Here is a 288,358-nt window from a genome sequence, read left to right on the forward strand (position 1 = left end):
AGTGCAAAGTGTGCCTGATGTATGGCTGAGAAGCTTTTCCAATTTCTTTTTCTTTTTCAAGAATCGCTCGATTAAATTTTGAGAAATTGATCCTCTCTTTTAAATGCTTTTAAAAATATCTTGGCGTTTTTCTTTGCAAAACAACATCCGAAATGGTGTGCATTCCTCTAAAAGGACATCTGCGTTTGTCGGCACCTCTCAAATATCAGCTGCAACACTCCAACATGAATCTTGAGGAGACTGTAAATGATTCAGTCGTTTACAAATCAACTTCGAGGAACTTATGGATGTATTCCTGATTGACAAATCAAATCAACTTTTAGGAACTTATGGAAGTAATCCCTGAAGGATGTCGATGATGAGATTATAAACTCCTCAATTAACGTGGATTTGCCACGATATTAATTTATGATCAAATAAAATGTGAACTGAAATGCAGTAAAAATATTGGAACATTAATAGACAGTAAACATCAATTTTCAGCAACATTGGTGAAAATCCCTTAAGTGATATGTCCAGAAACCCACTCCGACCAGGAAAAAAAACCCGAAGGAAGGGGGCTTTCTGTTAAAGAAAAACAAGAATAAATTGACCACTGGTCCAAATGCAATTGGCATGGCTCTATGTGAGAAGCCCTAAAACGATACATCGCAGGACCCCACTCCGGACTAAAAACCCATGGGAAAATTCCGGTTAAAGAAAAAGACGATAAATTGGAAACGCTTGTGACGCAAAATAAAAGTGAGATCACACCTGGAGAGCTTTTCGAATTAGCTCCATAGAAAGAAAGAAAGGTCGGCAGATCCCAATGGGTTAGGTTTCGTTCTCGTCCATGAGGTGTAGATAAGTGAGGTGTTTAGCTCTCCTGGTTTAAATGTCAAATATCAAATCTCATGGGAAATGTTAGATCTCAAATCTCACGGAATAAGGGTTAAATGGGAAGATCGGAAGGGTGAAAGGGTTAAGGTGCGAGTGACATTTAATGGATAAAATCGTCACATCGGACGTTCAGGCTACGTTCAGGCTCGTTGGAGACAGGACATGACGTCAAGGCTCGGATCCCGATCTCGAAGTCCTGGAGAAGAGTGAGAGGATACTGCAACTAGGTAAATCGTATCGTTCTTCTATCGCCCCCGCCTACGCTCAGCCTCCCTTGGAACGAAAGAAAGAAAGAAAAAGAAAAAAAAAAGAACAAAAGCAAGAAGGCTTCTAGAAACACCTTTCAAATTTCAAATCAAATTTAAAGGATTCAAGCATTTGAAATACTTTGACAACATAAATACTATACCCGTTTTGCGGGACAGGAAACTTTTGAGCCCTGTTCCATATCTTTTCATTGCCGCTCCAGATTGCCGTCGAAGAAATTGGTGTGAACAAACTAGTACAATTGTGGATAGGAGAAGGTCTAGTTAAGAGTAGCCAACCCATTTAACGAACAAGGCCGTCAAAATACAGGTGCAGTTGGATAGGACAAGAGCCATGGGCGTCAAAATGCAGGTGCTTGAACAGTCTTGGATAGGAGAAGGGCTGGTGAAAAAAAAACGGAAACCCATTTAGTGAGTATGGCCATCAAATTGAACACAGTCGCTTGATCTCGAGCAGCCAACAATGATGCCTCTAATGGAATATCCATTAAGTGGGTTTTGTACCGTTTACTAACCCTTCCATATCCACATCCATACACTCTGAACGCATCAATTTCTTCATATGGCAAGAAAACAGGTCCCAAGCACCGCAAACCCCTACCGTGGTGCCATGCTTAATGTTCAGAACGATAAGCTAAGGCTCAGAGGATAAGGTCAGCGTGGGGCACTGAAAATAATTAATATGCACCCATCACCAACAATGCATCCACAAATCCACCATTCATGCTTTGACAACTGACGGACGGTTTTAATAGCGTGGGGCTGCGCGTAGATAATAAGCTATTAGGATTCCGCTCTATATTCTAAAACTCTTTTTCACTTTTCTCTTTGGATACATTCAAATAGCTCGGTCCAACCACAACGAATGGGTTAATTCCCACCAGTCCCTCGGTCCATTTCCGGCGCTCTAGGTAAACCTGTGAAATATTCCAGGTTTTATTATTTTTTGGTTTCAAAATCATAATAAAGATTTTTAGTGTGATTTTTTGGAATTTTTTTGTGTATTTTTTTAGTTTAATTTCTTTAAAATTTAACAGGAATTTATTGAAATCACAAATTTGACTAGTAGCTCTGCACATTGGAAATGTTCTAAAAAACTTTCAAAGTGTTGAATCCATATATACAATCAAAAGAGCAGTTTAAATAAAACAAATCAAATTTTTAGGTTCAAGATCACATCGCTGTGCGTCGGGAAGCCTGAGCTGCTGCGCTCGGCTCTTTTCCGAGTGGTCTGCTCCTGTGGCTCCGCCCTGCCTCGTCCCTCCATTGGCTGTTGTGCGTGGGAGTCCTCTCGCCCTGCGTTTGCCCGCCCTTCTCCCTCCTTTTCCAGCTGCGGGTAGAGCTGGCTCCTCATGGAAGATCCAGAGCCTCCCCCAGGATCTTCCTCCTCCCCTCTTCCATCCTCTGCAGCTAAGGCCTTCAGATCCTTGTTGGCCTCGCTCCCCAAGAAGAAAGCAATGGAAGCCGCTAAGTTCGTCAAAAGACTCGATGACATCCCGGAGATCGCCCTTCCTCCCGAAGGTCCAATCCAAGTAGCCCTTTCGTTGTCGGAACGTGCCCTAGTGGGTCAGTTTACAGGTCTCTGGCCCTCTCCTAAATCAACAGAGAGCTGGGTCTCTAGAAACTGGGTTCCGTTGATCCAGGGCAAGGTAACATCTTACTTTCTGGGAAGAGGATACTTTCTTTTTGAATTCTCAGAAAAAGAAGACAAAGACCTCATATTCAGAAATGGACCCTATTTCATGGGGCCTCAAGGGCTGTACCTGAACAAATGGACGCCAGATTTCGACCCGGCAATGGACGTGCCCTCAGCAGTGCCAGTATGGGTAAGACTCCCCAATCTTCCGGTCCATTGCTGGAACTAGGATTCCCTGAAGCACATCGGGAACACCCTCGGGAAATTCATTGACAGGGCCAACAATAGAGACCAGTATGACTGCGCCAGAATTTACGTGGAGGTGGATCTGGAGGTTGGTCTTCCTGAAGCTGTCAAAATAAGGGTGAGCCCGTGGACACATATTCAGAAACTAGACTATGAGCAGCTGCCGTTCAAATGTCAGAAGTGCCAAGTCCATGGACATTTCACTAGAGACTGCCCGTCCAAAGGGGCTGAAGATAAAGGGAAAGAGGAAGGATGGAATCAGGCGAAGAGATCCAGATCTACCTCCAGGAAGGCCGCAAATGCTAACACCAGAACACCCCAAACAGCGCCTGCTCAGAAGCTGCCCATGGAAAGTCAAGGAAACAGATATGAGATCCTGGGATCAGAAACAATAGTTTCCCAGGATACAGAAACCCCGAAAGAAGTCTCCCCGACTAAATCTAAAAGTGAACCAGAGATTCCCAAAGAAAAGACATCTGAAGACGAGGAAACCCAAGAATCCGATGAGTCGGAGGAAGAAGGGGAAATAAGGGAATCGCAATCCACCCCCAGAAGATCTACAAGAGGCCGAATGTCAACAAAAGAAAAAAGGGAACAAGAAACATACAAAGACAAGCTCCAGGGCAGCCAGCCTACGCTAGAGAAACTCCTATCAAAAACTCCGAAGACGAAGAAGGCCCCAATCCAGAGCTCCAAAGGAGCTCTCCACAACAAAAATAAGTAATGAAGATTGTCTCCTGGAACTGTAGGGGTATGGGATCCAAAGCCAAGGAAGAGGCGATGAGAAGCCTGATAAGGCAGGAATCCCCGGACATCCTCCTCATCCAGGAGACTAAGATGGAGGAACCATCCTTCCTCCAAGCAAGTAGAAAGTTTTGGAAAAAAGATGGTGCGCATGCAACTTCGGCTCGGGGGAGCCTCAAGAGGACTTGGGTCGCTCTGGAATCCTCATAAGTTCTCCCTCATCTCTAAAACCCTAAATACTCATTGGATATTGTTAAAGTTGCAACATTTAGAATCTAATACAATTATGAGTCTAGTCAATGTATATGCTCCAAAAAATGCAAGTGAAAAGAAATTATGTTGGGACTCCATAAAAAATTTGGCAGACCGGGAAGACTTGGAGAACATCATCATTGCAGGAGATTTCAATCTCACCCTCCTGCCATCAGAAAAGAGAGGAGGCAGCATTGTCAGAGATCCAGCAAGAGAAACAGTAGAGGATCTCATGCAAGTCTGGGATCTGATCGATATCAAGCCAACCATTGGCAAGTTCACATGGTCAAACAAAAGGGCTGGGCCAGGACATATAGCGGCAAGATTGGACCGCTTCTTGGTTCAAAGCTCCTTCCTACTCATTGGGTTGGAAGCTAGATCGCGCATCCTGCACAGCAGTACATCAGACCACAACCCTATCAGTCTGGAGTTGCTGACTTCTCCGGATCTGGGGCCTATTCCATTCAGATTCTGCTCTCTCTGGATCAAGGAGGCAGACTTCATGGATAAGGTCAGAGACTGCTGGAAAAACCCAGTCAAGGGCTCTGCCTTCTTTGTATGGGAAGAAAAACTCAGAAGAGTGAAAGCCATGCTAAAAAAATGGGCCAGGACCTTGCCCAACCCAGCTGAGGAAAGGAAAAAAACTCATTCAGATCTGGAACGGCATCACCTTCAATTTGAAACAGCTGATATTTCAAATGAAGACCTGGAAAAGGAGGCCAAGCTTCAGCAAAACTTCCACAAAGCATGCCTGGCCGAAGAAGAGTACTGGAGACTCAAATCTAGAAGTCTTTGGCTTAAATCCGGAGACAGGAATACCTCCTTTTTTCACAAGCAAGCTCAAGCTAGGAAAGGCCGGAACTCTATTAAAGAAATAAAAGAAGAAAGCAGTGTTTTAAGGGACTTTGCTAGCATAAAGAAAGCAGCCTCTGAGCATTTTGAGAATCTGTACAGAGAAGATATCAGAGCAGACCATAATCTCAGCCTCTTAGATGCTGTTCCTAAGATCATCTCACCCAACATCAATCAGGCTCTAGAAAGCATAATCACGCCCAAAGAAGTCAAGGAGGCTCTATTCGCCATGGACCCGGATAAAGCCCCGGGCCCGGACAGTTTCACCCCAAGATTCTTACAAACATGTTGGCAGATTATTGAGAAGGAATTCATCAAAATGATCCAGAAATCACAGAACTGTCAGAAGATTGGAGGCTGCACTAATTCGGCATTCCTAGCCCTCATCCCTAAGGAAAAAGGGGCAAACACCTTCAGCAGATTCCGCCCAATTTCACTCTGCAACATCGGGTACAAAGTGATCACCAAAGTGATAGCAAACAGGCTGAAAAGATTCCTCCCCAAAATCATCCCGGACAATCAAGGGGGATTCATCAAAGGCAGGCAGCTAGTGGACAATTTCGTGCTGGTCCAGGAGGCAATCCATTCCAGTCAGCATCGTAAGGAAAGAGGTATGGTCATCAAACTTGACCTATCGAATGCATTTGATCGTGTTAATCATAAATTTTTGTTTGATGTAATGCTTAAAATGGGATTCGGGCAAGGCTTTATAAAGTGGATAAAAGCCTGTATTACGGAGCCTTGGATTGCTCCTCTAGTGAATGGAAGGGCCGCTGAATTTTTCAAAGCCACTAGAGGACTGAGGCAGGGGTGCCCTCTTTCACCCCTCCTTTTCGTCATTCAAGCCTCTGTTCTTAGTTTCTACCTGAATAAAAAGCAGCAGGATCATGCTATCAACGGGTTGTGCATTGCAAGGGGGTGAAGCGCATCAATCATGCACTTTTCGCTGACGATACCCTTCTCCTGGGAGCTGCAACTCTTCAATCAGCTATCAACTTCAAAGCAGTTTTGGATGACTTCTGCAAAATCTCAGGCAGTGAGCTAAACAAGGGGAAATGTCAGATTTTTTGTTGGAATACTCCTGCTTCCACTGCATCCTCCATAGCTAGATGTTTGGGATTTTCTGCCTCCATCAGTTGGTCCTCTTTCAAGTATCTTGGGCTGCCAGTCTTCAACAAGAGAGTGGCAAGCAAAGACTGGAATTCCCTCATAGATAAATTCAAATCAAAGATGAATTCCTGGGGTTCCTCTTGGCTTAACATCGCTGGCAACGCTGTGCTCGTCAAAGCAGTCCTCAACAGCCTTCCGATCTTCAGATTTGCGGTCCTTCTGGCACCAGTGGGAACTATAAAAAAGATGGATGAATTAATCAGGGGATTTTTTTGGAGAGGAGGCAAGCACAATGATAAGAAATTCTCTCTAATCAGTTGGGATATAGTCACAAAACCTTATCTCGAAGGAGGATTAAATCTCAAAGATCTGTATGCCAAAAACCTTGCTATGGGAGCCAAACTAGCATGGAAAATTATCGCCCCTAATCCTAGCTGGGCTCAGATTGCGCTATGGAAAAAGTACTTTAGAGGCCCAAGGCTCCGGTGTTTAGACCACCCCAAAGACTCGACCAGATCGCACCTCAGTATTCTCCTTAACAAAATCGCGCCGATGATAAACAGTTGTGCCCATTGGGTTCCTGGTAACGGTAAGAAAATTCAGGTTTGGAAGGACAAAATAATGAATCGCCCCCCTTTGGTAGACGCAGGCAATTTTACAGCGCTCAGAAATTAGATGGATGCAGCGCACATACACACGCTGTGGGATCTATCGGATTGGACAGAGAATTACTGGACGGGCTGGAAGCGATTACCAGTGCCCAGCGATCTGGAAAATGAATGGACGGATTTCAAAGCCCATCTCCATGGATTGGCTCCCCTCCACGCCAACAGAAAGGACGCAAGAGGCTGGGAAAACAGTCGCTCTGGTTATACAGTCAAACAGGGTTACTTCAAGTTCTTAGAGCGTCCAAACGTCCCTCCCAACCCAGCTCCCTGGGCAGGGATATGGAACTTCCCGTCTATTCCAAAAATCGATCATTTTTGCTGGATTCTTAGCCACCAAAAAATTCTTACCGAGGACAGACTTCAAATCAGAGGATTTAAGGGACCATCCAGATGTGTTCTTTGTAAGTCAAATTCTGAAACCGCTCTCCATATAATGATCGATTGTAATTTCACTAAATCTGTCTGGCAGGATCTGCTGGACAAGTGGAATCTCGATTTCAATTTCCCCACTTCAGTTCAAGAGCTGTTTGCAGGTTGGATGGCCAGATACCCAGGCGTTCAACCAAAGAACAAAAAGATCAGAGCAACATGGAGTGCTTTGCCAAAATTCACTAGTTGGCAGGTTTGGCTAGAAAGGAACAGGAGGATTTTTCGAAACAAAGCTCAAGATCACAGAATAGTGGCTAATACAGTGAAGTGCCAATTAAGTGAGTGGTTGGAAGGCATAGAAGACGACTCAAACCTCAGTCAACATGACAGAGAGCTGGGAACGGCCTTCAAGATTAGCTTCCATAAACCAAGAAGCCCACCTCCAGAACTTGAAGTTTGGCAAATCAGAAAAAATGAGATCGAATTCCAGGAATGGCTGTCCAAACAATTAATTCCATCTCTTTTTTTTGATGGAGCAGCTAAAGGGAATCCAGGGAAAGCTGGGGCGGGTGGCCACATTATCATGCCAGACAATATTTCTTCTCATAACTTTGCCTGGGGGCTTGGACATACAACAAGCATACAAGCTGAGGCTCTCGCCCTCTTGCAAGGGGTAATCTTCCTCAAGGAGCTGGGAATTCGGGAAGCAAACATTCTCGGAGACTCCCAAGTTATTATAAGAGCTGTGGTGACCAACTCCAACCCTTCTGATCTACATCTGGCCAGGCTTCTCTCCAGAATCAAAAGCATCTCAAAATCGCTTCGCTTGACATATTTTCATGTTCTAAGAGCAAATAACAAAGCAGCAGACACCCAAGCAAATTTTGTTGTCCATCTAGAAGCTGAAACCGTTCTTAGAAACAAGGATTCTTTGTGAACTCCTATTCCATGAAAAGATATGTTTTATTGTTTATTATTAGATCAGTTTGTCTGCATTTTCTATCTAGGACAATTAGCATTCAAAGTCTACTTTGAAAATTGTAAAAAGAGGAAGAGGATAAGAGCAATTGCCAATCCCCTCCTGGTAGACCAGCATGTTGGAAAGCGCTCTTCATTTTGTAACCGAATTCGTGGCCATTGGCCAAGCAGATAATGAAACACCATAACCATTCTTGTTATATAAAAAAAATACAAATCAAAATTTCATTTCAATTTCGAAAATCCAAAAAATCACCCTAAAAACAATTCTTTTTATTTAATTTAAATTGAACTAATGCGGAAACAATTTTTTTAAAACCTATTTAAATAATACAAATCAAAATTTCAGAAAATCCAAAAAAACACTCAAACAACTTCTTTTTTGATTGTTAGAGATTTCAGCAAAATCACATAGAGAATCATTTGTCGACGCGTTTCGAACCAACTAGTGTGGTTCATCGTCAGGACAAGTTGAGGAACAAATCTGAGCAATCCGTTAAATAGAGTATGCAGGTCCTTCAATGGCTATGTGAACAGGCAACGGTTAAAAAATCCTCTAACGGTTATAATATATAAATATAAATATAAATACATATTTATTATTTTTATTATTATTGTTATTTAATTAATTAATTATTTATTTATTTATTTACAGCAATATTATTGTATTATATTAACCTCAATCTAATATTACTATATTAATTTTAAATTAAAATTTTTGAATATTATTATCAATAATAGATTAGGGTAATTTATATTTTATTTTTATACTCTATTATTTTTTATTTTTCATTTTTCTGTGTAAAGACTATTCTATTAAGTAAAAAGAAAAGAGTAAAATATTTACAAAGAGGTAGCAACCTCTGAGGGGGCTAAAGCCAGCCCTCTGTCAGAAAAATTCCGGCCCTCGGCTCTTGACTGTTTGTTTACATAAATAAAAACGAGAGCCCAGGACTCTGTATCACTAGACATCACCACCAAAAAGCACAAACAAGAAGACGATGGAGCATTACATTGAAAAAAGGCTGACGAGGACATCAGCTGCAGCACAAAACCATGTAACAAAAACCACCATTTTATCGGACCGCCGTCGACCAACGAGCGGTTTCCGTAAGAACGAGCCCGATAAAGCCTCCTGTTGACGCGTGGCTTTCGCCTGACGTCATCAAGTCTGACTTTTCGGGGCGTAAAGTTCCGCCAAAAAAGGCCTTCCGAAATCCTCCTCCGTCGTCCGATCTTCTCCATCAATCTCCGTCGTTGATTGATTCTGCCCGAGGTGGTAACTCTGCATCTTCGCTATTGGCTTTGCACGGAGAACTGACCCAATCAATCATTACATTGTCTTCAACGTCCGTAATACTGCGACCAGGAGGCATCACTGGATACAGAACAGTGCCAGAGAACTGCGCCGGTGCACAGAAAATGACCTCCTCGTGTGAGGAAGTTTGCTGAAGACCTTCATCCTCTTCATGACCTTCATCCTGCTGCATCTCTGGAAGATTGGGGGTAACCTCTACCCTGCCTCCTTGAGGGTCCTTGGAATTCTGAGAGAGATTTCGTTCAATTGAATGTTCAGCAGAGCCAGGGAGGTCATCTTCTTCCTCTGAGAAGATGACCGTGATAGTGGCAGAGATAGTAGGCTTGTGAAGCTTGCTTTTAAAAGTGTAGCGGGAGGTGTGGAAAGAACTGGAGTGGGATGGACCAGAGTGGTCGGAAGGTGGAGAGGCCGGTGAGACTGAAACAAGCAGGGAGATGCGTCGAGGAGCAGGACCTCCCCTTCCTCTAACCCCCCCCCCCCCCCCCCCCCCCCCCCCCGTGTGCCTGAATTTCTTCCCCTTCGGGAACCACCTCGAGGTCGAGCCATACCAGCAATAAGAGATAAACTGAGAGGACAAAAGGGATGGATGAGGTAGAAGAACGACCCACCCAATTTGAAATAAGCCGAGGATAGCAGTACTCTGAGTAGATAAAGCCCAGAGAAAGCACCACACAAATAAAAAACAGAACCCCGAAATGAATTTCAGGCTTATCTGAATGAATCCAACACCCAACCCAAACAGCTTCAACCGACTCCGTGACCTGACCAATTGCAGTTATATACCCAAGGAGAAACCAATAACCATACCAGATGAGGCTGACCTGTTGCAAGTTTCGGTGGAACGCTGATGGCCTCCAAATGCTTGGCACTGTATCTAACTCCTGTGAACCAATTCGCCCTGGGATATCTCTGCTAGAATGAGCCAGAGAGAGTGTCGGGCTCTGGGCACTTGATATAGATCTTAAGCTCATCATCCTGAAGTACTTACCGCACATGTTGTTCACCCAATTCCTCATTAATGGGACTTAATGCTCTGACAAAAGTTGCCTACTTGCTCTACGATGGCGTCCAACGCCGGCGTCGCTCTTATGGCCATTAACTGCTCATAATAACACCTGCATCCGGGTGCAAGTTCTCCTGCGGCTTCATATCACTAGTAACAATGGTTTTGAAGATGGAGAGTTGATTCTCTGAAACTATGCTGGATATTGAGCCTTCAAAGAATTCCCTTCCTCTTTCCACCCCTATGTTTGCAAGAAAGTCAGCCAATTTATTTCCTTCCCTTCTAATGTGTTTAAAGGAAATTGCTTGGTGATTGGTAAACCATTGCTTGAGAAGCTCTAGTCTAGTGGCCAATCTCCAACTGCTACTGACCTTATATACCTGAGATCCCTGCATAAGCTTTGAGGCCATGTTGATAATGATTTGAGAATCCCCCTCCACTATAAGAGGCAAGAGTCTCCGTTCCTGTGCTAAATTTAGACCTCTCCATAGGCCTTCCAATTCTGCCGCATTGTTGGTATTCCAACCAATTGAGCCCACATAGGTTATTAGGGGGATTCCCTGGTAGTTTCTGATGCTTCCACCGAATCCTGTTTTTCCTGGATTCCCTTTCGAGGCTCCATCGAAGTTAAGCTTGTAAGCATTATTTGGGGGAGGTGTCCAACTTGATGGAGAATCTAGATACTTTGAAGAATTATCCTTTGATATTACCGGATGTTGTAGTTGAATCTGCCAGTTATCCCAAATGGTTTGTTCCTGCGGGATAGAAGGGAAGTCCTCTTTAGACCATACTTTAATAGACAGAGTTTCTTTAATGTTCTGGTGCAGTCCCTGCCAAATTTGTTCAATTGGTTGTGCTTGATCCTTAAATATCCTTCTATTTCTTTCCTTCCAAATATTCCACATAAGTAATCCTGGTATGAGCTGCCATAGTGTGTTTAAGAGTTTACTTTTATATGGCTCTTGGGGCCAGGTGCGGAGAGTCCCTTTGATGTCTCCATTCACTCTTCCATCCTTCTGACATCGGAAGGCAATTTTTTCCCAGAGTTTCCTTCCCATTGGGCAGGATTGCATAAGATGTAATGTTGTTTCCTCTTCTCGTTTACAATTTGGGCAAATGGAAGGTCCAGCAAAATTCCTTTTCCTGAGATTGTCCCATGTGAGAATTCTGTTGTGAGAGAGAAGCCATAGAAAAGTTGAGACCTTCGGCCATATGGATGGGTTCCATATCCGATCCCATAATTGATCTTTCATTATCTTTTCTTTGATAATTATTTTATAAGCTTCCCTGGTAGTGAAGGTGCCTTTTTCCTCATATCCCCATCTAAGGGTGTCCCAGTCTGCCGAAGTGAGTATTTTCCTTTTTTGAAGCTCAGTGGAGAGGGAGAGTTGAGTTTGCTCCGGGCTGTGTGGTATTATGTGCCTGGCCTCTTTCCATCTTCTATGTTCTTGAGTGTTATGTGAGTCCCAAAATCTACTCACCTTCTCATGTTGTTGTATGTCTTGATCAGCAAGACCTGGAATTGTGTCTCTGAGGTTAGGGAGCTGCTGCCAAGAATCTTCCCAGAATCTGGCCGTTTTACCATCCTTCACCTCCCAAAAACTGTGTTTCTGTATTATGTCCCTGTGTTGAATGGCTGAGTTCCAAATCACGGATCCTTTACTAGTTTCTGACATTCTAAGTCTCTCCTCCATGGATTTGTTGCTTGCATATTTCGCTGTCCAAAGGTAGGCCCAAGGGGTTGTGGGATTGGTTAACCATTTCCACCAGATTTTGGCTCCCATAACCATATTACTATGTTCTGGGTCTCTTAGTCCAATACCCTCTGCCTTTTTGGGAAGACAAGCTTTCTCCCATTTTACTAATGCCAATTTTCGATTAGGTCCCGAATTACCCCAAAGGAAGTTTCTCTGAAGCTGTTTAATAGCTTTAAGGACCCATTTGGGTGCTGCCAATATGGAGAAAAGGTAAAGAGGCATGGTTTGAAGCACTGCTTTGATGAGAACTAGTCTACTTGCCATATTAAGCGCTCTATGCGTCCACAGGGATAATCTGGCTTCCAATTTTTCTAAAAGATTATTCCATGAGGCATGCTTAAGAGTCGTGGCAAATAAAGGAGCCCCCAAGTACTTAGACGGAAGGGAAGCAATGGAAAAACCAAAGATACGGGCAATAGTTCTTTGGATGGATGGCGTAGTGTTGAAGAAGAAGATCTGGGATTTGACTTTGTTTATAAGGGCACCAGAGGCCTCCGAAAAATCTGCCAGAATAGATTTGAGAACTCGAGCTTCTTGAACAGACGGATGACCGAAAAGCAGGTTGTCATCGACGAATTGCTGGTGTGAAAAGGCAGGGACATGGTGGAAGGCTAGACCTTTAAGATGATGAGAGCGGAGGGCTTCTTTGATACTACGACCTAAACCTTCAGCCAAAATAACAAACAGGAAGGGCGATAAAGGGTCCCCTTGGCGGATGCCTCTGGAAGGACGAAAAGTAGGAGAGGGGATTCCATTGATGAGAATAGAGAAGAACGAAGAGGAAATGAGACTACTGATCCATCTAATCCAAGAGGGGGCAAAACCAAAAGCTTGAAGGACTTTTTGCAGATATTCCCAACTGATACTATCAAAAGCCTTAGATAAATCTAGTTTGAGCAACATACCTGGTTTTTTTGTGAGCTTGAGAGAGTGAATTATCTCATGGGTTAGAATTATCCCATCCGTAATCTGCCTTCCTTCAACGTAACCAGTTTGTTCTGGAGAGATGAGAAGCGGAAGCAGGGGCTTCAATCTGGAAGCTATCACTTTGGAGACAATCTTGTATATGATGTTGCATAAAGCAATCGGGCGGAATTTATCCGGAGTGGTTGATTCCTCTTCTTTAGGGATTAAAGCTATGAATGTTGCGTTCAGTCCTGGATACATCCATCTGAGGGTACGCGATTCTTCCACCACTTGCCACACCTCCCATTTGACCAGATCCCAAAAGTAATGAAAGAAATTTGAAGTAAAGCCATCGGGTCCCGGAGCTTTTCCTGCTTTGAGTTGATGGACAGCTTCATCCACTTCCTGGAGGCTTATGGGTTTGAGAAGGAGAGTGTTATGCTCATCCGTAATTAATTTGGGAATATTGCTGATGATTTTCTCAATAGCATCTGTTTTGTTTGTATCCGGCTCTTGATTCATTTTCTTGAAGTAGTTGAGGAACACCTGTTCTATCCCTTCATGAGTTTCGATTTTGCTTCCTTATTCATTGGTGACCCGTGAAATTTGATTTATCATTCTTCGTTGCACTGTAGATTTGTGGAAGAATTTCGTGTTCTTCTCACCCTCCTTCAGCCATCTAACTCTCGATTTTTGTCTCCAGAGAGTTTCCTCCTATGACTCTCACTCGAGGAGTTGATTCTCTAAGGATTGCTCTTTCTTGCTAAGTTCTTTCGAGCGTCCTTCAGTTATCATTCTTTGCTGAACCGCTTTCATTTCTTGATTTAGGATTTCCTTAGCCTTAAAAATGTTGCCAAAGACAGATTGATTCCATTTTTTAATTTCCCCTTTGAGATATTTCAGCTTCCTTTGGAATGAAGCCATTTTTGTCTCATCCGTTAAGTTGCATTTTTCCCAGGTTGGTTTAACAAATTCGTTGAAGTCCGGGTGAGACAACCAAAAAGCCTCAAATCTAAAGGGATGTCTAATATGGCATCCAGGACGATTCCATTGGAGGGCTATCGGCCAATGATCTGAACCAGAGTAAGGGAGAATAGAAGCTGTGAATTCTCCACCTACATGAATTGCATTGTCAGAGATTAAAAAGCGATCCAGACGCGATGCTATTTGCGTTGGACCTGTCCGTTTGTTGTTCCAGGTGTAGAGGCCATTATTTGTAGGAACATCTATAAGCCAATTATTCTGTATGAAGTTCTTTAATAGCGATCCGTCCCTGTTTGTTCTGCATCGGCCTCCTTTTTTTTCCTCCACCGAAGCGATCATATTATAGTCTCCTCCAGCTATCCATAACGGGTATTGCCTATCTGTGCTAAGATTTGTTAGAGCTTCCAGAATTTCATTCTTCTGCTGGGATTCTTGGGGAAAATACACATTAGTGATGTGCCCATAGATGTTGGTTCCTATTATATGGAATATTGCTTGGATGAAGTCTTTATTTGCATGTATGTTGGTCATTTGAATCTTCCTTGCATCCCAAAGCACTGCAAGTCCTCCGGAAGCGCCCTGAGCATCAACAGCTGCTACTGTCCCCCCTGGCCAAGCCTTAGCTGCTATTTTTTCCAAAACTGTCGAGTTGCATTTTGTTTCCTGTAGAAAAAGAACTGCTGGTTTTTCTTCCATTAACATGTTTTTTAAGAGTTTTCCTTTCCTGGGGCAGTTAAGCCCTCTGGTGTTCCAAGAGATCAACTTCATTGGGAAGGATTGGGGTTGATGTTGAAATACTTGGTTAGCTTGGCATATCTGCCCGAATCTACCAGCACTTCTCCAATTTTGATGGTTCTTTCTAAGGTTGTTTTCCTTCCCCTTTTTTTGCTGTCTTTTGTAATAAATTTGCCGTCCCATTGGCTGCCAATTTGCACCCCTAGTGAGTATTTTTTCCGGGCATTTTTGAGTACTTCCACTAGATTGTCCACTTGTTTATCAGGGATTTTGTCGAAGTTCCCTGTTTTACAGGCCTGTTCTAACCCCAAAAGATCTAGCTCACCAATGTCTATAGATTCTGAATCCTCCTCCATGATTTGTGGTTCCTGAGAATGACTGTCGCCTTCCTTCTCATTTTCTATGTTGGGATTTATGCCATCTATATCCATTTCTGGAAGGCTCCAGTTTTTGGGGGCTGTTTTGGGCTGCTTACCTTTTGGATCTATCTCCTTTTCTTTTTCTTTCGATTGGGATCGATCCATTTTTTCCTTTTCCTGAGCAGGCCCTTTTTTATTATGGGTTGAGTCGTCTGGATCTTGCGGATCCTGATTATCTAAAACTGCAAAGCTATTACTAGTAGATGGCTTGGATTGATTTCCTGGGGGTGTCTTTATAGTAACAGCTGGTTTTTTACTCGCTCTTTTGCGATTTGTCACTTTGGTGAAACCATCTACCGCTGGGTTTTCCTGTTCAGTTTGAGTCGTAGGTTTGCTATTTAAAGGGCAATCTCTGAAGAGATGACCTAGGTCATGACATTTCCTACATCTGAAGGGGACATGTTCATAATCGATTAACTGAATACATTCCACATCTTCATGAAAAAGACTTACCGTATCTGGCAGGGGTTGTTTCAGGTCCATGTAGACGCAGATCCTTGCATATGAGGTATATCTCTGTGTCCTTGTGTCTTCAGCTATTCTGACAAAGTCGCCCAGAACCTTGCCAATAGCTTTTAAGGACTCCTCTTCCCAATACTCCAATGGTAGAGAGTACAGCCGGATCCACACCGGCGCCCAGCTTAGGTCCTCTTTATCCAGATTGAACCGCTCAATCCATTCTCTGAGAAATAGCCCAGCAGAGTTAAAGAAATAAGGTCCTCCTTCAAAAACTCTGTTCCTATCCTCCAAACAGTTAAAAACTGCAGTGAAGAAACCTTTCGGCCCTAGATGCAGGGTTATGTGTCCCTTTGGATGCCATTTGACATTTATCCATGCTCTCAATGCTTTCTCGTTTGGCCATATTCCGATAAATTTGCCTATGAGAGCATGATCTCTCATGTATTGAATTCTGGCGTTTATCCAGTGACTGGGTAGTTCGACTTTTGGTCTGTGTGCAGCTACTGGCTTACATGTAGACGAGCTGACTTTCGGTTTGTCTTGCTGTGCCTGTTCAGTCTGTTGCTGCTGACTTTTGCCAGTTCCTCCATCATTATGTTCCTGTTCTCTGTTGGGACCCTCAGGATTCCCTTGTTGTTTGCCGTTTGAAGGAGGCGTCCCTCCTTCCCCCGGATGGGGGTTCATTGTACCCGCCGGTCAAAACCCCCAGTCTTTTGTTATCTGCGTTGTCGCGATCTGATTCTGGAGTCCTCTGTTCTGCAGACCTGCCGTTGCAGGTGAGTACAGGAACCCTAATCACTTCTCAGAGCTCAGAACGCATCCCGTCTAGCATAAAAAAAAATCCGATTTTCTTATACTCTATTATTATTATTATTACTAATTATTATTTTTATTCTTATATCAAATTATTAAATTATTGTAATAACCTTTAGTAATATTATAAGATTAACTCCAAGCTAATATTATAATGTTAATTTCCAATTAATATTAATAATATTAGTCTTAGGTAAAATTATTATTATTATTATTATTATTATTATTTTTTAAACGAGTGAAATGAATAAAATTGCAATAGTTAAGTATTAATAATCCAGGTCTAGGGTGAATAATTAAAAGGGTGATATTACTATTACTAAACCAATGATATCAAGAGAAAACAACGACCAGCTAAACAAACAGAGGGGTCAGGCGAAGAAGAGGCTAAGGTAAAAGGGCTGGGATCCAACACCTACTAATCTTCCAGCCGTCATCCCTATTGAGATTCAAAGGTCTTTTCTCGATCTCAAGGGCTTCCCTCAATTTACGATGGTGAAATTGCGCCACTCTTGCGATAACTTGAGCCTCTTCGATACAGACTTGATGTTTAGTTTTCTCGGCATGCTCAACAAGGGCTGAGGACTTGGCCCTACCATGCCTCAAGTCTGCTGCATGCTCACTGATCCTTTGATTAATTGAGCGACCAGTTTCACCAATGTATGGGGCCCCGCAGGAACAGGGAATGACATAGACCCCTTTCATGTCTTTAGGGTCGACAGGATCTTTAACAGATCTCAGCGAGCTACGGATGGTGTTAAGAGGTCTAAAGGTCGAGGGAATATTATGCCTCTTAAGAATCCTGGCGATCCTATCAGTGGTTCCTTGGATGTAGGGGAGGTGTACACCAAGGATCCGGTCTTTAGGATCTTTTTGGACAGAGGGCTCCTTCCGGGCCTTGAGGAAGGCTTTTTGACCTAGGTGTCTACTGTAACCATTTTTAACGAAGACATCCAAGAGATGAGCCTTCTCTTTCGCTAAGTTTTTCTCATCAGAGATTCTTAATGCACGAGTAGCCAGCATGTTGAGAACGTCTAACTTCTGAGTAGGGAAATGATGAGAGCTGGCATGGAGATATTGGTCGGTGTGAGTCTTTTTTCGAAAGACTTGGTGGGAGAAGGAACCATCAATATTCTTTGAGATGAGAACATCAAGGAAGGAAAGACAACCGTTGACTTCCTTTTCCATAGTGAACTTAATGGCGGAGGATTGTTCATTGAGATGACGGAAGAAGAGATCCAACTCATCATGCCCATGAGACCAAACGACACCAGTGTCATCTACAAACCTCTTCCAAAGCTTTGGCAAGAGACAGGCTGAGGACAAAGCTCTGGACTCGAAATCTTCCATAAAAAGATTTGCGATGACTAGGGATAGGGGTGAGCCCATGGCCACCCCACAAGTTTGCTCATAGAACTCTCCTTCAAAGCTAAAAAAGGTGGAAGTAAGACATAACTCAACTAACCGAGTGATCAGTGAGCCTATTGATAACTCCCATGGCCTCATTGATGGGAATACAAGTATAAAGGGAGACTACATCAAAACTAACTAGAATATCATTGGGGTCAAGCTTCACCTTCTTAAGATCATCAACAAACGACACAGAGTCTTTTACGAAGGACTCTGTGCAACCAACCAATGGTCTAAGCTTTAAGGCAAGGAATTTTGCAAGAAGGTAAGTAGGACCACCGATGGTATTGACAATAGGTCTTAAGGGAACCCCTTCTTTGTGGATCTTTGGAAGGCCATAGATCCTAGGGGTGATGGGGTTTCTTTCTATGAGCCTCTCGGAAAAAGAATCAGTAAAATTACAGGACTTGATAACAAGAGCAACTACTTTTGAAACCTTCTTTAAAGGATTCCTGGACAGCGTTTTGTAACTTCCACTATTGTTAAGATGATCCAACATCTTGGATCGGTAATCATCCTTGTTAAGGATGACTGCTGCCCCACCTTTATCGGCTTTTAGGACAACAATATTGCGATTTTGGTTTAAGGTTTTTAGAGCCTCAAACTCAGCTTTGCTGATATTACTACGGGGCGGTTTTGCCTTCCTAAGGGCCACGGCACAATCTTGCCTAATCGTGTCCTTAGTTTTATCCGGAAGGCTCTTAATACCAAATTCCACACTACAGATGATGTCTTCAAATGGAATTTTCTTCGGAGCTAAGGCAAAATTAAGACCCTTACTTAAGAGACTAAAAACAGACAGGGGAAAGGAAAAGCTAGAGAGATTGATCACCTTATTGCTGGGGGTAGAGGGTGAGAATTACTCCCCGGATCAAGGTTATTATTATTATTATAATTATTAACGATATTAATATTATTATTAATGTTATAATTTCCTCCTATATTATTATTATTAAAAATTTGTTCTATATCGTACACTTTATTATTATTATTTTCATCGATATTAATATTATATTTCCTCCCCTATTATTAATGTTATTATTATTCACACTCTGTTCTATATCATATACCTTATTAATATTATTATTATCGTAAATATTATTTTTATTATTATCGTTAATATCATTATTTCCTCCCCTATTATTAATGTTATTGTTATTCCGACTCTGTCCTATATCATACCTTTATTAATATTATTAAAGTGATACATAATATTAATATTATTATTATTATAAATATTATTATTAACGTACATAATATTATTATTATTAATATAATTATCATTAATGTTATTATAATGTACCGTCATATTATAATCATTATAATTGTTATCGTTATTTTGAAAGTTATCAATTTTAATACCATCCATATTCACGCTTAAGCATAAGCCACGCCTATTACTACACAGCTCATCTTGGTATAACACGTTTGAATTCTTGTAAGCTTCAATTTTATAAATTAAATTGAAATGGTGCCGAAACAATTTTTTAAATTGATTGGAACAAATTTAGCATTGTCGATCCAATTTCGAAATTTGATACCATGATTTCTAAATGCACCAAAAGTGAATCGACCAGGATTTTGATTTGATATTAAAATTTTAATATAATTGATTAAGCAAATTCCTATGGGATATCATATTTCATAATTTTAAAGTTATAGTTCTTGATAGATAAAAAAAAAAATTATATACACAACTTTAATAATAATAAAATTTTAATTTTCCAAAAACGAAAATTAATTTTTTTAAATCCAAAAAATTGTCAAATAATAAAAGTACAAATCCTTATTATAATAGTTTTATAAAAACTCTTAAAAATAAGTATTTTTCTAAATTTTGTAAATTTAATGGCTAATTCTTTGTTGGAATGTGTATCTAAATCTATTTAGTGCAACAAATTTATCATGTACAAAAATGATTAAATCTCTCAACTTTATTTTGAATACAAAATATAAGGAAAATTTTGCACTCTCAGCGCTTGGTAGATGTAAATAAGATAATTATATTTATGTCCAACTAATGACAATAAAATAGGTCAAAGGGACAATTGAGTACAATGATGTCCATAAAATGCGAGAGAACCAAACAGTGTTCTATAAAAAATAAAATGCATGTATATAAAAGGTATAGTGTGTGAACATACACAAAAGATACAATGTATGGAATGCCCTGACAAAGAAGATCCAGGGGCTAATGGATCTAAGGATCAGGGCCCTCTCCTAACATCTGAGGTTGACTAAAGAACACTGAAAAAATTCCACAAAGTTTGTTGCCCTGATGAAGGGCCGGTGGGAGGTGCGGATTGTCCATTAACTCGTTGTCTGGGGGATTTTGCACACTATTGAGGTCTGGAGAACCTAGTCTGTCTCCCAGGGACGAATCTGAGACGGTTTCGTTGTTGAGGCCTCTGTGGCGGGGTGAGGTCCCACAAATCCTCACTAGTCTAGAGTCTGGATATGAAACGATATCAATCGTTCTCTTTGTGCCCTTGTCTAAAGGTAGTACCTTGAAAAATGTCGTGATCCTCTGTGTGGGGTCTGCTCTGATGGGACACTGAAGAATATGCGCTCGGAACCTGAGAGCCTCCTACATATATAAGACCAAACATCTATGGTCGGCATACCTGAAAAACTCTGCCATGGTCTGAGAGTCTCTGAACAAGCAATGGAACCTTCCTCTGATCTCGTAATAGATAGGGCATCCAAAAATGAAGTGCACCTCGGTCTTTACTTCCTGTAAATGACGTACCTGGTAGATTCTGTCAGGTCTATCAATCTAGTGGTCCGTCTCTACCTGAAGTTTATGAGAACCTACTCTGAATTGGCCTAGAAGAATGCGAAGAGCAAGCATCCAGTGGTGAAACCTATATTGGGGTCGAATAATGAGCCTGTCTCTCAACTCCAAGAAGTGCTTGGCGTAGAAGGCCATCTTTGGGCGCAACCCTCCTAAAGGATTGACCTAGGTCACTGGGACGAACTGCGTGTAGATGTCCTCCTTGATGATCTTGTTCAACTCTTGTCTAGTAGGTAGAAGGTGACCATGAGCATCCAAGGAATACTGGAAAGGAGAAAGACGATCCATCTGAATGCCCGCTGACTCTAAGAAATCTGAAACTCCTGTAAACCAACATCTAGCCCGACCCGAGGGAGTAAAACAAGCAATAATCTCAAAAGAGCAATATGTCAAGTAAGAGTAACAGTCCCTACTCTATCAAGTCTGCAAATACCCGGACACGATGCAAAAATGAGACCAAATTGAAGATTGCCTCAAGCCGAAAGGGCTGAGCTCCAAACTCTGCAAGGATGATGCGCTGAGGTCTTATCTATTTGCATCTAATGATGCGGCGGAGAAGACAAGTCTGGACTCCCCCAACTAAAGCCCAATCTGACTCAAGTAAAGACGATTCCCAAATCTCTGATCCATATAGAATAGTGGGACAAATCAAGGTGTCCATGAGGCTCATCTTGGACGAGATGTCTTGGAAGTGATGTCGAAAGCACTGTCTCTCGAGAACGAATAAGGATCCATATTGATCTGAGGCTAAACTAAAGCGAGGACCTGAGAATTGCACCCCCAAGTATGTATACATGCTGGTGATCTCAACCTCCTCCCCTCTAAATAGGAAATGAATGTCTGAAATTTTCTTCAGCCCATTGAAGATCATAACCTTGGTTTTACCCAGGTTGACCGTCAACTATTGAAGATCGCAAAACAAAGCTAAGGCATCCAGCTGCCTCTGTAATCCTTCTGGAGATGAGGAGAGGAGGACCACGTCGTCAACAAAGAGTAGAATAGATATCATGACTTGGTGAAGAAGGCAACCATCAGTGTCCTGGATATGCTCATGTAGAAAAGCCTCCAACTCATCAATATAGATCCCAAACAGGGTAGGGGACAATGGACAACCCTGTTTAACCCCAATAGTGCTTTGGATGAAATCAGACATCCCATGAGCCATGCAAAGATGACCAAGGACAGACTCATATAGGCGCGTAATAGTTGTCAATAGGGTCACTGAGATGCCAATATCTCTGAGTCTCTAGAGTAAGGCTTCCCTCGAAACAGAGTCAAAAGCTTTCCGAAAATCTACGAAACAACAATAGACTTTCGAAGAGCGATGTCGTGCCTCCTCAATCACGGCGCGGAGGGTGAAGATGTGGTCAATGGTCTGATGAGCTAGTTGAAAACCTACATGTCCCCTAGCTCTAAGTTGTCTCTGCTCAAGGTCACTAGAGAGCTTCCTATGTAGAAGAGTAGAATACAACTTCGAGAACGTGTGGCCCACCATGATCGTTCTGTAGTTATTGGGATTTGAGCAGGACCCTGATTTGTGGATGATGATGTAGTGTGACCATGCCGGTGGAAAACCTTCACGGACTACATGGTTGAAGAGATCAACCAAATAACTAACCAAAGCACAGAAACCGTGTTTAAAGAACTATGCTTGGTAGCCTTCCTCATCCACTGCTTTGTTGCTGCTCATCACCCAAATGGCCTCTCTCGTATCTTTGTCTGAGAATAGGTAACAAGAAGGGGGTGGGGAGGTAACATCAATTTGGCCCTACCCCGAAATATCACAAAGGTTGGAAGTGTGAGAGAACATGGATGTAGGGTCAAGATCAAATGGAAGAGGGGAGCGTCAGGGAAGAATGGTATGCCAGAATTGTTTAGGGGAGTGGGCAAGGAGAATAGAAAGTTCTCGTATTCTATGAGAGACAAAAAGTCGTTTCTTGCGACGAAGGAGACGATGGTAAGAAGCTTTAAGGTTGGGGTAGAAGGGTTGAGAGTGGGTAAAAGCATATCGAAGTTCTCGATGTAGAGTCTTGCATTCATCATCATACCATTTGTTCATGGGGCAAGATCCAACTTTTCGGAAGGGGGAAGTGGAATGAGTGGAGTGAGGGAAGGATTTGAGTGTTGCTTCCCAAATGGCAGATGAAAGACGGGTGTATTTAGTGGAAGCAGAATCAAGCAAGGAGAATTGGGTCTCTGATTTACAAAGCACCTATAGGGATCAAATCTCTTTTCAAACTAAAAAAGGTTTGCATATGAAGAAATTTGATCTCTCACAGATTTTGGTGATCCACAGTTAAGATGGATCTAGGTTGATATTTGTATAGATATAGAGTTTAAAATGATTTATGTTGGTTTTTAATAATATTATTATATTTATATAGATTTTCACATTTCCATATATAGAAATATTCTTATTTTTAATTTGATTAAAATAGTGATGACAATTTACCTCTTTTAATGTGATATATATAGATAAATAGATAAACTAGCAATTGCACCAAATGTTGCAAAGGAAACGCCATAAAGCATAAAAGGGAGATTCTCTCCCCCGAGCCATATATTTTCACAAAATATAGTACTAGATTAGAATTGGTATCTTATATCTTTGGAACACAACAAACATATATGTAACAACTAGTTAAAGGGAGATTCTCTCCCCCTAGCCATATATTTTCACAAAACATAGTACTAGATTATAATTGGTATCTAACAAACATATATGTATCAACTAGTTAGCGTACTGTGGATGTACTTAACAAGAGTGGTCTCTCATTTGTGCACATTTGAGTTTGCATCTCCAATTGCAAATGTAGAGGGGGAGATGGAAATAATCCACCTACATGAGTTAATGGGCTACTAGGAAATGCACAATGTACTTAATAAGAGTGGTCTCTCATTTGTGCACATTTGAGTTTGCACATCCAATTGCAAATGTGGAGGGGGAGATGGAAATAATCCACCTACATGAGTTAATGGGCTACTAGGCAATGCACAATAAACATAGCATCGCCTCAAGGATATTCTCTTGAACCCAGATTTCCACGACTTGAAAACCAATAACTATAACATTATTGAAAGCGTAAAGAAAGTAAGCATATTACAAGTCATGTAGGGATGACTATGGATAACTCACAACATTGAGGGTGATGATTCTTTTTACATCCAAGATTCTTTTTATATCCAATCTTACAATTTTACCAACATCTTTCATTGCTTGGTGTTAAGCATAATTAAAACAGGCAGACATAGTAATGATTGCATTCAAGAGTCTTTCGTTTCTTTCATTGCCTATTTATTTCTACCCAGACATCGGCATTAGTTTCTTTAACAATACATTAGTTTCTAAGAGTCTTTGGTTTCTTTCATTGCCCATTTATTTCTACCCAAACATCAACATTAGTTTCTTTAAAAATATTAAATCAAATGCATTCCTCATCATTGCCCATTTATTTCTACCCAAACATCAACATTAGTTTCTTTAACAATACATTAGTTTTTTTAAAAATATTAAATCAAACGCCTTCCTCATCTTGGTCAACAAAAAATGCAAAAATGCACCTATTTGACTAGGAGAGTATTTTTTCTCATTTATTTCTACCCAAGCATCAACATTAGTTTTTTTAACAATATTAAATAAAACACCTTCCTATCAAACACTTACTCCCAAACATAGTATTTGTGGGATTTGTCACAACTTATGCTTGGAAGGAATACTTGCAAGTATCTCTCCCTTTTGATTCACAACTACAATAGATGGGCCCCTTCTGAGTTCTCAATTACTTTCTCCCTTTTGATTCACAACTAAAATAAATGGGTCTCAATTACTTTCTCCCTTTTGATTCACAACTACAATAGATGGGCCCCTTTTGAGTTCTCAATTACTTTCTCCCTTTTGATTCACAACTAAAATAAATGGGTCTCAATTACTTTCTCCCTTTTGATTCACAACTACAATAGATGGGCCCATTTTGAGTTCTCAATTACTTTTGGGTTCTAGAGATATTAAAAAAATAGTCTAATAAGAAGAATGCATGAAAATCAAAATACTAATTATTTTGTCAACTCGACCTAGAGAAAACAATAAGGAATTTAGCATTCAAGGATAAACAACTAAAATTCCCTTCCATGATGGTCACACATGAGTTAACTAAAATTCCCTTCTATGATGACCACACATGAGTTGGCAATTACTTTTGGGTTCTACAAACATTTTAAAATATAGATTTTCACATTTCCATATATAGAAATATTCTTATTTTTAATTTGATTAAAATAGTGATGACAATTTATCTCTTTTAATGTGATAAATATAGATAAATAGATAAATAACATAGGAAAAATATTATTAATTATTGTAAATATTGAATTTTTATATGCTTGTTATATATATATATATATATATAAGGGTAGATCAATTGGTTTGTATGTGTATACAAAATCAAATGGTTTGTGATGGGATTAGTTGAAGTCACCTTGGAGGGATTTAAAATCTAATGGTTTGTGTGGGGATTAGTTGAAGTCACCTCTAGGGGAATTAAACTATCCCAAGGGACATCCAAGCTTAGCACAATCTTTGTGATAACATCCCACATTGGGGTTAGCCCTTGCCTAGTTTCATATTACTTTATATTATGATTTTTCTTTGGAAAAAAATTGTTTATAATTTTATTAATAAAAGCAAAATTACAATAAAACAAATTGAATTGAATTAATTTATTATTTATATTTTTTATCACTTTTTTAACTAAGTTCACTACAACATCCCTCTACATTCTAAGTTGTAGAGCATGCGCCTCTTGATGTATTTGTTGCGTCGAGCACTCTAGAGCCTAGTATTGGGGAGATATGTAGATGTAATGTAAAAAAGTAAACATTTTTACTTTCTTAATAATAATAAAAAGTTAAAAGTAATAAAATAATAAAATTCAATCTCAATGATGTGATTATTCGGGAAGGCAACCATTAAAATTCAATTTGTTAAATCAATTTTACCTTATAAATTAAAATATTGATTTGTAACCATATTTAAATTTAATTAATCAATAAACTTACAACATAATAATATTTTTAACCGTATTCATGCCCACTTTACTAGAGATATTATCAACTTGTAAATAGGCTTTATTAAAATATCATGGGCTAATACCATGGCTCATCAATACAACATGCCCAAAAACCATCTCTTTAATTCTATAATATTTTTTTAATTAAATCTAAAAGAAAAAATATTATTGTTGGAGATTTGCATAACATAACTGTGTAATATTTGTGATCCGTGCAATGTTTCCAATGGTAACTCTATCCATGATCAAGGACCAAAAGATTATAATTACTTTTAAAATATATAAGATATATATAGTAGCTATTAATTAAGATACATCTTACCATATAAGTTAAAATAATAATTTTGTAACCATATTTAAATTTCATTAATGAGCACATAAAAACTTAATACTTAATGTCATGTTATATTGTGTTATCTAAACATTTTGACTCGGTCAAATTACATTAAAAAATATATATTAATTAACACATTTTGACTCAATGAAATTACATAAAAATAAAAATTAAATTAAAAAAAAAAATTAATAATTATAATCATTAATTATTAAATCAGTCTAGATCAATCTTAACTCGGGATCTATCAAGCTCGGAGAAAGATCAAATATCTCAAGGTGCAAATATTTCCTCAAGTTTTGCACTCAAAAAAGAAGTTTGCACCTCTAGAGATTTGATCCCTCCAGATTATATTCAAAGAAATTGTAATTATAAGTAAAACAATTATTCCACATTCATTAAGTAATAAAATATCTTGTTACTATTTATTATATAAAAAATAAAATTTACATATGATATAATAATTAATTAATTATTATAGATCTCTTAGTATATAATAAAAACAAGAGACTAATGAGATATACAGCCAACATGAAAGTATTATTCAGGGCATCTTTGTTTCCTGGATGCATCTTTTAAATTACTCAAAGCAGTGAGTAAAAGAATTAATGCAATTATAGCTATAGTTTTATCGGGCAAGGAGCAAGCTCGGCTAAGAAATTCCACTTGGTCTGCCTTTATTTTATTTCAAAGTCTGAGGAGGACGGAGGCCGGGTATTAGAGAAACTGCAAGCTTTAATCTGGCGTTGTTGGTAAAAAAAATTGTGGTGAGTTATTAAAGGTACAGGTTTATGGCAAAAGGTCATTCGGGAGAAATATCTTAACAATCCATGTCTTGAGGAATGGGTTACAGTTGGTGCATCTTAAAAGAAGAATGTCTCTCCTCATTTGGAGAAGCTTGATGAAGGCCAAGCCCTGGCTATGTGGTAATCTCAAATGGGAGGTCGGCAGAGGTGATAAAGACTGCTATGGGTTTTGACATCATGCAGGGTAATCACCTAATCTCAGTGCCCATTATTCAATTTATAAATTGTGCGGGTTATCAGTTCCTGAATCACCTTAGTTGTGCGCTCGAGTCTATTCTATCTTCCCCTCGTTGGCCGAACTCTATGGATCTTGGGCTTCCGGTGGAACATGAGGTTGAGTGGGAGCATTATAGATATACGCTTAGCCAAGCGGGCATAGCACTGACAGAGTTGTATGATTGTATAATATATGGGGACTAGCCAAGCGGGCATAGCACTGACAGAGCTGTTTGATTGTATAATATGGGGACTATCAGAAGAACCTATATCGACCAGAAAAAAATATTCTCACATCACTCAGGGGAACAAGCCACTTTACAGGGACTCATGGTTGGTGCAAATGTGGCGATGGGAGGTACCATTGCAAAATGTTTCATGTGGTTGGTACTTAACAATCGGATCCTCACATAGGAGAACTTCATGAAAAGGGGTTCCAAGGACCAGGTATTTGCTCTATGTAGTTGGTCGAATGAAGACGTAGTACACCTCTTTCTCTAATGCCCATTTGGGACTCATAGGTTGGTGCAGATGTGGCCATGGGAGTACCATTGAAACTAAAATGTTTTATACAATCGGATCCCATGGGAGTACCATTGAAACTAAAATGTTTTATACAATCCGATCCTCACATGGGAGAACTTCATGAAAAGGGGTTCCAAGGGCCAGGTATTTGAGCGGTATAGACGGAGTACACCTCTTCCTCTAATGCCCATTTGTCGTTGCAATCTGGAATGAAGTTACAATGTATTACAAAATTCAAGTTGAGATGGAAAGATCCTCTATTGGCATATGTGCCTTTCCAAGTGGATTGAAGAACAAAAGAACTTCATGTGTTGCGTTGTGTAATTGGTCGAATGAAGACGTGGTATACCTCTTCCTCTAATGCCCATTTGTCGTTGCAATCTAAAATGAGGTTACCATGTGTTACAAAAATTCAAGTTGAGATGGAGAGATCCTCTATTAGCATGTGCCTTTCCAAGTGGATCGAGGGACAAAAAGAACTGAGAACTGCAATCCCTCCCTTTCTACATTTGTGGGCATATGGCGGAGCAGAAATGCTCGAATATTTGATCATATCGTCTCTGAAGTGCAACACTCTATCCTGAAGATTTTGGCTTTCTTTCAGGAGATTGGGCCATGGAGGTCGAAGCCATTTAAGAGAACAAGTTTTTATAAGGAAATTGGGTCATCAAAGCCAGTTGGTTTTATTGATGAGGTTAAAAGGGGAATGTGGTTGTGGAGCATATATAGTTCTAAATCCTGGTGAGTCCCATCGATTCAACTGGTTTGAAGGTATTTGAGGTGCGTTAGATGGCTAGAAATTGATGAGATCGTAATTGTTGGTGACTCCAAAACGGTTATTGAGTGGGCTCAAAGTCATTCACATTTTGTATCGCATTCCCTCTTCCACTGATGCAACAAATCAGGGCCCCGTCGAACTCCTTCAAGCATTCATCCATATTTTTCGAGAGCAGAATTGGGTGGTGGCTGGCGACCTCTCCAAAAGTGAAATATTTGATGTGCCAGGCGTCATCAGTTACACATCTTTTGTCGCAGGTTCTCCTTGCAGCTCTGGGAGTTTCACTTTCTAAGAGGCAGAGTAGGCCTCTTTGTTGCTCCACTGGTCGCTTGCCCTGCATCTAGTCCGTAGTTGGATCTTGTTGCTTTTTTCCTGTATTTGTTGTTTCTTTGTGGTGCCAGGCCTAGCCTGTTATAGTTGTCGGTTTTTTCTGCTAGCAATATTTTGTATCAGACAATTTGTTTTGAATTGGGAGTCACTCCAGTATCTCTGTTTGTATTTATTAGGGACGCTTTCATTAGTTGAAGTATGTTATCTCCATAAAAATCTCGTGATGCATCCAGAATTGGGAAATACAGAAAGTTGTAAATGTAACTACTTATGTTTTAATGAAAGATAGTTTGTTTTTTTCACAATAATTTCTAAGGAAATTATTTTTAAATGGCCAATTTCGAAAACCATTCTAAATGCCTCTCCCTTGATTAAGAACTATGTTACTTGGCCTACAAAGGATGGTTCTAGTGGGAATTTTTGAAAATGGCCTTCTTGAAAACAATCCTCTAAAAACCCAGTCTGGAATTCTCTCCAATTACAAGACGGTGTAAAGCTTAACAACCAATTCAGTTTTGGCACGTATTTCCTGGCATTCTCTCCAATTAGAAGATGGTGTAAAGTTTATGAATTTTTCAGTTTTGGCACTTATTTCCTGGAATTCTCTGCAATTAGAAGATGGTGTAAAGTTTACGAATTTTTCAGTTTTGGCACGTATCTCCTTATGGACTAATTCGCATAGTCCCATTTGAACGAAGTAAACACATCCCACTACGCCCTTTAAAACTTTGAACATCCTCTAGACCTTTCTCACCCAAGCTCTCGAAGTGAAAGATACAATAAAGAAAGCAATAACTAATATGTAAACTAGGGTATCCCATCAAGAAAAAACATTATGATTCAGAAAATACCAATTCTTGGAGGGGACATATCCTTCCCTATCTAGGGACCAAATCAAACAAGATTTTCCCCTTCATCTAGCTTTTGGGCACATGGACACTAACAGGGGAGAACTTGATGAAGAAATTATTGATCCTCCAAGCTATACAAGATTTTCCCCTTCTAACTTCTGGGCACATGGACAATATTAACAGGGAGAACTTGATGAAGAAATTATTGCTTTATGTTATGCAAAAACGGAATCCTCCTTTCCAATGTTCTTCGAATATTCTTTCGCCTTCATGGCCTGCAACTCTGTATACTGAAATGGGTTTCCTCTCTATTTAAACATCTTCTAAGGAAGAAATGTTCAGCGAGTCGATTCTCAGATGCCTGGAAGGATTTAAAAACAAGCTGATTATTAACAAATTTGTAATATTACTCTCTTGGAGGACATCGCTGGCCAAAACAAGAAGATATTAATGACAGAAATTATACCCTGAGCGTGTCTAGAGAGCCAATGCCAACTTAATTAAGGGAATCATTATTAAAAAATTTAAAGTGAAACTTGGCAAAGCTAGTTCAGCTGAAATGAAATAAATTGGAAGAATACTTATAGAGAGCCAATGCCAACTTAATTAAGGGAATCATTATTAAAAAATTTAAAGTGAAACTTGGCAAAGCTAGTTCAGCTGAAATGAAATAAATTGGAAGAATACTTATATTTCGCAAATTGGTAGGAGAAAAGGATGGAAACCAGCATAAAGAACGAATTAGGCTAAAAAATAAAATAGGTTGGAAAAATAGTTACGATTTAGTAAGTTGGGAAGAGAAAGAAATGGAAAGTAGTATTAAAAGCACTACATAAATTAGTATTTTTTATTGAACTGAGATGCTTATTCTACAGTCCAATATGAGAGAAGTGTCATTCCTTCTGTGCTCAACCTCAAGTTGATACGAGTTTCTTTATTTCGAATTGTAAGTTTAAGTTGTGTAGTGTACACAATCCAAGTTTCCAAGTAAATTTTAAAGACACTAAATGCATTTTATAAATTGAAAAATACAATTTAAACAATGAGAAAAAAACACACATATATATAGATCAATCTTAAGTATAGATCTAGTCAAGCTCGAGAGGGATCAAATCTGTCATGTGCAAACTTATTATTCAATTTTTCCATTCTAAAAGATGTTTGCACCTCAAGAGATTTGATCCATCTTTGCTCTTGCTAGATCCCTGGTTAAGATGGATCTATAGTGGTTATATTAAAATTAGATGCAAATAAAAAAAAAAGTTGTTGATAAAGCAAGATCCTTAATTAAGATAGATCTATATTGATTATATCAAAAATTAGATGCAAGTCAAAAAAAAGTTTTTAATAAAACATTAGAGAGAAATCCAAACACTTTCGATTATGAATGGATAATCCTAACCCTAAAAAGAAGTTGTTAACAAATGAGATGGAACATTGAAGTAGCAACTAATCACCACATAGAATCATTGGCAATAACTAAAACGAATATTTCTATTAAAATTTAAAACATAAAAGTACTTGAAGACTCCCAAAGAGTAGTAGCTCCATTGCTGGGAATCAAGCCGTTCCGATGCCGAGCTTGAGAGACCTAAATAGATCAAAAGAGCCTCTTAAGGAGTTTCCACATTTGATAGGGGCAGCACATTCTCTGGGAATACCAATCCCGAAGCAGATAACATGGCAAACTTATCCCTCCAAATAAAATACAAACCTGTCCTAGTTTTCCACGAGAATGGCACAGAAACAATGAAGGAAATCTCAATATAATGAAGACACAGATCTCATAAAAACGAGGAGCTGTAATATCTTAGTTTCAAGATATAACAATATCACTCGACTAGCAGGCTATGTTGGGAGCACTTTCCTAGTTTAGTTTGGTCACTTTCATTATTTCTTGGCAAGTGAGACCAATGACTATTGAATCTCCCACTCCCCACAAAGCAAACTTCAACAGACCAAATCCCTGCTTCAAGAGGCTAGCAACTTCATGAGACCAAATTCCAGATCCAAACGGTTTCTACAGAGCTAATGCAACAGATAAGTTCCATCGAACAAAATTTGCTTTCTTATCCCATTATGCTGGAGCCTATGTTCAACTTTCAAATTAAGTACCTCCCATCAGAGGGGAGCAAAGGCTTTGCTTCAAACACTTCAGACTCTATACTCCAAAACACAATCCGGCTGGATGGATCACAATAAGAATATAGTTTTGCTTATACGCACCAGTCAGTCGGGGCAATTATGTATAAAAGATGGCACAAGCTGATAGCCTGGATGGATAACAATGAGTATATAGTTTTGTCTCCAAACCAGATTGCATTGTATGTAAACTAGTTTTGGCAATATAATATGTGATCCATATGAAGTTTAAGAGAAATTCTTCGGCGTAAATCACAAGATAAATCATTTGTCGACGCATTTTGAACCAACAAGTGTGGTTCATCCTCAGGAGATCCAGCTTAGCAAGTTAAATAGTCTGAGCAGAGACTCCAACGGCTATCTTGACTAACGGTTAATTTTGACTTTAGAACCAGAATCAAGATTTAATGGAAATTAGTTAAATTATGGTATATGTCGCTCGCTTGATTTATTTATTTATTCAATTTTTATTTTTTATTAATATTATTATTATTATTATGAATTTATTTATTTATTTTATTTTATTTTATTTTTATATATATATTTTTTGAATATGTCGCTGACTTGATTCATTCATTAATTTATTTGTTCAATTTTTAATTTTTATTAGTATTATTATTATTATTATTTTTTTAATCTATTATTTATTTATTTATTTTATTTTTTTATATAATATTATTTTTTATTTTATATAATATTATTTTTTATGTATATTCCATTTTTTATTTTAAATTATTTTCCCGTTCCAATAAGTTTCTAACTAACTTTTGTATACATTTCCTTTTATTTATATATATATATTTATATATATACACTTCCTTTTATTTATATATATACACTTTAAGTCCCATTTAAATAACGAATTATAATTTTTAATTATTAAACAATACCTTTTAAATTAATTTATATTTATATATTCACATAATTTAACTAATTTCCCTTAAATTTTGACTTTGGTCCTAAAATCAAAATTAACTGTTAGTCAAGATAGTCGTTGGAGTCTCTGCTCAGACTATTTAACTTGCTAAGCTGGATCTGTTTCTTCAACTTGTCTTGACAATAAACCACACTTGTTGGTTCGAAACGCATTGATAAATGATTTATCTTGTGATTTACGCTGAAGAATTTCTCTTAAACCATAATGAATGTTAAATCTAGATCTACTCAAATAAATTTGGCTGTACCTTTCGTATTTTTTTCCAAATCTGAATCAGTCAACCTATGGTATTGTTCAAACTAAAAACATGGAAGCCTTAATATTATCAAATTATAGACCATGCAAGATTAAGATGGGGATATCAAATCATAGACCATGCAAGATTAAGATGGGGAGAGGACCGCACCTGATTGTAAAACATTAAAAACGAGAAATCCCAAATTTTGTTTTACATGCTATTGTAGTTGTGTGGATTTATGCTTTTATTGCCGTTCTGTGGATTCTAGATATTAGAAATAGAATGGATTGTTTAAATTCTAAAGGTTTATTTTATTGGAATGCCAGAAAGCATATAAATATGCAATATAAATAGATAGAAAAAAGTGTAATGTATACCTGATGTGTAGCTAAGGAGCTTCAACAGATTTTAATAAACAGAGAAAAGTGTAGACTATAAGTGAATGGAGGCTTACATAGTTATTTTTACACAATTATTTATATTGTTGGAGATTTTTGAAAGTGAATTGTGTAATGGTTTTTGATCTATCCAATGTTTTGATGGTTACTAACCATCTATTCATCTTTGGTCCCTGATAATGGATAGAGTAACCATCCAAAACGTTGAACAAATTAAAAACCATTAAACAATTCACTTCTAAAAATCTCCAACAAAAATAAAATTTATCTGATACGTAATTAAAAAACTTCTCACATTTATTTATATTTTAAAAATAACTTGATTAATTTTTAACAATTAATATCTTTTAAATAATTTAGCTTAAAATCTTATCTATTATTAAATTAAACATTACTCTTTTTTCTAATATCATTCTTCTACTTTCTTCTCTCATATCTGTGAACACTGCCCAACAGCATCTCAAATGATGCGCATGCAATCTAAAGGAAATCTGCTGCACCACTACAACATGGTCCCCTGCAGGAGACTGTAAACGATCCAGTTGTTTACAAATCAACTTCTCTGAGCTTATGGAACTTATGGATATATTCCTGATTGGACAAATCAAATCAGCTTTTAGGACCTTACTTATGGAAGTATTCCCAGAAGGATGGTGATAATCGAATTATAATATCCTGAATTAACGTGGATTTGATCTGTTATTTATTTACGATAGATAAATTGTAAACCGAAATGCAGTACAAATATTGGAACATTAATATACAAAGTAAACATCGAATTTCAGCAACAATTCTGAAAATCTCCAGAAACCCCACTCCGACACCCAAAAAAAAAAAAAAAAAAAAAAACCAAACCAGACCCGAGGAGGGTGAAGGGTTCTTTAAAAAACAACAATAATAAATTGACCACTGCAATTTGCCTGGCTCCATATAAGAAGCTCTAAAACGATATGCAGCAGTACCCCACTCCGGCCTAAATACCCATGGAAGAAGTTTCGGTTAACGGAGAAGACGATAAATTGGAAATGCTTGTGACGCAAAATAAAGTGAGATCATACCTCGTTAGCTTTTCGAATTGGGTGCAGAAAACAAAGATCGGCAGATCGCAATGGGTTAAGAATACTCCCACTCCCCAGAAGGTTTTGGTTGCTTTTTTAATGAATGAGGTGTACATCAATATTTTGTGTGATGTTTAGCTCTCATCAAATTTATTTGGTGTTTAGTTCTCATCAATCAAATTTTATTAGGGGTTGTCTATCGAGGCAATAATGTCATTTTTTTTTAATATTTGAGTGTGAAAGTGTTTGAATAATTTTTTTAAAGTTAAAATATATTTAGCATCATCAAACCTCTGTCTATTGCTTTTGCCTGGTCCCTGTACACTTTAAATTCTGAAGCTTAACAATTTTATCCCAGATTTCCAAAAATTTCAGCGAAATTTTATGAGGCATTATAACAGAAATTCCATTGTTTTCCTGCAAAAACATTTCTAAAAAATATGCAATTTTATTATATTATTAATTTAAATCAAATCTCATAATTCCTGTCCACTCTCAATTTTTTATCATAAAACTCAATAATCTCAAATTTTCTTATATTATTAATTTAAATCTTCCCTGGAAAACATTTTTTCAGAGCGAAAAAGCGAAATTGTATTATATTGAGTCTATATAACTGCTTCAAGATAATACATTTACATGCCAATTGAGGAAGCCAAGAACATATGACACAAAACCAGAGGAAGAGATCCTCTGAGAAGGATGCCGAAGCTCAAAAACATACACAGATACAAATATATTAGACACCTCCAGCATAACTAGGAAGAAGATCAGAGATAGATATAGTCATTCATACCATACAAATGCTTGAAAACCAAAAAGGTAAATAAAAACAGACCTAAAGGACATAAGCAAGAGATTAAAAGCCAGGGATAGCAAAATCCTGAATGATAAAGGACTCCTCGCCAGATATTACCTTCATGGACCAGAACCTGTACCTAGTTGAAGACCCTCCTTTGACAGGCAGTCCGCTTGCTGGTTCTGAGCTCTGAAGATATGCTGAATGGAACACCCTCTCATAAGTCCCCAAAAAACATGATCCTGTCCATCCAGTCTACCAGGTGAGGGCACTAGAGAGAGTTAAATCAAATCTCATAAGAGCGATTAAGGGTGTACTGTTGGAAAATAAAATTGTTAGAAAACTAAAACTGCCCCCCAGGACATCTAGGCTCGCAGCCCAGGATCGAGCAACCTCACAGGCTCAAAGTACAGGATGACATCTAGGCTGGGAGCCCAGCCTCCGGCAAGCTCACACAGATCAATGCTAGTGACAAGCGAGACTCAGATTCCAGGCTCAAGTGAGCTCACAGGCATAAAGTGCATGATAATCCTAGTGACAAGATCTTGCAAGCAGGTAAATAATTCTTCTATCCATCACAGCCTAAGGTTAGCGTCCTTCGAATGGGCCTCACACTAGCTAGGGCAAATTGTGAGGTCAAATTTTAATGGATCCAAAAAGAATTAAACATACATTAGCTAGGCCAAATCTTGAAATCTTGATGGAGCCACAAAAAAATTGAACCCACGACAAAAAGTTTCAACCAACTGGGCTACTATCAAATCTTTAAAACATCCTTATGATACTTGCAAAGCATCTCACTCGCAAATATCCTGCAAGTGGGTAACCGTTCCTCTATCCGCCCCCGCCTAAGCTTAACCTCCCTCGGCCTAAGATCAGCCTCCGCCGGAAAGAAAAGAAGCTCTAAAACATCCTTATGATACTTGCAAAGCATCTCACTCGCAAATATCCTACAAGTGTGTAATCGTTCCTCTATCTGCCCCCACCTAAGCTTAACCTCCCTCGGCCTAAAGATCAGCCTCCGCCGGAAAGCAAAGAGAAAAAGAAAGCGAGAAGGCTTCTAAAAAATCCGCCCTAGCCTAAGCTTAGGCTCCCTCGGCCTAAGATCAGCCTCCGCCGGAAATAAAAAGAAAAAAACAAAGCTAGAAGGCTCCTAAAATATCTTTCCTTCTAAAACATTTTGCAAATTTGAAATCAAACGTAAAGGATTCAAGCATTGAAATACTTTAGCAAAATAAATAATATACCCGAATCTTTTGCGGAACAGGAAACTTTGGAGCCCTGTCCCATATTTTTTCATTGCCGCTCCAAATTGCCATCAAAGAAATTGATGTGGACAAACTAGTACAGTTGTGGATAGGAGAAGGGCTGGTGAATAGCGAACAGTTAACCCATTTAATGAGCATGGCCATCAAAATACAGGCAGTTGGATAAGAGAAGGGCTGGTTAAGAGCAAAACAAGCAACCCATTCAATGAGTGTGGCCATCAAAATACAGTTGCTTGGTCTAACAGCCAACAATGATGCTCCAATGGAATCTCTATTAAATGGGTTTTGTACTGTTTACTAACCCTTCCATATCCACATCCATACACTCTGAACGCATCAATTTCTTCATATCGCAAAAACCTAGCTCCCGTGCACTGCAAAACCTTTCATGGTGCCATCGCTTGTTGTTCGGAACAATAAGCTAAGGCACAGATGATAAGGGCAACGTGGGGTACCGAAGATAATGAATACACACCCTTCATCAATAATGCATCCACAAATCCACCATTCATGCTTTGACACCTAGAGGACCATTAAAAAATGCGTCAATAATGCATCCACAAATCCACCATTCATGCCTTGACACCTAAAGGACCATTAAAAAATCCGTGATTCATGTTTCTGCGCACTCCGCGTAGATAATAAGTTAATAGGATTCCGCGTGGAAAAACATAGCTCTTTTGTTTTAAGAGTCTATTTCACTTCTTTTCATTTTATTAATGAAATTAGGTTATTAAAAAAAAAAAAAAAATCAACATTTTTAATTTTTTTTTAATTTTTTCAAAAGAAAAATGAAGATTCTTTATTAATAAGGAAATTTTGTATATATGTTGTGATATTAGTATAACTACATGTGGTTGATCTACACTCTATGTTTCAACTTAATATACAATCTTAATATTAATATATTAATTACTTTAATATTTATGACAAAAAAAAATTAGTATGGGAGGAAATCAATAAATTAAAGGATGTTGCTGATATCGAATTTGGAAGGTCTTGTTCTTCGGCTTGAACATGCGGAAAAGGCAAATCATTACATTTGCATAGAATAGGCTAGAGTCATTGCTAGGATTGAACATGCCGAAAAGACAAGAAGCTTTTAATATTTATTTATTTTATTGAAATCCATACTTTTATTCTATAAAATTTTAAAAGTTTTTTTTTTTTTTTTAACAATCCTTATTTCCTTTAGTTGTGTAATTTTATTAATAAAATCAATTTGATTATAATATTATTTGTAATAATAAAGTGTAATTTTATTAATAAAATCAATTTGATTATAATATTATGTGTAATCGGCCTGGAGTATGCCGTAAAACTGCTTCTGCTTGGCTAAGAGCTCGTCTTCCTCGGACGTAAGGAAACAGGTTAACGGCCCAAGACCCAGAGGCATCTGGCAGGAATGAGAGCCTGCTCCCGATTACGGACCACCAGCAGGGTTATGTCAGGTGGCGTGGTTTTCCTATTTAACAGTGATGAGTCATCCCAGCATTCGCGGATAGCAGCGAGAGATGGCTGTCCTCACTGTTGGTTTGACACCTGAGTTGATAGGTTTTACCACCTTCGGAAAAAAAAATATTATGTGTAATAATAAAGTTTATTATAATACTATTTTAACAATATTATTTATAATATTATAATTTATTATAATACTAATTTTTAGTAATAATAATATATATAATAGTATCTTTATTGGTTTTTTTTTATGCTCTAATATAACTTTTTTTAGTTTTGTAATATTATTAATTGGATTATTAATAATTTTTGTAATAATAAAATTTATTATAATATTATTTATATAATATTAAAATTTATTTTTAATAATAATTGTACCTATAAATTTGTATCACTTTGGGTATAACATAATTAATATACTTTCTTAAGGCATTTCTAATGGATTTGAGGATTTGTTCATTACAACAATGGAGGGCATGATTGGGGAGGGTAATCGCGTTGCTTGCTGAAGGCGTTGTGCATCCCTAGCAAACGAACACAGCAAGAAGCTCGCAGCTGCCCCTCAACGGCCTCCTGCTGCTAGGGACTGAGCATCATGTGTAGAAATTCCCACTGTAGATCACATGATAATGCAATGTACTAAAGCAAAACACTTGATCTATTTCTACAAACAATTTAGCAGAAACTTAATTGAACATGAGCAACATCAAGAAGAACACATATAACTGATATGGAGAAATCAATCACACATAACACAGAAGAATTTACCCGGGGAAAGCCTCAACCTAAAACCCTAACTCTGTATTATCATACAAGTGGAAATATAGCCAGTATTACAAAAAGAATCAGCTCAAAAGCTATCATGCTCTCTCTGCCATACCTCTGCTACTCATAGACAGTCAAAGGCCTCTATCTAACCTCTGGTCTGCGCTCCAAGCCTTCTATTTCTTTGCGCAATTCTGATTGGGGTCCAATGCAGCCACTTGTGTGAATTGGCCTCTTCACATACTCACCAATCTCTGATCCAACTGCGCAGTCCTGAAGGAGATAAATCATCATCATGGATGAGCTTCCTTTATAGGAAAAATATTCATCCAACTAATAGTACACTGTCCCTTCTTTGATCTCATTTAGGTCTCTGTCTGAATTGACACGCATGAGTTATCCATGAGTGAATCTCCAGTTATCTGAAATACATTAGTTACATGCATGCAAGCATTAACTAACTAAACTCTCATTAATTTAACAAACTGTTAAATTAAGCTAACTGGACTTGACTCAGTTAACTGAGCCAACTAATTACTACTCAAATTAGAACTCATCCTTATCTTTTTAACTGATGGATAAATTCCTCAATTAATAGAGACACTGTTGCATGTCCCCACATAGACTTCAAGTTTGATTTTCCTTAACTAATTAGCTCAAGATGAATTAATTAATTAATTTTCAAACTGCTGTTAATATCAAATTAAAATTTTACTTCCTATTTTTAGTCCAGGGACTGACTAAAATAGGAATCCATATTGAACTGCTAAAAATAGAATGTTATTTTTACCACTTCCATTTTTCATTCCCTGTTGCTCAATCCAACACTGGTATCCAAACTGCTATTTTTAGTAGTGATATTTTTAGCACTTCTATTTTTAGCATTTCTTGTTGCTATTTTCAACACTTCCTCTCAACAAGAAAGATATTCAACTCAAACTCGATCATGTACCTCTGGAATGTTCTACATGCAACACTTCTACCAAGTGTGGTTGCTCCAACAACTCTCGGAACAAAAAAAACTCCCAACTGACCTCTCTGTTGGGCTAGAAACATACTCTGATGCTGAAGTTCTACCTGCTGTTGACAAGTGCTCCCTCTCTGACCTCCGCGCCACTGCAACATCTCCATGCATCTCGCATCGTTTCACACCTCTCTGTGCCATCCTGCACTGGTGCAACACACTCGTGCCTCTCACATTGTTGCAGCATGCTAGCTCTGTGTTGTCTTGGGATTCCTGCACTGTAGCTCTCTCTACCGCTCCATCCGCATCTATCTCTACCCAATCAGTCAATCCTGCTACTCCTCATTGAGGCTCCTATAGCAAAGTCGAATCAAAGAGGTTGGGTACCTCAAGGATCCTGCCCCTCCTCCTTGGGACGATCACTCCACATCACCCCACCTCCTACCTGGAGGTATGGCTGCATGTGATCCCTCAGCTCACCTGGCTCGAAGTTTCCCCCTACTGGAGGTCTCTGCATGAGTAGATGTCTCTACTCGATCTCCACTCAGCTTCCCCTATTGTGGCTGCTCCACAACCTCCTGAAGCTGTTGCACCAATCATGGCTCCTCCACAATTGTCTGAGACTTCTTTTGGCGCTGCATGTTGAGAGGTAATATACTCTCCCTCTCAACCACCAAGTCTCCATCAGTTGCCTTGCTACTCAAGGCTCTGCATGCATCTTGAACCTCAAGAGCATACAGGTTCTTGACCCGTAAACCGATCTGCTTCACCTGTCTAGTGATAATGTGTCTAAGGAAAACCTTTCCCTTACTGAAGACTACATCATAGCCTCTGTCTTCTAGCATCGCGATCGACACCAGCTTTCTCTTCAGTCCTGGTACATACTTAACATCGATCAAGTTAAGGCGAGCTCCATGCTCCCTCTGAAAAATAACCATGCCTACACCTGAGACACTGTACTTTTCATCATTACCCGTCGCTATGAGTATCTAGAGATCTTTCTCCACCAAAGTACTAAACAAACTCTTGTCGCCGGTCATGTGGAAAGAAGCTCCACTATCAAGAAACCAACCACTTCCCATCATGGATGAAACCATGCATGCGAAGAGTGTGAAACCCAACTCGAACTGTGAAGCAAGTGCCTTCCCTTCAGATCCTTACCCAGATCCCTTCTTGGATTTCTTCTATGGACAATTTGTAGCAAAATGGCCCACCTCATGACAATGAAAGCATCGCACTTTTGATTTGTCAAACTTCTTCCCACCATGGGAAGAACTAGATTCAGAAAGAGAAACCCTCTCCTTCCCCTTCTTCGCCTTACTCGCTAAGCACAGTCTTCTTCATCCTCCATAGATGAAGAACCATCTCTGGTGCTTCTTCTTATCTCCTCCTGCATCAAATCCGACCAAAGTCGTTCCCAATCTGGCAGTTTCTCTCTTCCATTAACCAAGTCCTGGTAGCTATGCCAGCGCTTAGGAAGACCGAGTAGTGCGAGACTCACCATGTCATCATCAGTTGTCACGATCCCCACACTTCCAAGCTCATCTCTACATGTGGTGAGCTTGTTCAGATACATAGAAATCGTGTCGCCCTTTTCACACTTGATCTTTCAAAGTTTGTCCTTTAGTGCCAGCTTCCTCTGATCACTGTTATTTTGATATAGATCTTTCAATGTTTTCCACATTGAAAACGGTGTCTCCTTCCCATGGAGACTCGAGACTATGTGATCTCGAACTCCCTCCAAAAGGATTCTCCTTGCTCTAGCCACACATTTCTTCCATTCAGCCAACTCAGCAGCACCAGTCGACTTGAGGACTTCTTGATCAATGAAGTCCTTTAGACCGTTATCCTCTAGTACTGCTTCCATGCGATCCTTCTAAGCTATATAATTCGAACTGCCATCAAGGGCATATTCAAGTCTCAAACCATAGAACGTCATAGGTGAAATAGAGATGTGATAAGAACTTGATTTCTATATTCAAGAATCACAAACTTCAACTTCTCCCTTCTTGTATATTGTTATTCCTTGATCACCTGTGCTCTGATACCATGTAAAAATTCCCACTGTAGATCACTTGGTAATGCAATGTACTAAAGCAAAACACTTGATCTACTTCTACAAACAATTTAGCGGAAGCTTAATCGAACATGAGCAACATCAATAAGAACACATATAACTGATATGGAGAAATCAATCACACATAACATAGAAGACTTTACCCCGGGAAAACCTCAGCCTAAAACCCCAACTCTGTATTATCATACAAGTGGAAATATAGCCAGTATTACAAAAAGAATAAGCTCAAAAGCTATCATGCTCTCTCTGCAATACCTCTGTTGCTCATAGACAGTCAAAGGCCTCTATCTAACCTCTAATCTTCCCTCCAAGCCTCCTATTTCTTTGCGCAATTCTGAATGGGGTTCAGTGCAACCACTTGTGTGAATTGGCCTCTTCACACACTCACCAACCTCTGATGCAACTGCGCAGTCCTGAAAGAGATAAATCGTCATCATGGATGAACTTCCTTTATAGGAAAAATATTCATCCAACTGATAGTACATTGTCCCTTCTTTGATCTCAACTGGGTCTCTGTCTGAACTGGCATGCATGAGTTATCCATGAGTGAATCTTCAGTTATCTGAAATACAGTAATTACATGCATGCAAGCATTAACTAACTGAATTCTCATTAATTTAACAAACTATTAAATTAATCTAACTGGACTTGACTCAGTTAACTGAGCCAAATTAATTACTACTCAAATTAGAACTCATCCTTATCTCTTTAACTGATGGATAAATTCCTCAATTAATAGAGAAATTGTTGCATGTCCCCACATAAACTTCTAGTTTGATTTTCCTTAACTAATTAACTCAAGATGAATTAATTAATTAATTTTCAAACTGCTGTTAATATCAAATTCGAATTTTACTTCCTATTTTTAGTCCAGGGACTGACTAAAATAGGAATCCATATTGAACTGCTAAAAATAAAATGTTATTTTTAGCACTTCCATTTTTCATTCCATGTTGCTCAATCCAGCACTGGTACCCAAATTACTATTTTTAGCAGGGCTATTTTTAGCACTTCTATTTTTAGCATTTCTTGTTGCTATCTTCAACATCATAGATGCATCAGCGGACGAAGAGCCTCCCTCAGATCAACAGCAAGAAAATGAAGGAACAACAAAAGCTTTCGCCTCTCTCATTTCTGCAATGGGTTCGGCAAAAAACAGACCATCAGTCACTAAGTTTGTTGAAAGATTGGAAGACATTCCTGAAATATCACTCCCTCCTACCCTTCCTCGTAGAGGAGCACTTTCTCTGGCGGAGCATGGATTAGTGGAGAAGTTCGCTTGGTTATGGCCATCGCCCAAAACTGTGCAAAAATGGGTAGAAAGGAATTGGACTGCGTCAATCGATGGGAAAATCTCAATCAGGTTTTGTGGAAGAGGTGACTACACCTTTCATTTTGAAACCAAGGAGGATCGAGATATGATATTTAGGAATGGACCTTATTTTATGGATACAAGGGGATTGTATCTAGACAGATTGACGCCGGATTTCGATCCAGAATGGATGTACCCAATGTCGTCCCCGTCTGGGTCAGATTGCCACACCTTCCCCTTCACTGTTAGGGGGATGATTCAGTCAAAACCATAGGAAATGCAGTTGGGAAATATATAGACAGGTGTGAGCCAAAGGAAAATATGCATGCATGCGCCAGAATTTGTGTAGAAGTGGATCTTGGAAAAGGGCTACTAGAAGCAATCAAAATCAAAGTGGACCAATGGACACACATACAACAGCTGGATTATGAACAAATCCCCTTCAAATGCAAGGTATGTCACGAATACAATCATTTTGCAAATAGATGTACAAAAAAAAAGAAAATGAAAATGAAAAGAGTGAAGATCCAAAAGACAAATGGGAATAGGTTAAAAGAAAGAAGACAATCCACAAACAACCAAATCTATCTTCCTCGTAGCCCTCCACATCCTCTAATCTCCATCCTCCATCATCAAAAGAAGATAATAATCCTCTTGCTAGCCTTAATCCTTTTGAGCCTCTGGATCCTTCAGTCCCCCCATCACCTAGACCAAGATCCAGATCCCCACAACATAACCCCCAACCCCCCTTCATCCCCTTTGGTATCAAACACTCATACTCTTCCCCCCTAGTAGACAGAATCCTAACCAGAAAGCAGTCAAAGGAAGCACCCCCAAATGTAGAATATAAAAAAAAAAAAACAGGAATAAAGACAAACAAAGAACTCAGGGATGAAGCAGCAACAAAGGAAATGGCATTAGGAACGCAGCAACCTATGGAAACCTTCTTAGGAAGGAGTACAGGAAACAATGAAAAAAGCCAGCAAAGAGGGAAAGGAGCCATGCACCACCCAACAAGCAAATAATGATAGTGGTCTCTTGGAATTGCAGAGGAATGGGATCATCCGTCAAAGAAAATGCCACAAGAGACATTCTAGCAAAAGAAAACCCAGACATCCTTATGATTCAGGAGACAAAAACAAACAACCAAGACACTGAAATAAAATAATAATAATAATAATAATGAAGGGGAAGCAATACAAGCAACAAGAGCGTCAAGAGGTATTTGCATAATATGGAAAAAAGGAACCTGGGAATTAATAAAATACAAAAAAGATCAGCACTGGATCCAAACGGATCTAATGCAAATCAATACAAAAGAGAGGTACAGTGTCATAAATATATACGCCCCAAATCACTACAAGGAAAAAGAGCAATGCTGGGCCACCATAAAAGAAGCACTAAAAGAAATGCAAGCTGAGAAAATAATACTAGGAGGAGATTTAAATTTGGTAAGAAGTATAGAAGAAAAGTTTGGAGAAACATATCACACAAACCCATCTAGGGATATTCTAGAAGAAATAATAGAACAACACAATTTAATAGACATCCCGCCAAGCAACGAGAAATACACTTGGAGCAATAAAAGAGTGGGCAAAAGCAACATAAAAGAAAGGTTGAACAGAATTCTGATATAAGAAAACATAGCAGCAATGCACAGCTCCATAAAATCAAAAAATTTACACACCACAGCGTCTGACCATAAACCAGTGACAATAGTCATGGGCAAAATGGAAAACCAGGGACCACTCCCATTTAGATACAATTCAATTTGGGACAGCAACATAGAAATCAGCGAACTAGTCAAGGAAGCATGGGAGCCAAAAGTAACAGGATCACCACAGTATATTTGGGAAACAAAATTAAAAACTGTAAGAACCAAATTAAAGGAATGGGCAAAGAGCAAATGAAATAAAATAAAAAAGAAAAGGAAAAAGATTTACAACAGAAAATGGACAGCATGCAAATTGAAAAAGAAAGAAAAGAAGAAGGCAAGCAAGATTATCTAAGAGAGAAGGAAATCTTTTGGGAAATCTATAGGGAAAACAAGAAAGAAGAAGAAGAGGAAAGATTGAAATCCAGAAGTTTGTGGCTCAAGGCAGGGGACAAAAACACGTCTTTTTTCCACAACACAATGAAGATAAGAAGAGCAAGAAACCAAATAGAAAAAATTCAAGTCGAAAGCCAAGAGGTCAAAGGTGCGAAGGAACTAAAAAAGCAGCCTATCAGCACTTTTAAAAACTTACTTTCAGCCAACAAAGAAATGGCCGAAAATGAAGATTTCTTAAAGCAAAAAAAAAAGAAAAAAGAAGGGATCAAAATGTAGCAATGTGCAAGAATCCCACAGAAGAAGAAGTAGTGGCGGCCATATGGAGCCTGCATCCGGACAAAGCCCCAGGGCCAAATGGTTTCACAATAGCATTCTACAGATTTCATTGGTATACCATCAGAAAGGATTTCTTAGGAATGGTGAAGAATGTCTTCAAGACAAAAACAAAAAAGGAGGCAACACAAAATCCTTCTATCTTGCTCTAATCCCAAAGGAAGCAAACCCCTCAACTTTCAACAGAGTTTGCCCTATCTCTCTCTGCAATTCATCTTATAAGATAATAACAAAAATAATTGAAAATAGAATCAGGGAAGTACTTCCAATAATCATATCTAAAAATCAAGGAGGATTCGTGCCCAACAGGGAAATCATAGATAATGTAATTATTGTACAGAAAGTTGTACACTCTAGTATGCTAAGGCAAGAAAAAGGCCTCATAATCAAACTAGATATGGCAAATGCATTTGACAGGGTCATCCATTCATATCTAATGGTTGTCCTCTAGAAACTTGGGCTCTCAAGAGAAATAATGGAAGTCATACAGGCATGCATTTCTACTCCATGGATTGACCCCCTCATAAATGGAAGGCCCAGTGACTTCTTTAAAGCACAAGAGGCTTTAGGCAAGGTTGTCCTCTCTGTCCCTTCCTATATATTATAATGGCGGAAACATTAAGCAGGGCTTTGGAAAAACAAAGAAAGGAAAGAAATATCACAAGGATTAGAATAACAAAAGGAGTAAAAACATTAAACTACTCACTCTTTGTTGATGACACATTGCTGCTAGGAGGGGCATCAACAATAATAGCAAGGAGGTTCAAAAAAGTTCTGTATGATTTTTTACAGGTTTCAGGTGGGCTATTAAACAATACAAAATGCAAGATATATGGATGGAATACTCCTCCCAGACCTATGCAAATGATCTCACAAATCTTAGACATCCTTGTACAGGGAAAATGGACACATTTCTTTTATCTGGGACTTCCAATCTCAAAAGAGAACATGAAAACAGAAATATGGACTAAACAAATTGAAATAGTGAAAAACAAAATACAAAGTTGGGGTATGATGTCGTTGAATATGGCAGGAAGGGTAATACTAATCAAAGCACTCCTTGCAGCACTACCTATCTACCAATATGCAATAATCATGGCCCAAGCAAGTACCCACAAACAAATGGAGCTAATCTTAAGAAGCTTTTTGTGGCAGGGGGGGAGGCAAGAAAACAAAAAATTTAACCTAGTCAGGTGGGAGCAAGTAGTACTACCTTATGAACAAGGAGGCCTATCAATACGGATACCTGGGCTCATGAATGCAACACTGGGAATGAAAATAGTTTGGAGACTAATTACAGGAAAAGAGAGCTGGTGGAAAAAGAGTCTTATATCAAAATATATGGATGGTTCTAGGAAAAGACTGCTTAATGGAAATATCCCAATAAGACAATGTACCCAAGTATGGAAGCTGGTTAAAAAAACAATTCCATTAATGAGTAGATACATTTCTAAAATCCCAGGCAATGGAAAAATAATTTCAATTTGGGAGGACAAAATCATGGGAAAAGAACCACCTCCGACTCATCCAAAAATTGAAGACATACAAGAGTGAATGAAAAGTAAAGGTTTCAATACTTTACACTCAATCTCTCTATGGAACCAAAAGGAGTGGCAAGACTGGAAAATCTCAGCAATTCCGGCAAATCTGGAAGGGCAATGGAGCAAAATTAGGCAGCTCCTAAAAGGGGCAATGCCAATCCACCATGATGAGGAAGATGATTATCTCTGGGATCCAAGAGGTGGACATTACATAGTTAGGACTGGATATAAAATCCTTCAAGAACAACCAAATCAACAAGACTGGGATTCTTGGAAAATAGCATGGAAATCAGAAAGTCTCGCTAAGATCAAAATGTTCATCTGGACTCTTTTAAAAAGGAGAATATTGACCAATGAAAACTTAAAAAAAAAGGCTTTCAAAGTCCAACACGATGCCCATTATGCATGCAGGCTGAAGAAAATATACAACATCTATTCCAAGAATGCACTTTTGCCAAATAATGTTGGCAGCAGTTGATAAGTCCATTGGAAATAAGAATAAATTTTGAAAAGCCCTTGTCGGATTTTCTTCAGACCTTTGAGAAGGCCTACCCATACACAACAAAGAAGAAAGTCACAATTCAAAGAATATGGAAGTGCATTCCAGTGGTTCTATGTTGGCAAATTTGGTTGACACAAAACAAGTGCATTTTCAAAAATCGAATTCCAAGGATAGCGAAGACCCTCTCAAAAACGTGAGGATTAACTTCTGAAATCCTCAATGTCAAAGGAATAGCTCCAACAGATTATAACACTCTTCAACAGGAAGAGCCAGATTGGCTCGGCAAAGCCATAATAAATAATAATGGACAAAAAGGACAAAGGAAGATAAACTCAGGAAATATATGGAAAATAAGAATGAGTGAAGAGGAACTAACAAACTGGAGGAAAAATCAGAATAGATACTGTCTATACTTTGATGGGGCCTCAAAGCATAATCCGAGAAAGGCAGGGGCAGGGGGAATAATCCTCGATCCTGATGGGAAAAAAAATGTCACATATGAATGGGGATTGGGACAAATCTCAAATAATAAGGCAGAAGCATACAACTTATTGATGGGAACAAGAATAATCAAACAAAGAGAAATTCAAAATCCTATCATAATAGGAGACTCAACCATAATAATAGAGGCAATGGCAAGAAACAAAAATCCAAGCAATGAGTTCATGAATAGAATTTTTAGAAGAATCAGGAAGAACTTGGAAGGCTCTGGTGATGTAATCTTCAGACATGTCTTGAGAATTCACAATCAACAGGCGGATTATTTTGCAAACCAAGTAGTGGAAAAAAATGAAGGGCATGTTCGTGAAAACCAGGAGGAATATCACAACTCTGTTCCTTAATAATCAACAAAAAATCACAAGTATAAAGCTCACCAAAACCAAGGGAAAAATCACAATGATAAAAGCAATAAATCAAAAAACAGTATTCAAAAAACAACAAAGGACACATCACTACAGTAATAGCCAAGAAATCACGGGAATGCAAAGGAAAAATCATGAAACTTCAGACTCTCGTATGAGCAACAGCAGGAAGGACGATTGTAATCCTAGTCACAAGAACCACGTTGCAATCTATCTCATCGAAGGCAGGTTTCGGGCTGCGTTAAAGCACTATAAGAATAGAGGGTGCATTCACAAAAATCGCAGCAGCAATCTCAGCGAAAAAATCTTCACTTTCCATGTTAGCATAGTGTTACTTTGGTTTCAAAGCCCCTCCATGTCTTCTCTAATAGCCCATAGTGTTTCCTTTGTTTAGCGCGCAGACTTCATCTTAAGCCCCCACCCTTCTTCTTACCCAGCTCGCTCACCCCATATCCCTTCACTCCCTTCACTCCCTCCACTCAGCGACGCAAATCCCTTCTGAGCATCCACGCCCTCCATCTGCCCCCTTCCATTATCTCAGCCCTCCTTTCTGACTGTTATAACGAGATTTTGGTCTTCCTTCAATTCTGTCATTCACAAGGACTTCAACTCTATCAGAATACAAAGGAAAAACCCGACCGAGCGCTTAAAACGAACTTCAAAAAAACATTCATTTGCAACTATAATTATCGTCGGGCCCACACTACCAAGCCATTTCCGCAGCGTTGCTCTTTCCTTTCTCTGATCTCCGATCAAATCAAGACCGTTGATTTGGCGCTCGATCCGATGGTTGTCGCTTAGCCTGATCAATCAAACTTGTGCGACACTCCTCCACCATCAATCTATACTCATTAGATCGGACAGTTCACAACGATTTCAGGTAGACAACAACCACGGAGATTACCCGCCCAAAAAGCGGTTTTCTCTCTCTCCTTCGCTGCTACGTGTCGCTCGGTTAGTGGAATCGGGCGACCTCTCTTTTTTACCACTTATGGTTTCTACCCCGCCTGATACCACCTCCGCTTATAAACCCGCATTTCTTCTTGGTTAACGTCTGAACTTGTTCGCGCCCAATGACCATAGATCTCAACCATCGACGGCTCCTCCAGTTTCCTCTTCCACCAGTGCCTATGGTTAATCTCCACCATTCATCCCTTGAATCCAATCTATGTGACCTAATCTTGGCCACTATCCATCTAACAACATTGTCCATTGATCTCCGATATCCAACTGTTCCCGTGTACGACAAAAGGAAAGCAGTCAACATCAGCGAAAGAAGAAGCACCTCAGGCAATACAAAATCAAAGAAGCACAACAAAACAAGGAGCAGTAAGCATAGACGAAGGAAGAACAAGCAAATAAATCAAATGGATTTCAACCCCATTGAAAAGGCATCAAGGAATGATGCAAGCCCAGCATGCGAAGCGAATAAATTCGTGATCCAACAACTACAAGAGTCACTCAAGGATGTCAGAAACGAAATGAGAATGGAGTACAGCTTCCAGAAAAGAAACATGGAAATGCAGAAAGAAGAAATCATGGAACTGAAAACCAAATGCAAACATCTAGAAGAAGCAGTGGCATATTACAAAAACAACACTACAAGCAATGAAGGAGAGAACTCGGTCAATTATGACAAGAAGAACCAACCAACTCAGGAGCAATCAGTCTACAAGCCTTCAAAAATTGTCATAGAACCCATAACATGTAAATTTATCTTTCTAGTAGGTCATTTTGTTAGGTAGTACACTAGAATACTCATAAAAATACATGAAGTCTTGAACACAAGCCTAGGAAAAGAGACTGCATTCCAATCTCATGGCTTAGATATTTATCATGTTACAATCGATTGTAATAGGAGCTTGCTCCATCAAAGCTTTTGGCAATATATCAACTACCCGACCTTGTTAAAAAATAAAAAAAATTGTACCTATAATAAATTTAGTTTGATGTTTTCTCTTTTTTTGGTCAAATCATAGTATTATTAAAAAAATATCAATATCCGCTATTGAGTCAAACTAGTTGTTATATTCTAAAAGGCTAACTTTTCTCTTCCTTTATTCATATATTCGAAACTACATCAAGATTTTCTACTATATGATTCTTTGTCATAAATATTATGAAGCACATAAGCCTCAATTCAAATAATTTAATATTATTATTATATATATTAATATTATTAATTAATAATAATAATAATATTGTTATTGTTAGTAGCAAATTGTGCTTAAAATAACATGATATAATGTAACAAAAAAAATATGTTAATTGGGCCCCAAGGCTGGTTCCTGTAGCCTCCTCCGCTCCCTCCCCTACACTTGAGGAATCCTGGGGAATAGTGTGCCTGAGAAGACTGATTAAAACACTCATTTTTTGGGAGAGAATGTCGACTTGCTGCACCAGAGCACTAAGCTTGAAATCCAGGGCGTCCAGTTTCACCATGTGCTCCATGGTGATAACGGAGATAGCTTGATGAGCCTGATTAATGTATTCCCCTTGCATACTAAGCGCCTTTGCTAACATAGTCTTCATTCTCCACATCTCCGCTTGAGTACGCACAAACTGGGTCGCCCGAGTGGTTGTCGTTCCGGGATCGTGAATCCACTCCACCTCTTTCTCCAAATCCTGCTCCTTCAGCTGCTCTTCCTCCTCTGCCACAATCGCTTCAAGCTCCTCAATCTTGCGTTTTTCCTTAATGGAGGTTCGTGTCTCATAGGAGTCCCGAGCCCTCTGAAGGTCTTTACTCGCCGAAGCATTATGGCTGCCCTCACGCGCCATGCTTCTATGGCCAAAAACTAAAATTCTAATCTTTCTGAGAATACTATTGAAACTATGCTGAGTGCCGTAAGAGAGCAGTGCATTACCCTTGTGATGGAAAGTCGTAGTTATAGTGGAAGGAAACCTTGAAAGGCCTAAGGCTTCCCACTTCTCCGTTTGATGAGCGCATGTCCAATCATAATAACTGCTGCTCTGATCCCCACATTTATGTTTATGATACGAATCCTTATTATTAACTCTGCCACACTTGAGCCAATTTGCGGAATTCCAAGTGTCTCCCTTTGTGATTTGATGCCGGCGCTACCCATATTTTTTGTTTGTTGTGCTCCTTGGTACTTGCCCTTTGTTCTTGTGAATTAATTTCCACTTCCTCTCTTGTACTTCCTGGGCTTGCCATCCACTTATCTTAATGTTCTTTCGATTGGTTGAAATCATTCTCTTAAGATGGGGAAATTGTTGGTACCCTTTCTCCACCTCTTTCGTTAAATAATGTCTTGCCTTGAAAGAAGAGTGCATCCGTTCCACAGCTCTTTGCATGTGATTTCCTGCCAACAGGTGTCCAAGTGGGCTGAGGGATTATCGATTTCGTAATTTGCTAAATGATCTGCCACTGCATTCGCCTTTCGTCTGACTGCATGAAGGATTAATCCTTCCAAGCATGATAGGTGTTCAGCAATGAGTTTTGTTACCTTGGCAAGCCTCTAATGCCTCGTAAATTTACTTGGTTTAGCTCTTGTATACATTCTCCTTGCTGTCGTGATAGCCAGTTGAGAATCCCCTTCTACCATGGTGGCTTCAGCTTTCATTCTTCTGAGAATTCTCAAACCTTGCTCAAGCGCTACAAATTCCATTTCGTTATTAGTCCCTTCACCCAGCGATTGACTATAAATATGTTGAATTTCACCTTTGCTGTCCCTGAGAACACCCCCAATGCCTGCCGGTCCCGGATTACCCCTGGAGGCTCCGTCAAAATTGAGTTTGAGGAACCCTGTCAGCGGAGGGATCCAGGTATTTACATTGGTATTTATTTCCTGTTGATGATTTGATGAAGACGTGAAGGTTCCCATGTTAATGTCAAAAGCTTTCAAAATCTTTAAGTTCGAAATTGAGATGTTCTTGTTCTGTTCCATTCTCCTTTTGGAGAGAACTGTTTGCTTGATATTTTGAAGAATTGTGTCCTTTGTGTGATTTATGTCTCTTGTTTCATTTAAGAATACTCACTTGTTTCTTTCTTTCCAAATTGTCCATGCTATAAACCCTGGGATAAGTTTCCATATTGTATTAACCAATTAGGTATTGGAGAAATTAACTCTCCAATTCTCTATTGTTTCTTGTATTGAATTCCTTACCCTATTCGTCTTTTTAAGAATGGTTTCCGCCCAATTCCATAGGCTGTCTGCCCATTCACAGGTATTGAGGAGGTGATTCATGGTTTCCTCCTTAATTCCACACATGGGGCAGCGAGAAGGACCAATGAATCCTTTCTTCCGAAGATTCTCCCATGTCAGTGTTCTTCAGTGCATCAGGAGCCAGAGGAACGTTTTAATCTTCGGCCATAATTGGGCGTCCCATACTTTGTTGTGACAATTGAATTTTTCTTCATGCGTAGTGCCTTCTATATGTGTTCTTGCTTCTTTGAGTGTGAAGTTGCCCCTTTCAAGCTTTCCCCAACGTAATTGGTCATTATCCCGTACTTTCCTTATACTTCTTTTGGCCAGCTCTGTTCGCAAGTTCTTTAAACTATTGTTTTCTTCTGCCATGGGTTTTGTCCCATTGAATATCCAAGTTCTCCACGCCTGGTTCTCTTTGTTAGGCTTCCAGTATTGATTCACTGTAGTTCTTCCTAGCTCCTGGTTTCTTCTTTGGATATCTAAGAAAGCAGGGCTTTCCAGCTTAGGGAGTTGTTGCCACGCATCTTCCCAGAAAAGGGCCATCTTTCTGTCTCGAATTTCCCAAAAACTCTGCTCCTGAATTATATGCCGGTTAGTTCTCGCCAGGTTCCAAATTGGAGATCCTTCTGGAGTTTCTTGCATTCGGATTAAGTTCTGCAGTCTATTATTTGGAGCATACTTTGCTTTCCAATGTTTGGCCCATGGTAATTTGGGTTCCTTTAGCCACCTCCACCATAATTTTGCTCCACAGGCACGGTTAACCGTGAATGGGTCCTGCAGGTTCAGCCCTCCTAGATGTTTGGGTTTGCAAAGCTTATCCCACACCATTAGCGACCATTTCTTCTTCTCTGAATTACCCGACTAGAGAAAAGCCCTTTGGATGACCCTTATCTTTTGCAGAACTCCCTTGGGAGCTGGCAGAATGGAGAGCATGTATTGTGGAATGGCTTGGAGGACTGCTTTGGTGAGGACCAGTCGACCTGCAAAGTTAAGGGCTCTGTGTGTCCAATGATGACATCTTTTTTCCAGGCTAGCTAAAAGCTTTTCCCAGTGCGATTTTTGCCAGGGCTTGTCAGTCAGCGGAACGCCGAGGTATCTCGATGGGAGGTTACATCTTTTGAAGCCTAGGATGGTAGAAAGATTTTTCTGAACCGCTAGGTGCGTATTAAAAAAGAAGATAGAGGATTTAGAGAGATTAAGCTCCATACCTGAAGCTTTGTTGAAGAGATTGAGAATACTTTTGTACCCCATAGCTTCTTTAACTGAGGGAGTGCCATGCAGCATTGTATCATCTACAAACTGTTGATGAGTAGTTGCTGGATTTAATGGCAAGGGTTGAAGTCCTTCAATTATTCCTTCCTCTTTAGCTTTTCTGATTAGTCTGCTTAAGCCTTCCATTAAAATCACGAAAAGGAAGGGGGATAAGGGATCACCCTGCCTCAAACCACACGAAGGAGAGAACTGGGATGTTGGGGCTCCATTAACCAGTATTGAAAATCTTGTGGATTTGACTAAAGCTAGGATCCAAAATATCCATTGTTTAGCAAAACCGAAGGCTTCCAAAATAGTTTCTAGATAGTGCCAGTTTACCTTATCATAAGCCTTCGATAGGTCTAGCTGCATCATCATACCTGCTTTCTTCTGCGTTTGAAGTGTGTGAATCATCTCTTGTGCTAGTAAGATATTGTCCAAAATCTGTCTCCCCTCTACATAACCTGATTGCTCTTCCAAAATGATACCTGGAAGAATGGGTTTCATTCTATTGGCTATGACTTTGGAAATAATCTTGTACAGGACATTGCATAGCGCAATTAGACGAAACTTTGAGGGTGTGTTGGCTTCCTCCTCCTTTGGAATAAGGGCAAGGAAAGTAGAATTGAGGGACTTGAGGATTGAAGAGGAGCGTCATGAATCCTCCACTGCTTCCCATACTTCTATTTTGACTATCTCCCAACAAGCTTTGTAAAAGTCGATGGTAAATCCATCAGGCCCAGGTGCTTTACCATTTGGCATCTCTTTTACGGCTTCTTCCACCTCTTCTAAGGAGATTTCTCGACTTAAAGCTATGTTTTTCTCCTCCGAGATTAACTTGGGGATGGAGGAAGCAAGTTCCTCAATGGCCTCCTCTCTGTCGATCCCAGGTTCCTGAGCAATCCTGCTGAAGTGGGTTATAAGGAGGTTGGAGATTTCTTGATGCGTCTGTACATTGGCTCCCTGTTCATCTTTAAGGCTTAGAATTTTGTTAGCCCCTCTGTGGTCAATGGTTGATCTATGAAAGAATTTGGTGTTCTGTTCACCTTCTTTAAGCCATTGGATTCGAGATTTTTGCTTCCAAAGTGTTTCCTCTTGTTGACATCGTAGTTGCCAGTCCTTCATTAGCTTCTTTTCCCTGTCCATAGTGTCTTGGTCTATGTTTCCTTGAATCCATCCTTCATGTATATGTTCCATTTGCTCCTCCAGTTTCTTGTTTTCCTTGAATATATTCCCAAAGACTTCATGATTCCAGACTTTGATTTTGGCTTTGATGTGTTTCAGTTTAGCCTGCAGAAGATACATTTTGGTACCTCTTGTGCCCAACGGTTCTTTCCACCATTGTTCAATTGTCTGAATGAAATCAAGATGAGTGAGCTAGAACTTTTCAAAATTGAAAGGTTTATTTCTAGGAGTGCCTTGGATTGCTACAGTCATTGTGATGGGCCAATGGTCCAACCCTCCACTGGGAAGAATGTTCGATTCAACAATAATTCCTTCTAAAAGAATGCTTTCTGTTACTACAAATCTGTCCAGCCGAGAGGCTATTTGCCTTTCCCCTCCCCTTTTGTTGTTCCATGTGAAAGCATCGCTCTTGGGGAATACATCTACCAGATTGGCTGATCTGATGAAGTCTAGGAAAGCTTCAAAGTCTCTGTTGAGTTTCCTAATACCTCCTCTCTTTTCTGCGAGTGAGGTGATCATGTTGAAATCGCCTCTAAAGATCGCCTTTGCTTGAGGATATCTTAGCTTTAGGTTGAATAGTGATCTTAGAAATAGAAGTTTAGCCTCTAGTTTCTGGGGGCCATAGACATTGGTGCAAAGATAAGTTTCTGAGTTCCCTACTACTTGGATTTCTATAGATATGTAAGATTTGGTTGCCTCAGAGGAAAGGAGCTAGATTACCTGTGGATTCTGCAAAATGACCAAGCCTCCCTCCCATCCATTGCTTGCTGTCTCCAAGTATTCCATACGTTTACCTAGTTTTTTGCTAATATTGACTACCGTATTGCTTGAGCACTTAGTTTCTTGCACAAACACTATGTTGTTTCTTGCACAAACACTATGTCTGGTTATTCCTTTTGGACCTTCTTCTTTAATAAATGCTGTTTTGTTTGGTTATTTAGTCCTCTAGCATTCCAAGAAAGAACTTTCATTTTAAATAGAGTTTAGGAGTTTAGTGAGAACGCCTTAAGGGCTTTCATCTTACCTAAATTTAAGAGCATCTGTCCCAGTTATTGTAAAGCCTCATTGTTAGTCCTTCTTCCTCTCTTTTTCCGGTGCTTGGAGTTGCTGGAGGTTTGATGTAATCCATGTGTACAAATCCCTAGCCCTTTTGTTGTTCCCACGCACTTACTTTGCAGCTCCACCTCTGCCCATTGTCGTGCTATGAATATGTCATTGATTCTTTCTACCTCCTCTTTAGATATATGTTCCATTCCTTTCTTTTTCCAGTTCTCAACCATATTTGGTAGATCCATACCTTCTTGCTCTAGTATGTCGCTTAATTCCATATCTTCTAGCCCGATTTCATCGGTGAACATCTCCAAATCTTCTTTTGCCCCCTCTGTTGTTTCGTGAAACTGATGAATGGTATTTGAAGGATTGGCCTCCGGATCCTTCCTTTCTGGTGTGGCTGTAGATCTGCTTATATTCGTAGTTTCTTGTTCTTTATTGTTGTCCTCTGATTCCGTTTCTGTCTCTAATACTTCAAATGCATTGCTTATATTGCCATGTGAAGTATTTGCCTTGGTTTGGTGTTTTTTATTTGCTCTCTGTTTGGCTTTCGGTCTTTTGAAGACTTCCTTGTTCTTCTCTCCTTTGTTTTCTTTGTTTTCCCCTGTCACTTTGTTCAGTGGGCATTCTCTGATTAAATGACCATGTTCATGACATTTTCTGCAGCGGAACGAGATTTGTTCATAGTCAATGGCTTGGAAATAATCTTCGTCTCTATATTCCAGCCATAGGCCCTCATGCAATGCACCCGAAACATCCATCTCCACACAAATTCTAGCACAAGAGGTATACCTTTTTTGTAATGTCGCTTTTGAGGCCTTGATGAAGGTCCCTAGCTTGTTACCTATCTGTTCCAGTGTTGCATGTCCCCAATAATCAATTGGAAGAGAAAAAAGGCGTATCCATATTGGTACGTGCTTGAAAGTTTCATTTTTTGGTACGAAGTTGGGTTTCCATGGCCTTATGTAAATCCCTGCGGAGGCAAAGAAATACGGCCCTCCATCGAATATCCTATCCTTGTCTTCCAGATTGGAGAAAACAACAGTAAAGAAACCCTTGGCTCCTAAGTGCAGCCTTACATCTCCTCTGGGTTTCCATTGCTGCTTTATCCACTGGCACAATGCTCGCTCTGTTGGCCAAAACCCCATGAACCTGCAGATCACTGCATGTTCGACCATGTGGTCTTGGTACGACTGAATTCCTAATCAGAAATCACAACCCTTAGGGTCTCTGTGGCTTTGGGTTTGCATGGCCCATGGATTTTTCCTTCAGTGGGTGTTAACGTTGTTCCCTCCTGTTCCTCTTTATCTTGATTTAGAACCTCTTCTTTTGCCACTGCCTGTTCCTTCCCCGACGTGTTTCCTTGTGAAAACTATCCTTGGGTAGGATTATTGCTGTCTTTATACTCTGTACTTTTACTTTCAACATTTTCCTTTAGTTTCTTGGTATTCTTACCTTCATTATTCCTCTTCCCTTTGCTGGGTGGATTTTCCTGATTTGACTTCTCAAACCCTGATATACGCACCCCGTCTTGTGTTGTTTTCTTGTTCATCATTATCTGTTTGTATGATGGGGTCCCTATGGACCCCGCATTTTCCATCTGTCGGGTTAGAGTTTGCCCCCTTCTGTGAAGCTCTGCCGCTCTGGCCCAATTCTTCTCCAGAGTTAGTACTTAGGTTGCTGTAGAAACCGTGATCTTCAAACCCTAGTTCCCACAGAGCTCGTCTTCTTCATCGCACTTCATCTGCTAGTGAAGGAACCATGAATTTCTGGTTAATTTTGTGTTAATTCTCTTCTATATAATCATTTCAATTTACGATCTTATTAGCTATTGGGAATCCCTCATATTGGGACCTATCCAGTCTCGTAGAATAACCACATTTGAAATTGACATCAACTACATTAATAAATGTGGTTGATATCTGTTGTAGGTCTCAACTTAATATATGACCATGATATTAAATATTAATATACTAGCGATTGCCTCAAAACGTGCAAAGAAAGGTTGATATGTTTGTTAATTTGGAAAAATTGTATGAGAAAGCGATTTGTAGACATGTATGTCGTATGTTTTGCATTTTCGAAAGTAGTAAGGTCAACAATTAAAGATGAAAAGTCATACATTAGATCCCAACTTTAATTATAACTAACTATTACCCACACCCTAATTGAAAACTATAAAAATTATATCTATGTTTGTTTTAATATTTATACATTTTAATTTAAAATAAAGCTATTGTTTGATGGTGTTATAAATTATTTTAGTTTATGTAAAATAGTGTATCCTTTTCATTCTCTTTTCTTTTTTTCTTTTCACCTTCTAATTTTCATCATAGAATTTAAGTTTTATATTATAATAAATATAAAACATATTTTAAAGAAATCATCTAATATTATTTTTCTAAAAAAAAATACCAAACCTTTACCAATTTTTTTATTATTATAATAATTAGCTATTTTTGTATTCAAGCTTCTATGATCCACAATGAATTAAACAAAGTCTTTCGGTAGAAATCATATGAGAGAATTTTTTTGGCCAACATGTTTGTGGTTCATCATCTGATCCTGTTGATGAACCACACTTGTTGGTTAGAAACACGTCGGCCAAAAAAATTCTCTCATGTGATTTCTACCGAAAGACTTTGTTAAATAATTAGCTAATTAATATAATTTATAATTATTATTTAAGTTGTATAGCAATAATATTTTTAAATATGCTTTGGTTATTGTCTAAATATGAATCCATATGAATAAAATTTGCACTATAAAGTAACTAAAAAAATATTTTTTTAATAAGATATGATTCCATCCCATACTACTTCATGCTTCTCGTGATGCTAATAAAGATTGATTCATTGAAACTCGCTATCATAATTTTCAGAGAGCATGTATGACATGTTAATCCTGTCTAGCAATAAAGTATTTATCTGGCCAAATATCATAATTATAAAATACAATTAAAAAACTTGAATGCATAAGCTAACTACCTAACTACCCTATGTGGTCAAAAGGTAAAAAATATGTAAATCATGATTACAAGCTCAACACTTTACTAAAAAAAATCTTCTTAAAAAATTATATGTATAGGTGCAAATTTAAAGGATAATTGCCTATACTTACATAGATTTTAGTAAAACACTACATATTTTAGTAAATCATTGTGTTAACAACTTCTAACATTCATATATGAATTAGTAGTCAGGCAACAAACATTGTAACCACCATTGATTATTTCGAGGAATTGTTCAACCTTCTCTTCTCTAGAGTCCTTGTGAACAACGAGACTCACAAGCTCACTAAAAGATAATGGCAGAAAGTTTTGATTCTAAGGTTTTTTCTCCCTGAACATAAAAGATCCCCTTCTCTTTATTTTTTTTTTTTTTTTTTTGCTAAAGCAAGTGTGGATCCTTCTATTTCATTAAACCGAAAAAATAGTGTACAATTTTACAAGTGTGGAGCTCAAGAAAACCAGGTCAAAACCTTATAGCCTTACAAAGAAAACCCGAACCCAAGGAAAATGAACAAAAAAGTAACCTGGCTTCTGAATAGCCCGTGAACATTCCCGCTCACCGCTTTCGGAAAAGCACGAAACATCTAAGCCGTCCAAAAAAGCACTGAGATCGACGACCAAGGAAGAAAACGCTCTGTCAAAAAGACCAAAGAATAAAGGTCCGGCCCCCCAAGTTGCAAGATCAAACTCAACCGTTGATCTCCATTAACTAAATCCAACGGATGATATTGATATCGCTCCGGACAAGAAGGATTGACGTTAGTGAGCGGGGAAGAGCGGTTTTCGGAACCCTCTCCCTTCCACGTGTTGGAGGTTGAGTGGCATCACTGCGAAATCTCCAAAACAGCTTCCCAAATGAAAGCGGTGCGATCAGCCCGAAACCGCCAGGGGGCCGGTATTCCATGCCGAGACCCCAAATTCTTAAAAATCCGGCACCCGGAAAAACCAGGGCTCTTCCTGCGCATGTGGATCTCCCTCGCCTGAACCTGGAAACCAGAAAAGAAGAGGGGCTTGAAACTGAACAAGGAACGGAGGGACTCGTTTCGTTGGGATACCCGCAAAATTTCCGACGACCTCCCTCCAGCAAACCCCAACTTAAGAATCACCCCATCAAACCAAAGAGATTGATGGCAATGGAGGAGGCCGATAAACAAAAGAGCCTGAAGTTTAACCTCCATACTACAACCGTTGATTTGCCGCCTCCGTATCCAACGACTGAGAACAATTTCGCACGGGCCAAGATGGAGGAAAGATAATGTGCGATCAAGGGCGGTATTCAAACCCATTCTCTGCCACGTGTCGCAGGATTTATGTGATCGCTGCGAAAACTATAAAACCATTACCACCTTGAAGGTGGTGCGAACAGTCGGAAACCGCCTGGGAGGTGGTTTTGAACACTGGACCCCGCAAACTAAGACCACCAGCTGCCAAAAGGATTGGATCGGCTTGCAAACACATAACCTCTTCGTCCTGGTTGGGATAATTAATTGGAGAGAGTGTTTCCATGAGCAACGACGTGGGGAAAAATTAGAGATCAGCAACCCTCTTGCCCTTGCATCTAGGCTGCCCGATAAGGTGCCCTTCTTATCTGCTCCAATTGCCCACAAAGACACTACCACCGGGGGACTATCAGATCGAGCTATTATCCCTTGTTTTGAGTCTAAACACATCCCTGTCCTTTTCTGCCTGTGCGTCGCAAATAGCACTCAGTGTACTTGGACTTAAATCCTGCCACTTCATCGACATATTATTCTCTGTGCAGCTAACTCCTTAGTTGGCCAAAAGATCCGCCAGCTTATTTGCCTTTCTGCGAACATGGTGGAAACTAATAGTACACAGGCCCTGAAGATGGCTTTGAATTCTTTAAAAGACCCGATTAAGCTTCCAATGCTTAGAGACTTTTTCCGGGGCAGTGCCATTATGAATTTTTTGCACTGTTTTGATAACTAGCTCCGAATCTGCCTCTATCATGACGTTTAAACAGTTGCTTTGCTTTAGTGAATCTAGGCATTGTTCCATGGCCATTAGTTCAGCCATGTTATTGGTAGTTGTACCTAAGTGGCAATGAAAAATGGAAACGATACTGCCCTATGCATTTCTGAGGACCCCTCCATACCCTGCAATTCCCGAGTTCCCTTTTGAAGCCCCATCAATGTTGTACTTTAAATAGCCCTCTAGAGGAGGATGCCAAAAATCCTTCTCCGCATCTGACAAAATAGGCTTCCTGTCAAGGCCAAGGAGGGAATGCCCAATCAACCCCAGCTACCTGAGAACATTTAAATCTGCGTCTGAGGGGGGTTTTTAGGGAGGAAGTGAACAGTGGTTCTCACTGTCTCCTTGAGCTGTTTCAGGATTATCTCCAGCAGGTGCTGGGGGGTCTTTTTTTCCTCCTTAAAAATTCTTTTGTTTCTCTCTTTCCACATGTTCCATATGATGAAGCTAGGTGTGAGAGCCCAAGCTGAGTTAAGAATTTCATTCTCCGAGAAATTTTTCATCCATATGCTGAGGGTGTTAATGATGCACCCTCTGTCTCTATCAGATTGCTGAAAAATAGTAGCAAAAAAATCCCACAACAAGGATGTGACGATGCAGTTGTTGAGTAAATGTTCCATAGTTTCTTCTTGAGATTCACAGAGCAGGCACCTGGAAGGCCCTTGAAACCCTCTTTTCCTAATGTTATCCCAAGTAAGGATTTTTTTGTGATACACAACCCACATGAAGAGTTTGATTTTCATCCACCCTTGATGCCTCCAAAGATTTTGCCATATTTTGTCTGGACTTCGGGTATCCAATTCAAGAAGAATGCTTTTAGCTTCCTTAAGAATAAAGGTACCCTCACTGTTATTCCCCCATCTCAGTTGGTCTTGTCCCTCTGCCACTAAGATCTTCCTTTTATCTAGTATTTTCCTGAGCTCCTCTGCTTTGGTTTTCAAGAGATTGTTATTTCTACATTCTACGTTTCTCCATGTTCTCCACTTATCCGTAGGATGAGAATGTGTCCAGAAATCCTTAACCTTTATTAACCCTTGGGAATCTGACTCTTGTTTAAGCTCAAAAAATTCTTCTATAGCCAAAATTGGTTCTTGCTACCACTTATCTTCCCAAAAAAGAGCAAGATTTCCATCTCTAATCTCCCAGAATCTATTCTATTGTACTAGTTTTATGTTCGCCCAGGCTTTGTTCCAAATATAAGAACCCTTTATATTTCCTGTCATTCTTATAAGATTACCATTCTGCCAGGAGCTGGCATATTTTTCTTTCCAAATATTTTCCCATGGAGTCTCTAGATGCTGGACCCACCGCCACCAAAGTTTGGCCCCTAAAGTCTTACTGAGAATCTCCTAATCATCCAATCCAAGACCTCCATGGTTCTTGGGCTTGCAAATTTTATCCCAAGACACCAAGGCCCATTTTCTCTTAGACTCCTCCTTGCCCCAAAGGAAGTTTCTTTGAATATTTCTCAATTGCTGAAGGACCCCTTTTGGAGCAGGGAGGGCTGATAACATGAAAATAGGGATTGCTTGAAGCACTGCTTTTGTAAGAACTAACTTGCCAACAAGTTTCAAAGATTTGATGGTCCATTTATTTACTTTGTCCTGCAACTTGTTGATCAAAGGTTCCCATATACTTTTGAGCAAAGGTTTTGCAGTTAGAGGGACTCCTAAATATTTTGAAGGAAGGAAATCCCTTTGAAAGCCAAGAATTCTGGAGATATTTTTCTGAATAGCAATATTGGTATTGAAGAAGAAGATTTTAGATTTGGATAGATTAACTTCCATACCTGAAGCCGAGGCAAAAAGCCTCAAAATATTTTTGTAGTTTGAAGCTTCTTGGACTGTGGGGATCCCCTGCAGCATGGTGTCATCTACAAACTGTTGGTGAGTCAGGGGCTGACCATTGTTAGTAAGTTGTAGACCTTTGATCTTTCCTGTTGATTTCACCTGCTTTATTGCTCTCCCCAGTCCTTCCATCATAATGATAAAAAGAAAGGGGGAGAGCGGGTTGCCCTGTCTGAGGCCTCTTGAGGGACTAAAAATCTCTGAGGGAGATCCATTGACCAGAATAGAAAAACTGGTGGAGGTCACCAGTGCCATAACCCATCTGACCCAGCTGTGATCAAATTCAAAAGCAATCAACATTTTCTTAAGGTAGACCCAATTTACCTTGTCATAAGCTTTGGAAATATCTAATTGCATGATCATTCCCGCCTGCTTCTTGCTAGTTAAAGAGTGCACCACCTCATGCGCTTGTATGATATTATCCAGAATTTGTCTGCCTTCCACATAACCTGATTGCTCTCTAGAAACCAGGATCGGAAGCAAAGGTTTGAGTCTGTTAGCCACAACCTTGGATACGATCTTATAGATAACGTTGCATAGGGCTATGGGTCTGTATTTATCCAGAGTTTGAGCAATTTCCTGTTTGGGGATCAGGGCAATGAAGGAAGTGTTGAGGGCCTTCAGAATGGTTTTGTTAAATCTGGAATCCTCCACAACCTTTAAGATGTCCTGCTTAACAATATTCCAACAAGATTTGAAAAAGTCCACATTGAACCCATCCGGGCCTGGAGCTTTGCCATTCTGCATGTCTTCGAGGACATCACTTAGTTCCCCTTCCGTTACTGGTCTGTTCAGGTTGAAGTTGTCCTCTCTGGATACCAGTTTCGGTACATTAGAGGTAATTTCCCTGATAGCTTGCTCTCTATCCGAATTGTTGTCCTGTGTTATACCTTGGAAGTGGTGAACTAACACATCTTCAATCGCTTTATGGGAGATCTACAGTTCTCCTTCTTCATTCTTGATCGAAGAGACGCTATTGTGAGTTATATTGGCCATGGTGGTTCTGTGGAAAAACTTAGTGTTATGTTCTCCTTCTTTTAGCCATTGAACTCTAGACTTTTGTCTCTAAAATATTTCCTCTTGTCTACATAGATTATCCCATTCTTGATGAAGTTTATCTGCTTGCTTGCTGAAGTATTTATCAAAGCCTTCCTTGATTAGAGCTTGGTTGAGAACCAACATTTTGTTTTCAACTGCTTTCTTCTCATCAAAAATGTTACCAAAATCCTTCTTGTTCCATTCTTTAAGCCGAGATTTGATGTGCTTTATTCTTTTGTGAAGAAGATACATACTCGTCCCCTGAATCTGCAAGTCCTCTGACCACCATCTCTCAATGTTGCTTATGAAGTTTGGGTGAGACAGCAAAATATTCTCAAATTTGAAGGGTTTGTTTCAAGGAGTGCCTATACCTTTGATTTCCAGTTGAATTGGCCAATGGTCTGAGCCTCCAAAGCGCAGAACTCGCATCGTGACCTCTTTACCATTCAGCATAAGATTCTCAGAGAAAAAGAATCTGTCTAGCTTTGAGGCAACAAGGGCCTCTCCTCCCCTCCTGTTATTCCAAGTGAATAGGCCAGTATTCCAATTAGTATCAACCATATTTATGTTATCAGAAAAGGTTTGGAAAGCTATGGAGTCTTTGCTTAGAGCTCTTGTACCTCCCTTTTTCTTTGAAAGGGATTTAATCATGTTGAAATCCCCTCCCATGATCCAGGGTTTGTCTGTGTGTCTATTCCTGAGATCTACCAGGGTGTCCAGAAACTTAAGTTTGTCATCTACTTTCTGAGGACCATAAACATTTGTGACCAGAAAGGTGTCCCTTTCTCCTACCAGTTGAATGACAACTGATAAGTAATTTCTAGAAGCCTCAGCGTCCAGAATGGCTATTTTGTGGGGATTCCATAGAGTGATTATACCCCCTGCTGTATTCTCTGCTTTAACTTCTATGAACTCATAGCTGCTGAGCCATTTGTTGTGAATTTGTCTTACTTTTTGAATGGAACATTTCGTTTCTTGGATGAACATTATATCCGACATTTCTTGTTTCATTCTGTCACTAAGCATCCTCTGCTTTTCTTACTTCCTAGACCTCTAATATTCCAAGATGTCAACTTCATTATGAAATATTGGTAAAGGAGTAGCTGGCTAAGTCTTTCATCTTACCTGAATTAATCATCAGCTTTCCACACTCCATCAAGAGTTCATTTTGCTTTTTCCTGCCTCTTTTCTTGCCTGGGTTTCTACTGACTAGTCCCAGTGTAGTTTTCATTGTTTTCACTCCTCTACTGTCCTGTTTGTCTATGTTGTTAAATCGCTCTGGCTCCCCTGTTTGCGATCTCCATAGAAACAGTTGTTGTATTCTGTTGAGTTCCTCTTGAGCTAGTGAATCCACTCCCCCCGTGGTGCCCTACCTCAAGAAGCCTTCTAGGTCTAGGTTTTCTTTGTCAAGAATTTCTAGTAGTTCATGGTCCTCTGGGTCCGTGTCATTCTGGGTCATTTCCTGATCCATTTCTTATTCCACGTCACTCATGGTGTCTTCTTTCATATACTCATCATTTTGTGTTTGTTCTGGGTTTTTTCCTTCCTCCTTTTCTGCAGAACTCCCTTCCATTGCTTGTTTTTCTTTAGTATTCTCTTCCTCTTCCTGAAGCACCTGGAAACTATTTTGCCTAAACTATTGTTCTTCTCGTTGCGGATTCTTCGGACCTCTCTTACTTCCTTTACTTCGGTTAACCACTTTCTGAAAGCTATCTGATTCTTTCACTGTATTGCTTCTGCTTTTGTTTATTTCCTTGTTGAGCGGACAGTCTCTAAAAAGATGTCCATGTTCATGGCATTTGCGACATCTGAATGGAATGTGCTCATAATCTACTGTTTGTACCCATTCTTCATCAAAAACTTCCAAGATTATCTCCTCCGGTAGAGCTCTTGATAGGTCCATTTCCACACAAATTCTGGCAAAGGAAGTATATTTTCCCCTTTTAGTGGCTTCATAGGCTTTAACATAGCGTCCTAATTTATTGCCTATGGCCGCTAACAATTCATTTTGCCAATAATCAAGAGGTAGAGAGTAGAGTCTTACCCAAACTAGAATTGAAGTAAAAGTCTCCTTTTCTAGGACAAAGTTCATAACCCAAGGTCTCATATAGAGTCCTGCAGTAGCATAGAAGTAGGGCCCTCCTTCAAATATTCTGTCTTTGTCTTCAATATTTGTGAACACCACCGTAAAGAAACCCTTAGACCCAAGGTGAAGATCTATGCTTCCTTTAGGTTTCCAGTGGTATCTGATCCATGATTGTAGAGCTTTTTCAGTGGGCCATAGTCCCATAAACTTACATATGATGGCATATGTCCCCATGTGTTCCCTGTACGCCTGCAGCTCTGGATTATTTAAAATCACCCTGGGAGTTATATCTGTTTTGGGTTTGCAGGGTCCCTTGTGTTTCTTGTCTTTAGTTTCCTGTTTTTTGTCTTCTACCTCCTTGTCTTTTGTGCGATTTTGATCCTTTTCTGTGGGTTCTTCTGTTCCCACTTCCGTGCTCTTTTTTCCTTCCACCCTTGTTTCCCTAACATCTTCTAGAGGCTTTTTCCCCTTGCTGGCCAGGGCCTCCTTGTAGGAGGGAGTGGAGCCCCCTCCTCGTCCACCCTTCATAGGTATTCTGACAACCCCTGCGCGCGCTAAACTCTGAATGCTCTTCCCTGCTCTTGCGCGTTCCTTCTCGTAAATCAATTGTCACTTGCACCAAAATATCATAATCATTAAACCCTCCCATCCTCTCTATTTTAATTATTAAAATAAATCACAACTCTAAAATTAAACTCTTTTTAATTTATTTTAAAAATTAATTATGTTGAATAGATTCGAATAATTATATACTTAGAACCTCATAGATTAAAGTTTTATGAGTTTTGATGAAGTTATACATTATTTATTTTGTTTGAGATTAAGGTAATATAATCACAATGTTGGAATGTCTACATATAATGTAAATTATGTTTTTATTATTATCAATATCAAAACATTTAATTTACAGTAAAGAATTATCATATAAAATTATTTGAATAATTCTATATAAATAGACCTGTAATATAGGATGGCTATCTTAGTTCAATGAAATGAAGAAATTGACTTTAGCCAAAATGCAAACCGATAACAATTATGCTTATATGATAACACTATCATAGTTGAACAAACATCCAGAGAAAATTCAAATGAGGTTAAGGAGCATCGCTATAACAACTCAATTCATAAACAGTGGTTTCTCTTAACATTTTACATTTGCGTTGAAGCTTAAGGAGTTTCTCTTCATATGCCAATTCAAAATTCCTACAAAATTTAACATTTTTTTCACATCTTATGATCTTTCTTCACACAAGCTATAAACATTTCAGTGGGGAAAACTAATAGTGAAATTGAGATTAAGGATCAATCATCATCACTAAACAATGCCTCGAAGTACCTACTTCACTAACTTCTAAGAGGTATTCTCATATTCAGACATCTGGTAAGCAATTCCACAAATGATAAGCTTCTCCTTCACTATCTAACTACTTGATGCTTTGATTTTCCTTCCCACATAAAGGGCATTTTGAATCCTCCCCATCACAAAAAGCACACACGCAGTGTTTGCAACCCTGTAGTAAAGTGAATTAAAATCCCCATGCCCTTTTAACGAAATATTATGTAAACCATGGTTCAAATCTACAGTAAAGTGAATTAAAACCCATGTGCCCTTCTAACGAAATATTATGTAAACCATGGTTCAAATCCCCATAGATCAAACTAACCCAAAAAATTACCAGTAAAAATTGTGGTGATTAATGTGAAATAAAGTCCTGCTTGTTGATGAATACAAAAAGCACACATCAACTTTTCTTCAGAGCCCTGAAGCACTGTATCTATGGGATGTATCTTGGAATTTATAACAGAGGAAAATGAAAAAGTCAGGAATCTTCCTCCCAAGAATTCGTATGAGGAAAAATCAAAGCCCGTGGTAGTTGGATCGTAAGTTGAAAGAGCTTCAGAAGCTTTGGATTGAGCTTGTGCAGGGGCCACAAGCCCAGGGAGTCCTCCATGACCGAAAAAAATGAACAAACTGGAGCTCATCTACTCATGTCTCTGTTGTACCAAAAGTAACCAGGGATCCACAACTTTGTTTTCATTTCGGTCACTAGTTGAACATTCTTCTTCCTGATTATCCACTCCTCTTTGATGCATTTTGTTTATTTTTAGGTCTGAGACCTGTACTTTTTCTTTGGAGATAATGTCAGATGTGTCCTGGGAAGAGATTAGTTGATCTTCTTGACGGTGATTTGAGGCAGGTCGATCAAACAATCCACTGGGGCATTTGAAGTTCATGTTTGAGGCCAACATATTAATGTGGTCATGCAATTGATGGGGATTGTTATATGAATTACAGAGTTGTTTTCTCTATGAATTTGTGGCATGGCCCAAACATTGTTTCTAGGAAATGCCAGAGGATGTGCAATATGCAAACCCATCACATTGTGCCTCTCACCATGAACATAATGACACGGGTTAAAAAATTTAGTACAATGTCTATTGAAACCAAGAGGAATACTGGAGTTTGCATAAGAATTAGTGTGATGACTATGATCAGAATTGTTATTATTGGTATGAAGATTAGTGTGATGGCAAAGATTAGGACTAGGAAGGTGTGGCTCGGGTTGAATGTCTTCATAGGAATTACTGAGTTTTTGCAGACTATCTTGTTCTAGGGCTTTCTTGGGTGGAGGTTGATAATAAAACTCAACGCCATTGATGACATGCTCTCTTTGCACAAATTCTCCTCTCCTCTTGCATTCACAGAGCTCCCTGTATTTTGCCACTGCTTGCTCTATGAGATTTCCATGGGGCCAGGGGATTTTCATCTAGTGCTACAACTTGAAGGCTCGTAAGTCTTGTGAAGAAATTAGGCAAAATCGAAGTAAAGTTATTGATGTTTAGATAAGCATACGCGTCACAAGGTCCCCCTAGATAAATCTTGTTGTGCAAGTGGGGTGCATATATAGTATGGTATATGGAATTAACAGGGTTTCCTCATAATATCTATGTGGACCCTCTTACCAAGTACAAAGATGTCATAGGACTAAATACAAGCGAACGGACAGGGGAAACTTCGTTAAAAATTTGAATCCTGCTTTGCTCCCATTTGTTAGAATATGCCAACATTGTATTATAGGTGGTCGTGGTGTTTTATATGTTTTGTATACATTCCGTCAATATAAAATAACATCTGAAACAACCTGAGGCGGAGCCCTTTTAGATTCCTTGTTATTAATTCCAACATTTCAAAGAATATTTGATGCTCAATTATTGTCTTCCAAAGAATATAATAATAAGATGAACATGACATCATCAATTGCGGCGTCTTTGGGTCTTGATGTATGTTAGGTTTATTAGCACATGAGTCCCCATCATTAATTTATATATTGCAGTAGAGAACCGCATTGTGGTCTGTGTGTTATGATGAGTTTGCATGGTCGAGCCAAGAAGTCTGTTGCTCCAACCACTCTGTGAAAGTCAGAGATGAACTGTCCCAATGTGGTTCTAAGCTTGGTGTACTATCCTATGGGCGCTGAAACGAGTTCTATCATTTGCAGCAAGAAGAATACTTCTCCATCTAGCCCTGCCTCTGTTGAATTTCAAGAGAGAGGCAATAGAGGGTGACTATTCCACCGAACACAATCAAGACAATGAAGTGGGTAGCGTTGTGACTGAAGAATTCGCCCCTTCTGTCACAGGTTTCTCAGAGAACGGAAGACAGCTAGAGTTGGAGGAAGGTCAGTTCAAGGATTGGGTTTTGGCGAGATCGAAGGGAAAGAATGTTCGAGGGCTGGAGAGACTAGGCAGTGGAATAAATGAGGCATCGGAATCTACGAAGAGTCGGATGAATTTGAGGATCTGAGAAGGTATTCATTAATGTTGTTGCAACAAGCTAGTAAGCCAATGGGCGACCGGGTGCGCAGATTTATGAGAAACACGAGCGCGTTTGGTTGGGAACGTTCAACAAGGAAGAAGACAAGGATAACACAAGGCGTAACAGGAAGAGGGAGGGCGCTAGACATATGTCATAATGATATGGTGAATAGATGTCGCGCTTAAACATAAAAGGTAGACGCGAATCTGAGGTCAACTGATTCAAAAGAAAGACCTATCGGCCTAATTAATTATGTATTAATTAATTTAATATTATTATTATATATATTAAGACGTAGTCTAACTTATAAACAAAATAGCATTTTTCACAGAAATTCACCAAAATCTGGTAATACAATTTCAAGATTTTTTGTTGTTTAAAATACATTTTTAAATGCATAAATAAATTTTGATTAAAATTAACAAAAAAAAAGTCATAAAAAAATTATTTAATCTATAAATTAAACTAAACGTATATATTAATATTAATTAATAATATTAATAAAATTAATTAATATTAATAACATTCTCGGTAGTAAATTGTGCCTTAAATAACATGATATAATGCAATTGAAAAAAATGAGTTAATTTTGTGTTAACTCTGTTGTATATAATCATTCCAATTGACAAACCTATCAATTATTGGGAATCTCTCAGGTTAAGTCTTATCGAGACTCCTTAGAGAAACCCATTGGATCGAATTCCACCATGTTATCAGCGTTATACACAGTGTAACATAATGTATAAATAGTTTGAGCATTAAAGAGAATTTGAACTACTTAAATTAAGTAACTTAAATTTGCATTTTGAAATTTGAAAAATAAATAAATACTTTAAAATCTACAATTTTTAAAATTGACCAAATAAAGTGCTTAGAAAAAACTATCAAAATATCACAACACATTAGTGAAGTTTTCAAGGTATGCTAAAATATCATATCACCCAAGTTTGCAGTTGAATAAGTAATATTAATGAAACCATTACTTCTCTTAAATTTATAACCTACGTTAATCATACAACGTCTTTGAGAATTATATTCGACATGGGAGGAAAAATTATAGGGAAGCAGATAAGAGAACATATTTGTTATCATTGTTGTTCAAACATTAATAACCATTATATAAAATAAGAAAACAAAGAAGGATCACTAGGGGAAGAGGATATAAGTATCTGTTTAACAAGTGGCAAAAGAATAATAATTTAATTTAATTTGTTATTCTTGTTTTTGAAACTAAAAATTATGATTTTTCATTTCTTAAAACCTTAATCTAAATTGTTGAAGTGTGAATTAAATGAAGAATATTTCAGGGATATCAAATCAAGATCGTGCAAATAATTTTTTATTCGTGAAAAAATAAAATTATTCATGTCCAATTCCAGTATAGACCAAACTTACGGCGTAAAAAAAAAGAATATTAAGCATCATAGCCTCGATCCACTGAACCTCTATCGTAAAAAGTTTGCTACAACAAAACTTAGAATGCATTTTTTGATGAAATTATAAATCTAATATATTTAAAATACAAGTGCATAAATAGATTTAGCACCCTGAAAAGATCTTTGTAATATCTAATTTTAGATTATATTGCTAAAACTTAAGATTCCAAAAGATTCTTATTAAATTTTAACAAAATTCACTCAATCAAATAAATAAATAAACTAACTATGTCAAAAATAAATACTCTACACATTTAAGGGGATGGCGTGGCCAACCCTCTGCGTGCACAAGCATGTGTGTTGGTGCTTCACTGTCAATTTCCGACCTAGGTTTATTGGACGTGGCGTGTTGAACGAGGTCCCCTAATTGTATCAGCGCTTTAGGCAACGCCTGTGAAACATGTGAGGTCTCACCCGAGACACCTAACAGGGGTTGCGAGAACCAGGATTCTACAACTGAGAAGGCAATGGGATTCCAATGGACACCATTTTCTCATAATATTCAAGCCCTTAACACCTAGCTACACTACCTACCATTCGCAGAACTTGCACAGTGCATTTTCACAAGAGAATTTAATAAAAAGAGCACTAATGATGATCCAAATTTATGCAGGAAGGAAATGAAATACAAACTTAAACCGAAACACAGAGCTACAGTGAAAACTAAACTTCAATTCATTAATAACAAAATATTCAAATTTTTTACATGTAGAATGGAAATGAACTAGCTCAGGCGTTGGTAGCATATCTTTGAGAAGAGATGTGACTGCTACATTCCTTCTTAATTGTGTTACAATGAGGCTTAGAGGCCTTTTTAATAATGGGAACATCCTAAACATCCAAAAACCTAACCCTAGGAGATGAAGTTCCAAAATTTTGTAGGCCTCGTTGGGATTAGTTGGAACGTCAACTTCTGGGGGTCGTAATTCAGCCACATGATCTGCGTTTGGCATGCATGATGCCTCATTAGAAATATCTATCCGATGACAACAAATTTTCTGAGCAAGCCCTTGTCCCTACCCATAGACCCTTGGGTTTGGCGTGCTTTTCAAAAAGACGACGTTTAAGGCCTCAAAACGGCTATGGAAGTTTAGCACTCAAAAATTGCAAAAAACAGTAAACTATGCTATAATTAAGGAAACTAAAAGAAATAGTGTTGGGGATCCAGGTGGACTAGGTGGGTGGCCACCAATATTTACTTAGATCAGTCCTCCCCCCTTAGGAAGCAATGGTCCCTATTGCGTTGAGTGCCTCCATGAGATGGGGAAACTTCTGCTAAACTTGGTCTCCAGTGAGCCACTTGCTTTGGTGAATGACTTGGCCAACTTTGACAACCTGATACAGTTGAATCCTTAGATGCCAAAAATCTTTAATCTGTGTGTCCATGATCCAATCAGTCATGGCATGTTCCATGCAATCTGGGTTTAGCTCTATTTGTGTCAGTTGCTCAACAATATCTGATGCGTCTAACAATGGTGGAAAGTATGATTGAAGGTGGCCCACATTGAACATTAGGTGCAGGCCAATAAATGGGGGAGTGTTGAGCTTGAAAGTGTTGTCTCCCATAAGGCACGTATCGGAGTGGTTGAAGCTTTTGATGAGCTCCAACAAGGCGTTATTTATGCAAATGCAACCAAACTTTGTTGCTCGCCTAAAACTTATGTGACACTCGATGTTGATCATGTCGTTGTTTGTACTTGGCATTGGCCTTAGATGTCATGAACCTATTGGCGAATGTGTTGGATGTGTTCAATAAACTTGTTTTCTTTATCAGCCTCGGATTGTACATGTGTAGATTATGCTTGTATAGTCACATGAGGCATGGCCACTTGAAAGGGACCGCAACCGGTCGAGTTATGGAGAGTTATGTTATAGTTGTACTACACAGGGAAAGCTCTCATCCCAGGTTTGTGGATGCTTGGAGTTATACATGCGTAGTATCTGCATTATCATCATGTTGACGACCTCTTTTTGGCCATCATTCTGGGGATGGAATGCAGTCGACTTGGTTAGCTTGGTATCCAATAATGGCTAGAGGTTTGACTAGAATGTGCTTAGGAACCTGCTATCTCTATCTGATATAATGGTTTGCGGGATCCCAAAATGTAACCACACTCGTTCGAAGAAGAGTTTGATAGTGTCCTCTATTGTGATACTCTTCCTATAGGTCACCAATATAGTCATCTTAGAAAATATATCTACACCAAAATGTCCTACGACCCGACTATAGTGCACCTCCTAAATCAGCTTGGCATGCTCGCTTGAACGAACGCAAAGGTGGCCATGTAGCATAATAATGTGTTCTAGAGGTGGAAGTCTAGTACTTGCTTTCCATTTACTAGCATCTTGTATGTGGTGGTGAACTCTGGATTATTTTTTTATAATTGCGGCCATCTAGAGGTCTCGTGACCACAAGAATTGAGAACAGTGGTCAACGTTGCAACCGGGGGCTGCCTGAGGCAAACTACAACATGATTGGTGTTTCCCTTCTTGTATTTAATGTTCAAATGCAATTGTTGCATATATGTGGACCACTTATGATGGCGATCATTCTACAACTTCCCTTGTGTTTGTATGAACTAAAGAGGCCAATGATCTGTGTGGATGACTGTCTCCTTTCCCAAAATGTAATGTTTTATTGGCAAGCCTACACGATGGAATACATCTCTTTATTGTAGGTGGGGTATTCTTGAATTGTATCAGAAAGTGTCTCACTGTGATAGGCCATCAAATGCCCTTGTTGGGTGAGAAATACATCAATAGCATAGTTGAAGGCATATATCTCAATTTCAAATGGTTGTTGCAAGTATGGTAGTGTGAGTACTAGTGCAAAGAAAAGGTGGTGCTTCAGCTCAATGAATGCCTTATGTTGGGACTCGGACTAGGAAACTTTACTTTAGCTCCGCCCTTGGTAACTTGACTCAAAGGCCAAGTGATATGAGAGAATCCCAACACGAACCTCTACTAAAAATTGGCAAGCGCCAAAAATCTATGAAGCTCTGTTAGAGTGGTCAGGGCTAGCCAATCCCAAATGACTTGGATCTTACCTAGATCCACATGCATGCCTTGCTCACCAATGATGTAACCTCGATATTGGACTTGATTCATTCTAAAGGTGCATTTCTAGAAGTTGGCACATACTTTGTGTTGTCGCAGGATTTGAAGGACTTGTCGAATGTGTTGCAAGTTTTCTTCCCAACTCTCGCTGAAGATTAAGATGCCGTCCAGATATAAAACCACGAACAAGTTGGTGAAAGGCTGCAAGATGTCATCCTTCAGCCTCATAAAAGTTTCAAGGGCATTTGTCAATCCAAAAGGCATGACCAACCACTCAAAAAGTCCCTCCTTGGATTTGAAGGTGGTCTTCCATACATCTATGGGTTTCACTGGAACCTAGTGATATCCCAACTTCAAATTGATCTTGTTGTAATACTTGCCCCCCTTGAGCTGGTCAAGAAGGTCATCAATTCACGGGATTGGATACCTATCCCTGACATTGATTTTGTTTAGTGCCCAATAATCAATGCAGAGTCTCTAGGTGTCATCCTTCTTCTGTACAAGTACAATCGAGCTCCCACAAGGTGAGGAACTTGGTCGTATGTCCCCTTTTTTGTAGCATCTCTTGGATCTACAACTTAATTTATTCACTTTCCATATTAGAGCGACGGTATGTCGACCCATTGGGTAGAGGTGCTCCGAGAGTCAAATCGATCGAATGTTGACCTGACAATGCTAAGGTACCCCTATGGGTGAGGAGAAGATGTACTTGTATTCTTCCACATTGACCTTATCCACCTGCTTCTGCTGCGTGGAGGAACCCTTCCTGGGAGTCATAGATGTGGCCACGATCTTCCTCCTACTTTGAGAGTGAATCAGAAAGAAAATAAATTTCTCAGTCTAGGAGATGATCTTATTGCATTGCTTAGTAGAGATCAAAGAGATGGTGTTAGGCAAGACTACCTTCGGTATTTATTATAGCTTACTACCCAAAGTAATAATAATAGTGTGAGGCCTAGATTCATAAACAACATGATGCTTCCACTAGTACGATTGACCTAATAACACATCACAAACTTAAAGAGGATCAAAATCGCACAATACATCATCCTTGAAAGGCTTGATGTTGTAAGGAAGGCGGTATTGTTGGCTAATATGAAGATCTCGTCCTTGGTGGAGCCACCTGAAGGTGTATGGTTGTGGGTGTGGTGCAGTCGGTAGGCCTAACCACTTAACCACCTCTACTGAGATGAGGTTATTTTGTCTCCCACTATTGACAACAAACTGTAGCGGAGATCCCTTCTCCTACATCTATGAGTGGAAGAGACGCTCCCCTTCCTCTAGATATTCAAGCTCAATCTTTTGGACCTTGGTGGTGGCAACAGTGGCACTGGTCTCCACATCGATAATCTGCTTCCCTTTGTCATGTTTTGACTCAGAGTCGGAACATGCATCTGACTCTAAAGCCTTTAGCTCAACCACCAGTCTCTACTTTACACGACACTCACTTGTGTTGTGAGTGGGGATATTGTGGAACTCACACCACTTTCCTATGTCCTTCTTTGTCTTTGTGGTGTTATTCTTTGCCTGCAGCTTCGATGTATTGCCCTAGGTCACCCGATCTTGGATTTGTCCTTTGTTATGCAATTTGAGGGTGCCTCTTCCCTACTTTGGATTCACAGATAAAAAGTCTCACTTATTTTGTTTAAATTTCTACTTAATCTTTTACAACATATCAGTACTTGAATAGCAAATGCCATTCATAATCCTTGATACCCAACCTTGTGCGAAAAGTATGAAAAATATTTGTGAACTCTGGCATGTCTTGGTCCCTTCCTTGTCGCAGTGTGGTCCATTTTATGTATTTATCTTCATAGCTCGTGACAAGATAATATTGTTCCTTGACGACGCCTTATAAAGAATTCCAGGGTGCAGCTGAAAATAGTGAGGGTTCCTTCTCGTCCCTTTGCTCACAGTAGGTTTCCCACCAATCCTTGACGTGGGGGGCAGCTTTGAGGAGTGCAAAAATTATATTTTCCCTATTGGAAAAATCATGAACTGAAAAATTTCCTTCCAGCATATTTAACCATTTATCTAAGGCATCTTTGTCGATATGGCCTTCAAATATAGGAATGTCAAAGTTAACTTGTACCTTAAAGGGGGTGGCATCTCCGAAGTGGTTGCTGGAAGAAGATGCTTTGCCCGCTGATACCCGCCGAAGGATTTGGGAAAAGCTATCCATCATCTCGTTTCTTTGTCGCTCAATGGCTTCTTCGAGCAATATTTTGAAAGAATCTCTTACTCCCTAGTCTTTCTTTTTTTCCATCATGGGAGTTCGTTGGGTTTAGCAAGGCCAGTCTTGCAAGGGTTCAACCAGTGCAAGTCCTAACTCCTTATACCTTGACCTCGTTGGAGACATGCATCAAGAAACAGAGAAAGAGAAAACGGCTCTGATACCATTAATCGAAAATTATGTAGGAACGAAACGAAATACAAACTTAAACAGAAACACATAGCTTCACCATAACTGAACTTCAATTCATTAATAACAAAATACTCAAATTGTTTACATGCAAAATGGAAATGAACTAGCTCAGAAATTGGTATTTTATCTCTGAGAAGCTATGTGACCAATACATGCCTTCTGAACTATGTTACAATGAGGCTTAGAGGCCTTTTTATTAATGGGAAAACCCTAAACATCCAAATATTTAACCCTAGGAGATGAAGCGCCAAAAGTTTGTAGTCCCTATTGGGATTAGTTAGAACGTCAACTTCCTGGGGTCGTTATTTGGTCACATGATATTTGTTTGGCACGCATGATACCTCGTTAGAAATATCTATCTGAGGACAATATATTTTCTGAGCAAGCACCTGCCCATGGGCCCTTGGGTTTGGCGTGTTTTTCAGAAAGACGTCGTTTATGGCCTCAAAACACTTTTGTTGAACTTGGTCCCGGGTGATCCACTTGCCTTGGTGCAGGATTTGGCCAGCATTGACAACCCGATATAGTTGGATCCTCTAATGGTGGGTGTTCTTAACCTGTGTGTCCATGATCTAATCAACCATGGCTTGTTCCATGCAATTTGGGTTGAGCTTTGTTGGTGTCAGCTGCTTAGCAATATCTGATGTGTCTAATAATGGTGGAAAGTATGGTCTAAGGCGGTCCACATTAAACGCTAGGTGCGGGTCAAAGAATGGAGGAATGTTGAGCTCAAAAACGTTGTCTCCCACAACCTTGGTGATGGTGTAAGGACCGTCAGAGTGGTCAAAGCTTCTGATGTGCTCCGGCAAAGCGTTTTTTCTGCAAATGCAACCAAACTTTCTCTCCCACTTGAAACTTATGTGGCGCCTGATGTTGATCATGTCGTTGTTTGTACTTGGCATTGGCTTATATAATATGTCGTGAACCTGCTGGCAGATGTGTTGGATGTGTTCAATAAACCTAGTTTCTTTATCATCCTCATACTATACATGTGTAGATTTTGCCTATGTAATCGCATAAGGCATAAAAACATCAATTAGACACAATGGTTGAAATCTCAGACCCACTTGAAAGGAATTATGGACAGTCGAGCTATGGAGAGCTTTGTTATAGTTGTGTTGCACATAGGGAAGGCTCTCATCCTAGGTTCATGGATGCTTAGAGTTGTACATGCGTAGTATGTGCATTATCATCCTGTTGACGACCTATGTCTGGCCATCAATCTAAGGATGGAATGTAGTGGACTTGGTGAGTTTGATGTCCAATAATAACTAGAGGCTTGACCAAAATGTGCTTAGGAACCTGCTATCTTGATTTGATATAATGGTCTGAAAAATCCCAAAATGTACCTACACTTGTTCAAAGAAGAGTTTAGCAGTGTCTTTTGTTGTGATATTCTTCTTGTAGGTTATCTATATAGCCAACTTAGAAAATCTATCCACTCCAAAATGTTCTGCGACCAGGCTGTAGTGCGCCTCCCAAATTAGCTTGGCACGCTTGCTTGAAGGAACACAAAGGTGGCTCAAGTAACATAATATTGTGTTATGGAGGTGGAAGTTTGGTACTTGCTTGCCATCCACTAGCATCTAGTATGTGGTGGCGAACTCTGGATCATTTTTGTATAGTTGTGGCCATCTATAGGTCTTGTGGCCACAAGAGTTGAGAATAGTGGTTAGTGTTGCCACCAGTTGTCGATTGAGGCAATCCGCAACATGATTGGTGTTGCCCATCTTGTATCTAATGTTCAAATGGAATTGTTGTAGATATGTAGACCAATACTAATGACGATTGTTCTGCAGCTTCCCTTGTGTTTGTATGAGCTGAAGGGGTCAGTGATCTATGTGGATGATCGTCTCCTTTCCCAGAATGCAATGTTTCCATTTACATCAAGCCTGCGCAATGGAATACATATCTTTATCGTAGGTGGGGTATTTCTGAATTGTATCAGAACGTGTCCCACTGTGATAGGCCACCAGATACCCTTGTTGGGTGAGAACTACTCCAATAGCATAGTCGGAGGCATTTGTCTCAATTTCAAATGGTTGTTACAGGTCTGGCAGTGTGAGTACTGGGGTAGAGAAAAGGTGGTGCTTCAACTCAACGAACACCTTTTGTTGGGACTTGGACCAAGAAAACTTTGCTTTCACTCCACCCTTAATAACTTGGATCAAAGGTTGAGTGATATGAGAGAATCCCACCATGAACGTCTCATAAAAAGTGACAAGGCCCAAAAGGATGTGAAGCTCTGCTAGAGTGGTCGGAGCTAGGAAATTCCAAATGAATTGGATCTTAGTAAATCCACATGCATGCCTTGCTCATCAATGATGTAACCCAAATATTGGACCCGACTCATGCCAAAGGTGCATTTCTCCAAATTGGCACATAGTTTGTGTTGTTGCAAGGCTTGAAGGACTTGTTGAATGTGTTGCAAGTGTTCTTCATAACTCTTGCTAAAGATGAGGATTTTGTCTAGATATACAACCATGAACAAGTTAGTGAAGGGCCACAAGATGTCATCCATCAACCTCATAAAAGTTGCAGGTGCATTTGTCAACTCGAAAGCATGACCAACCGCTCAAAAAGGCTCTCCTTGGATTTGAAAGTAGTCTTCCATACATTTGTGGGTTCTATTCGAACCTGTTGATAGCCCAACTTCAAATCAATCTTGCTGAAGTACTTTGCCCCCTTGAGTTGATCAAGAATGTCATTAATTTGAAGCATTGGATACATGTTCCTCACAATTATTTTGTTTAGTGCCCAATAATCGATGCAAAGTCTTCAGGTGCCATCCTTCTTTTGTACAAGTACAATCGGGCTCCCACAAGGTGAGGAACTTGGTCGTATGTACCTTTTTTATAGTAGCTCCTGGATCTTCCACATGATTTCATCATTTTCCAGTGATGGTATATCGACCCATTGGGTAAAGGTGCTCTAGGAGTTAGATCAATCGAATGCTTGATCTGACAGTGCAAAGGTACCCTTGTGGGTGAGGAGTAGATGTCCCTGTATTCTTCCACGACCTTATCCACCTGCTTCTGCCGTGTGGAGGAACCCTTCCCGAGGGCCATAAATGTGGCCACAATCTCCCCTCCTACTTTGAGAGCGAATAAGAAAGGAAACACATTTCTCGGTCTAGGAAATGATCTTACGATATTGCTTAGCAGAGATAAAATAGATGGCAGTAAGCCGAGCTACCTCCGGTATCTTGTATAGCTTGCTACCCAAAGTAATATTAATAATGTGAGGCATGGACTCATACACAACATGATGTGTCCAAAAGTATGATTGAGCTGATAACACATCAAAAACTTCAAGAGGAGAAACATCACAAAGTATCTCATTCATGAAGGGCTTGATGTTGTAGGGAAGGAAGTACTGCTAGATGACTTAGAGATCTCGTCCTTGGTGAAGCCACTCGATGGTGTATTGTTGCAGGTGTGATGTGGTCGAGAGACCCAACCGCTTAACAACCTCTACTAAGATGAGGATCTTTTGGCTCTCATTGTCGACAATGAACTGCAACCGAGATCCCTTCACCCACATTTGTGAGTGAAAGAGATGCTCCCTTTCCTCTGCATCTTTGGGCTCATTCTTCTAGACCTTGGTGGAGGCAACAATGGTGTTGGGCTTCACATCGATAATCTACTTACCTTTTTTATTCCCATTGTCAAGTACTCACTTAGAGTCAAAACCTGCATCTGACTCTAAAGCCTTCAATTTTGTTAGAACCTGCATTTGACAAAATTTTGGAATGATAATATTTAGGGGGCAATGCATAGGTGAAAATGTGTAATGGTGTGGTGATTTTGTTCCACCTTTTTGTAACTATGTCTTTCACTTCATAATAGAATGTTTCAGAATGGTTATTTTCACTTGCCCTAATAATTTCCCTTATCCTCTCCAACATTCCATCAATGTTTTCATAAACTTCCCCTAAGCAATGTGTATTTGTGTCAAATGTCCTGATTAAGGTCAAGATTGGTTCAGTGAACCGGAGAAAGTATTGGATTTTGTCCCACCAAGCATCATCAAGAATGATGGACTTCATTTTTTTCCCTCTATCAGAAGTGGAAGTCCTCCATAATTCCCAAAGAGGATCAATGACCATTTCTTGTAATGCTTGTTTCACCTCCACAAACCTTTTTATGACAAGAGTGTGTGAAGCAAAATGAGTTTTAGCAACCTACAAGTTTGAAAAAGTCAAATCTCAAATGAAAAATCATATATAAATTTAATTAAAATTTAGAATTTCCAATGCAAATAATATTGATTAAAAAAAGAGTACCCTCAATAGCTCCAACTTCGCAAAAATTCGATATATTGTCTGAGACATTGAATGATTAGTTATGAACATTTGGATTTCTTTTGCTGCTACATATATTTCATTAATCCATTCAATCTCAAAAATCTTGGCAATCATAAGGTTCAATGGATGTACTACACATGGTGTCCAAAATATGTGATCATATCGACCCTCCATAATCAAACCTGCAACTTTACAAACATGTGCATTGTCCATAATGACTTTGACAACATTATGTGGCCATACACTTTCTATTGCGTCAATAAGAATTGTGGGTATGAAAGATGTAACTTTCTCTATTCCACTGAAATCAGCAGCGTTCAAAAACATTGCCCCTTGGGGGCATACTACAACAACATTAATAAATGGACGGTTTCTTTGCTCTCTCCATCCATCAGAAATGATGGACACCTCTGTTTCTGCCCATGTATCCCAGATTGTCTGTAGCTGTCTATCTCCGGATTGTCTCTCTGATGCAAACAAAGTAGTGCGGCCTTTTCATACCTAGGGCTTTTGTACCCTTTTGGCACTTCATTAATTTCCTTAATCATTTGTTGCCAATAAGGGGAGCACACCAAATTGAATGCTAACCCATTTGCATAGATACAATGAGCTACATGTTCATCGGTTATGTCTCTACCTTGATTATTGAAAGTTGTTTCAAGAGGGCCTAGAGTGAGCATTTTATTAGTTGTGGCAACCGACCTAGATGGCAATGGAGGCCTAGTTGTAGAGCTTTGCACAGGGTGTTTTCACTTAACAAGCTTCATATCAGCAACTTCTTGCAAAGATGCATAGAATTTCATTTTTCCAAGACTCAAACCTTATCCAGGTTTGCCATTTGCATCTTTTGATCTGGTGCATATTTGCACCCCCTATGTTAGTTTGTCTAGTGAGATGGACCTTCACCCTAGTATATGAGCCATTTAAATGAACCACCTCTGGGATTTTTTCCAATAATCTCCACATATTGCAATAGAGGAGATTTTGGGTCTGTTTTGATGATTTCCCCTTCACTCTACTCATGTTGTGATGGTTCCATAATGATAATGATCTATAGGTTACCTTAGTACATATAAATTTCAAATTATAATATATTATCAATACACAATTAAAAATTAAAATGCACTTCATCTAACACATCACTAACATATCTTCCTGAATTTCTAATAATAAGATAAACGCACATGGACAAATGATGTATGCTTTAATTTAAGGTCTATGGATGTCTCTCTAAACTCTCTCTCTCCCTCGAAAAGATTCAGGTTCATGCAAAAGATTGAATGTTGGTTTGTAAAGGAAGATACTTATCTTATTGTTAATAACAAGATAAGATAGAAATTGATTTGCTTACATCAGTCAACTGGTTGGTTGTCCTAGATGGTCTTTATGACCTACTTCCAACCAGAGTTTATTATTTTAATAGTCCCAAACTAGGGTTTAAATGCCAAATCCAAGGGTTTAATTGAAATATGTACGTTGGATTATTAATATACACATTGGCTTTTAGTTTTAAATGCTACGTGGCAGGTGGAAGGTCTCCATCAAACAGGGAGTCTGAGTCATTTGTGGCTCATATTTGTAGGACGTAGATAGGCAGACTGGGTTATTAAATTATTAACATAAATAGTAGTAGTTAGCCATCCTCAAATGCTATGAGGCATGCAGGTTTCGATGGAATATTTTGGGGAACAAAAAAATTGAAACAAACTCTCAAACCTTTAAGGAACAAAATTGATGTTTGAATATCAAAATACGAGTGCGAAGAAGTGTTAAAACTTAACAGTTATAACTTGGTCCCGAACGATGATGAATATGAGTGCGACAAATAATGTCGAACGATGACGAATAACGCCATTGATGAAGTCGTGATGAATAAGCACAGTCGTGCCTTCCTCCTATTCCGCCTGTTCCTCGAGAGTAGAGTGCATTGAGAACAAAGAGGGACCACAATGCACACTTTAACCTTTACCGAAAAGACCAAAACCTAAAATCATTAGCAACATTTTCTTTTCACTTTCGTCGGTTCCGACAAACTTATAGGAGATCTGTTTCCGTCGACAAAGGGTTGTTTTCGCAAACCCTAGATTCGCCACCTGCCGTTTTTCAAGCATGTTTCAACGATCTGGTGATCTTGGCCCTCCCCCGGACCCGATCCGGTAATTTAGCTTAATAGTACCAAACTCCAATAATTTATAGACCATGCAGGGTTAAGATGGGGAGAGAGGGACCGCCGCTGAAGATAAAACATAAACAACGAAAAATGTCAAAATTTTATTTTCGTGTTTTTATTGTATTTGTGTGAATTCATGCTTTTATTGTATTGGTGTGGATTCTAGATATTAGGATTCTATCAATGTTTTAAAACTGGCCTGGTCTGAATCGAACTCGGCCTAATCGACTGAGTCTAACCCTTGCTTGGGCCGGCTCGGTAAAAAAATCAGTCCAAAAGTCGGTTTGTTATCGAACCGGCCAAGGCAGACACCGACTCGACCGACTCAGCTGAGCCTGTCATAACCAAGTCATGTCAGTCCGTGGTGGAAAAAGGAGGGAAAAACAGAGTTCAAAAGCGATTTTTTCTGCTTTTACGTCTTTCTTACTTCATTTACCCTATCCCAAGCCTATAAAAGTTACCCAACCCCATCACATTTCCTCACAACGATCTCATTGCATTTGTGTGAACATTTGTGAGGAGTTTGTGAAGAGTTGGAGTTGGTTTTTGGAGCAATAGTGAGAAGCCTCTTGGGTAATCATTGGAGCAACAGTGATGAGATTCTTGGGCAATCATTGGAGCAGCAGTGAGGAGTTGGTTTTCTTAGCAACATTGAGGAGGCTAAAGCCTAGAGGTATTTTTTTTTTCACTTCTCAAATCTACGGATGCTTCTTTTTTTTTTTTGCAAATCTGGAAATTGAAAAGAGTATTTTTTTTTCTAAAAGCAACGAAGATTGAAGAGTTTCTCTATTTCTTTTTTTTATAGACTTTTGTCCTTTCATTTCCAAGTCCAAATATCAAAAAATGGCTCCTAGAATGAAAGATGTTGCTTGGGCATATGTTAAGATGATTTATAATCAAATGCATTGCATATTTTGTCCTAAAAAAATTAAGGAAGGTGGAGGGGGCATTCATAGGCTAAAACAACACTTAGCCAGTATTAAAGGCCAACTTGTTCCATGTGCAACACCAGCAGAACAATTTGGGGATATTAGGAAGGAGTTGCTAGAAAATTTTGAAAAGTTTGAGGAAGAAAATTCTAGGCAAAAAGAAATAGACGTTGAAATAGGGAGGAAGAGGAGTATAAAACACAAGATGGTTGCCAACCCCGATTTTGATTATGAGGGCTCTTCGTCTATCCCTTGCACTGATGCATCCAACTCCTTTCACTATGTTCCTCCCTCTTTGGAATCTATTCAAGAAAATATTAAGGGTATGTTGATGCCTCGAAAATCACTGCAACAACATTAGGGGATAACCACCCGGTCCGGACCTTAAAAGCAGCTCCTTTTCCGTTTGGTGTGGTGGCTCCGACTGTTCAACTAGGTCCAGTTACCCTCTCCCTATTGTTATTGGTTTATAATGTATCTTTAACTACCAATAGACAGGGACATCAGATCATTTCTTCTTGCTGATCAGGCAAAAGAATGACCCTTAAGCTGATTTGGATTCAGCCAAGCCACAACTAAAGTTTTGCCTCTTTGAGGAGAGGACTTAAAAGAATGTAGAATTTACTCTAAATGCAAGCTTATTCTATGATGCAAGCAAAAGAAACTAATCTAAATCCTATCTTAATTAGGCAGATATAGATCTAACCCAACTAAGAGCAAGATAATTAAAGTATTGAGATTTAGATATGTCTTGTTTATAATGAATATCAAGTTAATGAAGTAGTTCAATTAACTGATATTATGGATATCAAAACACATCCTATTGAGACCTTTTAACTGAAATAATAAGCCAACAACACTCAGGAAGTAGTTCACATAAATGATATTGATTATCAAATGAGCAAATCCAATAACTAAACAATAATATGTGGAAATAGTTCACAACATATTACCACTCAATAAATCAGTTTTAATAAAGCAGATTTCTGAGTAAATAGTTACTCAGAAATGAGAAATTAATTCATAAGAACAGAGATACATGATAACAACATTGAGACAAACTACCCATATTGACAATAATGCACAAACATGAATAAAATGACACATTCCTGTTACCATAAAAATGAAACTGATATTTAAAGCAGTAGTATTAAAAATACCAATTTATTGCATCCATTTCTCTGTCCTTGGTCTCCAACAGCCCTTTACATTGCTTGAACTTCTGCTTTCAAAACTAGAGCCACAATAGTGCAAGCTTTGTTCTTCATGCATAATTCAATATACAAAGGGAAATCCTCAATAATCCCCAGATCTGAGATTTTTCACTCCTCCCTCCTACAACTCTAAATTCCAATTACAATAGTGCTTTCATGGAGTCTAAAATTGCAGAGGAGAGCAGCCCCTATTCCATTCTGCAATCTGTTATTTATAATATTTGTCAAGGAATTCTTGAGAGAAGAGTTTGTTGAAGAGAAATCTACTAAATCCAATTTTACTTGCTCCTAATTCTGATCTTCAATTGCTGGAGCCTTCTCATTGATTGAGATTCTTTTTCCATATTTCTTCCACTGTTTTCCTGCAAAAGAAATCAAAATAAATTAAAATGCAATCAAAATATCATTTCTGACAATTAAATCAAACCCAATCAAATTCTATTTAAATAAATAATTAAAAACAAAATATAAGCTCTGTATTGATGCTTGGAATGGTTTGATTGGTAAATGATATTATTGACCAATGGATCTGCAATTAGAAGAGGCTTTGGACAAATGAAATTGAAAACAATAACTCAGAAAATTGATTTTGTTTTCAAAATTCGGAGCCTGATCTTCTGCCTGATTTTTGGCCCAATAAATGATCAAATCTGTTGGTGAAACCTCCTTCAAAATGTTCCCCTTGATTTTCTCTTTCCAATGAGCCGTCCTGGGCCTCATTTGGCCAAGTAGAACTCAATTTATGAGCTTCCAAAGTTGATGGGTCAAATCTGATATGAATCTGGAAATTCTGTTGCTGGGCTAAAAATCAAAATTCTCATTAAAAATTAAATCCTAAATTAGAATTCTAATTAATTATAAATCAATTGTTAATTATAAACTAAACTAATTATTAATAACCTATTTATTAATCTAACTAACTGATATCTAATTAGCGATTTATAAACAAACTTAACCTAATTAAAAACTAATCAATATTAATCTAATTAAAAAAACTAATTAATATTAATCTAAATAATGTTTAAATTTTAATTTAATCAAATTAATTAAATGTTATTAATTAATTAATCTGATTAATTTAAAATTCATTAATTAAATATTATATATATTAATTAAATAATATAATATATTACATATTACATGTTAATATATTAACTAATATTTAATATATATTAACCTACCCCATAATGTTAAATAAACTAACCTACACCATACGTTAAATATACTAACCTACACCACTCCTTATATATATAAAACTTTAAACATAACCATTATCACTATTCATAAGAGTTAAAGAACAAGTCGTTTAAAACAAACCATACAAAACTTTAATGAATTGTTTTTATGCCTTTTCGCTTATCGGCAATCGGGAGGATGGAGGGGTTGCAAAACATGTTTCGCATAAAAGCCCCGATGCGACAACATTTGGTTAATGCCCCTTTGCTCTATGTTTTTACTTTAATACTCCATGCCTTTTAACTTTCGCAATCGATAGGCATATCGCATCGGGAGGATGGGTGATGAGGTTTTGGAAATGGTCAAGCGAAATTCCCCGATGCGATATCGCATCGCATCGGGAGGAAAAGGGATATTGGCATATCGCATCGGGAGGATGAGGGATATTGGAGTTTTTAAAATATGTTACATAAAACTTCCGATGCGATAAAAACAATTTTATTATATGTTTTTTGTTTTAAATTTTAATTTAATTAAATTAATTATATTTAATATATTAATTAATTTAAAATTTAATTTTAAACATGAATTTTGTTTTGGTTTTATTTCTATGAATTTAAGTTTCTAAACTACAACCACTCTTAATAAAAATAAAAATATAAACTACAACCACTCTTACGTTTGGGTTTTCGAGATTAAGATTTGATTAAGAATTTAGAGTGAATTTCTTAAAATTTGGATAATTAATGATTTGGCTGCATAACTAAAAATGGAAAAATGTTAGTAAGAAGTAACTAGGGTTAATATTTAAAATAAATGCACTATTGAGCTAATTTATTTACAAACTACAATATTCTACGTTTTATGCATTTTTAACCCAGGCTATATAAATAATCAGACTTTCAAATGAGTGCCATTTTCAAACCAGTTGACCAAATGAGGCGAAACAAGCGTCAATGGGAAGCTTATAAAAAATTGATTCTAACAAAGCAATTAAAAGAAGAATCCAAAGAAAACTAAAAATTAACAAAAGCGTAGGGCAATCAACTAAATAAAAATCCAAAAAGACGTTTAGCTAAAAATTTTATAGAAAGGGTCCCCATTATTCGAAGTGGACGCATCAATAATGGGGGGTGTTGTGTTTTTACCACAACAATTGGCGACACACGGGAGAAGAACCAGTTATCTCTTTTTGTTATGAATGAGATTTTCCTAAAATTAAAGTAAAAATAATTAAAGCAGAGAAAATTATGCTTGAAATGCTTGACTAAGTTCATTAGTCTGAATAAAAGCAAGAATCATCTAATTGTAATTTTCTTAAAATTCCTCATACATTAAGATATTTCAAAACTCTACATCAGTCCTTAATTAGTTGTAGAGATAAAGCAGGGGTCACTTTACAGCTTAGCTTTTAGAATATACTCATTTGTCACAAGTAGAGCCACTGCTGCCAGCAAACATCTATAGTCTCGGCAGGGTTACTTTTTCAATCATCAATGATTCAGAATCCCATCTTTAGAAGAATTATTGACCTAGAGATAAATCCATTTATATATGTATTACTTTTTTTTTTTTTTTTAATCTTAAGAGCCATTGTCCTAGTATGGTAGCCAGATAGTTGACAATGCCATTCACTGGTTAAAATTGGACTGAACAAGCTGGCTCGTGATGAGACCCCTTATCTTATAATTGTTTGCAATCATAAGTCATTACCCTGGTTTGTTTAGCAGTGTTGGTAATGTCAGCTTATTTTTCCCCTATGATCATGGTAAGCAGGCTCATGATGAGACCCCTTATCTTTTAAGTTTAATTATATTTCTGGATTATACTCTAGAAAATAAGACTCTTTGGGACAGGCAGAATCATTGACTCCTTAAGAGTTAAGAATGACAATTTCAGAGTTAAAGGTGCTTTGCTGTAAAGTGTCTTTACTTGGTTAAAAATAACTTTTCTTGACTGATAATGGAACTTTGAAAGATCCTAATGAAATTTTGAAATCTCAAAATGATTACAATTTGATGAAAAAGAAATTTTCAGATTTTATGATACTTTGCCAACTTCTCTTGATTGGTAATCTCTTCCTTAAGTATGTCTACCTTTATAATAAGAACATCAAACTCTACTAAGAGATTTAAGAAAAAGCTAATAGATGACTATTAACAATTTTTCTCCATGTATGTTGACCATTGTTAGGTAACAAGTAGGCCTTCCATATAAATCACGGCAAAGTCACTAAAATCAAAACTGAAATCCGAAGGAAAATAATTCTTATACTACAATGAGAAAAGAAATCAGCGAACAAAAATAAAAACAAAGAAATCTCTAAAAATTGAAAGGAAAATCCAAGTTTCGCAAGATAAACTCAAACAAGAATGTTTATACCAATGTCTTAACAATATGAAGAAAAGAAAATAATCGTGTAATCATTTTTTCTTATGTTGAGATTTAGAAAAACATACCTTGCGGAGTTGTGAATGCTTTAGACTTTTAGATAACAGTGATTGTAAAATTCAGCTACAATGAATACTTTCTGTCTGATATGAATCTTCTTGTTTCCAAGCATCAACTTAATCATTTTCTAATGAAATGAATGCTAAAGAATCAAACTAAAGGTCCAGAAACTTCCTGGTGTAGCTGTTTCATGGAAGATCATCGCTGCTTCATGAAATTAAGCCAGGAGAAGAGTATGGACTTCGAAAATATGATCTGACAGAGGATTGAAAGCTTTAAATGGAAAGCTGCAAAACAGAGTTTTATATCAGCATAATTTAAAAACAAAAATGATGAAATGGAAATTAATGAAAATGGGCATATGAATCTTACCATTGGATAATTGCTTTTGATCTTACCTGAAAGGTATCAATTTCTCCAAGCTAGCTGACTTCTTATTTTAATTAACATTAAAAACATGAAGAAGTCAAACTAACCAAAATCCTATAACCCAAAATCATTATTTATTTTATTTAAACTAAAGCAAGCAGTAAAATGTAAAAATAGAATGCTTAGTGCTCAGGGGAATTGAAATAAAAGGAATGCATCAGAGATGAGAATGAGAATTTGCAGTAATGACTATTCCTCAAAATATTATAAGTTTCATATAAACTCCATGATTTTATAAATTGTCTAGAATCAAGACCAAATAATAAAATTTAAATCTGAAAATAGAGAGGTCTTGAATTCCATTTTAAATTATGGACTTATATATTTGAAACTAAAATATATCAAAAATGATTTAAATGTACTGCAAATTCGTCATTAACTGCTTTCTTACCATAATTATTACCCAAGCTAGCTTTTAAAATAACACATCGTTGTATCGGATGATTCGCATCAAATGTCTCTTCACCATGCTTGAATTTTAATTTGCAAGACTTCACTTTTGTTGCCATGCCATATATCGATTAAATGTTAATGGCTCAAAGGCATGCATTGGAAGTTATTGCATCGGAGATTGCAATGGCAAATTGCTGATAAGGAGATGTGCAATGAAATGAAGCGATCGCATCATTAAAGAAATATTATATCGGAGATCGGAGAATCAATTGCATCGTGCTTCCCACATTGCAAAATGCACATTGTAGATTCAGAGAGGTGATGTGAGCGTAAAAATGTGATGAAATGATTGCAATATCGGCGATGCGATGGATGACGTAGCTTAATCGGCAATCGGCAAACTTTGGGTACCCATTGTAACACAGTATATTTTTTTGCGATGCTGATATGCGATGAAGAGCGGACCCGATAACTTTTTATGATGGGATTTTAATAACATATCGGATCCGAGATACCGACCATAAATAAAACTGCAAGGAAGCGATTGCGATATCGGCGATCGGCAATCTTAAGCACCCGATGTAACACAATATGATTGTTGCGATGCCGATATGCGATGAATGACGTGGCTAATCGGCGATTGCGATCGGCAATGTTATGCGCACGATTTAACAATTCTCAATATGCCGATATGTTATGAAGAGTGGACCCGATAATTTTATGATGAAAATTTGATAAAATATCGGATCCGAGACATCGGTCCTTTTAAAGTTATGCTCTTACCATTATTGCGATTGAACGGACGCGATATTTTTTATGAATTTGATTTGAATTTCATATCGGGTCCGGAATTATGTGGACATCGCGATATCGGTAAAGTCGATTATCGGAGATCGGCGATTCATGTTCATGGAAGTATACTTCACTTGGAAAGCTCCGATATGCGAAATGCAATATGGCATATGAGTAAGATAATACATCGGAAGTCTTTGATGAACAATTTGTTACCAAAAGAAATACTAAGAACTACTTCCGATGAAATCTTATGACGCGAATGGTCTTATGATAATTCTTGAAATTTCAATTGGGTTTTCTAATGAATGAAAGCAAAGCTATAAAAATGCTTGAATTCTAATGAATCAGAATTGAATTTCCCTGAACCTGTTTGAAAATTTTAAATGAGTTTGCTACTTACTTCAAGTTTTGAAAAGAAATAAAAACCTGCAAATAAAACAGAACACGAATCAAAAATAAGTTAAGAAAAATAGAAAGTAATAAGAGATGAGAAAGAACTTGTAAATGCGTACCTGGAAGGAAATTGTCTGCAGATTTTACCTGATAAATCTTCAAATTCTTCCTTTGGTTTATCAAAAATTTTCTTTCGTTTAAAATCACCTCATTATTTATTCTAAATCTAAGTGTGTAATCAGTCTAAATAAAATATGTTTATTGATGTCCGTGGAATATAAAATTTACCAGAAATAAATATGAAACTATGCTTCCCTTTCGAAGTGAAACAACAATTTATTACCTCTGCTCATTCCGAATTAATCTTGAGAAAAATCTGTATTGTTATAGTGACTGTTCAATAATGCCTTTAGTAAATAAACATAATGCGTTTTACAGCATCAGATAATAAACCAAAGATTAGAATGAGATTAAGCCACTAATTGTAGAAAAATATCAAAACAGATTTAAATGTGTGCACTCGACAAAATGGGAATCCTTAAAATCAGCTTTTGGCAAATTCCGAGGAAGATAATATGAACTTCATATGATTACCGCAAAAGATTAGACTGACTACTAATGATTGAGTCAGAATTAAGCTTATCATAGACAGTCATATATTTCATGGGATAATGAGATCATGAAGCTCTTATATCCTCACCCTTTATCATATAAATTCCAAAAGAAAATTTTAGAAGGAAATCTCGAAATGAAGAAAATGGCTTTGAGGCGGTCGATGCCAAGTGAAACTTTAATTGAATTTAATCAAGACATTATTCAAAATAGGCAGAGCAGAGATATCGCTGTAAGAAATTTCAAAAAGGAAAGCAAGAATTAAAATTTTCTGATAAGGAAAAATGTTTCCAGTGAACATGTATGAGAAGGCTGATTGCTTTGTTTTATTTTTTAAATCTACAGAACTATTGCAAATAAATTAACTACATAAAACAAGCTAACTAAATTAATTCTACTCCTATTCTAACCATATACATGAAAATGACTAGGTATAGTCATATTTCCAGTGTAACCATTTTCTCATTTTTATTCCCGCATATATGTACAGTTCAAATGTTAGTAATAAAAATACAAATCTAATTAAACTAAGAAAATTAAATTTGAAATCAGAATCTACAGTTAGTGTTAGCAAGTTGATTAACATCTCCTTCTCTTGAAATTTGCTTTCCAATTCAATACCAATTGGATCACAAAAATCTGGATGGATTTCTATTAAGGATTGGGAAACATTCAAAAGAAGAGATGACAGGCCGAATTGTGGATATGAGCTTTTAGATTCTTTGACATGAAAAAATTTGCTAGTGTTATGCACAAATGTTAAATCATTGACAATTTTCCTTGAAGGAAAAATTTCCAAACAATTTTCAAATGAGTCAATGAAAAATGGATGGAAGCCTTTCAAATAAAATGACAATTTATTAATTGAATTGAATTGTTGGCGAGATTGCAAAAATACATTCTCTTGTTGACATTGCCTTTGAAAAGATAGAAGCTCTTGATGAAACATTAGCATTGATTTAAATTGGAATATTAATATCTTTTGATGCTGATGATTATAATATGAAACTTGAATTTCCCGATTGGGCAATGCATCAATTGAGTGTTTGATAGTAAGGTGTTCAATATGCCAGCGAAGAGTGTGAAAATTTTGCAAAATAAAATCAGAAAATAAATCTAAATTTAAACAAAATAACTGAGAAAGAAAAACTAAAATGAAATCACTATTTTTACAACTAATGTTACAGCACAATTGGGATTGTTTTGAAATGATTTCATTTTCACAAGGATTGGCCAGAATTATGGAATTTGAAGAATTTTGAATTCCAACTTGTGAATTAGAAAACGAATTATGATTATGAGTAGGAATGAGAGTTGGATCATGATATGAATCATAAATTGGAATGTTTTCTTGAATGGTGAAATCATGAAGATAATTCGCTGCTCTAAAATGAGGATTAGTTGGGATAATTCCTAAATTGAAGCGTTCCTCATTTTCAGGTGTTATTTGAATTTTCTCATGAGGATTCTCTTGAGAGGAATAGAAATCAACATCCTCAATGTCAGAGTAATTATCATAAATGACTTCACAATATTCTCTACAATTCCCTTCTATCTTATCCAATATATCAAAACAAGGAGGGACAAGAATTTCATGTTCATTAATGGCAAAAGAATGATCAATTATTGTTTCTTTATCTTGATAAAAATTTAATGGTAATTCATTTAAATCATCCTCTTTAATTTCTGAAATATCATTAATACCAAGAGGAAAAATATTACCATTATTGAAAATATCAGGATAAAGGGAAAAATGTGAACCTGAAACAATGCATTTAAAACTGTCTCTGTTTGAGAACTCTTGTTCGTTATGCTCATTGTAAATTTCAGATTGCAGATCATTCCTTTGCGTGCGTATGCTTTCTTGAAGAACGCTGCTTTGCTTCTCTAATTTTGGCATTTGCTTGTCATGGAGAAATTCGGAAATTTGTACAGCAGTTTGCATTTTGATTGCTGGTTGTACTTGTTGATTTGCGATTTGATTTTCCGTATTTACTTCAGAGTAGCTTTCAGATTTCAATGCGGCTTTTTCTCCAAAATTGCTGTTGTTATCTTCTTGCATTTGAATGGAAATATTTTCCAAGCTTTGTGAAACCGCTTCATCACCATTTATTTGTACATCCACGTTGGGATTTTCATTTATGTTGGAAGGGGATGAAACAAAACTTGAACTAATTTCATATGGATTGGGAATGGGAGGCAGAGAACAAACATATTCAAACCAATCTAATGATTTTTTTCCGTAGGTTTATCTTCGTCTTTAAATCTTAAGCAATTCAAATGAAATCGAATGTTAAAATCATTAACAGACTCATTTTCAAACCTTCGTAGATATTCAATTTCTTCACATACCTGTTCATAATTGTAGCCGTCAAATTTAGAAATGAAAATTGTAACAAATTGATCCCAGCTGTGAATTGAAGCAACTGGAAGAGTTTTACACCAGCTTCTGGCTTTTGCCGCAAATGTGAGAGTAAAAATTCTGCATAAGATGCCTTCATCAATTCCTTGAAAATCATAATTTGAAACATTTTGAATAAATTGAAAGACATGATTAAAAGCAGAAGAATTTATCTTACCATTGAACTTTACCTGAGACAAGAGTCTTACCACTTCGGGTGGAGTATTGGAGGATGCACGTCCATGGATACAACTCCATATTGGAAGGTCAAGAGGAGCCATTACAATAAATAAAGAATTAAAATTGAAAAGACTCCAACAGACAAAAATCTCAGGCCCTCCTTCTAGCGCCAAAAATGTTGATGCCTCGAAAATCGCTGCAACAACATTGGGGGATAACCACCCGGTCCGGACCTTAAAAGCAGCGCCTTTTCCGTTTGGTGTGGTGGCTCCGACTGTTCAACTAGGTCCAGTTACCCTCTCCCTATTGTTATTGGTTTATAATGTATCTTTAACTACCAATAGACAGGGACATCAGATCATTTCTTCTTGCTGATCAGGCAAAAGAATGACCCTTAAGCTGATTTGGGTTCAGCCAAGCCACAACTAAAGTTTTGCCTCTTTGAGGAGAGGACTTAAAAGAATGTAGAATTTACTCTAAATGCAAGCTTATTCTATGATGCAAGCAAAAGAAACTAATCTAAATCCTATCTTAATTAGGCAGATATAGATCTAACCCAACTAAGAGCAAGATAATTAAAGTATTGAGATTTAGATATGTCTTGTTTATAATGAATATCAAGTTAATGAAGTAGTTCAATTAAGTGATAGTATGGATATCAAAACACATCCTATTGAGACCTTTTAACTGAAATAATAAGCCAACAACACTCAGGAAGTAGTTCACATAAATGATATTGATTATCAAATGAGCAAATCCAATAACTAAACAATAATATGTGGAAATAGTTCACAACATATTACCACTCAATAAATCAGTTTTAATAAAGCAGATTTCTGAGTAAATAGTTACTCAGAAATGAGAAATTAATTCATAAGAACAGAGATACATGATAACAACATTGAGACAAACTACCCATATTGACAATAATGCACAAACATTAATAAAATGACACATTCCTGTTACCATAAAAATGAAACTGATATTTAAAACAGTAGTATTAAAAATACCAATTTATTGCATCCATTTCTCTGTCCTTGGTCTCCAACAGCCCTTTACATTGCTTGAACTTCTGCTTTCAAAACTAGAGCCACAATAGTGCAAGCTTTGTTCTTCATGCATAATTCAATATACAAAGGGAAATCCTCAATAATCCCCAGATCTGAGATTTTTCACTCCTCCCTCCTACAACTCTAAATTCCAATTACAATAGTGCTTTCATGGAGTCTAAAATTGCAGAGGAGAGCAGCCCCTATTCCATTCTGCAATCTGTTATTTATAATATTTGTCAAGGAATTCTTGAGAGAAGAGTTTGTTGAAGAGAAATTTACTAAATCCAATTTTACTTGCTCCTAATTCTGATCTTCAATTGCTGGAGCCTTCTCATTGATTGAGATTCTTTTTCCATATTTCTTCCACTGTTTTCCTGCAAAAGAAATCAAAATAAATTAAAATGCAATCAAAATATCATTTCTGGCAATTAAATCAAACCCAATCAAATTCTATTTAAATAAATAATTAAAAACAAAATATAAGCTCTGTATTGATGCTTGGAATGGTTTGATTGGTAAATGATATTATTGACCAATGGATCTGCAATTAGAAGAGGCTTTGGACAAATGAAATTGAAAACAATAACTCAGAAAATTGATTTTGTTTTCAAAATTCGGAGCCTGATCTTCTGCCTGATTTTTGGCCCAATAAATGATCAAATCTGTTGGTGAAACCTCCTTCAAAATGTTCTCCTTGATTTTCTCTTTCCAATGAGCTGTCCTGGGCCTCATTTGGCCAAGTAGAACTCAATTTATGAGCTTCCAAAGTTGATGGGTCAAATCTGATATGAATCTGGAAATTCTGTTGCTGGGCTAAAAATCAAAATTCTCATTAAAAATTAAATCCTAAATTAGAATTCTAATTAATTATAAATCAATTGTTAATTATAAACTAAACTAATTATTAATAACCTATTTATTAATCTAACTAACTGATATCTAATTAGCGATTTATAAACAAACTTAACCTAATTAAAAACTAATCAATATTAATCTAATTAAAAAAACTAATTAATATTAATCTAAATAATGTTTAAATTTTAATTTAATCAATTTAATTAAATGTTATTAATTAATTAATCTGATTAATTTAAAATTCATTAATTAAATATTATATGTATTAATTAAATAATATAATATATTACATATTACATGTTAATATATTAACTAATATTTAATATATATTAACCTACCCCATAATGTTAAATAAACTAACCTACACCATACGTTAAATATACTAACCTACACCACTCCTTATATATATAAAACTTTAAACATAACCATTATCACTATTCGTAAGAGTTAAAGAACAAGTCGTTTAAAACAAACCATACAAAACTTTAATGAATTGTTTTTATGCCTTTTCGCTTATCGGCAATCGGGAGGATGGAGGGGTTGCAAAACATGTTTCGCATAAAAGCCCCGATGCGACAACATTTGGTTAATGCCCCTTTGTTCTATGTTTTTACTTTAATACTCCATGCATTTTAACTTTCGCAATCGATAGGCATATTACATCGGGAGGATGGGTGATGTGGTTTTGGAAATGGTCAAGCGAAATTCCCCGATGCGATATCGCATCGGGAGGAAGAGGGATATTGGCATATCGCATCGGGAGGATGAGGGATATCGGAGTTTTTAAAATATGTCACATAAAACTTCCGATGCGATAAAAACAATTTTATTATATGTTTTTTTTTTTTTTAATTTTAATTTAATTAAATTAATTATATTTAATATATTAATTAATTTAATTAATTTAAAATTTAATTTTAAACATGAATTTTGTTTTGGTTTTATTTCTATGAATTTAAGTTTCTAAACTACAGCCACTCTTAATAAAAGTAAAAATATAAACTACAACCACTCTTACGTTTGGGTTTTCGAGATTAAGATTTGATTAAGAATTTAGAGTGAATTTCTTAAAATTTGGATAATTAATGATTTGGCTGCATAACTAAAAATGGAAAAATGTTAGTAAGAAGTAACTAGGATTAATATTTAAAATAAATGCACTATTGAGCTAATTTATTTACAAACTACAATATTCTACGTTTTATGCATTTTTAACCCAGGCTACATAAATAATCAGACTTTCAAATGAGGTCCATTTTCAAACCAGTTGACCAAATGAGGGGAAACAAGCGTCAATGGGAAGCTTATAAAAAATTGATTCTAACAAAGCAATCAAAAGAAAAATCCAAAGAAAACTAAAAATTAACAAAAGCGTAGGGCAATCAACTAAATAAAAATCCAAAAAGACGTTTAGCCAAAATTTTTATAGAAAGGGTCCCCATTATTCAAAGTGGACGCATCAATAATGGGGGGTGTTGTGTTTTTACCACAACAGGGTAAAATTAAAAAGAACGATGATATCAAAAGTTATTTCACATTCACACCCTCCTCTCCCTCTAATAGTGCACATGGTTCTCAAGCTAATAGAGGTCAACTGCAACCTACTCTAGATGACCATTTGAAGAAAGAATTGGGAGAAATTGTTTGTGATTACATAGCTAAATGGTGGTATGATGTTGATATCCCCTTTAATGCTTCTCGTTCACCATATTATGAACCTATGTTTGATGCCATATTTTCCACTGGAAATGACTTTAAAGGCCCTACTATGCATGAGTTAAGGGGATCTCTTTTTTGCAAAAAGAGGTTATGTCCATTAATGAATATTTGAAAAATTTCAAAAACTCATGGACGAAAACAGGATGTACCATCATCTCAGATGGATGGATTGATCAAAGGAACCATATCATCATAAATTTTCTTATCTTTTGTCCATGGGGAACCATGTTCTAAAACTAGTGGATGCATTTGATAGGGTGAAAGATGCACACTTATTGTTTCAGCGTTTGGATGAGGTTGTTGAAGAGGTGGGGGTGGCTAATGTTGCTCAGATCATCACAAATAATGCCTCTAACTATGTTCTTGCTCGTAAAAACACAAAACCAGCTTTTGGACCCCATGTGATGCTAGCATAGACCTCATGCTTGAGGATATTGGTAAAATAAATTGGATCAAAAACATTGTAGAGCATGCTAAAAGCATAACAAAATATATCTACAATCACTCATAAATTTTGAACCTGATGAGGAAAAACACAAGGGCCAAGGATTTTGTTAGGCTTGCCATCATTAAATTTGCAACTCATTTTTTGACATTGCAATCTATGTTTTCCCAACATAGAAACTTGCAGAGGATGTTTTCCAGTGATGAATGGAATGGATGTCAATGGGCTTGCAAGATGGCAAAGATGTGAAAAAAAAAGTTAATAAAGAAGTATTTTGAAAAAAAGGCAACAGAGATTATGAAGGTTGTTGCTACTAGTTAAGGTGTTGTGGTTGGTGGATGGGGAAAGATTGACTATGGGTTTCATTTATGAAGTTTTGGATCAAGCAAAGGAAAAAATAAAGGAAGCATACAAGGATAGAGTGCGTAAGTATGGGCCCATTTGGAAAATAATTGATCAAAGATGGAACAATCAACTCCATCGCCCTATACATGCAGCTAGTTTTTTTTTAACCCAAAGTATCATTATAAAGTTTTGGAGGCATAAGCTTTGACTGGAGAGGTTAGAGATGGATTGATTGAGTGCCTTGAGCGCATGGTCCCCAAGGAGAGTGACTAGCTGGAGATACACCAACAGGTCACTTGTTTCAGTAGAGCCACAAGCACCTTTGGCAAGAACCTTGCAAGGATTGTAGGGGAAGCAGATGAGCCAAGTAAACAAGTTCAATTTTCAAATTCTTATTTTGTTAAATTGTTTATAATTTGAAAGTTGGATATAATTTGTCGAGCTAACTCATTACACAACTATGTTTTTTGCAGCACAATGGTGGGAGGCATTTGGTAGCCATTGTCCTCAATTGCAGAGGTTTGCAATTCGTATTTTGAGTCAAACTTGCAGTGCCTCTGGGTGTGAGCACAATTGGTCTATCTTTGAAAAGATTCACATGAAGAAGAAAAACAATTTGGAACAAAAACAACAAAATGATCTAGTCTACATCCAATACAATCTTTGGCTAAGACACAACCAATTGTTGAACAAAAAAATTGATACAGATCCCATTGTGTTGGAAGATATTAAACAAACATCAGATTGGGTAGTGGAGAGTCAATCAACAGAGTTTGACCCTGATGAAGATATTGTTCTTGATTTCGATTTAGAGATGAAGGCATTACTTGAACATAATGTTCAGTTAAATGCAGATCCACTAGTACCATGCCCAACACCAACTCCTCTAGTTGCAGGCACTTCCTCTACTCAGCCACGACGCAAGCGCATAGCTCGCTTATCTGAGCATGTCGTTGTTGCACCTGCTAGTGCAATTACTTCTACAGTTGCAGTTGGAGATGTTGATGAGGAGGAGCCATGGGTTTCTTTGTCTGACTCTGATTCAGAATCTGAGCCAGATGATGTTGGCTTCTCTAGCAGTAGTGACTAGTGACCAGTGATGTTTTGTCGTAGAGGTCATTTAGAGCCTCCTTGGTTATGCGTTTTTATTCTGATCTCTATATATTACATGTATTGGACACTGCACTGGGTGTCATTTTGATATAATAGATGTATCATAAACATACTTTGATCATATGTTGTCGTCTCTCTATATTTTAATGCTTTGAGTTTGGAAAAATGAATGAAAATTGTTAAAATTATGTTTTTTCATAAAAACAAATAAATATTTAATGTATTTTTTACAAAAACCGAATCATTGAAATCAACTAGGCCGAGTCGATACCGAGTCTGAGTCTGAGTCGAAGTTGACCCTCGACCAGTGCAGAATCAAAGTCGAGGTTTTAAAACTATGGATTCTATATACTAAAATTGAATGGATTGTTTAAATTCCAAAAGCTTATTTTATTGGAATGTTAAAATGCATATGAATATGCAAAATAAATAGAAAAAAGTATATTGTATACCTAATGTGTGGCTAAGGAGCTTCCCCAGATTTTAATAAACAGGGAAATGTGTAAAGTGTGTATGATGTGTGGTGGAGAAGCTTCTCCAATTTAATTATTTTTAAAGAATGACTTGATTAAATTTTAGCTCAGACACTGGATTCGTTGTTTGAGGGCCACGTGTTCGAATTCAACAAATCAGATTCTATTCGAGGTAATTCGTGTCCGGATTTCGTGACACGTCATATCCAAATGGGACACGATTGAATCCAAATCGTGCCCCATTCGGACACATCGTGTCACAAAATCCGAACACGAATCCGGTAAACCGAGACTCGCGCGGCCATAAAAGGGCGGAAATGCCTCTATTTTGTATTATTTTGTATCATTTTGTGTCATTTTTTTTGCAAGAGGTGAGTTGTAGGTTTGCTGTTATGAGTTTGGAGCAAGAAGCCAAGGGTTTGGAGCATTTTCAAGGAGATTCAAGCAACAAGTAAATGCATTTCCTCTCTATTTTTTTACATTTGTATTACAGTAATTTGTATATGCATTTCTTTTACAGATTTGTGCATATCTTGTTTCTTTTTTTACAGTGTTCATGGCTCAATCAAGGGCAACAATTAGGGGGGGAAGTAGGGGAAGAATGTCCCCATTGGAGATGCCCCTCCTCCCCCAATTTCATCAAACTCTGCTACAAGTAATGTTGAGGTAAGACTTCCTCCTAAAGGTAACATTGAGAAATATCTCTTGTGGAAATATGTCACAAGAAAGAATGGGCCAAGCAGCAAGGGGAAGGGAGGAGGCAATGTGAATTGGAGATGCTACTTTTGCCACAATACTTTCACAAGCACATATTTTCGTGTTAAAGGACATTTGTTGGCTTTACCAAGTTGTGGAGTTGGAGCTTGTACACAAATTCCTCTACCAAAAAGGAAAGAAATGGAAAAAGAATTCACTATTGGTATGGCAAATGTGGCTGCAAAATAAAAATAAAAAACCAATAATGATGACCCCCTTCCATATTTTAGGAAAGGCAGCAACAAATTTCCATTTGAGAGTTCTATTTGGGGACAAGCAAGCAGCAAAAAGAAAGGCAATTTCACTTGGTCCAATGGACAAGATTTTTCAAAAAGAGAAACGGGAAGAGCTTGATTTCACCATTGCCTTTTCTATCAAAACTTCATATTCTTTAATGTTGCACACTCACCTCTATTTATTGATATGTGTCGAGCTCTAACTCACAGGTTTCCATCATCGTATCTGCCTCCTAATTCAGAGAAGCTTAGAACCACATTATTGATGAAGTCAAAAAAAGATGTGCAAAAAATGCTTGAACCTATTAAAGCATCATGGCCAACATCTGAGGTTAGCATTGTTTCTGATGGATGGACAGATCCAGCGCGACACCCACTCATCAACTTCATGGTGTCTTCCTTGAATGGTCTAGTTTTCTTGAAAGCAGTGGATACACTTGGAGAATACAAGGATGCACAATATATGGGTGAGTTGTTTATTAAAGTTATTGAAGATGTAGGTGTTGATTCTTGTGTGCAAGCCATTACAAATAATGCACTTGTTTTCAAGGCTGCTGACATGATTATGGAAGCTAAATATCCAAAAGTGTTTTGGACACCTTGCATTGTCCATTCATTGAACTTAGCATTGAAATCCATTGCTTCTAATGTGTTTTGGATTGGTATCATTATTGAGGATGCACGACATATCCGTAACTTTGTACAAAATCGTATAAATTCCCTCACTATTTACAAGGAGTACAATAATCCATCATTGTTGAAGATCGCGGATACATGGTTTGCCTCTTCAATCATCATGTTGAATAGGTTGAGGGAGTTCAAGGCTGCTTCTTGGGGCCATGGTTATTTCAGAGTTGGTCTTTTTGGAGAAAAATAGATCAACTAGCCTCTAAAAGAGTGAAGAACACAATGCTAGATGATACTTGGTGTGGGAGGGTAGATCTAATTATTTAGATCATGCACCCTATCATTTCTTTGCTTCGATTTGCAGATACAGACAAACTCATCCTAGGAGAGGTTTATGAGAGTGGGATTCCATAATTGAGTCTATGAGGAGCATTATTTTACAAAGTGAGTGCCACGAGTATGAGACATCACCAGAGGCCTTCTGTGGTACTATACAAGATATTTTTGTCAGCAGATGGGACAAGAATTGCACACCTTTACATTGTTTGGCTCACTCATTGAACCCAAAATACTACAACCATGAGTGGTTAAATGGTGGACCTTCCCTCACATGGATGGTGAAATCTCACAGGGAGGAAAGATGCATTAATGCAGGTTTTTCAGGATAGAGCATTGATTGATGAGGTGGAGGATGCATTTGTAGAGTTTTCCACTGGCACTGGTTGATTTGCAAGATATGATGTGATTAGAGACAGGGGGGGTTAAGAAACCCTATTCTTAGTGGGCAAATCATGGGGCAACAAGCCCTCATCTACAGCAGTTAGCCATGAGGCTCCTCTCTCAGGTGACTTCATCCTCTTGTTGCCAGAGGAATTGGAGCACATATGGGAATTTGTATAGTGTTAAGAAGCGCAGACTTTAGCAATCCAGGGCATAGACAATGGTGTATGTGCACACCAAGCTTCGTCTTATTTACATGCAAAGGGAACAGTGGTTTAAGGGAAAGACAAAGATGCTGGATGTCTTTCTTGATGATATGGGTTTGGACAGCAGTGTTGAGTTGGCATTGGTCAACATGGATCTCAATGATCCAATGCTAGAACCTGTTAGAATTGATGATGGTGATATTGTAGAGAGGTCATCGTCCACACCAACAGATGCAGAGACAACTATGGATACAGGGGAGAAGGACAATGCACAGGAGAGCAGTGGTGACCATGATGATGAGGACAGTGATGCTCATTCTGATGATGACTATGAGGATTGATGACTCATGAGTCATGGGCTACCTACTCCCTTGAAGCTTGTATATCTGTAGTTGTTTTGTATTTTCTATTTCTATTTTCCATTGGCATTGCACTACCTATGTAACACATTTTGATTTTGATGACTTAATGAGAAAACTACAATTGTCAGTGTCTTTATCTTACTATCTTGTCTTTTTCCTATTGGATCATTGATGAATTGAATATGTATTATGATTTATCATTTATGAATTTAGAATTTATGATTTATTGATTTATCATTTATGTGACATGTATTTGAATTTTGTATGTACTATGCATGCTATAATGTTACTAACTTACTTTGTAAACAGTAAAACTTATATCTAGATGAAAATCTATGTTTGAAATCAATGAATTTGTATCATTAATGAGAATTTGTGTACATGTGTCTTGTTCCTGGGGTCAACGTGTCCAACACTCAATCCCGTATCCTACAAATCCCAAATAGATTACTTAGAATTTTAACAATTAATATCTTTTAAATACTTAATCTTATCTATTCTTGAATTAAACATTACTTTTTTTCTAATATCTTTCTTCTACTTACTTTTTTTCTAATATCTTTCTTCTACTTTCTTCTTCTCATATCTGTGAACATTGCTCAACAGCATCTCAAATGATGTGCATGCATTGTTTTAATTTAAACGAGATCTGCATTTGTCGATACCTCTCAAACATCAGCTGCACCACACTGCTGGAGACTGTAAACGGTCCAGTTGTTTACAAATCAACTTCCATGAACTTATGGATACATTCCTGATTGGGCAAATCAAATCAACCTTTAGAACCTTACTTATGGAAGTATTCCCAGAAGGATGTTGATAATCGAATTATAATCTCCTGAATTAACGTGGATTTGATCTACTATTTATTTATATAGATAAATTGTAAACTGAAATGAAGTACAAATATTGGAACATTAACAGTAAACATCAAATTTCAGCAACATTTTTGAAAATCTCCAGAAACCCCACTGCGACTTAAAAAAAACCCCGAGGAAGGGAGAAGGATTTATAAAAAAAAATAATAATAATAATAATAAATTTACCACTGACTCTCTTTCTGAGGTGACTTTGATAAAAATCGAAAGAGAGGACAAAATTGATCAGTTTTTTCTTATGGAGATGGAGAACCCTAGCTCTGCTACCGCCGCTGCCTTGCCCTCGGCCGCCATCAGCACTCGGATCACCCCGGCTGCGGATGGAATCGAGACTCGCAGGCTCAGATCAAAGGATTTTGCCCTCAACGCAGAAGATCAGGAGGCTCATTTCAGGATTGATGCTGCCGCAAACAAGGAAGATCGCGCGGTTAACTTTCCTGGAGAACATAGGATAGCTGCGAAGAGAGTTCGAAGAGCGAGAGGAGGGTTTGGTGGTCTCGTGCTCGACACCCGGGCCCTCAAAGAAACTCGTCCCAGCAGCAAAAGAAAACGGCACAGGAGGAGCTGCGTAAGGGAGATCAGAGCGCCTTGGAGAACATTAAGAGTGAGGTCTGGCACATTCGTTGCAGCCGTGGAGGCACCCCAGGTATACTCTGAGACCGACTGGAGCTTGCGAGGAGTCAAAGGGAAGGCATTCCTCGCCCCCGCCATCGATGACTGGGCCTCTACTGCGCTGGCTCGAAAACGCTACCTCCGTTGGATTCGATCGCTGCACCCAAAGCAGCTGAAGCATAAAGAACTAAAGGCCAAGGCTCTGGCTTTGCTACCCTCCGTGCAGTCCTTGGAATGGGGCAAAAGTAAGCCGGAAAATGATTCATTCGCAGGGTTTCTGCATGGATCTGAGGCAATCACCGGCCATACATATCGCAGTCCCAGATTTAGATCGGACAAAGATCTGCCAGATCTGATCATCCAGAAGGCAGAAAAACCCATGTACTGGCCAGATACAGAGATCTGCACAGGGTCAAAACCCTCATCTGACTCATTTCAGGTCCAGATTGCTCAACCAACAGGCAGAACCATCATGCAGTGGGTTCGCCCGTCAGACTCGGTACAGGACCTCACTCTGAAGCTAGAGCGCAGAATGGGGATCCCATCCAGCCTGCTGCGACTTCTCTTTCAAGGTAAACAACTTGAAAATCCTCAACCCCTCTCTGCTTACAGCATTTCCAGAAATAGCTTGGTGGTGGCGACATTCCGTTTGAGAGGTGGTGCAGCAGGGCAAGCTTCCTCAACCCGGCCTTTCTCATACAAGGACGCAGTTCACTCGGAGAACCCCAAACCCCCGGAAGCCCTTAAATCTAAGGCCTTCTTAGTTGAAAAAAATGATGAAGTCCCTTCGGTTGAACTCATGCATGAAGAGTTGGCTTCCCAGCATCAAGTATTTGCAGAAAGAGCCATCATTTGCAGATTTAATGGACTGTGGCCTCGATCTCAGGATCTCTATGCATGGATCCATGCAAACTGGACACATCACTGTAAGATCTTCTTCTGCTCGAAAGGTTATTTCATTGTTCTCTTCGATAACATTAAGCATTATGAAAAGGCCATCGAAGAAGGACCTTGGTTCATGGGTACGGCAGGGCTTTTTTTGACCCCCTGGTTTCCAGATTTTGATCCAGCCTCTGCAGTCATTACCAAGACACCGGTATGGATTCGACTTCCAAACTTCCCTGCCCATCTATGGAATACTCGTGTCTTCAGAGCTATAGGAGACACACTGGGCAGCTTTATCCATGGAGATTTCTGGAGGGCATCCAAAGGCCTCTACTCATATGCAAGAGTGTGTGTGGAGTTAGATCTGAGCAAGGGCCTTCCAGAGCAAATCAATCTCAAGATAAATGACTTCGTCTGGACCCAGACACTGGATTACGAGAACACTGCTTTTCGATGCCGTCATTGCCAACAACCTGGGCATCTGCAGAACACTTGTCCTTCTCGCCCGGTAAAAAAGAACAAGGCTGAAGACTCCAAGCCCAAGTCTAAACGATGGGCTCCATGCTCTCCTCCTCCAGTCGAGGATTCAGATTCCTCCAGTTCTGAAGATGAAGATAGCGATGAAGAATTGAAACAGGCCCCTCATTCTGTTGCCCCCTCCACCGAGGGCCTGACGCCTTCCTCTGATTCAGCCATTGCCCAGAAACGTGTCCATTTGTCCTCTTCCTCGGACTCAGAAAAGGAGGGCTCCCCGCGGGAGGACCCCAATCTGCAAGTTGTAATTGCCCATCCACCCCAAAGTGGCTGGGTTGAAGTTAAAAAAAGGAAAGGGAAAAAGCATCGTGTTGAGACCCCTACTCTTTTAGGGTAGCCCATTATGCTGCTTAAGCTTTAATGTCCAGTTGTAGCTCCCTGCTTGCTTCTCTCTTTTCCCGGAACCGAGGTTGATAGTCCTATCATTTCCGGTTGCCGGCTCGCTTCTGCCACTCTGTTCTCTAGTTTCCTCTTGCTCTGTTCATCACTCTTGTCTCTTCCTCTAGGAGCCGACGTGGATAGCACATCCTTTCCGGCTGCCTAGGCTCTTGCTTCTCTTGGATGTAAGTTCTGGTTGTACTATATTTTCTCTTAATAGATTTAGTTATTTACCGATAAAAAAAAAAAAAAAATTTACCACTGAAATTTGCCAGGCCCCATATAAGAAGCCCTAAAACGATTTGTCGCAGTACCCCCACACCGGCCTAAATACCCATGGGAGAGTTTCGGTTAACGAAGAAGACGATAAATTGGAAATGCTTGTGACGCAAAATAAAGTGAGATCATACCTCGAGAGCTTTTCGAATTTAGTGCAGAAAACAAAGGTCGGCAGGTCGCAATGGGTTAAGAATACTCCCACTCCCAGAAGGTTTTGGTTGTTTTCTAATGAATGAGGTGTACATCAAATATTTTGTGTGATGTTGTTTAGTTTTCATCAATCAATCAAATTTTGTTAAAGTTGTTTATGGAGATAATAATGTTATTTTTTTTCAAAATATTTCATTATGGAAGTGTTTAAATAGTTTTTTAAAGTGGAAATAGATTCGGCATCATCAAATCCTGTGTATCGCTACTGTGCACCCAAAATCTTGAAACTTAACAATTCTATTTCCAATTTTCAAAAATTTCCTCAGAATTTTATCAAAAATAATAATAAAAATTCCATTATTTTCCCAATAAAAACATTGCCTCTTTAAACTATACATTTTTATTATATTATTGATTTAAATCAAATCCCATAATTGCTATCCAATCTCAATTTTTTATCATAAATTTCAAGAATCTCAAATTTTATTATATTATTAATTTAAATCAAATCTCTGAGGAGGTGTAACTTTGTCTGTCTGACATCAAAGTAAATTTACAAAGTAAATTTTACTCATGTAGGCCCAAAAAAAATTAAAAAATTAAAAAATAATAATAATACACTATATAAAATATTTAAACAATGCCGGTTCATAAAAAATCTGCACCTGTCCCTCATGAGAGTTGATATTTTACTCATATAAGCCCCCAAAAAATGATAAACTACATACTAGCATTTGCACCTAATGTTGCAAAGGAAACGCCGTAAGGCATAGTGTGTGGAAGAATATTGAAATGTGAATGGGCTTTTGTGGGCTTTTTTGAAAGCAAGGGTCGATGATTCTGAGTTTTAATTTGAGGAAGCCATGTCGAAAACCGATTTTGGGGGTTAAAGTGGCTACGAAATGGAATGCATGTAGGCATAAATATCCATTGAACTTGTTTAGAAACCTTTGTTTGTATTTGGTAAAAATTGCGTAGTTGAATGTGAAGGTAAACGAATGAATGAATTCACGTGAACAACAACTGAGGATCCATATTGATTTGGATAGGGTTATTTAAGAAATCATTATTCAAACGGGAAATTAAATTAATATGAAGATATATTGAAAACATGTATTATATTCATTAAAATCAATTGATTTTGTTAACAAAATATGTTAAAAACCCATTGACAATGAATTGGTTGTGAAGACATAAACTATCAAAATGGTATTTGATCTTGAAACTTCCTTTTTTAAGTTTCAAATGGAAAATACAAATAATGAATTGTAACAAAAGAGGTTCGAGAAGCAATATAATATTCTAAAGAGCATTGTGCTTGTCATTCCATATTTGAAGTTGTATCAAAACATGTCGGAGGCATCGAAGACCTGAAGAAGCAGTAATGGACCTGCAAAATATTTATTTTGTTAAAGTTAGTAATATGTAAATCAGTGGTGGAAATTTATTAGTAATACTTTGCAGGTGAGTTGTGTTAAAATGAATTTGGAATGAATGGAAATGAAGTTACCTTTGCCATGGGGATTTATATATTGTTAGTGGAAAATGCATGGTGAATAATGGCATACTGAATACCATTGGAGATTTATGCGTAGTTGGAGACGCATATTTTTGCTTGCCATTCTACTTGTAGTTGCTTAGGTATGCTATTTCTGAGTCTATATGTCCTGTTGCAAAACAAAGAAAATGTTAGAATGAGATGTATAGATAATATAAAGACATTCTAATATTTGCTTAGTGGAAGATGCATAGTGAATAATGGCAAACTGAACACCATTGGAGATTTATGCGTAGTTGGAGACGCATATTTTTTGCTTGCCATTTCACTTGTAGTTGCTTAGGTATGCTATTTCTGAGTCCATATGTCCTGTTGCAAAACAAAGAAAATGTTAGAATGAAATGTATGATAATATAAAGACATTCTAATATTTGCTTAATTATTAATGTTGATTAAATTTGGTTGTTGTTGAAATATATGAAAAGTATGTTATGAAATAGAATGAGGTAAATAAATGGAGGAAACCTTTTGGTGATGTTAAAATATGGGTTGGAGCAGATTATCTGGAGGCGGCATTGAACAGAGAATTTCTTCTACGTGTTTTCTGCGAGCAATGTTTTTGTTGTCCTTCATTTTACTGTAACGATCGAAACTGAATGCGGGGCTAATCCGGAGATCTTGTAGAGAAGGTACTCTTGAAATTGCTGTGAATGTGAGACCTTGACGTTCTGTTTCTCCTTTCTTTATGGGGTAATGTAAAAGAGTAGTTCTTATGGAAGAGTTCAGATATTTCTTAGGTCAATTTATAAAATTTCATAAGACCAACAAGGAGAGTAAAATCTTCAATTGCACCTGAACATGCGTAGAACTGTCAACAAAGGAATGCCTCATAGGGTTGACCTAAATTTGAAAGGATCTCAATGAACCCAGCCAGATGACTATGGAAGTACAATCTTCAAATGCAGACTCTGCCAAGATGCAGGCCGTCTAATGACTGCCTGCACAAGAAAGGTACAGCAAGTGGAAGGACATTTAGAGCCATAATAGATCTTCCATAGATGGCCTGCTGTGGGATCCAAAAAGTTGAGAGGACGAAAATAAGCCCTGGTTAGTTTAGAAGACAACCAAAAGGAAAGGAACCAAAATTATAGAAACAACAGCGACAGAGAAGGCCCATGAGGAAGGAAGAAAACTCTTACAGACTCTCGAGTCTCAGCGCAGGGGAAGACCACAATTGAGATCAGGAACCAGGGGAAGAAAACCAACCACAACCGAATTTGTGAAAAAATGAAATGAAGAAAACCACAGAACATCAAGATCCCTTTGCCAAATCCTCGACAGTGAAAGTGGATACAAAAATCGATTCAAACAAGGAGAAAAAAGCAATGTCTGGTTGTGGTTTTGTTTTAGCAGAATAGACAACATCCTCTAACAACAGTAAAGTTAAATTGCCAATCAAACAGGAATAAAGTTTAAATAATCAAGAAAGCATAAGATCGCTTTGCCAAATCCTCGACAGTGGAAAGTGGATACAAAAATCAATTCAAACAAGGAGCAAAAAGCAAGTGGAAGGACATTCAGAGCCATAATAGATCTCTAAATCTTCAATTGCACCTGAACATGCGTAGAACTGTCAACAAAGGAATGCCTCATAGGGTTGACCTAAATTTGAAAGGATCTCAATGAACCCAGCGAGATGACTATGGAAGTACAATCTTCAAATGCAGACTCTGCCAAGATGCAGGGTGTCTAATGACTGCCTGCACAAGAAAGGTACAACAAGTGGAAGGACATTCAGAGCCATAATAGATCTTCCATAGATGGCCCGCTGTGGGATCCAAAAAGTTGAGAGGACGAAAATAAGACCCGGTTAGTTTAGAAGACAACCAAAAGGAAAGGAACCAAAATTATAGAAACAATAGCGACAGAGAAGGCCCATGAAGAAGGAAGAAAACTCCTACAGAGTCTCAAGTCTCAGCACAGGAGAAGACCACAATTGAGATCAAGAACCAGGAGAAGAAAACCAACCACAGCCGAATTTGTGAAAAAATGAAATGAAGAAGACCACAGAACATCAAGATCCCTTTGCCAAATCCTCGACAGTGGAAAGTGGATACAAAAATCGATTCAAACAAGGAGCAAAAAGCAATGTCTGGTTGGTGGTTTTGTTTTAGCAGAATAGACAGCATCCTCTAACAGCAGTAAAGTTAAATTGCCAATCAAATAGGAATAAAGTTTAAATAATCAAGAAAGCATATATATAACTGAATCAATTCAATTGGGAATTAATTTTGAATCAAAATTATAAGACTTTGTATCTGCTCTGTGGCTAATGTACAATTGATGGCAGAGGATTTTCTATCATGGTCCATGGATGAAATACTACATTGGTTAAGTTAGAATGATTCCCCTTCAGTACAAAGTATAGACCAGAGATTTAAAATACAATTTAAAAACCTACAGATTAGAGTGTTAAGATACAATGTTAACCCCATTAAGTGTGAAAGGCCACGTCCCCAAATTTTCCCAACTGGTACTGATAACTCCCAACCTTTTTAGAGAACGTAAAGCATCAATTCTTTTTGTTGGGGAAAGAAGCTACCCAATTTTATTTTTGTTGGGGACAGAAACTACCCAATTTTTGCCCTTGCATGGGAGTGGGGATGTGTTGCATGAAGGATTCTCAAGTAGAAACCAGACAAGAATGCACAAAAATCAACCCTAGGCTAGTTGTGGTAAACTCTCACCAGTTCACAACTAACCTTAGAAGAGGATCTTATCATGATACTAAATGAAGGATTATGCTTTTAAAAAATCTTAGGTAGCTATGATAATGAGAACACAGTTTTACTTTATTCTTCTAAAAATCCTTATCAGGGTAAGCGAATATACTTCTAATTTATGCATTTCAATCAACCATCAACCGACATTACCCCTGGACATATCCCAGCTCGATGTGGTGTCCACTGAATGTGCTTTGGCAATGCCAATTCTCCAACCAATCAAGGATGACATAATGACATTCCAATGTAACGTTTGGGATAGAAGCAAGCCACCGAATCATGATAAATCAATGTACAAATCTAAGTTGTTGTAGAAACTCATGCAGATGTATAGTAGACAATATTTTCCAGTGCCATTTGCTTCAGATAGGACCCTTAGAAGCATAAACAATATGCAATATATTTGTTGTTCAGCATAGGCTCCCTTGTTTTAGTTTTCCTTTTCTAATCTTTGAACTTGACAATAAGATACAAACCAATTATTGCATTATTCATCATTATTTCTGACTATCGTGGCAATGGAACGAATCACTGACAAAAATCTGAATTTAGAGAAACCATCTGAACAAATCATTGAAAACAAGTCTCAGCACAGGAGAAGACCACAATTGAGATCAGGAACCAGGAAAAGAAAACCAACCACAGCCGAATTTGGGAAAAAATGAAATGAAGAAGACCACAAAACATCAAGATCCCTTGACCAAATCCTCGACAGTGAAAAGTGGATACAAAAATCGATTCAAACAAGGAGAAAAAGGCAATCTCTGGTTGGTGGTTTTGTTTTAGTAGAATAGACAACATCCTCTAACAGCGGTAAAGTTAAATTGCCAATCAAACAGGAATAAAGTTTAAATAATCAAGAAAACATAAGATCCCTTTGCCAAATCCTCGACAGTGGAAAGTGGATACAAAAATCGATTCAAACAAGGAGCAAAAAGCAATGTCTGGTTGGTGGTTTTGTTTTAGCATAATAGATAGCATCCTCTAATAGCAATAAAGATAAATTGCCAATCAAACAGGAATAAAGTTTAAATAATCAAGAAAGCATATATATAACTGAATCAATTCAATTGGGAATTAATTTTGAATCAAAATTATAAGACTCTATCTGCTCTGTGGCTAATGTACAATTCATGGCAGAGTGGACATTCTCTAACAAGGTGGGGACTCTACTGAGCATTCATGTGTAATATCCATCTGATGCTGGGAAAACTTTTCCAAAAAAGGCACTCTTGGAAACTATTCAGAATGAAAACATAGTACAAATTCATGCAGCTTTCTGGCCCACAGGCATACAATCTAGGGCCAATCAAGACTTTTAATACCCTGGATAAATGAAAAGCAAGATTCTTGAGCTATATAATAATAAATGCATAATACAATTATGTTGCCGCCCTTTTAGAAAGTGTCATATCAGTGGTCATTAAAGTGGGGCTATGCTCCTGAGGGTCAGAGACAAAAAGCTTGTGTGAGCTTGAAATCTCCCCCATTTTGTTGAACTGGAAATACATATCTTGACTTTCTTCACTGTCCATGTTTTAACATGATTTGACCACAGGATGGTCCGTGTCAACAAATAGTGAGACAACACCTACAGATTAGAATGTTAAGGCAGGGGATCTAATATACATAATGCATATAAAAGAAGGAATTGTTTGGTTTGGCTCAGATTATTGTTGAAACCGATTTCATTACCCAAAAAGTATCTAAACAATTTTGAGTTTTTAAACAATTCACACTCAGTGGAAATGACAAAAAGGGTTTCTGTAACGAAAGTACATTCAGTGGAAGTATAAAACGGATAAAACTTGCAGGAAATAGATGTTACAAGTGGCTCAAGAGGATTTCAATTTTTTGGATTCGGTTGGTTAGCACCTAATTCAACTATGAACGTATGAGAGATACTTTACAATGAAATTATGCTTAATGCTTCAATGCCTCACGCATGTACCCTTTACTATTGGTTGGTACCCCTTGCAAGATTCAAGTAATTTTTTACCAATGTTTATCTCAGGTATTATAGACAAACGAGGAGAGTAAAATCTTCAGTTGCCCGTGAACATGCGTAGAACTATCAACAAAGGTATGCCTCATAGGGTTGACCTAGATTTGAAAGGATCTCAATGAACCCAGCGAGATGACTATGGAAGTACAATCTTCAAATGCAGACTCTGCCAAGATGCAGGCCGTCTAATGACAGGCTGAACAAGAAAGGTACAGCAAGTGGAAGGACATTCAGAGCCATAATAGATCTTCCATAGATGCCCTGTTGTGGGATCCAAAAAGTTGAGAGGACGAAAATAAGACCCGGTTAGATTAGAAGACAACCAAAAGGAAACGAACCAAAATTATAGAAACAACAGATACAGAGAAGGCCCATGAACAAGGAAGAAAACTCCTACAGAGTCTCGAGTCTCAGCACAGGAGAAGACCACATTTGAGAACATGAATGCTTCTTGAGGTTGGTTTGCAGCTCTAAAAGGGGCATTGTCTCAGATGGTGGACTTGGGAGGTGATTCGCTGCTTTTGATGCAAAAAATGAAACATACACAGTCGTTAAGCAAGTAGTAAATGTAATATGCAACAACTGATCTATGCACAGTAATGAACCAAAGTTCATGAGACAAAACTTAACAGGTATTGCACATATAGCAACAGTTTCACACACCCATTCTGTCTATGAGCAAGATATCTAGAGGTATCTCTCACATGAGACAGTGAAGTAACATGTATTTCAGATAACAGTGGTTTAAAAAATCGATTATGCACATGAGCAAAATATCCAGAGGAACCTCTCACATGAGATAATAATAATGCATACCCGAAAAATCCTGTAGGGCTTTCTCCTTACACAGAGTAGAATCAATCCTCCATACACCTGCAGGTTTTCACGAATAGCAAAGATAAAGTAAAATTTAAGATAACAGTGACCCAAATATATATAAAACCTCATAACTACCACCATAATAGGCATAGAGCGAGGGCAAAACGATCTGCAAAAAAAACGGCCTACGCGGCCCTCATGCAGCAAAGAAAGTCGCCTCGTTCTATGCGGCCCTCGTCGAAACCCTTCTCCCTTATCTGCAGGTCTGTCGCCGCCCTCTGCAGCAACTCCGCTACGCCATCCTCAACACCCCCGCCCTCCTCTACATCAAATGCAGATATCCGTGGGCAGGACGGGTTTAGTGAGGTCGTTAGGGTAAAGTTTGGTACGTAATAAAAATCGATTTATTAACAAAACCGATTTATTAACGTATTAGTTACTAGCAATTGTCCCAAAAGGTACAAAGAGAGGCCGATGGGATTATTAAACTGGAATTGTTGAACTTTTCTAGAAGAGTTAATTGGTTTGTGGAAAACCTTGTTTTCTTGGAGTGGATCATTGTGTAATTACTTTTCTTTAGATGTTTTGTTTATATCTATATTACAAGGAACACATTGAATGTCTTATTTCATTTATGTTATCCTTACTAATATCCTTTTCGTGCTTTTTCTTGATCAATTTGATGAAATATTCCATTATCCTTTGGTAACGCTCGCTGGCTAGCTGAACCATGTAACTCTCGCATTTTAATGCAATGAACGATCTTTGAATCCCCTGGAACTTCATTACTTTGCTCATGATTTACGACCAACCTTGGAACTTCATTACTTTGCTCATGATTTATGATCAACTTTCATCGAATAAAATTATGAAATATTGTGTTTTCTTTTAACAAGGTGGAAAAACCTATCATAATTCAGTTGTCAAACCAGCAGTGAGGACAACTATCTTTGGCCGTTAACAATTAATGCATCGCTCTTATTCAAGGAAGACCAAGCCCCAACTGGAATACCCTGCTGGTGGTCAATAAGGGGGCAGAGTTTCACCCCTGCCAGATGTCTCTGGGTCTTGGGCCTTAGACAAACAGAAACAGTATTAGGGCATTGAAACATTGTTATGACAACGATGTGAAACATTTCTTTTTTATCAAACAAAAAAGCAATGAACCTCTTGAAACAAAGTGAACATCTTTTATAGTTGAAGGAAAAAGTAAGATTGTTGATATTAACCTCTTCAAAAAAAATGAACCTCTTTTATAGTTTAAGGAAAGAGTGAGATTGTTGATATTAAGTAGTTCACAGTGTTTTTCTTACATCTTAAGTTATTATAACAATATTTATTAATATATCAAAGCTCAACATGGTATTTACATAGATCTGAACCACCAGCCAGCTCATAGTTATACTCAAGAGTGTTTTTCTGGCGCTGTAAGCCATTACAATAATATTCATCAAGATATCAAAGTTGAAGATTTGAACCTGGATGAGAAAGATAACAATCATTTCACCCAACCACCAGTGAGCCTACAATTATACTTGAACACATTATAACAAAAATCATCAAAATATCAAAACTCAACCTGTCATTGGTGGAGACTTAAACCTAGATGGAAAAGATAACAAAGATAACAATCATTCCACCAAATTAAATAACCACAATCAAGAAAATCCAAAATATTGTTAATCACCGTATCAAATAAAACTCTACCAAATTAAATAACCACAATCAAGAAAATCCAAAATATTGTTAATCACTGTATCAAATAAAACTCTAATGAATAGATAAATTGGCTTTGGCCCACATTTAAGTCAACTTTATAATAAAACAAAGATGCTTCAAAGCTCAACATGTCTTTGGTAAAGATTTAAATCCACATGGAAAGATAACAATCATTCCATCCAATTAAATAACCGCAAATATGTAAATTTAATCAGCCTTACATGATTTATTCGATGGATATAACTGTTAACTTAATGTGGATATAATTGTTAAGGCGTCTCGAACATAGGCCAATGGAATCTTCTGTGTAGTGTCGTCTTTAGTTAGCAGTCAGTGATTTTCGTGGATAAAGCGAACGCACCACCCAGGTATTGTGGTGGTGCACCCTGTGGTGGTGGTGGGCGCTGCGTAATAGTAACGTTATATGCGGCATCTATGGCTTTTGAAAATGCACGACTTTACACATTTGAGATGCTGAAAGGTAAGGCTGTCCCCTATCCAACCAGAAACAAATGCATGTGTCATCTATGATTAAAGTTTTTGTCTCATCCTTTGTCCAGTGCACAAATATTTTGTCCATATTCATCCTGGCCCATCTCCTTCCTGCTTTAGAATCCCACATATACATTTCACTTAATTTGGGAGTTTGTTTTTTAAAAAAACTCACTCTGCCCACACAGGATAACAAATATGAGAAAAATAACAAATATTTCTCTTTTTCAATTGGGTACAAACATCAACATGGATGGAAAAAAGGAGAAAAACTGTCTATTAGCATTAATCAATTTTTTCACTTTAATGTTGTTTTTCACTGTTTTGGTGTATTGCTATGTAAACCTTACCGTGTAATCTCTGTTCAAATCATATTGTAATTGATATTTATGTGACGTAAGAAGTTTTCATCTGTGCTTGCAAGTAGGATTTAAAAATCATAATAATAATAGTTGTTAGGTTATAGTGGTAGTAGTTGAAATTAACTCCATGTCACCAAAAAGTAAGAAGTAAGAGACTAACAGAATCTTCTCAATAAAAACCAAAAACATCATCTTTTTCCTATTATATTCCATCACATTATTTAGTGTAATATTTTATGGTTATTGTTCATGTTATGTTACAAGTTATCTTTTTCTTATTCTTATTATTATTATTCATACATTTGATGTTATAAGTAATCTTGGAATATTTCTATGTTGAGATTTTGTTCTGACATTTATAATCACCTTCTTCTCAATGAATTGTATTTCCCTAATAAAACCATCGTTTTATATTCACCAGGCCAATATGAAACATCATACATCGTAACAAAGAGGTAACAAGAAGGTGGATGATGATATTATAAGCATCAATTTTCATGAAAGCTCTGAGCTTTGCTGGCTTGGAGACTAAATTGAAAAAGTTTCTCATCTCTGTGAAATACTATTATTACACCTCAAAATAGATTTAACAATGCCACATTAAAAATGCTCTAAACAAAGTCTATGTTCGAAAAAGCTAAAACCTCTCTGACACACGTAGGTAGGCAGTGCAGGGTTCCCTAGTGACAATGAAAAACACAAGTGCCTAATAAACAGACAGTGCTTTGGGAAACGCTCTGTGTTTCCCAAGTCTAGAATCAAACATAGGTACCTAAAAAACAGAGAGTTATAGCTCTGTGTTTCTCTTGCCCTATATCAAAAACATAGTCTACAAATTATTAAGTTGATTTTATAATTAGGAGGCTTTCCCCCTTGAACAGTATGGGTATTAATCTTCCTGAGGTATTAGTAATGGGAGTTTGATCTTGTCCAGTAATGGCAGATGCAATAATCTGGTTGTTGATCTGCAGTTTTTGGCAAGCTAAGTGGTTTCAGTTTGATAGACACCTCAGTGATCCTGTTAAGAAGCCCAGTTTGTATATGTAATCTTATATAGTGTTTTTTCATTTTAAATTACCCATCCATCTATTGCAGGCTTTAGGCCCATCATTTACCAACCAACTTTAGGAGGCTTTCCCCCTTGAACAGTACGGTATTAATCTCCCTGAGGTGTAGGCAGGGGAAGACAGCTGTGGTATAGTAATGGGAGTTTGATCCTGTCCAGTCATGGCAGATGCAATAATCTGGTTGTTGATCTGTAGTTTTTGGCAAGCTAAGTGATTTCAGTGTGATAGACACGTCAGTTACCCTGTTTAGAAGCTCAGTTTGTATGTTTAATCTTATATAGTGTTTTTTCATTTTAAAATTACCCATTCATCTATTGCAGGCTCTAGGTCCATCATTTCCCCGCTAACCTTTAGGAAGCTTTCCCCTTGAATAGTATAGGTATTAATCTTCCTGAGGTGTAGGCAGGGGAGGACAGCTTTGGTATTAGTATTGTGAGTTATTCCTGTCCAGTAATGGCAGATGCAATAATCTGGTTCTTGATCTGCAGTAATTGGCAAGCTAAGTGGTTTCAGTGTGATAGACACCTCAGTTATCCTGTTTAGAAGCCCAGGTTGTATATGTAATCTTATATAGTGTTTTTCATTGTCACATTTTTTGATCTTCATCTCAGATAATGAAGGCATCCCTATCTCCTGATTCATAAAAATGTGCAAAATTGTATGCACAGAATTCCAAATTTTGAGGGATCCATACTCGGTTTCCCTTACGGTGCTAATTTACTCATTTGTTGTTGCAGGTTGACTGTTGGTCAGGAGACTGCAGCTTTTCTGGCTTCATGCGAAATACCGTTGAATGCTTGGGAAGAGTCAGGTCGTGCAAGTAATTCAGAGAGTTTTAGTCTGAAGGAGCATGGAGGCATTACATATGTTGCCTTCCCATCATTTCTCAGAATTGAAAGTTTCATCAATGGAGAGGGGACTATAGAAACAAACAACCAGGTATTCTCGGATTGCCTCAAGGGTTACGATGATAAACCAGCCCAAGTCCATCAGGGAGCTCTTAAGTTGTTCCTGGATATTATGGAGAAAACAGATTTCCAAGCAAAGGTAAAGTGATTTTGATTTATCTAAATGCACCTGTCAAAAGTAAACTCGATTTCACAAAAAGAGGGTTTACTTCTGTTATTATAGATGAAATTATTGAAATTCAAACAGAAAAGTAACATTGTGTTGATGTATTCCAGATCGATCAGTTACAGGCTTCTACTGACTCCAGACAAAGAAAACTCAAATCCATTATATTTGTGGGTCATTCCTTGGGAGGGGCAGTTGCAACCTTGGCTACACTGTGGTTCCTGGAAAAGAGGATAAGGCAAATCTCTTCCTTTTGTATCACATTTGGTTGCCCTCTGGTCGGAGATGAAAGACTTGTTGAAGCAGTTGGCCGTGAGAATTGGGGAGGCAACTTTTGTCATGTGGTTTCCAAGCATGACATTGTTCCTCGGATGCTCCTTGCACCGATTGAGGCAATTTCTGCGCCTTTGACTGCTATTTTTCCCTATTGGGATGGCAAAGTCCCATATTCTTCTATTCAAGACGCTTGCCGGATTCTTCTTAATAATGTCCTGCAGTATACTCCAAGCTATGTGTTTGATTCTCAAAAGTGGTCGGACAGGATCACACAGAGAAGCCCTTATAGACCTGTTGGCACTTACATGTTCTGCTCAAGCCGTGGTGCAGCTTGTATTGAGAATTCTGACACCGTTTTGAAGATGCTTCATTTGACAATGCAGAGCCATGAAAAGCCCTGGGATACTACAGAGGAGGACTGTTTTTCAGAGCATATAATGTATGCTTCGGTTTTGAAACATGTCATAGAAAACTCCAAAAATGGGAGAAAATTTGCATTTAATCCTGATTCAGAATTATCTTACGACATGGGAATTTCAGTGCAGTTAGAAGCTACTGCTGTTGGAGCTCAGGTAATACTCGATACTTTTCTTAAAATAACATCTAAATAACAGAGACAGAAACTCTAATGTTAAGTTTTTCATCTAGTTTTTACATTGATAAATACTGGTAAAATATTTTGAAAAATATTGGTAAAATATATTGAAAATAAGTATATTACGGTTAGTTTAAAGTGAACTGCAAATTATAAAATCAACTTGATAATAAAAACAGAAACAGAAAATCATTCTGTAAAATTGAAACCAGAGTTATTAAACACTTTGATTAATGAGAAAAGATTGTTCCAGTGTAAATAGATATAAGTAAAGATAGATATTTATGCCATTGCATGCATAGGATCAAACCTGCTCTTCATATTTTGTTATTTACGTACCGGTGTATGTAATTATTTAGGTTTCTATTCAACTGAAAAGATGTTCGACTGTGTTTTCTGATCTATATAAAATTTCCTTAATTTAATGAAAGATAAAAAGCTGGGATGATATAACAGACTGAATGAAAATGCCACAATACTCTTAATTTATACCTTAACCTGTTAGTGAATCCTGATTCTTGGTGTATACACGGTGGATGATGAACAATAGAGAGTCTATTCTCGCTGTGTGTTTGGAAATAGAACCATGAAAGAAACAGCATAGTCACTGCATTGGTGCTTTGAGGAATCAGATTAAATTAATACATTATATAATTTATTTCAGTATAGGTAAAGAAGCATCTGAGACAATAAAGCTTATGTAGTCACCAGTACCACTGATACTATGAACAAAATTGGTCCAAAAACCATGGACAGGAACAATACAAAGAAACACAGGCACGGCATTTGCGCTTGACAAATCAGATTAAATTATTACATCGTATTGTTTATTTCAATATCGGTAAAAGAGGAATCCGAGACACAGTACACCCCTTGTAGCCACAGCTGATACTATGAACAAAATTTGTCCGAAAACCTTGTACAGATTATTTGATCTTTGAACCCCTTGTAGCCACAGCTGATACTATAAACAAGATTTGTCCGAAAACCTTGTACAGATTATTTGATCTTTGAACCCCTTGCACAGATATGCTAGAGCTACTAAACACACTGAAGCATAATGCTTATCACGTTGGGAAAAAATGTGTTAACTACTGAATTAGCTACCCATCCAATCATATCAGGTATAATATTTTGGCAATATATATGATATGAGTTCAGAGGATTGCATTCCTCTCCCAACTGTGTCAACCCATACCAGAATATGCACAAACAACAGAATGGCTGACACCTGGATCAAGAGTTCTTGATCACAAGACAAATTCTCAGTAAATAAATTATATAAGCCCGAAAACACTGGGACAATCCTTGCCTTCTGAAATAAATGGCACGGACCTAAACAAACCAAATTAATAATTAACACTCTTCTGCATCTGATTTTAGGGTAATTTCATGACCCAGTGGTGACTATGAAACAAGGCCTAAAAGTCGAATAATTAGAATTTAGAGATATAAAACATGGTAACTGTAGAGGGCAAGGAGCAAAACCCGCATGCTGGATACTAGAAATTTTTATGCAATGGCAGCTGATGATGTTAGCACCAATTATGGTGATAAGGAGAGGGACTGGATTTAGGAGAAGGGAGAGCCAGAGCAGATATTGAAATAAGAGAGCATTAAAGTTTATAATTGACAGCAATAGGGTTTGTGGTTTAGGTGTAGATGTTGGGTTTTCTGTACCTGTTGGATCAGTTATTCTCTCCATCTCCTGCTGAAGATGTTGCGGAGCCGGCTTCCTGCGAGTCTTTGAAGAATCTTCTTGGCACGCGAGTCTTTGAAGAATCTTCTTGGCACCTGCAACCTCCATCTCTGCGAGCTTTTGCAGATGTTGACATGCTCCAGCTGTGGCAATCTTCTTCCTGCAGGTTTTGCTGGTTGAGAGAGCCAACAATGCAGAAAGGGGGAACTTTTTAGCCAGAGTCTGGTTTCTGGGATCCAGCAATTGCACCAGACGGGCCACGCTCTTGTCATCCTTGATGAATTCCTTCCTGTTGGTCTGCACAACGAGCAATGCAGAAAGTGCCTGAGCAGCCGCCTCCTGAGATATGCTTGGCTTGGCTTCCAACATCTTCACCAGAGGGGGAATACACCCTGCTTCACCCAATGCCTTCTTGGTTTCATTGCTGAATGAAAGATTGCAGATAGAGGAAGCAGCCAGTTGCTGGACAGTCGAATGCCCATTTTTCAGAATAGAAGCCAACTGCTTCAGAAACCCTGAAGAAGAAACCAAGGCTTTAGCAGTGCTGACAGAAGCAGAAAGACTATTTATCGCTCTGATGACGAGCTCCTGCGATTTGGGCGTAGTGGGTTCTTCTAAAAGACGTAACAAGGTTTGAATTCCGCCTTCTTTGGCAATCAACTGACGCATTTTCTCATCTTGGGAAGCCATTGCATGCAGGCACTCTATTGCATTTTCTTGCGCAGACGGCATACCAGAAGAAACCAGATTGAGCAGAACAGTAATCGCCCCTTCTTCCGCCATCTTTTTCTCTTCCACAGCGGCCACATTCCTCAGCGCCCCTGCAGCCATGGCCTGTGCAGGCGGGGTTCCCGATTTGCAAATATGAATTAGAACTGAAACCCCACCCTAAGCCGCAATTCCCCAAGCATTTTCTGCATTGCTCGTCAGCCCTCCAATGGCTGCCGCAGCCTTTTCTTTACACAAGGAGCTCCTGGATTCCAGGAGCCGAACCAATGGACATAAAGCGCCCTCCACAGTGAAGCTGTAAACAGGGTATACTGAAATAACCAATGGCTAGGTCGTGCACAACAGATTGCAGCAGAGTAGACGAAAAGCTCAAGAAGGCCTATCGAATTAGGCGGCTGATTTTTCTTCAATCATTTAACATTACATCTAATGGCTACGATTAAGACATAGAGGCATTTTGGGGTTCATTTCAAAGGGAAACGCCTTACGGCGTAATAATTAGACTGCTGATTTCTCTTCAACCGTTTAACATTACATCTAATGGCTGCGATTAAGACTCGTCTAACATTACATCTAATGGCTACGATTAAGACACAGAGGCATTTTGGGGGTTCATTTCAAAGAGAAACGCCTTATGGCATAAAAATATTTAGATAATATCAGTTCATAAAAAAATTTGCAAGAGGAAAAATTGTATCCTTCTGGGTTCATATTAGATTTGTATATTTAAGATAAATCTATACTGATTCATATCCAATATTAACAGAAAAGTAAATCAAATTTCATAAAAGTGATTAGAGATATAGTCTTACCTCCCTATTTTCTTCTCCTCTCTCTTTCCTCCTTTCTTTTTTCCTCCCCTCCTCCTTATTTCCTTTCCCTATTTCCTACCCTTATCTCTTACCTCCTTATTTTCTTCTCCTCTCTCTTTCCTCCTTTCTCTCCTTTCTTTTTCCCTCCCCTCCCCTTTTCCCTCCCTCCCCGTACCCCCACCCTGCCCTTTATCTTGCCACACTTACGCTCCTAACGCTTACGCTCTTCAACTGAGAGAATCCTCCGATCTCTGATCCGGTCCTTTGGTCCGTTCCTGTTCCCTCGTTCATATCCAATATCAAGGAAAAGGTAAATCAAATCTCATAAGAGTGATTAAAGGTGTTGTGTTGAAATATAAAATGGTTAGAAAACTAAAACTGCCCCGCAGGACATATAGGCTCGAGCAAGCTCACAGGCTCAAAGTGCAGGATGACATCTAGGCTTGCAGCCCAGGCTCGAGCAAGCTCACACAGATCAATGCTAGTGACAAGAGAAACTCGGATTCCAGGCTCAAGTGAGCTCGCAGGCTTAAAGTACATGACAATCCTAGTGACAGGATCTTGCAAGTAGAGCTTAAAGTACATAACAATCCTAGTGATGGCAGGATCTTGCAAGTAGTGAAATAATTCTTCTATCCATTCTAGCTTAAGCTTAGCCTTTTTCGAATGGGCTTTACGCCAGTCAACTCATATTGTGAGGCCAAATACTGATGGACCAAGGAAAATTGAACCTCAGTGACAAAAAGGCGAAAAAACACTTGACAAAAAAGTTTCAACCAGCTAAACTACCTATCAAAGCTCTAAAACATCCCTATGATACTTGCAAGACCTCTCTACTCACAAATATCCTGCAAATGAGTAATGTTTCCTCTATCTGCCTCACTTTAAGATCAAAAAAAATAATAAACTATAAAAAATATTTAGATAGTGTCAGTTTATAAAAAAAATTACAGAAAAAGAAATTGGATCTTTCTTGACTTATGTTAGATCCATTTTAAAGAAATTGGATCTTTCTTGACTTATGTTAGATCCATTTTAAATGGATCTATACAGATTTATATCCAATATCAAAATTCATATCCAATATCAAAAAAAAGGTAAATCATATTTCATAAAAATGATTATAAAAGAGTGATTAAAAATATAATATTACCCTGATTCATATCCAATATCAAGGAAAAGATAAATCAAATCTCATAAAAGTGATTAAAGGTGTAGTGTTGAAAAATAAAATGGTTAGAAAACTAAAACTGCCCCCGCAGGACATCTAGGCTCGAGCAAGTTCATAGGCTCAAAGTACAGGATGACATCTAGGCTTGGAGCCGAGGCTCGAGCAAGCTCACACAGATCAATGCTAGTGACAAGCGAGACTCAGATTCCAGGTTCAAGCCTCAAGTGAGCTCACAGGCTTAAAGTACATGACAATCCTAGTGACAAGATCTTGCAAGTAGTGAAATAATTCTTCTACCAATTCTAGCTTAAGCTTAGCCTTTTTCTAATGGGCTTTACACCAGTCAGCTCATATTGTGAGGCCAAATACTAATGGACCAAGAAAAATTGAACCTCCGTGACAAAAAGGCAAAAACAAACTTGACAAAAAAAGTTTCAACCAGCTTACTACCTATCAAAGCTCTAAAACATCCCTATGATACTTGCAAAACCAACCTCTCCACTCGCAAATATCATGCAAATGGGTAATCTTTTCTCTATCCGCCCCATCCATCCCTATGATACTTGCACGAGCTCTCCACTCGAAAATATCATGCAAATGGGTAATCTTTTCTCTATCCGCTCCATCCATCCCTATGATACTTACAAGAGCTCTCCACTCGAAAATATCATGCAAATGGGTAATCTTTTCTCTATCCGCCCCATCCAAAGGGCAAAAAAAAAAACTACAGAAAATATTTAAATAATATCAGTTTATAAAAAATTCCTAGGAAAAAGTGTAAAAAAAATTACACTTTTTCGGATCAGATTAAATCTGTATTTAAAATTCATATCCAATATCAAAAAATTAAATTTCATAAAAGTAATTAGAAGAAGTGTAAGAGTGATTAAAGATATAGTGTTACCCTGGTTCATATCCAATATCAAGGAAAAGGTAAATCAAATCTCATAAAAGTGATTAAAGGTGTAGTGTTGAAAAATAAAATGGTTAGAAAACTAAAACTGCCCCCGCAGGACATCTAGGCTCGAGCAAGCTCACAGGTTCAAAGTACAGGATGATATCTAGGCTTGGAGCCCAGGCTTGAGCAAGCTCACACAGATCAATGCTAGTGACAAGCGAGACTCAGATTCCAGGCTCAAGTGAGCTCACAGGCTTAAATTACATGACAATCCTAGTGACAGGATCTTGCAAGTAGTGAAATAATTCTTCTATCCATTCCAGCTTAAGCTTAGCCTTTTTCGAATGGGCTTTACACCAGTCAGCTCATATTGTGAGGCCAAATACTGATGGACCCCCCCCCAAAAAAAAAAGATAATCTACATGACAGAAAGGCAAAAAAAAAAAAACTTGACAAAAGAGTTTCAACCAGCTAAACTAGACATCAAAGCTCTAAAACATCCCTATGATACTTGCAAGACCTCTCTACTCGCAAATATCCTGCAAGTGGGTAATATTTCCTCTATCCGCCCCACCCTAAGATCAGCCTCCGTCAGAAAGAAAAGAAAAACACAAAGCTAGAAGCCTTCTAAAATATCTTTCCTTCTCAGACGTTTTTCAAATTTGAAATCAAACGTAAAGGATTCAAGCATTTGAAATACTTTGGCAACATAAATAATATACCTGAGTCTTTTGCGGAACAGGAAGCTTTTGAGCCCTGTCCCATATTTTTTCATTGCCGTCAAAGAAATTGATGTGGACAAACTAGTACAGTTGTGGATAGGAGAAGGGCTGGTGAATAGCAAACAGGTAACCCATTTAGTGAGCATGGCCATCAAAATACAGGTAGTTGGATAGGAGAAGGGCTGGTTAAGAGCAAAACAAGCAACCCATTCAATGAGTGTGGCCATCAAAATACAGTTGCTTGATCTAACAGCCAACAATGATGCCCCAATGGAATCTCTATTAAATGGGTTTTGTACTGTTTACTAACCCTTCCATATCCACATCCATACACTCTGAACGCATCAATTTCTTCATATCGCAAAATACCAGCTCCCGAGCACTGCAAAGCCTTTCATGGTGCCATCGCTTGTTGTTCGGAACAATAAGCTAGGGCGCAGAGGATAAGGGCAACGTGGGTACCGAAGATAATGAATACGGTCACCAATAATGCATCCACAAATCCGCCATTCATGCTTTGACACCTAATGGGCAATTAAAAAATCCGCGATTCATGTTTCTGCGCACTCCGCGTAGATAATAAGTTAATAGGATTCCGCGTGGAAAAACATAGCTCTTTTATTTTAAGAGTCCATTTCACTTCTTTTCATTTTATTAATGAAATTAGGTTATATAATTTTTTTCCAACATTTTTGTTTTATTTTTTTATTAATAAGAAAAGAAAAATCTGTATATATCTTGTTATAGATTTTAGCATGACCACATTACTAAATGTGGTTAATATACATTATAGATGTCGATTTAATATACATTTTTAATATTAAATATTAATGTCTTAATTATGTATTAATTAATTTAATATTATTATTGAAAAAAAGAACTCCATAAAATAGGAGTCAAGTAATGAAGTGCTTTGCTAGGGTTTTGTGCTGTAATTTTTGAATCGTCTGACAACATCTATATCGGTAGTACAACAAGGGTAGCCTTCACCTGGTAATTCTAATAGAGGGAATGAATATGCCAAGGGGGAGAGATCCCCTCCTATCGAACTGTGGCAACAGGGTAATCTAGCGGAAAAGCAAGCATCCCATCTGATAATCTTCAGGGAGCCAGCCCTAAAGAAGGCCCTGTTATGGGAGCTCAGTGGCAAGCAAGAATCTGAGGGCAATGCCTTCCCAGAGCAAACAAGAAGCCAAGATTTGTGATCCCCTCCAACAAATTGGAGAATTACAGCAAGTATATGAAAGATCATGCCCTGATCTACAAGTTTATTGGCATCTGGCCCTTGGAAAAGACCTGATCAAATGGGTCCATCTAAAATGGCAACCAAAAGTCCATATAGCCCTGAAACTAGGAGCCAGAGGCTTTTTTATAGTAATATTTTCTAACCTGAAGGATAAGGAGCGGATCTTTGAAAATGGTCCATATTTCTATTACAATGCGGGCCTTTTCATGAGATATTGGGAAGAATGTTACAACCCAGATCAAGAACAGTTCATGGTTACCCTAGTCTGGGTTCGTCCTTTTGCCCTACCAGTTGATTTCTGGGATCCAAAAATCTTGGAAGGGATCGGTAATTCTATTGGAAGATTCGTGAAAGTAGTTGAATCCACACGTTGAGGGAGATACACTTTGTATGCCCACATCTGTGTCTATATGAACATCACTGAGCCCCTTCCTAAATTTGTGGAGCTAGAGTATCAAGATGAAGTATGGCAGCAGTCGTTGGATTATGAACATATTCATTTTCATTGCATAATATGCAATGAGTATGGGCATATGTACAAGGCTTGCCCATTGAATCAAATGGAATCAGAGGATGCACAATCACCAAAAGAATCGGCCCAGCGACAAGACCCCGATGACAGCGTTCAAGAAGTCTCATACAAGAAGGGGGGGCCGAAACAGTCTCAATCCAATTCTTCGGCACATCCGTAGAAACCAGAGAACCATAATAGATTCGGCATACTGCAAGACCTAGGGGAGAGCTCCAAAACCGTGGATCATCAAAAAGATCCAGCAAGAGGGAGAGACATGCCGAAATCTAATCCCAAGCCAAAACGAAAATCCCAGATGGAACCCTTGGACTAAGAAGAACAAGAACAGCTGGTGGATCAAACCATCATGGACATCAATGGATCGAAGGAAGATCTGAGCGCAAAGGAGCAAGTGTTAAAACAATTATTGAATGAGTGGAGGAATCTAGATGAGAGATTCATACCAGAGGATTAAAAAATCTCTATCGAGATACCTTTTAGCAATATCAAGCCAAATAGGGCCAAAAACCACCTGACCCACCGAATATCTGTGGATCTCAAATGGGTAGCACTCCATAACAAAGTAGTCAAAGCAAGGGTGGAAAGAAACTTGGTCAGAAAAACCTTTATGAATCAATTCAGATGGTAGGGGTTCTGTTAGTCAACTCAGGACGGGTGGTACCACTTTCAACGGTCTTCCACCAAATCAACAAAGTTTCCCAATGATTGTAATCTCTTGGAATGTGAGAGGTCTCAACAACCGAGGAAAACATAGATATTTGCAGGATCGACTCAAAAAGGAGAAGCCTCAAATGCTTCAGGAAACTAAGGTTATCGAGGCAAGACTTAAGGACATTATTGGCCGCATGCGACCCAAGTATGATGTGGTAGCCTTGGATGCAAGGGGAAGTGTTGGGGGGATCGCCATTTTATGGAACCCTTCAGAGATCCTCTTCGATCATTGGTTCAACATGCCTCACATCCTTTCAGGGAGATTTAGGCATATTAGCACGAGTAACTAGGTAGGACTGTCAGTGGGCTACGTCCCTCACATTCCAGGGGGGAAGAAGTTTTCCTTCAGAACATAGGAAAGTTTAGGAATATGTGCAAGGAAAAACTATGGATCATTGGGGGAGATTTTAATCTTATAACCTCATTGGAGGAGAAAAAGGGAGGGATTAGAAGGCATGAACTAGAAATGGAGCTCTTCTGGGACTTGATAGTAGATATGAAACTAGTGGATATTCCCACCATCAATGGGCTATTCATGTGGAATAATCGTAGAGGGGGCCCACACCAAATAGCCTCCCGATTAGACTGATTCTTGGTATCAAAAGATATTATTAGTAAAGATATTTTCTTTGAAGCATTTATTATGCCCTGCCTTGGATCGCACCACTGGCCGATTCGGTTAGAAATGGTTCTGAAATTGGGCCACTGAAACAGACCATTATGATTCGAATCCTTCTAGATGCATGATCATTCCTTTCTTGATAAGGTAAAGGTTTGGTGGGAATCGAGTTCAGTGCAGGGCAAGAATTGTATGCATACCTTTCAACTTCGTTTGAAAGAGCTTAAGCAACAGATAAAAAATTGGAATAAATCAGAATTTGGTCATATTCTGAAAGATCAAGAACACCTCCAAGCTAGTATGCAAAGGATTCAACAACGGATGATCATTGAAGGTTGCTTTGGGCCCTTGACAATTGAAGAGGGAAATCTCCTAACTCAGATTGAAGAACGAAGAAAGCAGGAGGAAATTCTCTGGAAACAGAAATCCAGGGTTCAATGGCTTCGAGAAGGTGAGAGAAACACCTACTTCTTTCACAAAGTAATGATCCAACATAGGAAGCACAATTGAATTTCTTCACTGACTAACTCATTGGGAAACTAGTTGGTTAGACACGAAGAAATGGAAACACTCTTGGTGGATCATTTCCACAATCTCATGTCAGAACCATGTCTGGATACATCAGAAGCAAATGGGCAGATAACAAGACATATCCCCTAGTTGGTTAGCAAGGACCAAAATCTGGCACTCATGAGGGCCATCACTCTGGAGGAAGTTGAGGAGGTCGTAAAAGGCTTGGCCAATAAGAAAGCACTAGGGCTAGATAGATTCATGGAAGAATTATTTCATTCTGCTTGGCCTATCTTAGGATAGGACCTCCTAGAGGTGGTGGAGGAATCATGCAAATCGAAAAAGGTACCTCCCCGCTCTTAATTCCACTTTTATTGCTTTAATTCTGAAAACGACCCATTCAGAAGAACCCCAGGGGTTTAGACCCATAGCCCTTTGCAATGTTATCTACAAAATCATCTCAACCATTATGGTCAATCGTCTCAAGCCTCTTCTTCCTTCGTTGATTTCTCCTGAGAAAACTGGTTTTGTCCAAGGCCAAAAAATCCTAGATGGCATCATTACTTCCCAAGAGGCCATCCATTCCCTCAAATGCCTGAAATCTAAAGGTATGCTTATAAAATTGGATCTCTCAAAAGCTTATGATCGTCTCAGCTGGCCCTTCTTACTGAAAGTTCTGAAAGCCTTTGGTTTTGACCCTAGATGGATTGACTGGATCTACTCTCTAATATCCACCCCGGTGTTTTCGATCCTCATTAATGGCTCCCCTTCTCAGACCTTTAACCCGACCAAAGGCCTTAGACAAGGAGATCATATCTCTCCCTTCCTTTTCATTTTGGCTGCGGAAGGATTTCAAGGTCGATACATAAAATTTGCAGTCCAATTGGGTCTTCTCAAAGGAATTTGCCTGTGGGGTAATGATCTCCCCCTATCTCACCAACAATTCGTTGATGACATTATGTTATTCTATCAAGTCTCCCTCAAGGAAGTGCGACATCTCAAAGCTATCCTCCAAGACTTCATGCTAGCTTCTAGTACTCAGATCAATAATGATAAATCCAATATCTTCTTTTTCAACACCCTGGTTCCTAGCCAATCCTTCCTAGGTCGGATTCTGGGCTTTTGCATTGGATCTCTTCCATCCAAATATTTGGGAATCCCCCTTGTGTTCAATTCTCTAAGAAACTCGTGTTGGAAAGGCCTTCTAGAACGAATTCAATCTAGCCTTCAAAGCTGGTCTTTTCGATCTCTGAATATAGTGGGTCGGGTGGTCCTATTGAAGGTTGTTCTCCAATCAATTCCAATTTATTAGTTATTGGGCCCAGCTGCTCCAAAAATTGTTTGTACTAATATGACAGGCATTAAAAAAAAAAATAATGACAGGGGGGCTTGGCCTCCAAGACCTTCATACCCTTAATCAAGTGATGGGTGCGAAACTATGGTGGCATTGGATTCAAGGAGGATTAGATCTATGGAAGACTATTTGGAACTGTAAATATAATATGCCCTCCACAATGGAAGAAAGACTGAGGGTGCAGGAAACCCCAAGGGGATCCTCAATATGGAACTTAGCCTCTACTAATAGAGATCTCATTCGTAATCACACCTTCTGGGAAATAAGGGATGGGAATAATGCTCTCTTCTGGCAGGATCCTTGGAAACAATGGGAAAAGCTTCTTAGTCACAAGGATCTTGCTGATATCTTTCTCTTCACCATAAGCCACAACAACCTATCGGTTAATCAATTCTGGAATCCCTTTTCTCAGGCACACTAGAGGCAATGGAAAAAGAAACAACACTGAAATAACTCTCCTGACTCAAATCAGTGGGATATTTTAGATAAAGAGCTTCAATCCAGAAAGATAGTTATTTCAAAAGGACCTGATATCCTTTGATGGGGTTATAAAACCAAGGGCATGTTTACCATAAAGGAAGCTTATCAGATCGTAGCAGAGGAACTTAAAAATCAACATAACCCCCTCTGTAGGTAGATGTGGACGGGACAATTTTGGCCAAAGGTATCATACTTCCTGTGGTTGGTGTGCAGTAGTCGCATCCTAACTTGGGATCAAATCCAAAAAAGAGGTTTTCAAGGCCCGTCCTTTTGTTGCATGTGTGTTGCACAAAATGAAACTATGGAACACCTCCTGAACCTCTACCCCTTTGTGGTTCAGTTATGGCACAACATTGATTATCTTTTTGGCCACCTAGACAGAGATATCAACAACATTCGGTCCACTTTGGAGACCTGGCGGCAAGGAATCTTCTCTAGCCCTGTCGTAAACAGAGCGTGGAACCTCTCACTTGGTTTCCTCCTTTGGGGGAAAGAAAGGAATAGGAGGATTTTCAAGGATCATAAGCTCTCTCACTCAGAGTTATGGGTTGGGGTCCTTCAAAACATCCGAGAAACAATCTTAGCTGAGAAATGGCATCCTGACGATTGGAAGGTCACCCCTCAGGAAGCGAGGATCCTTTCAGCCCTGAACCTATCCCCGCAAATGCTTGCCCCTCATCCTGGAAGTTGAGGGTCCCCCCTCAACCTTCTCCCTCTAGATTCCATGGTTCTCCTTACGGTTTCCTCAAGCTAAACTTTGACGAGGCCTCCAAAAGCAACTCAAGGGATGCTACCTTTGGAGGATTATTTAGAGACCCCCAGTGTTGTGTTATTAGAGTATATGCTTTAGACTGTGGCAAGGCCAACAACAATGAAGTTGAGTTCAATGCAATCAAACACGACTTACTCATAGCAAGACGTGAAGGGTTCAAAAGAATTTTTGTTGAAGGTGACTCCTCTCTTGTCATTGACACAATTAAAAAACTCAATCAAGGTACCCAGTGGGAAAAGATTAGCAAAAGTTGGAGGACAACACGTCTGATCCAAGAAATTAGTGAAATTATTAATGGCTTCAACTACATCATCCCCTCGCACGTCCGATGTTCTGGAAACAAAGCTGCAGACTTAGGGTTGCGTTCATCTGGGAAAGTGGGTATATGGAAGAGGGGTTGGAGCAACTAAATCTTATTTTGGACCAGGACTCAGCGCCTAATCAAGGTGCGATCTAGCTCAGGATCCATCTAGGGATTGTGGACATGCTTAATCATATTTATGAAGGGGATGGTAGGCGACCTTACCCATGCCCTCGCACGTTTTACCACTTTAAGGGAGGAGACAGTTGTAGCCATCAACAAAATTTCGCAGCAAGGTTTGGCAGAGATTTATTAAGTCGGGGGGTGGGAGTTGGGATTTTCATGAACCCATATGTCTGACAATTCGTTTGGCTTCATGGTGTTCACAGTGGTATTCGGTGGTCCAGTAGGCAGAGGTCTCAAACAATTGAGCACTGGTTTGAAGGCTCTGGAGCATGGAGAGGAACCTTGGTTGTGACTAGTCTTTGCAAGTGGATGGCATTCTCGGCCTGGTATGTCTTCATTCTTATCCTTTCTTGTGGGTTGGGGATCACCATTTTCTATGTGCCCTATGTAAGGAAAGGAAAAGGCTTATTTATGGTTTGAAAGCTTCTCTGACTGGCTATAATGGCATTTTTGTTCATATTACGTTGGTTTCAGTCTTTTGCGACACATTATTATCTCGTATGGGATTGTTTTGGATGTTCAGGGTTATATGTCCTTTGTATACTGCATGCGGGGATGATGGGTTTGGGGGTCAAGTAATTTGGTCAACCCCAAAGAAGGGAAGGGCACGGTAGTTGTGCCAAGCTGTGTTTATGCACTCGGTGATCCCATCCGAGTGAATAAGAACAGGGGGACCGTTTCCAACTTCCTGTGGAGGTCTTTCACCCTTGGGGGTTACATGCTTTCCTCTATATATTGGCCCAGGCTCTCGTTTTTTGGCGAGGTGCATTGCATGAAGGTTTCGCTCATGTTTTACAGTTTTCTTTTTAGGTTTAAGTTTAATGTTAATTGCATGTTGCTTCCATGTCATGTGAATACTCCAGTTCTACATAAACAAGTTCTCGATATGTCCATTGCGTTGCTGGTTGGGTCACGGGTGGGGGCATGGTTAAAGAACTGGATGAAGGGCAGTGTGTCTTCTTTCACCATGGTTAAATATTCTCCAGGTGCGGGTGCCTCTGGGCATGGAGGTCGTGGTTGTAACTCTCATGCTGGTAAAGGAAAGGGTAAGGGCTCGACTTCAGGCAAGCCTCCAAGGCAACGAGGCAGGAAATCTGATGCCTAGATCTTGCAGGAAACGGTCCAGGCTTATAACAGAGGGACTCTTGCCCAGGTGAAGCAATTGATTTCATCTTGGGAGGTGGAATTAAACCAGAAGGCAGAAATCGAGCCTCTGACGGAGGATTGGAGTGGGTTGATTCTCGATCCTGGGCATACCCGCGGTCGTCTTACCTTGTACAAACAGTCCGTCCATCTCTTCTGGATGATGAAGAGCATCGTCGCCAAAGCCATTATGTCCTATCCAATTGTTTATGAAAATCCTGACCCTGGTCTTCAAGAGATTTAGAAAGAACTTCAGTTGATTCAATTGCAAATACAACAACAAAATGCTCGCCTTGGTCAAATTGAATGTCACATTCCCTGTCTGTCGCAATCTGAATTTCCAGGCTCAAGTGCAAAAGACCCTGCTCTGATGGAGTCATCTGATGAATAGAAGCTGAAAGATCATGTCTGATATATTTTTTGGTTTTATGTTCTGATGTATATGTTGTTTCGAATTTTTGTTTATAGTTATACAGTATGTAAATGGTTTCCAGAAGTTAAGGCCTATAAGGCCATGCTAGATAGACTCAAATTGTTTAAGTTTTGGATGGCATACAATGAAGTTCGGTGACCAACAAACCCGGTTCCCCGTCAGGAAGGTTAAGGCCACAAAATGCTTATTATGAGTGTAACATGCTTTATGATTTGAAATGAATGAATGAAAGGTACTGTCAAGCTTACAATTATTATTATTATTATTATATATATTAATATTATTAATTAATAACAATAATATTGTTGGTAGCAAATTGTGCCTAAAATAACATGATATAATGTAACAAAAAAATTGGTTAATTTTGTGTTACTTTTTTTTGTTAATTTTGTCTTAATTCTCTTCTATATAATCATTCCAATTGACAATCCTATTCGCTGTTCGGATCCCTCATATTGGGTCTTATCGAGACCCGTACAACAACTATATTTTAAAATTGACCCTAACCACATTAATAAATGTAGTTGATATCAGTTGTAAGTGTCAACTTAATATACGACCCTAATATTAAATATTAATTATGTATTAATTAATTTAATAGTATTATTATATATATTAAGGCATAGTCTAACTTATAAATGAAATAGTTTTTTTTGTTGGAATTCACCAAAATATGGTAATATAATTTCAAGATTTTTTGTTGTTTAAAATATATTTTGAATGCATAAATAAATTTTGATTAAAATTAACCAAAAAAAATGTCATGAAAAAGATCATTTCGTCTATAAATTAGACTACACCTATATATTAATATTATTAATACTAGCAATTGCACCGAGAGGTGCAAAGCAATGCCGATAGGAGGGCTGGGGGAATGTGGAAGACAATAATCAAGCAAAATATATTTTGGACAATGAAATACAATCAAAATGTAGTAGGAGGTTAAATTTAAGAAGAAAGTTACCATAACATAAATGTCCCAGAACAATGACAATCCTTATCGACACAAGGTACACAGTAGAGGAGTTCAATTTCTTTGGGATCTTTTAAAATGGCAGAAATAAATTCTAAACATAGAAATTATGAGGTATCTATCAGCGAAAGATATCATTGGCAGTTGGCATAAATGGTTTATATTAGTAAGCGGGTGTAAATATGAGCAAAAATCAAGTTACAAATAAAATTGTTGTATCAATGAATGTTGTGAAAGTACTCGTGAAAATTTCTATGATAGGGACAACTGAGTAGAACATTCCTTTTAAGAAAGGTTACGTTTGCATTTATGTGAAAAGGTTGTTGGATAATTATGTCATTTATATACAATAGTCCTTTGCAAAATGATTGAAATATTGGTTGAGATAGCTCTCCTAAAATCCACAAATGGTTCATCATCATTACCAAGTAAGAAAGGTACTTAATAATTAAATTTATCTCCAAGCATCATGGTGTCCACTATTCTTTTTAGAAAAGAAAAAAAAAAAGGAAAAAGAAAAAGAAAACCTAACAACCTACCACCTACAATTACCAGACCAAATGCACTTAGACCAACCATCGAAAACTATTAGGTCCTACGATATGGAACTTTTCATAAATATTATATAGAGTGTTTGTTTTTCCACAATCAATTCAACCATTCATACTAATAAACTCAGAGAGATCACACTTCGCCACCATTGGGAAGGAACCTTCCAGTTTCGAGGATGTAACTCCCATGAAAACCATTTTTCTTTGAAAGTCCACTCACGCTTATGGATAGGAACACTTTTGGACTAAACAACAGAATGTTATGCTCATCATTGAATATACATTTACTCGAATATAACTCATTCACTTCCATCTTAAGGACTCAATAAGCTTAAAAGTTTTTTCGTTGATAAATTCCTTTACCGAACTCTCGCGGCCCGTCCACCCCACTATTATGCTCATCATTGAGTATACATTTACTCGAATATAACTCATTCACTTCCATCTTAAGGACTCAATAAGCTTAAAAGTTTTTTTGTTGATAAATTCCTTTACTGAACTCTCGCGGCCCGTCCACCCCACCGCCCTCCTCCGCCCCCTCCCCACCTTCACACTAGTGCCATTCATATCCATTCAAAGCCCATTCAACCTACAATGCATTCTCCTATAAATAATTAATTTCCCATAGAGTTCTCTGCATAAATTCAAATATGAGTTTTTGAAGGAATCTGATATTTCTACAATTTGATCATTGATTTTTGTTTATATGTTTTTGTTTTTTCTTGTTTTTTGTTTTTTTTTTGTTTTTGTTTTTGTTTTTTTGTTTTTTTTAGCATTAGCTCTTCGTTGTTTCACATCAAGGTAGAGAGATGATGAATTCGATGGATTCTTGAGTGAAAAATACTAAATCAAGAATCAAGAAAATCTCGACAAGATGTTGCTAGAACCGTTCCTGGGCCGATCAGGGAGAAGAGGAATGAAAAAAAATGCCTAGAAATGCAATGGGTAACACATGCACAGACGCTGCACTAAGCAAGAACATATTTATCACCACATGTTTATGCATATACTAGCGAATGTTTTTTATTCAACAAAGGTAGACAGAAATGAGGCTTTGCGATTGGTTGGGGTGAACAATACTTGCCCACCCTAACCCCTTAGAGAAACACTTATTATCATAATAATTAGCTTCTTAATTAAATATATTTATATATATGAGTTAAATTTCATAGTGGAATAATGTGTTAAATTTCAAAATCAATTAGATAAACATAAGAAAATGATTTTTTTCCACATCCATTTAACTTTATCAAATATATTTAAAAAATATTCTTAAAAGATAATCTTGCTTCTTTTTCCATATTAATTATTAATTTAAATAAAATAAATATATTTCACTTTATAGATTTTTTTTAAGAGAAATATATATATATATATATATATATATAATTTCAACAAAATATAATTTTCCCAATATATATATTAAAATTAATATTTAATTTCAACAAAATATATTTTTCCCAATAGGAAAAATAATATATGTGTGTGTAATATTTCAAAAAAAATAGTAATAATAAAAAAATATTTCAATATTAATGATAATTATAATATTTTTATATTAATTTTAAGTAAGATAATTTATATTAATTATATATTTATATTTATTTATTTGTAATCCCTTTGTAATTTTTCTCATATTCAATATAGAACACATACATATTTAATTTAAAACTATTTTAATTCATAAAAAAAATTGAAAATATATTTATATTTAAAAGAATTTAATCTCTCTTCATATATTTACAATAAAGTTCACCTTGTAATTAGCTTGCCCTTTGTAGTTGGGATCGGGGTTGCTCATGTTCTCAAAGCAATAATTTCTAAGGGTGTAATCTATGGACATTTCCTCGTCTTCATGGGTGTATCATTGTCTATCACTACATTCCCGGTGCTTGCTAGGATACTTGCAGAGCTCAAGCTTCTCACCACTGATGTAGGACAGTTGGCCATGGCTGCAGCTACAGTCAACAACATGGTTGCTTTGGTTCTTCTGGCCCTGGTAGTAGCTCTTTTAGGTACAAACAAGAGCCCGTTGATATCAATCTATGTTCTTCTATGTGGCATATGATTTGTGGTTTTCATGATGGTTGTGGAGAATCCTCTTGCCGTTATGACAAGTTTCTGCTTTTCATCATTATTAATAATTCTCTCAATGAAAAACAAAGAGAAGAGCTTATGCAAAATTCCATTGGTACGATCGATGCTTTCATAGTCCTTGTGTTCGTGAGCAGGGCTTGTTATCATCTCAATCACTAGGATTCACAAATCATCTATTTATGTGCACTAAAGAAAGTTTCTGAGATTGCTTATGGCGAAGACTATCCTCAAGTCCTTCCCCGTCGACCCTAAAGACTATCCTCAAGTCCTTCCCCGTCAACCCTGTAGTGCTTGCCAGATTTTTCACGATCTATAGAGCGAGCTCTGCCACCTCGGTTGCAAAGGGGATCTTCTTGTCCCTTTCGATTTCGAGTTGGAACTTGGAATGTGTTGGGTTCTAATTGAAGCTCGTTGGGTTTTAATTCTTTAAGTGAGATATTTTAGGAAGTAACCCTTTGATGCAATTGATTTTATGGCGGTTGGAGCGCTCTTCTACCATGTTTTTCACTATGGGTCAACCCTAGCAAAACAAATCCTCCCCTATTTGAGTCGTTTGAGTACTGTAGAGTAGCTACAGATTCCATCAATCCAGCGATGGTCATCACCTGAATGCAATTCTACTTATTCTCCACCAATTTAGAGATGATCTGTGCAACTGCTTTTCAAATCTCCTCCTAGTCAACATTCTTGAAATTCAGCATGTCAATTAGCCTCTCCACCATATCTCTCATGGTTTTGATCGCCCTCAAATTTTTTTGTTTTGTTTTGTTTTTGTTTTTTTGTTTTTTTTTTTTTTTGCTTTTTGTTTTTGTTTTTTGGTTTTGTTTTTGTTTTTGTTTTTTTTTTTTTTTGTTTTTGTTTTTGTTTTTGTTTTTGTTTGTTTGTTTGTTGTTTTTGCAGACTATTCATTTCTCGAAGCATGGAGAATGCTCGAGCACCTGTGAACTGCCAATCGCCACAACTAGACTTAAGAAACTCTACGTTTTATGACACAAATTTCATCTTTGAAGCGTCAAAAATGTTGCCATTGACGCACCACTGAACATGCTCTAATGGGGTTCACTCCTATCAGGTGCTTTTCCAAAATAGACCATCACATCGTTGTGCTTTTCTTTGGAGGCCCAAATTCGGTTCCATGTGCCAATTTAATAGCATCTTTAGTAGCAAATTGTGCCTGAAATAACATGATATAATGCAATGAAAAGAATGGGTTAATTTTGTGTTAATTCTCTTGTATATAATCATTCCAATTGACAATCCTATCGGTTATTGGGAATCTCTCATGCTGGGCCTTATCAAGGCCCATTAGAGTAACCCATCGAATTGTCGAATTCCACCATGCTATCATGATTCTACACAATTATCATAATGTACAAATAGTTTGAGCATTAAATAGCATTTGAACTATGTAAATTAAGTAACTTAAATTTGCATTTTGAAATTTGTAAAATAAAGATATTCTTAAAATCCATACTCTTTAAAATTGACCAATAAAAATGCTTAGGAAAAAAATACTCTAAAATATCACAACACATCAGCAAAGTTTTCAGGGTATGCTAAAATATCACACCACCCAAGTTTTCAGTTGAATAAGTAATATTAATGAAACCATTACTTCTCTTAAATTTATAACCTATGTTAACCATACAACATCTTTGAGAGTTGACAAGTGGTAATTGTATTTGATGTGGGAGGAAAGATTATAGGGAAGAAGATAATGAGAACACATTTGTTATCATTGTTGTTCAAACATTAATAACCATCGTACAAAATAAGAGAATGGAGAAGGATCACTAGGGGAAGAGAATACAAGTAGCTGCTTAATAGGTGGTAAAACAATAATAATTTAATTTAATTTGTTATTCTTTCTTTTGAAACTGAAAACCACGACCTTTCATTTCTCAAACCCTTAATCTAAACAACTGAATTGTGAATTAGAGAAAGAATATTCCAAGAATATCAAATCAAAACCGTCCAAATAATTTTTTCTTCATGAAAAAATAAAATTCTTCAAGTCCAATTCCAGTGTAGACCAAACCTACAACGTAAAAAAAAGAATACTAAGCATCATAGCCTCGATCCAATGAACCTCTGTCATAAAAAGTTTACTACAACAAAATTTAGAATGCATTTTTTGGCAAGATTGTAAATTTATTATATTTAAAATACAAGTGTATAAATAAATTTAGCACCTTGAAAAGATCTTTGTAATATCTAATTTTTTATTATATTGCTAAAACTTAAGATTCCAAAAAATTCTTATTAAATTTTAACAAAAAATCACTCAATCAAATAAATAAATAAACTAACTCACTAACTAACTATGTCAAAACTATTGTAAACAACACTAGGAAGATACAAACCATTTATTTCTCACATGCCCTATGACGAATTTCTTTTGGTTAAGGATCACTACTTCCCTACATTTGCAAACTATCTGGTCTGGGCAAAATGTAGGCGAGGCAAGGCTTGGCTCAAATGGTGGACTGAAGCACAATCTCATAAAGACAAGAATCTGTCGTTGCTTATTTGTTGGGGTATATGGATTAATAGGAACAAATCTATTTTTATGGATGCCAAGATAAATTGGGAAACTTCATGTACAATGTTGATGGCTATTTTTAACTTGATCCCGGATGACCCTGTCAGCAAGCCCCCCCGAGTCACTGTCTCAGAATTTATCGATTCTAATCTTCCCTGGGATTATTTTGATGGCTCGGCTCAGGCCAATGGCTGTGGGGGAGGGGTGGGCGGTTTTGCATATCGACAACCTTGTGTCCTACAGAATCCAAGTTGGCCTGGGCAGGGGTACCAACAACTATGTTGAACTCAACAGTCTTAAATATCTCCTTCTATTTGCAAGAGAACTAAATTGCCAAAAGATACAGATTTTTGGGGACTCACAACTCACTATAAATTGGATAAACGATGTATATCATTGTCACTTGCACACACTCAGAGACACTCTGGCTGATATCATTACTTTAAAGTCTCAATTTGATTCTTTTGCATGTTCACACATATACAAGGAAAGGAATGAGATCGTTGATTGTCTTTCCAAAGCAACGGCGCAATTGAACAAAGGACAATGACAGATTCAGGAATTCAAGGAAGGTACCTTCTACCGTTTTTACCACCAACCATTCATGGATATGAATGGGCTCAACACTGAATGATCCCTTGATCATTCCATTTTTGGTTTTTGGTTCTATGTATATAATCTTATTGTTATACTTTGTTGTTTTTACTTATGGGACCGAACTTAGTTTTATCTTGTTTCTAATGTATTATCTGGACTTCTTTGAAGTTTATTATCAACTACATCATGGATGTTTTTTGTAAAGCTTAACTATACTACTTGAACTGCTCCTCAGTGATTGCATCTCATACATGCAACATTATACAACATGTAATTTTCTTATCTTATTAATGAAAATTATGCCTTTTTCCATGGAAAAAAACTATGTCAAAACTAAATACTCTACACATTTAAGGGGATGGTGTGGCCAGTCCCTTGCATGCACAAGGTATGTTGGTGCTTGACTATTAATTTTTGACCTAGGTTTGTTGCTTGTGGCATGCTGAACGAAGTCCCTAGTAGTACCAGCCCTTTCGGCAACACCTGTGAAACATGTGAGGTCTCACTCCAGACACCTAACGGGGGTTGCAAGCTGAGAAGGAAATGGGATTCTAATGGACACCATTTTCTCATAATAGTCAAGCCCTTAACACGTAGCTACACTACCTATCATTCTCAGAACTTGCACAGTGCATTATTCACAAGAGAATTTAATAAAAAAAATCTCTAATGATGATCCAAATTATGCAGGAAAGAAATGAAATACAAACTTAAACTAAAACACAAAGCTACAATGAAAACTGAACTTCAATTCATTAATAACAAAATACTCAAATTGTTTAAATGTAGAATGAAAATGAACTAGCTCAGGCGTTGGTAGCTTATCTTTTAGAAGATATGTGACCACTATATGCCTTCTTAACTGTGTTACAATGAGGCTTAGAGGCCTTTTTATTAATGGGAAAACCCTAAACATCCAAAAACCTAACACTAGGAGCTGAAGCGCCAAAAGTTTGTAGGCCTTGTTGGGATTAGTTGGAACATCAACTTCCTAGGGTTCTAATTTGGCCACATGATCTTCGTTTGGCGTGCATGATACCTCGCTAGAAATATCTATTCGAGGACAACAAATTTTTCGAAAAAGTCCCTACCCATGTGATATGAATTGGGGCAGATTAGTAATGTTGTGCTAATTCCCCTCATCATAATATAAAAATGTGCTTGAGGTTTGACTCCAAAATAGCAAGTAAAAGCATGAATTTTATGTGTTTTTACTTAAGTTAGTTTCATGAAGAAAACTTAAAACATGAAACTAAAACACTGAATGGAAGCATGTATCAAATAATAATACACCAGCCATTGATAAAGGAGTTCACCCCTCCTGGGCTACATCTCCTTGGATCAGCTCTAAAGGCATGACCCCTTCTCATTATGCTCAAAATTCTTCAATGGTAAAGAGTACATAAGTGTGCTGACAAAAATAGTGGCTAATTTCCCCTTCAAGTAAACATTCTTCTGCAAAGAACCCTCACTCTTAACACGACAACCTACAGTTAGTCATGAAACAATCAACAAGCTAAGGGATCTCAAATCAAGACCCCATACTCCAACTTCTAAGAGCATAAACAGTACTACAATCCACTTGAAGTACTTAAACAAGTCTCTTTCTCCAAACACATATAGAGAAAATAATAAATAAAGCTACAACATTGTTGTAATGGCTCCTTCAAAAAGTACATGGAGGCTGGAAGACCCCTGCAAGGTCATCTCTACCTTCATACTCCATAAACTGAATCAACACTCTAGTTGACTAGGGCACCCATAGGCTTCACTTTACAAAAATCCTATCTAAAAGTGCTCCTTTGCTCTTGAAACCTGTTCCAATGAGTTCAAAATGCCCAAAAATGGCTATCTAGCCTCTTTTTTGCATCCCATTTGGTCGAAAATTGTCTTAGTTATGACTTCTATCAGTCTTTCCACAATTTTCTCCTCCAAATCTAGCTTACTGCCAGTAAAATTCATTATTTGCAGTTAAAACTCATAGTTCCACCGAAATCAGTGGTCCCACCAACTTTCCCACCTATCTCGCGGTTAAGGGTTGAGTGGTCACATGCAGAGTGGTGGTCCGGTGGAAAAGGCTACGGTTCTGCAACTCTGTCAGATATCGTAATCGCAATTGACTATCAGTGGAGAGACAAACGTCAACACTCCTTCAGAAATTGTGATCGTCGATCTAGTGGACCCGACGAGTTATAAACTACAACTCTGAAACATATCACATCCGGGACTTATCGCTTATCGCAATCGACAGATAACCCCAAGCCTAAACAACAGGCACTGTGATACACGGATCTGCCGGGATTATGAAACACAACATATAACATATCGCATCTGGCAGTCCTATCACAATTGACACTTTCCCTTGGTGGATATCAAAGTCCATACACTACGATAACAGCGGACCCGTCGGGGTTATAAACTGGAATCTAAAGTCGCATTGCATCGGGGATATTTTGTCGCATTTTGCATCGACAAAGAACGAGCGGTAATGTAATGCAGGACTTCCTGCGATTGCGATATGCGATAAATTGCATCACAACCGTGCTTGAACTGTGCGCTGATTCTTAACTCCTTTGATATGTGATTGTGATATCGCATCGCAACCCATCCTACCGGGGGCCGATTCTGCAACACCTTCCCCTTCGCCGATTGCGATCGCGATTTGTGATTGCCTTATCGCATCGCAATCCTTCCTGCTTGGGGGTCAATTTCTAATTCTAACCTGAATTTTGCTCCGATATGCAATATGTGGGGGCCAATGGAAACCTTCCACTTGGTGCTTTCCCATTCGCTGGGACCTTTTCCATGTCATCCAATCCTGCCATGTGAGCAAGTCAAACCTGAACTTTGACTGGCTCTAACTTCTGCATACGAGCTTAGATTTGAGTCCCGTTCACACCATTGGATTCAGAATGACGAGTTCTTCAATATGAAGCTAAGCTTATCAAAATTTTGACACTTTGAATTTTTGACAAATTTTGAGCTCATGATCACTCTTCCCCACTGAAAAACTTTTGGTCTCCAAAAGCATTAAATAATCTACAACTTTTTGTACTTTGTCTGCACCGCAAGTGTCCTACAGGTCATCCTATCTTCTCCTTCACCTCTGTTCTTCGGAGCCATAAACGATGAGCTGACACCTACCCATGTCACTATGGCCATCCACAGTAACATCCTTCCCAAGAAGAATTCCAAGAATATGAGCACTTTGGAATTGCTTATCTGCAAAATCCTTATCAAGAATAAGATCCTAAAAGACTTTGCCAAATGAACCCAAACAAGCTTCACATAGTGAATACTTGTATAACTTGAGTGCTACACACATTTGGAACATACTAAATGTGTTGCAACTACTCATACAAAAGTTTTAAAATGCCCTCTTTTTTTTTGACAAAATGGAATAAACTTGACTCCCAAATTTCTCCATTCAAATTGACTATCAACAAGCCAAACTAGTATTGTAATTGCTTAAGAAAACACTTTTGCATTTAAGTTATTTATTTATGAACATCACTTTTACAAATTACCCAACTATGGGGATATGCAACTAGTGCAAAACAAAAATTTGCAAACTTCAGTTGGACAAATAGTCTGCCCATTTCTTACCCAACCAGGTGAATGAATCCTCTATTTGAACTTTCTCTTCTTCTGAAGCTGCTTCAGGGATGGTTGCATCTTGCGCCACTTTTTCTTTTGTCGCTTCATCGTCTGGTGCTTGCATGATTTGCTTGCGCTTACCAGGATGAAGTTATGGAAACAATTTCCAACACTTCTCGACCCAATGGCCACTGATATTGCAACGAGTATAGAAGTTATTTTGACCTCCTCTTGGCTCACTTGCCTTTATCCTTGGATGATATTTTCTCCTTTTGGTCTCAATTCCAATAGACATAATCATCTTCCGGATGATTGCTTTCCTTTTATCACACTTATCTACACAATGGTTAGATGAAAGGAAAAAGGTGCATGGAAACATTTTCCTCAACATGTTATTCAAATCTGCATGTTGTTTTCCATCATGAACAACATTCGAATTAACAACATTTGAATTAACAGAACAATTATACCTCTGTTTGCTGTCCTTTGGCTTACGTTGCCTGCGTGAGGAACTTGCGTGGCAAGAAGAACTCGAATTTCCTTCTTCTTCAGCTTTTACATCTCTCTTTGGAGACGTTTTGCATTGTAAGTCCTCCTTACGCTTGAGGAACCAAGCGGGAACCATTTCTGGATGCAACTCCCAACATCTTGCCTCCTCGTGTCCTTTCTTACAGCAAAAGGAACACGATATCCATGAACTGTCGCTAGAAGACCATTCTTCTTTTGCGACATAGCCTAAGCCTTCATATTTAGGCCTCTCCTTGGTCGCAATCAGTTTTTTAATGCCTTTCTGCTTTATTCCAAGGACTCCTCCCTTGTAACCCATCTTGGTCAAGAGCTTGGATCCAATGCCTTTACTGTGTTTTTCAAAGGCTGCAAATGAATTTATGTCAATACTTTCACATAAGGAAGAAGCATGTAAATTCTTACCATTTGCTTCATCTTTCGATTGACACACGAAGATGTTTTTGAATTCCCTTTTGATTCGAGATGTGTCCTCTTGGACTCTTCGGCTCTCTTCTTTCAACTCCTCGGATTTGGGTGCTGATAGAACCTCATCTTCCACATCATGTGGACAAAAGGTACAAACTTGTCCATCTACCTTCTCGGAGGGACTTTCTACACTAGCATCTTGCATAATAGTTGTAGAAAAACATGAAGATTGTGAGAAGATAGCGTTTTATCACCATTCTTGTTACCTTCTTCCCTTGGAGAACATTCTCCTCTTGGAGGTCTAGAGCTTTCACCTTGCAATTTGGTATTCCTCTCTTCATAGAGGACTTTCACCATTTCTGCCATGTCTAAGAAAGCCTTTCTAAAATCCTTCACATCCTCTGACATTCTTGCAGGCTCTCCTCCTTGGGACATGCTTTGCTTGAAGCTTCTACTGCAATTTGAGGTAGAACTTGGTGGTAGAGATTGTAACAATCTTGCTCTCCTTTCCAAAACCTTCTCCTCAATGAGCTTCAAAACACATTCACTTGCAAACAACAGTCAATTCCTCCTTGCACAAAGCAAACCATAGCTCTAATACCAACCTGATCTGAATTGGGGCAGATTAGTAATGTTGTGCTAATTCCCCTCATCAGAATATAAAAATGTGCTTGAGGTTTGACTCCAAAATAGCAAGTAAAAGCATGAATTTTATGTGTTTTTACTTAAGTTAGTTTCATGAAGAAAACTTAAAACATGAAACTAAAACATTGAATGGAAGCATGTATCAAACAATAATACACCAACCATTGATAAATGAGTTCACCCCTCCTAGGCTACATCTCCTTGGATCAGCACTAAAGGCATGACCCCTTCTGATTATTCTCAAAATTATTCAATTGTAAAGAGTACATAAGTGTGCTGACAAAAAGAGTGGCTAGTTTCCACTTCAAGAAAACATTCTTCTACAAAGAACTCTCACTCTAAACACATGACAACCTACAGTTAGTCATGAAACAATCAGCAAGCTAAGGGCTCTCAAATCAAGACCCCATACTCCAACTTCCAAGAGCATAAACAATACTACAATCCACTTGAAGTACTTAAACAAGTCTCTTTCTCCAAACACATATAGAGCAAAGAATAAATAAAGCTACAACACTGTTGTAATGGTTGCTTCAGAAAGTACATGGAGGTTGGAAGACCCCTGCAAGGTCATCTCCACCTTCATACTCCTCCATAAACTGAATCAACACTCTGGTTGACTAGGGCACCCATAGGCTTCACTTTACAAAAATCCTATCCAGAAGTGCTCCTTTGCTCCTAAAACTTGCCCAAAAATGGTTATATAGCCTCTTTTTTGCATCCCATTTGGTCGAAAATTGTCTTAGTTATGACTTCTGTCAGTCTTTCCACAATTTTCTCCTCCAGATCTGGCTTACTACCAGTTAAATTCATTATTCACAGTTAAAACTGGCAGTTCCGTCGAAAACGGCGGTCCCGCCAAATTTCCCGCCTATCTCGCGGTTAAGGGCTGAGTGGTCACATGCGAAGTGGTGGTCCGATGGAAAAGGCTATGGTTCCGCAGCTCTGTCATATATTGGAATCGCAATCGCAATCAACTATCTGTGGAGAGATGGACGTCAACACTCCTTCTGAAACTGCGATCGTCGATCTAGTGGACCCGACGAGTTATAAACTACAACTTTGAAACATATCGCGTCTAGGACTTATTGCAATTGGCGGATAACCCCAAACCTAAACAACATGCACTCTACGATACATGGATCTGTCAGGATTATGAAACACAACATATAACATATCACATCTGATAGTCCTATCGAAATCGACACTTTCCCTCGGCGGATATCAAAGTCCATACACTGCGATAACAGCGGGCCCGTCGGGGTTATAAACTGGAATCTAAAGTCGCATTGCATCTGGGATATCCTATCGCATTTCGCATCAGCAGAGAACCGATGGTAATGTAATGCAGGACTTTTTGCAATTACGATTTGCGATAAATCACATTGTAAACATGCTTGAAGTGGGGGCCAATTCTTAACTCCTTCGATATGCGATTGCGATATCGCATCACAACCCATCCTACCGGGGGCCGATTCTGCAACACCTTCCTCTTTGCTAATTGCGATTGCCTTATCGCATTGCAATCCTTCCTGCTCAGGGGGGCGATTTCTAATGCTAACCTGCCTTTTGCTCTGATATGCAGGGGCCAATGGCAGCTTTCCACTTAGTGCTTTCCCATTCGCTGGGACCTTTGCCATGTCATGCAATCTTGCCATGTGAGCAAGTCAAACCTGAACTTTGACTGGCTCTAACTTCTGCATACGAGCTCAAATTTGAGTCTCATTCTCATTGTTGGATTCAGAATGATGAGCTCTTTGATCTAAAGCTAAGCTTATCAAAATTCTGACACTTTGAATTTTTGACAAATTTTGAGCTCTTGATCACCATGGGCCCTTAGGTTTGGCATGTTTTTAAGAAAGATGTCGTTTAGGGCCTCAAAACGGCTACAAAAGCTTAGGACTCAAAAATTTTCCATAAATAGTAAACTATGTTACACTTAGGAAAACTGAAATAAACAGTGTTAGGGGTCCAGGTGGAATAGGTGGGTGGCCACCAGTATTTACTTGGATCAGTGCTCCCCCCTTACGAAGAAATGGTCCCCATTGCTTTGAGTGCCTCCATGAGATGGGGAAACTTTTGTTGAACTTAGTCCCAGGTGAGCCACTTGCCTTGGTGCAAGAGTTGGCTAGCTTTGACAACCCGATACAGTTGGATCCTCTGATGGCAAGTGTTCTTAATATGTGTGTCCATGATCTGATCAGTCATAGCATGTTCCATGCAATCTAGGTTGAGATTTTTTGGTGTTAGCTGCTCAACAATATTTGATGTGTTTAATAATGGTGGAAAGTATGATTGAAGGTGGCTCACATTGAACATTTGGTGCATGCCAAGGAATGGGGGAATGTTGAGCTTGAAAGCGTTGTCTCGCACAACCTTGGTGATGGTGTAAGGCTCGTATAAGAGTGGTTGAAGCTTTTGATGGGCTCCGACAAGGCGTTCTTTATGCAAATGCAACCAAACTTTGTCACCCACCTAAAACTTATGTGACACCCGATGTTGATCATGTCGTTGTTTATACTTGGCATTGGATTTATCCAAGATGTCATGTACCTGTTGGCGGATGTGTTGGATGCGTTCAATAAACCTAGTTGTTTTATCAACCTTGAATTGTACATGTGTAGATTCTTCTTGCGTAGTCACACGAGGCATGGAAACATCAATCAGACACAATGGTTGAAATCCCAGACCCACTTGAAAGGGACAATAGACAATAAATCTATTGAGAGCTCTGTTATAACTATATTGCACATAGGGAAAGCTCTCATCCCAGGTTTGTGGATGCTTGGAGTTGTACGTGTAGTATATGCATTATCATCATGTTGACGACCTTTGTTTGGCCATCATTTTGGGGATGGAATACAGTTGACTTGGTGAATTTGTTGTCCAATAATGGCCAAAGGCTTGACCAAAATGTTCTTAGGAACCTTCTATCCTGATATGATATAATGGTCCGCGGGATGGGAAAATGTACCCACACTTGTTCGAAGAAGAGTTTTCCAATGTCCTATGTTGTGATACTCTTCTTGCAGGCTGCCAATATAGCCATCTTAGAAAATCTATCCACACCAAAAAGTCCTACCACCCGACTATAGTTCACCGCCCAAATCAACTTGGCATGCCCGCTTGAAGGAACACAAAGGTGGCCCAAGTAGCATAATAATGCGTTTTAGAGGTGGAAGTACTTTCCTTCCATCCACTAGCATCTAGTATGTGGTGGCGAACTTTGGATCATTTTTGTATAGTTGTGATCGTCCAGAGGTCTCGTGGCCACAAGAATTGAGAACAATGGTAAGTGTTGCAACCGGGGGTTTCCTGAGGCAACATGATTGGTGTTGCCCTTCTTGTATTTAATGTTCAAATGAAATTGTTGTAGATATGTGGATCACTTCTGAAGGTGATCGCTCTGCAACTTTTCTTGTGTTTGTATGAACTAAAGGGGTCAGTGATCTATGTGGATGACCTTTTCCTATCTCAGAATGTAATGTTTCTATTGCCGCCAAGCCCGCATTATGGATTACATCTCTTTATTATAGGTGGGGAATTTCTGAATTTTATCAGAAAGTGTCTCATTGTGATAGGCCATTAGACACCCTTTTTGGGTTAGAACTACACCAATAGCATATTTGAAGGAATCTATCTCAATTTCAAATGGTTGTTGTAGGTATGGCAATGTGAGTACTAGCGCAGAGCAAAGGTGGTGCTTCAGCGCAACGAACGCGTTATCTTGGAACTCAGACCAAGAAAACTTTGTTTTTGCTCCAGCCTTGGTAACTTGACTCAAAGGCCAAGTGATATGAAAGAATCCCAACATGAACCTCTAATAAAAATTGGCAAGGCCCAAAAAGATATGAAGCTCTGTTAAAGTGGTCGGGGCTAGCCAATCCCAAATGATTTGGATCTTAGCTGGATCCACATGCATGTCTTTCTCACTAATGATGTAACCCCGATATTGGACCTGACTCATGCCAAAGGTGGATTTCTAGAAGTTGGCACATAGTTTTTGGTGTCGTAGGGTTTGAAGGACTTTTTGAATGTGTTGCAAGTGTTCTTCCTAACTCTTGTTTAATAAAAGGATGTCTTCCAGATATACAACCACGAACAAGTTGGTGAAGGGCTGCAAGATGTCATCCATCAACCTCATAAAATTTGCAGGGGAATTTGTCAACCCGAAAGGCACGACCAACTACTCAAAAGGGCCCTCCTTGGATTTGACAGTGGTATTATATAGATATGTGTGTTCTATTGGAACCTAGTGATAGTATGACTTCAAATTAATCTTGCTGAAGTATGTCTTGCCCCCCTTGATCTGACCAAGAAGGTCATCAATCTGCAAGATTGGATACTTGTTCCTAATAGTAAATTTGTTTAGTGCTCGATAATCAATGCAAAGTCTCCAGGTGCCATCATTCTTCTGTACAAGTACAATCGGGATCCCACAACGTGAGGACCTTGGTCGTATGTGCCCTTTTTGTAGAATCTCTTGGATCTACCACTTAATTTATTCATTTTCCATATTAGAGTGATGGAATATCGGCCCATTGGGTAGAAGTGCTCAAGGAGTCAAATTGATCGAATACTTGATCTGACAATGCAAACGTACCCCTATGGGTGAGGAGAAGATGTCCTTGTATTCTTCCATGACCTTATCCACCTGCGTCTATTGTGTGGAGGAACCCTTTCCGAGGGCCATGGATGTGGCCACGATCTTCCCCTACTTTGAGAGCGAATCATAAAGAAAACAAATTTCCCAGTCTAGGAAATGATATTAATGCATTTCCTAGTAGAGATCAAAGAGATGGTGGTAGGCAAAGATACCTTCGATATCTAGTATACATTGCTGCCCAAAGTAATAATAATAGTGTGAGCCCTGGACTCATACACAACATGACACTTCCACAAGTACTGTTGGCCTAATAACACATCACATACTTCAAGAGGACCAACATCACATAATACCTCATCCATGAAGGGCTTGATGTTGTAGGGAAGGCGGTACTGCTTGCTGACGCAAAGATCTCCTCCTTGGTGGAGCCACCCGATGGTGTATGGTTGTGGGTATGGCGTGGTTGGTAGGCCCATCCACTTAACTACCTCTATTGAGATGAGGTTCTTTTAACTCTCGATGTCGATAATGAACTGTAGCGGAGATAGTTTCTCCCACATTTGTGAGTGGAAGAAACGCTTCCCTTCCTCTAGATCTTCAAGCTCAATCTTTTGGACCTTGGTGGTGGCAACGATGGCATTGGGATCCGCATCGATAATCTGCTTCCCTTTGTCATTCCCCTTGTCAGGTTCTGACTCAGAGTCAGAACATGCATATGACTCTGAAGCCTTCAGGTCAACCACCAGTCTCTACTTTGCATGACACTCACTTGTGTTGTGAGTGGGGATATTGTGCAACTCACAACACTTTCCTGTGTCCTTCTTCATCTTCATGGTGCTATTCTTCGCTTGCAGCTTCGATGGGTTTTCCTGGGTCACCCTGCCTTGGCTTTGTCCTTTGTTTTGCAGTTTGGGGGTGCCTTTTCCCTACTTCAGATTCGCATATACAAAGTCTCACTTCTTTTGTTTAAATTTCTACTCGATCTTGACAACATATTGGTATGTGGTGTCAAGCGAGGAGATGTCCAAAAACTCCATATCGTCTTGAATGTATTCATGTAGACAATTGTTGTACTTGAGTAGTAAATGGCACTTAAAATCCTTGATACCCAACTTCATGCGAAGGGTATGAAAGAAAATTGTGAACTCTGGCATGTCTTGGTCCCTTCGTTGTTGCAATGTTGTCCATTCTATGTACTTATCTTCATAGCTCACGACAAGGTAATATTGTTCCTTGACGATGTCTCAAAAAGAATTCCAAACCAGTGCAGTTGGAAATAGTGAGTGTTCCTTCTTGTCTCTCTACTCACAGTGGGTTTCTCACCAATCCTTGATGTGGGGGCGACTTTGAGGAGTGAAAAAATGATATTTTCCCTATTGGAAAAATCATGAACTAAAAAATATCCTTCCAGCATATTTAACCATTTATCTACGACATCTCCGTCTATCTGACCTTCAAATATAGGAATGCCGAAGTTAACTTGTACCTTAAAGGGGGTGGCACCTCTGAGGTGGCTATCGAATGAAGATGCTTCACTCGCTAATACCCGCCGAAGGATCTGGGAAAATTTATTCATCATCTTGTTTCTTTTTCATTCGAGGGCTTCTTTGAGCAATATTCTGAAAGGATCTCCAACTCCCTCATCTTTGTTTTCTTCCATCATGGAAGGTCTTCGGGTTCAACAAGGTCAGTCTTGCAAGGGTTCAACCAATTCAAGTCCTAACTCCTTATACCCTGACCTCATTAGGGACATGCACCAAAAAACAGAGAAAGAGCAGACGACTCTGATACCATTGATCCATATTTATGAAGAAACAAAACGAAATACAAACTTTAAAAAAAACACATAGCTTTATCATAACTAAACTTCTATTCATTAATAAAAAAATACTCAAACTGTTTACATGCAGAATGGAAATGAATTAGCTCGGGAATTTGTAGCTTATCTCTTAGAAGAGATGTGATGTAACACCCTCCTCCCACATTCACCCAAGCTAACTGGTCCACCAGGGTAAACATGTAACAAAGAGTTACTATGATATGATTCAAATCCCCATGTATAGTTAAGGAAGTGGAATCAACACACCAAAAAGCAAACTGACTTTTCTCAAGAGTTAGAGGACCGCCAAGGACTTACCAACCACTCCAGGTGCCCAATCCCTAAGTTAGCTTGCTTTTTCGCTGAACTAGACCCCCAGTCACTCCCATGACAAGCCATCCAAGTGACTAAAACCCTCTAGTTGCTCCCACAGTAAGGCATCCATGTGACTGCAACATTTTTCAGGCAGTTCTGTGCCAGGGACCCCAAATTTTGAGCCACTTTCTCAGGGCTAGGACTCATACTATGCCCAAAACTTGACGAAATTCTCAGAAATGATAACTAACAAGAAGACAAGGCCTCTAATGCGAAAATTGAACAAGGACCTAACCAGACTCATCTTAACTATGACAAGAATTTCGTCAAACACATCATAAATATGTAATGTACAGGTCATATAAACACACCTGAACATAGAGACCTCATACTTATATGAGATTCGTCAAGAAGGTCTAATTCCATCTCAAAATAGTTGCATTATCATCTATTAGGTCATACGTTCATTAACAAGTTATTTACTAATCAAAACATGATGAGAACCATAACCAAAGTATGTCTTAAACCATGCTTATAACCAACAGAATAACAATGATAGAATAACCATTAAAACCACATATTAACAAGTATATTTACACATGGAACACAAGAGGAATATAAATATTATTAACATATGCAAAATCCAACCAAGTCAGGGACTTCCATGTACCACCTGATCATAGATTTGGTTGAACCAAATCTCTCTTTCAGCCACTCACCCCCGTGCCATATTCCAAGCATGAATGTGTGACTCATAACAACAACCAACCAAGGTTTCCTTAGGCTTTACTATATATTCTGCCAATACTGATCAAAGAATCCCAAGCCTAAAACCCTCATCTATACAACCAAGCTTTACCATAATCCCACTAAGGGATTCCTATGCCAAAACAAGAAACATACACTACCAGGGTTTACCGCAATCCCACCATATAGCGATCTAGGGATCACTAGGCCTATACAAACATGGATTCCTCCATATCTCTCCACTTAAACCGTGAGGAATTTGCCTGTGTCCACCCTCTAGGATTTACCATATATCCCTCCATTTATCAGTCAAGAATTCCTAGGCCCAACGAGGGTACACGCAACCAGGGTTTACCGCAATCCCAACTTTACCGATCCAGGGATTCTTAGGCCTTGTGATTTTTATTGAGACCACCCCACTCAATTTCGAAACCATCCGACAATCCAGCTCAACCAAGTAAGAAAAACCCATCACACCATGGCTATCCGGAAACGGAAATGAAAGGTTGAAAACCACTGTCACACTTGACAAAACCCATGCCAATGGCAACAAGAGAACCAAGAACACACATGCATGTACCATGCATGCCAAAACTAGCAAGGGAATCATACAAGCAACTCAATTCCAACAAGTAATCTCGTTGTAGCCACTTGAGCCAACTCTTTCTTGCTTGATCTTTTCTTCTCTTTGCTTTCTTGTCCTTCTTTTTCCTTCCTTCCTCTAATGCTAGAGTGCTTCAAGGATGGTCTAAGTGTGCAAGAGTATGAGAGAGTAGAAAGAATAGAGAGAGAGCTCCAAAAATGAACTGAAAAAAGGTTGTGAACTAATCCTTAGAAGCCTTTTTATTAGTGAGGCCTCTATTTTCTTCATTTTCCATTATTTTTCCTTCATTTTCCTCCTGACATGCAACCTGTGACCTTTCACCTTTCTTTTCTACTATTTTCCATTATTTTCATATATAAAATGTCAATTCATACCTCTTGCCTTTCCAAAACCTTTACCAATTTCCTTTATCTGTAATAAACCAAATGAACACCCACTATGATGTTTTTCCCAACATTCAACTTGGAATAAGTGTCCCATGACTTTGGTCTGATTTTTCCTTTATTAACTTTATTACATGAAATTTTGACCCTGGGTTGTTACAGACCCATCCCCCTTAGGGGAACATCGTCCTTAGGGTTCAATGACACTTACAACTAGCAAGACCATTGAAAATCAAAACATACTACCCATGGAGCTTTATAACTTAGCTCGATGTAGTATTTATAATGATCAAGCTGCTGAAAAGAAAACCAACATGGAAACATAACAACATCACACCCATACCGCTTATTGGATCTTTATAACACATCTCATGGTGGTATTTAGATCTATATACATATATACATATACCAAAATTGTTTTTCCTTAAACGGAAAACAAGGAAGCATACATAGCCCTCATCTGATTAGCGATCTCCCATGTAGTTTCATCAGGCCCAAAATGCTTCCACTGCGCTTTAACCTTCTCGATTTCTCAATTCCAAAGCATGAGCATCTTTCTCTACAAAATACACTAATGTTTCGGCTAGAATTCTCCTTCTGGCTCCACCTGCAATACAGACCAATCAATAACATGATCAACATCCTCTACATATCTTTTAAGCAATGAAACATGGAAAACATCAAGGACTTTCATTGTCGTAGTGAACGCAAGTATGTAGGCCACTGGTCCAATCCTCTCAAGGATCTCGAAAGGCCCACAATATGAAGGTGTTAACTTCACACATGACCCAATCCTCAAGGAGCTCTTCTCGAGCTTGATGCACAAGTACACATGTTCCCCAACCTGAAACTTCTTAAACAACCTGTGTTGATCTGCATAACTTTTCTACCTGTTCTATGCTGCCTTTAGATTCTTCTTGATAACCTGCAGTTCCTGTTCCATTTCTGCCAACATGTCTGTTCCTATCAACACCATATTCATTGGATCACTCCAACCAATCAGAATATTACAAATCCGCCCATATAGTGCCTCAAATGAACTCATCCTTAGCAACTCCTGATACCCATTGTTGTAAGCAAACTCAACCAGTGGAAGATACTCTTCCCACTTCTGCTGTTGATTCATCACATACATCCTCAACATGTTCTCCAATATCCTATGGACCCTCTCTGCCTTTCCATCTGTCTGCGGATGATAAGTTGCGTTGAACAATGATCTAGTCTGCATAGGACCACATACATTTGTATGTATGAGTTCTAGAATATCCCTGTTTTTTATCTATAAGAGTAGGGAACTCTTCCTTAAGCATCTTCCCTAATGCACAACCTTCACATGCAGAATATTCATTATTAAGTATTGGAAGCCCTTCTACAATTCCTTCTTTTGAAGTAGCAATAGATCATAATAATTAATGCGGTCATACCTTTGATGCCAAAGAACTTACGTTGTCATTGTTGTGGATACCAATGCTTGATGACTTTTGGTTCTCACATTTAGCTTATATAAACCTTCACTTCTAACTCCTATTGCAACGATCTTGAAGTGATTATGCATGTCATTCACCACACAATGTGAATTTACAAATTCTACCTTCAAGCCTTGATTTGTTATAGTAGAGACAGAAATAGATTCTTCTTAATACCGAACAAATACATCACATTACAAATTAGTTTAACACGACAATTAGGTAATGTCACTAAGACATCACCATACCCTTTAATTTTGTGTGAATGATCATCCCTAAGATATATATTCACGCCATTATTAGTTTCATGAAAGTTCTCAAACCAGTGTCTGTTACACGACATATGGATGTAGGCTCCAAAATCAACAAAGAAAGTATTTGGATCATCTATTTCAGCAGATAGTGCAACATCTATAGTAAAAGTCTATTTTTTTATGCCATCATTCATTGCCTTTCCTTTATCAACAAAATTACCAGTACACCTCTTATTTCTATGTTTGGACTCATGGTATTTCATTTTCATGCAATCTCTAGAGTGTGTCCAAACTTGCCACAGTGATGACATTTAACATCAACATTTGGAAACGTCGTACCTAGTTGTGGTTTTGCAACTAGTGGCTTACCAAATGATGGCTTTCTATGTAGTGGTTTTCCTCATTTGTTACCTTCCCAAGGCTTCCTTTTGAAAGGTGGTTTCCATTTTACCATCAACGCTAAATCAAAACTTTGAGGTTTAAGGTTACTTCACCTTTCTTCCACCTGTATGAGTATACCCGCCAACTCATCGAAAGTAGGAGCCTTCTCCCTTATTGCAAGACATGTGTTGAACCTCCGATACTCATCTAACATTCCATTTAAGGTTATAGTGACTAGGTCAAAGTTAGATATTGATTCACCTATATCTCCAAGTTTTTCTTTAATGTCCTTAATTCTTGAAATACAATTATTGATGCTTTCATTTTCTTCCATTTTAATAGAAAGAAGTTTACTCTTTAGAGACAGCGGTCAATTTGTATTCTTCAACTTATACAAATCCATAAGTGTTGTCTAGGTCTCGTTAGATGTCTTGCAGTCTCTAATATGTGGTATAATGTTGTCTTTTACAGACATTCTTAGCAACACTTTCGGCTTAGTCTCTTGCTTCTCTCAATCTTGAATTGATGTAGTTCTAGCTCCTATAGCGGCATTTGGCTTCACTTCATCACCACTTGCTATCGACAGACATTATATCCTTCCATCAATATTTGCATTTTAAATATCCAATTCATCTAATTGGTGTCATCCAACTCGGTTACTTCGTTTAGATATGATTTTACTAGAGGATTAGTCATCTTGAAACAAAAGTTTCTCCAACTTTCAAATCAATCAACAACTTTTAAGAGGAGAGTTGAGGGAGCGGGGGCGAGGAGGTTGAACCCTAGCTGCCTCTGCCCTTGGTTCGTGCCTCTCTTTTGCTTCATGGATGGGTCTCTAGAGGCTTCCATTTGTTGTTGTCGATGCTTGGTGGCGGAGTTATTGTGCGGCGGTTCTGGTATCAACCTATTTCGAGGGGAGAGTTTAAGGGAGTGGGGGAGGGGCGGCTACCCTCGTTGCCTCTTCCCCTGGTTCATGCCTTTCCTCCTTGACCAGGTCTCTGGGGTTTCCGTTCGCAGTAGTCGCTATTTTTGCTTTTGGTAGTTTTGCCTTGGCGGGGCATATGTGTCACAAGTTTTTTATCGGTTTTTGGTTTCCTTCTTTGGGGTTTTAGGCCCCTGTTCTATACAGGATTTGCTAGGGTTTTCAATCTGTTTATTGTAATGATTCGAAGTCTGTTTTAGGGCTTTTGACGGGTACTCCTTTTGGAGTTTTGCACTGTAAGTGGCTTATGCTCACTATTCTACATATGTTATTAGCATCTACAACATGTAATTTTATGATATTATTAATGAAAATTATGAATTTTCCATGTGAACAAAAAAAAAATCAACAATTTTTAAGCTGCTTAGAAAAAAAATTCAAATAAAAAACATAACGTCAAACCGAATTTACGCAATTCCATAGCAATTGATTCTATAGTAGCTCCCTGCTTACTCCAACACCTTCATGCATCAAGGCTATCACTCTCCCTGATGGTCACTCTTTGATATGTTTAATCCACAATTCGCTCGGCCAACAAAATTTTATGGTCAAATTTCCAACCTTATATATAACCTTCAAAATTTTATTGCCAAATTTGCATCCTTCTATATAACCTTGTTTTTTTTTTTCCACGCACTTCACGTTGCCGCTTCACACCACAACTACAAGCCACAGCTTCACACACATTTCTAGGTTTTGGCGATAAATCAAAAGATTAGTTTATGGCATGCATACAAGCAACTACTCAAATTAAACAATTGTACCTACAAACGTGGGTCGATGTATTCGTTGGTTGTTTAGCGATTTCTTGTCCTACCGTTGTCATTGTCTCTCTCTCTCTAGTTTATGTGCAAATCGACAACTGTTGCTAAGTGGTGGATAGAGTCGGTACACTTTGAATGTCGTTGTGGGTACCATTATTTGTTTCAACTTTCAACCCTCATATGGTGTTTATAGCCCTATCTTTCACCCACGCCTTAAATGATTCCTCCTTTACGCCCCTTTCTTCTGGGGACTCCTTCCACGCCCACACGGCCCACAACAGCGACACCAACATGGTCCTTCACACTAGACTCACGCAACACAACACTCACACCCTCGGTTCTTCCTAAGATCTGGTACCAATTTAGAAAATGGAAGGTAAAATATGAAGAAGGGTTGTAGCTCATTGGTGAGACAATCACTCACACAAGAAGCTGCACCACACCGTTACTTGCATTCACCAGGGCAACAATCTCTTGCATATATAGTATCACAATCTAGTTAAACATATTCTTAGACTATAAAATGTGATAACTTACAAAGACTATAGACAAACAACCCAAACAAACATAACAAGTTCTATTATTGGGAGAATCTTCTATATTTCTCCATTATTATTCTAACCGGCCATAGTCAACACATTTGGTAAAATAGATCGTGACATTCAGTCACCATATAATTTAGCTTCTTCTAATGTTTTCTCTCTTTTGGGTTAAAGGATGCATTTGTTCTCCACGGGTTTCACCTTTTTTCAGTTGATAAACCTACAGGTTTCTTGAAACCTACAGGAAGCTAAACATGATCATCAGGGAGGACATCTACAAGCAGTTCGTCCACATCACCTGGGTCAATCCTCCAAGAGGGTTGCACCCAAAGATGGCCTTCTATGCTGAGCACTTCTTGGAGTTGAGAGACAGGCTCATTGTTTGACTCCAGTATACCTTTTACCACTGGATGCATGCTCTTCGCATTCCTCTAGGTCAGTTCAGAGTATGTTCTCATAGACTTCGGGTAGAGACGAACCACCAGGTGGATAGACCAGACATACTCTGCCAGGTGTGTCATTTATAGGAAGTGGACACTGAAGTGCACTTCATTCTTGGATGCCCTGTCTACTATGAGATCATAGGAAGGTTTCATTGCTTGTTCAAAGATTCTCGGACCCTCGCCGACTTTTTCAAGTATCCTAATCAGAGATGTTTGGCCCTATATATGCAAGAGGCTCTTAGGTTCCGAGCGCATATTCTTTAGCCTCCCATTAGACCAAACCCCACACAGAGGATCACGACATTTTTAAGGGTACTACCTTCACACAGGGGCACCAAGAGATTGATTGATACCAGTGCGTATCCAGACTCCAGATCAATGAGGATTCATGGGACCTCACCACATGAGATCTCAGCAACAGATTTGTCTTAGATCCATTCCTGGGAGACGAACTAGGTCCTCCAGCATTCAGCAGTGCACAAACCCCCCAGGAAACGATTTAGTGGACAATCCGCACTTTCCACCAGCTCTTCATTGGGCCAACAGACTTTGTTGAGTTTCTGCAGTGTTATTCATTCAACCTCGGATGTTAGGAGAGATAGGTCTGATCCTTAAACCTATTAGCTCCTTGATCTTCTCTGCTAGGGCCAAATGTTGATTTACTTCATGCATTTAATCTTTTATAGGAGACCATTTGGTTCTCCCGCTTTGTATAGACATCATCGTACTCAACAGTCCCTTTGACCTACTTTGTGGTCATTAGTTGGATATAAATATAATTATCTTATATACAGGGATAAAATAGAGACATCCCCTCTCGCGGTGTATATATATTCTCATCACAAAGAGACACTAGGCAGGGCGCAAAAAGGAAACAATCTAATAAAAACATCTCAAGAATTGAATGGTCCAAGATACTAAACCATTAACCACTCACAATTTATGGATAACAGAGAATTATTGGGGGGAGTCCACAATAATAGCAAGATCCAGGGACATTCTAACAAAATCTCTGAATGCCTTTGGAGGTAAAATCAATCATATGTGGATGAAAACACTGAAGATTAAGTTGCTGCATTTTGGAGTTATCCATGCAAAAAGGATGGGGGATACATTACTTATTTCGGCACACCCTTTTATCGAGGGAGGTCTATGCACTGGAATCCAGTGATTGAAAATTTTGGAAAGAAAATAAGAAGCTGAAGCACCCAATGGCTTAATCCCCGACTTAGGAAAACTCTATCAAAGCAATTCTTTCGAGCCCCCTAACTTTATATGTTCTCGTCTTTCTCAACTCATGTTTGGAACTCTATTTGAAATGAGAAAGTCCCCTAACTTTATATGTTCTCGTCTTTCTCAACTCAAGTTTGGAACTCTATTTGAAATGGGAGAGGATGATCAGAAATTTCTTATGTCGTTCCTTGTCTCTTGGGAAACAGTCAAATTTACACAATATTTAGGAGGGTTGGCCATTAAGGAACCCAAGTTGACGAACACTACATTGGTAACAAAGATTTTGTGGAACTCATTAGTGGGAAGCCTTCTTGGTGGGAAGAAATTGTCACATATAAATCTGGAAGCACAAGAAATCTATTTCTAAAGATACCCTATTTTCCAAAGGATTGCAAATCTTTAAAACCATTTCGAAGGCATTTCCCTTAATTTCAAACCTTGTTACTCAAAATCCAAAGCTTGCTGTTAATGGCAAGATTTGGGCAAACCTTATCCTTGGAAACTCTCCTCTAAAATCCAATCTGGAATTCTCTCCAACTAAAAGATGGTGTAAGGTTAACATCCTGTTAGTTCTAGCCGATATATCCTAATGGATTAATTAAATCCAATTCTGGAATTCTCTGCCACCAGAAGATGGTGTAGAGTTAACAATCTCTCAATTTTAGCCGACATTTCCTCGTGGATAAATTCTGAACCTCCCGTTTGGAAGTGGACCCATCCCATTCCCCTTCCTGAAACTTTAAGCTCCCTTTGGACCTTCATCACACAAGCTCTGGAAGGGAAAGCTCCAGTCAAGAAAAGAACAAGTGACGATGTAATCTAAGCCTTAAGGTACCCAGTCAAGAACAAAAAATTAGATACCTCAAACTTCTTGGAAGAACCGTATCCAAAGAACTAATACAAAATTAATCAGGAAAACATGTATTTCATAGTTTCTAAAGGTGAAATGGGCAGAGCGAATTTTCAATTAAGCGAAAATGAAAAAGTTCGGATAAATAATTTGGGATTCGCAATCGGGAAGAGAGAAGGGAGTATACTGTCAAAAACAGTATATAAATTGTAATCACATTTAGATAATCACCTTCAAAATAATATTAAAGCCTCGGTGCAGAATCATTTTTAAAAATTGCTGCTCTTTAATTAATCATTGAGGGGAATTTTAGCCCTTCGGATTATGGAGGGATAATCTTCACCAAAAATAAGCAAGAGTAATTAGGAAATTTGCTTGGGACATTGGAGCACCAACAACCAAGCAGTATCACTTGCATTATTCAAAACGTTTAATGTGGCAATAGCTCAATTATTAGAAATCTCAAGCTCTTTCAATGTCCTGATGGGGAAAATTGGAGAGTAACATACACATGTAGAAAAATTTTAACGAGGTTCCACAGCTAGGACGGAAAACACATTCTCCAGAAATGCATTTATGCCGCAGACAACATGGCCTTTTAGGCATGCAAATCCAATTCAAACATGCCAAAATTAACAACGGGGAAAATCAGATCTCGGTACGAAAGCAATGAGGAGATGTAGCATCTTAGCTTCAAGATATGCCACTATGACTCATAGCTAGCAGGTTACGTATTTTAAGTGATAGCATCTTAGCTTCAAGATATGCCACTATGACTCATAGCTAGCAGGTTACGTATTTTAAGTGATTTTCTGATTTAGTGTTGTGGGCTTCTCCTCCTCTCTCCAGGCTTCCTCGTTCTTAACTCTCCGGGAAAGGTTGGCATATTCCAGCATTAATCCTTGGTCAGTAAAGCCAACGATTATTGGAATTTCCAATAAAATCTCAGGTTCAATACGCTTTTAAAAAAACTGAGGCAGCAGGTGACATTTCAAGTCATAATATTATAATTTATATGATACTAAGTTTATATATATAGGCATAGTCTAATTTGTTGATAAAATGGTCATTTTTATAATAATTTTTCTGGTTAATTGTAACTAAAATTTGGTAGAGATTTTGAAAAATTATAGTTTAAGTGGTTTAATCTGTAGATTTCGGATGTCCCTAGATTTTTCAAGATGCTGAATCCATTTATGTATTCAAAAATACATTTTAAATAACAAAAAATTACATTTTTTCTTGAAATTGTTTTACTGTATTCCAGTGAAAATTCTATTTCTTCTATAAATTAAACTAAATATATATATAGACTCAATTCATTATTAATATTATAGATTAATATAAAAAAAATCTATTTCCTCTATAAATTAAACTAGACCTGCCTATATATATATGAATATATATTACTTAAAATCAAATATATACCATGCTTCAATGAAACTAAATTTCAATAAAAACGGCCTAACATGGCTCTGTTTGTATATATGGAAGTTGGTAAAGCTAATGGCGCTGTTGCTGATGAGAGAGCAAAAACATCATGTCGAAAATTACACTTTATAAGCTTAAAATATGGAAAGGATTGAAAAACATTATTATGGTCATTTAAAAGGAAAACATAGTTATATAAATAGGTGTTTTCTATTGAATTTTGGCAGATTAATTTTCTTTTAATCTAATTTTTTATTTTATGGTTACAAATGAAAGATGTTTTTATATTTTTCTTGTCTATTGTGTATCAACTAATAGAATTTCAAATATTAATTATTTTTACATTTTTGAATTTATATCTATTTTTTTACATTTACCTAATAAAATAATGAAATTACTATGCAAATTATCAAAAAATAACAAATAACATCATGTAAATACAGACTTGTAAAATGAGGAAAATAATCTCAATTATTGTATATCAATTAGTGATTGCACTGATTATAGTATCTAACCCGCAATAAAGTATTCTGTGCAGCTAATTCAGATTTTCTTATTCATTTTCTTAACCATTGACATATATTAATTATGTTCTCTACCCACCTTAAAAGTAAGAATTAACATATAATATATAACTTTTTATTCCAATAATTAGTTACATAAGAAAAATGGAGGAACAGACATAGTGCACAGATTGCTCAAAAACAATTTGTATTATTCAATCACAACACCCAAATACCTGCCACATAAATAGTGTTCATGAGATCCAACAAATTCCAAACAAAGAGAATATTGTTGAAAAAATCTCTCAACAAAAGTCAACAACTAATAGTCCAATCTTACCTATTTACAAATGTAAGCATTATTCCAAGTGCCCCATTTAATGCTTACATTTACATCATTACAAAAATTAATACAAAAATGTCAAATTACAATTCACATGATATGTCTCTATCACTGGTCTTCTTTGGCACTTATCCCCACTTTGAAGTCTCACGGACAACGCTCTTTTCACCACCACAATATTTGAACTTCTCATTCAACTCATTTAAGACATAATCACCTCTAACCATCTTTGATGTAGTATAATTGACTTCACCACCACAATATTCGAGCTTCTCATTCAACTGATTTAAGACATAATCGCCTCTAACCATCTTTGATGTAGTATAATTGACGATCTCCCAAAGAAAAATCTCGATACTAGATTATATCCAACAGTGAATTATGTAACTGACCTTTCTACACACATAAATCTCATAACAAAACTAATAACAGATTCACACAATCAAATTAATGATGCATTCTCTCCACACCAAAAAATATCAAAAACCACTAATATAATTATATTTCATTGTTCATTAATTGATCATCACTTACCCACTGTAACTTAATAAACTACACTATAAAAATAAAAGCAAATCCCTACCAACAACCTCCTCTCCTTTTTCTTTATTTTTTTTAATACATTAATAATAATCACTAACATCCAAATTACAATATTATATTCACCTAATAATAACCTCTCGTACACAAATATAACCGTCAATTGACTTGAGACCATTTTGTAAGCATCTAAATGTGCTTTTAGACTCTCTTCCTAACCGATGGCCTTATTTAAGACGTACTCACCCCATCACACACATCATTGACGAGTGGATGCAGGTGGCGGCAAAACTCACAGCCAACTCAGTGGCCTGGGCAATAGTCGTAGCAGCCCCACTTTCAGGGGCCTGGGGAGTCTTAGCAGCTCTACTTTCAGCGAGTTTAGCGTTTGGATACTTCAACTTGTGAGTTGACATAATATCAATCTGTGACGAGCGGTCGAAGTGACCAGCATTATTTTTCCCTTATTGTGAAGAAGTTACACACAGCAAATAGTGACTATACTCATTCAAAAAAACATAATAGTCTGATAATTGTTATAATAGTTGGATGATTCAGAAAATATTGATGCCGTGAATTATTATAAACTCACAACGCCGCCAAAGTATCAAACTTTTGTATTTGATGTCAAGTAATGAGAAAAAAGCAACGCTCCCCGCAACACAATTAGCAGACAAAAAATCACGTTTTCATGAAACTCAGGTGTCCACGGAAAAGACAACAGGTGAACGGCTTCCGTGAAATATATCTGGCACCTTGTCTGTGTAGATCTCTAAATGATCCACGCAGATCCGCACGTGCAGGTCTCTCCACCACTCGGCAGAGTTGTTTTACCGAACCAGAGTTGTTTTACCTGTATTCCGGCTACACTATTTCTAACAATTCTGATCTACACTGTGAACAGATTGACAGATCCAAAAACAAACACACAGAGGCACACATTTACAGTACTCGATTCTGTATTCCGGCTACACTATTTCTAACAATTCTGATCTACACTGTGAACAGATGGACAGATCGCAAAAAAAACACGCAGAGACACACATTTACAGTTATATATATGCAGAGAATCAAATCCCAGATATCTTACCTCTTCCAGGGCTCTCCCTGGGGGGAGTTAGGCCCATATGAACTTCCATACAAACAAGAAAAATGGAGGAGCAGAAATAGTGTGTGCAGATTGCTTTAATTACACTACCTAGATACATGTCAAATAAATAGTGTTCATGAGATTTAAAATCTAATGTCAAATAAATAATGTTTATGAGATTTAAAAGATTTTAAATAGATACATGACCCATGTCAAATAAATAGTGTTCATGAAATTTAACGAATTTCAAATAATGAAAATATTATTAAGAAAATTTCTCAACCAAACTCAATAACCAACTGCCAAATTTTACTTATTTATTAATATATTATTCAACATATTATTTTTTTAACCAGAAGTATATAGCAAATCCAAACAATCTCAACCTTATTTGCAGAGAAAAGATTGCGCCCACGAAACCAAAAGATTGAAAATACTTTTGATCGATCATAAATGTGAGATCATGCAGAGAAAGCTTGTGAATTCGGTTTAGAGAAACATGCTCACTCGACTCCCATAGGTTTCGGAAAGCCTCAAAAACATTTTCCAAATTTCCAATCAGACTTATCTGAAATACTTAGAGCCCATTCGCAAATCTAGGTATTTCACAGGATAGGAATTTATTTTATTGCTTCTACAAATGTGGATAGCGGAAGCATTGATAGAAAGCAAACAGAAAATTAAATTTATTGAATAAGGATGTTTATCAAAATGCAGCAACCAGTACACCTCAGTTTGATTTGAAACATCCTAGTCTCACAAGTGTTTTGTTTTTTTGTTTTTTTTGTTTTTTGTTTTTTTTTGTTTTTTTAAATTCTAACTATTCTATTAATATAATATAAATTGATAAATTTTTTACTTACTGGAGATAAGTGTGTTTTTTGTTTTTGTTTTCTGACTATTCTGTTAATATAATATAAATTGATAAATTTTTTACTCACTGGAGATTTGTTGAAAATGTAGAAAGCAAGGTGTTTTCGAATTGTGTTCATGAGTTAGACTTCAGTTAGGATGAGTTATTTACAGTTTACTGAAATAGTCATCAAATTAACATGGGTAGAGTTGAAGCTTTAATTAAGAGGAGTTTTCATCAGTTTTACTAGAGGTGGCAGTTAGCAATTCAATTAGAGCGAGTTAGTCTTCAATCTTGATTCAAGGAAGAGCGAGCTAAATCTCCAGTGTTGATTGGAGAGAGAACGAGTTAACTCCAATGATAATTGGAAAGAAAAGCGAGTAACACTTTCAGTTAACTCGCTATCAGAGCTCAAGTTCTAAATTATGCTGGGCCTCCTTGCATGGATCAAAGTTCACCTGTAAAGCGAAGATGAAGGCATAAGTAAATTAAAATTAATTTGCGCACAAAGGTTTGTGACAACACAGAGCTCACGAGTCTATGAGAGAGCCTTGATTGTAAAGCAAAAGAATTGTGTCCTAAGAAATAGGAGGCACAAATGCACTAGGATTTAGGAGTTAGTTGTGCACAGAGAAGAGGAGTTGGATCCTAAGAAATAGGAAGCAAGAAGTGCACAGGGTATAGGGATTTTCCCTATAAAATACAAGGAATTGTGCTGCGATTTAGGAGCCTCCATTGCACTAGGAAATAGGGAATTTGCGGAAGGATTGAGGAGGCTTCTAGTGCGCAAAAGAGGGTAGGTTTTGCAAAGCAAGTCAAGGAGGCAACAGAGGAAGAATTTTGTGCTAGAGGGTCGAGATCAAGCAGGATCAAGGCCAACCAAGATCAATTGTGTTAGCTGATATTTGAGACAAAAGCAGAATGCTTTCTCAAAGAGACAAGCTACTTTGTAATAGATCCAAGTGCTCAAGAATAATCAATAATATAGCCACATCAAGCAAACAGGTTTTCCCTGTTGGGTTTCCTGAGAAGACAAATGTGTCAATATTTGTGTGATGTGTTTTTATCTTTGTGTTTATATTCTATTGCTTATGAATTGCTAAGAGACTTTGTATCTTGGTGAAAGTAAACTAGATTTTAATTTTCAATTATTCATCTAAGTAGTTGCAGAGTTTCATGGAAATTTAACATGGTAGCGGAACAGAGATTAGTATAAAGACCAGCACCAGATTGACCAATTAGTGGACAACGCAAATCAAACAGAAGGCTTGCGCTAGAGTTTGAAGAGCAGGGAAATTCTTTGGATAACAATACGACGTTCCAAGGACTAAGGTCAGATCACAGTTTAGAGGGAGCCTCAAATTTTTGCGCATGGAAGGAGCAGATCTCAGTGGTGTTGGAAGATAGTGGGGTGCTAGAGTTTGTGAAGCAGCAAATAGTGCCACATACAAATCCAAAACAATTGGCTCAGCATAACAAGAATGATACCAAGGTGAGGAGAATCATTCTTGAGGGGATCGGAGACCATATTATCCCTCATCTCCATGAGAAGAAGATAGCATATGAGATGTTAAAAGCCATCTTAGATTTGTATAAGGGTTCCAGTGATGCTAGGAAGCTTGCTCTCAAGGAGAATTTAAGAGGTATTTGGATGAGCAAAGGAGAGCCCATCATCACATATCTTTCAAAGTTCACTCATGTTCGAGATGAACTAAGTGGTGTGGGTGAGATGGTAGCAAAAAAAGGCCTTGTGAGTCTTGCGCTCCTAAGACTCCATAAGTATTGGTATAGTTTCTAGGATGCAGTAAGCGACAGAGAGAATATTCCTAGTTGTGAAAGGTTTTGTAACGACTGCGTTCAAGAAGAAATTCAGAGAGGAACGAGAGCTGGTAGAGAAGTTCCAGCAGAGAACAAAGAGAACTTTGCCCTCGCAAGCAAAGGTAGCAAAGCCAAGAGCAATAAGGGCCAAGGAGAGGTCGAGTCTAGTCAGAAAGACGAGAAGAAGAAGAAGAAGAAGAATTTGAGTAAGATCAAGTGCTTCCATTGCCACGAGTTTGGGCACTATGCCACTGAGTGTCCTAATTGAATGAAGGAGTCTAGTAAGGATCATGTCGCTACATCAGGAGAGGTAGATTTGTCTTTTACCTAGTTCAAGAAAGGTTTCTCATTGATAACTTGCATGGCAAGCTCAGTGGATAGCAGTGTATGGTATATTGATTCGGGAGCATCCTTCCACATGACTGGAAACAAGAAGTATTTCAGCTACCTGAAGGAGAAGGACATGCAATTTCAGATTGAGTTAGGAGATGATGGCATGTATGCAGCTAGAAGAGTTGGTACTATTAATTTTCGAAGTGAGTCAGGTAATACTCTCCATCTCAAAGATATCCTCTATGTTCCAAGCTTGAAGTAGAATCTTGTTTCAGTAGCTAACCTTAACGATAAGGGTTATGATGTCATCTTTAATAAAGGTAAGGCTTACCTCCAACACTTAGCTTCTGGATGTAAAAAGCAGATAGGTGTGAGGATGAAGAATCTTTACAAGTTCCAAGTAGAGACACGCCAACCTTGAGCAACAAGGTAGGGAGTGCGCATAATAGATAAGTGATGGTTGAGGAGAGCAGAGCTTTGAGGGAGTCTTTAGAGAAAGAGCAGGTTAGAGTACCTGAGAAGAAGCTACTCAAGATGGAGGCTCAACCACTATCTTAGTTTGAGTCTCGGCTAGTTGGCAGATGGGCCGACTAGCATGATGATGAGGAGCAGAGCCCAGGGCGAGTGGAGGCAGTCGCTCAGTCAGTGACTCCCAATATAGGGAGAGTTCGAACCAAGTGGGAAAAAGAGTTGTTTAGGGAAGATCATAAGAGAGTTGAACCTCCCAGTACCACCTTCAGCTAGAGTAAGCAGCCACAAAAATACACGGGGTACATGGCACTTATGACTGAGGTGATAGCCTCGTAGAGCATGGTCGGAAGGAACAACTCTTCAGATCAGATTCCGCGAGAGAAGGCAGGGAAGTCTTCTAGTTCAGAGGGAGCAACTGCGACAACGGAGAACGTGGTAGTGTTGAAGACAAATCCAGGTGGACAAGGTTCTTTCAGAAGTATCTTCCTCACTAAGAGGGAGTGTTGAAAATGTAGCGAATAAGGTGTTAAGTTATGGTATGTTCTATGCTTATAACAGTTTACTTCTTTTTCTTATTATATTCCACAGATTAGTAATCACATGTACATAAAGTAAAGTGCAGATAGAACATTAAACGATCGACAAAAAACAAGCCAAGACAAGAGACACAAGATGTGGCGGCTAGCCAGGGACAAACCCCACAATGTGTGGGGAAACCCTTTAATCAAATCTTCTTTTATCTTCAATAATTCAGCAGAGAGAAATAGTACAATAAATCTGATTTATATCAGCAATAGCAAACCCTAGATCAACAGCATCAGCATTAGCGGCTTCATTATCAAACTAGGGCAGACGATATCTCACAAACCGACCGTCGGATTGACTTCATTCCACCACCAAAAGTTGCGGCTTTCAGAGGAGGTTCAAATGAACCTACAGCGCGGTTCCAAAGAGGAGATCTTTTAGGCCACGCAGGTCAATCTTTACTTCTGCAGTTGTAGTTTTAGTTCAGCAGTTTTCGGCTTCAAACTAGAGCAGTCAATATCTTGCAAACCATTCGTCGGATTGACTTCATTCCACCACCAAAAGTTGCGGCTTTCAGAGGAGGTTCAGATGAACCTACAGCGCAGTTCCAAAGAGGAGATCTTCTAGGCCACGCCGGTTAATCTTTGGATCTGCAGTGGCAGCTTCAGGTTCAACAGCATCCGGCTTCACATGTGTGAGAGAGAGACCCATTTCTGCGCAGTTGAGAAGAGACTCATTTCTGCGCAGTAGAGAGAGAGAGAGATGTGATGAGAAGAGTGTAAATGAGGAAAAGTCCTCTTATATTTATACACAACGTTGGTGTTTGAATAGATGCGACTGTTGGGCTTCTGAGCCTACATGAGTTGTAGGTCGGCTTGATAATAATTCCATAATCAAAATAAATTCATATCTCCATGAATACTTATCGGAATCGAATGATCTTTATATCAATCCTACACCTCTCGACGAGAGGAATCTAATAAAAATGTTATCAGCCATGAATAAGATGACCCACATGAAGTTTTGCCCTGGTTGCCAATTTTAACACTCCCTCTCAACCAGGGAGAACTTCATCTGCAATCTGTCTATCGGTCGTTACTATTCATCCATCAAATGCACTGCCCTGTACATCCTGACCCTTGCCCTACTCTGCTCTTTTCTGCCTGTTCTGCTTTGTCTTGTTCTGCGCTGTACTGTTTTACTCTGTTCTGCTCTGCTCTTGCATTGTTCTGTTCTACTCCGCTTTTGTCCGAATTATGAAGAAGAAGAAATGATCGAGGATGTATCATACTGACTCAAAGTCAATCTCAAAGTATGTACCATTGGTCCCAGACCAGTCTCAACCAACCCAAAGTCAGCGTCATAGTGAGTACAACTCCACTGGTCCTAGACCAGTATCATCTTCCACTGACTCAAAGTCAATCTCAAAGTGCGTACCACTGGTCCCAGACCAGTTTCAACTGACCCGAAGTCAGCTTCATAGTAAGTACCACTCTTACCACTGGTCCCAGACCAGTATCGCAGTCTCAGAGAGTGTACCACTGGTCCCAGACCAGTCTCAACCGACCCGAAGTCAGCGTCATAGTATCTACCTCTCACTAGTCCCAGGCCAGTACTGCACTGACACGAAGTCAGTCTCGGAGTATGTACCACTGGTCCCAAACCAGTCTCAACCAACCCGAAGTCAGCGTCATAGTATGGCACAACTCCTACCACTGGTCCCAAACCAGTATCATTGATCCCAAATCAATGGAGGTCATCCTAGCGTAGGGAGTACGGTAGATACAACGACGCATCCATCGGTACTACTATGGTCCCTAACTTCATTTCCCTGCTCATTGATCAGATGAGAAGTACTTCCCATGAGTCCCAGATTGCATGGGTAGGATGCCTCGACAAGAGAACTGATCAATCCTGTCCTCACAGGAGAACACATCAATCCAGGCCGCCATGGAGAAAACATCAATCCATGCCTCACAGGAGAACACATCAATCCTGCTACAATCGCCATGGAGAACGCATCAATCCAGGGCTCACAGGAGAACACATCAATCCTGCTACACAGAAGAGCGAATCATCCTGTTCCACAAGAGAGCGAATCATCTTGTCCCACAAGAGAGCGAGTCATCTTGTTCCAGTGCGCACCACCAAGGGAGGGTGTATCACCTTATGGTCATATGTTGCTCCAGTAAGAACCGCAAGCCCTCAGAGCTCAATGTATGCAACATGCAGGATCCTTGTACAACGGTTTCTTCACGACTCCAAGTCGTTTGGGAAAATCACAGATTAGATCTTTCCTCGGGGCTTTGACAAGGTGTATCGACCTGTACATCATCTTAATGTGATGGAGCCTCCTTGCTCATCGACTTACCATATCCCAGATGATGTCTATCTGCTGAAGCAATCGAAGAATACAGGATTCCTCAATAATCGAATCCCCCTTTGGTTGTTACAGAGAATCAAAATGGTATGTGTTCAAACAACTCACTGAAGAGCTTCCCCAACTAGGCAGCTTCATACGAGATCATACTCGTAGATATGTATCCGGTCTCGGTGGTGCTTATGGCCACTGACTTCTGCTTCTTGCTCATCAATTATATCGAAGCAGAATCCAAAGAGAAACAACACTAAAAAGTGCTCCAGTGATCCTCCACACTACCTGCCTAATCAGCATTCGAATAATCATGTAGTTTCATATTTTCGGTAGTGTATCTCAATCCATTAGTAATTGTGCCATGAAGATATCTTAGAAGATTCTTGGCATCAATGCAGTGAGGCTCAACCAAATATGAGCTCACAGTGCTAACTGCAAAACATATGTTCAGATGGAGGTTCACCAAGAACATCAACGCGAATGAGTTTTTGAAACTCAGAGGCATTTCCCAAATCTAGTCCGACATCACTACCATATAACTTCTAAAAGTTAAGATCCTCGAGGTAGTCACAGGCTTGTAGTCCATCATACCAAATCTTTCCAATATCTTTACCACATATTTTCCTTGAGATAGGAAATTTTCCCTTGGCTTCTACCACACTTCAAGTCTTGGTCCTTCATTTCAAATTCAGAAGCCAACTCCCTCTTACATTTGTGAATGAGAGGGTTTGCACCTGTTAGAAAGAGGTCATCCACATACATCACCAGTATGAGAGGCTTGTCATCTTCAACCTTAAAGTAAAGGTTAGGATCGGCTTCACTCCTAGAGAATCCCAGCTTCCTCAAGTAGCTATCGATCCTCTCATACCATGCTTGGGGTGCTTGCTTCAGCCCATAGAGAGCCTTCTTCAACCTGCATACATGAGATTTTCAATCATAAATCTCAAATCTTCGGGTTGCTCCACGTAGACGTCTTCTTTGATCGAGCCGTGTAAGAACGCAGTCTTGACATCCATCTGATGTAGGTTCCATCCTTGTGAAGCGACAAGGGCTATGATCGAACAGATGGTCATATATCTGGCAACAGGTGCAAATATCACATCATAGTCTATACCTTCCTTCTGGGAGAAACCATGAGCAACAAAACGATCCTTATACCTTTCCGTACTTCCATCTGCTGCATGCTTTATCATGTAAAGCCATTTGGAAGTAACAACTGTCTTGTCCTAAGGTCTGGGAACTACTTCCTAGACATCATTCTTCATGATAGACTCATATTCTTTAGTCATAGCATCCTTCCATATTTGATGCTTGATGGTGTCTGAGAATGATGAAGGCTTATTTTGTATGATCGTGCTCATGATGGTCAGGTATCCCTTGATACCTATTAGGTTTCTTACTTTCACAAAAGGTTTCTCGGGGTGCAGCATGTCCTTCAGCATCATCAAGAAGCCCCCTAAGCCATGAAGGCCTCTTCCTAGAAGAGGAAGGCTCATGTGGAGGAGGATCAATCGGATCCATGGGTTCTTCTACATCAGGCATTGATTCATCATCCTTTTCTTTCGGTTCCCTGGTGTCGACTTCTTGAGAGCTCCTCAAAGTCGGAAGATTGTTCACCTTGCTAAGAGCCATATCTTCGTCAAAGGTGACATCATGACTAATTACGACTTCCCTTTGACCGGCTACATAGATTCTATAGCCTTTATTATTTTCACCATAGCCCACAAAAATTCTCTTCTTTCTAGATGCACCCAATTTATTTCTTTTCTCTTTCGGCACATGAAAATATACAGGGCTTCCAAAAATTCTAAAATGAGAAACATCAGGTTTCTTACCAGTGAACTTTTCTTCAGGAGTCTTGGAACCCAATGCTTGATGAGGGCATCGATTTTGTACATATACGGCAGTGTTTGTAGTTTCAGCCCATAGAAACTTCGGAAGTCTTTGATCATGTAGCATGGCCCGGACAGCTTCCACAATCATGCGGTTCTTCCTTCCCGCCACACCATTCTGCTCAGGAGTATGTGGTGTAGTAGTCTCCCTCTTAATGCCAGCCTCAGATATGCCTGAGTGAACCAACTGTAATATATCGGAGGTCTTGCTTTGGCTTGAGGGGAACGATCCCCTTTTCAGCTTTCCTTCGGCACATCCCGGACATACACCTTCTTTCTCTACTTGGAATTCGGGCATCCCTGTTACCATCTATCTTACATTGGGTAGAGCTTTGTAATGAAGGTGGGAAAACCTCTGATGCCAAAGTTCGAACTGAAGAGTTGTGTCACAAGACATGACACCTAGCGGACTTCCATCAACCTGATATAACACTAAACCCAAGAGTAAAGGCATCTTTAACATTATTTTTCCATATACATACCTTGCCATTGCTGAAGGTTACCTTGTAGCCTTTGTCTTCCATTGCCGAGATGGACACTAGGTTCTTTTTGAGGTCAGGTGCATTTAATACATCCTGGACTTTCTAGCCTTCTTCAATGGTTGTCCTCTTCCTCGATCCCCAGCTCTTCCTCTTACCTTTGCTGTTGAATTTGTCATTCCTTTGACTTGCCATCAGACGGATTTTGATCATTGTCCCGGTGTGAGTCCTTTCTATCAGGGCACTCCCTTGTATAGTGACCTGCTTTTCGCAGATGTAACATCGTCCTTTTTCTCCACCCTTAGGTCTAGCCTTTCCTTTTGATTTAGTCCCGAAATTATTTCTTTTCTTAGCATGAGAAGAAAAGGCAAAAGGAGGACCTTTAGGCATGGGCATTTCTTGCACTTCTTCCCTTGTTTCTTCTTGAATGCATCTAGCCATTAATTCCTTGAAACCAGGAATTACATTATTGTTCAGAAGAGTAGTCCTGAACACGTACCATTCGGATGGTAATCCTCCAAGAGTCATGAGTGCCATTCCCCTATCAGTGATAGCCTCCCCAATAGATAGGAGATCGTTCCTGATTTCGGTGATCCTTAAGAAGTATGCTTGCATACTCTCATCTTTACCCTTCTTAATTTCCTTCAGCTTATTTCTAAGAAACAAAACTTGATTTGCATCATTTACTTTAAATAAACTCACCAGTCTATCGTAGACTTCCTTGGAGGTGTCCAGTTTAGAGATGTAGGCCACCAAGTGCTTGTCGATAAAGTCCTGGATGATCTTCTTTGTCTTGACTTCTCCATTTTTCCATTTGTTCCAGGCAGCAGCGGATGCATTTGATGGAGGCTCAACAATATTGCCTCTCAGATGATCCAACACTCATTGATTCTCAAGGGTCAGATTGATAGACATCTTTCCTCCGTGATAGTCAACTTTCTCACGGAGCTTGTCTTCGACAGGAAAGAGTGTTGAGGACCCCATAGTTCTTTTAGAATAGCCTTGCCAATTTTCTCTTCGATGATTGCTCTTGCTCTTGCTCGGGCTTTGTCTTCACCTCAGCTCTGATACCATGTTAAGTTATGGTATGTTCTATGCTTATAACAATTTACTTCTTTTTCTTATTATATTTCATAGATTAGCAATCACGTGTACATAAAGTAAAGTGCAGATAGAACATTAAACGATCGACAGAAAACAAGCCAAGACAAGAGACACAAGATGTGGTGGCTAGCCAGGGACAAACCCCACAATGTGTGGGGAAACCCTTTGATCAAATCTTCTTTTATCTTCAATAATTCAGCAGAGAGAAATAGTACAATAAATCTGAGTTATACCAGCGGTAGCAAACCCTAGATCAGCAGCATCAGCATTAGCGGCTTCATTTTTATTTTTTTCTGAATTGGTCTACTCCTATATTGATACAAAAATATGATTACAGAGAGGCAGATGCCTCGAGAGTTCTAGCCCAAGAGATGGCATTCTTACAAAAGACGCTTGATGTACTGACTAGAGGACCTGCATAGTGACTTACTTCAGGACTTGAAGTTTCTGAAAACATTAGACTCAGTACCATGACAGTGACCAAAATCTGACCCAGACATTGACCAAAAACTAACCTGTAAACAGCAAGCCCCTAAACAGAGACCAACATACAAGAGAATGCCGCCCACACAGGGGAAACCGACAAGTAAAAGTTGAAAGAGACCTGATTCTGGGAGCTTAAAAACATGAAAAACTATGTATCCGGAGGGGATTGAGCGTCTTCCTTCAGCAACTGACCAAAACCAAAAGGCGCGGACCTGTTCAATCTTCATGCGAGGTTGTTGGCTGTTCTTCAACAATTCGGCACCCAAATTGGTCTGGGTCTTCAAACTCAGAGGGATGGCCCTCTATACCTGAAGGACCGCCTCCTGCTGGTGCGCTCGGGCCGGCGTGTGTAGTCGAATTCAGAATTGCCGAGCCACCTGTATCTCTGCGCTGAGAAACGTTCTGGTCTGCCATCCGAGGTTCCAGAGGAGCCCCAGGACTGACCTCCCCCGAACCCACAGCATCCTCACACATCTCGACGGTGACTGACACGATGAAGGATGAATTTCCTAGAGTACAGGGGAAGCGGAAGCGAGCTGTGTGCGAGTGTGAGTGGTGAGAGCAAACTTCTGTTATGACTTGCCCTCTTCCCCTGCCCCTGCCACTTCTGGTTGCAGGATATCTATTACAGCAGAACTCCGAAGCCTCAGACGAGGGGTCCGAGGTTGTGGAGGAAGGCTGGCGGGAGACACGGCCTCGAGAGCTGCCTCGTCTGCAACCCATCCTGGTGCGCTCTCTGGGCATTTTAAAGTGAGCAGAACAAACAACCGGAGAGGGAATGGCGAGGTGGCTACAGAGGAAGATGCACACCGGATGAATAGGAGCCTGAACGCACTGATAACTGTCAGCACCTTGAGCCAGAGCCCGACAGTGCCCTGTTCTGTTTTGAGAGCGAGGAGCTGCCACCTTGCTGAACCTGAAGGAGCGCGGAGGGGAAACAGGAATGAAGACCAGGCCGAGCGCCATTGCAAATAAATCAAAATCAAGGGAGGGCAGCGTTAATGCTGCATTTAATATGTTTGTGTGAAACCATAACTCCTGCCTCCTGCGAATCCATCTGGCGGCTATGAGTGGCCACGCGCCCACCCTCCACGCCACCTTCGTACCACTATCCGGACTACTCACCCGCATCCGGGAAGCATTAGCGGCTTCATTATCAAACTAGGGCAGACGATATCTCACAAACCGACCGTCGGATTGACTTCATTCCACCACCAAAAATTGTGGCTTTCAGAGGAGGTTCAAATGAACCTACAACGCAGTTCCAAAGAGGAGATCTTCTAGGCCACGCAGGTCAATCTTTACTTTTGCAGTTGCAGCTTCAGTTTCAGCAGTTTCCGGCTTCAAACTAGGGCAATCGATATCTTGCAAACCGTTCGTCGAATTGACTTCATTCCACCACCAAAAGTTGCGGCGTTTAGAGGAGGTTCAAATGAACCTACAGCGCAGTTCCAAAGAGGAGATCTTCTAGGCCACGCAAGTTAATCTTTGGATCTGCAGTTGCAGCGTCAGGTTCAACAGCTTCCGGCTTCACATGTGTGAGAGATAGACCCATTTCTGCGCAGTAGAGAAGAGACTCATTTCTGCGCAGTAGAGAGAGAGATGTGATGAGAAGAGTGAGTGTAAATGAGGAAAAGTCCTCTTATATTTATACACAACGTTGGTGTTTGAATAGATGCGACTGTTGGGCTTCTGATCCTACATGAGTTGTAGGTCAGTGTGATAATAATTCCATAATCAAAATAAATTCATATCTCCATAAATACTTATCGGAATCGGATGATCTTTATATCAATCCTACACCTCTCGACGAGAGGAATCTAATAAAAATATTATAAGCCATGAATAAGATGGCCCACATGAAGTTTTGCCCTGGTTGCCAATTTTAACATAAGGTCTTCTGACTTGTGCCTTAGCCAATGAAGGCCTCAAATTGTCCTCATGAGTTAGACTTCAGATAGAATGAGTTATCTCCAGTTTAGTGGAATAATCATCAAGTTAACATGCATAGATTTGAAGTTTCAATTAAGAGGAGTCTTCATCAATTTGACTATTGAACGAGGTGGCAGTTAGCAGTTCAATCAAAGAGAGTTAGTCTTCAATCTTTATTGAAGGAAGAGCGAGTTAGATCTCCAGTGTAAGTAGTTGCAGAGTTTCATGGAAATTTAAAAATAAATCTTGATCCATCTTTTTTATTGCCTCTATAGATGTGGATAGCGGAAGCATTGGTAGGGAGCAAACATAAAATTTAGCGAATAAGGATGTTTATCAAAATGCAGCAACCAATACACCTTAGTTTGATGTGAAACATTCTAGTATAAAAAGTTTTCTTTTCTTTTCTTTTTTAATTTTGATTACTTTGTTAATATAATATAAATTGATTTTTTTTGTTTACCTACTAAGATTTGAGCCTTGAATCACATGGTTTAAACAATAGTTCATAATACAACACAAGGGTCACCAATTGAGATGTCCTTATGCACTATAAATTGATATTGTTTTTAAAAAAGAGAATGACTTAATTTGTTTTTTAATATCCCAAGTCGTAATGAAGGTTAAAATCTAAATTGAAATTCTTTCCCTTTCTTGTCTCTTTTTTTGGTTTCTCCCCCTGAGGTTTGCACTTTTTTTTTTCCAAGAGCAAAGGAAATGAAAATTAATTAAGAATAATAATCATTAATTCATTCATTTATTTATCTTTTTATTTTTATATTTTTAATTAGTTAATAAAAGTACATTTATATCTACTATCTAGGAAACAAAAAATAGACAACTACAATCTAGGAAAAAAAAATAATTAGAATACATTCAAATTTAATTCATAATTATTCAAAAAATTATATATATATATTTGTTTTTTAATACAAATTTCATTTATACCTAGATAACTATAGCAAGATAATTAATTTATAAATAAATAGTATATATATTTGACTTAAATAATTTAATATTATTCACTTAGCTTAATTAGTGTTAGCAAGATAATTAATTTATAAATAAATAGTATATCTATTTGACTTAAATAATTTAATATTATTCACTTAGCTTAATTAGTGTTTCATTTGATTAAAAAATAAAAAAAATTGACTTATAAGGGTCGTATTGGTTATTTTTATAATTATAAACATATAATTGTAAATAAGCTTAGGACATAAACATGTTTCATTTATACCAAGATAATTAATTTATAACTAAATAATATATCTATTTAATATTATTTGACTCGATTATCTCAATATTATTATTTTTTACATTTAATTCATTTGACTTAATTATTATTTTAAAAAAAATTGACTTATAAGGGTCAAGTTGGTTGTTTATAATTATATGTTTATAATTATATACTATATTTGATTTATTATTTTATTATTAATTATTAACAAATAATAATAATTTGTCCCATTTTTCCTATCCAATCAAAAATAGCCATTTTTTTAGTTGTTTCTCCTATAGCCGTTAAAAAATAGTTGTTTTTTAGTTGTTTCCCCTATAGCTATTACATGGTCCTGGCTCCTTATTTAACTTGAAGCTATGATCTGATTGTTCATCTTGTCTTGATGATGAACCACACTGGTTGGTTCAAAACGCGTCGGCCTCATTCTACCAATGTGATTTCTTCCGAAAATGTCTTCAAATATAATTTTGGCTGTGCTTTTCAAAACGTTTCTCACTGAAATAGTTAACATAAAATATTAATTTAAATTCAATATGGCATTTTTAATAGTATCAAATTCTACATCAAAATAAAGAATATGGATTATTAAGATAGTTGTATAAAAATAAAATGATATATCTTTTTTGTTTTTATTATAGTATCTTTTTTTCCCCTCGGAAAAATCATAATTTTCATTGATATATAAGAAAATTACATATTGTAGATGCAATTGCATATGCTGTATGGTGAGGTTGTTTGCCTATCAAAAATAGAATGTATCAAAAAGAATCTTTGATTCTCCACGCAGGGAGAAACTTGTCTACTGTGTTGTTTAAAGAGGTCAAAAAACTCCTCGTAGGGAATATTGTTATCTGTCTTATATATACATCTAAATAATCGAAATATACATTTGTACTGATAAATAAAACAAAAACTATAAACATGTAAATCAGGCCCCTCAGGGCCAGTTATGTTGTGTAATCCATATATGGACGGTGGTAGTATTGATATTGTTCACTGTCCCTTTGCTCCTGTATCATCCATGTACCACGAGACCGGTTCGCAACTTCCTTGGATAGTTGATCGGCAATCTAGTTGCATTCCCTATAGATATGGCGACAAACAAAATGATCAAAATGTGCAATGAATCTGTGTGCCTCTTCCAAAATAGGTCTTAGAGAATATGCATGACAGATTGATGTGTTGTTTATCCAGTTGATAACATTCTTGGAGTCCCCAAAGATTTGTATATTTCTGCAATGTTTCTCCATGGCAAAGTGTAGGAGATGTCTAAGAGTGATCAACTCAGAATAATTATTGGTGCCCCTTCCCAGACCCATTTGGATTTTAAAGCAGTGTGAGGTTGAGAGGTATAGGATAGCACCCCCCCCCCCCCCCACAACATGCATCATGTGTAGATCCATCGAAATACGCCCAGGGGTGGTCTCGGTTGATGGCCTCGAGGACAATGTTCCATCGTCAGGGATAGAGTTATAGGTGGCCAGTATTCGAGCAGAGATGGAGAGCCAATGAGGAATGGTATTATGGAAGATGTAACGGTTTCGTGTTATCCATATCGCCCAATAGAGGAGGAGGGGTAGGTTCCTAGCCTTATTCGGCGCAGCGGATGTCCACCATGATATTCATGCACCCAAGACAGAGGTGGCCTGCCATTGACAGTGTATATTGATGGCTCGAAGGGTGGTGTTCCAGAGGTCCACAGTGACCGAGCAGGTAAGGAAGAGGTGGTCGATAGATTCTGTGTTGTTCTTGCATATGTAGCACCAGGAGGGACCATAAAGAGCTCTCTTTTTCAGGTTGTCCCCCGTCAGGGCCTTGTTTTTTAGTACCGTCCACTTAAACAGTCTCATTCTGGGGGGCGCCTTAAGTTTCCACAGATGTTGCCACCAGTGTTCACCAGTGTTCCACAGTGGGTGGTCGATGGTTGGCAGTGACACAGAGGTATCCTTCCTTTGTAGAGTATGTGCCGTTTTTTGCATGGGCCCATATGATCTCATATTCTCTCTCTGTGATCCTAATATGCAATTCAGTTAATGCAGTAATGTATTTCCCCCCAGTGATGATGCCAAATCTGTGGGAGATGTAGACCATGAGCAGTCTTCCATGCCTGTTGAAAAATGGTGTAGTTCTTTGGATCTGCAATGTGGTTAATATTAACGATAGATGTATTATTGAGTAGGTGCATCAATTCCTGTGGGAGCCTGTGTGAGTTGCCACTTCTGATCTAGGGATCTAGTCCAATGCGCACCCTTGAGCCAGATTGTATTTTCCAAGTGATCCCATCTCGGATGAGGGGCAAGGAATTTATTACTGCTTTCCATATGATAGATATCCCAGAGTTATTCCAGTTAGGTCGTCTAATCCAGTCCATCATATTGTGGGGATATACACATTTCGAGTATGCCACCCTTGTCCATAAGCTGCATGTAGTGACCAGTTGCCATCCTAACTTAGGAGCCAGTGCAGTAGAGAAATCATCCAGTGTTTTAATTCCCCAACCCCTTTTTATTATAATATCATATCATCTATATATAACATAAAATATATTAAATTTGATATAATATTATATAAAATTGAAATTATAAAATTATAAATCTAAAATAAATTTATATATATATATATATATAATTACTATTAAAATAGTAGTTATTGAATATATATGGGGAAGTTTAAACTCAACATAAAATTTTAAATCGTATCAAACTCTAATTTTAAATCGTATCAAACTCTAATAAGTTATTGTGCAACATCAAGATAGAGGAAAAAACTAATTACTAATTAGTTGCAGAAAAAGAAATATATATTTATATTTGATAGTTCAGCATTAAAAAAAAAATTATATTTTCAATTTTCAATTTCATTCTAACCTCCTATCATATATTTATATTAATAATATTAATATTAATATAATATTATTAATTTATATCAATAATATTAATATCGATATAATATTAATAATTTATATTAATAATATTTATATCAACATTTTATACAAAATTAAAAATTTAATATAAATTAAATTATATATATATATATAACTAACATTATTCTAAAAAATTCAAATAATATTTTTTATTATTTTTTAATCAAATTATAATGTTAATGATAAATTACATGATACCATATATTAGAGCAATATAAATCTATCCTAAATCATTTTTACATGTCATTTGTTTTTTCATTTTCCTTCTAATTTTTTTTCTTCAGTACAATCCCTACAGTTATCAGGTATAAGGTTGTTCTTTTCCTTCCCATTCTAATTCTGTTTGAAACAAGTTTTTTAACACATCCTGGATTTGTGTATATAAAAGTGGGTGGAGCCAGGGAGCACTGTTGCTATTGAGATAGCAACAATATAATGCAGAAAGATAGGCTCCAAAAGCTTTAAGACATAGAAAGGAACGAAGCATGAACAACTGAAGAATACAACAAATCCACCAAGAAAGTGATCACTTCACAGGGAAAGTAGTTATAATTTCTTGCGAGCCAATCAACTATGAACCGTCAAGAAATCTTATGTATGCCAAATTTGGATTTTCTTACTAATCTTCTTCGCATTTAGCCTATACTAGCTATGTTCTTTATCCGTGTTACAAGTAAGAACTGACAAAGAATGCATAACTTTATATTCCAGGTATTAGCTACGCCTTTCAACAAAACGTAGACAGTAGATCCAAAGAATCTCAACCTTATTTGCAGAGAAAAGATTGTAGCCATAAGATTAAGAAACCGTAGATTGAAAATACTTGTGTCCCATCATAAATGTGAGATCATACCTGGAAAGCTTGTGGATTCGGCTGTAAAGAAAAATGATCACCCGACTCCCATAGCTTTCGGAAAGGCCCAATAAATATTTTTCAAATTTCAAATCAGACTTATCTGAGATACTCTGGCCATATAAACAGAGCCCATTTGCAGATCTGGGTATTTTCCCGATAGGAATTTTGCAAACCCTTGCGAGCCCTGATCCATATTTTTTATTGCCTCTACAAATTACCATGGAAGAAATTGGTGTGGACAAATTAGCACGAATGTGGATAGCGGAAGGGTTGGTAAAGAGCGAACAGACAAGTTATTGAATAAGAAAACCCCTCAAAATGCTAGATCTGAAGCATTCTAACAACAATCTAGATTTACGCAGTTGGTGAGGGTTTGGTTCTACGCCTACATATCTTCTTAGGATGAGGGTTGAGCGCAAGGTTTTAGGGAAAGGGTTTAGGCTTTTTATGCCTATGCCTCTCCAATACATGTGGCATTGGCCGTTACCGAACCCTTCGATATCCACATCTGTACAGTTTGAACACAACAATTTATTCATAATATAAGAAAGCAGCCCTGGACTTGCCAGTTTCTTCATATTTCAATGAAGTAGTCCCCAGTTTGAGAGTAGGCAGAACAGCCTCTGCCAGTCGAGACAACAAGAAGCGGATCCGGAGTGAGAGCTTGCGAGAGGCTATAGTTATAGGACCCGTAAAATGGAATCCCTAAATACAGAACGCGTTCATTCAAGCGAGCGAGGTACGTGTTTTTTCTTGAACCGTGGGATTCCGCGTTTGAAAAAAGCTACTTTATTCCATGTTTATCCAACTTTTCGTGAGTGGTTAACACGTCCGCGCTGAAAAAGTAAGATATTCGATTCTGCCATTTCATTTTTATTTTTATTTTTATTTTGTAAGGTCCGGAGATGCTTTTTATTTTCATTAAAATATAAGCAATTTACATCCACATATAAATAGTTAGGTGGCCTCAACTTGTCTAAAAGGAAATCAAGTTGTTGGCCACTTAAAGGCATGATAAGTCATCTCGTGGCAAAAAATAATAAGTCTTTCTACCCAAATTATATAGGTTTGTATATCTTTATCTTGTCCAAACACTATTTGCCAATGAACATATAAAACGTCATTCTAAAAATTAAAAGTTACTCACACATATACTAATTAAAATTGAAACCATCTAGTAGCTTACTTTTCTCCCTCGGCAAATGCAGATTCTACTAGGGTCGGGTCCTTAACATTGGAACCCAACGGTACTGTTTGCGAAAGAAGGCAAGGAAGGTGATCCTCAATTCGACATAGGCGTCCATCTTGTTTTTGTAGTTGGAACTGAAGTTTCTGGAAACCCTGCTTATAGTTGGGGAAGTCTTGTACCGTTGTCGCCATATTCATTGAAATCTGCTCCAGGGCCTTGCCTAGGAGACCTTTTATGGTCCAATACAAATATAAAGTCTGTTTGAACTGGGTAACTCGCCCGCGGGTATGCCAGGGGTCTGGCACCATCGCCTGCTAGTTCTCCATCTCAATATTCGTCGAGTCCGTCTCGTGGTTCAGATCAGCTTCCCACTCCATAACTAAATGCCTAATTTCCTCGTTGGTCCCTTCACAATAAGCAATGGCCGCATCGTTTATGATGTTGGCTATCGGTTTGCGGCGCCTTGCTTTGTCCCCTGAGGAGCTAGGTTGTTCCTCTTGTGCAGTCACCTAAGTTCTCCTGCCACAGCCCCTAGCATTCGTAGCCCGTGCCATTGCTTCAAGCTCACAGTGCCCAGTGAAAAGATGGGTGTGGTGAGTTGCCTGTACAGGTGGTAGCCCGAGCCCAGAAGCCTTTCGCTTCTAGGTGACCCTACCTCCCCGCACATTTGCCATGGGAGAACGAAACAACAATTGTCGTGATAAAAAACGTTGAACCTTTGTCGATCTTATCCCATACACCTCATCCTTGTTGTCCATCCCACATAAGAATTCATCTTCCACACCCCATAACCAATTTTCATAGTAGCTAGAAGAAGAATCTCAAACACCACCATGACCCACAACATTAGTATAATCCCCAAACCTAGACCGTTGTAGACCTTCGACTGTAACCCCGCGGAAACTTCAACAGAGGCCAGGGGCACGGGACTTAGTGAGGACTTTGGTCCCCAAGGTTTTAGGTTCAAGTCCTTCCTAGGTGAACAATGTAATTATATGTAATATAGACTGCTGATAGCAGTATGAGTCAGGACTTTGGTCCCAAGGTTTTAGGTTCAAGTCCTTCCTAGGTGAACGATGTAAACAATGTAATTGTACAAAAAAAACACAGATATTTGTATCATGTAATTAGAGCTCAACCATGACATTATAAGGAAATTGAGATAGTGAGAATCAAGTGGTTAAGGTAATCTACGGAATTAAAGGGGTTTTATTATGATTAATAGGTTGGTTATGTGTTTCTTACCAAAGTATGCCAACTACGAGTTGTTAAATTGGTAAACTGAGGTATTGATGTAATCTTTATTAAGTTTAAGTTTCATCAACAATATGTGATCTATACATGGTTGTAGATATTTATTGTATAGTTCATCAAATAATATTTGTGAAAACAGATTGAAATTTATACTATGAAGGGTAAATTTCTTTTAGATTTCAGATTTGTTATTAATGTTTTGTTGTTTATGCATGTCATAAATAATATGCAATAAATAAAGAATAAGGAAATATAATCCCTCACAAACCACAATGAACACCAAGATATGTTATGGGAAACATTTCCATGAGAAAATGTAGTTGGAAGGTGAGGCTACTCTACTCTCTTTTGTCTAGAATGGATATCATGCATGTATAAAGAAGACAACACTCTTTATGAAATTCCCTGAGACCTTTGGCCCATGGGCTCCTACAGAACACAAAACCTCTTTGTTATGCTTTCCCTTTATCTACACTAACTACTTTGCTCTATTATAGAACAAAATGCAAGCAAAAGAATGGAAGTCATTTTCCTCCTAGTGCCCTGATTATAACACAACTCAATAGCCAACTAGGGCCAAGGGATAAATTTGAGTCATTCAACCCTCAAGATGAGTTACAATTCAACTCTTCTAGAGTCTTCTTGATAGTCCCCATGTGGCTAGCCCCTTTTCCATGAGTAACGAGGATTGATGTGGCATCCTCTTGAATTATTGTGGTCAAATACAATAGGTCAAATTCTGGGAGGCATAACTTTTGCATTTGAACCTGATTGATGTGATTATTGCATCGTTGGAAATTTCTTCGAGTGTAGAACAACATTACAAATCCCAATGCTTAAGCGGGAAAATTTTACCCAAAAAAAACATCATTTAAGCCCTCAACTGAAAATTTTCAGACCCCAATTCTCTAAATAAAGTCTCGCCAATAAAATTGCTCCTATAAGCTAATTCCTTTAATTTTTGAAAACATCGAGACAAATGACAAATTATGTAGTGAAACAATCCAAATCAACATAGTATAATATTTTTTAATATACTCTAAAATTTGTGATATTATATAACTTCTAAATATGATATAATAAGGTTTTTGGTTGAAGTAACTTGGACTAACATGTCGTTGTAATAGGTTAAAATATATATACACACTATGTATATACATAGTGCATGTATATTCACATATTTTATTTACAAGGCATGACATTGATTGAGAATATTTTTTTTCAAAAACATGTAGATGGGTAGAATGATAGCATAGATGGCTAATGTACACTCAAGTAGATTGAAACTTATCAAGGGCAATTAAGATGGGTAGTTGGGGGAGATTGGGTATTAGGGACTATTCTGCTTTTGAGTTGCCTTTATAAATATCGATTAGGAAGTGAGCTCAATCCATCTTTATTTCAATGCCAGGCCCAATGGTGGAATTGCATCACTAAAACAAGGGAGGCTGCATCATAGCTAGTCCCTGCCTTTTGCTGGGAGAGCCCTAAGTGTCGAACAACTCAGCCATATAATAAACGACAAAGGCAATCAGCGAAAGCTTTTCGCTATATAATAAACGACAAAGGCAATCAGCGAAAGCCAGATTTATATCATCGTTGACCCACCAACATGAGCAAAGGTATAGATTGGAAGGCTAGCTCTCTGAACTTCCTGTAATCACTAACTTTCTACTCCTATGAATGATTATAGAGAAGTCTTTTCAGTTCTTTCTTTGTAAGGTGTACAAGAAAACTTGGTCTGTCCACTATGGAAGGTATAGATATTTCATGAAAGGTGACTGTGGTTGAAGGCATTTTCGACTTCACTTACTTTGAAATTGTCGGGAAACCCTGAATCCAACAAGTTGTCTAGTTTTGCCACTACAAAATCAGACTTAAAGTGCTTTGGCTTAAGTTAGTAAAATATAGAATTGAAATGCGCTAGTCTTCAGTTTGATCTTTAGTTCAAGTGACCTTCCCTCAGTTTGGTCTTTAGTTCAAGTGACCTTCCCTTGCTAGCCAGCCATTGATTGCATTGCCATTGCCAGTTAGCCAACCAGAAAGAGTCCAAAAGAACAAGGACAACAGTTTCAGATGAATAATTTGCGGTTTATACTCCCAAGATCCAAGAATCACCTGATGACCAAAGAAGTGATGACCCATGCCATCCATTTTGTATCATCATTTTACCCGCCATGTATTAATATATAGATCTAAAAGGAGGAGTTGTCTCTCGTACTGGATATGATAGTGATTTGGATGAGACCCTCGGATGCCTGAAAATCGAGCTAGATTGGTACTGAAACTTGGTCATTTCTCTAGATTCAGATCCTCCGAAAACAACAGGTTTTTTGAGCAATTCACATGCCATGTAAGAACTGTTTAGTCCTAGGAAAGAGGCATTGCCGATAGCACTAGTGTTTTCAGGCTTGTTGAGCAATTCGAATGCCATGTAAGAACTGTACCCTGCTCTAACGAGGAAGCAAAAGATTGATTTGGGACCAATTTGTCTCTTCAAGGACAGGGAGTTATAAAATCTAAGAAACAGAACACCTGAAAACACCTCCTTCAGTGAGAGTAGGGTCACAGTTTCATATGAATAATTTGTTGATACATTAATCCATCTATCCACTCCGGGTTTACACCCTCAAGATCTAAGAATCACAGGGCTTCAGTTTTGGTAGTTCAAATGCTTGGGAAAAGAAAAACGATTCTTCAAGAAACACAGAAAATGTCAAGCTGATGACCAAAGAAGTGACGACCCATGCTGGATATGCTAGTGAGATGCCTGAAAATCGAGCTAGAATCTCTGTCATTCTCGTTCGTGGGGTGATATGACCTGAGCGAATGAAGTTGCATTTTCATTAGTGTTGAAGATTGGTACTGAAAATTTGAGTATGGTGAAAGCAACATTTGAAAGGATACAACTCAATATAAAAGCAACTTACGAATGTAGGTAGTTGATTGCCACTAAACATGCTCCACTCTAACCAGTCGGGCAATTACATAAACACGACCAAAAGGAAATGGTTTCCACTTTATATAGAAAATGTGAAATTTGCACCTACGTATCTCATTCTCATCAAAGTAATTTAACAAAAATCCGTAGCTGATATTTACAGAGTAAACCTGAACTACCATCCTATTTCACCTATAGCAGGGCTAGTAGTAGTACCAGCCCTGAACTCATAAATGGAAGAGAAGAGCTAGCCCAGGCTTCCATGTACTTGTCCAAAAACATCTAGAGTTGCTAACGTTGTTGGGTAGGATGCTAACTTAACATTCCAAACTAGTTCTAGACACCAGACCTTTTCCTTCCTCCATTAGAAGTTGCATTGTTGGAGGTCCTTGAGCCTTTGGAGTCATGTCGGAGGTAGAAAGTGATCCAGGATGATATTTCCAAGGGCACCGCAATTCCACCTGTGGAAATCACTATGAGATAGCACCGCTTCCACTTGTTCGCAGGTCTCAGAAACTCAAATCCTTCGAACATGTTCAGTATGCTTGAAACAGAGACTGTATAACCAAGGCTGTGACGACATATATTCCAATACTTCCAAAACTTTTCTCTTTTCTTCAGCCTCAGAAACAGTGCAAATACCTGCACGCCAAATTTCCAAAAGGAGATCAGTAACAAACTCTCAAACTAATAAGTAGTTAAAGATAAAGAAAATGGTTAAAGAACCAGCAGGTCACTCTTGCTGTCCAACCAGGTACATTATAGTTGTGGCCTTGGCCTTCTGTTTAACATCCCTTCAGTCATGATGGTTGTGATGTACACTTACACTAGCATAGTTCACTCATCTAAAACAGATTTTGATATGCAGCTTGAAGTTACTTATCTTGAATTTCAATATGTGGTACATTGGCCAATTTATGTTACCAGGAACAAAAAACAGAATGGTAAATAGGAATGGCAAGAGAAAGGGCTCGAGGGTTTTGAGTGATAAGAAAGGTCAATCCCCTCCTAGCATATAAAATTGATTGGTAATGTATTAGCAATAAGTAGTGTCAAGATGCGAATAGGAACTAGAATGAGAAATGGGTTTATTGGGCAGGTTGTTGATATGCATCTTTCAATGTACCTCAAATGCACACCCAAAAATACCAATGATGAAACCCCTGTCCCTACTGCAATAATTAGAAAAAGATCGGGAGAGAGTAAGTTCTGAATGCAAAAATTGCAATTCCGACACTTTAATGCTGGCTATACATAAGTGGCCCAACCAGCCACAGGTAGAGCATAGCCCACAGATAGACAAAATGCATGAAGATAGACCTTTCAATTTAAAGTTCAGCGTAATCAAATAGAATCTTTCTCGACAAATGTCCTAAAAGTAACCCTCAACACATAAAAATTTCATCAATGTAATAGGCACCAAATCCTAGTTCATCACATACTAGAATTCACGTTTAATTTCAGCCTCAAGGAGCATAGCATATATTCACTTCATAGTCTCACTAAGCTACTAATCTTGAATACTCTGATTTATCAGAGCCTTCATGTTTTGAACTCATTTGTGTTGATCATTTAATTGATCCAAAATTTGTATAAATTGTATGAGCGCCCGTTTTATCCCCTTTCACATGCTTCAGTACAAGAATGATGGAGAGTGTGGATAAGGTTATTCATCTACAGCCTTGATTATATGGATGTAACAAAATTCCTCCAAATTCACACCATGGTAATTTTAGGCTTCTGCAATTAATTCTTGTAAATCTGGTTTCGATACCCTGAAATGCAACAACAAATCCATTATGCTCTTTTTTTCTCCTTGCAAGTTAGTGTTCCTCCAAATTAACTATATTCTCTGACAAGCATATTGCCCTCATAAAGCAAGTTTGTTATTTACTTACAGTAGCATCTTGCATATTATACTTGGCCAATAATTCATAGGGACGTTGAGTTGCATCATACGCCTCTAATTGAAACAACTCCCATGTCTTCTGCTTTAAGAATTAACTTGAAATCCCTTATATATAAACTTTCTTGATTTAATTTGTTATTTAAAATAATCTACGAACTTATGAGCTTCTACTAACATATTGTTCTCTTGTTTTACAGAAAACACTATGATGTGGGAGTTGCACATATGATGTCAGATTGACAGATTGTGAGCATCATCAACTACAAAACAAGTAATCAGAAATTGAAAACCTAAAACTTTTGAGTTGCAATCAAAATAAGAAGTTTTTTTTTCTCTGTAAAAACTAATTCTATTAAGAGGAAATATTGTACAATAAGAAGTTACATCCAAGAGAGGCAAGAACACAGGCTGCCGGTAAGGATATGCTATCCACCTCGGCCCCTAAACGAAGAAGAGAAGAGAGCTGAACTGAGCAAGGGAGAAACAAGAAGAACAGAAGAGCGAGAACAAAACAGAGGATTCTACCCAACATGTGTAGAATCAACTATTCGGCATTTTTTCCCTTTCTTTTTCCCAACTTTGACCCAATCAGGGGGAGACTGATGAACCGGCATGATTTGCAAACTGAGCTGAGCTGTCGGGGAAGGCTCCTTGTCTGAATCCGAGGTGGAGGATTCATGAATTCTTTTCTGAGAGATTGATGGGACGGATAAATCCTTAGGATCAGTCGAAGGCGGATCCTGAGCTGGCTTCGCTTCCATTCCTTCCACTTCCTCTTCCTCTTCATCCGAGCTGAAATCAAAGTCATCCATGGGGGGAGGATCATGAGGCTTCCAGCTTTTGGATTTCTGCTTAGGCTTTACTTTCTTCTTTTGGGCCGCCATCGTGGGACAAGAACTCTGAAGGTGCCCTGTGAGATGGCAGTTTCGGCAGCGAAAGGCTGTGTTCTCGTAATCCAAGTTCTGAGTCCAATGGAAGTCTCCGATTTTGAGATTGATCTGGTCAGGGAGACCTTTGCTTATATCTATTTCTGCACAGATTCTGGCAAAGGTGTATAGGCCCTTTTCCCCTCTAGAGACATTTGTGTCTAGAAAGCGTCCTAGAGAATTGCCGATCCCTTGGAATACAGCAAAATGCCATAGGTGTGCCGGGAGATTTGGAAGTCTGACCCAGATAGGGAGCTTGGTGATGATTGTTGTAGCGGGATCGAAATCTGGGAACCAGGGGGTGAGGAATAAACCTGCTGAGCCCCAGAACCATGGGCCTGCAGTTAAAGCTTTTTGGTAATCCACATCAAGAGCAAACACTACGATGAAGAAGCCCTTTGAGCATAACAGCACCTGGCAATCGTTGGTCCAGTTAGAGTGAAGCCATTGGTAGAGGTCTGCTGTGCGTGGCCATAGCCCATTGAACCTACAAATGATGGCGTGATCTGCAAGATTTTGGGTTAGCTCATCCAGCGTTGGGTGCATGATTTCGATGGAGGGGGTTTCCTCCAGTTTGTCCACCAGAAAGGGCTTGGGAGCCTGAGCTGGTGGAGCTGTTTTCTTAGGCATCTGAGCATGGACAACTTCTTTGTAAGAAAACGACTTAGCTGAGGATGACTGTCCTGCAACTCCCCCTCTCAGACGTAGGGTAAAAATAATGGATGCATTTCTCTTAATACTGTAAAAAGACAGGGGGAGATGATCCTCGAGTTGTTTACCTTCGTGGAGAAGTCGTTGAGCTGCAAAGGGTATACCCAGCTTGAGATCCAGAGCATGTTTGAGGTCCAGCACAAGATCCGACGAGCTCACCCACTGTAGCAGAGTTTTGCCAGAGATGAGCCTGATCAGGATTTGGAATGCTGCTTGATCCGTTTTCTGCTTTCCTCTGCAGATCTGGGATGAGAGGAATCTGGTGCATGCACTGCTTGCTGAGAGCCCAATCTGTGTCTGATTCTTTTTTCCCTTCGTCGCGCCATCTTTTTCAGGGCCTAGCTGAGCGCAGACGGTGGCTGAACATTGCAACCCGCGAAGGTTTCTCAAAGCCTCTTCAGAAAAACCATTCTGCGTGTGGCTTGAGATCAGGGTCCTCCGTGAGACCAAATCTCTGTATTGCCTTTCGTCAAACACTTGCCGCGCATCCTCCTTGCTTCGGCATTTTGCATATTTTTTGAGACTAAGGTTTCCCGGAGAATTTTTTTCCTCCAATCCACACATCCTAGCATACCGCAGGGACGTGGATTGTTCCAGAGGAAAACATACATGTTCTATGACCCATCTCCCCGCCCATAAGCGGTTTGGGAGAGAGCGTAGGGTATCCACAGACTTTAAAAGCGATATCTCAAGCAGCTGTTGTTCCCCCTGTAACCAGAAGGCGTATCCATTCGTGCCGTCAGAAATGGTCCTGTGGGGTTCTTGGGAAGCACCTTCACTCGTTAAGCAAACCTGAAATAAATCGTGGATACCAAAATCTGCTCTTCCGCTGGAAATGACTTCTGTTGCCTCTGAGCTGAGCAGATCCAGAGTAGTGAACAGAGCCACATCGAAACCGGAGCCAGGGAATCCAAGCACGAAAGGGATGAGACTTGCCCGAGCTGCGCCGTCCAGGGAAACATTGGAACGCAGGGAGAACCTAGCCGAGCACGCCATTCTTCTCCGTAAGTTGTAATGAAATCTTTCAAAATAAGAAGTTGCATAAACTATCTTTGTACAATTAATTACTTGATGAAGCATTGAAAGGTACACTTAAAAAAGACAAATTGCATTCAACAGCCCATTAATAGTAAATAGTCTTCTCCACTAAAAGGATATAGAAACAAAAAGCAGGCTTGAATCACATTTAACAGCCCATGAAGAGCAAATAATCTCATCTCAGAAGAAATATATAGCAATAAAAACCTGGAAAAAATACCCAAGCAAGCTAAACGCTGAAAAAACAGACAACTCTTAAAGTTTCTTAATTTGCTTCAAGGGCAGCACTCTTCACTACCGAGTTTCGGAAAACCAATATCCCATTGTAATAAGTCTTCATTTTATCTTCTAATCGAGAATATATCTATGAATCTAATCGAGGTGAATCAGAAATGCAATCCTTGTGGTCTCGACCACCACCCATCTTTGTAATTGGGTTTCTCTCCACCTAATGGACTACAAAGAATCGAAATTTTGATATAAAAGAGGACTAAACATACCAAGTAATCCTGCATGGAACAATCTGACCAAATTCTCAGCCAGGGCAGTAATCATTTTTCTGAAATTGCATCATATCCCAACAAATTCCTTCAGAGATTCAGCCCTCTATATTCAAAATTATGAATTGCGTTCTTCCAAATTCACTACAGAATGCTTTAATTGACATAAAACTAGTACTCACGAGTGGAGAAATGAGATGAAATTTCATGAAAATGGGCTAAAATTCAATGTAACGGGCAAACGCAAACCGATTAGTTTCGCAAAAATCCCTGATCAGATGCAAAAAAACGTCAAGGTTTCGAATCCCACAAGCTGCACATAATTAAAATATTAAAGGGTACCTTGCTTTTTCTCTCAAACGAATAAATAAACAAAAACAGAAGGGCTGCAAGACACACCAGAGAGGAAACTGTGGCGTATGATGAAATCCCTTGCAGCTTTTAAACTCGATCAACTAAGAAATGACAGCACACCCTGAAATTTCAAATTTAAAATAAAGATAAGAAAATCAATCGATTTCAATAAGAATAAAAATGAAAATCGTAACATTTATCCACCTTGTGGGCCCTACATGAGGGCCATGTGCCTAACACCTCTCTCTCCATAGCATAACATGCAAGCTTACACGTCTGTCTCCTTAACATAGGATGCAAGCTCTAAAGCAGGCCACCTAAGGTTGCAAAAGCTAACATCTGTGAGCAGGCAGATTGAAACCCGAGCAGGAAGATTGAAACCCGAGAAGAGTTAAAATTGCAACGAAGAAATAAACAAAAACAGAAGCGCTGCAAGACACACCAGAGAGGAAACTGTGGCGTATGATGAAATCACTCGCAGCTTTTAAACTCGATCAATTGAGAAACGACAGTGCACCCTGAAATTTCAAATTTAAAATAAAGATAAGAAAATCAATTGATTTCAATAAGAATAAAAATGAAAATCGTAATATTTATCCACCTTGTGGACCTTACATGAGGACCATGTGCCTAACACCTCTCTCTCCATAGAATAACATGCAAGCTTACACGTTTGTCTCCTTAACATAGGATGAAAGCTCTAAAGCAGGCCACCTAAGGTTGCAAGAGCTAACATCTGTGAGCAGGCAGATTGAAACCCGAGCAGGAAGATTGAAACCGGAGAAGGGTTAAAATGGCGATATAACATGGATATAGCGTGATTCAAGATATGCTTGCATACAGTTACAGAACCCCCACTATCATCAGAAAATGTGAAAATCCCAGAAGGATGCTCTTGGGGAAGGCGGACTATCACTCTGTTTCAATGCTTAGAAATTTATCTGTCGTTGGGTGGATTTGATCCGCTTGCAGTCTGCTTATGATAATGCGTAGGGATGTGCATCTGCAAGTCTATTCTCAATTCCCCTATGGCAGGTAGAAATTGCATGGACAAGGTTTGAACGTGTTGCTATACTGGCACACTATGGGGGGTAGGAAGAATTTGCAAGTCTATTTGCCATATCTACGATTTCACATATGATACTTGCATCCATACATCGAACTTTTCCGCAGCCCCAGTAAGTGCAATCTTACTGCAACAATCCGAAGTTGATTTGGTTGGATGTTTTCCCCACTGCTCTGAAGTTCCTAGACGATCTCGCCATCATCCTGGGCAAGCAATTTCCAAGCCCCTGCCATAAGGCCATTTCCCAGTAGATGAACCTAGTCCTCGGTCAGATCTTCACTGGTGGTGCTGCAAAGCGTCATTCTACGCCCAGGTGGAAAGGGCTCTATCGCCTGCCCTGCCCTTATTCCGGTAACTATAAGTGTATGTGCCCTTCCCTTATTCCTGGTATGTGCCTGCCCTTTGTTCTCGCCCTTTGTTCTCGATATCAATATAAGTATAAGTATAATGGTAGCAGTGTCCGGTCTGCAAGTATTGGTAGCTTTTGCTAGGTGTCTCTATGTCTCTACCAGAACCACCACCAACCACAGAGCAAGCAGCAACAAAGCCAGTCCCAGATACAAAGCCATCCAGCCAACCAAAGCTAGTTACCCACCAGGGCTAGTATGCATCTATATATAGATGATAGATAGAGCAAAGCATACAGCACGGGCATAACGGAATGTAGTTGACTGAGTAGTTTCTTTTATTGATCCAATTGATTCTTCAGCAACAGAAGTGTATTCGGGTGGTTAAGCAGTCGATTAGGCTGCTAATAAGCAGTGAATTCCGTTGACCCAGCAACCGCTGAAGAAGCATCCCGCCCTGCTCAGTCGGCTAATGCCACTTGTTGCCTCCTGACCCGCCTGATAAGTGGAGATTGGTAGCAATGGATGGGAAAAGGACGCAAGCGCTGAATTGCTCAAGAAGAAATCATGGTTCTGGGTATCCAACTAGCAATATTTTGTCTCTGTTTTCATTCCTCATATTCATCCAGCAATCTCATGTATCTGTTTCTATTCCTGGTATTCAACCAGCAATCTCATGTCTCCTCCCTACCCTTTAGTTATCCCCTTCTTTTGCATATCCAGCCTTCTGATTCTTCGGCTTTTTGCATATCCAGCAGGGCAGCAGCATATCTAGCAGGGCAGCAGAAAGAGGAAACCAGGAAGTGAGGGCGCGAGGGAAGCAAAAGAGGAAAGGAACACCTGCACCATGCACCATGCATGCACACCTGCACCATGCATGGACACCTACATGCACACCTACACCACTTGCATGCACACCTACACCTGCCAGCCTGCAAATAAATGCTCAAACTAAAATGCCAACTTGCAAATATGCTCAAAGCCTCAAGCCTCAAACTATGCTCAAATTATGCTCAAACTAAAAACTAAAATGCTAGGCAAGATAGGCAAACTAATGTTAGCATTAATATCAACGGTTTGACGGCCATTAATAATGAACCGGGTAAAACAGAACAAACCTATGGTCCAGCCTCTTCTGCCTCTTCCAACCACTTCCGCCTCGAGAAGAGGCCAAATAAGATGGCAAACAAGGTTGCATTTAAAAAGTAAGGTTACTCCTGCAATGGCAAACAACTTTGCGTTTAAAAACTTTGGTTACCCCGCAATAATCCGCTTAAATTAATAACATAGCACCTTAAACTAATGCTATAGCATCGCATTTCAATTACTATAGTCCCTGGCCATTGCCAAATGGCAGGGACTAATAAATCTAAGCATCGAAGGCCAAGGAGTACAAGGCAATCTTTTTATGTTATTCATTCCTAAAGAATTGAAAGTAGCTTTACAATAAGATGATAAGTACGTATGAAAATGAGATAAATACTCCCCTAAAATTCCATACCACATAATATTGTAAACTAGAATTCCCAAATTGCAATGTTAGACTATATTGGGGACTTTGAATCCATCCAAAGTCAAATTCATTATTACATCAATGGATTATGTGATTTCAACTATTTTCATTTCATAAGATTTGAGGACCCATCCCATCATGTTGGACTTTAATGGGGGCTTTGAATCGAGTGAAAGTCAAATTCATTATTACATCAATGGATTATGTGATTTCAACTATTTTCATTTCACAAGATTTGAGGACCGATTGCATCGGGCAATATGTGGTGTAGTGCTTCATATATAATACCTTACTAAAGTAGGTTATATATATTTGTTCCATAAATGAAGGATTAATATGCATAGCTATATATCCAAAGTTTCCAATGAGGTTGACAAATCCATGGTTACTAAACACATGAAAAGTTTTAGTTACTATTATCAATATATAAATACTATTCTATAAAAATAAGTGAAATGTTTAGTTTCTCAAAGACATTGAAGAGTTTGAAATAGTGATGTAATATACTTTATCAACATAAATAGTATATTATGAACAATATTGGGAAAAAAAATATATTACACAAGGTAAAATACAAGAAACAATGATATTGAAATTACAAAATTAAAACCATTATATTAATAAATTCTAAAACGATGACAATATTCACATACATCTTCAAGTGGGCAATCTCTAATTGAGCAAAGCTCCAATACAATATCAATACTTGAAAAGATTTTCCCATTTTGCAGACATGGTTTCAATCTAGCTTGTTCTTTCACTCACTCGCTACTTCTGAAGGGTGGGAAGCACAACAGATGGACATCAAAAACATCGTTTTGCATGGGGACTTGTCATGTCCCAGTTTTTAATCCCCTAGAATCATTTAAATTTGAATTATATTTAAATGCTTTACATAAATATTTTTTATTACTATAACTCATTTATGAAATAGGCATATCATGATAATGTTGAATATTATTTAAAATTGTTAACTAATGAAAGAACCAAGACAAACTTAGTGTGTGTGAGTGCCCACAGGGGATATGATACTACACAAGGGAAAGGTGAGGGGATCTAAGGGAAATCTTCTCATATTAATCTTCACACTTTTTTAGCCTAGCCTATAGTCCAAATTTGGAAATTATAGGAGTGGAGGAAAACATCTCATAAACCCAAGTCATCATTTCCTACAATCTTGGAAACTTATTTCTTATATTTTTGGAAGCTTGGCCTCTGCATTCTTAGAACAAATCGAAGTAGGTTTGGGACTCTTTAAACTAGCATTTCGAATTGTGAAAAAGGGAATCTGAATGGGAAGACAGAGCTAGTACTTCTTGGAGAGGATAAAGAAGATAAAGTTGATGTTTTTGCTTTGAAAATGAAGGTTCCCCCCCTCTGTTATGGAACAACCATGAAAGGAAGTTGTTAGATGTAACACACCTCAATGCCAATCTAAAGAGAGGTGGTTACCAGGTTACCCGTATCTCATGTTACGGTTACAAGATGGGGTAAGAATTTTTTTTTTTTATCTCACTTTTTAATACCTGTAGGAAAAAGCTAGACAAGATACCCAACAAAACACTATCAACATCACAAGCTGCAATGTCTTCATGTAAAATTAGAGCCAAAACATGAGATGGTATTATCCTTTCTAGGATCCAAAGAACACTGTCTCATATGCTCTACAAGAAATGATATATCCTTAGCTCTTTCCTAACCATTATTTTGAGTGCACGACTTTAACAACAAATCCTTCAAGGTACGGCTAGAGAATCCTTAACATGGAGCAACTTAAGCAACTTAATTCAAGTGGAAAACATCTCTTCAATAGAAGGAGCTTGTACCAACTCCTCTTTTTGGCCAACATCCTTTCGACTAGTCACCATCTCTTCCTTAGCTAAAGATTTTGCGTTTCCGATGACAAGCTAGTGCTCCAGAAGGTTTATCATCTTCCTACGAGGACTCTTCTGCATGAGAAAATAGCCATTCTGTTGACATCTCAACATGATTTGAGTGTATATTTCTTAGGGCTTTTTTTATCCTTTCCATTGAGGATCCCATTTCAGCAATCATTGCAATTGTTGAATCCTTAAGAGGTGGGATAACATCTTGTGTTGATACATTACTGCCTTAACTTGCACCCCTTTTGTCTTAAACTAAAGAGTAGACATGTTTCATTATGGGATAAACTGAAGTAATGGATTCGACACTGTACTGGGAAACAAGGGAAGATTCCACACAAGGAGGACTACCTTCAAGAGCAGGTATTGTAGTACCTTGGTAAAGTCCTCTAAATATTTTTGAAGAGAAAGGGTTCCTTCATGAAGATAGCCTTTCATTCCCTTTCACAAAAACTAATTGAGGTGAAATTTGTTCCAACGGATTGAACTAGATTTTGTTTTACAATTGAACTAAGTAGAATTTTAGAGCAATTTGGTGTTTATGCATTTCACAATCACATACATATTTCACAATCTATTAATTGAGAGTAATAATCTCAATAGAGGCAAGAATCGAGATTTAGTATAAATGAAACTCAAGTATGGAGAAAGTCAACCCCAAGCTTAATAGGGTCAAAGTAGACTTAGGTATTCACAATGGGCAGAGAATGTAGGAGAGGCACTAATAAGATATTCTTAATCAATGCAATACCTAACCATTAGTAAGTTATCCTATATGGCTTATTTGATACATAAGTTATTATCTGAGCAAGAATCAACATTTCTTCAATCGTGGCCCTTGTCGTATCTAGCACAAATGAGACCTCCTCCAGTGTTCTGGTCATAATATCAAATACTAGTCTAATGTATCCACCTTTGTTCATGAGATCCATTAAAAAAAAAATCTTATTAGATTTTTGTAGAGACATGTTCCAACGAGCCTTTAGTGGACCCACAACCTCTATTGTGGACTGAAGAATTTTCCTTAAATTCCTTGACAGCTCATTTATTGCACCAATTTCTGAAACGAGGACTTTTGATCTTGACTGCCCAGTCTAGATAGAAATAATTTCAACTATATCAGTTTTCATCTAACGTTGCCATAGTACAGTCAAGATAGCAGTAATTGAAACTGTATCAATTTTTCATCTAACGTTGGCATACTACATTTTTGTGATCAAGATGTCTTACGAGGAGAAACAAGAGAAGATCAACACTTATTTAATTATGCATAAAGTGCAACATGCCATAAACAACAAAAATAGTTAAATCACTCCTAGGAGACAATTACTTCCCCATGTCAAAGTATTGAAATATTAGTTCGAATCATGCAAGTTAGTCCCATCTTTTTGACAATATACAAAATCCTTTCATATATGCGATTAGGTGCTTAAAATTATGCTTAAAAATAAAAGTGTCAAAATTTTGTTAAACTTAGCTTTAGATCGAAGAGCTCGTCATTCTGATTCCAACAGTGCGAACAACACTCAAATCCGAGCTCGTATGCAGAAGTTAGAGCAAGTCGAAGTTCAGATTTGACTTGCTTACATGGCAAGATTGGATGACGTGGCATGCCCTTCAACAAATGAGGAGGAACCAAGTGGCAGGCCGTCATTGGCCCCCTCATATCACAATCGCAAGTCATAGGCGGATCATGTTAAAGAATCAGCCCCCAAGCAGGGAAGGGTTGTGATGCGATAAATCACAATCGCACATCGATGAAGGGAGTGAAGTATGACAAAATTGGCCCTCAGCGAGATCGGGTTTGCGATGTGATATCGCAATAAAAAATTGCAATACTGCACAGTGTCGCATATCCAAGACCATTGGTTTTCCACCGATCGCAATATCCCGAATGCGATAAGGTTATAGGCTCCGGTTAATACTTCCGTCAAGTCCATGCACATCTCTTATATGGAATTTGCATCTACGGATAAACACATTTTCCCTATGTGGGTGACTACACCTAGAACAACAGAAAGAAAGTAGTTTAACCTTTTCTTATAGAAGATACATGATATGGAGGAACTTACTTGTAGCCTTTCGCTTCCTTGATCTCTTTTGAATCGCTCTCGTTGCTCCCACTTGAACTAAATTCGCTCAAAAGGTACATGTATCAAGAGAAACAGAAACAAGAAACTATCAAAGCATATGTGATCTATCTCCTATAAAACAATGGAATCGAAAACATTGAAACACATAATCATCACATATATGAGCAATAATATGAGAAAAGGAATAAAATATTTATTAATATAGAAGGAAGAGTATCACCCAATACAGTTCGATCCTATGCCACTCCTCCAGCTTCAGTCCAACCCTCGCCACATCAAAAGCACACCAATCCAGCAGCATAACATTACTTAACATGAACTCAATTCTCAAACCAACAGAATTTCCTTACAAACTTCATATTCTAGCCCCTTGATCACTATGATGAGTGCTCAATTTATAGGAAATGGAGGTGGTTTTGTCAAAAATGAGGGTATTGAATGGCCTTCCAAATTTGGAGTTAGTTTCCATGGAGCAAGGGATGAGAGGATAGGAGGTTAATGGATCCTTGGCCTATTCAATTTCGAGCTCATATGAGGAGATAAGAGATGGGATCCTTCTAGAATCATCTAGAGTCAAGGAATATTCCCAGAACCCTATGCAAATTTTGCTCAATCTCGCCCAGCGCGGGTCAAAGAGGACCTAAGTGCACTGCAGTGCAAGCCACAGTGGGTCTGCCTGCTCTGCAGCGTAGTTACCCCTGACCAAGGCTGCGCTGGTGTCCCAAGGAGGCATTTTAGCAAGGCTTCAGGCTAGGAAACTTTCATAGAAGGAAACATTCAATGTGATGACTTGTCTAGGGCATGTAACAACTAAATTAGGGTTTGATGAGCCCTAGTTGTATTGATCTGAATGTCAGGGTTGATGTGCCCAAATAGACCTGTAACAGTTGCCCCCTAAAGCATGAAGTCGAACATGATAATGTTGAGTGATATGATTTACGATGTGACGGAGAGGAACTGAAGCGGATGGTGACCTGCATCGATTACAATACATAATATCATGATATTTTGAATTTTTCATGAACTACTGAGGGAAGGCATACCCATACTCAACATATAAACTTTTTATTACATGTACATAAATACTCTTCTATAGATATAGACCCATGATAGGATGACCATCTATGTAAAGCCATCATATAGATTATTTAGTACTCTCCTGAAATCGCAACTCGGAAGGATGAAACTAGATATGGGGTCTTCTATCTCATCCAATCATTCACTCGAGTACGAGTCTAACCATGTGAATATGTGATCTGAAGTCGAACATGGGAAGAAACCATCTGATTACCAGCCAATGATGTAAGTCGTTAACAGACGTGAGAGAAATCACGGATAATGATAATGATTCTCAAGGTACTACAGTACATTCTGCATGGTGTGACTAAATGTTTTGATGTCAAACACCATATAAAGTCTTTCGGTCGAAGGCTAATGATGTCAACCTGTCACCGGAAGCGAGAAACTTGCCATTGATGTATGCAAGCCTCAAGGTACTAGAAGGGTTTTTCTAAGTCAACTTCTTGGATAATGTGCTGATGTCGATAGGAAGCGACTCGTCGCAAGAGGGCCTTGATGTATCCCACATCAACGACACGAAACGAGTGTAATGATTTTGGAGACGGAATGTGACCGACAACACAAGGTTCAGGAATGGCAGTCATGAAAATGAAGGTTTATGAGTATTCCAAAGGATGAGTTTTACTGAATGACTTCTCTTGAACATGTCAGCGACACCGAATAAATTGGAAGCATTGACCCAAAACCAAAGTGATGGATGGTGTGATAGACCATAGGTATGATAACCATCAAGCAGATAACCCAACCCAAATAGTCACAGAGATGAAATGAAAGTATCATGTTCAAGAGCGACTTGCTACCATAAAGTAATTTACCACTTTTCCCATTTTCCCCAGCCATTGTTGACCAATACCTCTTTATTTTTTAACAAGCTTGAGGAGGATAACATATGCTTGTAGTATAATTCCACCTTTCGGGTGAATCCATTGCTATGTGATGTTTTAACGAGCCTAGCGAAGGTGAAACTCAGTCTTGTCATGATGGACAAGTTTTTCGCTATTTGATGTTTTAACGAGTTTAACGACAATGAGAACTCGGTCCTTTTCATGTTTAGAGAGTTTGAAAAGGGACAAAAAGAAAACTCCACAAGTTCTTTTTCGTAAGTTTGTCTCTCAAGTCCGAAAAAGTGTAAAATAATACAAGAGATAACCTATTGACCATGTTCGATCAACATATTCCTTTTTCGTAAATAATCTATCTCAGTTCGGAAAAGGGTTAAACTTATACTGAGTAGATGTCGTTTCCAATCCGTTAATGAACTGAAAAGGACAAGCTCTCGACAATCTTTTCATATTTCGAGAGTCTGAAAAGAGCTTAAAGAGGACTCCTTTTTCGATGTTTAACAGAGCTCGAAAAAGAGATAAAAGTATGCTCCGTGGTCAAAAGTACAATTCATGATCGTGCATGTCAAATTCATTGTATCAGTTGTAAATATGTTCAAAGAAACACCAAACAAATTAAACATACATGTTTCATTGGTAAAAATGGGTAAAAAACTATAGTTTATTCATTAAATGAACATGAAATATGCATAAAACAAGAATTTACCAAGTCATTTTCACCATTTGATATTTACCATTAAATTTTGTGCTCTAAACCAGTTTTTACCTCGAACTTCAGTAGCTGATTGCGAGAGATTCTATGGATCATTTCTCGAGCCATCAGGACCAGGTAGTAGATCTACCTTTTCTCTTCCATTTAAGTTCATTATTTCCAGTTCAGGCAAGTTTTTTAGGGTTTTGGGGTCCCTAGGGAAAATATACCTCGCCCTAGGATCAGCGCAGCCTATCACATCGAAAACTGCACTGCAGTGCACCCAAATAGAAGGGTACCTGCTCTGCAGTGCACTGTCTCAAGGCTTGGGCTGCATTGGGCGCAGTTGAGAAATTTTTTCCTCATGTTTTACCCAAAAACTCTTCAATTTTTTGCATGAAATGGATCCTAACTAAGCTTATGGTTTGATTTCAGGCTTTGATCAGATTAGAATGACTATTACTTGGCGTGAAAGAGAGCATGAAGAATAGGATATGGTTGCCCTAAATGATCCAGGTATAGTTGAGGCCCTCAGAGACTGTGGGTTACTCAAATACTTCAGGTTGTCCGGGATGAGGCAACAACTAGAACTATTGCAGTTCTTAGTTCATTCATGGGATCCAGCGGATTAGGCTTTTCACATAGGAGGAAAAGTGCTCCCTATATTGATCGATGATGTTTACTTCCTTACAGGATTATCGAGACGTGGTGCCCCATATCTCTTTCAGGTTCTGCCCATGGGGGTGAATCAGTGAGGGACTACATTCGACAGTTCTATCAACCAGGTACACAACCTAGAAAAGATGGGAAGATCAACATCAAGGATGTTCGTGATTTGCCTTTGCGAACAATCCTTTTCACTATTGCAAAGTTGGCGGGTAGTGCGACACTTCATCTGGCGAACAGATCATATATGCAATTTGCGCTTGAGTGCCTTGAGCCAACTACATTCAACTGGTGTGAGGCAGTTCTCTCTTCGATGAAAGAGCAGCTGACCAAGGTAAAGAGCGGTAAGACGAAGAATTTTAGCTATGGTTCGATCTTGATTGCCTTTACCTTAGAGATAATTCCATTGATGCAACCTCAGTATGTGTCACTGAGTTTGACTGGTCCTAGAGATCCACGGATGCAGAGATGGGTTGAGTTGATGGCTTGACATGCTGGTCAATCATCAATCTCATTTCCTCCTGCATTCTTCAGTTGGCTCAATCGACAACACATTGTCATCAAGGAGCATCCATATGTAGGGATGGACTTTCGTGGAGATCCAGATTTGAGGTTACCAGTGGGTGCCCAATGGGGTGCTATAGGTAAATTGTTTTGACCAAGTGTTTTTAATTTTTAAGTTTCTACATGTTTTTGTGTTTTTAATGTTTCCAAGACTAAACTAAAAGTGTAGTCATGCATGTAGATGTTGGTAATGTTCGACCTATGGGTCATCAACAAGAGGCAGGTGAACCAACACAAAGAAATGTCAGAAGAGCAGTTCTCCAGGATTTGGATTTGACTGAGACACTGACAGAGTTGCAGGATCATTTAGAGGGGTTAACCCTCAGTATTTTGGATATTCGGATCGAGGAGTTACTGATGAGGCTACAACGCCATACTATTGGTGTACCTAGTTGTTGGATGAGGTTATTGCGCATGATAGCTCAGGTGACCTGTTATCATGAGCATCATTAGGTCTACTTAGGATGCTTTTCTATATGCATTTTAAGTTTTGAGGTCAAATGGCCAACATGTCTTGGACACAAATTTTGTAAAAACCATTAAACATTTATCTATTTTACTTTTAGTGTTTTTATATATGGTTATGTGCAATCCTAACACAAAAACAAATTTATGTGGATTGAGTCAAATTTTGTAGTGTCGCAATGTCAATTAATGTGTTAGTTCTTGGAATGAATTGATTCATGTTTCAAAATGTCTGAGCAAGAGATCATCTAAGGAGGGTTGATACAATTGTTTGATGTCATGGTATGCATAATTCATTGCCCTCGACAAGTGTCCCCAATGTTCGGCAATACCAAGGAAGTCCAGCTAATGTGCCCCAACACAAATAAAAGCAGAATTGGTCATCTAGACGGATATTGATCTAATTATAGCCAAAAAAGCCATCCATAAATGAGAATATTTCACATCTGGCATAGTCATCAATTATCTGGTCGATAAAGGGAGTGGGATAGTTGTCTTTTGGACAAGCGTTATTAACATCCCTATAATCAACACACACTCGTATTGTTCCTTGTTTCTTCATGACAGGAACAAGATTGGAAACCCAATCGGTAAGAGGAATGGGGTAAATGAAACCAGCATGCAAAAGTTTTTCAATTTCTGCTTTTATGGCAGCAGCCTTCTTTGGATGAACAGGACGGAGGCGTTGTCGTACCAGTTTGACATAATCAATACATTTTAATCTCATTTAACCTATACTAGAATCAATTCCTGGCATTTCCTCATATGACCAGGCAAATATATCGCGAAATTCACAGAAAAGAGCACGGTAAGTTTCAAGTTCCAACAAAGAACAAGATTTGCCAACATGGATGTTTTCTACAATTCCAGGTTTGGTTGAAATGTCGATAGAAATGGTTTCTTTGATATTTTACAAGTTTCGTTCAGAATTGACTGTGTCTATAAATATAGAATTCGAAAGGAAATAAAAAATTGAAAGGTGATTTAGTTCATTTGAAACATCTTCTATGTGATTTGGAAGATGGGACCGATGATGATAATCTGCCCATGGTTCTTATCCTGTCATCATTGATTGGATGATTCCTTCATCAGTAGAAAATGTACGTGAAAAAGGATCAAAGGAAGTACCATATTCTAACAAACGATCAACCCATATAATCGGTGATAATGGATTTGGGTTTGTCGCACAAGCCAGAAAGATTGATTGTTATGCAAGCTCAATAGGTCTTAGCGGCATGGTTTCATTATGCATATCATATTTAGAATTATTGGAAATCTTCCATGAATCAGATGAAGTGGAAGATATCATGTTGCAAGTCTCAACTTTTGCAACTTCTGCCATTTGTGATGGTGACGGTAGAAAAAAAGTACCCATTAGGGAAGGATCTTTGAAGAGACCTACTCCAACGTTCTGAAGAGATATCGAGGGTCTGTGAACTAACGGAATGCTTCCAGTAGCCTGTGAACTAGAGACAAAAAAGCCGAGTTGATCAATTGTTTTGATTTCACCTTTATGAGGGAAAGTGATCATACGAAAGTATGTCAAAACCACAACAGCCATAGCATAAACCCACGGTCTTCCTAGCAAAATGTTGTAGTCAAGGGGTCCGTCAACAACCTCAACTTCAACAGTTACAGTTTTTCCCCCTAGTTCTATCTGCAGGTTACTTAAAATTCCACAAGGTGTATAAGTGCGACTGTTAAAAGATTTTAAAGTTGTAGGTGAGCCAAGAGTTTTCTAGCAACTCATTGACATGATACAAGTAGATGCACCCTCGTCAACAATGGTTCGGTGAACGAGTTTATTCAAATCCTTTACTTGGATCAAGAATGCTAACTGAGCTGGTAATTGTGGCGTATAACCCGCATGGTTGAAAACCACAAGATTGGAATCCGTTGGATCAATTCCACCAATTACTGACAATAAAGCCTGCTTTTGGGAGGGACAGTTTTGAAGCACCTCAATCGTCGACATAACAAAAGGTGACTGAGCCAGATCTTCTACTATGTTATAATTTTGCGCTACTCGAGCTCGAGGGTTGAATGTAGACTTATGTACAACTCCTTTAGGCGGTTTTATTGTTAACTCTGGTGCAATGGGTGGTGGAATAGGATCAGACAAAGTCGAAGTCGAAGTATTTGGTTGATCTGAAGCCTGGTTATTTGATGACGACGATGGATTACCATAATATTTACTTCGTGTAGATACCAAAACATCAATTTTAGGCTTAAATGCGGATAGCATAAGCACTTGTGAAGTGGAAGCATGATCTGTAGCAACCAAATGAGTCTCTAGATTTGGAAAAGGGTCTGTCAACACAGCGGATGCACTAGAAGTCTTAAGAAGTTTTGAGACTTTAGAGCGGTGAGGACAGTCTCACGTAAAATGCTCCTCATTACAGATTAAACATGGATAACGAGGTTTCCTAGCCGGAGAAGAGGAATCAGATGATTTCTCTTGAGGGGGAGGGTTTTGTTTCTTTTTAGCTTTCCCTTTCTTCTTGCTTCCAAGTTGCTTTTCATTCTTACCTTTGTCAGATGACACGACATTTATTTCGGAAGTAAGAGTATTATTAGATGCAGTATAAGTTTGATTGGAAATAGCAAGTGTTTGACCAAATGGTCTACCTGCTGTTTGTGTACTTGAAGAACCAATCACTCTGTCACCGGCATGAGAGTCCTTACTAGATGGAGGTGGAGGAACAATAAAAGATGGTTTGGGTGCATTTAGAATTTTGTCATAGAGCATGCCAGAGTGGGTGTAAATCAAGTCTAAGTATTGGGCATGAGCAATTACTTACTCTTCAGTAACAACTCCTCCTTTAGCCACATCCTCGGTGATAGATGGCAACAAGGATTTTATAAACCACTCAGCTAAAATATGATCAGGAACATAAGTTTTTACCATTCAACGACGACGACGCCACTCATGAATATGATCAGAAATGTGAGTAGCAGTAGTCTGTTTAAAGTTGGTCAATAGTTTCGTTCCAGTTTCATATCTGATGGGTAACTGGAAGTGGGTTAAAAACGTGGTGGCTAAGGATGTAAAGTTGTCAAATGAAGCTCATGGTAATTCAATATACCACTTTGCAGCCAGACCAGTAAGTGTTCATTGGAAAAGACGTAGTCTAACTGAATCATCATTCAAGGAATTGGATGAACACCATAAATGAAAAGTCATAACATGGTTGGACGGGTCTTCTCGAGGGTTTATATTGAATTTCGGAATATCGAAAGGCAATTTGTAAGGAATCACCGGCCACCAAGGTGCATAAAGAATTGGGTCATTGATAAGCCGATTTAAATCCAGTAATTCAAGTATTGCGGCAAAAGGCAACTGTCGATTAAGGTCAGGTTGAGCATAACCAAGGTAAAATGGAATTGCCTGGGCAATAAGCCTTTGCATACCAGCATAAGGAATCTGTTGCTGGTAACCTTGATAGGGGTAAGTTTGTTGAGAAAATCCGGTATAAGGTGGTTGTTGGGCACCAGAATAAATTTGTTGTTGTCCAAACCCAGCATAGGCTTGTTGACCAGGACCTGGGTAAACTTCTTGTTGACCAAACCTAGCATAGGCTTGTTGACCAAGTCCAGGATGAGTTTGGTATTGTTGTTGTTGATATTGTGGCTGCCATGGTTATTGATTTAATGGTTGTTGCCCACCAATGTAAGTTTGACCACGTTGTGAATATATTAAACCAGTATAAGTCTGAGTCATTCCAGTAAATTGTAAATTGGCTTGAGGTTGTTGGATTCTAGGCACAAAAGGTTGTTGTAAAACGACATGAGAAGACTGAATATGTAAACTTGAAACTTGGGGGTCAAAGGTTGAAGGACCAACTTGCAAAGGTTGAGATACAACTAACTGAGCTTGCGACTGTGGTAAAGTTGTAATGACAGGCATAATAGGTATGGATGAGACATATTGCATTGATTGTGATGGATACACAAGCCTTGGTTGAACGGCCATTGTAGGTTGCCACTGACAAACAGTCATTCTGAGCTGACCTAAAGACGACGGCATACTGTCATATGGTTGCCCCCTAGAAAATGGAGGATAAGGAGATTGTGCATATTGTTCTCCATATGGGGGTAATCCAGTGTAAAGTGGATACATTTGACAGTAACCAGATGGACTAGCTTGATATTGACTTGATGGATCAAACTGTTCAGTATCCGTAAGTGAAGAACTAGGTAAAATTCCCGTGGAGGACATGGGTGAAGACCATGGACTAGAAGCAACACCTGAGTGGGTTCCAGATAAAGATTGGTAACCCGGTGGGACGGATGGAACACCATACAGATGTGGCTCGAGTGTTGTGGTAAACATCGAAGAAGTAGCGACAAAGGATTTTGCCATAGCTATAACAGATGGTATAGTCTGGGATGTTGATTCTGCCATAGTCAAATGTCCTAACGAATCAACGGGAGTCTGAAAGTAATCAGGATCAAAAGGAGTAGTAAAATGAGGAGTATGAGGATAAAGATAAAGCCCGGGTCCAAAGCAAGTTGGAGTTCTGGGTGTTTCTTCTTTAGGTTCCTCTTCAATTGAAATCAAACTAGGTGGAAGGATTTCATTGTCAAGTCCGTAATAGATTTTCGGTATTTGACTCCGTGGTAAAGGGGAAGTCTCAACAGTTACAAATGTCTGAGGATAAACCGGTCGATCGTCTTCTGGTATGGGAACAACTTCTGATTGTTCAACTTCAAGATCCAAGTGTTCTAGTAAAAGAACAACAGGTTCAGGTTGAGCTTCTTGAACAACTTCTGGTTCAAAAGAAACTTCTGGTTGAATTGTGTTAGGTTTGGGATCAATTTCTGGTTGAACAGATTCAGATTCAGAAGTAATTTCTTGTTGAACAACTTTGGGTTGAGAATCAACTTCTTGTTGGACAACTTGGGTTACCGTTTCACTAAGTTCACTTTTAGTGTCCTCAGGTAACTGTAAAGGTTCCACTTCAGTAATAGATGTACCAGTAATTGTAGGAGTAAATGGAGTCACAGTACTTACCGGTATAGGTGACTCTAGTAATTCAAATGAAGAACCAAAAGTTTGTGATGTACTGTATTTAGTTAAACGAGATCGCTTTTGCCGACTAGGTGTAGTTTCAAGGGGTAAAGGCAGTTTACTCGTTGTCTTCCGTGAACAATGGGGTAAGGGTTGATGTTCCTCCATGATTGCTGATTGATTTTATTACAAAAGGAAATAAACAAAAAGAGGGTAATCTAGGCAAAAGGATTACCAAGCAATTGTGAATTGCAATATACTGCCTCAGTAAACCAAGGACTTAACATACGTGCAGACAGTCTCCCTGAATGATGTGTTCAATGTATCACAGTGTACAAGGTGTTCGACTCGGTTACTTAAGGATGGATAATAACCTAATGTAGTCCTCCCATATATACCTGAAAGTACGTGGAGGCCCAATCCGTGTTAGCGTTGTCTAATGCGAAACCGCACAGTGAGAGCATTCCTTTATACTTTTCGTACTATAACACCGCCCTATATACCCGAAGGTACGTGGACGAGCTACGATATACTTACGTACGTGGAATGAGGTATCACACTTGGAATGTATCACAGACAATTAATGACAACTGCTATGTTTTACGACGTCGGAACACGTCTCTAGCCTAAAACCTCTAAATGTTATTCGTTAGATGACAATGCTCCATTAGATTAATTGAGATAACTTTTAAGTTGATCTTGATTAAGAATTTGTCTTTCAGGTTCACCATGTGATGTCTTTGAAATTCCTAGAATGCAACTATGATTAAAAACATTCTTTTCATTTGATTTTGAACAATGAAAACCTTAACTACAAGGGATAGAGAAATCATAATGTTTAATCAAAGAGCAAAGAGCACATCTAATGCAATTTCCCTATACTATTCCTACAACCACACACAAACCTCTAGATGAATGATGCAAGTTTTTCTTTTCAATTCCCTTAATGTTTAGATGAACAAAAGGAAACTAAATGCAGATACAATCAATCAATACTTTTTGCAAGAAACGAAGACTTTATGACAGTTCCTTTTCAAAAGAAATGAAGACTTTACGACACTTCATTTTCAGAAAAGATTAATCAACTATAAGCTAACTTTGACAATGAATTGATAATGATAAAGAAATCATTTAAGAAACACTAAACAATCAAGGCCAAAGTAGGGCTAGGAGGAGAAATACAACTTGATTTCAGAACCACAAGAATCATTGATCTTTTAGCAAACAAAAACAGAAGAAACTTTGGAAATATCAAGCCAAAGGTGGGTTTTTTAGCCTAAAAGGAATCAGCGCAGGCTAGAGTGGGAGACAGTGCATTGCAATGCACTGTCTCTAAGGCAGGGGTTGCTCTGTAGCGCACTGTGTCAAGACCAACACTGCGCTGGTGCCAGAGAGTCAAATCAAGAGACATTCAAGCACAAATTTTGACTAAAAACACTTCAAAAAGATTGAAATAAGATCAATAAAGTTAAGAAAAGTCTACTAGGGTGTAATATGATGAGCGTAAGCCACCAGGAATGATAGTCGCTCCCCAGTATGGTTGCCAATTTGTTACATGGAATTTGCATCTACGGATAAACACATTTTCCCTAGGTGAGTGACTACACCTAGAACAACAGAAAGAAAGTAGTTTAACCTTTTGTTATAGAAGATATATGAGATGGAGGAACTTACTTGTAGTCTTTCGCTTCCTTGATCTCTTTTGGATCACTCCCGTCACTCCCACTTGAACTAAATCCGCTCAAAAGGTACCTGTATCAAGAGAAACAGAAACAAGAAATGATTAAAGCATACGTGATCTATCTACTATAAAACAATGGAATCAAAAACATTGAAACACATAATCATCACATATATGAACAATAATATGAAATAGGGGATTTGCACAAGGATTGAGGAGGCTTCTAGTGCGCAGAAGAGAGTAGGTTTTGCAAAGCAAGTCAAGGAGGCAACAGAGGAAGAATTTTGTGCTCGACGGTCGAGATCAAGCAGGATCAAGGCCAACCAAGATCAATTGTATTAGCTGATATTTGAGAGAGAAGCAGAATGCTTTCTCAAAGAGACAAGCTGCTTTGTAATAGATCCAAGTGCTCAAGAATAATCAATAATATAGCCACATCAAGCAAACAGGTTTTCCCTATCGGGTTTCCTGAGAATACAAAGGTGTCAATATTTGTGTGATGTGTTTTCATCTTTGTGTTTATATTCTATTGCTTATGGATTGCTAAGAGACTTTGTATCTTGGTGAAAGTAAACTAGATTTTAATTTTCAATTATTCATCTAAGCAGTTGCAGAGTTTCATGGAAATTTAACATGGTAGCAGAACATAGATTAATATAAAGACCATCACCAGATTGACCAATTAGTGGACAGCACAAATCAAGCAGAAGGCTTGCGCTAGAGTTTGAAGAGCAAGGCAATTTTTTGGATAACAATACAACATTCCAAGGACTAAGGTCAGATCACAGTTTAGAGGGAACCTCAAATTTCTGTGCATGGAAGGAGCAGATATTAGTGGTGTTGGAAGACAGTGGGGTGCTAGAGTTTGTGAAGCAGCAAATAGTGCCACATACAAATCCCAAACAATTGGCCTAGCATAACAAGAATGATACCAAGGTGAGGAGAATCATTCTTGAGGGGATCGGAGACCATATTATCCCTCATCTCCATGAGAAGAAGATAGCATATGAGATGTTAAAAGCCATCTTAGATTTGTATAAGGGTTCCAGTGATGCCAGGAAGCTTGCTCTCAAGGAAAATTTAAGAGGTATTTGGATGGGGAAAGGAGAGCCCATCATCACATATCTTTCAAAGTTCACTCATGTTCGAGATGAACTAAGTGGTGTGGGTGAGATGGTAGCAGAAAAAGGCCTTGTGAGTCTTGCGCTCCTAAGACTCCATAAGTATTGGTATAGTTTTTAGGATGCAGTAAGCGGCAAAGAGAATATTCCTAGTTGTGAAAGGTTTTGGAGTCACTGCCTTCAAGAAAAAATTCAGAGAGGAACGAGAGCCGGTAGAGAAGTTCCAACAGAGGACAAGGAGAACTTTGCCCTCACAAGCAAAGGTAGCAGAGCCAAGAGCAAGAAGGACCAAGGAGAGGTCGAGTCTAGTCAGAAAGACGAGAAGAAGAAGAAGAAGAATTTGAGTAAGATCAAGTGCTTCCATTGCCACGAGTTTGGGAACTATGCCATTGAGTGTCCTAATCGAATGAAGGAGTCCAGTAAGGATCATGTAGCTGCATCAGCAGAGGTAGATTTGTTTTTTACCCAGTTCAAGAAAGGTTTCTCATTGATAGCTTGCATGGCAAGCTCAGTAGATAGCAATGTAAGGTATATTGATTCGGGAGCATCCTTCCACATGACCGGGAACAAGAAGTATTTCAGCTACCTGAAGGAGAAGGACATGCAATTTCAGATTGAGCTAGGAGATGATGGCATGTATGCAACTAGAGGAGTTGGTACTATTAATTTTCGAAGGGAGTCAGGTAATCCTCTCCATCTCAAAGATATCCTCTATGTTCCAAGTTTGAAGTAGAATCTTGTTTCAGTAGCTAGCCTTGAGGACAAGGGTTATGATGTCATCTTTAATAAAGGTAAGGTGTACCTCCAACACTTAGCTTCTGGATGTAAAAAGCAGATAGGTGTGAGGATGAAAAATCTCTACAAGTTCCAAGTAGAGACACGCACAACCTTGAGCAGCAAGGTAGGGAGTGCGCATAATAGATAAGTGATGGTTGAGGAGAGCAAAGCTTTGAGAGAGTCCTTAGAGAAAGAGCAGGTTAGAGTACCTGAGAAGAAGTTACTCAAGATGGAGGCTCAGCCACTATCTTAGTTTGAGTCTCGGCTAGTTGGCAGTGGGGCCGACTAGCATGATGATGAGGAGCAGAGCCCAGGGCAAATGGAGGCAGTCGCTCAGTCAGTGACTCCCAATATAGGGAGAGTTCGAACCAAGTGGGCAAAATAGTTGTTTAGGGAAGATCAAAAGAGAGTTGAACCTCCCAGTACAACCTTCAGCTAGAGTAAGCAGCGACAAAAATACACAGGGTACATGGCACTTATGACTGAGGTGATAGACTCGTAGAGCATGGTCGGAAGGAACAACTCTTCAGATCAGATTCCACGAGAGAAGGCAGGGAAGTCTTCTAGTTCAGAGGGAGCAACTGCGACAACGGAGAATGTGGTAGTGTTGAAGACAAATCCAGGTGGACAAGGTTCTTTCAGAAGTACCTTCCTCACTAAGAGGGAGTGTTGAAAATGTAGCGAACAAGGTCTTCTGACTTGTGCCTTAGCCAATGAAGACCTCGAATTGTCCTCATGAGTTAGACTTCAGATAGGATGAGTTATCTCCAGTTTAGTGGAATAATCATCAAGTTAACATGCATAGATTTGAAGTTTCAATTAAGAGGAGTCTTCATCAATTTGACTATTGTACGAGGTGGCAGTTAGCAGTGCAATCAGACAGAGTTAGTCTTCAATCTTTATTGAAGGAAGAGCGAGTTAGATCTCCAGTGTAAGTAGTTGCAGAGTTTCATGGAAATTTAAAAATAAATCTTGATCCATCTTTTTTATTGCCTCTATAGATGGGGATAGCGGAAGCATTGATAGAGAGCAAACATAAAATTTATCGAATAAGGATGTTTATCAAAATGCAGCAACCAATACACCTTAGTTTGATGTGAAACATTCTAGTGTAATAAGTTTTCTTTTCTTTTCATTTTTAATTTTAATTACTTTGTTAATATAATATAAACTTATTTTTTTTGTTTACCTACTAAGATTTGAGCCTTGAATCACATGGTTTAAACAATGGTTCATAATACAACACAGGGGTCACCAATTGAGATGTCCTTATGCACTATAAATTGATATTGTTTTTAAAAAAGAGAATGACTTAATTTGTTTTTTAATATCCCAAGTCATAATGAAGGTTAAAATCTAAATTGAAATTCTTTCCCTTTCTTGTCTCTTTTTTCGGTCCCCCCCCCCGCCCGAGGTTTGCACTTTTTTTTTTCCAAGAGCAAAGGAAATGAAAATTAATTAAGAATAAAAATCATTAATTCATTTATTTATTTATCTTTTTATTTTTATATTTTTAATTAGTTAAAAGTACATTTATATCTACTATCTATGAAACAAAAAATAAAAAATAGACAACTACAATCTAGAAACAAGAAAATAATTAGAATACATTCAAATTTAATTCATAATTATTCAGAAAATTATATATATATATATATATATATATATATATTTGTTTTTTAATACAAATTTCATTTATACCTAGATAACTATGGCAAGATAATTAATTTATAAATAAATAGTATATCTATTTGACTTAAATAATTTAATATTATTCATTTAGCTTAATTAGTGTTTCATTTGATTAAAAAAAAAACACTGACTTATAAGGGTCATATTGGTTATTTTTATAATTATAAACATATAATTGTAAATAAGCTTAGGACATAAACATGTTTAATTTATACCAAGATAATTAATTTATAACTAAATAATATATCTATTTAATATTATTTGACTCGATTATCTCAATATTATTATTTTTTTACATTTAATTCATTTGACTTAATTATTATTTAAAAAAAAATTGACTTATAAGGGTCAAGTTGGTTGTTTATAATTATAAGTTTATAATTATATACTATATTTGATTTATTATTTTATTATTAATTATTAACAAATAATAATAATTTGTCCCATATTTCCTATCCAATCAAAAATAGCCAATTTTTTAGTTGTTTCTCCTATAGCCGTTAAAAAATAGTCGTTTTTTAGTTGTTTCTCCTATAGCTGTTACATGGTCCTGACTCCTTATTTAACTTGAAGCTATGATTTGATTGTTCATCTTGTCCTGATGATGAACCACACTGGTTGGTTCAAAATGCGTCGACCTCATTCTACCAATGTGATTTCTTCCGACCCCGGATGCGGGTGTTCGCACGACAGAGGGACGGAGGCCACATGGCTTGCATGTGCTGCCTCGTGGTGATTTAAGGAGGGCAGATGAGATTGCCGCCGAGGTATTAACTGTTGTGGCTTCAACGCAGAGATGTTAATGAATGCGAAGGGGAATTGGAACGGCTGCAGTGCGCATTTATGGCGCCCGAGCTCCAAGAGAATGTCGAGACTGATAAATTCAAGCTGGGCATGGGGTCGAACCATTCTCAGGGTGAGAGGCTCGCTGCGCAGGTGGGTTTCAGCAATTGTTTTCTTCTGTCAGGGGTTGTGGTTGCTACGGGTGCCGTGGCTGGAAATTCTCCCTCGCCTGTCTTCCCTAGTGACAGAGCTGTGGGTTACTCTGTGTTTTTGCCAAGAGGAACGGAGAGAATTCTACGTGGTGGGGGGAGAGGATTCGAGAAGGAGCCTCCAGCCATTGAAGCTCATTTCTTCGCTGCCGGATCCTCTACCAGAATGGTCAAACTCAGAGAACGAATGCCATGCAGACGTGGCTCAGGACGAGGGGGCTCCTCACGCCATCCAGCAGCGGATGTCACCGAAGGGCTGGTGTTGCCCACATGCAGGCTTCCCAATTCATGGACGTGGGAAGCCCCAATTCAAATCCACCTTCCCTTCCTGCATTCGGCACTGCTGTCTTCAATCTGGGGAGCATCAGTGCGCACCTTTCTGTCCTATTTGTTAAGGAATCCCAGGATTATGAAATCGGGGAGGGCAGCCAAGCACCGCTGTCCGCTGAACCTATGGCATCGAAGGAGGAACGAGAGGGAGCAGCTCCGGAGCAGGCTCCTGCCCAGAACCAGCAGACCAAGGCGTCCTCCTCCCAGAACGTTGCAGAGGAAGCACGGGAAGTCGTCACCAAGGAATATGGTTGGGTACCAATCATTGAGGAGCAGCCCGAGGAGTAGAATTCAGCGCCAGGCTGCGTCAACCATCTTTTTGCTCAGGTTTTGTTCTAGTCTTATGTCTAATGCGCGCTCTGTGTCGGGGTATGGGTTAAGGCGCATGTTTAAGTCTGAGTTTTTACAAGTCTATGTCCAGGTCTCCAAATGCTCTGTTTCAGTTAATGGGTCGCCCCTGCGAGGGCAGTTCCTGTCTAATAGCCCCTGCGAGGGTGTTTATGGGTTGATTTGAAAATCATAATGTGTTTTGGATGTTTTGGATGCAATTCCGGAGGGAAACGCTGCCCCTGTAAGGGCTATATGGGAGTTGCAAACAGGCAACCCACAGAGCCACAGTTGGCCTTGGGTAACTTGCTTTTTTGACTGTAAAGTTCACTTGTACATAATATAATACACTAGCATAGTTTACTGAGCAAAAAAAAAAATGTGATTTCTTCCGAAAATGTCTTCAAATAATCACAATAATTTTGGCTGTGCTTTTCAAAACGTTTCTCACTGAAATAGTCAACATAAAATATTAATTTAAATTCAATATGGCATTTTTAATAGTATCAAATTCTACATCAAAATAAAGAATGTGGATTATTAAGATAGTTGTATAAAAATAAAATGATATATCTTTTTTGTTTTTATTATAATATCTTTTTATTCCCCTCGAAAAAATCGTAATTTTCGTTGATATATAACAAAATTACATATTGTAGATGCAGTTGCATATGTTGTATGGTGAGGTTGTTCGCCTATCAAAAATAGAATGTATCAAAAAGAATCTTTGATTCTCCACGCAGGGAGAAACTTGTCTAATGTGTTGTTTAAAGAGATCAAAAAACTCCTCGTAGGGAATATTGTTATCTGTCTTATATATACATCTAAATAATCGAAATATACATTTGTACTGATAAATAAAGCAAAAACTATAAACATGTAAATCAGGCCCCTCAGGGCCAGTTATGCTGTGTGATCCATATATGGACAGTGGTAGTATTGATATTGATCACCGTCCCTTTGCTCTTGTATCATCCATGTACCACGAGACCGGTTCGCAACTTCCTTGGATAGTTGATCTGCAATCTGGTTGTGTTCCCTGTAGATATGGCGACAAACAAAATGATCAAAATGTGCAATGAATCTATGTGCCTCGTCCAAAATAGGTCTTAGAGAATATGCATGATAGATTGATGTGTTGTTTATCCAGTTGATAACATTCTTGGAGTCCCCAAAGATTTGTATATTTCTGCAATGTTTCTCCATGGCAAAGTGTAGGAGATGTCTAAGAGTGATCAACTCAGAATAATTATCGGTGCCCCTTCCCAGACCCATTTGGATTTTAAAGCAGTGTGAGGTTGAGAGGTATAGGATAGCACCCCCCCACAACATGCATCCTATGCAGATCCATCGAAATACGCCCAAGGGTGGTCTCGGTTGATAGCCTCGAGGACAATGTTCGTAGAGGCAGGAGCAACATCGTCGTCAGGGATGGAGTTATAGGTGGCCAGTATTCGAGCAGAGATGGAGGGCCAATGAGGAATGGTATTATGGAATATGTAACGGTTTCGTGCTATCCATATCGCCCAACAGAGGAGGAGGGGTGGGTTCCTAGCCTTATTCGGAGCAGCTGATGTCCACCATGATATCCATGCACCCAAAACAAATGTGCCCTGCATTGACAATGTATATTGATGGCTCAAAGGGTGGTGTTCCAGAGATCCACAGTGACCGAGCAGGTAAGGAAGAGGTGGTAAATAGATTCTGTGTTGTTCTTGCATATGTAGCACCAGGAGGGACCATGAAGAGCTCTCTTGTTCAGGTTGTCCCCCGTCAGGACCTTGTTTTTTAGTACCGTCCACTTAAACAGTCTCATTCTGGGGGGCGCCTTAAGTTTCCACAGATGTTTCCACCAGTGTTCCACAGTCGATGGTCGATGGTTGGCAGTGACACAGAGGTATCCTTCCTTTGTAGAGTATGTATCATTTTTTGCATGGGCCCATTGATCTCATATTCTCCCTCTGTGATCCTAATATGCGATTCAGTTAATGCAGCAATGTATTTCCCCCCAGTGATGATGCCAAATTTGTGGGAGATGTAGACCATGAGCAGTCTTCCATGCCTGTTGAAAAATGGTGTAATTCTCTGGATCCGCAATGTGGTTAATATTAACGATACCTGTATTATTGAGTAGGTGCATCAATTCCTGTGGGAGCCTGTGTGAGCTGCCACTTCCGATCCAAGGATCTAGTCCAATGCGCACCCTTGAGCCAGATTGTATTTTCCAAGTGATCCCATCTCGGATGAGGGTCAGGGAATTTATTACTACTTTCCATATGATAGATATCCCAGAGTTATTCCAGTTGGGTCGTCTGATCCAGTCCATCATATTGTGGGGATATACATATTTCGAGTATGCCACCCTTGTCCATAAACTGCATGTAGTGACCAGTTGCTATCCTAGCTTAAGAGCCAGTGCAGTAGAGAAATCATCGAGTGTTTTAATTCTCCAACCCCCTTTTTATTATAATATCATATCATCTAAATATATTAAGTTTGATATAATATTATATAAAATTATAAATCTAAAATAAATATATATATATATATATATATATATATATATATATATATATATATAATAGTTATTGAGTATATATGGGGAAAATAATTACTAAAACAATAGCAGAAGTTTAAACTCAACATAAAATTTTAAATGGTATCAAACTCTAATAAGTTATTGTGCAACATCAAGATAGAGAAAAAAAGGAATTACTAATTAGTTGCAGAAAAAGAAATATATATTTATATTTGATAGTTCAGCATTAAAAAATTTATATTTTCAATTTTCAATTTCACTCTAACCTCCTATCATATATTTATATGAATAATATTAATATAATATTATCAATTTATATCAATAATATTAATATTAATATTAATATAAATATAATATTATCAATTTATATCAAAAATATTAATAATTATATTAATAATATTTATATCAACATTTTATACAAAATTAAAATTTAATATAAATTAAATTATATATATAAAACTAACATTATTCTAAAAAAATCAAATAATATTTTTTATTATTTTTTAATCAAATTATAATGTTAATGATAAATTACATGATACCATATATTAGAGCAATATAAATCTATCTTAAATCATTTTTACATGTCATTTGTTTTTTCATTTTCCTTTTAAATTTTTTCTTTAATACAATCCCTACAGTTATCAGGTATAAGGTTGTTCTTTTCCTTCCCATTCTAATTCTGTTTGAAACAAGTTTTTTAACACATCCTGGATTTGTGTATATAAAAGTGGGTGGAGCCAGGGAGCACTGTTGCTATTGAGATAGCAACAATATAATGCAGAAAGATAGGCTCCAAAAGCTTTAAGACATAGAAAGGAACGAAGCATGAACAACTGAAGAATACAACAAATCCACCAAGAAAGTGATCACTTCACAGGGAAAGTAGTTATAATTTCTTGCGAGCCAATCAACTATGAACCGTCAAGAAATCTTATGTATGCCAAATTTGGATTTTCTTACTAATCTTCTTCGCATTTAGCCTATACTAGCTATGTTCTTTATCCGTGTTACAAGTAAGAACTGACAAAGAATGCATAACTTTATATTCCAGGTATTAGCTACGCCTTTCAACAAAACGTAGACAGTAGATCCAAAGAATCTCAACCTTATTTGCAGAGAAAAGATTGTAGCCATAAGATTAAGAAACCGTAGATTGAAAATACTTGTGTCCCATCATAAATGTGAGATCATACCTGGAAAGCTTGTGGATTCGGCTGTAAAGAAAAATGATCACCCGACTCCCATAGCTTTCGGAAAGGCCCAATAAATATTTTTCAAATTTCAAATCAGACTTATCTGAGATACTCTGGCCATATAAACAGAGCCCATTTGCAGATCTGGGTATTTTCCCGATAGGAATTTTGCAAACCCTTGCGAGCCCTGATCCATATTTTTTATTGCCTCTACAAATTACCATGGAAGAAATTGGTGTGGACAAATTAGCACGAATGTGGATAGCGGAAGGGTTGGTAAAGAGCGAACAGACAAGTTATTGAATAAGAAAACCCCTCAAAATGCTAGATCTGAAGCATTCTAACAACAATCTAGATTTACGCAGTTGGTGAGGGTTTGGTTCTACGCCTACATATCTTCTTAGGATGAGGGTTGAGCGCAAGGTTTTAGGGAAAGGGTTTAGGCTTTTTATGCCTATGCCTCTCCAATACATGTGGCATTGGCCGTTACCGAACCCTTCGATATCCACATCTGTACAGTTTGAACACAACAATTTATTCATAATATAAGAAAGCAGCCCTGGACTTGCCAGTTTCTTCATATTTCAATGAAGTAGTCCCCAGTTTGAGAGTAGGCAGAACAGCCTCTGCCAGTCGAGACAACAAGAAGCGGATCCGGAGTGAGAGCTTGCGAGAGGCTATAGTTATAGGACCCGTAAAATGGAATCCCTAAATACAGAATGCGTTCATTCAAGCGAGCGAGGTACGTGTTTTTTCTTGAACCGTGGGATTCCGCGTTTGAAAAAAGCTACTTTATTCCATGTTTATCCAACTTTTCGTGAGTGGTTAACACGTCCGCGCTGAAAAAGTAAGATATTCGATTCTGCCATTTCATTTTTATTTTTATTTTTATTTTTATTTTGTAAGCTCCGGAGATGCTTTTTATTTTCATTAAAATATAAGCCATTTACATCCACATATAAATAGTTAGGTGGCCTCAACTTGTCTAAAAGGAAATCAAGTTGTTGGCCACTTAAAGGCATGATAAGTCATCTCGTGGCAAAAAATAATAAGTCTTTCTACCCAAATTATATAGGTTTGTATATCTTTATCTTGTCCAAACACTATTTGCCAATGAACATATAAAACGTCATTCTAAAAATTAAAAGTTACTCACATATATACTAATTAAAATTGAAACCATCTAGTAGCTTACTTTTCTCCCTCGGCAAATGCAGATTCTACTAGGGTCGGGTCCTTAACATTGGAACCCAACGGTACTGTTTGCGAAAGAAGGCAAGGAAGGTGATCCTCAATTCGACATAGGCGTCCATCTTGTTTTTGTAGTTGGAACTAAAGTTTCTGGAAATCCTGCTTATAGTTGGGGAAGTCTTGTACCGTTGTCGCCATACTCACTGAAATCTGCTCCAGGGCCTTGCCTAGGAGACTTTTCATGGTCCAATACAAATATAAAGTCTGTTTGAACTGGGTAACTCGCCCGCGGGTATGCCAGGGGTCTGGCACCATCGCCTGCTAGTTCTCCATCTCAATATTCGTCGAGTCCGTCTCGTGGTTCAGATCAACTTCCCACTCCATAACTAAATGCCTAATTTCCTCGTTGGTCCCTTCACAATAGCAATGGCCGCATCGTTTATGATATTGGCTACTGGTTTGCGGCCCCTTGCTTTGTCCCCTAAGGAGCTAGGTTGTTCCTCTTGTGCAGTCACCTAAGTTCTCCTGCCACAACCCCTAGCATTCGTAGCCCGTGCCATTGCTTCAAGCTCACAGTGCCCAGTGAAAAGATGGGTGTGGTGAGTTGCCTGTACAGGTGGTAGCCCGAGCCCAGAAGCCTTTTGCTTCTAGGTGACCCTACCTCCCCGCGCATTTGCCATGGGAGAACGAAACAACAATTTTCGTGATAAAAAATGTTGAACCTTTGTCGATCTTATCCCATACACCTCATCCTTGTTGTCCATCCCACATAAGAATTCATCTTCCACACCCCATAACCAATTTTCATAGTAGCTAGAAGAAGAATCTCAAACACCACCATGACCCACAACATTAGTATAATCCCCAAACCTAGACCGTTGTAGACCTTCGACTGTAACCCCGCGGAAACTTCAACAGAGGCCAGGGGCACGGGACTTAGTGAGGACTTTGGTCCCCAAGGTTTTAGGTTCAAGTCCTTCCTAGGTGAACAATGTAATTATATGTAATATAGACTACTGATAGCAGTATGAGTCAGTGCTTTGGTCCCAAGGTTTTAGGTTCAAGTCCTTCCTAGGTGAACGATGTAAACAATGTAATTGTACAAAAAAAACACAGATATTTGTATCATGTAATTAGAGCTCAACCATGACATTATAAGGAAATTGAGATAGTGAGAATCAAGTGGTTAAGGTAATCTACGGAATTAAAGGGGTTTTATTATGATTAATAGGTTGGTTATGTGTTTCTTACCAAAGTATGCCAACTACGAGTTGTTAAATTGGTAAACTAAGGTATTGATGTAATCTTTATTAAGTTTAAGTTTCATCAACAATATGTGATCTATACATGGTTGTAGATATTTATTGTATAGTTCATCATAATATATTTGTGAAAACAGATTGAAATTTATACTATGAAGGGTAAATTTCTTTTAGATTTCAGATTTGTTATTAATGTTTTGTTGTTTATGCATGTCAGAATAAGGAAATATAATCCCTCACAAACCACAATGAACACCAAGATATGTTATGGGAAACATTTCCATGAGAAAATGTAGTTGGAAGGTGAGGCTACTCTACTCTCTTTTGTCTAGAATGGATATCATGCATGTATAAAGAAGACAACACTCTTTATGAAATTCCCTGAGACCTTTGGCCCATGGGCTCCTACAGAACACAAAACCTCTTTGTTATGCTTTCCCTTTATCTACACTAACTACTTTGCTCTATTATAGAACAAAATGCAAGCAAAAGAATGGAAGTCATTTTCCTCCTAGTGCCCTGATTATAACACAACTCAATAGCCAACTAGGGCCAAGGGATAAATTTGAGTCATTCAACCCTCAAGATGAGTTACAATTCAACTCTTCTAGAGTCTTCTTGATAGTCCCCATGTGGCTAGCCCCTTTTCCATGAGTAACGAGGATTGATGTGGCATCCTCTTGAATTATTGTGGTCAAATACAATAGGTCAAATTCTGGGAGGCATAACTTTTGCATTTGAACCTGATTGATGTGATTATTGCATCGTTGGAAATTTCTTCGAGTGTAGAACAACATTACAAATCCCAATGCTTAAGCGGGAAAATTTTACCCAAAAAAAACATCATTTAAGCCCTCAACTGAAAATTTTCAGACCCCAATTCTCTAAATAAAGTCTCGCCAATAAAATTGCTCCTATAAGCTAATTCCTTTAATTTTTGAAAACATCGAGACAAATGACAAATTATGTAGTGAAACAATCCAAATCAACATAGTATAATATTTTTTAATATACTCTAAAATTTGTGATATTATATAACTTCTAAATATGATATAATAAGGTTTTTGGTTGAAGTAACTTGGACTAACATGTCGTTGTAATAGGTTAAAATATATATACACACTATGTATATACATAGTGCATGTATATTCACATATTTTATTTACAAGGCATGACATTGATTGAGAATATTTTTTTTCAAAAACATGTAGATGGGTAGAATGATAGCATAGATGGCTAATGTACACTCAAGTAGATTGAAACTTATCAAGGGCAATTAAGATGGGTAGTTGGGGGAGATTGGGTATTAGGGACTATTCTGCTTTTGAGTTGCCTTTATAAATATCGATTAGGAAGTGAGCTCAATCCATCTTTATTTCAATGCCAGGCCCAATGGTGGAATTGCATCACTAAAACAAGGGAGGCTGCATCATAGCTAGTCCCTGCCTTTTGCTGGGAGAGCCCTAAGTGTCGAACAACTCAGCCATATAATAAATGACAAAGGCAATCAGCGAAAGCTTTTCGCTATATAATAAACGACAAAGGCAATCAGCGAAAGCCAGATTTATATCATCGTTGACCCACCAACATGAGCAAAGGTATAGATTGGAAGGCTAGCTCTCTGAACTTCCTGTAATCACTAACTTTCTACTCCTATGAATGATTATAGAGAAGTCTTTTCAGTTCTTTCTTTGTAAGGTGTACAAGAAAACTTGGTCTGTCCACTATGGAAGGTATAGATATTTCATGAAAGGTGACTGTGGTTGAAGGCATTTTCGACTTCACTTACTTTGAAATTGTCGGGAAACCCTGAATCCAACAAGTTGTCTAGTTTTGCCACTACAAAATCAGACTTAAAGTGCTTTGGCTTAAGTTAGTAAAATATAGAATTGAAATGCGCTAGTCTTCAGTTTGGTCTTTAGTTCAAGTGACCTTCCCTTGCTAGCCAGCCATTGATTGCATTGCCATTGCCAGTTAGCCAACCAGAAAGAGTCCAAAAGAACAAGGACAACAGTTTCAGATGAATAATTTGCGGTTTATACTCCCAAGATCCAAGAATCACCTGATGACCAAAGAAGTGATGACCCATGCCATCCATTTTGTATCATCATTTTACCCGCCATGTATTAATATATAGATCTAAAAGGAGGAGTTGTCTCTCGTACTGGATATGATAGTGATTTGGATGAGACCCTCGGATGCCTGAAAATCGAGCTAGATTGGTACTGAAACTTGGTCATTTCTCTAGATTCAGATCCTCCGAAAACAACAGGGTTTTTGAGCAATTCACATGCCATGTAAGAACTGTTTAGTCCTAGGAAAGAGGCATTGCCGATAACACTAGTGTTTTCAGGCTTGTTGAGCAATTCGAATGCCATGTAAGAACTGTACCCTGCTCTAACGAGGAAGCAAAAGATTGATTTGGGACCAATTTGTCTCTTCAAGGACAGGGAGTTATAAAATCTAAGAAACAGAACACCTGAAAACACCTCCTTCAGTGAGAGTAGGGTCACAGTTTCATATGAATAATTTGTTGATACATTAATCCATCTATCCACTCCGGGTTTACACCCTCAAGATCTAAGAATCACAGGGCTTCAGTTTTGGTAGTTCAAATGCTTGGGAAAAGAAAAACGATTCTTCAAGAAACACAGAAAATGTCAAGCTGATGACCAAAGAAGTGACGACCCATGCTGGATATGCTAGTGAGATGCCTGAAAATCGAGCTAGAATCTCTGTCATTCTCGTTCGTGGGGTGATATGACCTGAGCGAATGAAGTTGCATTTTCATTAGTGTTGAAGATTGGTACTGAAAATTTGAGTATGGTGAAAGCAACATTTGAAAGGATACAACTCAATATAAAAGCAACTTACGAATGTAGGTAGTTGATTGCCACTAAACATGCTCCACTCTAACCAGTCGGGCAATTACATAAACACGACCAAAAGGAAATGGTTTCCACTTTATATAGAAAATGTGAAATTTGCACCTACGTATCTCATTCTCATCAAAGTAATTTAACAAAAATCCGTAGCTGATATTTACAGAGTAATCCTGAACTACCATCCTATTTCACCTATAGCAGGGCTAGTAGTAGTACCAGCCCTGAACTCATAAATGGAAGAGAAGAGCTAGCCCAAGCTTCCATGTACTTGTCCAAAAACATCTAGAGTTGCTAACGTTGTTGGGTAGGATGCTAACTTAACATTCCAAACTAGTTCTAGACACCAGACCTTTTCCTTCCTCCATTAGAAGTTGCATTGTTGGAGGTTCTTGAGCCTTTGGAGTCATGTCGGAAGTAGAAAGTGATCCAGGATGATATTTCCAAGGGCACCGCAATTCCACCTGTGGAAATCACTATGAGATAGCACTGCTTCCACTTGTTCGCAGGTCTCAGAAACTCAAATCCTTCGAACATGTTCAGTATGCTTGAAACAGAGACTGTATAACCAAGGCTGTGATGACATATACTCCAATACTTCCAAAAATTTTCTCTTTTCTTCAGCCTCAGAAATAGTGCAAATACCTGCACGCCAAATTTCCAAAAGGAGATCAATGACAAACTCTCAAACTAATAAGTAGTTAAAGATAAAGAAAATGATTAAAGAACCAGCAGGTCACTCTTGCTGTCCAACCAGGTACATTATAGTTGTGGCCTTGGCCTTCTGTTTAACATCCCTTCAGTCATGATGGTTGTAATGTACACTTACACTAGCATAGTTCACTCATCTAAAACAGATTTTGATATGCAGCTTGAAGTTACTTATCTTGAATTTCAATATGTGGTACATTGGCCAATTTATGTTACCAGGAACAGAAAACAGAATGGCAAATAGGAATGGCAAGAGAAAGGGCTCGAGGGTTTTGAGTGATAAGAAAGGTCAATCCCCTCCTAGCATATAAAATTGATTGGTAATGTATTAGCAATAATTAGTGTCAAGATGGGAATAGGAACCAGAATGAGAAATGGGTTTATTGGGCAGGTTGTTGATATGCATCTTTCAATGTACCTCAAATGCACACCCAAAAATACCAATGATGAAACCCCTGTCCCTACTGCAGCAATTAGAAAAAGATCGGGAGAGAGTAAGTTCTGAATGCAAAAATTGCAATTCCGACACTTTAATGCTGGCTATACATAAGTGGCCCAACCAGCCACAGGTAGAGCATAGCCCACAGATAGACAAAATGCATGAAGGTAGACCTTTCAATTTAAAGTTCAGCTTAATCAAATAGAATCTTTCTCGACAAATTTCCTAAAAGTAACCCTCAACACATAAAAATTTCATCAATGTAATAGGCACCAAATCCTAGTTCATCACATACTAGAATTCACGTTTAATTTCAGCCTCAAGGAGCATAGCATATATTCACTTCATAGTCTCACTAAGCTGCTAATCTTGAATACTCTGATTTATCAGAGCCTTCATGTTTTGAACTCATTTGTGTTGATCATTTAATTGATCCAAAATTTGTATAAATTGTATGAGCGCCCGTTTTATCCCCTTTCACATGCTTCAGTACAAGAATGATGGAGAGTGTGGATAAGGTTATTCATCTACAGCCTTGATTATATGGATGTAACAAAATTCCTCCAAATTCACACCATGGTAATTTTAGGCTTCTGCAATTAATTCTTGTAAATCTGGTTTCGATACCCTGAAATGCAACAACAAATCCATTATGCTCTTTTTTTCTCCTTGCAAGTTAGTGTTCCTCCAAATTAACTATATTCTCTGACAAGCATATTGCCCTCATAAAGCAAGTTTGTTATTTACTTACAGTAGCATCTTGCATATTATACTTGGCCAATAATTCATAGGGACGTTGAGTTGCATCATACGCCTCTAATTGAAACAACTCCCATGTCTTCTGCTTTAAGAATTAACTTGAAATCCCTTATATATAAACTTTCTTGATTTAATTTGTTATTTAAAATAATCTACGAACTTATGAGCTTCTACTAACATATTGTTCTCTTGTTTTACAGAAAACACTATGATGTGGGAGTTGCACATATGATGTCAGATTGACAGATTGTGAGCATCATCAACTACAAAACAAGTAATCAGAAATTGAAAACCTAAAACTTTTGAGTTGCAATCAAAATAAGAAGTTTTTTTTTCTCTGTAAAAACTAATTCTATTAAGAGGAAATATTGTACAATAAGAAGTTACATCCAAGAGAGGCAAGAACACAGGCTGCCGGTAAGGATATGCTATCCACCTCGGCCCCTAAACGAAGAAGAGAAGAGAGCTGAACTGAGCAAGGGAGAAACAAGAAGAACAGAAGAGCGAGAACAAAACAGAGGATTCTACCCAACATGTGTAGAATCAACTATTCGGCATTTTTTCCCTTTCTTTTTCCCAACTTTGACCCAATCAGGGGGAGACTGATGAACCGGCATGATTTGCAAACTGAGCTGAGCTGTCGGGGAAGGCTCCTTGTCTGAATCCGAGGTGGAGGATTCATGAATTCTTTTCTGTGAGATTGATGGGACGGATAAATCCTTAGGATCAGTCGAAGGCGGATCCTGAGCTGGCTTCGCTTCCATTCCTTCCACTTCCTCTTCCTCTTCATCCGAGCTGAAATCAAAGTCATCCATGGGGGGAGGATCATGAGGCTTCCAGCTTTTGGATTTCTGCTTAGGCTTTACTTTCTTCTTTTGGGCCGCCATCGTGGGACAAGAACTCTGAAGGTGCCCTGTGAGATGGCAGTTTCGGCAGCGAAAGGCTGTGTTCTCGTAATCCAAGTTCTGAGTCCAATGGAAGTCTCCGATTTTGAGATTGATCTGGTCAGGGAGACCTTTGCTTATATCTATTTCTGCACAGATTCTGGCAAAGGTGTATAGGTCCTTTTCCCCTCTAGAGACATTTGTGTCTAGAAAGCGTCCTAGAGAATTGTCGATCCCTTGGAATACAGCAAAATGCCATAGGTGTGCCGGGAGATTTGGAAGTCTGACACAGATAGGGAGCTTGGTGATGATTGTTGAAGCGGGATCGAAATCTGGGAACCAGGGGGTGAGGAATAAACCTGCTGAGCCCCAGAACCATGGGCCTGCAGTTAAAGCTTTTTGGTAATCCACATCAAGAGCAAACACTACGATGAAGAAGCCCTTTGAGCATAACAGCACCTGGCAATCGTTGGTCCAGTTAGAGTGAAGCCATTGGTAGAGGTCTGCTGTGTGTGGCCATAGCCCATTGAACCTACAAATGATAGCGTGATCTGCAAGATTTTGGGTTAGCTCATCCAGCGTTGGGTGCATGATTTCGATGGAGGGGGTTTCCTCCAGTTTGTCCACCAGAAAGGGCTTGGGAGCCTGAGCTGGTGGAGCTGTTTTCTTAGGCATCTGAGCATGGACAACTTCTTTGTAAGAAAACGACTTAGCTGAGGATGACTGTCCTGCAACTCCCCCTCTCAGACGTAGGGTAAAAATAATGGATGCATTTCTCTTAATACTGTAAAAAGACAGGGGGAGATGATCCTCGAGTTGTTTACCTTCGTGGAGAAGTCGTTGAGCTGCAAAGGGTATACCCAGCTTGAGATCCAGAGCATGTTTGAGGTCCAGCACAAGATCCGACGAGCTCACCCACTGTAGCAGAGTTTTGCCAGAGATGAGCCTGATCAGGATTTGGAATGCTGCTTGATCCGTTTTCTGCTTTCCTCTGCAGATCTGGGATGAGAGGAATCTGGTGCATGCACTGCTTGCTGAGAGCCCAATCTGTGTCTGATTCTTTTTTCCCTTCGCCGCGCCATCTTTTTCAGGGCCTAGCTGAGCGCAGACGGTGGCTGAACATTGCAACCCGCGAAGGTTTCTCAAAGCCTCTTCAGAAAAACCATTCTGCGTGTGGCTTGAGATCAGGGTCCTCCGTGAGACCAAATCTCTGTATTGCCTTTCGTCAAACACTTGCCGCGCATCCTCCCTGCTTCGGCATTTTGCATATTTTTTGAGACTAAGGTTTCCCGGAGAATTTTTTTCCTCCAATCCGCACATCCTAGCATACCGCAGGGACGTGGATTGTTCCAGAGGAAAACATACATGTTCTATGACCCATCTCCCCGCCCATAAGCGGTTTGGGAGAGAGCGTAGGGTATCCACAGACTTTAAAAGCGATATCTCAAGCAGCTGTTGTTCCCCCTGTAACCAGAAGGCGTATCCATTCGTGCCGTCAGAAATGGTCCTGTGGGGTTCTTGGGAAGCACCTTCACTCGTTAAGCAAACCTGAAATAAATCGTGGATACCAAAATCTGCTCTTCCGCTGGAAATGACTTCTGTTGCCTCTGAGCTGAGCGGATCCAGAGTAGTGAACAGAGCCACATCGAAACCGGAGCCAGGGAATCCAAGCACGAAAGGGATGAGACTTGCCCGAGCTGCGCCGTCCAGGGAAACATTGGAACGCAGGGAGAACCTAGCCGAGCACGCCATTCTTCTCCGTAAGTTGTAATGAAATATTTCAAAATAAGAAGTTACAGAAACTATCTTTGTACAATTAATTACTTGATGAAGCATTGAAAGGTACACTTAAAAAAGACAAATTGCATTCAACAGCCCATTAATAGTAAATAGTCTTCTCCAGTAAAAGGATATAGAAACAAAAAGCAGGCTTGAATCACATTTAACAGCCCATGAAGAGCAAATAATCTCCTCTCAGAAGAAATATATAGCAATAAAAACCTGGAAAAATTACCCAAGCAAGCTAAACGCTGAAAAAACAGACAACTCTTAAAGTTTCTTAATTTGCTTCAAGGGCAGCACTCTTCACTACCGAGTTTCGGAAAACCAATATCCCATTGCAATAAGTCTTCATTTTATCTTCTAATCGAGTAATATATCTATGAATCTAATCGAGGCGAATCAGAAATGCAATCCTTGTGGTCTCGACCACCACCCATCTTTGTAATTGGGTTTCTCTCCACCTAATGGACTACAAAGAATCAGAATTTTGATATAAAAGAGGACTAAACATACCAAGTAATCCTGCATGGAACAATCTGACCAAATTCTCAGCCAGGGCAGTAATCATTTTTCTGAAATTGCATCATATCCCAACAAATTCCTTCAGAGATTCAGCCCTCTATATTCAAAATTATGAATTGGGTTCTTCCAAATTCACTACAGAATGCTTTAATTGACATAAAACTAGTACTCACGAGTGGAGAAATGAGATGAAATTTCATGAAAATGGGCTAAAATTCAATGAAACGGGCAAACGCAAATCGATTAGTTTCGCAAAAATACCTGATCAGATGCAAAAAAACGTCAAGGTTTCGAATCCCACAAGCTGCACATAATTAAAATATTAAAGGGTACCTTGCTTTTACCTCAAACGAAGAAATAAACAAAAACAGAAGGGCTGCAAGACACACCAGAGAGGAAACTGTGGCGTATGATGAAATCCCTTGCAGCTTTTAAACTCGATCAACTGAGAAATGACAGTGCACCCTGAAATTTCAAATTTAAAATAAAGATAAGAAAATCAATCGATTTCAATAAGAATAAAAATGAAAATCGTAACATTTATCCACCTTGTGGGCCCTACATGAGGGCCATGTGCCTAACACCTCTCTCTCCATAGCATAACATGCAAGCTTACACGTCTGTCTCCTTAACATAGGATGCAAGCTCTAAAGCAGGCCACCTAAGGTTGCAAAAGCTAACATCTGTGAGCAGGCAGATTGAAACCCGAGCAGGAAGATTGAAACCCGAGAAGGGTTAAAATTGCAACGAAGAAATAAACAAAAACAGAAGCGCTGCAAGACACACCAGAGAGGAAACTGTGGCGTATGATGAAATCCCTCGCAGCTTTTAAACTCGATCAATTGAGAAACGACAGTGCACCCTGAAATTTCAAATTTAAAATAAAGATAAGAAAATCAATTGATTTCAATAAGAATAAAAATGAAAATCGTAATATTTATCCACCTTGTGGACCTTACATGAGGACCATGTGCCTAACACCTCTCTCTCCATAGAATAACATGCAAGCTTACACGTTTGTCTCCTTAACATAGGATGCAAGCTCTAAAGCAGGCCACCTAAGGTTGCAAAAGCTAACATCTGTGAGCAGGCAGATTGAAACCCGAGCAGGAAGATTGAAACCCGAGAAGGGTTAAAATGGCGATATAACATGGATATAGCGTGATTCAAGATATGCTTGCATACAGTTACAGAACCCCCACTATCATCAGAAAACGTGAAAATCCCAGAAGGATGCTCTCGGGGAAGGCGGACTATCGCTCTGTTTCAATGCTTAGAAATTTATCTGTCGTTGGGTGGATTTGATCCGCTTGCAGTCTGCCTCTGATAATGCGTAGGGATGTGCATCTGCAAGTCTATTCTCAATTCCCCTATGGCAGGTAGAAATTGCATGGACAAGGTTTGAACGTGTTGCTATACTGGCACACTATGGGGGGTAGGAAGAATCTGCAAGTCTATTTGCCATATCTACGATTTCACATATGATACTTGCATCCATACATTGAACTTTTCCGCAGCCCCAGTAAGTGCAATCTTAGTGCAACAATCTGAAGTTGATTTGGTTGGATGTTTTCCCCACTGCTCTGAAGTTCCTAGACGATCTCGCCATGGTCCTGGGCAAGCAATTTCCAAGCCCCTGCCATAAGGCCAGTTCCCAGTAGATGAACCTAGTCCTCGGTCGGATCTTCACTGGTGGTGCTGCAAAGCGTCGTTCTACGCCCAGGTGGAAAGGGCTCTACCGCCTGCCCTGCCCTTGTTCCGGTAAGTATAAGTGTATGTGCCCTTCCCTTATTCCTGGTATGTGCCTGCCCTTTGTTCTCGGTATCAATATAAGTATAAGTATAATGGTAGCAGTGTCCGGTCTGCAAGTATTGGTAGCTTTTGCTAGGTGTCTCTATGTCTCTACCAGAACCACCACCAGCCACAGAGCAAGCAGCAACAAAGCCAGTCCCAGATACAAAGCCATCCAGCCAACCAAAGCTAGTTACCCACCAGGGCTAGTATGCATCTATATATAGATGATAGATAGAGCAAAGCATACAGCACGGGCATAACGGAATGTAGTTGACTGAGTAGTTTCTTTTATTGATCCAATTGATTCTTCAGCAACAGAAGTGTATTCGGGTGGTTAAGCAGCCGATTAGGCTGTTTATTAAGCAGTGAATTCCGTTGACCCAGCAACCGCTGAAGAAGCATCCCGCCCTGCTCAGTCGGCTGATGCCGCTTGTTGCCTCCTGACCCGCCTGATAAGTGGAGATTGGTAGCAGTGGATGGGAAAAGGACGCAGGCGCTGAATTGCTGAAGAAGACATCATGGTTCCGGGTATTCAACTAGCAATCTTTTGTCTCTGTTTTCATTCCTCGTATTCAACCAGCAATCTCATGTATCTGTTTTTATTCCTGGTATTCAACCAGCAATCTCATGTCTCCTCCCTACCCTTCAGTTCTCCCCTTCTTTTGCATATCCAGCCTTCTGATTCTTCGGCTTTTTGCATATCCAGCAGGGCAGCAGCATATCTAGCAGGGCAGCAGAAAGAGGAAACCAGGAAGCGAGGGCAGCAAAAGAGGAAAGGAACACCTGCACCATGCATGCACACCTGCACCATGCATGCACACCTGCACCATGCATGGACACCTACATGCACACCTACACCACTTGCATGCACACCTACACCTGTGAGCCTGCAAATAAATGCTCAAACTAAAATGCCAACTTGCAAATATGCTCAAAGCCTCAAGCCTCAAACTATGCTCAAATTATGCTCAAACTAAAAACTAAAATGCTAGGCAAAATAGGCAAACTAATGTTAGCATTAATATCAACGGTTTGACGGCCATTAATAATGAACCGGGTAAAACAGAACAAACCTATGGTCCAGCCTCTTCTGCGTCTTCCAACCACTTCCGCCTCGAGAAGAGGCCAAATAAGATGGCAAACAAGGTTGCATTTAAAAAGTAAGGTTACTCCTGCAATGGCAAACAACTTTGCGTTTAAAAACTTTGGTTACCCCGCAATAATCCGCTTAAATTAATAACATAGCACCTTAAACTAATGCTATAGCATCGCATTTCAATTACTATAGTCCCTGGCCATTGCCAAATGGCAGGGACTAATAAATCTAAGCATCGAAGGCCAAGGAGTACAAGGAAATCTTTTTATGTTATTCATTCCTAAAGAATTGAAAGTAGCTTTACAATAAGATGATAAGTACGTATGAAAATGAGATAAATACTCCCCTAAAATTCCATACCACATAATATTGTAAACTAGAATTCCCAAATTGCAATGTTAGACTATATTGGGGACTTTGAATCCATCCAAAGTCAAATTCATTATTACATCAATGGATTATGTGATTTCAACTATTTTCATTTCATAAGATTTGAGGACCCATCCCATCATGTTGGACTTTAATGGGGGCTTTGAATCGAGTGAAAGTCAAATTCATTATTACATCAATGGATTATGTGATATCAACTATTTTCATTTCACAAGATTTGAGGACCCATTGCATCGAGCAATATGTGGTGTAGTGCTTCATATATAATACCTTACTAAAGTAGGTTATATATATTTGTTCCATAAATGAAGGATTAATATGCATAGCTATATATCCAAAGTTTCCAATGAGGTTGACAAATCCATGGTTACTAAACACATGAAAAGTTTTAGTTACTATTATCAATATATAAATACTATTCTATAAAAATAAGTGAAATGTTTAGTTTCTCAAAGACATTGAAGAGTTTGAAATAGTGATGTAATATACTTTATCAACATAAATAGTATATTATGAACAATATTGGGAAAAAAAATATATTACACAAGGTAAAATACAAGAAACAATGATATTGAAATTACAAAATTAAAACCATTATATTAATAAATTTTAAAACGATGACAATATTCACATACATCTTCAAGTGGGCAATCTCTAATTGAGCAAAGCTCCAATACAATATCAATACTTGAAAAGATTTTCCCATTTTGCAGACATGGTTTCAATCTAGCTTGTTCTTTCACTCACTCGCTACTTCTGAAGGGTGGGAAGCACAACAGATGGACATCAAAAACATCGTTTTGCATGGGGACTTGTCATGTCCTAGTTTTTAATCCCCTAGAATCATTTAAATTTGAATTATATTTAAATGCTTTACATAAATATTTTTTATTACTATAACTCATTTATGAAATAGGCATATCATGATAATGTTGAATATTATTTAAAATTGTTAACTAATGAAAGAACCAAGACAAACTTAGTGTGTGTGAGTGCCCACAGGGGATATGATACTACACAAGGGAAAGGTGAGGGGATCTAAGGGAAATCTTCTCATATTAATCTTCACACTTTTTTAGCCTAGCCTATAGTCCAAATTTGGAAATTATAGGAGTGGAGGAAAACATCTCATAAACCCAAGTCATCATTTCCTACAATCTTGGAAACTTATTTCTTATATTTTTGGAAGCTTGGCCTCTGCATTCTTAGAACAAATCGAAGTAGGTTTGGGACTCTTTAAACTAGCATTTCGAATTGTGAAAAAGGGAATCTGAATGGGAAGACAGAGCTAGTACTTCTTGGAGAGGATAAAGAAGATAAAGTTGATGTTTTTGCTTTGAAAATGAAGGTTCCCCCCCTCTGTTATGGAACAACCATGAAAGGAAGTTGTTAGATGTAACACACCTCAATGCCAATCTAAAGAGAGGTGGTTACCAGGTTACTCAAATCTCATGTTACGGTTACAAGAATGGGGTAAGAATTTTTTTTTATCTCACTTTTTAATACTTGTAGGAAAAAACTAGACAAGATATCCATCAAAACACTAACAAGACTGTTGTCAGTAGCGCTTCCCAAGTTGTAATGTCTTCATGTAAAATTAGAGCCAAAACATGAGATGGTATTATCCTTTGTAGGATCCAAAGAACACTGTCTCATATGCTCTACAAGAAATGATATATCCTTAGCTCTTTCCTAACCATTATTTTGAGTGCACGACTTTAACAACAAATCCTTCAAGGTACGGCTAGAGAATCCTTAACATGGAGCAACTTAAGCAACTTAATTCAAGTGGAAAACATCTCTTCAATAGAAGGAGCTTGTACCAACTCCTCTTTTTGGCCAACATCCTTTCGGCTAGTCACCATCTCTTCCTTAGCTAAAGATTTTGCGTTTCCGATGACAAGCTAGTGCTCCAGAAGGTTTATCATCTTCCTACGAGGACTCTTCTGCATGAGAAAATAGCCATTCTGTTGACATCTCAACACGATTTGAGTGTATATTTCTTAGGGCTTTTTTTATCCTTTCCATTGAGGATCCCATTTCAGCAATCATTGCAATTGTTGAATCCTTAAGAGGTGGTATAACATCTTGTGTTGATACATTACTGCCTTAACTTGCACCCCTTTTGTCTTAAACTAAAGAGTAGACATGTTTCATTATGGGATAAACTGAAGTAATGGATTCGACACTGTACTGGGAAACAAGGGAAGATTCCACACAAGGAGGACTACCTTCAAGAGCAGGTATTGTAGTACCTTGGTAAAGTCCTCTAAATATTTTTGAAGAGAAAGGGTTCCTTCATGAAGATAGCCTTTCATTCCCTTTCACAAAAACTAATTGAGGTGAAATTTGTTCCAACGGATTGAACTAGATTTTGTTTTACAATTGAACTAAGTAGAATTTTAGAGCAATTTGGTGTTTATGCATTTCACAATCACATACATATTTCACAATCTATTAATTGAGAGTAATAATCTCAATAGAGGCAAGAATCGAGATTTAGTATAAATGAAACTCAAGTATGGGAGAAAGTCAACCCCAAGCTTAATAGGGTCAAAGTAGACTTAGGTATTCACAATGGGCAGAGAATGTAGGAGAGGCACTAATAAGATATTCTTAATCAATGCAATACCTAACCATTAGTAAGTTATCCTATATGGCTTATTTGATACATAAGTTATTATCTGAGCAAGAATCAACATTTCTTCAATCGTGGCCCTTGTCGTATCTAGCACAAATGAGACCTCCTCCAGTGTTCTGGTCATAATATCAAATACTAGTCTAATGTATCCACCTTTGTTCATGAGATCCATTAAAAAAAAAATCTTATTAGATTTTTGTAGAGACATGTTCCAACGAGCCTTTAGTGGACCCACAACCTCTATTGTGGACTGAAGAATTTTCCTTAAATTCCTTGACAGCTCATTTATTGCACCAATTTCTGAAACGAGGACTTTTGATCTTGACTGCCCAGTCTAGATAGAAATAATTTCAACTATATCAGTTTTCATCTAACGTTGCCATAGTACAGTCAAGATAGCAGTAATTGAAACTGTATCAATTTTTCATCTAACGTTGGCATACTACATTTTTGTGATCAAGATGTCTTACGAGGAGAAACAAGAGAAGATCAACACTTATTTAATTATGCATAAAGTGCAACATGCCATAAACAACAAAAATAGTTAAATCACTCCTAGGAGACAATTACTTCCCCATGTCAAAGTATTGAAATATTAGTTCGAATCATGCAAGTTAGTCCCATCTTTTTGACAATATACAAAATCCTTTCATATATGCGATTAGGTGCTTAAAATTATGCTTAAAAATAAAAGTGTCAAAATTTTGTTTAACTTAGCTTTAGATCGAAGAGCTCGTCATTCTGATTCCAACAGTGCGAACAACACTCAAATCCGAGCTCGTATGCAGAAGTTAGAGCAAGTCGAAGTTCAGATTTGACTTGCTTACATGGCAAGATTGGATGACGTGGCATGCCCTTCAACAAATGAGGAGGAACCAAGTGGCAGGCCGTCATTGGCCCCCTCATATCACAATCGCAAGTCATAGGCGGATCATGTTAAAGAATCAGCCCCCAAGCAGGGAAGGGTTGTGATGCGATAAATCACAATCGCACATCGATGAAGGGAGTGAAGTATGACAAAATTGGCCCTCAGCGAGATCAGGTTTGCGATGTGATATCGCAATAAAAAATTGCAATACTGCACAATGTCGCATATCCAAGACCATTGGTTTTCCACCGATCGCAATATCCCGAATGCGATAAGGTTATAGGCTCCGGTTAATACTTCCGTCAAGTCCATGCACATCTCTTATATGGAATTTGCATCTACGGATAAACACATTTTCCCTATGTGGGTGACTACACCTAGAACAACAGAAAGAAAGTAGTTTAACCTTTTCTTATAGAAGATACATGATATGGAGGAACTTACTTGTAGCCTTTCGCTTCCTTGATCTCTTTTGAATCGCTCTCGTTGCTCCCACTTGAACTAAATTCGCTCAAAAGGTACATGTATCAAGAGAAACAGAAACAAGAAACTATCAAAGCATATGTGATCTATCTCCTATAAAACAATGGAATCGAAAACATTGAAACACATAATCATCACATATATGAACAATAATATGAGAAAAGGAATAAAATATTTATTAATATAGAAGGAAGAGTATCACCCAATACAGTTCGATCCTATGCCACTCCTCCAGCTTCAGTCCAACCCTCGCCACATCAAAAGCACACCAATCCAGCAGCATAACATTACTTAACATGAACTCAATTCTCAAACCAACAGAATTTCCTTACAAACTTCATATTCTAGCCCCTTGATCACTATGATGAGTGCTCAATTTATAGGAAATGGAGGTGGTTTTGTCATAAATGAGGGTATTGAATGGCCTTCCAAACTTGGAGTTAGTTTCCATGGAGCAAGGGATGAGAGGATAGGAGGTTAATGGATCCTTGTCCTATTCAATTTCGAGCTCATATGAGGAGATAAGAGATGGGATCCTTCTAGAATCATCTAGAGTCAAGGAATATTCCCAGAACCCTATGCAAATTTTGCTCAATCTCGCCCAGCGCGGGTCAAAGAGGGCCTAAGTGCACTGCAGTGCAAGCCACAGTGGGCCTGCCTGCTCTGCAGCGTAGTTACCCCTGACCAAGGCTGCGCTGGTGTCCCAAGGAGGCATTTTAGCAAGGCTTCAGGCTAGGAAACTTTCATAGAAGGAAGCATTCAATGTGATGACTTGTCTAGGGCATGTAACAACTAAATTAGGGTTTGATGAGCCCTAATTGTATTGATCTGAATGTCAGGAGTGATGTGCCCAAATAGACCTGTAACAGTTGCCCCCTAAAGCATGAAGTCGAAAATGATAATGTTGAGTGATATGATTTACGATGTGACGGAGAGGAACTGAAGCGGATGGTGACCTGCATCGATTACAATACATAATATCATGATATTTTGAATTTTTCATGAACTACTGAGGGAAGGCATACCCATACTCAACATATAAACTTTTTATTACATGTACATAAATACTCTTCTATAGATATAGACCCATGATAGGATGACCATCTATGTAAAGCCATCATATAGATTATTTAGTACTCTCCTGAAATCGCAACTCGGAAGGATGAAACTAGATATGGGGTCTTCTATCTCATCCAATCATTCACTCGAGTACGAGTCTAACCATGTGAATATGTGATCTGAAGTCGAACATGGGAAGAAACCATCTGATTACCAGCCAATGATGTAAGTCGTTAACAGACGTGAGAGAAATCACGGATAATGATAATGATTCTCAAGGTACTACAGTACATTCTGCATGGTGTGACTAAATGTTTTGATGTCAAACACCATATAAAGTCTTTTGGTCGAAGGCTAATGATGTCAACCTGTCACCGGAAGCGAGAAACTTGCCATTGATGTATGCAAGCCTCAAGGTACTAGAAGGGTTTTTCTAAGTCAACTTCTTGGATAATGTGCTGATGTCGATAAGAAGCGACTCGTCGCAAGAGGGCCTTGATGTATCCCACATCAACGACACGAAACGAGTGTAATGATTTTGGAGACGGAATGTGACTGACAACACAAGGTTCAGGAATGGCAGTCATGAAAATGAAGGTTTATGAGTATTGCAAAGGATGAGTTTTACTGAATGACTTCTCTTGAACATGTCAGCGACACTGAATGAATTGGAAGCATTGACCCAAAACCAAAGTGATGGATGGTGTGATAGACCATAGGTATGATAACCATCAAGCAGATAACCCAACCCAAATAGTCACAGAGATGAAATGAAAGTATCATGTTCAAGAGCGACTTGCTACCATAAAGTAATTTACCACTTTTCCCATTTTCCCCAGCCATTGTTGACCAATACCTCTTTATTTTTTAACAAGCTTGAGGAGGATAACATATGCTTGTAGTATAATTCCACCCTTCGGGTGAATCCATTGCTATGTGATGTTTTAACGAGCCTAGCGAAGGTGAAACTCAGTCTTGTCATGATGGACAAGTTTTTCGCTATTTGATGTTTTAACGAGTTTAACGACAATGAGAACTCGGTCCTTTTCATGTTTAGAGAGTTTGAAAAGGGACAAAAAGAAAACTCCACAAGTTCTTTTTCGTAAGTTTGTCTCTCAAGTCCGAAAAAGTGTAAAATAATACAAGAGATAACCTATTGACCATGTTCGATCAACATATTCCTTTTTCGTAAATAATCTATCTCAGTTCGGAAAAGGGTTAAACTTATACTGAGTAGATGTCATTTCCAATCCGTTAATGAACTGAAAAGGACAAGCTCTCGACAATCTTTTCATATTTCGAGAGTCTGAAAAGAGCTTAAAGAGGACTCCTTTTTCGATGTTTAACAGAGCTCGAAAAAGAGATAAAAGTATGCTCAGTGGTAGTACAATTCATGATCGTGCATGTCAAATTCATTGTATCAGTTGTAAATATGTTCAAAGAAACACCAAACAAATTAAACATACATGTTTCATTGGTAAAAATGGGTAAAAAACTATAGTTTATTCATTAAATGAACATGAAATAAGCATAAAACAAGAATTTACCAAGTCATTTTCACAATTTGATATTTACCATTAAATTTTGTGCTTTAAACCAGTTTTTACCTCGAACTTCAGTAGTTGATTGCGAGAGATTCTATGGATCATTTCTCGAGCCATCAGGACCAGGTAGTAGATCTACCTTTTCTCTTCCATTTAAGTTCATTATTTCCAGTTCAGGCAAGTTTTTTAGGGTTTTAGGGTCCCTAGGGAAAATATACCTCGCCCTAGGATCAACGCAGTCTATCACATCGAAAACTGCACTGCAGTGCACCCAAATAGAAGGGTACCTGCTCTGCAGTGCACTGTCTCAAGGCTTGGGCTGCATTGGGTTTTCCTCATGTTTTACCCAAAAACTCTTCAATTTTTTGCATGAAATGGATCCTCACTAAGCTTATGGTTTGATTTCAGGCTTTGATCAGATTAGAATGACTATTACTTGGCGTGAAAGAGAGCATGAAGAATAGGATATGGTTGCCCTAAATGATCCAAGTATAGTTGAGGCCCTCAGAGACAGTGGGTTACTCAAATACTTCAGGTTGTCCGGGATGAGGCAACAACTAGAACTATTGCAGTTCTTAGTTCATTCATGGGATCCAGCGGATTAGGCTTTTCACATAGGAGGAAAAGTTCTCCCTATATTGATCGATGATGTTTACTTCCTTACAGGATTATCGAGACGTGGTTCCCCATATCTCTTTCAGGTTCTGCCCATGGGTGTGAATCAGTGAGGGACTACATTCGACAGTTCTATCAACCAGGTACACAACCTAGAAAAGATGGGAAGATCAACATCAAGGATGTTCGTGATTTGCCTTTGCGAACAATCCTTTTCACTATTGCAAAGTTGGCGGGTAGTGCGACACTTCATCTGGCGAACAGATCATATATGCAGTTTGTGCTTGAGTGCCTTGAGCCAACTACATTCAACTGGTGTGAGGCAGTTCTCTCTTCGATGAAAGAGCAGCTGACCAAGGTAAAGAGCGGTAAGACGAAGAATTTTAGCTATGTTTCTATCTTGATTGCCTTTACCTTAGAGATAATTCCATTGATGCAACCTCAGTGTGTCACTGAGTTTGACTGGTCCTAGATATCCACGGATGCAGAGATGGGTTGAGTTGATGGCTTGACATGCTGGTCAATCATCAATCTCATTTCCTCCTGCATTCTTCAGTTGGCTCAATCGACAACACATTGTCATCAAGGAGCATCCATATGTAGGGATGGACTTTCGTGGAGATCCAGATTTGAGGTTACCAGTGGGTGCCCAATGGGGTGCTATAGGTAAATTGTTTTGACCAAGTGTTTTTAATTTTTAAGTTTCTACATGTTTTTGTGTTTTTAATGTTTCCAAGACTAAACTAAAAATGTACTCATGCATGTAGATGTTGGTAATGTTCGACCTATGGGTCATCAACAAGAGGCAGGTGAACCAACACGAAGAAATGTCAGAAGAGCAGTTCTCCAGGATTTGGATTTGACTGAGACACTGACAGAGTTGCAGGATCATATAGAGGGGTTAACCCTCGGTATTCTGGATATTCAGATCGAGGAGTTACTGATGAGGCTGCAACGCCATACTATTGGTGTACCTAGTTGTTGGATGAGGTTATTGCGCATGATAGCTCAGGCTGTGACCTGTTATCATGAGCATCATTAGGTCTACTTAGGATGCTTTTCTATATGCATTTTAAGTTTTGAGGTCAAATGGCCAACATGTCTTGGACACAAATTTTGTAAAAACCATTAAACATTTATCTATTTTACTTTTAGTGTTTTTATATATGGTTATGTGCAATCCTATTCAACTATTGATGTGAATTGAAAAATTACTTTTACATGTGTCGTAAATGTTTGTTTAACACATAGTTCGCTAATGAATCAATTAATGTGTTAAAGTTCTTGGAAATGTGTTGATATTGCATGTAATCAAAATGTCTTTCCAAGAGATGAACTCTAAGGAACATATGATAAATTGTTGGATTTCGGATGGTGTAAACATTTGTAAGTTGCAGTACGACAAGTTGTGAGTCCAGCCTAATGATGATTCGGCGAATGCCAAGCGAAATGGCATCAGAGAGGAGTTCGATCAACACGCTATACTTAGCAATATTGTTTGTAGAATGACTGATACAAATCCCTTGAAAACTCACTAACTCGCCACTTGGAGCGAATATGGCCCATGCTACAGAAGATAGGTTCTGCGTACTACGACTAGCACCATCGACATAACCAACAAATGGTTCCAAAGATTCTGACATCTGCAACAAATGCAAAGTGGATTACTTAACCACATAAAAACTCTAAAAGTCACACTGACACACACACATGCAATCAAAGTATATATACAGTGCTTATTACTACGCAAAATCAGGCATAGTAATGTTTCAAATACAACCCGTTACGGGGCTGCGACAATGGAATTCCATCATAATCAACTAACTCATAAGCACCTTTTGCCAAAACACGCTTGACAATATAGGGGCCCATCCATAATGGTTCAAATTTCCCTGCTCCTAGTTTATCAGCTTCCTGATCATAAATCAAGACCAAGTCTCCTTCTGAGAAAATGCGAGGTTTGACATTTCAATCATATTGTGCCTTTATTCATTTCTTATGTGCTTCGTTAGCCAATGCGGCTTCACGACATGTTTCATCTAGATGGATGAGTTCTAAGAAACATGCTTCTTCTTCAGAAGTGTCGAGTAACAGGTCAATCGCGAGTTTTAATGACGAAATTTCACATTGTACATGCAAGATTGCCTCCAGACCATACACCAATTGAAAAGGTGTGAATCTAGTTGCATTTCTCACCGAGGTTTGGTAAGCCCATAAAGTCAAGTACAAGATTAAATGCCAGTTTCGTTTATGAACTCCTATCATTCATTGGAGCATTCGCTTAAGGATTTTTTTGATGGCCTCAACTTGTCCATTAGCTTGTGGATAATAAGGAGTAGAACTATCATGTGAAAGTCCTAACTTGGCAGTCAATTCGGTCATCATATGGTTGCAAAAATGCGACCCATGATCTGTAACTATAGCTTGTGGTACACCAAACCGTGCAACCACATGGTTGAAGAAAAAAGAGCAGTCATCTCACTGTTGTTGTTTAATGTAGGCATGGCCTCGGCCCATTTCGTAAAATAGTCCACAGCGACAATAATATACCCATGCCCCTCGGCCGAGGTAGGGTTACATGTCATAAAATCGATGCCCCATTTTGCAAATGGTCCAACAACGATGATAGGATGCAATGGTGCAGGTGGTAATCGTGTTTTGCGGTCAAAAATCTGGCATGCATGACAACTTCTGACAGAAATAATGCAATCATTGAATATAGTTGCCCATAAGTAACTAGCACGGAGAATCTTCTGTGCAATAGCATGACCATATAAATGTCCACCACAAGCACCAGAATGGAAATCATTCAAAACTTTCTCGGCTTCCTCATGAGTGAGGCACCTCCGTAAAATCGTATCGATACCACGACGGTAAAGGGTGTCGCTAATGATCAGATAATCTTTGGCTTGGTAACGAATACGTCATTGTTGCAAGTGAGAGGTATCGAGCCGGAAAGTTTGGTTCTGGAGATAGATCAATATATCTCCATACCACGGGTTAGATGACAAAATCAGAAACAGAGACTCATCTGGAATTGATGGTTTCATTGTTGAATCGATATCAGTCGAGGGAAGGTCGCAAAGAAGCTCAACGAAAACTAGAGATTTCTTTGATTTGGATTTGATGAATTCCAAATCAAACTCCTGCAAAATGACAATCCATTTCGAATATTTGCCCCCCAACAACTGACGTGACAAAATATATGTCATAAGGTTGCAATCCAAAATGACAGTGGTCTTTCGGAGCAGGATATAGTGGTGAAATCTCTATACAGCTTGAATAGTAGCCAAAGCTAACTTTTCAACATAAGAGTACTTAAATTCTGTATCATTGAGATTGTAACTCAAATAATAGATCGGATGTTCAGTCCCATCTTCTTCTTGGACTAAAACCATAGCAATGGTTGTATCTGCAGTGGCGAGATACAGGAAATAGTCGTTTTGATAATTAGGGGCATACATTAATGATGCTTGAATCAAGGTATCTTTAAGAGCATCAAAGGAAGCTTGCGCAACCTGATCCCAATGGAAGGGAATCCCCTTTTTCAAAAGACGAGTAAATCCTTTAGCCATTTCAGCGTAGTTGGGAATGAACCTCCTTAAAAAGTTAGCCTTCACTTGGAGTCTATATAACTGCAGTAAATTGGAAGGTGAAGGCAAATCAAGAATTACCTTAACCTTCGAAGGGTCAAGTCGAATTCCTTCTTTAGACACTATGAAACCAAGCAAACGACCAGAACCAACACAAAACACACATTTATGTGGATTGAGTCAAATTTTGTAGTGTCGGCACTGTAAAACATAGCTCTTAGATGTTGCGAATGATCGATTCGTTTCCATGAATGAGCAAGTAAATCATCTAATTAGGGTTGAACAATGTGTTTGATGTCATGGAATGCATAATTCATTGCCCTCTAAAAAGTTTCCCCAATGTTCTTCAAACCAAAAGGGAGTTTCCTATATGCGAATGTGCCCCAGGGACAAATAAAAGCAGTTTTATATTGGTCTTCTAGGCGGATATTGATCTAATTATAGCCAAAAAAGCCATCCATAAATGAGAATATTTCACATCTGGCATAGTCATCAATTATCTGGTCGATAAAGGGAGTGGGATAGTTGTCTTTTGGACAAGCGTTATTAACATCCCTATAATAAACACACACTCGTATTGTTCCTTGTTTCTTCATGATAGGAACAAGATTGGAAACCCAATCGGTAAGAGGAATGGGGTAAATGAAACTAGCATGCAAAAGTTTTTCAATTTCTGCTTTAATGGCAGCAGCCTTCTTTGGATGAACAGGACGGAGGCGTTGTCGTACCGGTTTGACATAAGGATACATTTTAATCTCATGTTAAACTATACTAGAATCAATTCCTGGCATTTCCTCATATGACCAGGCAAATATATCGCGAAATTCACAGAAAATAGCACGGTAAGTTTCATGTTCCAACAAAGAACAAGATTTGCCAACATGGATGTTTTCTACAATTCCAGGTTTGGTTGAAATGTCGATAGAAATGGTTTCTTTGATATTTTACAAGTTTCGTTCAGAATTGACTGTGTCTATAAATATAGAATTCGAAAGGAAATCAAAAATTGAAAGGTGATTTAGTTCATTTGAAACATCTTCTATGTGATTTGGAAGATGGGACCGATGATGATAATCTGCCCATGGTTCTTATCATGTCATCATTGATTGGATGATTCCTTCATCAGTAGAAAATGTACGTGAAAAAGGATCAAAGGAAGTACCATATTCTAACAAACGATCAACCCATATAATCGGTGATAATGGATTTGGGTTTGTCGCACAAGCCAAAAAGAATGATTGTTATGCAACCTAATAGGTCTTAGCGGCATGGTTTCATTATGCATATCATATTTAGAATTATTGGAAATCTTCCATGAATCAGATGAAGTGGAAGATATCATGTTGCAAGTCTCAACTTTTGCAACTTCTGCCATTTGTGATGGTGATGGTAGCAAAAAAGTACCCATTAGGGAAGGATCTTTGAAGAGACCTACTCCAACGTTCTGAAGAGATATCAAGGGTTTGTGAACTAACAGAATGCTTCCAGTAGCCTGTGAACTAGAGACAAAAAAGCCGAGTTGATCAATTGTTTTGATTTCACCTTTATGAGGGAAATTGATCATACGAAAGTATGTCAAAACCACAACAGCCATAGCATAAACCCACGGTCTTCCTAGCAAAATGTTGTATTCAAGGGGTCCGTCAACAACCTCAACTTCAACAGTTACAGTTTTTCCCCCTAGTTCTATCTGCAGGTTACTTAAAATTCCACAAGGTGTATAAGTGCGACTGTTAAAAGATTTTAAAGTTGTAGGTGAGCCAAGAGTTTTCTAGCAACTCATTGACATGATACAAGTAGATGCACCCTCGTCAACAATGGTTCGGTGAACGAGTTTATTCAAATCCTTTACTTGGATCAAGAATGCTAACTGAGCTGGTAATTGTGGCGTATAACCCGCATGGTTAAAAACCACAAGATTGGAATCCGTTGGATCAATTCCACCAATTGCTGACAATAAAGCCTGCTTTTGGGAGGGACAGTTTTGAAGCACCTCAAGCGTCGACATAGCAGAAGGTGACTGAGCCAGATCTTCTACTATGTTATAATTTTGCGCTGCTCGAGCTCGAGGGTTGAATGTAGACTTATGTACAACTCCTTTAGGCGGTTTTATTGTTAACTCTGGTGCAATGGGTGGTGGAATAGGATCAGACAAAGTCGAAGTCGAAGTATTTGGTTGATCTGAAGCCTGGTTATTTGATGACGACGATGGATTACCATAATATTTACTTCATGTAGACACCAAAACATCAATTTTAGGCTTAAATGCGGATAGCATAAGCACTTGTGAAGTGGAAGCATGATATGTAGCAACCAAATGAGTCTCTAGATTTGGAAAAGGGTTTGTCAAGATAGCGGATGCACTAGAAGTCTTAAGAAGTTTTGAGACTTTAGAGCGGTGAGGACAGTCTCACTTAAAATGCTCCTTGTTACAGATTAAACATGGATAACGAGGTTTCCTATTCGGAGAAGAGGAATCAGTTGATTTCTCTTGAGGGGGAGGGTTTTGTTTCTTTTTAGCTTTCCCTTTCTTCTTGCTTCCAAGTTGCTTTTCATTCTTACCTTTGTCAGATGACACGACATTTATTTCGGAAGTAAGAGTATTATTAGATGCAGTATAAGTTTGATTGGAAATAGCAAGTGTTTGACCAAATGGTCTACCTGCTGTTTGTGTACTTGAAGAACCAATCACACTGTCACCGGCATGAGAGTCCTTACTAGATGGAGGTGGAGGAACAATAAAAGCTGGTTTGGGTGCATTTGGAATTTTGTCATAGAGCATGCCAGACTGGGTGTAAATCAAGTCTAAGTATTGGGCATGAGCAATTACTTGCTCTTCAGTAACAACTCCTCCTTTAGCCACATCCTCGGTGATAGATGGCAACAAGGATTTTATAAACCACTCAGCTAAAAGCTGATCAGGAACATAAGTTTTGACCATTCGACGACGACGACGCCACTCATGAATATGATCAGAAATGTGAGTAGCAGTAGTCTGTTTAAAGTTGGTCAATAGTTTCGTTCCAGTTTCATATCTGATGGGTAACTGGAAGTGGGTTAAAAACGTGGTGGCTAAGGATGTAAAGTTGTCAAATGAAGCTCATGGTAATTCAATATACCACTTTGCAGCCAGACCAGTAAGTGTTCATTGGAAAAGACGTAGTCTAATTGAATCATCATTCAAGGAGTTGGATGAACACCATAAATGAAAAGTCATAACATGGTTGGACGGGTCTTCTCGAGGGTTTATATTGAATTTCGGAATATCGAAAGGCAATTTGTAAGGAATCACCGGCCACCAAGGTGCATAAAGAATTGGGTCATTGATAAACCGATTTAAATCCAGTAATTCAAGTATTGCGGCAAAAGGCAACTGTCGATTAAGGTCAGGTTGAGCATAACCAAGGTAAAATGGAATTGCCTGGGCAATAAGCCTTTGCATACCAGCATAAGGAATCTATTGCTGGTAACCTTGATAGGGGTAAGTTTGTTGAGAAAATCCGGTATAGGGTGGTTGTTGGGCACCAGAATAAATTTGTTGTTGTCCAAACACAGCATAGGCATGTTGACAGGACCTGGGTAAACTTGTTGTTGACCAAACCTAGCATAGGCTTGTTGACCAAGTCCAGGATGAGTTTGGTATTGTTGGTATTGTTGTTGTTGATATTGTGGCTGCCATGGTTATTGATTTAATGGTTGTTGCCCACCAATGTAAGTTTGACCACGTTGTGAATATATTAAACCAGTATAAGTCTGAGTCATTCCAGTAAATTGTAAATTGGCTTGAGGTTGTTGGATTCTAGGCACAAAAGGTTGTTGTAAAACGACATGAGAAGACTGAATATGTAAACTTGAAACTTGGGGGTCAAAGGTTGAAGGACCAACTTGCAAAGGTTGAGATACAACTAACTGAGCTTGCGACTGTGGTAAAGTTGTAATGACAGGCATAGTAGGTATGGATGAGACATATTGCATTGGTTGTGATGGATACACAAGCCTTGGTTGAACGGGCATTGTAGGTTGCCACTGACAAACAGTCATTCTGGGCTGACCTAAAGACGACGACATACTGCCATATGGTTGCCCCCTAGAAAATGGAGGATAAGGAGATTGTGCATATTGTTCTCCATATGGGGGTAATCCAATGTAAAGTGGATACATTGGACAGTAACCAGATGGACTAGCTTGATATTGACTTGATGGATCAAACTGTTCAGTATCCGTAAGTGAAGAACTAGGTAAAATTCCTGTGGAGGACATGGGTGAAGACCATGGACTAGAAGCAACACCTGAGTGGGTTCCAGATAAAGATTGGTAACCCGGTGGGACGGATGGAACACCATACAGATGTGACTCAAGTGTTGTGGTAAACATCGAAGAAGTAGCGACAAAGGATTCTGCCATAGCTATAACAGATGGTACAGTCTGGGATGTTGATTCTGCCATAGTCAAATGTCCTAACGAATCAACGGGAGTCTGAAAGTAATCAGGATCAAAAGGAGTAGTAAAATGAGGAGTATGAGGATAAAGATAAAGCCCGGGTCCAAAGCAAGTTGGAGTTCTGGGTGTTTCTTCTTTAGGTTCCTCTTCAATTGAAATCAAACTAGGTGGAAGGATTTCATTGTCAGGTCCGTAATAGATTTTCGGTATTTGACTCTGTGGTAAAGGGGAAGTCTCAACAGTTACAGATGTCTGAGGATAAACCGGTCGATCGTCTTCTGGTATGGGAACAACTTCTGATTGTTCAACTTCAAGATCCAAGTGTTCTAGTAAAAGAACAACAGGTTCAGGTTGAGCTTCTTGAACAACTTCTGGTTCAAAAGTAACTTCTGGTTGAATTGTGATAGGTTTAGGATCAATTTCTGGTTGAACAGATTCAGGTTCAGAAGTAATTTCTTGTTGAACAACTTTGGGTTGAGAATCAACTTCTTGTTGGATAACTTGGGTTACCGTTTCACTAAGTTCACTTTTAGTGTCCTCAGGTAACTGTAAAGGTTCCACTTCAGTAATAGATGTACCAGTAATTGTAGGAGTAACTGGAGTCACAGTACTTACCGGTATAGGTGACTCTAGTAATTCAAATGAAGAACCAAAAGTTTGTGATGTACTGGATTTAGTTAAACGAGATCGCTTTTGCCGACTAGGTGTAGCTTCAGGGGGTAAAGGCAGTTTACTCGTTGTCCTCCGTGAACAATGGGGTAAGGGTTGATGTTCCTCCATGATTGCTGATTGATTTTATTACAAAAGGAAATAAACAAAAAGAGGGTAATCTAGGCAAAAGGATTACCAAGCAATTGTGAACTGCAATATACTGCCTCAGTAAACCAAGGACTTAACATACGTGCAGACAATCTCCCTGAATGATGTGTTCAATGTATCACAGTGTACAAGGTGGTCGACTCGGTTACCTAAGGATGGATAACAACCTAATGTAGTCCTCCCATATATACCTGAAAGTACGTGGAGGCCCAATCCGTGTTAGCGTTGTCTAATGCGAAACCGCACAGTGAGAGCATTCCTTTATACTTTTCGTACTATAACACCGCCCTATATACCCGAAGGTACGTGGACGAGCTACGATATACTTACGTACATGGAATGAGGTATCACACTTGGAATGTATCACAGACAATTAATGACAACTGCTATGTTTTACGACGTCGGAACACGTCTCTAGCCTAGAACCTCTAAATGTTATTCGTTAGGTGACAATGCTCCATTAGGTTAATTGAGATAACTTTTAAGTTGATCTTGATTAAGAATTTGTCTTTCAAGTTCACCATGTGATGTCTTTGAAATTCCTAGAATGCAACTATGATGAGAAACATTCTTTTCATTTGATTTTGAACAATGAAAACCTTAACTACAAGGGATAGAGAAATCATAATGTTTAATCAAAGAGCAAAGAGCACATCTAATGCAATTTCCCTATACTATTCCTACAAGCACACACAAACCTCTAGATGCATAATGCAAGTTTTTCTTTTCAATTCCCTTAATGTTTAGATGAACAAAAGGAAACTAAATGCACATACAATCAATCAATACTTTTTGCAAGAAACGAAGACTTTATGACAGTTCCTTTTCAAAAGAAATGAAGACTTTACGACACTTCCTTTTCAGAAAAGATTAATCAACTATAAGCTAACTTTGACAATGAATTGATAATGATAAAGAAATCATTTAAGAAACACTAAACAATCAAGGCCAAAGTAGGGCTAGGAGGAGAAATACAACTTGATTTCAGAACCACAAGAATCATTGATCTTTTAGCAAACAAAAACAGAAGAAACTTTGGAAAAATCAAGCCAAAGGTGGGTTTTTTAGCCTAAGAGGAATCAGCGCAGGCTAGAGTGGGAGACAGTGCATTGCAATGCACTGTCTCTAAGGCAGGGGTTGCTCTGTAGCGCACTGTGTCAAGACCAACACTGCGCTGGTGCCAGAGAGTCAAATCAAGAGACATTCAAGCACAATTTTTGACTAAAAACACTTCAAAAAGACTGAAATAAGATCAATAAAGTTAAGAAAAGTCTACTAGGGTGTAATATGATGAGGGTAAGCCACCAAGAATGATAGTCGTTCCCCAGTATGGTCGCCAATTTGTTACATGGAATTTGCATCTACGGATAAACACATTTTCCCTAGGTGGGTGACTACACCTAGAACAACAGAAAGAAAGTAGTTTAACCTTTTCTTATAGAAGATATATGAGATGGAGGAACTTACTTGTAGTCTTTCGCTTCCTTGATCTCTTTTGAATCACTCCCGTCACTCCCACTTGAACTAAATCCGCTCAAAAGGTACCTGTATCAAGAGAAACAGAAACAAGAAATGATTAAAGCATACATGATCTATCTACTATAAAACAATGGAATCAAAAACATTGAAACACATAATCATCACATATATGAACAATAATATGAGAAAAGGAATAAACTCTTTATTAATGTAGAAGGAAGAGTATCACCCAATACAGTTTGATCCTGTGCCACTCCTCCAGCTTCATTCCAACCCTCGCCACATAAAAAACACACCAATCTAGCAGCATAACATTGCTTAACATGAACTCAATTCTCAAACCAACAAAATTACCTTACAAACTTCAGATTCTAGCCCCTTGATCGCTATGATGAGTGCTCAATTTATAGGAAATGGAGGTGGTTTTGTAAAAAATGAGGGTATTCAATGGCCTTCCAAACTTGGAGTTAGTTTCCATGGAGCAAGGGATGAGAGGATAGGAGGTTAATGGATCCTTAGCCTATCCAATTTCAAGCTCATAGGAGGAGATAAGAGATGGGATCCTTCTAGAATCATCTAGAGTCAAGGAATATTTCTAGAACCCTATGCAAATTTGGCTCAATCTTTCCCAACACAGGTCAAAGAGGGCCTAAGTGCACTATAGTGCAGGCCACAGTGGGCTTGCCTGCTCTGCAACATAGTTACCCCTAACCAAGGCTGCATTGGTGTCCCAAGGAGGCATTTTAGCAAGGCTTCAGGCTAGGAAACTTTCATAAAAGGAAGCATTCAATGTGATGACTTGTCTAGGGCATGTAACAACTGAATGAGGGTTTGATGAACCCTAATTTGTTGGCATTATGATACATATGTTGTACTTGATGGCAACCCACTCATCTCAGATGATAAATTATAGTGCAACAAAGTTCACGCACTTTCATGAAGATAAAAGTTTCTTTCATGTAGAGAAAAGTTCACGCACTTTCATGAAGATAAAAGTTTCTTTCATGTAGAGAAACGTTCACGCACTTTCATGAAGATAAAAGTTTCTTTCATGTAGAGAAAAGTTCACGCACTTTCATGAAGATAAAAGTTTCTTTCATGTAGAGAAAAGTTCACGCACTTTCATGCAGAGAAAAGTTTCTTTCATGTAGAGAAAATTTCACGCACTTTCATGCAGAGAAAAGTTTCTTTCATGTAGAGAAAAGTTCACGCACTTTCATGCAGAGAAAAGTTCCCTTCATGCAAGAGAAAAGTTCACGCACTTTCATGATTGGTTCATGGTATTAGTCCGACAGTTTTTGATCCTATGGTTTTGGTCCGTGGTATTGCATCCAAAAGTGTTGATCTCACGCACTTTCATGGTTGGTTCATGGTATTAGTTCGACAGTTTTTGATCCTATGGTTTTGGTCCGTGGTATTGCATCCAAAAGTGTTGATCCCAAGTATTGGGTCCGTGGTATTGTGTTATTATGGTTTTGGACCGTGGTATTGTGAAAGGCCTAAGACTATAAAAGAGGAAGGAGATCATTTGGCAAAGCATCATCTGAATTATTGAATATCTGATAAAGTGCTAGATCTGGAATACTGTGATTGGGTTATGGTGCAGATCTAGATCTGAGCTAAAGAGGGATCTCACTAGTTGATGGAGAACAAGATCTAAGGATAGATCGGGATCAAATGGTTTGAAATGAACTATCTCTATATAGTTGATTATGCTTATTCTAGATCTGTATACTGACGCTTGTAATGATCTGAACTGGGTATAACTTAAGTTTGAAATCGCTGCAAGTCATGATTGAATATTTATAGATCTGTACACGGGTTGGCTTTGGTGAAAGCGCGTATGTACGCAGGTTTGGTTCATTGTAGTAGCGTATACCATTTGAGCTATGATGTTTAAAGTTACAGGTGGTTCAGGTTGTTGATGTGTTCTGATGACTGTTTAATGGTGTCAGTATTCTACATATTCAGTTTGATTGATTGTGTTGATGGATGAGATCTAATAATGGATCAGGATCATAATGACTCATATTTATGTGATCTAATGGACTAGATCAGGTTGCTAACACACATATTATCCTTGTACAAGTAATAATCTGGATATGTCTGAAGTCAGGAAGTGCATCAAGTTATAAGTAAGTAATTGATGACATATACGCTAGTTCACTTTGGTGAAGTTGCGTATACATGCAGGTTCAACACTTCCAAGTAGCGTATGCACTCTGATGCATGTTTTTGATGATACAGTTGGATCTGGTTATTATTGCAGAGTTCTGTTGTCTGTTATGTGACTGTGTTGATTGACAATGTTACAGTATTGGATAAATCAGAGATTGATGATGCAAGTGTAGTTGATGGGTTTTGCAATAGTGATTGTTCTTGTGCTTCAATGTTGTTGTTGGGTCGAGTATGAAAATTGGATGAAACGTGGTCTTTCAGATTATGATGTTGTCCTTCAGTGTATCCAGTCTGAAAATTGATGAAACGTGATACCTGGAGGAAGAAAGAGAAGGTTGTAGCCTTTGGTAGGTCGACACCTACGTACTAGTACATCAGCTAGTACAAGAGCCAAGGGGGTGGTAGCTCCCTTCTAGTAGCAGCTGGAAAACAAGTAAAGGTTGGAGCATTTCAGCAGGTAGCAGCCTGCGTACTAGTAAATGGATCGGCTAGTACAAGAGCAAAGGGGGTTGTAGCTCCCTTCCAGGAGAGTCTGGAGAACGAGAGAAGGTTGTAGCCTTCTGCAGGTAGAAGCCTGTGTACTGGTATAATTCTGCACCAGTACAGAACTATTGTAAAAGGTATTTCTTATTAAAGAAGATTGAGATGACTTGCAGCAGGTGGTTTTCACCCACATTGGGTTTCCACCTTACATCATGGTGTTCATGTGTGCTTCTTGTGTGTGATGATCTGTTCTATTTTACTGCTCCGGTTTACTGCTCATATGGTTAATAATGTTCTGATGCACTCATTAGAGATCAACTAACTGAATCATATGTTTACTGGATATATACTTGTTGCATCACATATGAATCTTAATATGGAAAGTGAAAAGTTATATTGATCTGATAATACTGATTCACCCCCCCTCTCAGTATTATTTCCAACAATTGGTATCAGAGCAGGTCCTTTGGTAGAAGCTTGATCGCTTGAAGGAGATCCGTGGAACAATGGGAAAGAAGCTTAAGAAGAAAGCACCTAAGAAGAAGAAGACATCGCAAGAGAGCTATGACAGTGGGAGAATCGATTGGGGATTATGTGGAAGAAGCACTTCATAATCAGATTCAGAATCATTTCAGAATGAAGATGAACTATCAGGTATGAATTTGTTATCCTCTGATGTTCCAGCTATCTATCCATTTGAAGGTGATGTAAGTGATAACGAAACAACTGAATGTGCTCTTATGGGTGAGCAAGAAGGATATCAAATAGAGGCAGAATTTAAGAGGCTGACGGACAAAATTAGAGATCAAGAAGATCTATTGAACATAAAGGATGGTGCCTTCAAAGAAGTAGCTACCAGACTAAAGGCTCAACAAGAGGAAGGAAGCAAGGTAAGGAAGTTATTCAAGGACAAATATCAAAAGTTGCAGGATGAAGTAACATCTCTAAGAAATGAAGTCAATGAAAAGAGCACAACAATCAAGAAACTCAGAGATAGATCTAGTTATTATGAAAGGCTTGAAGCTACGATTCTCTCACTAAAGGAAGAACTTGAAGAATCAAAGAAGCAGAATAAAGATCTTCTCCTAGCTATTGAAAAACAGGAAAACGAAGTTATCAACTTAAAATCTCAGCTAGAATGTGCCTTCAGAATTCGTCAAATGCAGTAGGATCTGAATGAAGAACAAGAAAAGGAGATTCTCAAACTAAGGCAACAAATGGAAGAAGGAAGAAAATCTGAAGAAATTTTGAAGAAGCAATGTCTGGAAAAGGAAGAACAACTTCAGGTTGAGGTAAATTTCTTGAAAGGTAAATTAGAAGAAAAGGATAAGCTCTTACGATTTCAAGATAGTACTAAAGTATTGGATGATATTCTTAATAATCAAAGGTCTCCTGCTATCAAAACTGGTCTTGGTTTTCATGAAACTGTTGAAGGTGAATCTAGTGCAAAATCTGAATTGCTCAAAAAGGAGATGGAAGGTCAATCTCATCATCAAGCAAGGAAAGAAGCGCTTCAAAGAAAATCTTTTACTCCTCCTATGAATAATGTTGAATGTTATGTATGTCATAATCTTGGACATGTTGCAGCTAGATGTAGAAGAAGAAGGGTTCAAGACCATTACGAAATATCTTTACATTCCAGGTACTTTAATGGATATTGCTTTGCTTGCAATATGTTTGGTCACAGAGCTGTTGATTGCTATAAAAGCAATATGAAACATGTGAGATGTTATGCATGTAACAAATTTGGACATATAGCTAAGGATTGCAGGAACAAAGTACGGGCACCACTCCAAAAGAAGAAAACATCTTCATCACACTTGAAGATATGGAGGAAGAAAGAAATACAGTCAGAAAAATGCGGCACCGCACAACATTCAGACATAACAGAATCAGAGGGAGCTGGAAGTGTAAAACTTCAGTGTCCTAAATCTCATATGCAAGTTTCATAAAGGAAAGAGGGTCTGATATGATTCAGTTTATTATTTGCTCTGGTTGATTTTTTGATGATGTGTGGAAATGTCTTGACACTTGTATGATGTTTAGAAGTGTTAGTAACTCTTGCTGATCAGATCTGACAGTAAACAGATGGCACAAGTTCAGGGGGAGTTTATGCTTTTAATAATGCATTGTTGGCATTATGGTGATGATGCTTAAATGATTCATCTTGCTATGATATGGTTGTGAGTGGTCCAGATAATTCTTGGGGTTACATAATTGATGTTCAGATCAGTGCTTACATGGTGATCTTCATAAGGATAAGTACATAGCTTGAATTCACATCTTCTTTACTTGATGATGAGTCACTCATATGCTGCACAAAGGTCATATCAAGACTCATGATGTAATAGTGTGTCTCTATCTATTGTAGTCATTTGATGAAATCTCTTCTGGTCACGTGATGTAATTTGTAACTCCTCTATGCATAAGAAGGATGATGAAATATTTCAGTCATTATCAAGGTCATGTAACGGCCTATGTTGGTTTCCCCACTATGCCTGGGATGAATGATGTTATACTCTTGTGTTATCATGTGTAAACTGTTGGTATATTCCCATTTTGGTAGGAGAGAGATGTATGTATGAGTCTTTGGTGATAGGAAGGTCACTTATGATGTATAGAGTCATGTTCTTTCTTATAGAACATCTTTTGCAGACCTTGCTTACAGTCAGGGGGAGCATGAACAGCTCACTTCAGCAGAGCAGAGATTTCAGCATGTACTCAGAAGGAACATGGACAGATTGGTACACCTTGGCATATACAAAGGGGGAGCTCATTCACAGATTTCAGCAGGCACTCAGGGGGAGTATGGACAGCAAAGGAAGAGAATATCTTGGTCCACCCTTTGCCCTTGATGTCAAAGGGGGAGAGTGATTTGGTATTGTTGCCATCAAGTCCAAAGGGGGAGATTGTTGGCATTATGATACATATGTTGTACTTGATGGCAACCCACTCATCTCAGATGATAAATTATAGTGCAACAAAGTTCACGCACTTTCATGAAGATAAAAGTTTCTTTCATGTAGAGAAAAGTTCACGCACTTTCATGAAGATAAAAGTTTCTTTCATGTAGAGAAACGTTCACGCACTTTCATGAAGATAAAAGTTTCTTTCATGTAGAGAAAAGTTCACGCACTTTCATGAAGATAAAAGTTTCTTTCATGTAGAGAAAAGTTCACGCACTTTCATGCAGAGAAAAGTTTCTTTCATGTAGAGAAAATTTCACGCACTTTCATGTAGAGAAAAGTTTCTTTCATGTAGAGAAAAGTTCACGCACTTTCATGCAGAAAAAAGTTCCCTTCATGCAAGAGAAAAGTTCACGCACTTTCATGATTGGTTCATGGTATTAGTCCGATAGTTTTTGATCCTATGGTTTTGGTCCGTGGTATTGCATCCAAAAGTGTTGATCTCACGCACTTTCATGGTTGGTTCATGGTATTAGTCCGACAATTTTTGATCCTATGGTTTTGGTCCATGGTATTGCATCCAAAAGTGTTGATCCCAAGTATCGGGTCCGTGGTATTGTGTTATTATGGTTTTGGACCGTGGTATTGTGAAAGGCCTAAGACTATAAAAGAGGAAGGAGATCATTTGGCAAAGCATCATCTGAATTATTGAATATTTGATAAAGTGCTAGATCTGGAATACTGTGATTGGGTTATGGTGCAGATCTAGATCTGAGCTAAAGAGGGATCTCACTAGTTGATGGAGAACAAGATCTAAGGATAGATCGGGATCAAATGGTTTGAAATGAACTATCTCTATATAGTTGATTATGCTTATTCTAGATCTGTATACTGACGCTTGTAATGATCTGAACTGGGTATAACTTAAGTTTGAAATCGCTGCAAGTCATGATTGAATATTTATAGATCTGTACACGGGTTGGCTTTGGTGAAAGCGCGTATGTACGCAGGTTTGGTTCATTGTAGTAGCGTATACCATTTGAGCTATGATGTTTAAAGTTACAGGTGGTTCAGGTTGTTGATGTGTTCTGATGACTGTTTAATGGTGTCAGTATTCTACATATTCAGTTTGATTGATTGTGTTGATGGATGAGATCTAATAATGGATCAAGATCATAATGACTCATATTTATGTGATCTAATGGACTAGATCGGGTTGCTAACACACATATTATCCTTGTACAAGTAATAATCTGGATATGTCTGAAGTCAGGAAGTGCATCAAGTTATAAGTAAGTAATTGATGACATATACGCTAGTTCACTTTGGTGAAGTTGCGTATACACGCAGGTTCAGCACTTCCAAGTAGCGTATGCACTCTGATGCATGTTTTTGATGATACAGTTGGATCTGGTTATTATTGCAGAGTTCTGTTGTCTGTTATGTGACTGTGTTGATTGACAGTGTTACAGTATTGGATAAATCAGAGATTGATGATGCAAGTGTAGTTGATGGGTTTTACAATAGTGATTGTTCTTGTGCTTCAATGTTGTTGTTGGGTCGAGTATGAAAATTGGATGAAACGTGTCCTTTCAGATTATGATGTTGTGCTTTATTGTATCCAGTTTGAAAATTGATGAAACGTGGTACCTGGAGGAAGAAAGAGAAGGTTGTAGCCTTCAGTAGGTCGGCACCTACGTACTAGTACATCAGCTAGTACAAGAGCCAAGGGGGAGGTAGCTCCCTTCTAGTAGCAGCAGGAAAACAAGTAAAGGTTAGAGCATTTCAGTAGGTAGCAGCCTGCGTACTAGTAAATGGATCGGCTAGTACAAGAGCAAAGGGGGTTGTAGCTCCCTTCCAGGAGAGTCTGGAGAACGAGAGAAGGTTGTAGCCTTCTGCAGGTAGAAGCCTGTGTACTGGTATAAGTCTGCACCAGTATAGAACTATTGTAAAAGGTATTTCTTATTAAAGAAGATTGAGACGACTTGCAGCAGGTGGTTTTCACCCACATTGGGTTTCCACCTTACATCATGGTGTTCATGTGTGTGATGATCTGTTCTATTTTACTGCTTCGGTTTACTGCTCATATGGTTAATAATGTTCTGATGCACTCATTACAGATCAACTAACTGAATCATATGTTTACTGGATATATACTTGTTGCATCACATATGAATCTTAATATGGAAAGTGAAAAGTTATATTGATCTGATAATACTGATTCACCCCCCCAGTATTATTTCCAACATAATTGTACTGATCTGAATGTCGGGAGTGATGTGCCCAAATAGACCTGTAACAACATCGTCGCCGTGTTCACAAACCTTAAGCCCACCGGTCCTTGCCGATTGCAATTTGCGATTCACCATGTGGTTCATAAACCTTTTTGGTACCCAAGAAAGATGGAACCTGCCGCATATGTGTAGATTATCTAGATTTGAATAAAATTACCATAAAGAATCGATACCCACTGCCCAGAATAGATGATTTGCTAGATCAATTAAAGAATGAAAAATATTTCACTAAATTAGACTTGAGAAGTGGATATCATCAAGTTAGAATAGCTGAGGATAATATTTGGAAGACTGCTTTTAAAACCAGGCAAGGATTGTTTGAGTGGTTGGTTATGCCTTTCGGTCTTTGCAACGCTCCAACTACATTCATGGGAGTTATGAATGATATTTCAAGATCCTTTCTTGATGAGTTTGTAATTGTCTATTTAGATGATATTTTGATATTCAACAAATCACAAGAAGAGCATGTCAAGCATGTGAGAAAAGTGTTGGATCTCTTGAAAAAGGAACAATTATTTCTGAAGATGTCTAAATGTGAATTCGGGAAAACTTCCTTAGCGTATTTGGGCCACATAGCTGGAGGAGGTGAGCTGAAGATTGACCCCTCTAAAGTTTTGGTCATTATGAATTGGCCAATACCCAAATCAGTCACAAAAGTAAGTAGGTTTCTAGGAGCAACACAGTACTAGAGGAAGTTCATTGCCAGTGTCAAATCCACTTCAAGGACCACTTCTATACTATATATATATATATATATATATATATATATATTTTCACAATAAAATATAATAGAAGAGAAAAACATTGGGAATTCCAATATATTCAGCATTGTCTAACACATCCCTAAATTTCATTTCACTGAACATATCATAAAATTTACATATATTTAACTAAGGCCATAAAGAAATCATACAAACTAATATTGCAACACATATGTACCGTTCACCAGAAGACAAGACTCCACTTGATTTTCCGTTACTTTTCTGCCCTTGTTGTCGGTCACCTCCGAGAGTGAATGACGACGTACTTGATCCAAATGTGATGACCCATCGGTTAGCCTCCTAGCCTACTCCTTGGGTACTCTTCTTCCCCACGGACCCCTGAGCTGTAATGGGGTTGTACAATGGAGGAATGCAATAGCTGGCAGAGGAGAGCACTCCTTGGCTCAAGTGTCCCCTCTCTAAAATCCTCTACCTCACCAAACTCACTATAGTTTCGTAATCACTGCTCTGACATAGTCTCATCCATCCCATAATAGGGTTCCAAAAAGTCCCTTCTCCCATGGCTCGCCCCTTCTTTTATAGGAGTCTTCATAGGTGACACTTGGCATGTCATGCATAATTAAATTTTTTTTTTTATAATTCAATAGTTTGATTATTCACCCACCCATGTGTCACTCTTTCATCAAGGGTCTCCAAAATTATTTACTTAAATTTTAATTTAAAACTAATATTTTCCTCACCTCAATAAGATTCCTATTTCTTCTCCCAGTTGCCTCTTGATCCCCCTTTTACTCCTTAATTTGTGTTCATTACTAAAGTAAATTAATGAGTCAAGATTTGATCCCCTTTCTACTCCCTAATTTAACTCAAGTTATCTCTTAGATAGATATTCTTATGTTGGTTGTTGCCACATGGAGGTTCTCTACATTTCTCTAAAATTTAACTTATTAATCTTATTTTAATTCACCATCCTCTTCTATTAATTAAGTTTAACTATTTTAAGATTAATCTTTATCCTTACAATTATGTCCCTCTTTCCCCTTTTACCTAATTAAACTACATAATCTACCTACTATTTTCCAACATGGGAAGGGTAGAGTTTTTAAAGTAACCTATTTTATTTCTTCCTATGATCCTCTTAACCCAAGTTTTATTTTTTATTTAATTACCTTGATTTCTAACATCATTTACCCTTGATGTAAATTTACCTAGTTTTCGTTTCTTGATTATATTTATTAATTTATTTATTTTTAATGATTCCAAGGGTGCCACACCACTTGCCCTTCAAGCATTCAGTGACTACAAGGGAAAAGTATAGGTGCAACGTCATAGACCATTATCATCTCTTATGTTTCCTGCTATAGTGAGACTATTGGTGTCGGGGATCAAGGAATCCGCCTTGATGCGCGCCCCCCGATAAAATCCTCATGAGCGACCCAACTTTGGGACCTGCCCTCATGGCATCATGATCTTCAAGGCGAAGGTGTTTCAACCTTTCCAGCCCAAGTCACGGCGGGAGTGCTAGTGGGTGAGATCAGGGACACTATCCCACCCCTCCCATGTAGTTCCATCCACTTGTACAACCCCATCACCCATATGTGAGTCATTCGGCCAAGCAACTAATCTGTGTCTGCAACCATTAATATATCATCAAAATATAGATAAACATATATAGCAGGTTTCAAAATCGACTTAGAATTTCAAAGATAAAATAATATAAATTTTCATCAAACTAGGTGTCGTCAACTCGTCATGTGCGAGTGCCTCTGGTGGTTTCCTGCCATACTCAATAATAATCAGTAACAAGGTTTCTCAGTGTTAGTCATTGTCATAATAGCATCATTAACAACACCTAGTCATTCACATCATTGTTCATTGTAAGCCCGAACTAATGAAAGTAGGTAACATAGGGGACACATCCATCATGGTTATCAACATTGTAATATCAATAGAAATATACATATCCATCAAATTTATCATCATCATGATATCAATAGAGAGCATACATATCCTTTATTGCCATCATTATCATAAATTCAATAGAGACCAAACATAACCATTTATGCTACCATCACCATAATATCAATAGAGAACATGCATAACCATAAATGCTACAATCATCATAATACCAATAGATAACATACATCATCATTAATGTTATCTTTATCATAATATCAATGGAGAACATACAATAACATCACAACCACTAATATCTCAACCACTAATAATAGAGTCATGTGCCCGGATCCTCAACCTGAGGTCCTCAAGGATAATGTGTGGGCCTTAGGGCTAAATAAATGTTAGTGTCATATCACTGTTAGTCAACTAGAGCAGGGCACTACAGCCAATTTCTCTTCCATAGCAGCTCCACTACATGCTTTGACCAGCGTGAAGGTTGTCTTCCAATGGGGAGGCAAACAACAAAAAGCATTCAATGCTTTAAAACAAAAGATCAGTTCAGCCCCAGTTTTAGCATTGCCAGATTTGAAACAACCATTTGAAATACAAACAGATGCAAGTGACTACGCCATGGGTGCAGTTCTTTTACAGCATGGTAAGCCCATTTCATTTCATTCTGAGATTTTTAATGGTGTTGTTATTAACTATCCTACATATGATAAAGAGATTTATGCATTGGTGCAAAGTGTGAAGAAATGGAAGCATTACTTAATGGGAAAAGAAACCATTATTCACATCGATCATCAACCTTTGCAATATCTACAATCTCAAACAAAATTGCAGCAATCAAGGCACTTTCGTTGGATGGGATTCTTACAACAATTCCACTTGGTAATCAGGTACAAGAAAGGTATTTATAACAGAGTTGCTGATATGCTTTCTAGACTGGTTGTTAATGTAGCCATTTTACTCAAGAATCATTCTGTTTTGCCTGAAAGTTATGTTGAACAATACACACATGATGCTAACTTTCAAGAGGTATATTCAAACTTGAGTCAAGGCCACTAAGTTGAGGAATTAGACTACCATGTACATGATGTTGTATCATTTGGGAAAAATTTGTGTTCCACAGGGAGAGAGAGTAAATGTCACAAGGGAAGTGCACACTTCTCTTATTACTGGACATTTCAGTGTAAGTAAAACAGTGGCAAATCTTCAGAAGAATTTTTATTGGCCTCGTATGCTTGAAAGTGTGTCACGTTTTATCAGAGGTTGTTCATTGTGTGCAGTTAGTAAGCCTAGTAATAGGAAACTAGGATTGTGCACACCACTTCCAGTGCCTTCACGTCCATGGGAGAGTGTTTCTATGGATTTTGTAGGAGGTCTTCCTTTATCAAGAAAAGGTCATGATTATTTGTACGTAGTTGTGGATAGGTTCAGCAAGATGTGCATATTAATGCCTTGTAAAAAATAAATTACAGCTAAACAAGTAGCTCAACTTTTCTTTCAAAATTTATGGGTTCGTTTTGGATTACCTAATTCTACTGTAAGTGATCGTCATTCCCGATTTGTTGGGAATTTTTGGTCAAATTTATGGAACTTGATGGACACCAAGTTGAAGAAAAGTACAACCTTCCATCCACAAACAGATGGTCAAACTGAAGTGGTTAACAGGATAGTTATTCATTTGCTAAGAGGATATTGCAGCAAACATCCTAAGTTGTGGGATGAACAGTTGCATTATATTCAACATGCTTACAATCGAGCAAAACACTCTTCTACTCTAACTTCGCTTTTTGAGGAATGTCTTGGTTATTTGCCTAAATCGCCTTTGGATTTCATATTTGAGAAAGATGTAGCTGTAGACATCGTGTGGACCATTTAAAATTCTGGAAAAGATTGGTAATAATGCTTTCAAGCTTGATTTGCCTTCATATATGAAAATTTATTCCATTGTTAATGTTGAAAATTTGAGATTGTATGAGCCTCCTTTGATTGGAGATTAAGGAGAAAGAGTACAAATTCCATCAATTGAAGATTTTTCTCCAGAATTTCTTGATGAGCTTCAGCAAGATACCATACTTAACAGAAGAACGAGGTAATCAAAGAGGGGAAATGTTGATTATCTTCGAGTCGGTCTCAAAGGTACAAATCCATCAAAGGCCAAATGGATTGAAGAGGGGAAGGTGAGGGAACAATACCCTCATCTGTTCAAAAACTGAATATAATCTTTTGGGGTCCAAAATATTCCAGTGGGGAGGAGTGATCAGGTTCTCAAATTATGCTCAGAAATTGAAGTGTCAGAATTTTCTTAAACTTAGCTTCAGATTGAAGAGCTCATCATTCTGATTCCAATGGTGTGAACGACACTCAAATCTGAGCTCGTATGCAGAAGTTAGAGCAAGCCAAAGTTATACCACTAATTTCGTGTTGTGCAAATTGAAATTTTTTTGTGTCATTATTTATCTACTAGTAATAGTTTACATATGTTCCTAGATACCAACAAGTGGTATCAAAGCATTGGTTAGAGGAAGGGTTGATTCTATTTGTGCCACAAAGTATAGCTCAAAGGAAGACAAGGATCGACAACGTAGAAACCCTAGCCACCATTCTAGTTGAGTTAGTGCGGACGGTGAGAGCCAATAGGAGGAGCATCAGGTTCTGTCTACAACAAGAGCTAGATCCATCAAGCAAAGAAGAGGCTCGCGGAGGTGGAGCCTTCAACAACTCTAATCATGTTTAAGAAAAAGAGGAAAGTGATTTGAGGAGGTCAAGCCACGAAACCCAACTATCAAAAGTGAAAGAGGTGAGTTTTGTCCAGCAATTTGAGCGACAAAGGAGACCAAATCACGATGTAGAGAGTACTACTACAAGAGTTTACTTAAACCCACGGAGGTCTAAAAGACAAATGTTGGTGAAAGCCACCGAGAAAAATTGACATGCGCACAATTTTTTTTGGTATGGAGCACAAGTTGAAGTTGTGCATGGAAACCATACAGGGTACATAAAAGATGTAGAACACTCGACCTAGAGGTTGTGTGCATGCTTTTCTAATGTTAAAAGGATGCCAAAATGTTAATCACGTTGGAGGAGACCAAGAGTTGAGGATTTGATACCCTGACATTCATTGAGCAAAGTTCGAGTAACGATTAAAGAGGTTACAAGGGTATATTTTTTTCAAAATCTATGGAGTGTTTTTATCGGTGAAGATAATATATGTATTTTTATTTAGAAAAAAAAAATGAAGGTTCACAATTTATTTATAAAAACCAAGTCTAGTGAAATCATATATATATATATATATATATATTCCAAATTTTCCAAATTGATATATTTAAAAAAATTGATTCGAAGGAAGCCTATGTATAGAGAATTAATTGCGGAGATTATAAATGCCAAACTTGAGATAGAAAATTTTAATGGTAAAAATAATGTTGAATTATGGAAGCTCAAAATGCAAGATTTGTTAGTACAACAAGGATTATGTAAGGTGATAGATGGCAAAGGAAAGAAACCTACAAATATGACCAATGAAGAATCAAGAGACTTAGATGCAAGAGCTCTCAGCACTAGTTAATTATGTCTTGCATAATGTCATGTTTAATATTATTTGAGAAGCAAGAAACAACATGCTTATGGAGCATGTTGGAAAGCCTTTATATGACAAAGTTTGTGAAAAACCAAATCTAGTTGAAGTCACAATTGTATAGCCTAAAAGTGAAATAAAGTACAAAAATTACTTGTTCATTCCCTGAATCATGGGATCATTTAGTCCCTTCCATTAGCTTTAGTGCAATTGATACCCTTGACTATGATTATAACATTATTGTCTGAGGAGGTGTAGAGGAAATCTAGTATTGAAACCTCCACACCAAAAGCAATGTTGGCTAGAGGTTGATCCAGAGAAAAAATGAGGGAAATAGAGAAGTACTTCCAAATCAAATTCAAAAGGAAAAAAGAGTAAACTCAATTGTTGGATTTGTAACAAATCATGACATCTCAAGAAATATTGTTGGAAGATGCACATGTCCAAGGAAGACTCCAAAAATGAAGCAAATTCGGTTGAATCAAGTTTAGGTATGATTGATATTCTATCTATTTGTAATGTCCCTCAATACTATAAAGAATGGTTGTTGGATTTAGGTGTTTCTCATCATATGTGTCCACATAGACATTGGTTTTCTTCTGATCACATTGTTCATGGTGGTATTGTTCTTATGGGAAATAATGTTTCTTGTAAGGCTATTGGGATTCACAGCATCAAGATTAAAATGTTTGATGGAATTATAAGGACATTGACAAATGTTAGACATGATCATGAATTAAACAAGAATTTAATTTCTTTGGGATATTTGGATACTAGAGATTACATGTTTACAGGTCAAGGTGGAACACTAAGCGTGCCCAAGGGAGTTTTGGTGGTTATGAAGGCTAAAAAGACTGAAAACTTTTACAAGCTAGAAGGAAGTGCACAAATCAATGAAGCAGTGGCGGTGTCTTAAGAAGCTAATGAATCCACTCATTTATGGCATCAATAACTGAGTCTTATGAGTGAGAAAGGGCTACAAATATTGTTAAACCAAAAATTATTGTAAAATTTAAAATCTTTAAATTTGAGTTTCTACAAACATTGTATATATAGAAAGTAGTGTAGAGAAAAGTTTAAAGCAGGAAGTCATATTAGTAAATGTATTCTTGATTATATCCATTCAGAGTTTTGGGGGCCTCCCTTACAATTTCTTTTGGAGTATCGTCATGCTTTGTAACATTTATGGATGATTTCTTTATAAAAGTGTAGGTTTAAGTTTTGAAAAAAAAAAAACTGATGTATTTAATACAATTCAGAGTTATAGTAGAAAAGAGAACTAGCAAGAAAATCAAATGTTTAAGAACGAATAACGAAGGTGAATTCATGTCCTTAGAATTTGAAAAATATTGCAAAGAAGTTGGGGTTGAAAGAAGAAAAACCACTATATATAGTCCCCAACAAAATGGCATGGTAGAATGCATGAACAAGACTCTTTCAGAAAGAACAAGGATAATGCTCAACAATTCCAATTTGTAGCAAGAGTTGTGGGCAGAAACATTCACTATTTTTTGCTATCTTGTAAATTGATCACCATTAGTTGTAATAGATTGTAAAATCCCTAAAGAGGTATGGACAGGTCATCCTTGCGTTTATTCGAATTTAAACAATTTTGGTTGTGAAAATTATGCCCTTCTAAAAATTAGTGTCTAAGTTAGACCCTAAATCAAAGAAATATGTCTATGTTGGTTATGATGAGGTAGCTAAGGGATAGAGATTGTGGGATCCCACTATGAACAAAATCATCACTATAATAGATGTGATATTTGATGAATCCCCTCCCATTGAATTAAACAATGTAGAAGTTGATTTGATACAGGACCAAATACCACTAAATCAACAAATTCAATTGGAGACTCAGCCATCTATAGAAACTAGGAAGCAGGAAGAAGCTTCCGACGATAAATAAGTTATGGATGCTAAAGATATTCAATAAAATGTAGAAATTCCACAACCAACACCAAGAGGATCTATACGGGAGAAAAATCCTCCTAAAAAGTATATCAATTTTATCTCATCTATGGCTTTAGTTACTAACAATGGGGAACCTTCTTGTTATCAGGAAGCCATGGATGATGTCAACAATGTTAAAAGGAATATGGCAATGAAAGAAGAGATGGGTGCCTTCAAGAAAAAACAAAACTTGGAACTAGGTAGAATTTGCTAAAGATAGAAAGGTTGTTGGGTGTAAGTGGGTTTCCAAATTGAAGAAAGGCATTGATGGTAATGTTGAAAAGTATAAAAGTAGACTCGTCATAAAGGGGTACTTTTAGATGGAAGGTATACATTTCCATAAAAAAAATTGGTTGGTTATTAAATTTATTCATATTGTCTTGGAACTAGTTTCTTTGCTTGATTTAGAGTTAGAGCAAGTGCATGTTAAAACAACATTTTTATATGGACATTTGGGTGAGGAGATATACATGAAACAACCAACGGGATATGTTCAGTATCACAATAGAAGGTTAGTTTGCAAGCGTAAGAAGTCAATGTATGCCCTGAAGCAGACTCTCAATAGTTTACAAGCTCAAGAAGTCATTGTATAACCTAAAGAAGTCTCCCAAGCAATGGTCCCAGAAGTTTGATTCCTTTGTGATGAGCTAGAATTATACTATAAGTGAGTATGACCATTGTATTTTATTCAAAATTTTGCATGGTGTATTCATTATCTTGGTGTTATATGTTGACAATGTGCTTTTTGCAAGCAAAAACATGGACGAGATCAACAAGTTGAATGCTCAGATGGTTACGATCTTTGAGATGAAAGATCTAGGAGCAACAAAATAAATCTTGGGCATAGAAACACACATAGATAGGAAAAATGGTAAGCTCGAGTTTTCAAAACCAAAGTATGTCGAGAAAATACTTATGAAATTTGGTATGAATAATACGAAACTTGTAAATATCCCTTTACTTTCTCAGTTTAAGCTTTCTTCAGGTTTATGTCCTAATAGTGAGGAAGAAAATGATTATATTTCTAATGTATTATACATTAATGCAGTAGAAGGTTTGATGTATGCGATGATATGTACTAGACCGAATATTTCACATGCAGTGGGTGTTGTCAATAGATTTAGACAAATCCAGGAAGAGAGAACTGGAATGCAATGAAATGGATGTTTTTGTATCTTACAGGCACAAGTGATTATTGCATCACCTTTAGCGGTTGTAGTGATTATGTCTATGGTTATAGTTGATTCAGATTGTGCAAGCAATTTAGACAAGAGGATATCTACTTTAGATTAAATGTCTTTACCCTTTAGGAAAATCTATTAGTTGGATGTCAAAGCTTCAAAAAATAGTTGCTTAACCAACTGCTAAGCCATATTATATCACTATATCACATGCTTGCAAGGAAGCAATTTGGTTGAAAGGTCTACCAAGTGAGCTTGAAAGAATGAAAGACAATGTCACTATATTATGTGATAATCAAAGTGTTATCAATTTGGCTACAAATCCAGCTTATTATAGTAGGACTAAGCCTATTAATCTTAAGTACCATTTTACAATATAGGGAATTGATAGAGGTGGAGTAGATCTCAAAAAGTTAAATACTCAAGAAAATTATGTAAACATGTTTAGAAAACCAATGTTATTAGAAAAGTTACAATTGTGTTTCACTTTTCTTGGCTTACAAATGAGGTGGTGAATGGATTTGGGTAAGGTATTAGGGTAATTGTCAATTTTAAGATTGTTAGAATGCATGACAACAAATAATTTAAAAAATAAATAAAAGAAATTACAAAAATTAAAATTTACTTTATATAATTTTTTTTTTATAATTTGTATAACAATGCTAGTTTACAAAACCAATAATAATTTGTATAGTGAATGTAACCGTACAACTTTGATATTTCTATATAGAGTAAGGAATCTGTAAGTTTGATTTTCTTCTTAATCAATAAAACACCATATATCACCTTTCTTTATCATATTATCTATTTTTTAAGAAATTTGTCTGAATTAATTTTTCCTTTGTGTTATTATTTTTTGTATCATTATTTTTCTGTTAGTAATAATTTATACAAGCTCAAAAAATTTTGTATCATTATTTTTGTGTTAGTAATAATTTATACAAACTCAAAATTCCATTATCATATATGTGTAAGGGAATCTATAATTAAAAGGCAATTAGCTAATACTTTATCAATGTATCGATGCCAGAGATATCGAATCTATAAGAGATTTCACTGCAGAAAATGGCATTATCGAACTACATATGTTTATTACGAAGAAGCAATCAATCATTGGTAATTGCAACGCAAGTAGTTAATATTTTAGGTCATTATTAGGACTTGATTTAAAAAAAAAATACCACAAAAATTGTCTTTGGTGGCTTTTTTATGCATTAAATAGGTCAATGGTTATGTACAGGTTGGAAATTTAGTGGGTTTAATGATTCCTTGCTTGGAACTATGCTATTAATATTTAAAATTTCATCACTTTACACAATTGTATAAACAAAATATCTCTCCTTGATGTAACCAGAAATGTCTCCTTGATATTTGTATGTGAAGTTTTGCATAATATAACATCTTATGACTTTAAAATTGGTAAATATTAAACATTGTGTAAAGAATATATTTGCCTTTTTCTTTTTTTTCAAAAGAAAAAAACATAACTTCATTAATGATTAAAGAGGAGTTTCATGTAGAATATTTTTTCCCTCTATAATGTATGTTTGTTCTATGTATGTTGTTACATTAGACTAATTTAAGCTATGTTTGTTCTATGTATGTTGTTATGTTAGACTAATTTAAACTTGGTGATCATTGCACTCCCCACTTTTACAAAATCTAGCCCTAACATTAGGACATACACCCCCAAGAATCATACTGATAACATCTCATGAGGAGTCTATTTCATGTAGGTAATTTATGCAGTATTGCCGAGAGATAGTGGCCAGGTCAGAGTTACCATGCCTAAAAAATGCAATAGACAACAATGTTTTAAATAATGTTGTCAAGGAGATCTGACTCCTTCCTTAGTGATCATCAGTTGGTTGTGTGATCACCATGGTCACATTGTCATACATGTCCATCCCAGTGATATCCATTCGACATGCACTACTCTGCATTAAGTCTCTGACTCTGTACCTATTACAACAGTGATGGAGATCGGTCATCACAAATAATGGACACACAAAACTTTGTCATAATAAAGTTTTGGTCAAGGTAGTTTCTATATGTATTGACAATAAAGATAAGCAACGGGGATGAATCAATTCCCTCAGCCATTGAAGAATGCAAAATTGTACTCGCCATTACTGGGAGAACTAAAAAATAGAAAGACAAGATTTGGTGAATGAATCATGAAACTCTCAAGTGAGAGTTGCATGAGGCTGTCAAACAACACTACGTTTTTCATTTCATTAAGAAAACAAATAATACATTCTTATAGAGTGACATTTGATTAGGGAGATCAAACAAACTCTTAAAAAATATGATCTAAGTCCTGAAAACAAACAAAATCAGAACAATCTAGCAAATTATTTCTCCATTATTTTCAAGTCTCCCCCTTAATGGAGAAAGGATTTATTTCCACACCTAATATCTCCCTAAACAACTCAAATTTCATCTTCCCAAGAGGCTTAGTGAAAATGTCAGCAACATTTTCACAAGTATTACAATATTCAAGAAAAATATTTGGACTATATCTTCTCTCTAACAAAATGAAATTGAGCATCAACATGCTTTGTTCTTGCATGATAAACTGGATTATTTTCCAACTTGATTGAGCTATGAATATCACATTTGATCATTGTATCCTTCTTTTGTTCTTTTCCAACATCTTGAAGAACTCTCCTCAACCAAACAACTTCACAAGTTGCTACACACAAAGCTTTATACTCTGCCTTAGTGGATGACAAAGATACAATAGTTTGCTTCTTACTACTCCATGAAACAATCCCAGATCCAATACTAAAAGCATAACCTGTAGTAGATCTCTTATCATCTGGATTACCAACACAATCTGAATCCAAGTAACCTATCAGTTCAACATCAAATGAATCAGTATACTTAATGCCAAAATTAATTGTTCCTTTAAGATACCCGAGTACATCTTTCACTACTGTCCAATGGCTTTCTAGAGGTCTCACCATAAATTGTTTTAACACATTAACAGAGTATGCTATATCAGGTCTGGTTGTAGTAAGATAATTCAAGCTTCCCACTAGTTGTATATACAATGTACCATCAACCTCCTTTGAGCCATCATCACTGTGAAGTTTCACATTATGTTTCATTGGAACAAAATCAGCTTTACATTGATCCATTTTAAACTTCTCAAGCAATTCTCTGACATACTTACCCTGAGAAACAAAAGTCTGGCCAACATCTCTCCAAACTTCAAGACCTAAACAATAATGTAACTCACCAAGATCTTTCATTTCAAATACTTATGACATTTGCACCTTAATTCAATCAATTAATTTAACCGACTTTCCTGTAATAATTAAATCATCAACATACAAAGAAATCAATATAACATGCCCCTTTGAATCAAATTTGGTATACAGGTTTGGATCACTTTGACTCCTCATAAAACCTTGTTGAAGAAATAAGGAATTTATCTTTTCATACCACGACCTGGATGCCTACTTCAACCCATACAAAGTTTTCTTTAATCTTCAAACTAAATGTTCTTGCCCCTTTTTCACAAACGCTTAAGGTTGTGTCAAATACACCTCCTCCTTTAAATCACCATTCAGAAAAGTAGACTTTACATCTAATTTGTGAAGATTCCAATGGTATTTTGTAGCTAATGCAATTAACAATCTCATGGTGTTTAGCTTAGCTACAGGTGAAGATGTTTATGCATAATCAATGCCTTTTTTGTGGGTACCTTTTTCCCACCAATCTAGCTTTGTATTTATCTATACTTCCATCTTCTTTATACTTGTGTTTGTACAACCATTTACATCCTATGAGCTCCTTACCTTTAGGTAGTTCAATCAATTCCTAGGTTTTATTTTTCATTATTGAGTCATATTCTTTTTTTATTTCTTTCCTCCACACTTCATGTTCATTGGCTTCATTAAAATTCACGGGTTCTATGACATTTAAAACATTATGGGTCCTTGTACCTTTTAGGTAGGCGAATCTGGCTAGAAGATCTCCTTGGAAATCTATTGTCTTCATCTTTGTTATTTGAAGGTCCTTCTCCATCTCTAGGTGAACTTTGACTGCTAGTGGTATCCATATCACTAGATTCTTCCTCAAGTTTATGTTGATCTCTATCTTCAGCTTCTTTTGTAGTGTCTTCAACTTTAGGAAGTATGTGCCACCTTTCATAGTTGTTGTCTTTGTTGCTTTCATCTGCTTTCTCATGAAAAATTACATCTCTGCTTGTAAATACTTTGTGAGTAGAAGGATCAAACATTTTGTAAGCTTTAAATTCTGAACAATATCTTACAAAAATACATTTGATGGATTTAGCATCAAGCTTCTTTCTATTCTCCTTTGGAATATGTGCAAAGGCTTTGCACCCAAATACCCTCAAATGATGAACTGTTGGTTTAAAACCATACAAGGCTTCGAATGGAGTCTTGAGATCAAGATACCTTGTTAGACTTTTGTTCTTTAAATAAACAACAATTCTAATGGCCTCAACCCTAAAATAATTTGGGATTTTCTTACCTTTAATCATACTCTAGGCACACTCTACCAACATTCTGTTTTTCCTTTCTGCAACATCGTTCTATTGTGGAGTGTAGGGTACTGTAAATAGCTACATTATTCCATGATCCTTGCAGTACTTGATGAATTTCCCAACCTATACTCTCCCCCTTGATCTGAATGGAGGATTCTTATGAACTTCCATGTCTGCTTCTCTACCATGTTTTTGAATTCTTTAAAATACTAAAAAACATCACTCTTTCTCTTAAGGCAGTACGCCCAAGTGTATCTTGTGCAATCATCAATAAACAACAAAAAATAATAAGCACCTCCTAGGGATCTGGTCTGCATGGGTCCAAAAAAATTAGTATGCACAAGTTCTAATACATCTCTTCTTCTCCTATTAGAATTAGAGGGGATTCATATCTATGCATTTTTCCTAAAACACAACCCCAACAAGTAGCGTATTAATTCTTTAACATATGGAGTCCTTCGACCATTCTTTGATTCTGCAAAAATAACAAATCATGAAAATTTATATGACCATAACTTTGGTGTTGTTGGCTTGATGGGCCCTGACCCAGGTTCAGCGTTAGTCAACCAATGAAATCCCTACACTACTAGCCTTTTCGGCATCAACCCACGGAGCGCGAACCAAAGTCTCACCTAAAGTAGTATGGGGGGATGCAGGAACCAAGTTTCCGCACCCTGAGATGGTTGTGATGTCGGTCTATACTTCCTGATCCTGCCTTCGTGCAGATCAATAAGCTTTTAGGGCTTATCGATGTTCCTTCTCTCCCGTCCTTTAGTACCTCCGCGATGGTACCCAACTGATCTTCACGCAGCCCTAACCCGAGGTCCAGGCACTTACGTGCCTTTATGACTACGTTACTATATAAGTTCCCAAGTTATCTTAAGTGTTACCTAATATACCATGCATTTACAGTTACCTTCGCGTAATCCTTTATTCTTGCTTGCGTTCATTTAACAGATATAATCGAATACATTCGCACATTAAATAAGCATTATAATGTAAATCCAAATCGTATCATAATATAATCAAATGCATTAAATAGAGACAAAATACACAGTGATTTGCAAAATACTTCTCTTTATTGATATCTCAAGTTTAGTACAGATTCAATTCACCCTGCGCACACAGCTGTAGGGGTCCATACACTTAGCTGCGGACTTCCACCCTAGGCTTCTGCGCACTTAGTAGCACAACCTCTACCTACGCTAAGACCCGAGAACACTTAGAACTTCTTACCCCAAAATCCTTCTTACTTCTTCTACTCCCCTCTTAGACTCTTCTAAGACTCCCTTTTTATACAATCCCATGGTCCACAGACCATGGGTAGATCTTTACAGCCGACATGAGACTTCACAAAATAAGGGTAGACAACCCTTTGACCTCTTCGCGCTCTGCGACCACAAAATGTGGAGGCTTTACATCTTTATTACAAAATTAGGGCCTTCTACCCCAAAACTGGCTCTTGGGGGAACCCGTTCCCAACTGGCCCCCAACACAAACATAGTGACTTGCCCTCGAGTCACTCTGCAGGTGCGGAGATCTTGGCACGAATACCCCCGAGCTTGACCTGTACGATTGCTACCTCAATGGTGCACTGCGCGGTCGCCTGCTTTATTTCCTCGACCAACTGCTCTGTTGCTGGCCTTGCACTGTGAGCCTGAAGCTTCTGCTGAGTCTCCTTTGGTAATTTCTCAAACGCCGAACTCGCTATCAGAGCTTCAAAGAATTCATGGTTCATATGTGTCTGAGAGCTCAACAACTCAATGCTCAAAATGCCAAGTGTTTTGTTGGGAAGCCACATGTAATTTATAGACCATTTTGAATTCAAATAGGACCATTCCCCCCAAAATCAGTTCATTAATGCTATATTGGCGGCATATTTTCAAGGATATCGCCCATACATTTCGTCTTAAATGCGCCCCCCGCTCCATTTGGCCATTTTTTCGTCGTCAAATCATGAACAATGACTTTAACGGTCACTTTTCGGCTGACCTATGCGGTTTTATCCCAGCTAGTGCAACCTTCTACACGCTCGTGTGGTCTCTATGACATCTCCTCATTCCGCACAGTTTCTTCATTGCACAGTTGCTCCACCTGGGCAGTGTAGTTTATAGTCTCGTGCCTCCTTTCAGCTGCTTGGAGCGCTAAGACTGTGCTTCCTTCATATAGTCACCTAGCTGGATCACCTGTGTATGGCTTCAATCGGCTACCATTCACCTTTCCTGGGAAGGGTTCCCCATTTAACTTAACCAACTGAACTACTCCACTGTCGGTAATCTCTTTGATGACATAGGGCCCCAGCCAGTGCATCCTAAATTTTCCTGGAAATTTATCAAACTTGTTTTAATATAGCAAAACTAGATCATTTACTTGAAAGGTGCGCAGTTTAATGTGCCGATCATACCATGCCTTTTCGCGCTCCTTTTGAACTTGTTGATGAAATCTAGCTAGAAATTGGTCCTCCTCAAGCTCTGCTAGCTGCGCGAGCCTCTCTTCCAAGGCTCTGTGGTCCACCATTCTTGTGAGTGCCGCTATGCACAGACTAGGTACAATGTATTCCATTGGCATCACAGCTTCTACACCATACACAAGTCTAAAAGTCGTTTGCCTAGTCAACTTCTTACAAGTCATTCTGCAGGCCCATAGCACCACTGGTACGCGCACATCCCAGTGATTTTCTGAGCATTGCAGACCTTTGTCAATGCGTTCTCCAGTATTTTATTGGATGCTTCCACCGTCTCATTGGCTTGCGGGTGATAAGGCTGCTCTTCTAATGATACACCTGAAATTCTTCTGTTAACGCGCTGATTGTTTCATTAAGGAAGTGCGTACTGTGATCGTTCATCAAGATCTTTAGACATCCAAATCTCGCCAATACGTATTCAAAAAGAAACTTCACTGTTGTCACGCTGGTAAAATCCTTCACAGGCTACGCCTCTGCCCAGTTGGTAAAGTACTATGTTGCGGCGATGATGTACCGCGCACCTGTTTTCTTTCCCAGAGGTTGAATTTGTCCCACAAAGCCAATCACCCATTTCTCGAACAGTTGTAATGTCACATGTGGTGTCAATGGAAGTTCATCCCTTCATGATGGCTTGCCCGTAGTTTGACATGCGTCACATGCCCTACAATATGCTTTCGTGTCCTTATGCAGAGTTGGCCACCACACTCCAACACACAGAACCTTCTACGCTGTCGCTTTTCCTACATAATGTCCTCTTGCAGCTCCTCCATGAGCCTCCGCAAGGATGCTGCTTTGCTCAAAGTCAGGTACATAGCATCGCAATATTTCGTCCGACCAAATTTTGTACAAATGTCCTACAATGACAGAGAAGTATGTTGTGCGCACTACTAACTCCTTCCTCTGCTAGCTTGTATACCCTTATGGAACAGTCCTTGTTGTCAGGAATTGTATGATATCTTCAAAGTGACTGTCGACGACGTGTACCCTAAAGAGCTGTGCATCAGGCAATCCTTCCTCCAAATTAGTGGGCTCCTCTCCCGTTTCGATCCGCAACAAATGATCTGGTCCCGCATTCAATCGTCCAGCCTTCACAATAACTTCAAAATCATACTCCTAGAATAATAACAACCACCTGCAGATATTCCCCCCCAACACAAGCTTATTAACCAGGTATTTTAACGCTAAATGCTCTGTATACATATTAAAATGTCCACCCGACAAATAGTGCCTGAACTTTTGGAGCGTGTATACCATGGCTAGTCCTTCGCACTCTGTAGTGGAATAGTTCTTCTCAGCCTTGGATAACTTCCTGCTCGCGAATACTATAAGATGGTCCAATTCCCCCTCGTCCACCTGTGTCAGTACGACCCCCAGCGCGATACATGAGGCGTCCACATGCACATGAAATTCCTTCTTCTAGTCCAGAAAGACTAGGATTGGCATGGTGACCATTTTCTCTTTCAGCACGTCCAAGCTATTCTAGCATTCATCATTCCAACAGAACGTAACATCCTTTTTCAACAACTTCTCCATGGGCGTGGTGATCTGGGCATAGCTCTTGATGAACTTCCTATAGTATCCAGTATGCCCTAGGGTCGCGTGCAGCTGTTTCACATTCCTTGGCGCCTCCAAGTTGATTATCACAGCGATCTTTGCGGGGTTTACCATCAATCCATGTCTGCACAACACATGCCCTAGTAGGATCCCAAAAGGGACACAAAACAAACACTTCTTCAAATTGAGCACGATCTAGTATCTTCGACACGTATCTAACATTAAGCGCAAGCTTTCCACATGATGCTTGACCAATCCAAACACTGTCCAATCATCAAAGTACACCTCCAGGAACTTATGATTGGAGTCTTTGAATGCTGCAATGACCACGCCCGAAAAGTTTGTTTGCGCATTCTTCAGCCCAAAAGGCATTATAGTATACTGAAAACATCCTCATTCCATCACAAAGGTCGTCTTGCTTCTATCTTTAGGTGTGATTTTGATCTGATGATACCCAGAGAACCCATCAGTGAAAGAGTATGCTTCTTGGCCACCTACATTATCCAGGACTTCATCAGTGAACGGGGTCGGGAAGGGGTCATGCACACAAGCATCATTCAGCTTCTGGAGATCCACGCATATCCTTATTTCTTCTTTCTGTTTCTTTTCTTGAACCACTATTGGGCTTACCCAATCAGACTCTTCTACTGGTTCAATAATTCTTGCCGTGAGCATCTTATCCAACTCAGCGCGAACCCTTTCCTTATACTTAGGATTAAGGTAGTAAGGTCTTTGTTTTATAGGCTTCACATCCGGTTTCAGGGTGATCTTCATGACACCCAGGTCTCCTATTATCCCTTTTAGATCAGAAAACTTTGTGGGGAACAAATCCTGATATTCGCGGAGGAGCTCAACAACCTTGTCTACTGTCACATCATCCCAATAGTCCCCAATCTTTCCAAATTTTGGTTTCACCTCTGTGTCAATGTTGACCTGCCTGGTTTTCAGTGGCACGGTTATGTTAGGATCCTCTATCTGCGGACCTTCAACCTCGCGATGACCTTCAGTTTCCGGAATATTAAGATCCTCGTCTTCTTCTTCAACGGTCGGTTATGTTAGGATCCTCTATCTGCGGACCTTCAACCTCGCGATGACCTTCAGTTTCCGGAATATTAACCTTTTGGGGATCCTCGTCTTCTTCTTCAATGGTCACGTTATAGCATTCTAGTGCATGACTCAACTGGGTAGTCCAATCAGGTCCAAAGGATCTTGTGGTGTCCTAAAGGTTGTTGCTTTAACCTCCTGTAGCGTCGCGTCAATACAGTCAAACCCATCCTGAAAGTTGAACGTCATTAAAAATCCCTGGCGCATGATGTCCAATTTTTCCGTGCCATGGCAGTGCTCAGTTTCCAAGTACCAATTCATTGGTATGATGCCCAAGGTATGACAAAACAGATGCACCCATTCAGGCTGGGGCTCCGCACCATAAGCCTTATTCCATTTAGCCAGTGATCGCGCGGGTCATCTCTTTCGTCATACTTATCTGTCATCTGCACTTTTGGCTACCCAAAACGTATTCTCATCATCCTCCTATAGTCGCGCCACTCACTGAAACTATCTTTGTGCGTACCCCACCATCTTGCAGGCGTAGCGCGAAGTACCCAATCCAAGGCCTGGAAGCGATGTTTCTCCGGTACTTATTTTTCAAATGCATCCAAAAAGCAATCAACATCAATTATCCCATCATAATGAGGTAGATCCTTGACTTCGGATGACACACAGTGGACGATTTGGTCATCATATTACAACACAACGTCGAAACTTCATGCAGCTAGTTCTGCCAATGCTCTAATTCTTCATCTGAATCTGATGTGCAAGAGCTTTCACGATCCCATGAAATGTGTTTGTCCGCTGTCGGATTCACCCAATCTTGGTCTCACGCTATTATCTTGTAAATCTAGTCCAGATCGTCATCGCTTTCATAATCTCGGACTGTTCTGTATAGCGCGGTCCCTCCGCGGGATCTAGTGGCACCACTACACAAAGCGACTTGTTTTCAAATATCATCTTTCGCTTCTTCAGGTTGATTACCCCATTCATGTCAGTGGCCCAATTGATTCCAAGGAGTGCAAGGTAGGGATTGCTATCATCCACAATCTCTATTACCTCAAAATCCACCAACGCGCTTGCACCCTCAATGTCAACTGTGACCCCTTGCAGCCTCCCCATTGGGATAATTTTCTGTTGATTCACCATTCTTAACTATATCAGAGACCACTGGAGCGCAGGTCTCCCCATTCTCTCCCAGGTCTATTTTGGCAAAACATTTGCGTTGGACCCCAGATCCAAGATAACTTGGTCCATCTCGTATTCCCCTATCTGCGCGGTGAGTCTCATCTCCCACTTGGTCCTTGCCTTGTGCTTGCCAAGCTTCCTGACCATGCACGGTTCACTAGTAGCGCCATCCTTACCAGCGCACCAATTGATTAGTTCTTGCAGGCCCTTCACAGCCTTACTGTCACGGAGTAGCTTCATGCAGGTCTCCAAGAACGTGGTAATCATGGATGGGTCCATTTCTTCAACTGGTTTCTCCTGACTTTCGAAGGTAGAGGCCTCAACGAAGCTTTTCTTTGCTTCCATAAATTTTTCTTTTGCGCGCTTCAAATCAAACCCAGTCTCATTTTTTGGTGCTTTGCGGACCTATACACCTTCTACAGATTGCTTCCCTTTATCCTCCCCAGTCATGGTTCCGCTCTGCAGCATAATGTTTACCTTAGGGTCTTCCTCGTGAGGCTCAACCCTCATCATCTAGAGGTTCTGCGTCGGCTGCGGCTGCGCCCCCTTTTCGTGAATCTTAGCCAACAATATTGGGCAATCCTTAGTCGCATGGTCAAACTAAGTACAGTAGCAGCATGACAATCGCGTCAGATTCAAACAGTCCCTCGCGTAGTGTCCTGGGCCTCCGCAATTGTAACAAATCAGCTGTCCTTGGCCTCTCCTAGGCCCTCCTCCACCTCGGCCTCGGCCGCGCCCCTGATACTCACCTCGTGTTCCCCCAATGCCTTGGTCTGGAGGTTGCATTTCTATCTGCACTCTGTATGTGGGTGTCCTATCCATCATCAATTCGTAACTTTGACAATTGCGCTCATCATGGCCTACTGATTGACAGAAATTGTAGAACAATTGTTGTGGTGTTTGTACAAATTTCTGTAGCAAATGGCAATTATCAGTCGTATGTTTCCCTGCTACCTGACATATAGCACACCATAGCGCAGGCCCTGCACTTGGCCCTGTCGCAGCCTCCGGTCATAGAGGCATTGGTCCTCCTGCTACAACGTAGTTCGTGAAAATTGGGCAGTGATCCTTGTCATGCCCCTGACCCTTGCATTTTATGCACCAAACCTCTTCGCACACCTTCGGCCGAGCAATTCTATCTTGCTTTAGACTTTGCATTTCGAGACAAAGGTTTTGCAACTGTGCATGAATTTGCTAAACCCCAGATTCAGATCTTGCATCGACGTTTCATGCAGTCTCATTGCAATCTCCAAGGCTTCTGCCTGAGTCGTAATCTTTTGTTGTGACAGTGCAACCCTTAGGTGAGGCAGGAGTGAAGCCACGAACCATTCGCGGTGCTGCCCATCCGTCAAATTCATATTAGCTTCGCGGATTTTACACTTCAATCTCTGATCTAACTCCCAAGGGGTCTCACTTGGTTTCATCGCGATTTCCTTGAATCCCACAATCGACTATGCTTCAGACTTAGGCCTATTGAATTCTTTATTCAGCGCAGTCTAGATCTTTGCTAGCGTAGCTACCTGGTTGTCATTAGAGTACTTGATGTACCAAGTTAGCATGTGATCCTGCAAAGCACTAACCAATTTCGCCTTCTTCATGTGATCATCTGCGATGCCCTGAGCTTCCCATAAATTCTTTATGATGAACCAAAATTGGTCTGAGTCCTCATTCCCTACGCCCTTGAATAAATGTAGTTTTATGGAGTTTGCCATATTGAATAGTGGAGGTGGCGGTGGTGTGGGTGATGGGGTGAGCGGTGGAGGCGAGGATGGAGGTGGTGTGGATGGATGTGATGAGGGTGGAGGTGGTGTAGGTATTTGCAGGAACCCTTGTCTTATCAACTGACTAGCGCTCAGGGGAGAAATCTGTGGTGTTCCTTCGTCGTCACTTAAAGGGGGTTCGATCAGTGGGCTATACCCAGTACTTTTCTTCCTTCGCCCCTGAAAGGTTTTTCGCTTCGTGTAGCTCCAAACATCAAGGTAACTGCATAACCCGTTATTCACACAAGAGCATCTTAATCTAAGTATTCAATGATTTTAAATACTTAACTCACGACCCTTTGAAGAAGTGGCGCTTTGCTTCGCTGTAACTGACAGAGGTATCGACCACAAACTCGGTCACAAATCCTCCTATGATGCGGTCGATCCAATGGTCGACAACACGTGCGATCTTATCTTCAAAAGCTTCTAACCTCCTTACTAGCTCCGGTGTCCAAACACTCGTCTTTTCAAGCCTCCACCTTCCTTGACCATCTGCCAACTTCGAGATCCACTCATATAACTCAACCGGGAAGGAATAAAAGAATATTTCGTGTATTTCTGTGTACAGATGTATTTCCAACCACTGTTATTTCATCAATCGCGGATTCTTATTTTCTTGCGTCATGAATTTATGGATATTTCTATCCAACCAGGTTTCAATTTATTTGTTAGTTGGAGTCCAATGATATGACATCACACATCTCTCATGCAGATCTCGGTCCCAGCAACGGAACCATTTGTTGGCTTGATGGGCCTTGACCCAGGTTCAGCGTTAGTTAGCCAAGCAAATCCCTACACTACTGGCCCTTTCGGCATTAGCCCGCAGAGCGTGGACCGAAGTCTCACCCGAAGCAGTATGGGGGGATGCAGGAACCAAGTTTCCGCACCCTGAGATGGTCGTGATGTCGGTCTATACTTCCTGATCCTGCCTTCGTGTAGATCGATAAGCTTTTAGGGCTTATCAATGTTCCTTCTCTCCCGTCCTTTAGTACCTCTGCGATGGTACTCAACTAATCTTCGCGCAGCCCTAACCCGAGGTCCAGGCACTTACGCGCCTCTGTGACTGTGTTACTATATAAGTTCCCAAGTTATCTTAAGTGTTACCTAATCTACCATGCATTTACAGTTACCTTCACGTAATCCTTTATTCTTGCTTGCGTTCATTTAATAGATATAATCAAATACATTCGCACATTAAATAAGCATTATAATGTAAACCTAGATCGTATCATAATATAATCAGATGCATTAAACAGAGACAAAATACACAGTGATTTGAAAAATACTTCTCTTTATTGATATCTCAAGTTCAGTACAGACTCGATCCACCCTGCACACATAGCTGTAGGGGTCCGCGCACTCAGCTGCGGACTTCCACCCTAGGCTTCTACGCACTCAGCTGCAGAGCCTCTACCTACGCTAAGACTCGAGAACACTTAGAACTTCTTACCCCAAAATCCTTCTTACTTCTTCTACTCCCCTCTTAGACTCTTCTAAGACTCCCTTTTATACAATCCCATGGTCCATAGACCATGGGTAGATCTTTACAACCGACATGAGACTTCACAAAACAAGGGTGGACAACCCTTTGACCTCTTCGCACTCCACGACCACAAAATGTGGAGGCTTTACATCTTTATTACAAAATTTGGGCCTTTTGCCCCAAAACATGGGCTTTTAGACCTAAAACTGGCTCTTGGGGGAACTCGTTCCCAACAGGTGCCAAAAAATTTCTGTTGACACAGTTTTAGAAGTCAGTGCTTGATGAATCTTGCTGGTGACATCAAGTTTGTATAGGCCTCCAACTCTGACTCCTAAAGCAACCTGTTTGCAGTGATCCAACAAGTCCTTTACTATGCCATGTGTTTTGAAGAATTCAACCTTAATATTATGATCTGTGATTTTGGACACAGATATCAGATTTTTCTTGATCCCAGGTACATACATAACATTATGAATGCACCTGACACTGCCATTTGGTAAAGTCACTGGAATATCTCCATATCCCTTGATTTGATGTGAACGATTATCTCCAAGATAAATTTTTCCACCATTACTTATTTTCTTGAAGTTCTCATACCAGTCCTTATTGCATGTCATGTGGATTGAAGCTCCAAAATCCACAAATCATGCATCGACATCATCGGTTTCAACAGACAATGCAATGTTAGACACAAACAACTTGAGATTATTAAGATAGAAGTTCAGGGCTTCTCTTTCAAAATGTCATGAATGTCTTCTATGTTTATGGCTCGTTTCATCACTTTTATTCTTATAGCGTTCTCTAGAAAGATGCCCACTTCTACCCAAATAAAAAACATTTTATTTTAGAATCATTTCTAGCAAGTGACATACCTTAATTTGGATTTGGAGATGGCGTTCTTTAAAATGGACTTCGACCTTTACTTCCTTCTCCCTGTTTCCCTTTCAAGAATTTCTTCTTCGCCATAAGTGCTAAGTCTACATTTAAAGGCTTCAAATTCATGCGCCTCTCTTTTTCCTGCATTAGTATCCCTGTAAACTCATCAAAAGAAAGAGCTTTCTTCCTTGCTCCAAGACTTGTAATGAAAATTTGATAGTCCTTTGACATCTCATTTAAAGTAATTGTAACAAGATCAATATTAGGTACTGATTCTCCTATGTCTCCTAGCTTATCTTTCAAGTATTTGATTCTTAAAACAAAAGTACTAACATATTCATTTTCTTAGATTACTTTTCAGGAAGAGAACCCGATTTGTATTTTTTGTCTTGTTGTCACTCAGATTGTACAAGTATGGTGCAACAACGACTCAGGCCAGGGGTTGTCACCCTGATCCCCAACCTATTTGTTCTAGTTGTCTCCCAACAACAGGCTATAGGGGGTAGTCCCTATGAAGGATAGAAATGCAAGACTCGTTGGCAACGAACAAGTCTGGGAGACATGATTTAATGGCCTAGCCACTTAGTTGATTTAGAAATATTTATAAATTAGATTAGATTTAAATGTGAGACCAGTGGCTTATGGAGTCAATTTCTTGACTTAGATCAATTAAGGACCAAGTAACCAGATGAACAACCATTGCTTGAATGATTGACTATCCTATATGCTATGAAAATCCTACAATCCAGGTGAAATGAAAAATCTTGGTTGTTTTTAAGTTAGATGCCTATTATAAATGTAACTTTCTTATTAACTATTTTATAACTAGTCTTTAGAGTAGGTTGTGGGATAGAATCCAACAGGAAGTGAGTAGAGGCTTGATTAATGATACCTCCCCCTGCGTTCTAACCACTCAATGCCTCTGGCGTTGTAGAGACTGTGACTCTGACAACTGCAAGGTCACCGTGTTACCCACTAGAGAGGTGCTAGGCTCCTCAAGCTATATTAGAAAGGGTGGCCCTAAATGTCTATCAACCAAGATTATTCTTGAAGGTAATTTATTAGATGCAAGACTAGCTTAGAATGATATGCAAGGTGAATGAGTGATTCTTAAGGTAAGATTGTTTAAGTACTTAGTTATGATTTTCTCTAAAGTTATATCAACAAGTACTTATCAATGAGATACAATCTTAAACACAAGAAAATGTGCCAAGTTATCAAGTGCCAACGAGAGATAGAAATGTCCACGCTACAATTATGCAATAATCATAAGATGTATGCTCTAAGATTGCCAAGAATTTTCAATAACCATAAACCAATGATGTCAAAAGAGAACAAGATCACTTATCCACTTAGAACACTTAGACAATGATTTTCAATACAAGATGCCAATCAATTAGAAGGATGCCAAAATATTGTAATTTGATCACAACCGACTAGATTCTTAGAGGCTCAAGATCACAAATTTCTCAATGATGTATAATTGAAACAAGTTACTTTAATGTCAATTTGATTAGAGACAATTAGATTTTAGAAATACAATTGATGTAACTTAAACAACTTCAACAAGATATCATTAGATTTAAGTGCTTTAGAGAGTGGTTCTTATGTGAAAATTGAAGTTTATGGAACTCACAAGACAAAAGAATGTTAGTATCTTAGCACAAATAAACAAGTTTTTTCCAAAATAAATTATTAGAGCATGAGGAAATGGAAAGCCAATGATCATTCATGTTTCAAATTTATCCAAATGAGAAATAATCAAACCTTTATGAAAACAATGATCTAATCAATGAATTATTCAATGTCAAATACATCAAAAAAGCCCAAATTTCTCAAATCCTTAAGAGCACTTAAAATGCAAAGTGTAAATAATGGAAGCCAACAAATATCTTTAACTTACTTAGCCTATTTAGGACACCAATGCCACTGTTAGGATCAGATTTCAATTATGTTTTGATAGTCTTTAAACTTTATGAAATATGCCAAATAAATAGATGTCCAATTTACACAAATGCCTTATCAATGTGTTAGGAACGCTACTAATGAATTTTATGACACTTTTAAGATAATTTTGTGACTTATTTATATCATACTTTAGTAAGTAAGTACCACATATATGACAATCATGAGAAAGTGTAAATTTTGCCCAAAAGACAAGTGCCCAACACATGCAATGATTAGCTTATGAAACTAGAGAACTTGATAGATGATTTTAGGGAATTCAAAGTTGATTTTTACCACTATTATGAATTAGTTATCTTGCTGTAGCAAAACAATAAGATGATTAAGGGTTTAGAGACCAAACCCTTAGGCTCTAGGCTTAGAAGAAACTTGCCCAACTTGCCCAAATTTGTCGAATGACTGGAAAACCTGCAAACACCAAAACTTGTGCCAAATACCTTTGCAAAACACACAAATGTTCAGTCCAGAAAATGAAAAATCACCCATAGAGGAAAAGAAGGAAAATGAGGGCAAGGGGATGGCTAGGAGAGAGGGAACAAGGCCTAATTATGCATGCGACACACAAGGGGAGGTCTTAAAGGCTTGCGTTAAAGCAAGGATAGCCCAAATTAGGGTTGTGGCTAAGGGAATGAGCTTACAAAGGGCTGTTGTAGGCCCCACAAGGGCTATGGCCTAGGAGAAAAGGCCTTTGGATGCTTGCTGCAAGCCTATTAGGGTTATAGCTTTGGAGAAAAGGGAGAAATAGGAGTAGGAGGAAGAAGAAGAGGGAAACAAAGGGATATCAAAGGAAAGGGAAGTGAATGAAGGGTTGGAAGATAGGGCTCAGGGGAGGAGAAGGGATCCCAAGCTTGTGACAAGGGAAACCAAAGCAGGTCAAGGCCTCTAGAGGACTGTGGCTAGGCCTTAAGGCCCTAAAAATACCATGGCCCGAGAGAAAATGGTTGACAGTTAGGGTTATATAGAAAACAAGGGCCATGTTGGGGCTAGAGAGGAATAGGTTGGGCCTAGAGGCCCTAAAAAAGTTTGAAACTCTCACCAAAATGTGACTTTGCTTCAAATCTTTAGTGTTACTACAAAATTCCTTAATGCTAGCCTTGCAAAAATTCTAGAAACTAGATCTTACCCTCAAGGGCCTAGATCTAGCTCCAATCCAGAAAATCTTCCTGAATCTTACTTGCACAAATAAATTTACAAGTATCCAAAACCCCAATATATACAAAATTTAAAAATAAACGCCAAATCCAAAATAGCTACAAACAAGGGTTAGAAAAAATTATTTACAAAATTTATTCTACAATTTTTTTTTTTTTTACAAATTATATACAAAAATTTGATTTATTCTGAAAGATAGATGTTAACCACAGTCTTAGCAAAGTAGGAGAATCACATAAATTTCCCGAAGTCCAAACAAGGTCAGCTTGTGCCCACATTCTGTGAACTTGGAGCCCAAGGGTCGGGGAACCTGCAAACTCTATATATTTTCTTCAATAAAACTTGTTAGACATATGGAAAATCAGATCATCTAAGATAGACCCAAAATCTACCAATAAGATGTTATTTTCCCCATATAATGAATAACAAGCATATTAAAATTTTAAGCACAATATAGGAAAACACATACCCAGCACATACCATAGATCAATGAGACAAAAGGCACCATGAACTGTACCCCAAAGTCTTTTATTATGAAATTCCAAATGCTACCAACATAATAGTGATTTCACACTAGTGTTACAAAATTACATTTAGACTAGAGTCACTATCATTGTGTCTTGAGAAGCAAAATAGCTTCTAATTTATAGATAAATCCTCAAAGTGGAAAATAACAACCAGTTGGTTTGATCCCCATCAAAATAATCTCGATTGTCGATAAATCTTTGATCAACTTTTAATATCTATCGTTGAAAATATTTCTTTTGAGGATTTTTCGAACTTCTCTCTAAACCAATTTTTATTAATCCAAAATTAATTATTTTGGATTAATTTCCTCAAAAATTTGACTTTGACTTAACCATCAAGGTCCAAAGACTTAATTTTTCTTTAAAAAGTCCATTTTTGCCTTGATGGGGGATCTCCAAAATTTGACTTCTTCACGACCCACAATTTTTTTAGTCATTTTCCACTTGGAGAAATTAATTTCTCAAGAAATAAAGTTTTGACTCTAAATTAATTAATTTTATGGCTTATGATTTAATTTTTATTTTTTTGCTAGAAAAATTAATTAATTGGCACAATAGGGGATTAATTATTTTTCCACCCTCAAATACTTTAGCCATGGTGTCTGATTGCGAGGGGCCATGCACTAAAATATTTTTTACATCAGATAATTACATTTCAACCCTCAAAAAGGGAATACTCGTTCATTATAGACCCTCATAATATTTACCCAATTCTGCGACTCAATATGATCTAGTAGACCAAGTGATCTATAGTAAAATAATTTAGCCAACTAGCTTAAAATTTTCCCAAATCACTTTTACAATAGACTCGACTAAGAACATTAGGACTCACCTAAGATTTCGACAATAAATTTCACCCTAACTTTGAGGTTTAAGCTGGAGGGAAAAAATTATTCAGATTAGTCGTGTTTAGAAACATAGGTAATCAACGAGGTTAAAAAACCTCCTAGGAGGAAATTCGTTGCCAAAATCATAGGCTTACCTAGGTTGCTACATAAATAAATGGCCGTCTAGCATAATTTACATTACAAATTTGTAGAATGGGTTTTACAATGACATGATAACTGGTTGGCTGATGATTCTGACTTTGAAAAAATTAGTATTTACATTACAAATTTGTAGAATGGGTTTTACAATGACATGACAACTGGTTGGCTGATGATTCTAACTTTGAAAATTTTTGTCCAACTGCTTCCTTGGACTTGTGACAAAATAGGTGCAACATTTGGCTCCATATGGGGACATGTTGCTTCAATAAAGTGACGTGAGAATCCAAAATCCTGTATCTAAGAAAACATAAGTCCTTCAAGTAGATATCCACTCATAATCAAAATCATCATGCGTACATAGAATATATGTTGGAATAGAAAAAATCTATTTTAACAAACTAAAATGTAAAGACATAAAACATAAGTGCAATAAAAGAAAACTAACTAATGACATAAATGAAAGTGAGTAGGGTTAGAGATACTATACAAAGATTCCCCATGGCATCA

The 288,358-nt window shown here is 38.4% G+C and overlaps 4 protein-coding genes, 3 long non-coding RNA genes and 1 pseudogene across 9 annotated transcripts; 1 reads left to right on the forward strand and 7 right to left on the reverse strand.

The window, feature by feature from the left end:
- Positions 1–2: 2 nt before the first annotated feature.
- LOC149165887 (uncharacterized) lies at positions 3–2,063 on the reverse strand. Its single transcript, XR_016260791.1, has 2 exons — positions 1,289–2,063; positions 3–295 (listed from the first exon to the last, which is right to left on the reverse strand). It is a non-coding gene; the product is annotated as an uncharacterized LOC149165887 (long non-coding RNA).
- Positions 2,064–13,707: 11,644 nt separating this feature from the next.
- Positions 13,708–14,664, reverse strand: LOC149165888 (uncharacterized). Its single transcript, XM_089429967.1, has one exon. The coding sequence runs from the start codon at positions 14,662–14,664 to the stop codon at positions 13,708–13,710; it is 957 nt and encodes a 318-aa protein (XP_089286093.1).
- Positions 14,665–28,544: 13,880 nt separating this feature from the next.
- Positions 28,545–36,766, reverse strand: LOC149165889 (uncharacterized). Its single transcript, XR_016260792.1, has 2 exons — positions 36,324–36,766; positions 28,545–29,865 (listed from the first exon to the last, which is right to left on the reverse strand). It is a non-coding gene; the product is annotated as an uncharacterized LOC149165889 (long non-coding RNA).
- A 58,284-nt stretch (positions 36,767–95,050) lies between these two features.
- Positions 95,051–220,631, reverse strand: LOC149165890 (uncharacterized). Of its 3 annotated transcripts, XM_089432415.1 has the most exons (3): positions 219,873–220,631; positions 210,892–210,969; positions 95,051–95,447 (listed from the first exon to the last, which is right to left on the reverse strand). In XM_089432415.1, the coding sequence occupies exons 1-3, from the start codon at positions 220,094–220,096 to the stop codon at positions 95,405–95,407; spliced, it is 345 nt and encodes a 114-aa protein (XP_089288541.1). In that variant the 5' UTR covers positions 220,097–220,631; the 3' UTR covers positions 95,051–95,404. The 3 variants fall into 3 exon arrangements, 1 of the variants encoding a protein (XP_089288541.1); XR_016260793.1 differs by lacking the exons at positions 210,892–210,969; positions 219,873–220,631 and adding an exon at positions 182,172–182,875; XR_016260794.1 differs by lacking the exons at positions 95,051–95,447; positions 210,892–210,969; positions 219,873–220,631 and adding exons at positions 163,110–163,612; positions 182,172–182,875.
- Positions 117,593–119,377, forward strand: LOC149165891 (protein EDS1-like). Its single transcript, XM_089431211.1, has 2 exons — positions 117,593–118,438; positions 118,576–119,377. Exons 1-2 carry the CDS (start codon positions 118,052–118,054, stop codon positions 119,350–119,352), a joined length of 1,164 nt encoding a protein of 387 aa, XP_089287337.1. The 5' UTR covers positions 117,593–118,051; the 3' UTR covers positions 119,353–119,377.
- LOC149165892 (uncharacterized) lies at positions 120,137–122,701 on the reverse strand. Its single transcript, XM_089432414.1, has one exon. The coding sequence runs from the start codon at positions 121,864–121,866 to the stop codon at positions 120,727–120,729; it is 1,140 nt and encodes a 379-aa protein (XP_089288540.1). The 5' UTR covers positions 121,867–122,701; the 3' UTR covers positions 120,137–120,726.
- LOC149165893 (uncharacterized) lies at positions 125,206–125,928 on the reverse strand. The gene is made up of 2 exons (XR_016260795.1): positions 125,678–125,928; positions 125,206–125,549 (listed from the first exon to the last, which is right to left on the reverse strand). It is a non-coding gene; the product is annotated as an uncharacterized LOC149165893 (long non-coding RNA).
- Positions 220,632–270,843: 50,212 nt separating the features above from the next.
- Positions 270,844–271,470, reverse strand: LOC149165894 (secreted RxLR effector protein 161 pseudogene; annotated as a pseudogene).
- Between the last annotated feature and the right edge of the window lie 16,888 nt (positions 271,471–288,358).

The sequence above is a fragment of the Pinus tabuliformis genome, chromosome 5_1 (assembly GCF_031772625.1).
Source record: "Pinus tabuliformis cultivar Carrire ecotype Pingquan chromosome 5_1, CPIR1, whole genome shotgun sequence".
Lineage (NCBI taxonomy): Eukaryota > Viridiplantae > Streptophyta > Pinopsida > Pinales > Pinaceae > Pinus > Pinus tabuliformis.

Excerpts from the sequence above, each read along its gene's own strand:
- LOC149165892 (XM_089432414.1), bottom strand. The coding sequence starts at position 121,866 with ATGGCTGCAGGGGCGCTGAGGAATGTGGCCGCTGTGGAAGAGAAAAAG.
- LOC149165888 (XM_089429967.1), bottom strand. The coding sequence starts at position 14,664 with ATGGAAGAAAAACCAGCAGTTCTTTTTCTACAGGAAACAAAATGCAAC.
- LOC149165891 (XM_089431211.1), top strand. The coding sequence starts at position 118,052 with ATGCACAGAATTCCAAATTTTGAGGGATCCATACTCGGTTTCCCTTAC. Across the intron at positions 118,439-118,575 it reads AAACAGATTTCCAAGCAAAG|ATCGATCAGTTACAGGCTTC; the intron begins GTAAAGTGATTT and ends GATGTATTCCAG.
- LOC149165890 (XM_089432415.1), bottom strand. The coding sequence starts at position 220,096 with ATGGTAATTTGTAGAGGCAATAAAAAATATGGATCAGGGCTCGCAAGG. Across the intron at positions 210,970-219,872 it reads CGAATCCACAAGCTTTCCAG|GTACCTTTTGAGCGGATTTA; the intron begins GTATGATCTCAC and ends CTCTTGATACAG. Across the intron at positions 95,448-210,891 it reads AAGGAAGCGAAAGACTACAA|GAAAACAGTGGAAGAAATAT; the intron begins GTAAGTTCCTCC and ends TTTCTTTTGCAG.